Raw genomic sequence first — 244,580 nt, 5'->3', positions numbered from 1 at the left:
GGAGAATCTACCTAAACAGCCACCAGCTTCTAACTGTCTGCACCCAGGCAAAATATGAATTACTTGGCAGTATCAGCCTAGCCCAGCAGTCTTGCTTGTCAGAGATAAGAAAAATGCAGTTTTCCCCCTGTTTATCTATGAATGAACTCATTCTTAAATTTGAAACTTATTCTCTCTCCCTCCCTCCCTCCCTCCCTGTTCTGCAAAACTTCAGTAACAGAATCCTCATTTATCTTAGAAGCTTTACAGCTGTAATGTTTCCAAAAAGAGTTCCTTGCCTTGGCATTTGCTCTTGTATCAGTGTTTCTAGCACTTATCCTTTAAAAATCAGCCAGAAGGAGCCAAGTTATTTACAAGACTAGGGGGGAAAACCCAGAACAATTTTGCGTTAGTTAACTAATGCTAGGTTTTTCAGAAATGTGGAAATTTCACTAATTTGGAATAAAATGATCCTGGAGGAACTCAGGAGAAAATGGAATTGAATAGGCTAGCTCTCCTGATTCATAAATGTATATAAAATTCCTTTTTATATTGCCTCTAGGGAGGAAATAATTTATGGATACAATTTCTCATTGATAGACCTGTCCAATATTTTATCTAAACTTTCCAGTCAATTTCATAAACTAAATAAAATATAATGTTCCATATTCCAGTGTATATATTGAATATTCTTTTTTTCCCAAGGCTATTCTGCATATGATGAAGAGAACCGTGACCCATAAAAATATTTCTATTGGTATTAAGGTGCCACAGAATTGTTCACTGTTCCTGCATAGATCTTTCCAAATTTTATCCCACTCAGCGTCAGTACCTTAAGTATGAAGAATCAGCTGCCCTCGATATTGGCTGTCTGCATTTGAATAATCACCCCAAGGACCTCCATTCTGGCTGTCTCTGCTTTAAAATGTCATCTGCCATCTGCGGTGGCAGCTCAGTTGCAAACAAGGCTATCCTCATCTGCGTTTTCAATGCTGGCAAACACAGTTGTGGTTTTACAACATCTAGAAATTGAGGTACTTTTTTGGGGGGGGAAGAGGGGCATAGTTTTAACGATGCATGGGTTGTGCCCTCTGCGCTGTTTCCCAACATGGATGAGTGCCAAAAGTTAAGAATTCAAAATAACTATCCACATGCAAGTAGCACTTGAGACTTCTAGAGCCATGACAATTGCTTTATTTACGAGCCTATAAAGAAGCACATTTTTCAGCAAGCAACCAGTCCCAGGAAAATATTTTCCATCCCTTGCTGCACTTGCATCCTTCAACTTTATTTAAATTGCATTTAAAAATCCTCTTTCCTGACCTCATTTGGAGGTCTGCTGCTCTCCCATTGGAAGGCCACAGTCCTTTGAGATAGAGCCAGTCAGGACTCCTGGCTTGTCTTTGGTACAGCATGTGTTGCATTGCAACCAACCTCTTCTTCAGCTTCATGCTCAGCTTCAGTGAGCTGCAACTGGTGGTTAATTATAAAAGTTTAATGCTTTTTAAAAAAAATTCAGCTGATCTATTACCGTGTTTTATTGTATTATTGCAATACTTCTTGTGAAAATGAAACTTGGATTGCTTTACGTTCATTTTTTGTATTCATTTTTGTTTTCTTTGTGAGACAGTTAAAGGTAACATTCTCTGATCCTGTCTGCTTTTCTCCCATTAATTGTCATCGTCTTCAGCTGACGTAGTTTCTACAAAAACCCAGTTCTATTCATTAAGATGCAAAAGAATTCTGTATTTAGTTTTAACCCATGAGAAGTTCAGCAAAATGGTGGTGTGTAAGGTTTCCTGCCCAAGCAGGAGGCTGGACGAGAAGACCTCCAAAGTCCCTTCCAACTCTGTTTATTCTATTCTATTCTATTTTAAAATATTCCAGTGATTCACAAATCTATACAGAATTACAAATAATTGCCTTTTCAGCTCTAGTCTGGTTAGCGTATGGTTTTAACAAGTTTCAGGATAGATGTTTTTCCAGTCATGAGCTCTGAATGTAAAATTGCAAATCTTCCTCCTATCCAAATACTAAGCTAGGCCACAAGGGAAAAAATAAGCTGCTATTTATTTTATTCTTTCACCTGCTTAGCAACATTGACTAACCACCTGCATCTTGTTGGAGGCTGAAGTTTTCTCTCTGGACTTGTGAGCATTCCTGAGGGGGACAATCTTATTCAGAACAGTAATTAGCAAAGCAGGTTTTTAACTGTTGCAGAGCACACATTATAAGGATGAACTAACTACATTCCATGCCCCACATAGCTAAGAAGAGGCAGGAGGAAATAACTTCAAATAAGCCACCTCGTATAGCAGGCTTATAAGCCAGTTTGATCTGGTGGTTAAAGCACCAGGCTAAAACAGAGTTCTCCAACCTTGGCAACTTTAAGACTTGTGGACTTCAACTTCCAGAATTCCTCAGCCAGTCTAGGAGTTGAAGTCCACAAGTCTTAAAGTTGCCACGGTTGGAGACCCCTGGGCTAGAGCTTACCCCCACCATAGACATGAAAGGCAGCTGCGTGACTTTGGGACAGTCATTGTCCCTCAGCCCAACTCACCTCACAGGACTGTGGGGAAAATAGGAGGAAGGTGTGTTGGATATGTTCACTACCTTGAGTTATTTATAAAAATAATAAAGGCAAGATTAAAATAAAAAAATATTCTGTATGTATAGTTTTGTCTGATTTGTTATGTGTTGTGGCCAGTAGATCATGAAGGTACTGAAGCATTATGTCATTGGAATTTGAATTGTAGACATTTCATTTCCCAGATTCTGCTTGGGGCCCCAAATGACAGCATTCACGGCAAACCTAGGAATAAAGTCATCTTCTGAGTAATATGCCTTGAAATCACTGCAGAGCTGGTTTGCTCATCAAAATGGGAGCACTAGAGCTTGACAATTTCCCCTCAGGAAGGGGGAAGGTCTGTGGTGGTATTCTACTGGTTCAGCCCGGTTCTGCTGAGCTGGTAGTAGCGATGACCAGCAGAGACTGAACCGGTTCTCTCCACCGCTCTGTTGGGCCCGCCCGCCCGCCTGGGCTCCCATACTCACCTTTATCCTCTGAATTTGAAGCGCAGCTGCTTTGCACGGCACAGAAGAGTGTTGCGTGGCAGCTGCTGAAGCGACCGGGATCGTGCAGGCTTGCAGGAGGTGAGTTAGAATGCCTCTGCGCCTGCGCAAACGCCTCAGCGCCTGCGCAAAGTGTGCGTTTGGTGCGCACGTGGACACAAAGGGTGCACACGCGCAAAGCGCATCCACTAAGCCACACCCACTGAACCGGTGGTAAAAATATTTGAATCCCACCACTGGGGAAGGTGTATGTGAGTGTTACAGATTTGGCTGGAAAACCACACTGTAGATACCAGACTGAATGAATGGTAGACCTTGCTAGTCCTCTGGTAGCTTGCCTTAGAACAGGGCTATTCAACCTTTTTATACCTACCGCCCACTTTTGTATCTTAGTAAGATTTTCTCTAACCGCCCACCGGTTCCACAGTAATGGAGATTTGTAAAGCAGGGGACAAAACCCCTACCGTCCACCATGAAAGCTGGAATGCCTACTAGTGGGCGGTAGGCACCAGGTTGACTACCACTGCCTTAGAATAAAGAGGACGAGAAAAATAGTAATAACAACTGAACTCCAATGTTCAGGAAGCTAGGCTTACATTGTAGTGGAATGTAGACTCACAAGTTAGCCTTCCATTGCATTTACTTTCCTGCAGGAAAAAGGAGAAGGTATGAACCTGGGCTGTACATGCTTGCCAGTTGTTATTTGGGGGAAGGGGGGTTGAGTGCAATATTGATTTATTGAAAATATTTCTGAAGAGTGATAGGAAAAGTCCTTTCTTATCTCCCAATTTTCCCTCTGAGGAAGGTTGCTAGAAGCATCTTTTAATTGGCTTCTCCATTACTGTCTATGCAGGAATGGAGAGGCTTGTTGAACTGAAGCAGGTAGTAAGTTAAGTTTGAAATGAAGCAGATAGTAGTCAAGTGGGAAACAGGAATTGAGAACACTGTCATATAGAAGTTGTCAAGTGCCATCTTGTGGCCAGAGAAAAATCCTGCAAACCCCACTTAATTTGATTTTAATATCAAACTATAGACACTGACCCAAAATGGCTGCTGTGGCTGTCACATTTGTACCCTCCATGCACTAAATAAAATATATATCAATGCAATGAACCTCTGTTGGTTTAATACCCAAACTTTTGTATTACTGATTTTCAGCAAAGCCATCAAACTGAAAGTATTCCTTTAGTTTCAGCACTACCTATACAATATTCAGGAAAATCTTTGTTAATTCTAATTATATAGGAGCAGGTAAGAATTACTTTTGTTGTGCTTTCAGCAAAACATACATTGAAATACAGACGTTTAAAGTGTGACAATTTCCCCATATCTCAGTTTCTAAGGCAACCTTTTTGTTCAAAAAGTCTTCCTGAACCCATATGCATGTTTAACCAACGAAGAGCTACATCTGAACTAAAATTATCAATGTATTCAAATTCAGGCTAAAAAAGATCTGAAGCCATGTAAGAGGAATTTTTGCCAGTGTATTTAGATTAAGCCCTGGGGAGAAGGGTCATTAAAATTAATAAATATTTAATATTTAATCCAAATAAAACAGCCATTCTTTCAGAACTGAATTTTCAAGATGATTTGTGGTGTAGATAACTTGGCACGGCTCATCCCACCTTCCCCAACATTTGCTGAGAAAATGCTGGTGATTCTTTGCCTTTAAATTCCAAAGCCAGCATTTTTTTCAACCTTCTTGTGTTGCTTTCAAAAGCAAAGGAGGCACTCATTTAAATAAAGGTAGGGCCAAGTGCAGTCAACTATTTTAACAGTCTTTGAAGGGAAGAATGAGGTAGAACCTGATTCTGCATTACCAGATACAATTTGAAAACTGAACTGAATGTAAGGAATACATGTCCACCTAGGTTGGCCTACATTTCCCATAATCCTTAGCCACCATGATAATTTGCCAGGTTAGCTGGCAATAATGGGCTTGGAAGTGCTATAGGTACTGATAACTATAATCAATTTGCTAGTTTGACCTGCAAAGGCACACATTCAGACTTAGTGTGATAACAACTGGTGTAAGAATTCTAGCATAAGTGCACAACAGGTGTGGTTAAAAGTAAGGTCATTCTCACTAGCTTTTCATTTGCTTGGACTGCTGCAGGTGGTCTAAACCCTGTCAGCCTAGTTCCCGGACACTACAAAGTGCCAATGTCATTTGCCAGAGAAGCTGCACTGAAAGTGGAAGCATCTAGTTAACATGTAGCTAAAATGCCATATAGAGAAAGAGGGGGGTTACTAATCCCCCCCCCTCATTGGGGCAATTGGGCCCCAATGAGAATTGATTGTGGAGTAAAAGAAAGGTCAAGGATGAAAAGATTATCATTTGCTTTGCCTCATTGATTTTTGGAAAAGACTAGAGATCCAATAAAGGGGAATATATGTAGCTCAGGGATAAAATGTAGCATCCTTAGGGTCTGAGCCTGGTTGTTTTCTTGTAGACATTTCATTATCCAAACTAGGGACACATGGACGATCTTACCTAGTTGGCGTGATCAAAGGTCTCCAAGAAAACAACAAACTCAGAGAGCACCAAGGACCCCTTAAGACTAATAATTGATTCCTTACATTGTTTTAAGTCCTGATGATCAGTTCATCTGCATCATTCCTTATAAATCCACTTCTTTCCAAATTGGTTTTTCAATTTATGTGTCTCCAGTGTGTTCTCTCTGGACTACTCTCAGAGCCAGCATCTGGGAGGAGAGCAATGTGCGGGGCAGAAAGATGGAAACCACACCAGGCCTTTGTAAGCACACACATTGACATTGCATTGTTTTGCGTGTACCTATAAAAGGGGAGAGCTCACAGCACAACAGTGCCACACTACTTAGCCATCTTGACAAAAGCAGCAATCCTGTAAATATCCAGAACCACAGCATCTTTGATCATATTCTGTCCCAAACAATAAAGTTAGATGTTCTTTAAAAAAAACACCAGGTATTTAGAAAGTGTAACTTAGAAAATTCAGCAATAATTTCTATGATATACTTTGGCCTCTCTTCATGACAAGCTTACAAGTTTAAGTATGTTTTATAGATGTAAAGAAAGTGTTAATCAGTAAAAGCCCATTAAATCTGTTGTTGATAATTAAGGAAACATTTTCCTGCCAAACTGAGAACACAAGTGCAAGAAAATAGCTGACCTTGATGCCTGCTTTATCTTGCCTCCTTCTCCAGAATACAAAGGATGTGTTTGCTTAGTGGGAGGCATGGCTAGCTTCAATCTGTTATCACCATTTTTAAACAATAAACATAAGGCCCCACATAACTCACATCCTTCTGCCTGTGATTCTGCTAATCATCAGAATATATAAGTATTAGCAGAAGCTTTATGAATTGTCTAACAATGCTTTGTCAGAAATAGCCATTTTATATACACTATCTATTTTTCATAGGGCTCAAGGTTTAGAATCCTATGTAATAAAACGTAAGTGTTGTAAGGAGACAATTGGTACCCCGAAAGATCTCAGAGTAAAAACCTGTTTTTAAGGTCCTTCTTAAAAATCAGGTTGTCAGGACAGCCACCAAGAAGCCCTCATGGGATGGGAATCCCCAAGACCTATATGGGTATGAGCTTGTGGGACATATATGTGGGGGGGGGGCAGAATTGTCATGCCACTAAATGCTGGGATCAAGGCATGTTGAGACTTCCAACCCAGGCAAAGGGCCTCCCTTTGGGGTCTAGGACAAATTGCCACAGCCAACTCACTGCAGCCAACTCACCATGGCCAATTAGCCACAGCAACATGCTGAGCTTAACTCATCATGGTCAACTTGCTGCAGGACAAGAATTACATAATATTTAAGAATTGGTGGAATAGAATCATTAAAGAAATGATGCAAAAGGAAGGACAAAATGAAATGTGAATGACAAAAATTAAAATATTTTAAAAAATTATTTTAAATTGGATTGTTGAATTGTCCCACAGCAAGTTGTCCTGGTGTGAGATGGCCATGGTGAGTTATTCTCTTCCCCTCCCTTCCTTAGCCCTACTCCTCTGTGCTCTGCAGGGAAAAAGTCTCAGGCCCTGGGAATTATTGCTCTTTCTACCTGTTGGATTAGATTAATTTAGGGGCACCACTTAACACAGTATGTTAAATAAAATTACCAAGTCATTAATTGAATTCAGATTCCCAAAATACTTTGACCCACAATGTACAAATGGAGCCCTTTTTCATACTTTCAACACCTGCCCTATTTTTCACAGTAACATTTTTCAGTTGTCTCAGGAAAAGTGCTACAATTCACTCAGGAAACAATGGTCATCCTGGACAAGTTCTGCAAAATTGAAAATACATCATCATCATTCACTCCTAATGCTATAAGGTTGACCATCTCTCCATATCAAAACAAAATAATGCAGCTACCGGAAAATAAGTTTTATTTCAGGAAAAGTGATGCTGTATTAATACAAGGACCAACAAAATAATACTGTTTTTTTTTTCCTAAATGCAATTTACAGGGTTTTCTCTTTTCATAAAAGAAAATACACAGAAAATAGAGTATGAACCAAAACAATGAGCATAACTTCTGGCAATTTTTGATCAGTAAGTTTAAAAAAAAACAGAGGAAAAGCAGGCATGGAATGTGCTTTGTGTTGGTTCACATGTGAGGCTTTTTTATATGACCTGTAACAAGTACAATTTATTATTTATAGCACCATTATTAAATGACAAAAATAAAAAACACACTAAACTAAATGCCAACACAGTGTACAAAGGTAACTTATAAAATAGGCTATGATAAAACGAGACATATTGTGTATAACTACAGCATTAATCAACATTCTTATTTTCCAATATGTGTTTTTTCCATGCAGCATGAATAGTGTACACATATGACAATTCTGCAATAGCTCAGCCGTCTTTATTTCAGGATGAATTCAAGCCAGCACCACTTAGAATGAAACATCAAGTGTTTCTTTCTAAGAATACATGATTTGTAATCAGCTGCCTACAGTAATGCAAATACGTCAAGCACCTTTTGTTGTAGTTAATGAGGTGATATAGTGAGGTTACCTGAAGGAAATACAGTACGGATTGGCTTGCAATACCAAGGATATCACAAGCATTCCAGGTATTTTGTTACAGTGGTTGTGCATCATTTCCATGAATAGTCTTCTCTGATAGAAAAATCTAGTTTTTATGATGTGTATGTTAAGTATCAGCACCAAGTTTAAAGTTGAAATTCTGATCATGGTTATTTAAGATAATGTACTATTTTAATATCTTGCCTAGGGAAAAGAAAGCCCTTGGGTAGTGTAGCACAGTGCTCATTTGATCACATGATTTGTTTCCTAATGCTTTATGGATAATAGGCACAAGACAGAGGAAACTTTTTCAATCTATTCGTTTCTGTTCTTTTTTCTAAAATACCTAATAAATGTAATAACTCAAATTCATAAAATTGCGAAGGAAAACAAGTGTTTTCTTTTTCCCTTTTAACACAGATTGTTAATTTCTCCATATATTATTGCATTAAAAATAAATAAAATCTCTATTTTTAATTTAGGAACTACAGCAAAATCATCAATATGCTAGAGTGCTTATAGGAAAAGTAACTCACATTTTGTGCCATTTAGTGCCATATATGATTTTTTTAAGCACCACATTTTCTTTTTTAAAAATATATATATATTTAAAATTGAGATTATATAGACAATATAGTAATCATGATTGTTGGCATTGTAATCAAGGCTTTTGGTAATAGAAAGGTTGAGGTCTGGTTCTTCAGTCTTATTCAGGACAGAAGGATGCAGAGGTCACTATTTGCAATTTTGGGTCTTCTGAAAAAGTAAGTTACCCGACCCCCTTAAAGCTTTCAAAAAACCAAAGTATATGATACGATACGTGAACAGAAGGGAATCCTTCATGAGGGAAGGAAGGTTTTAATAGAGTTCAATCCAGAGTCTCATTTTAAGAGTTTCTCCAAGTTCTCCTAGGAGGTAGTTGTCCTCATTGCTTTCTTCCAATTTCTTTAGCTCTTCCTTTTTGTACAGAGGAATGCTAACTATTTCCAGTGTGTAAATACCAGCTGTGGCTTTTTTCTTAGCAACCTGAAGATAACTGAGCCCATCTTTCTGGTGTATCCGGAAGGTGCTGTTGTGGTTACCAAAGGAGATAATGTAGCGGTTGTGATTTGTGAGGGTCTGTATTGCAGGCATGAGATCTAATATATGTTCTTTATTGCCAAGGCCAGTTACGCTGAATCTCATCTTTAATGGAAGATCAATGTCCAAACTTTCCAAACTGATCTGTTAAACCAGAAATGAAAGGTAAGGGTAGGCAAACCTCAATTTTTCTGTTTAGACACTTTTTTTTAACCATAGATTATTAATTATTCTAATTTTCCATCATTGCTGCTATCTGGCTCTAGAATGGTATCAAGATCTCCGGTCTAGAAACTGCATTTCAGAGCATGTGTGGAAAGCTAGTGGACATCTACCATTCTTCCAGAATATTTCATCCAACATAGATTTTACAGAAATCAGTGTAAATACCATCTTTTGTGCTCTGCTAATTTACTGGGTAATTTATTCAATAGGAAAATATAGAATTTGCATAGGACCTGATCAGAAATATTGATCAACACAGAAGCTGAAGAAGCTTCTTGGATGAGAAGCGAAACATTTTCAAGGAAAAAACAAGAAAGTCCAGTTGCCTTTTGAAAAAGCACCTTTGGGACAATCATGACCTGGATGACTGAGAATTTTCACAGACATTGGTCAACATACTTTTATCATATCACCAAAGCAACCTTCATCACACACAGACCTTCAGATGTGTGAGATTTCATTTCCTGTTTTGTCAGCTAGTAGGAACAAAGCATACATGAGATGAAGTCCAGTTTATCTAGACTGGGGGTGTGAAATTGGCGTCCCATGGGCCGGATGTGTCACATGCAGGCCACGCCCAACCCAGCTCTGGAGGGAAAAAAATCACAATACATCTGTCAAGTCTGAATTTAGTTTGGTGGTGAAATCGTATGAATTCAGTTTGACACACTTGAGAAATGGAGGGGGGGGAGAAGCTCCAGCCAAAACAACATAGCTGGGTGATGAGTCAGCTGCATTCCAACTGCTGCTCGGCCAGAAGAAGGAGTGAAGTTGCCAGGAAACTATTGCATCTCCTGGTTGGACAATGTGACATATTGTTTTGGAAAAATGAGAAAATTCTAGCTATAGACATGGAAGCCCAGGAAACTTTCAGAACTGGCTTCCACCAGTTCGTGCCAAGATGTGTAATTAAATAAAATAGTTCTTTGAAGAGTTGCAATGCCTCTGAGTTCATTTTATGATGACTGCATTACTTAGAACCTGACAACATCATGTGATGGCAACGTGACGCTGCAAGTTTGTCACCCGTGATCTAGAGGGAGGTCAGCATGGAGTAATTCCCTCCCCTGATGAGAAAATCTCATTTCACTGTTCTTTTATTTTAATAAAACAATTGTGGGGAAAGCGTGTGTAATATCCACAAATATCTGATAAAGTGAGAGTGGGATTCAATAGACAAGAACAAAATCATACATTGGATCCATTACTTTCCATTTGCTAATTTCCTGAGACTGACTAACATGCTGTAAGTCAAAAATGAGACTAAGCTCATACATTTTTTTTTTTTTGGCTCACATGCTGTAATTCTAAAATGAATCTAAGTGGCTTATATCAAGTTTAATAAAGTAATCATATGAAGATTAATTTGAAAGAGTTTTTCCAGCATTCCTCAATATTCTGTAGTAAGAGTTTTTTTCTCTGACGATTGATTACTCAATAAATTGCAACTGATTACTCAATCTAATTTCAATTATTTCAATCCAATTATTTTGTTCTGTTTGTATATACAAAATCTCTTTGAAATTGGAAGGGCAGAACTATTCTACATTAGTGCTACGCAAACTCATATAAGAAACTGCTATTGACAGAAACAGTGGGCAAAAGAATATCGCTCTTGATGTTAATAATGTAAGATTATTAGTAGTTTCTTTTTAAAGACCCATAAGATTCTGACAAATTCAGTGGATGATATTGCTTAGATCTGGTTTGTTGTTTAGAACAGCAGGTGCAAATCAGTTGCACAGTTTTTGCTTACCTCTGCAGGCTCAGATTGATTGAGGCTTCTTTTCTTCCTGCTGTCTTTTTGGGAATATCCATTAATTTTACACTCATAACATGCTTCTGGGGACAAAGCATTCTCTTCACCTTGATCCACTGGAAGATACTGGCCTTTACTAAATCCCATACTGGAGACACAGTGCCTGATAAATAATGTCATAATATTAGCACCTGGAGAAAGAAGACTTTTTGTTGCCAGGTTGCTAGTTCATAAGAGAAATGAGTGATTTGTTATGCAGATAAAAACACACGTGTTATCATTTTGTACAAACAAAATGCATACTTTAATTGTGCATTTCCTTCTCGATGTTTTCAATCTTTTACTTTTCACCTTCGTTAGTAAGTTAGCTTCAGGAAGGGATTTTTATTCCTTTCTAAATTTTTATGTATATTACATACATATTAAAACAAAACACAACAAAAGCAGCGGCACAAATACAAATAGAACAAAAGTTTGTAAGGCAAAGGAATAAATTTCCTATTTTTGCAGTGACAGAAAAGTGATCAGATGACTGTGGACATGGTATAAGGAAAGCAACTTCTAGGATCGGATCAGAATGATTCAATTCATGGAACAATGATGGAGAGGAGACATAGGATACCTCAGAAAATAGTTTAGGCAGCAAAAAACTCTTCTGATGAAATCTACTCCTCCAGCTATTTTGTCAGTGGTGGTTTTATACTGGATCTGGTTCATACATTCCATTTTCATCCAATCTGAATTACACATTGTAAACTCTGTATAGTTGTAATGTAAACACTATGGCTACCATCATATTCAGTTTCATAAATATTTCATGTTTAAGCAAGAAGTATATGATTTGTCTTACAAAAACATAACTGGAGCAAATGTGTCTAACTGGCTGGTAGTATTGCTTAAAAAAGTGGTGATAATCAGCACTGAATTGTGATTGACTTGGACAGATGTTACACATATATTCCTTTTTTGTGGAGGTACAAATATAGTTTCTCTCTATTGTTTTTAACATTCAATCTTTCATGAAAGCATAACATGAAATCAGAGATCACAGATCAGAGATTTCCCTAGTAGAAAATATGAACTATTTATTAATGAATTGAGATTTGACTCTTCCAAGATAGTAGAAATTGCTTCGTACAAAAATATATTAGTTGCTCACAGTTTTGTAAAAGATGCAGGAAGAGTTTGCCATCATCAACTACTCACCCTTGCCCTGCTCTGTAATACCCCGGAGGGCAGCCACAGAGGTATCCGCCTTCAGTATTGGAACAGCCATAATTGCAGGGATTTTTGGTAGAAGAACATTCATTGACATCGTGGCATGCGCTACTGAGCTGATCGTAAGAGAATCCAGAGGGACATGCGCATTTGTAGCTTCCAAGAGTGTTGTAGCATGAAGCTGAACCACAAATGCTAGGATTTGAGCATTCATTTTCATCTGTTGGGCAATTAAAAACATACTTTTTTAAGTATACAGATTTTATAAAGGGAGAGCTTGTGTTACAATAGTGACTAATTTCTAAGGCTAATAAATGTAATTCCTAGTTTTCTTTTTTAAGATTGGCATACAGGGGTTGGCATAACAACTAGCAACACGAAGGATTAAATGATATAAAATAAACTATTTTGGTGTTTCTGTATAGCATTTTTATTCTCTACCGTATATCATTAATTCTAGCACTTTTTATGCAAAGTGAGTTTCTTACCTACACACTGATTCCACTGATAATGCTGGATATATCCATGTGGGCAGCTGCATCTGTAGCCACCAAGAATATTTTGGCAACCATGTTGGCATCTGTGATTTCCTTCACACTCATCCATATCTATAAGTAAAGATATTAAAACAAAGAAAAAGATAAAAGAATACAGTAGTAAATAATTTGCTAAATTTTGTGTATATATGTTTAGAAAAACAATTCCATATTACTCAATGACATTTTCTTGTGAGTTTATATGCGAAATATTTTTTATTAAAGTTTTTATTAGTAGCAAAGTAGATTCAAGCTGTAAAAATCCTCTGCAACCACTATAAGGCAGGGGAAAAAGCGCTTCAGTTTTCTCTTGCTTCCCACTTAAGGATAATTATGAATCAAAGGCCAGGAGGGCAGCCCTACCCTTAGCCATGGAGTATTTAGGAGAAGCAGCTGCTTTATTGAGGGTGGAGACGGGAATAACAATTGTACGTGGTTAGCTAGAAAGTTCAGTTTACTTGTTGGCTATGGAAAAGAGGACAAGACTCAGGTAAAATGAAAGGATAGAAGAGTTATGACATACGTTGTACATTTCAGCCACTTTTTAATTTTTTTTCTCTTTTATTCATTTTTTGTTGAATTAGTAGGACATCTCATTCCAGAGGACTCTAGAAAGCTTGATGAAATTAAATTAGCAGTAAAATACAAAACAACTAAAGCAATCCATTAAGAAGCAAAAACACTCTATGTTCCTCACAGTGCTCAGACCAACAGCAATATGGATGGGGGCTCAGTTACAATGGGAACTGAAGGACCATGTTAGGGTAGACTGTCATCAATTTATGTAGTAGAGAAAATCTATCCATGTGGAAACTAGAAATTGAAGACAAGTTGATGGCACATAATCAAAAATTCAATAATGATCTCCAATCTATATTTCAGTAGCTAAATGACAAAATTCCAATTACACTAAGAGTTAATAATCACATGATAAACCTAACAGAGACAAATATCATTATTAAGTAATGACTGGCAATTTCCAGAAATACCTCTTCAGTATGTAACTTATGACACTCTCACAGTTTTCACAACTGATTGATTACCTTCACAGTTCAATCCAGTGGAATCTAAAGAGAAACCTCTTTGGCATTCACAGGCAAAACTTCCAGGAGTATTCTGACAGATTCCTTTTGATCCACAAAGTGAAGGCTGTGATCCACATTCATTATTATCTACAAAATGACATTTCATTTTTTATAAATCAGATACCAAAAGAAAAATAAAGAATGCTATGTTTGAATTTTTTGCACAACTGTATTCATTTTTTATATTCTTGGTATCATAAAGACATGCTCTCAATTTTAAATATTATCAAGGCTTTTAACATTCATTATACCTATTGTACCTATTGCATACTATCGATGCAAACAATACAATTATGGTTTCATTTTGAGAATGTTTCACAATTTCCCTCCACATGAAAGAAGTTACAAATAGCAAGGGATATATGATAAAGATCAATAAATGGGAAGATATATGTCAAGTGGAATTGATCCAGTTCTCATCTTAAATCTTTCTCTTATTAAATCATATTAATCTGATTATTAATCTTATTACTAGGCCTGTTTGTTGCTAAAGAGATGAGAAATGTAACATGTTTTTCATCAAACAAAAAACAACAATGTTAACTTCTTACCTATACAGGCCGTATGATGTTGCGTGAAACCTGGTGGACATTTACATGTGAATCCTCCCAAGGTATTGACACAAAGGAATTGACAGTTATGTTGTTTAGTTTGACATTCATCAAGATCTGAAAAAATACGGTGTTTATTTCTTTAAAAAATGAAGGCAACATAATGATTTAATCTAATATTTAATAACACTGTTGGAGCAATCAAAGTTGCTTTTAAATGCAGTGAATTAGCTAAAAGGCTCTCTTTGATTCAACACAAAAAATTCCATAATGTAAATGCCACCCCTTACAAACATGCATGCAGAATCACAATGGATATACCAAAAGGCTGGAGCTTGTCCTACAATGGTAGGGCACTCATTGATTGCATCATCTGAGTAGCCACTCCCACTCTACCATAGACATGTTCCTCATCCATTTTGTGTAGAAAAATCCAATTTCTCTGGCTTTCTCATAAATTGTCCTTTTTTGGAATTCTCAAGATCCGAATTTTGTTACTACCCCATATTGTGTGTTGCCCTGTATTGTTTTCAGAGAAGTGGATGCTGGCAATTGGCCTGCTGTCATTTGGGCAGATAGTGAGTTTGGTGAGAGTTTCCTTTGTAATGGGGTCAGGGGTGACGGGGATGGCATCCCTGCAAAAGCATAAAAAATGCAGGGCTCCCTGAGCAATACTTCCTTAGGATTTGTGTATAGAGAAGCATCTTTAAAACCCACAAAAATTCTAAGAATGGAATAATGGCACAGACTTTACACATCTGCCCATAGAGCTGGATTACATATAAAGAATCCAATATAGGTGTAACTGAACTCCATGATTTTATCATTATTTTCTTTAAAGACATTTCACTTCTCATCCAAGAAGCTTCTTCAACTCTCTGAAGAAGATGAAGAGCTGAAGAAGCTTCTTGGATGAGAAGAAAAACATCTTCAAAGAAAAACCAGAAAGTCCAGTTGCCTCTTGAAAAAGCACCTTTGGGATTGAATCCAATGGGCCACATTCAATATTATTGTTTTGATAGTTGATATAAAACATGACTGTATCACATAAGAATAAATTAATTGGTTAGAAAATCCACTAAGTTATTCAATCTTTTACCTCTACAGGATTTTCCATCATCTTGGAGGATATAGCCACGTGGACATGAACATTGGTAGCTTCCTTCAGTATTCTTGCAGATAAAATTGCATGGTTTGGGAGACTGGGAGCATTCATCAAGATCTAATTACAAGAATAATTCATATTCAGGTTTAAATTATTCCATTGCATTGGATTCAAAATAAAACTAGGGGGCAATCCCTAATAGACTAAAAATTATTAAAAACATGGCTAAAGACAAGATTCATCAGAGTGCAAAAAGGTCAATCAACTTGATAGTAAGAATTTTGAAGTTCTTACTTAGTAATGAAAAGAAATCTTTCAGCTCAATTCAGAGTTCTGCATTTGCAGTTAGATTTGAAAAAGATTGAGAAAAAATATTTCATGAAAGTTTAAACTCACAATATAAAGTTTACAATTCATATAGGAAGTTATGTAAGTTTAAGTCCCAAATTTTCACATTATAAACCACATCTTCCAATCTTTCATAAAAAAAGTATTTCCAAAGGCATTGGAAGAAAATACTACCTTGCTTAAAGTAATTTATGGCATTAATTCTACTTGCCAATTCCAAGCTTTGGGTCTCTACAGAACAAGAACACTATGTTAAAAGGCGTTAAGTTACTGTTTCTATTGACATGGGACAGTCTTGAATCAGAAATATAATTGAAGGGAAATTTCTATATCTGATGAAAAAATAAATACAAAGTTTGAGGCTTTATAGCACGATATTTTAAGTAATAAAATGGAAACTGTAACAAGTTATAATATAGATATAATAATATAATATAATACAATATGGATGTAACAATAAAAGCTATAACTTACCCACACAAGAAGTACCACTTATGTCAGTAGTATAGCCAACTTTGCAAAAACATCTGAAGGAACCCATGGTGTTTATGCATTGGCCATTTCTACATAAATTTGGCATGACCTTACACTCATCAATATCTATGGAATAAAAAATACGATGTGTTTTTTATTTTGGCATGTAATAGCTTGCAGTTAAACATATGATGCCATTAAACAAATATAAATTAATTAAATAGCCATAATCCTATGAGTTTTTTGTAGGTGTCAAAGTGTAATACCTTTCTGTCTATGGGCAAAATGATTCATCAGCAGAGAAGCCAGCACTGTTTTAGCCAGACTGAAAATGAGGCAATACTAAGTTAAAAAGCTTCTGAGAAATTCAGGATTTTTTTTTTATAAATAAATACTCTCAGTATAACCGTCCTTTCTTCCCCCAAAACTTCAGCAGAACTTTGCTACTTCTGTCTCACTCATAGCCTAGATTATCCTAAATTGTTTAAGAATTTCACTTTATAGTATTTCAATATGATACCTATTAGTTTGATTCACAAGAATTAGTATCAATTGTTTAAATGCTACTAGAATATTAAAACATGGAAGAGATATGCAAAAGAAATGCCAATTTTGGATGGTTCACTTCTATAGAGAAACAGCATGTTTTAAGCAGAAGTGATTGAAGGGGAGGAAAGTAGGGAAAAGCCAAGACCAGTAGCAGCAGTCTACTGGGTATTCTATAAACAGAGTTTATGTTGTATGTTCTTTTGAGATTGGGAAGGTTAGACAGTTTATTAACAATAGATTTTCTATGTTTATCAATAAATAATCTCTATAATCTAAATCAATAGAAACAATTCATTTTAATTACTAATTAAATAGGAAAATTTCACTGCAAGTGAAATTGTTTGCGAAGGAATACAGCTAAAGTACACCACAATATTCTTCCATTTTCAAAATATGGAGTATCCTTAGAGATACTAAGTCAATATTATACCTCTTCAACTTCCTACCACCCTATAGTTAGAAAAAGGAAACTTGTCTGAAGGTTCCATGAAGAATACCTCTCCCATCAGTGGTGTATCCTGGACCATGTGGACACAGCTTCTTATATTGAGTTGTTACTAGAAGTGGGCAAATCTCACATTGATTGCCCCACCCTCTTCCACCGTCACAACAGCATTCTGATTTGGTGACAAGATTACGGCTACTGGAAGCCATTTGACACATTGTCTGCAAGACTTCAGCAAAGCAGAAACCTTGTCGGTTGTCTGGAAAAATATTTTCACAAAAACAGCATCTAAATATATATTTTATGAAATAAAATGAAGATTTTTAGCTATGATAACAGCTTAGCAGTTTACATATAATAACTTTTAACTCAAAACGTTTGATTGTTTATCTCAAAACATTTGATAATTTATATCTCTTACATCAACGTAATTTTTAAAAAATGATTGTAGCATGCTATTAATAATAAAGTTAGTAAAGATTGATTTTTGTGGGGAAAAAACCCCCATTTTATATTGCAAACAGGTATCTTTATTCTTGTTAGAAGCACCTATAAACTATAGACAAACAGACATAGAAATTAAGGAATATAAATTTACTTGCCAATGCATTCAATTCCAGATGGGCTTGACTGGAAACCTTCATTACACTCACATATGTAACTTCCAATAATGTTTATACAACGACCATTTTCACAGATACCAGGCTTACTGTGGCATTCATTTTCATCTTGATTACAAGAAAATAAACAAAAAATGAAATAGCATAAGAGCAAAAAGAGTAATAGTAATTCCCACAATTCAAAACAATTCAAAATGAAAGCTACACTTCTGATTATAGCCAATTAAAATACATTTCTAAGCCTGAGAAAGACAGTTATATTGAGTGCAAAAATATGATATGATTTTAATTCTTATAAGTTTATATTTCTAACATTTCAATGGAAGGGGGTTTTTTGGAAGGAGAGAGAGATAAGAATTACTGCATGACAGGGATCTGCACCTGCTTTGATACAAATATATGTAAAATTGTTGAAAAAAATGTAAAATTGCTGAAAAAATGGTAAATAGTCAGAGATTAGAGTGAAAGTATGCACTTATTTGAATAACTACTTGAAGCTTTAGCTGGATTAAATAGATATAAATTTTGTTTTAGCATGTAAATAATATAAGATGATATAATTTCTAATAAAAATATTTTTAAATTGACCATTCTTCATGGTATTTATAGCTATGTAGTAAAAGCAGTGCATTTTACATATTACAAAATTTTCATGTTTATTTTTTCAGGTATCTTAAACTACAAGGTACAAATCTACTAAGAGCTGATAAAATATGCCAGCTTTTGTTTGTTTTCCAGCAACAGCACCGTGATAATGTTATTACAATTCATTCTCACATGACAATTTATAATGATTCAATACATTCTAACCATAATATATGTAAGCCTTTTATTATGAGTTTCCTTGGTGAAATATAGATTATTTATTTTTACAATTCTAAATTGGCTTGGTAATATTCTCCTCCCTAGTAGTCATGGGAATTAAAACCCAGAGGTTGTCAGGCATAATTATACATAGTCTTGGCATGAAACTATATCAGTATGTTCAATTATACCATGTTAAATCCTTAAGGTCTGGCCTTAGTTTCTAAAATGTGGAACTTGTAGAAGTCTTGTTACCAGCTACTGCCTATGAAAAAGACTTTTTTGCATTTGTATTATAAACCCTTATTTGGATTATTTAGCTGCTTCTCTAATAATCTGATGATAATTGTACACAATTATAATGCCTAACAATAAAATATACAATATTAAAAACTATCACTGTCTAAGAATGAAATATTAAATCAAATTGTTTGCTTTTAATTTAATTACAGAGAACAAAGTACCTAGTTCTGGTACCTACCAATGCAACCTTCTCCATCTGGTCTTCGAGTCATTCCAGGGGGACATATGCACATGAAGGTTCCAATCAGATTTTTGCATATCATGCCTCTTGATTCACAGTCATGTAGACCCTCTGCACATTCATCAAGATCTTTTCAGAAAAATAATATAAATGTTAGAAAACAGACCTATGTTTTCTTAATACCAGAGCTAATTGGAAATTGAATGGCATCCACATTCTTGTAGCCTTATCAACAACCAAACTGAAATATAATGTAGCAATTCAATAATTTATGAGCAACAATATTTTTAATTAATACCAATTCTATGTTTTATTATTTTATACATTCTGCGTACGTTCTTTAATACTCAGTTCCACCTTTCATACAAGATGACAAAATTATAGCAATAGTGTTTGCTTCTAAAGTAAATTGTCATGCTGAGACTTCCGGTTTGTCGGCTTCGGCAGCGGCAGGGATTCGCGATACTGCGCGATCCCTGCGGCGCTAGCCGTCTTGGTGCCTCCAATCCGGACGGGTTTGGAGGCTAAGGCTGCCCCGTAGAGGCAGCCGAAGACAGGGGGGATCCAGAGAGGGGTTTGGGGTGTTGCAGACCCCCTCCCCAGCCGGCAAAACTCCCTTTTCTCAAGACGGTGGAGCGGCGGTCTGTAATGGCCGCCACAAAGAAGCCGGCAGCTGGGTAAGACTGTGCAGGAGGAAGAGGAGAAAGTTTGTGAAGAGAAAGTTTTTTCTTGGCTGACCCAGGACTTTAAGACACACCTAACATCCTGAAAACTATGACTTTTTGAATGATATTTTGTTTCCAGAGGAGAATTTCAAGCGGCAAATTCGAGGTGCTGAAAAGGAAAGTTTACTCTCCTTCCCTATGGAATCAACAAATGGATATTGAGAAACCTGTCTTTTTATAGAAGGTAAAAATTTGGCTTCTTGTGATAAGTGGGAAGGGAGAGGACAAAAAAAATATTAAGATCTTGTTGGAGGAGATGCCTTGAAGATTTTGAGACTAGAAATCAATTGCAAGATTGGGCTTTTCTTTTCTTTTTATTGATATTACCCCAGGAAGAGAAAGTGAGAACTTTGTGTTTTGCTTGGACTGATTGATGACTCTGGGACTTTGGGACTATTCTAACTTTTGAAACATCTTGGTTGTTTTAAGAAGAAGAAAAAAAGAAAAGATTTACAATGGCTTTACCTGTTGATGAACTTAGAAAGGAATATGGAAAAATAAAGAAAGGCAAGGACGCTATGAAAGAAGCCTTTCATTTTTTAGAAATGGCGCTTGCTATTTATCAGCGAACACAACAACAGATGGAGAAAGCAGAAGAAGAAGAAGAAGAAGAAGAAGAAGAAGAAAAGAAGAAGAAGAAGAAGAAGAAGAAGAAGAAGAAGAAGAAGAAGAAGAAGAAGAAGAAGAAGAAGAAGAAGAAGAAGAAGAAGAAGATGCCATCTTTAATGAATCCAAAAATTTAATTAAGAAAGAAAGGAGAAAGAGAGGAAGGAAAATGAAGGACTTAAGACTTAAAAAAACACCCAAGAAAGAGAAAAATAAGATGCAAAATCAACACAATGTTAGAAAGCAAAAGAAAAAAGGAATACAACAGAGAGGGAAGCTAACAAGGCAGAGGTTAGGAGGGGGGGGGTAAAAAGGTCAGGTGGGATAAGAAAGGAAGGGAAAGGGGGGGAAAAAGCCACAAAGGTTTGAAACAAGATGGGAAAAAAGGAATTTTTTTTAGGGACAAAGGGTAATGTATAATTTCTTTAAAAAAGAAGATTCTGCAAGGTACATAAGATAGTATTGTAGTATTTGTATTAGAAATAGAAAATTAGAATGTTATAAGAATTAATAAAAGATTAAAATATTGAAATGTTTAGTAATGATAGACTTTAAAATTTAATAAAATATTAAAGGGAATATTTAGAATATTGAGTTTAATTAAAGAGTTTAATTGACTATGGTGTTGATGTTATTATAAACTTATTACTGTAGCATTTGTTTTTGAAATAGATAATTGGAATGTTACAAGATTCAATATTTAGATTTATTATCTAATTATGTATTTAATCATTTTGGATTTATTATTTTTTCTTCTTTTTAAAAGTTAGTAGGTAGAATGTACTAAGCAGAATCAGATTGGGTACTAGGCGTTATTTTAAATGTTAATTTAGGGGGACGATAGAAAGGCATCATACTCTGATTAGTGATTCCAGGAGAAATTCTTTTTTTTTTTTTACTATAGGGAATGAGATAAATGGATAATTTGGAAAGAATGGACAAAAGATACAAGCACAATGATTTAAATTAAAATGAATTAAATAAAATAGAATTAAGAAGAGTGAAAGCAGGGAGAAGCTATATAGAAGATATAGAATGGTAAATAAGATAGGTAATGGTATATAAGATGAGCATGAATTTAATTGAAGTCCATATAGAGAGAGGTAATCTGGGGCCAAGTTACTTTCTTGAAAGAAGTTTTATGTTTTTGTGTTTTGTGTGTTTATGTCTGTGTGAGAATTAATAAAACCTTGGAGGAATGTTGGATGAGAGTAATGGTAACCAAGTCAGAGAGAAATGAAGATGATAACTATAAATTGGATAAATATAGGAAAAAATAATAATAATAATGAAATTGAATAAGAGTAAAGAGAAATAATGAGAAATTTGCTAAGAGATATTTATATGTTCATATGGAAATGGTGTAAAATAGAATTATGTTGTATAAAATAATGTTTTATTCGACTTGTAAAATTTATAATGGAAAGAGGTTTTATGTATTCAATGGTTAATGATGGTTTGTTTGTCTTTAAAATTAATAAAATTTGTTTCAAAAAAAAATAAAGTAAATTGTCATGCTTCAAATTCAGAAACTTTACAGAATACATTGTTCTATAAAATTCTATTGGCAAAAGTACTGTTAAGGTGTCAATATGCTAAAGAGATTCTTACCTTTGCACATTTTCTGGTCTTCTCTTAATTCATATCCCACTGGACAGGTGCATTCATAGAACCCATAAGTATTTATACAGCGAAAAGCACAAAGCAAAGGATTTTGTGCACATTCATTTATATCTAAGCAAGACAAAACAGAATAATACACTTGCATTTAATAATATACTTATAATGTATAATTAATCATTTTCATACATTTCCTAATGCTGTTTGTGGTGCAGTTATGTATGGAAAGATATTGGGATAAGATTTAATGAAGTACTTTCTCAACAAACAAAATGTAGCATATTAGTCATACATGGATTTTTTATTTCTAGAATAATTAATAAATATATAAAGTAACTAGCATTATTATCTAACAATATTATTTAAAACATTAAAACAATAAAACATATTTAGAACAAAGAAATAGAGAAGAGCATATTACCGAGATTGGTAAAATGAGCACCCAGATTGTTGGGGGCAATATACTGACTTTGTAAATCACTTATAGAGGGCTGTAGAGCAGTATATAATTCTAAGTGCTATTCTAGTAATAATAGACAGATCTCACTAGTTCACCAGTCTCCTGAAGTCCCTAGGCCTTATGGCTGATGAAGATTAATACATTTTACTTTCTCAAGCCCATTCTACATGCAGAAATGCAGAGGCATGTGATTCATTGCTGCTATTTGTGTTCCTGCTAAATTGTGGAGGTTCTGGCCATCAGAAGCTGAATTGATTAATTCCAGGCAGTTATAACAATACAGTTAATTAGAAACCTGCTACAGTCCTATCTTCTTCTTTTTCTCTTTTAAATATAAGTACCCGGAGCAGGCTAGCTGTTGAAATACATTCTTCAGGTGTATAAAAATCATACTCTAACTTACCCTCACAATTCATCATTGGCCCAGGTTCAAATCCATCCAAGCAATTGCATTCAAAACTACCGATCACATTGGAACATGTGCCATTTCCACAAGGATTACCAATGGAACATTCATCAGTATCTAAAATATAATAGGCCGAACAAGTATTTTAAAACTGAAATTTAAGCCAAATTTATAAACTTTAGGGGTGACAAAACATGCAATATATAACCAACGTGCAGTATAGAATTAGCACACACCTACACATTGCACTCCAGTGTAGTCAAGGTTATACCCCAAGGGACATTCACAACGGAATGATCCATCAGTGTTTATGCAGTGTCCGTTGGAACAAATACCAGGATTCTCCAGACATTCATTGACATCTAAAGGAAAAAGTTATGTTCAAATATTTATTCTCTATCAAAATTTCAGTGTACCATTACTGAATAATAGAATTTCATGTTTTTTGTTAAAATTAGTCAGTAAAAAAGAAAAAAGCTTTAATATACCACACATTTTTAAATATATTATCTGCTCATCATTTTCATTACATTTTTATTCATAAAGTAATTTCCAGAGCATAAAAAATATCCTTTCAGGGATTTGCCAGATTTATTCTCATTAGACATTGTTGGAAATATTTTAAATTTGATTGGATGTTAACACAGGATGTACATGTGATTAGCTAACTTTTGGTGCAGTATTTTTATAGATTTATATTTTAAAATGTGAAATGTTAACTGTTTAGCATTTTGGTATCAAATGTTAACTAGACCAATGATATATACCGTGTTTCTCCAACAATACGGCCTCCCCCAATAGGAAGTCCCAGCATGCTTTATAGGCATAAAATTAAATTAAGCCCCTCCCCCCAAATTAAGGCCTATATTAAAAATGCAAACTGGGGGGGGAATGGCGGGGGGGGGGCTGGCCATTAGGAAGTATTTTTGTTGCATACTCGGATATGGTGCTGCCTGCGTTGACCTCGGTGTTGGTGGGGCACTTCGTATCGGGAGACCTTCTGCCGTTGCTTTCCCTTCTCCCCGTGCTGCCGCGGTGTTTAAAGCAATGCCGTGGCGTTTGGCGCAGCCATGCATGGCCAGCCAGGGCTCCTCCCTGCAACCGGAGCCCAGCGGAGACACTCAGCTTCAGGCGCTCCTGTCGCTGCCTTCCCTTTGCCTTCGAAGGCAAAGCCAATTCTTTTAAAAACGACGCCCTACTACCGGTACGACAAAGACTCCCCGAGACAGCAGCCCAACCCCACGTGGGGAGGCAAATCTCCCGGGGCCGCAGCGCAGGATCAGCCCACCCTGGGAGAAGCGCCCAGCTGCCATCCCTGGCTGGCACCGGGCAGAGGGCGAAGAGCTTCGCCTGGGGTGCCCAGCACAGCTGACAGGCGGGCCCTCCTGCCCAGTGGCGGAGCTCTCGCCAAGGCAGCGAGCGCCTCCCTGCCGGACCCTCCGCCAGAGCCATGCAGGCTGGGCAGAGCCGGGAAAGCGAGCTGCGGGTGCGCACCCGCCTGCGAAGCAAAAGAGCCGGGCCGACCCAAGCTTGGCTTCCTTCCGAAGTCCCTCAAAGCCCAAACCCGAAGGGGCCACTGGGAGAGACTGCCCGAGGCAATGATAGCGCCCACCCGTCTGCGGACAGGGAGGCGAGGCGTCAGCAGCGCTGCTTCCCTGGCCGGCAGTCCGGCGGAGAAAGCCTGAAGCCACCCGTCCTTTCCACCCCTCGCCCAGCCCATCCCCACGCATCTCCAAATGCACTGGCAGCTCCAAACGCTGCAGCAGCATGGGCATTGGGCAGAGGAGCTCACTCGGCGGGGCTCAGCTTGGAGGAGGACGTGGCGTAGGCAATCGCCTTGCCTCCCTGTCCACGGATGGGTGGGCGCTATAACTGCCTCGGGTGTCTCTCCCGGTGGCCCCTTCGGGTTCAGGCTGGAGGGACTTCGGAAGGAAGCCAAGCTTGGGTCGGTCCGGCTCTTTTGCTTAGCAGGTGGGCACGCACCCGCAGCTCGCTTTCCCAGCTCTGCCCAGCCTGCATGGCTCTGGCAGGATGAGCGGAGGGTCCGGCAGGGAGGCGCTCGCTGCCTTGGCAAGAGCTCCGCCACCGGGCAGGAGGGCCCACCTGTCAGCTGCTCTGGGCACCCCAGGCAAAGCTCTTTGCACTCTGCCCGGCGCCAGGCAGGGATGGTGGCTGGTGTTTCTCCCAGGGTGGGCCGATCCTGCACTGCGGCCCCGGGAGATTCGCCTCCCCACGTGGGGTTGGGCTGCCGTCTCGGGCAGGGGAGTCTTTGTCATACCGGTAGTAGGGCATCGTTTTTAAAAGAATTGGCTTTGCCTTTGAAGGCGAAGGGAAGGCGGCAACAGGAGCGCCTGAAGCCGAGTATTTCCCCTGGGCTCCGGTTGCAGGAAGGAGCCCTGGCTGGCTGCGCATGGCTGCGCCAAATGCCGCGGCGTTGTTCTAAACGCCGCGGCAGCATGGGGAGAAGAGAAAGCAACGGTGGCGGAAGGTTTCCCGATACAAAGTGCCCCACCAACGCCGAGGTCAACATCCAAGTCGTCGCCACCCACCCGCCCGAGGATGCAAGTGGGGGGGAATTAAGTCACCCCCCAAAAGACAGCCTAGCCGTTTTTTGGGGGGTCAAAAAAAAATAAGGCCTGGCGTTATTTTGTGAGAAACACAGTATATATATATTTAAGTATTTATTAAATTTGTTTTATACATTTTATTAGACTTTGATTTTATATTAAGCAACTTTAATTTTTAATACAATAAATGGGATATAACAATTTATTTATGAATGATATAATCCAGCATTAGCTATAGTAATACTAAACAACATTGTACTACCTTATAATAATTCTGCACTTAAGAGGCAGAGAAGCTTTCTTGAAATAAAATTTATGTTCACTTCCCTCAGTTAAGTATACACATAATATTTTAAAAGAGTTCCATCCAATACCCAATTTTGTTTATTATACAAGAGGTGAATAGTGATATTTAGTGGAGTGGTAATGAAAGAAATTAGTACCTTCTCGTGTATCATCTATTCCAGGTATTGTTCCATGGCCAAATGGGCACAGATCCTGAAAAGCAACTGTTAAAGAAAATTTTTGAAACACCACTACTAAGGAGAGAATATACAAAGCAATATTTTAAACTCTTTACTGTGAGTTAAATTTTTCAACAAATTTTCCAATTGCTTTTATATAAGGAATTCAACTAAACAGAGAGTACGTTCAAAATGTAATCAGTAATTATAGCTGTAATACTACTCAGGATCTAGTATAAGATGTTAATAAAAACAGATGAAGACAGTTTTTTTATGATAGGTTCCAACTCATGTTTTTCTACTTCCAATTTCATATGATGACTTGATGAGTGAGATCCAGTATTTTAATTTAGGATGTGGTTTTATAAATGGAGTCACTATATATTGGCTTCACGTTTCATTTTTTGCTTTTCTTGAAAAGCTTTGCAATGTTTTTACTACCTTCTTCTTCTTTAGGACACAGTTCACATGGATCACCCCAACCTTCTCCTGGCATCTTGCTGCAACAACATTTTGCCTTGGTGGTATTAAATGCTTTTGGCACAGAGCACTTCCCATTCTCAAAGTTAGTGAAACAGAAGCTCTGTCGAGTATCTGAGAGAAAGCAAAAGTCATACCACTGTAATTAATCCCATATTAAGAAAGAATTAATCCAGGCTTCTTACTTGGAAATATTCCAATTTAAGACTCTTTTCATCAATAGGAAATAGTAATTCGCCATACATTGCCATGTTTTTGATCAAGCCCTAGCATAGATAATAATAATAGATAATAATAGATAATAATTTGCACTAATCACAATTAACTTTAGTCCTAATTACAGTTAATTAGTACATACTTAATTAGTAACAATTACTTTTTTTATCCAACCCTATATTATGAAACCTGCTGAGATTTATTTTAAATGCTTATTTGCTTAATTTTTAAAAGGGCACGACAGTTGAATTTGTTACGCTTCCTCTTCATAACTATATATTTGGTTATTTTAATGATCCTTTTAACTACTCTTATCAAAATTTTAAAATAGTAAGGGGAGATAGAAATGGTCTTATTCAATAAGAATCAAGATTCCATATTGTTGTTAATTTAATCACTCATATTATTTGAGTTTATTTATTATTACCTGTTATAAACAATATACTTACCAAAACATCTCCTGCCATTGTCAGATATTACAAAACCTGGAGGGCAGATGCACTGAAATCCTCCTGGAGTATTAGTGCAGGATCCAAACAGGCAGATGTTAGGATCCTCATTACATTCATCAATATCTGAAAATATAATTAAAACATTAAATATTTTCTTATTGAAACCCTTTGTGCCAGAGAGTGGCTGGAAAATGTTGTAATTGTCAAGGTACCATATGTTAAATGAAATTTTAATATCACATGTATCTTAGATTAAAAACATTTTGTTTTTATTTGTTTGCTTCAAATACTGTTTTGAAAGATAATTAACAAAGGCACTTTTTGCTGGATATAAAAATAGCAACCATCTCACACGTATAGGTTTATAAAATTCGTAGTTACAACCTCCTGAGTTGCAAAAAGTCACCATCAAAAAACAAGTCACTTGTAAATAATGCGAGTACAGACCAAACAGAAAATTTGTGATGATCCAAGGTTTGCTGACTACAATTTCCATAAGATTTATTCAGCATGGGAGTAACATCTGAAAGATCATGTTACTTAAACATGAAGATCAGTATGTTCCTGGTATCACAGAACAAACACATACACACATACACACACGTCTGTGTGTATAGTACAATACTTAAATTTTATTTCCATAAACAGCTTTGTTACCATGCAAACCGTCTCCAGAGAGAAAAGGCGGCCTTACCAATGCAGCTTTCACTTTTTACTTCATATCCTGGTGGGCAGATACATCTGAATGATCCTTCCAAATTCTGACATGTCCCAGGAAAGCAAGAGCCAGGTAGCACTACACACTCATTAATATCTCAATAGAATGGAGGGGAAAAAGTGGCAATTTAAGGATTCTGAGTTGAATTTATTTCTTAAATTTATATTCTGTCTGTCATCCTAGAAAGCAAGATTCATTATTTGTCCATAACAGAAGCATAAATAGATATAGCTGAACTGTCCCATAATCACTTAATGGGTCTCATAGATATGGATAAATGTTAATTTCTAGTCATAGTTCAGTATTTTTACTGCTGCACCATAAAATATATAGGCACAATAGCCAATTGTACACAAATTCATCGAACTTCTCCCAATTTCTATCACTAATTCACTGAATTCTTTTATAGTAGGTTCATCTTAGAAAGAGTCATAGCTGAAAGAACTGTTAAATCTGCAGGTGAAAAAAGTATATCTAATGTTAAAAGCAGCCCCTTAAGATAGTGCATAATCAAATCTCTTGCATGGAAATTTAATGGCATATATATCCTACAGAAATTAAGCTACTTCAAATCTGCATCCCAAATAGCTAAATGTTGAGCAGCCAATAAATTTAAATCAACACATAAATAAAATACACAGTTCTTGTGTGGTGCCTAAAAATCAGAAGGAATATTATAATATATATATAAAAGTATATTCCACAATGTCCAGTGCAGCTGATTAAATGTGCATTACACATTGTAGTAGCATAGGGCACTCCATAACTGCTTTTATACATACCAATACAGTTTTTGCCATCTGGAGTAAGTTCATAACCTTCATTACATAAACATTTGAAAGAACCAATTTCATTAAAGCATCTTCCATTTCTGCACACCTGCCCAAAGAAGGAACTGCACTCATCAATATCTATAAATAACCAAGAAAAAGTTAGAGATTTCTCACGATCTCAAGGTCCTTGTATATAAAAAACTAATCTCTCGAGCACTTTAACATATATGGATTATTTAAGAACAAATATTACTAGACAGAACTTTATTTTTTAATATTTCATACATCAAAGAAATCTATTCAAAAAGATCAGAAATATTTGTATATAAATTTTATCATCTTTAGTGCATATACAAAAGCCAATATGGCTGCCACACTTTATGGGAGAATGACAAAGGGAGTGACTAAGTCTTTGACTGAAGCAAAGGAATTTTTCAAGTCTTTGTACATAGCCCTAATAACCAGCATCAGGTACGTTATCCAATTCAAGAAAACTCTGGGTACAGGAAGAGTTAAATTGAATTGAAACAGTCTATTCATATTCACCTATTGGATAATGGAAAATGAGAAGAGTGTTTCAGTTTAGCAGAAGAAAGAAAATCTTCCAATTTGCGGGGAGGCATTGGTTGAGCAAATGGATAGCACTATTATACTCTGGTTGATATTTTAACTGCCGGCTGGGAATAAGCTGGAGGGATATGGCAGCAAATCAGAGGATAAGCACAATCACCTTGTCTAGCTACCTGGCACACCTACAAACCAAGACATCTCAGTTTGGCAGTGATATTAAATAGATGCAACAGAGACAGGGCCTCACTGGCAATGGGGAGTACAAATATAGTTTATGTTGATATATGAAAAAGAGGTTAACACTGTAACTCAATAGTGGAGATAGTACTCTGTGGAATTCTACAATAGAGATGCCAGAAGTACAACCATGTAATTCTACTCTCTGAAACCATCCATGGTAAAACATCACAATCTCCACCACAGAAATGATTCCAAAGATTTTGTGCTTAGTGCTAAAAGTTCAAGCAGGATCAGCATTGCACTCCTTCTATTTCTCTCCAACAAAAGGAAATCTATCAGGCAATTAGGGCCAATTTTATTCTCAAATCTGTCTAAATCCAGACTACAACTGCTTAGCAACCACATTCTTGGATAATTTGCCCCCCTCCCATTAAGTAGACTTATTTGTATTTGATTACAAGTAAAACTCCAAATCCAGAAAAAAACATTTTGGAAAGAAATAGAATATTTGTTATTTCAAGTGTGAGCCAACTAAAGATCTTCTGTGTTTGACTTACATCAGTTTGACTCATAAGAAATGTTGGTAGAATGTCCTCATATTTTCTACCATTCTTATCAAGAGCTTTGTTTGACTACAAACTGATAGAATTGAAATATAACAATAGGCCATGTAAAACAACAACAAAGAAATAACTGAGAAATGATAACAAAAACTGATGCAAATTCTGATTAGTTAAAAGTATAATTATAATTACACTGCTCAATGAAATTTATGAAATTAAAAGATTATCATATTTTTAATGATTGCATGACTGAAATAAATATTATATCATTTCCATGTTTCTCTTTGAATGTAATATATCATCACTTTTTCTAAATGATGATATGTACTATTTATTCATTCTCTTACCCATACAGTCATTATTATGTGTTAGCTCAAATCCTGGATAGCAGAGGCAGTTATATGATCCAACTGTATTTTTACAAGTTCCATTCCCACAAGGATGTCTTTCACATTCATCTACATCTATAGATGGAAAACATTAATACCAAAAAATTATTCGCGGTACAATCAATTTTCTATTTCTTTATGTGTTTTACTAAGTTTATATGGCTCTCAGAAAACTACTCTGGGCAGCTTACAGATCTCATTACAGTTTTGGGTTAAAAACTAATAAATGAACAACAAAACTATAGCAACAATCATGATTATCATAATTTGTCATATAACTATGCTCATTAATAGAACAAGTATCTTATACCTCAGGAGCAATTAAAAAACCATATATCCCCAAAAGTCTTGTAGAACATCCACGCTTTAAATACTATTCTGAAATAGTAGCTATCAAAGAAGTCATCCTTATTTCCATGGGTATGCTATTCATGCAATCATAAAGCTGATAGTCACATTCTCTAAGAGTTGGGCCCCACAGCAAGACTTTTTTGCTTAGTCTTACTGGGCAAGCAGATATTGGTCCTACAGATATCCAAGTCCTCAGCCATCAAGGCTTTAAATTTGAACTGGATTACCCTAGTATTATGAACTGTAGGGCTATAGATTTTTACAGATTTACAGAATACAGATTAACAGAGTTGAAAAGGATCTTGTAGGTCATCTAGTCCAACCTCCACCCAAGCAGGAGGCCTGCACCATTTCTGACAAATAGCAGTCCAATCTCTTCTTGAAAGCCTGCAGTGATGAAACTCCCACAGCTTCTGAATTTCTCCTTATTTCTAGGTTGAATCTATCCTTGATCAGCCTTGCTACGATGCTTTGTACTTCACTGAGGTTTTAGCTTGATTCAAATCTTCTGTATAAATAGGCTGTATTAACTGCATATTTTTATTTGCCTTATGCCTTTATTAATATGTGTGTTATGTAGAGTCTCTTGTCTGAACTTTCTGTGATGTCATGTCTTTCAGAGTAGTTTATGGGTACTTATGGGGAGCAATGATCTCAGCTGCCATTTTTGGATTTCAACTGCTATTGCTGGCTAATTTGCAACATTGCTGACAGATAGTGTCATTTATTATGTGGTCTATCAATGGGATATCAGGATCCTATAGGACAGTACATTTGGAAGGTTTCCAATTTCTGGATTTCTGGCTGTAGAATCATCTACCAGTATGCTTCTTAGGGTAGTATCAGTGACTCAACAAATGCTGAAGCCTTCTAAGACTGAGTGATTTGGATCCCCTGGATCTGGTACGTACAGTATTTCCAACTTTGGTTCTGAATGGAGTGGTGGTGTCCTATTCAGACTTGTGTGCAATCTGGGACTTCTCAGAGAGCATGTGGCAATTATGGCTAGGGGGTCCTTTCCACAAGTATATCTTATGTGCCAGTTACATCTGTTCCTAGCCTGGGAGCCCATACTTAGTTGTTTTTTTATTGGATTACTGTAACATGCTCTATGTGCAGCTGCCCTTGAAGACTATCTGAAAGTTTTAGTTGGTTCAGAGTGCAGTGGCACATGGTGGCATAGCTCATTATATCCATGTAACACTGCTGCTCTATAAGCTGTGCTATAACTTTTAAAGTCCTACGTGGCAAAGGACTGAGTTACTTGCAATACTGTTTTCTCCCAAGAACCCGACCTATACTCTTTCATGAGAAGGGTAGGGTCCAGTTTCCCTTTTTTAAGCTTTGCTATGTTACGGGATATAATAAACTTATCTTATTGGTGGGTGACTCTGTGTTTTGGGATTATCTTACTCCCCTTTCAGTAACAGGCTCTGATCACCTTTAGGAAAGCTGTTAAAACATGACTTTTCCCCAAAATGTTGGATGAAATTGAGTGGACTTCCTTGTGATTCTTTTTATTAGTGTGCCTGGTCACTGTTTGCCATTTTATATTTATTCCCTAATTATTACCCTATTTATTTATATTCCTTAACTAGTGGAGTCGTATGAGCCAACCATGATACACCAATGACTACTCAACTTGTTGCATTCTGAATGAGAATACCTTCTGAATGGTCTTCAAGGATAGCCTCATGCACTAGTCTTGATGTAAAAATAGTCTTTTGCAAAATTTCTTGCCGCAAGAATGGTTGCAGTTGGTATACAATCAGGGGTGGGATTTTACCGGTTCTGACCGGTTCTATAGGACCCCTTGTTAACTTTCTAAGCAGTTCGGAGAACCTGTAATTAGAAGAAATCTCCTTTTGTTTTTTTCCACCCTTATTACATACTTGGCAGTATGCCTAGACTTACTGTCTCTGAAAGAGGGTTGTTTTTTCTTGATACTTTCTTAAAGGGGAAGGGTTGTTTTAAGCTTTTTACACTGGTATTGGGAGGAAATACTCCCCTGGAAATACTTCTTGGCTAGCTAGAAAGATTGACATTCAAATGTGAGTTTACATACCCTTTCTGAGTTTTGGTCTAAAACTGGTTTTTGGTGAAGTTTAATTCTGTGCTTGGTGAGTTTAATCCTGTGTTTATTGATGGGATAATTTTCCCTATTCATCTTTGTTCGGAAAGAAAAAGATTAATCTCTATTCCTGAAAAGAAACTGGTGTGAAAAATCTGACTAGTTCCTGTGTTTATTGTTCTGGTAATTGGTTTAACAAGCAACAGCTACTGTTGTGATTTAATTCTTTGTATTGTGTTTGAATTTTTTCCTGCCTCATGGTTTCTTTTTCTATCTGGGGAGGGGGTCTTCCTTCACTGCTTTAGTGGTATCTGGCACTGTCCTTTTGGGGTATACTTCCAAGAGGCAGGATGCAAGCTTGGCACTGATTTTTTTACTGCCTTTCTGGGGGGCATGTCACCTTTCCTTAAATCTGGATAATTTCCTTAGGATATCTTGTGAGATGACTGAGTCCAGCTGGTATCTTTAAGTAGTGCAAATGGATCTAAGGATTGCTTTTCCTGGGTGTGCTCTTTCTGGAGAGCTTAAATGACCTCTCTGCTAAACTTTATGCACTTTATGTGCAAGAGTTGGCTGCTGATAGTTATCATTGTATTTTAACTATTTTAATTCCTCAAGGTGCTCTGGCACCCTTCCTGATTTGTCTCCAGCTTGCAGGTATTTTTAATCTAATGATTGGAATTTGGAGCAGCTTTTTGCAAGCAAAGAAGCTTTTTGTATTTTTGTACAGGTAATCCTTGACTTACAACAGTTCATTTAGTGACCATTCAAAGTTACAATGGCACTGAAAAAAGTGACTTATGACCACTTTTCACACTTATGACCGCTGCAGCATCCCCACCGTCATGAGGCCAGGTGAGTAGAAGCACCCCTTGACTTGAGTGATGTTGAGTTGGCCACACCCACCCAGTTACATGATCACCAAGCCACACCCACAGAACTGGTTGTTAAAAAATTTGAATCCTACCCCTGTGTACAATATGAGGCTGTGCGATGGTCAAGGTCTCCATCCACTCTTTTAGCAGGAATCATGAGACCAAGAATAACTGCCTAGTTGCTTCATATGAGGGAATACAAAATCACCCAGGACTAAAGAAGAAATGCTATTAGAAACTACAGTATTAATTTTTGCATCCATAGCCATTATAGCTTGTAGGAATTGAGGATAAGCCCATTCTTTCTCTCTTAAATCCTCCAAAGACTATGACAATTTCAGCTGGATTCATAGTTACATCAGAAAGTGAAACTGAGTATTATCAATTTACTGATCTTCTCATGCCGATCAATGTTCAGTACCAATAGTGTTATTTGATTTTATTCATATAATACAGTCTTAACCAATATTTGTCTATCTGAGAATCCTGACAGTTGTAATCTTCACACCTCTGATAAGTAACAAAGCTTGGCATATTTCATTATTACATTAATTATTACATTTTATCTGTGCATATAAAACTTATACTTCTCTATTATACTCTACTGTTGCCATCCTATCTTCAGCATCACAATACTCTAGATTTATTTAAGAATTTTATATATTTATTCACATACCCATGCACATTGTTTGATCACGGGATGCCTTAAAACCATTTTGACAGATACAGTAGTAACTCCCCTCTTTATCCACACATGTGCCATGACTACATACATTAGGTATTTCCTGGCATTCATTGCGATCTAAAACAAAACATAAAACACATGATGCATATATTTATCTATGGTGTTATGATTTATCTATGATTCATAATTCCACTTTTAGAATCTGTTAATGACTATTAGAGTCAAAGCCTACTCCCTTGTCAAAATTGTTCTATGAAAAAGCTCTATTCTCGGAATCAACAATCTTTGAACAAGCTTTATTTTCTGTGCATGTTAAAATCAACGTATTAGCTATATTGAAGGAAATTACATCACCAATTTCCCTACTACATTTTTCTGTTTATGAATTTAAAAAAGGGTGAATTAAATGCAAATTCAGTATAGAAAACTGGAAAATATGTAAAATGAAAATTAAGCAACATGCTGACCATAACTGACTCCTTACCAATGCAAGCACCATTGGGTGAAAGTTTGAAACCTGTAGCACACTCACAGCGGTAACTACCGGGGCTATTGATGCAATCTGCATTTCTTTGACAGAGATTATCACCATTGCTACATTCATCAATATCTGTAACATCAATAATCCATTATTAAGAATCAAGATATGTGTTTTATCGCAATGAAACTTTCAGATATTTTCTATATTGAACAAGGAACAGTGAATATGAATCAGGTAAAGCATGTTTATATTCCATTAATTTTAATCAAACAATTGTAAACATGTATTGTACATTCCAGCTAAAATCTAAAACCTAAATACATTTCAGATCAATCTATCTGCTTAGTATTTTACAGTACCTGTATGCTATTAAGACATAAATATTTTAATTTGCTTGTTAATAAATAAAAACAAATAGTAATAGATTATCAGTATTAAAATTATTGAATAAATATATCATTTTGCTTATAATATAGCAAACAATAGGAAAATTAACATAACATTTCATAAGTAACATTGATGCTTATAAAGCACGTCATTATCCTCTTTTCCCCCCAAGTAGGATATCAAATTAACAAGATAAACATCACCTTGTGAAATAAGACAAAATACAGACTGTCATTATACATTAGGAAAAGAATAGTAACTCATAAAGTTTAAAACTTAACAATCTGAAGACTAATATTCCTGCACAAACCAAGCCAAATATTCAATGAAACGAAATCAAACAAAATCTATTTTTAAAAGACAAGCTTCCTTTTATCTTTTCAACAAACATTAACATTCTTATATATTTTAACAATTGGACTGTTTTAAGGAAACATTCACAAAGTTCCAAACTATGAAGGCATATGCACTATCATTCCACAAGTATTTCATCTTGTGCATTTTTTCTGGCCCACTCAAACACAGTAGAATGATTGTGAGATAATGGTAATTTGACAATGCAAGTGTATAAAATCTGCATACACTTGTCAATGCATACACCTAATCACTTGCACCAGCTTGAAGCACATACAATTGCTGTAATGGTCAGGCTATATAAGAAAGTACATCACCTTCGCAGACCAAGAGCAGATCATTGTAGCTAAATCCTGTGGGGCATTCACAACGAAAACTTCCAATCTGGTTGATGCAAACACCATTTGCACAAATACCTGGAATCTCTTTACATTCATCAATATCTGAAAAATGAACATTCATTAATGTATTGGTGTATTTTATTGCAAATGAGTGACTCATTTTAATGAGGGATGCTAAGCTGACAGATACATGCATATCTATATATGTAAATATCAGAATGAGTTTCAGGTTATCTTCAAAATATAATTTGGGGAGAGATTCTTGAGAAAACATTGCAATTTCCAAAACAGCAAGCAACAAAAGTCAGAATTTTATTATTGACTTGATTTTTAAAAGATAATTAAAAATAGAAGAGGTTTGCTTATCAGTCTCTTACGTTATTAATTGTAGTTTAAAAAACACACAGCTTTCAGACTTACCAACTGCTTTTCCAGTATGAATGTCAAAGGTAAAACCAGGGATATTTCCACATAACGTTCTGAATTCAACTTAAGTAACAAAAAGGGGAAAAGCTTATATTTATTGCAAGTCTTTTAAAATTACGTCATAGTTTTATTTTACAATCCTTGTATTTAATTAATAACTATCAACTGGTATCAAAATTCTCTTGAGCCAAGCCTATATATTCCAGAGACCTGTAGAAACTCTTATCAAATAAAAGCTCATCTTTAATTCTCAAGTTCTTCTCTAGACTGAAAGTTTTTTCCTGTTCTTTTCTTGCTATTGTATGGCATTTATCTGTTTTGAACTAACTTGAAAAAAAATGTCTGAGTTATTTGGTATGAGGAGAAACTGAGATTACTTCCAGAATAATCCAAAGAGAAAAATCACCCTTATTTTTGAGATTTGTGATGTTCCATATATATGAATAAAGCCTACAAAGACATAACCCTTCTGATTGTATATGTATATTGTATTTATTAAATTATAACTAATTTTAAAGAATTATGTTTGCACAATATATTATCTCATAAAACCACTGCAGAGGATTTCCATATTATTCTTAAATCTGTCAAATTCACATCTGTATAATATTTTATTCCTTATCTTTGTTCAAGCCACTTATAATTCTTTTTGTTTATTATTAAAATGATGTATTTTATTTGTTACAAACACTAACAAAGACAGTATTCCCCAAGTTAACTAAAATAACATATTTAATATGCTAGAAAAGAACATGCATACTGTAGAAAATAAATAAAATTCACTGCAAGACTTGGACAAATATACCATTATTTTAAAAAGTAGTACAATTATATTTCACTATTTTTTTTTAAAAAATAGTTGTTTCATATCACTAATCTAGTACTTTCCTGCCTTGGGTTAGTAAAAGAAACACCAGAATCACTAGGAAAGGAAATATAAAAATCAGTAATTCTGAAGAAAATACTGCATTATAAACTTCTGTCTTCGATATAGGAATATTTCCTTCAGCCAAAACAATTCAGTTATTAACTACTGATTAGGCACTGCAAGATAGGATTGTAGAAGGAGATGGTAATTGTGAATTCCTACCTTTTGAATTATTCAGTTTTCCTATCAAAATGCAGCAATGGGGAGGTAAACGTTAATCCTGTTCTCTGGAATATCCTACTTTCCCACAGTAAGATCTGTCTCTATCCTCCTATCCTTCTTCAAGAAATCTGTCTCTACCAATTGGCCTGAGGATCTAATGGGGCTGTACCACACTGGAGGTGGCTACTAATTTCCCCACCTTACCCATCCACCCACCTGTTAATCTCATAGTACTGTATTTTTATTGTTTATTCTATTGTTTCATTATTTTGCTACTATTTGGTTTACACTGCTTTTCATTTCTGTTTTTACTGTTGTAAACTGCCTAGAATAGCCTCACGGCGAGATAAACAAGCAAATAAATTTAACAAACAAATAATTAAATAAATAACTGAAGGAGGGCAGCCTTCTTTCACTGCTATCTAAGTATTAGAACTTTTATTTTTAACAAGTTTAATTGCACATGGAACAAAACACAATACTGGGGAGAGAGAAAAAAGTTTTAAAATTTACTTTCCTCCTTGTTGCGAAATTGAAAGTGAGGCTAACATGCTAAAGCTACCATGATACCAATCTGACATTCAAATGTATCATTTAAATATAAATTGCTCAAGAAAATTTAAATAAATTGTTACCTGTCCCTGGAGCTGGGCATGGCTCACACAGCTTGTTCCAGGCTTTCCCAACATTATAAGTGCAACAACACATTCTCTTGGTAATATTAAAGGGAAGTTCATTATCACAAGATGTCCCATTGTAGCTTCTATAACAAAAGCTCTTTCTCATATCTAAATATATAAAAATTACATACTTTTAAAAATATCTTGGCGAGTACAATAAATGTTTGGTTCAGTATTTATCATGCTAAGATATTTTGACCTAAGAAAGCTCAGTTTTATATGAAACAGAGCAGAAAATATGTCAGCCATATTTATATCCCATTATTTATTAAAGTGGATGAGGAAAAGAACAGGATAAGTAGGAAACTGGTTAATTTTTGTTTTTAGTTTCTCGAAGAAAAACACGATTAAGAAAGCTGAGATTCATGTAACTTTTCTTTTTATATTGGATCCATCTGACCTGATCAAGCTCCAAAATTTTGCATAATTACAAAATCAAAGAAAGTAGGAATAAATAATTACAAATGCATCATTAATATTGGACAGCTTATATTATTGACTCTACTTTAAACATATTTTTCCAATACTCATTGTTTCAAAAGTAATTTGGACAGAAGGAAGTATAGAATGTTTTTAGTTTGGTTTAATTTATAAGTAGAATATCTAAAGCTGATGTGTAGTTTGGGCCTGTATGTGCACGTATACGTTGGCACACCAATTAATAATAAATATGAATAATACTATAAAATATATAAAACCTTTACTATATATATATATATACCTTTACTACACAAGGAAACCATGGTTCTAATCTTGCCTGTGACCATGAACTAGTTAGCTCTGTCAGCCTGAGGAAACAGGCTAACCACTTCTGAAATCTTGCCTTAAATAAGATTTTCCATGCGATGCTTCTATATAAATGTTTTGCTTTGATGCAAACCATACTTATAGTCTTCATATACTACATACATTCACCTTCTTGAGTTGTTTATAAAAAATAATAATGGTGGGGGACTTCCGGTTTGCAAGGCTTCGGCGGCGGCAGGGATTCGCGATACTGCACGATCCCTGCTGCGCTCGCTGCCAAGGTTCCCCCGATCCGTTTGGATTTGGGGGATATAGCTGCCCCGTAGAGGCAGCTGAAGACAGGGGGGATCCGGATAGGGGTTTGGGGGTGTCGCAGACCCCCTCCTCAGCCGGAAAAACTCCCTTTTCCCAAGGCGGAGGAGTGGCGGTCAGCAATGGCCGCCATGAAGAAACCTGCAGCCGGACAAGATTGTGCAGGAGGAAGAAAGTTGGAAGAGCTGTGAAAGTGGTTTTTGACCGGGACAAAGCAAGTGAAAGTACCCTGGAATTTTGAAAGTTGCTAAAAATACATTGTTTCCAGAGAGTTACAAGTGGCGAATGGAACTCTAAAAGGGAAAGTGTTTTTTTTCTTTTCACTCTCCTTCCTAATGTGACAGCGGATGGAACCATAAGAGAAATCGGAAAACCTGCATTGGAGGAAATTAAATGCTGAAGGGATAAGGATTTTTGAACATTTTTTTTTTTTAAAAAGAATCTTTTTTGCTGTGAGTGGGAAGGGAGAGGAAAAAAAAAATTGGAGCAGAGCTTGAAAATAAGGAGAAGACTGCCTAGAACTCTAAAGAGTTATTAAACATTAATAAGACTTCTAAAAGATATATTTTAAATGGAACTTTGTGACTAAACTTTAACCCCAGAAAGAGAAAGTGAAGAAGGAGAAAGTATTTAAAAGAAACAGCTTGTTTGGATTGTTTGGTGATTTTGGAACTTCTGAGAATTATCTCTGATTAAAAGCACTTGGGTGGTTGTTTGGAAAAACTTTTTCTCTCTACAATGGCATCACTTGTGGTTGGATTGAAACTTGTATACCAAAAATATGAAAAAGAAAAGCAAGAAGGGAAGGATTCTCTTGGCACTGTTTTTCAATTTTTAGAAATGGCGGTTTGTACTTATGTAAAGCTGAATGCGCAACAGGATGGCTGGGACAAAGGAGAAGCCATTTTTGATGAACAAGTGACTTTGGTTGGGGAAGGAAAGGAGAAAGAGAAAAAGTAAAAGAAGACTTTAAGACTTGGAAAAATAACCAAAAAAGAGAAGAATAAGGTGAAAAGGGGATACTATGCTAGAAAACAACAGAAAGGAGAAAAGCAGAATAAAAGGGAGGTGGAGAGACAAGGGGGTAAAGAGGACAAGGAGAAGAATAAGCAAGGGAGAAAGGAAGGGACGAGAAGCCTCAATGGTGGGGAGCAAGATGCAAAGAAACAAAAGTCTTTTAGAGATAATGGGTAAAATTTATTGAAAAAGGGATTCTGGAAAGGTACACAAGATTGTATTTTTACATTTGTACTTAGAAATAATCATAGAAAATTGGAAACAATATGCAATTTAAAATGTGATAAAATATTTAGTATAATTTAGTGAAATTTTTGTTAGGAAAAGGGGAACACTTTAATGAAACAATGATTTAAGATATGTGATGTGTGTGTGGGGGGGAATAATATGGAAAGTATAAGTGTTCCCATAAAGGCATGATATTTAACTGAAATGGGTAAAATGTTTAAGATATAAATGATTGTTAATATTAATGATTAGACTATGTTACCCTAGTGAATTTTTTTGTGAAATGAGAGATTTGGAGTAGGAGAAGGGGGAACATTCTAATGAAATAATGATTTAAAATATGTGATGTTGGCGGGGGGGGATAACTATGGAAAGTAGGTGCTCCCATAAAAGTATGCGATTTAATTGAAAAGTAATGTGCTAAGTGTTTAAGATATAAATGAATATTAATATTAATGAATAGATTTGTATTGGTATTGATAATATTGTATAATTTTAGAATGTACCAAACAGAATCCCAATGTAAGCTATGTATTCTATATTAAGTATTATAAATGTAGGGGAAAGAGATAAAGACGTCATACTCCAATTAGTGTACAGGAGAAGTTTTTTTCAAAGAAGAAAGATAAATGGATAGCTGGAAATAGAACAGACAAAGAATAATAAATATTATGATTTGAATTGAGATGAGATAAATAAAATAAAATTAAGAAAATTTAAAAGAGAGGAGAAGCTATATAGAAAATTGAAAATGCTAATAAGATATGGAATGGTATATAAAATGAATATGAATTTGAATTTGTGTCTATACGAAGAGTTTTAACCCGGGACTAAGCAACTTTCAGAAAAGAGTGTTTTTTTTTAATGTTTCTATGTTTTGTGTTTTTGTGTGTTTATGATTGATTGAGCTAATAAAATCTTGGAGGAATGTTAGAAAAGGACAATGGAGAATAAAAGATAGAAGAGAATAAAGCAAGCCAGAAAGGGAAAATAAGTATAGTGAATAAAAACATATAAAATAGATAAATATAGAAAAGAAATATAAGTGAATAAAAGTATAGGGAGAAATAATGAGGAATTTGAAAGGATATTTATGTTTATAAGGAGATGTGTTAATGATGTATAAAATGTTTTATTTGTTTAAATTTACAAATAACTTTCAGAAAAGAGGTTTTATGTTCTTATGTTTTATGTTTTGTATGTCTTTAAAAATTAATAAAATCTGTTCAAAAATAATAATAATAATAATGGTGGGACATAAATAAGATAAAATTAAAAAATAATGCATAGAAATAATTATCAGTGTAAACTGGCCCTACGTTTTAAGAGTTTAAGAAAGTAAATATAGTACATAAATGTGAAAACATACCCATACAGTTGTGTCCTCCATTCACCTGCATATATTCCGGGGGGCAAATACAGGTATAATTTCCTAAGGTGTTATAGCATGTCCCAGGACCACATACACCAGGATGTGCAACACACTCATCAATATCTGGGGGGGGGGGGGAGAAATCAACCACCAAAATTAATTTTTAATTTTAATAAGTAAAAATGATAATAACAAACCAGCAATTTAAACATAGAATAGATTGAAGAAATGAAAACTTTCATACTCTATTACAAAGTTCTGAAGGTACAAATAATGGATCTCTTAATCCTGTATTTGAAATTTTACTCATCTTTCTAAATGATCCACAAAGTACATCAATAGTACAATGTTTTTCCTATACTACATTCTCACTGAAAATCACTATGTGAACCTGACAGATATGTGGTTGGAAAAACATTGACTCAGAATATAAGTTATCCTTTCCCTCACAGGTAGTCCTAATTTACGACCATAATTGAGCCTAGAATCTTTAAGCAGCTCATCATATGACTTGACATGTTAAGTGAATGCTACATTTGTTAAGTGATTCTATTGTCTGCAATGGCATTTTTTGCTGAAAACTAGCTAACCAATAAATATCAATTTCAATTAAAAATGTTATAAATCATGGTCATGTGGCCATAGGACACTGCAAATGGCTGTAAATGAGACTAGTTACCAAGTGCCCTAAATGTAACCATGTGTCCACAGGGGGACAGGTGTTGAAACTGTGAATCTGGGTGAAAAGTAACTCTGGGGAGGTCTGTCTCTTTCTTTGTGTAATACAGTGATCTAAATACATTTTTGAACTTATTGCTTGAACCTATTCTTGAAGGAATTTTGTGGGAAAGGACAGAATTTGTGTCCCATTGGATTATTTGGGTTAATCAGGATTCAAAGAAGTCAGAATTCAATTTCTATTATTTATAAGAAATTCTGTAATGGAATCTACAGTTCCAGTAATGGAACCCACAAGCTTTAATTTATGACTCCACATTAAATACATATAGAATATTCTCAAGAGGTTGTGGGACAAAATATTGCTTTAGAATATTGTTTTTCCATTCCTGCTGTAAGGAAAATTAAGACTTTTCACCTTCACAGATACGTGTTTCTTCACTGAGATAGTACCCATGAGGACATTCACATTGGAAGCTGCCAAAAGTATTGATGCAGTTTCCACCTTGGCATAGACCAGGCAGTTCTTGGCATTCATCAATGTCTGCAAAGAAAAAGGTCATGTTTTTTGGCTGATAAAAATTACATGAAAGACTACTTTTAAATCATTAACTTATGCTTTTAGTTTTGATTATAAATCTGCTTACTTTGTTATTACAGAAATCTGGGAGGGAGGGGGGAAGCTGCAAATAAACGATTACCCATGCAAAGTTAAGAGAGTATTTAACTCTCATAAATTTTAGATGGAAAAATATTAAGTACAACATTAAAATACTGAGCACATTTGATTCTCCTACCAAAATCATTACAATTAAATCATACTTTCTATTAATTTCTGGCTTTATTGATTTGATTTAACCAATCTTAGATTTTTTGCAGTATATTTTAATACATATTCAGTAACTTTTCATTTTCAGTCTTTTTTTTGTTTTTCAGCAGGAACTAACAATCAAGTACAGAGTTGCCAATTCATATTTCTAATTATTCTTTTTCTGAAGTGATGATGGAAATTCTTTAGAGATATCAAAAGTAATAAAATTTGGGCAACTAATATTACCATCTTTATTCCTTTTTAAGAGTAAGACCTGCCAAATCAAATTCTGAGGACCTCGGCATTCCAAAAGGAAATTGTGAATTGGTGGAAAACTTATATAAATGGAGATGATTGAATTATCATCATGAACTAATTTTTATCAATTTTCCCATCTATATTTTAAAATGTTATTGTAAATTTATTCTAAATTTGAAAGTACTTTCTCTCTAACTTCAATTTGTAAATCCCTCTTTTAGAGATATTTTACTACATCTAACTACTGTCAGCAAAACCCATGTACTGAAAGAAATAAAAATACCTTCTAAGATAATTGTTATGGGATTTGGTCTGAAGCCTTCGCCTCCGGGACACAAGGTATTATATTCACCTAGGGATTAAACAAACAACCAAGAATAAAACCAAGTCATGAGCATTAGTTTCACATGTGATAGAAGCATAGCAAGGAGCTTTGACAAGTTGATGTATCACCTAAGAGAAATGTTTGTTTCCTCATAAGCACTGGTTTATAGAAAGCCTTATGGCTTATGTTATATAGCCACATTATCTGCTATATTAGTTATCTGTCCTCCCATCTAACAGAGGCATTTCCTTACTGCTATTTACAGGTGGGCATGTCTCACAGGGATTCCCCCAGGCTTTTCCCAAAGAACAGCAACAAGAAGAACGACTGACTCCAACACCAATTTCAGTACTGCAGGAGAGACTTCCATCACCTCTTGGTCCATATTTCAAATAACAGTTGCCAACTCTATTATCTGGATAGAATAAAAGAAAATAAAGAGGTGTTGATCAGCGTGTCATTTAAAACAACAATGTACAGAGCAGTGAACAAATTAAAACGAACAACATATAACTATGGTAACCAGTTCTAATTTTATCTCTATTACTTAGGAAATCATTTCAGGTAAAACCCAATTGAATTAAATTAAAATTTCATAATAAGACTGTTAACACCACAAATATTCTTTACTGAGTTAAAGGCAGAATGAATGGATAGATGAATTTTCCATTTATTTTATACTGTAAATATACTACAGTATATAATTTACACACACACACACACACACACACACACACACACACACGTATGTATGTATATGTATATTTATTTACTGTGTATGTGTACACACATACACACACAGTAAATATATAGTTACAGTATTTATATACTGTAAATACTGGCTATCTTCATGAAATGATATTAAAACTGTGATATATTTTACTCCTGCAGCCCCTCGTGTGCTCCATTCATATTAAGATGCAATAAATTCATTTAATTATTTCCATAAAATTATGAAACAAAGTTCAAGTTTTATAAATTAGCCTATGTTTATCAGCAAAATGTTGGAAAATGACTATGGGTAATTCTTAGTTCGGTTTGCACCCAGCACACTCCCAATAAGTCCTTCAATCAAAATTACATTTTCAGTATTCATGTATTTATCAAAAAGAAATTTCCATAGCCATTGGAAGTAGTACTATGGGTAATTAGCCCAAAGAAAACAGTCTTTGGTTTTTCTAGCTATAGCTCTAACAGCACCAAAATAGAGAGGGAAAGTAGACCAGTTATGACTGCACCATGAACGAAATAATTTGGAAGTAGGAAGATGAATTCAATATTCCACAAATGTTTTAGAAAGGTATTCCACAAATGTTTTAGAGAATAATCTAAGAAGACTTATATAAACAAGTGAAGTACAGCTATGAAGCACTGATTATGACTATCAGGTTGTTGTTTTTTCACCTAACCTAGATACTAAACCTCAAAATATGTTATCTTTCAAGTAAAGTCACCAGGCATATCACAAAACACACCATGTAATAAAACTGTGTTTATAATACAAATATATATAACATACCCAAATGTATAGTATTTTAAGTGCGGAATAATAATTTTTTTTTCCAAAGTTCAATTACAGTGCAGTCATAAACTATAATTATGGTTATTTCTAATTGCTTTATAACCTATTTTCCAACTTGTCAATTTGTTCCTCAAGAACCACTTTGAACACAATGCTTCACTTTTAGAAATTAACCTTTTTGCCAGCCAATCCCACTGGATTAGCACATTTAATGAATTTGAATCATCTGCAACATGAAACATTTGTTATCATTTTGTACTTGTCTCCTATAATAGACATCTATATGGTAGTCTTCCCTCTCCACTTATATAAAATAATTATATCTGTAATTCTACATACCAACACATCCAACTCCTGTTGGATTCAGCTGGAAATCTGGAGGACAGTTACATTCATACCTTCCAGGAGTATTTACACAAAAGCCATTGACACAATTTATAGGATCAGCACACTCATCAATATCTAAAGTAAATAAAACATGCATCTGAAATTAATCTTAAGCCTTTATATTCATTTCATTAGGTTTTTTTAATAATAAAAAAATAAACATACTTTCTTCTTAACTGCTTACTTAACACAACCTATTAATCTCAGCCAGTTTCTGAAATACTGAACCAATCAACACTTCATTATATTCTGATTCCATGGCTATATTCTAGCAATGATTTTTTTTTACAACCCTATAATCCCTTTTATCAGGGTGGACTAAGGGTGACTGAATGGAGCTGAACGTTTACTGGTTGGATGCCCTTCCTGATGCCTATGTGGAGTTAGCAGCAGATATTTTCTCTTTGCATCCTGATAAAGAAACATCTGTTGCTGCCTAGCACTGAATTCTCAACCTTCTGAGTAGGAGGCGAATGTCTTCACTCTAGACCAAGGCACCACTCATATTCTAACAATGATTAGTATAATGAAAAAAGAAGTCAGAATTCTTTCTTTTAACCAAAATCTAATTATGTAAAATATAACTGAATTTCATAGCTATTCTAGCATATATATATATATATATATATATATATATATATATATATATATATATATATAATTATGGCATTCAGCTGTTGGGTATTTCCACGTCATTGTAGTTGTGCTTTAAGTTGTAGCAACATTTTGGCAGAATCTCATCTGCCATCATCAGGCTTCTGGTTGCCTGATGATGAACCAGAAGCCTGATGGCAGATGAGATTCTGCCAAACGTTGCTACAACTTTAAAAGCACAACTACAATGACGTGGGAAAATACAACAAAGCTGAATGCCATACATGTAGTACCCGTGAAAACTTAAGAAAACAAATATATATATATATATATATATATATATATATATATATATATATATATATATATATATATATATGTTGTGATTCCGGCATCTGCTACAGGTTTTTGAATGACAGCTCCAGCGAGGTGGACTTATATGAATCAGCAAGTTCTAACGATGAGGAGGAGATGAATGCATTTGATTTAAGATCGGCTTGAACCTTCAAACTCTTCCACCCTTCAATTATATTCAGCCGGAACGGGTGATAATGAGGAACCAATGATATCTTCAGGTGAAGAAGATGATAATTTGGATGATTGCTGGGTAGATGTCAGGACAAGACGTCTCCTGACAAGGAGGAACCAACGAGGATACAGTAGGAGAGCAGACCAGCAATTAGACTAATTAGTTACTCTATAAAGGAGAGATATGACTTTGCACTTTGTCCGGAACAAAGTGTCTATTTGCAAGGAGAACTGAAGAGCACAGTTTGGAGGATTTTGATCTGAAATATCTTGTTGGGATTTGGATTTAATTCGTTGGAACTTCTACTTATTGGAATTATTTTGTGAAGGATTTTGATCTGAAGAATCTTGTTGAGTCTTGGATTTAGTTCGTTGGAACTTTTACTTATTGGAGCTATCTGTGAAAATTCCTGTTTGCTGCCTTTCTTTACAAGGACTGTTGCTTTCAGCCTTATCTGTTTACTTTAAAAGGTGGGACATAACATTTTCCTGTTTGCTGCCTTTCTTTACAAGGACTGCTGCTTTCAGCCTTAACTGTTTATTTTAGAAGGTGGGACATAACATATATATATTACATATAACTTTTTTATGCTGGTTTTTTTCTTTTGAAGATTGTTTATAATTACAGCTTTCACCTAATCTGTTCATAAGAAGAATATCTAATTTTGTATTTTTGGAAATATTTGCTGACAGTCCATATGAAAAAAATATTATTAATGAAAGTAGTCCATTGATAATAGCTTTCTTTTTGTGTCAGTAATGTTCCTGTTTTGACCTCTTTACATAAGGGGATTGATTATACACATACTTCCATATATACACCTACCCCACCCAGAGACATATTTTTTTACCTGTACAATTTCCTCCAGTTCTGTCCAGTTCATAGCCATCATCACAAATACAGTGAAACATGCCAGGTAAGTTATTGCAAGTACCAAACACACATATATTCTGAAAGGCACATTCATCAATATCTGAAACAAAGGATAATACCCAAAATGATTAGTCACTATGTATAAATACAATACATACACTCAATAATTTATTTCCTAATAATTCATCAAATGCAAACCTGATGGTGGTTTACTGAGAGGAAGTTGGCTCTTTTAATTTTATTATACAGTAAGGAGAGAATGTCACGAATGAAGGCAAATATATGTATCCCAGGATAATGTTGCAGAATCTAATCTGGGTCAGTCAGCAGGACCAGAGATTTTGTCTTCCAAGTTTTCGGACTTATGCTAGAGCCTATCCTTAGAAAACTCCACACACTGCCAGAGAGAAGTTCCTTAAAGATGGCTCCGGCCCTAGTCCGAAAGCTTGAAAGACAAAACCTCTGCTCCCAGTGACCAAGGCAGATTGGATCTACAGAAAAGAATGTATGTATCTTAGAATACAATATTTGTATATGATGGGAACATTTAAAGGAGATTATTTGAAAATATTTGCATATCACATTGTATCCATGTTGCATATTGTTTTCCATTCAAAACATCTAAAATAAAAAAATGAAATAATTTAAACAGTATACTAAAATAACTGATAAAATCATAATTAAGAACAGTGTTAAAATAAAGACTGCAATAAACACAATAATACAACTGGAGCTACAATAATAAGTTTAAAATATCACAGTAGAGATAAACATGGTGGATATGATATATCTGAACCATGAGAGACCACAGCCATGTCACTAAATTAAATCATTCATTTTACTTTGAAATCTACTGAAAAATATATTACCACAAATATAAAATTCTTATGTTTACTTCTCTAAAATCCCTATTAATATATTTCCCTACACATACGTTATAACCAGAACATTTTTTTCTACATGTTGTTTGTTAATTGCCAAAAATAGTCAATCCACTGTTCAATGCAACAATTTGTGCAAAGCCATAAAAACTTCTAGTGCAAATCTTCATCTAAACAAAGTCATTTTGCCTGAGAAGAATAGCTAGCTTTATATGGTGTATCCTGTGGTGTGTATTCTGCACCATACAAAAACTGCTAGTATTTGGAATTTACCTCCTCATATTTGATCCCAATTCTCCACACACAAAAGGGGGGGGGAGTCCCTGTGGATTTTACTCCACTAGTTGTTGCTGACTATAGGGGCAGTGGTCATCTCCGTTTCAAGGGCCATTGAGCCAGCGCTGTCCAAAGACATTTCTGCGGTCATGCAGCCAACATGATGTCACAAAGCACTCTTACCTTCCCATCGAAGTGGTATCTATTTAGCTACCCGTATTTGAATGCTTTCAAATTGCTAGGTTGGCAGGAGCTAGGGTGAGAACAAGCGCTCATCCCATCATGCGACACTCGAGTCTTGAATCTGGACTATCGGCTTTCCGACCAACAAGCCCAAACTGCTCAGTCACAATCTAGATACTCAAAATGAGATTAGAATTACCTTGACAAGTTCGGCTATTGGAAGTTGAAGTGAAGCCCATCTCACACTCACAACGGTATCCACCAGGAATATTAAGACATTGTCCATTGTCACAAAGATTAATATTTTCTGCACATTCATCAATATCTATTGAATTGGAAATGTTACAGCATTAAGCATTTATAGATTAGAAATTCATTTTGTTTACTATTTCTTAAATTTATTAGTAGAAAAAATGTATTTTCCAAGGAATATATACACCATTTTCAAAACAATCTGTATTTCAAAATGATATATGAGAAGATTTAGGATTTTGATGAAACTCCATATTCAGGTTCACATAAAAGTAAATGCTGAACCAATCCATTGTCCCATGAAGTTCTGAATTCCACTTCTAAATTACATATAATTCTTTCATAAAATATGTTTAAACTTTCTCTCACCTGAACAAATAAATCCATCTCCAGTAAATCCTTCTGCACAGGTGCAATGATATGACCCAGGAGCATTCACACACTGAGCATTTATGCTACATTGGTGTGTTCCATTAGAGCACTCATCAAGATCTATTAAAGCAAATAAGAAGGAGAAAAATCATAAACATATTAATAGTAACCATTATTTGGCTTTACAGAAGCAAATAGCTAGCAGAAGTTGGCTTAAAGACTATTAGTACTGGCTTCAATCATTATGATATAATTCTCTTGAAAAAGCAAAAAGTTTAACTTGATATTTATTACTGAAACTTCAGAAAATTGATGAATTGGTTAAATGCTATCTCAGTTCTTCTAAAAAGGCCATAAAACCATTTGGTGAACTATGAGAGTAGTTATGATCCCACAAGGTGGTACCCTCTCAGGAAACTCTAGAGATCACACAAGTTTCACTGCGTTCATCTGATAATGGTTATATTTGAATAGTTAATAACAATGAAATATACAGATGTATATTTTAAAATACTGGTGACGACAGGAAGATTTGGAATCAAAAGACCATCTGAAATTGGAGAGAAGATACTATATAATTCATTCATATCTTGGGGGTGGGGTGCTAATGGGGTTAGTTTACTGAAATTCTCAGAGCTACATTTTAATTTTTGCATACACAGCCTAAGCAATATTGGGAATTGGGAATTAATTTACAACTGACAGTGAAGGTAATTCTTCTTGCAGCAGTTGTCTGAAATTATTTTTTCAAGTAGGAAATCCTGACAAATATACAATTTTAAATGATAAGTTTATAAAGTTTTCTCTCAAAATAACCAATATATCCATATGCAAAATGGAAGAATTTGATTTAGCCTATATGGAGAAGAGAGATTCTATCTGAAATTTGTTGAAATTCTTTTAGATCCATTTCCCCATAATATATATACAACTGGTTTTTTTTACTGTGGTGTCAGTTAGCTAGTTATCTTATTGATCAACCTATAGAATCAATTTTAAAATGAACACATAACTTACATTTGCCTTTTTATGAGGCAAACAACCATATCAATTTATCTTTACTCACCTATACATTTAATTCCATTTCCAATCCATCCTTCCTTACAGCTACATGTGAAGCTTCCCGGAGCATTGAAACACAGACCATGCATGTCACAGTTGTGGGCACCAATCTCACATTCATCCACATCTAAACAAACAAACAAACATTAAACATTAAAACATTGACACTTTTAACTAACTTGTTAAGTGTTAGCTAGGTTGGTAATAATGATAATGGCTTTAATGTACCACATATTTTAAATACCATGATTATTTCTCTTTTTATAACATCTGCAACTGATACAATAACTGTAAACAATTCCTATAAATCAAAACATGGATTTAATATAAATTTAAATATAAATTAAGTTCATAAACCTAAGAAAGGAATACAGTGACATAGGCAATTGTAAGCAATTGATTATAGAAAAGTATCAAAATATATAAAAGAACCAATAAAACATGAAAAGAAAACCTGCCACACCTCTCAGTGTCACATTTTCTTGGAGTTCCTGATATGACAGAAGAGGTACAATTTAATTCCAATAAAAATATTAATAAATCAAATACAAAAAAACCATCCAAAACAAACTAAAAATCACGTGTCTTGAATTACATGCAAGAAAGGATGAATTAAAGGTAAAGAAAGAAACTGCTGTGCAAATTTCATAGAAAGCATTTTACATTCATCTGACTTCTACTGCTGTCATCATATCTATGGAAATTAGGTGAGAAACAAGCATGTGGAAATCATAAATTCCTTATAATATTGTTCTGATGAGCATGCATTTGCTTTTAAAGAAAACAATGTACAAGAATTTCAAGTGCTGGGATTTCAAATTCAGCTACAGGTAGTCATCAGTTGATGGCTTATTAGCAACCCTTCAAAGTTATAATCTGGGTAGTTGGCAGTTGGCTCATACTTACAAAAGTTACAGCACACACACACACACACACACCCTGGGCATGTGACTGAATTTGTGATTTGCCATGCTAGCTTCATTCAAGCAAAGTGAATGGGGAAACTGGCAGGGAAAGTTACAAGTCACCCCAGCAAGTTACTTGCACCCCCCCCCCACCCACCCAGTATTACTCACTGCCCTGGCCCAGTCGCATGGCACTGTATGAGCCACTTGTACACCCTCCCCCATCTAGGATCAGTCATGCTCACACTATGCTTCACCAGCATAACCTCTTCCACCTGAAAACATCCACTTATCTGCAGAATTCCCCCTTTTTAGTAGCATGAGAAGGAAGCCCAAATCATTAACTATGAAAAATGTTCCACGGAGGCAAATCTAAGTTTGTTTGTGTTTGTTTTTTAAAAATAGTATTGTAGTATCATACCTGTGCATCCAGTGGTTCCCTTCTTGACAGAATAACCCAGCTGGCAATGACAAATGAAGGATCCTTTGGTGTTCTCACATTCTCCAAACATGCAAATGTTCGAATTTAGATCGCATTCATTCACATCTGTATAAAAAAGTAAAATGTCTTCTACATTTTGGCTAACATTTAAAAGAGTTTGATTAGCAAAATCAAAGAATTGTTATAGATTAATAAATTACTTAAATATATTATTTAATACCATGCAGAATTATAGAATTGGAAGACGACATTTAAACCAACAAGTGCATTCTGCTGCTTACTACAGAGATTCAAATTATAAAGTATAGCAATAGCAATAGTACTTAGACTTATATACTGCTTCAGACTCAAATACGGCCACCTAATGAGAAGGAAGGACTCACTGGAGAACAGCCTAGTCCTGGGAACGATTGTGGGCAAAAGAAAAAGGGGATGGCAGACAATGAGGTGGCTGGATGGAGTTACTGAAGCAGTTGGCGTGAGCTTAAATCCACTCCGGGGGATGGTAGAAAATAGGAAGGCCTGGAGGAATGTTGTCCATGGGGTCGTGATGGGTCAGACACGACTTCACAACTAACAACAACAACACTGCTTCACAGTGTTTTACAGCCCTCTCTAAGCAGTTTTACAGAGTCAGCATATTACCCCTAACAATCTGGGTCTTCATTTTATCTCCAACATGACTGTCCAGCCTCTGCTTGAATACATTGGAGAAGGGAACATGATCCTATTCTTTTTGGCCATCTTAATGTTGGATGATTTTCTAAATATTTATCCACATATACTACCTTAAGACCCAGGACCTTTATTTTTTTTTTCTCTTTGGAATGATGATTGAAACAACCCTTTAGTTACCTGAAAAGTACTATCATACATCAAGGCTAAGCTTGACCAGGTACATTATTACCACAATGTTACTAAACATATGCTAGCTTTTTTGAATCTTTTTTAAATTTGGCATCTGAACAGCTCTCTGTCAAAATGGAGTATGAGCAATACTGTATCATAACTATTTCTTCATGAGAACTGGAAACTTTATTTGTATTGTTGCAATCTAAGATTGCATTGCCCTTTTACACCACAATTTACAATAGCCCCAAATTCAGCTTCTGATCAATTTCAATTCCCAAACATATTTCAATAATGTTATTATCATGCCTGGTATGGAATAAAATGGGTGCTTTTATTTCATGAAGGTTAGAGCAAAACACCCCTTGAAGCATCTTTTCAGCATATTTTTTATATATGTCTCCTAAGTATTAGTCATCTCACTAAGTGTTGTGTGAATTTCAAATCTGATGAGCAATTCCTCTGCTTTTTCATTCAAATTATAAATAAAAAGGTTAAATATACTAGGTTGAGTACTACATTTTATGCTATTCCATTTGATATCTTTATTCAATTTGATGAGCAACCATTCAAGAAAATTCTGACCAGCAATGAATCAATTTAACATATATGCCATCTTCCCATCCAAAATTAGTTTGTTAGAATATCATAGGTTCAAATAAAGTCAAGATATATTATATTCCCAGCATTTTCACAAGCTGAAATTAAATCTCTATCTTAACTAAAACTACATTTAAGCACAGGAAAAAAAATCTAATTCATTTCCCCTATTTGTATGTTACCATTTTATAACATTATCTTATAAAAGGGAACCTCTGAAATCTATAACTATCTCACATACCAATGCATATTTTCATATCAACAGAAGCCATGAATCCATCATAACAAAGACAACGATATTCTCCTGGAATGTTAATGCACTGTCCACCATCACAGATATCTGGGTTACTGTCACATTCATCAATATCTGAAAAAAAAAACCACTCAATATCATCACATTTGATCTTTCATTTTCCAGTAATAAAACTGGAAAAAATGTTCCAATGCATCATTATATAATCTGCTATGAAATATTTGTTGGGGCACACATTTTTTTCAGCATAACTGTAGGATGCCAACATTTTGTAGTCTTTAACTGTATTAAAATGCCCAAAATCCTCTTGCTTCCAGGCATATTTTATTTTCCCAACTTGCTGCCTTGCCTACATTTCTGCATAGTGACTTTGCCATAGGATTTACTTATTCCTTTGAACTACTGTAAAACATTTACCATCATTTCTATTTTATTCTAATATCGAGGGATCTGAAAACCTTTGCCCAGGTCTGGCTAGGCTAATCTGGAGTGATTCTTACACTATAAAAATACTTCCCTTATTCCTTTTATGAAGCAATCACTAATCCAGCAGCACCATGCCAAAATCTTGCCACTCTACATATGTATTTTTATGTTATATGAATGTTCCAAAGGGGCAGAACTTGCACATCGACTGTGTGACATTGTTTTTGTCATTTTTATAAAAGCAGCTGAAGTTGTGGCTGCCTATGCATTTAACCCATGGGCTATTTTCATTCCTGACTTGCTTTCCCCTGATATTTCAGTACATTTTTCTGATGCCTAAAAAAAATTTCCTTATGAGTTTCTTGTTGAAAATGAATAGTTCTAATGCTCAGACTAAAATCTGTGAGGAAACTATTAGCTTAGATATTAAACAATTTTTCCTTTTCAGAAGTTTAAAATATTTCCTAATTTACAGGTTTTAAGAGAAAGATAGGAGAGAGATCTATTCATGTTTTTTTTTTAAATAAAGCACCATTTGATGCTATACATGTGAGTTTGGCAAAGATTGCAAAGATTTGCAGAGATTGTCCTTCCTTTCTGCATTTTTATTTTTTAACCTGATATTTGGTGTATACTGCTACTTTGTTGTACTTTACTGGAACCATACATTTTTGTTAGAATAATAATTCGTACTAATTTTATTGTTGAAGCTAAATGTTTTCTCATTGTTCTCCTTGTGGATGCAGTATAAGAAATAAAGTCAAACCTCTTTATCTTACCTGCACAACTCCTCATATCTGGCATCAGAGCATATCCATCATTGCAACTACATTCATAGCTGCCTTCTGAATTACTGCAGTGAGTGTCACAGCCTCCATTCATAATCATGCACTCATCAATATCTAGGAGAGTATATTTGGGACAGATGAGACATGTATCTTATAAAGCATCACTTTTTTGTTTCTCATAGCTGCATTTTTATTTCCCAGTTTTCACATTTCTTTGCTATCTCTATCAATAGAAGGACTTAAGTCAATATTTTGTGATGTAACCTATCAAACTAAACTAAAATTTCCAAAAGCTAAACTAACAAAAGTAACAGAGTGTAATTTTTGTGCTGAGGTGTACTCAGGGTGGCACAGCTTTATAGAACTTGAAGCTACATCTTATCTATATATATAAAAGTGAAATACCACTCATGCATCATTACAAAATCTCCAGAACCGTAAAACCTACAAACTTGAAATTTGGCACGTATGTTCCTCTTGGCTTCTAGGTGCTCACTAAGACAGGATTTTTCGAAATGAATATCAGAGCATTAGTATTTTGTATATTATTATTAACACGCTCTGATGCTAAGGAGTTCTACTCCTCACCTGAAAAAAAATCTGCTTGGTTCCACAGCACTAAGCAGCTTTAGTACAGAACAATTGACCTAAGCCACATTCAGGTTCCTTGCTGTCTCCTTCTTGCTCACACAGCAAATACTCTTTCAGTTTCCAAACAGCCCTCAACTCTCTCACACACTGACAGGATGCTAGCCTGAAGAATACCAATGGATGCTGGTAGGCAGAGGCAGATTTCCCCCCCCCCTTATTTTCCTCCCCAAAAACTAAGCCCGACAACATAGTTTCGTAGCGAAGCACAGGTATCGAGCTAGTTTTTTATGAAGTTGAAAGTCTGAAAAGAACACATTTAAAAAATATTATAAAACTGACAGGTGTTAACATTTCTAGTACTCACCGATGCAGCCTTGCTTATCTGGAGTTGCCTGGTACCCAGGATTACAGGAACACTGATACATTCCAATCACATTCACACATTTTCCATTTCTACATAAGTTATCGCTAAGAGAACATTCATTGATATCTGAAAAAGAAAATTTGCTTGTTTCAGCTCTTGTCTTTTTTTCAGGTTTTTAACAGGCAAAAATCTAGCAATATTATGAAAGGGGGTTCTGCTATGAAGTTAAGAAAATCAGAAAATAATATACATACAGATACTTCAAGAATGTAAAAGCAAATAATAATAGCTTAAGTGTTCACAAAAACAACAGAAGCAACAAGTACCTTTTTTCCAAATTAAAAATGTGTTCAAGATAATGAAGGAAAAATAAATCTTTACCTTACTGTATCTTACGTACCTCAATGTGAACTATCTTAAAGGTCAACCAATTATAGTTTTCAAAGTGGAGAAATCAGAAATCTTTTTATTTTGTCTACCACTCAGAATTTATTTTTGTACATGAGCAGCTATATAGATTTGTTTATTTGCAGTCTTGTCATCTTTATCAATGTTTATGAGATCATACACAGTGATAATGTGAAGTGTCCTTGGCTCCAATTAGAAAATGTTTACCCATATTGTAAGCTTTTCAAGCGAATGTCTACAAAACAATGCCTAGTTTCCTTTTCCAATCCCTTTCAATTTGAATATCTATAACCCTTCTTAATATGTCATTATTTTTAAAAAATAAAATTGAGACTAATCCTCATATAAATTATGGGTAAAAGCAGTACATAATGGAAATAAAAGAATGTATGAGAGTGTATGGAATGCTTATCTCAAAGGTGTTTTTTCAAAGGGCAACTGGACGGGTTTTTTCCTCGAGGAAGAAGAAAACAACATTTCACTTCTCACCCAAAAAACTTCACCAGTTGTAACTGGATGGTGGGTTTAATAACTATTACAAAATAATGTTTATAAAGATAGCCTATGAATTGGTGGTGCATTTGGTGGAAGCAAAGAATGGCATCAAGGATAGGAAATTGTTGAAAATTACAGTGAATGGTGTTAGCGTAAGCTAGATTTAGTTAGTTTATTTTCTTTCATATCTTGCCTTTATTTTCTTTGTTTGTTATTTGTTTTCTCTATTCTGAAATTTGCGTAAGACTCCTTTCTCCAAAAGGAAACAGTATGTAGGGTATATAGGTAATCCAAATGTTCCAGGTAAAACAATTTTTAATGCATTAGTGGATGAATTTATATTATGCTATTGCAACACCATAGATGATTTATTCACAGAACAATTTATTCATTAATGCATGAAACTTACCCACACATTCTTCACGTGATGAAGACAATTCATGGCCAAGAGGACAGTCACACTGAAAGCTTCCTTCAGTATTCAAGCATTTCCCACCTCTACAAAGAAGGGGGTTACGTTCACATTCATCTATGTCTGAAAAGATTTTAAAGGACATGTTAAATGGACATGGAAGCAACAAGAAACAATTACATTCTAAGACCCTGTTTACAAAAACAATGGCAACTTATCTCTTCTACATTTTGTAATAATAATAGAATACTTTATTTGGCCAAGTGTGATTAGACACACAAGGAATTTGTCTACAGTGCAGAAGCTCTCAGTGTATATGGCAAAGCAACAAAATAATGATATTACAGGAATAAGGGTAATTTGGTGCTTACAAAATCCTACTTACACTTTTAAAACCCAATATATTGAGATTTCCTTTTACTGCTATTTCTGAAGTTCTTATATATATTCTAATATGTGCAAAAGGATCATGTCCCACCATATTTTTTAGAGATTTGTTCTAGACTATAAGCAGCAAAATAAGTGCTAAGACCCATGTACTTTTCATAAGTAGTATGTGATCTTTTGTTATTGCTGAAAAACCTTGTTCTGTAGTTTAGACCAGTGGTCCCCAACCTTTTTGTACCAGGGACCGGTTTCAAGCAGAAAATTTTTCAAGGACCGGGGGCGGGGGGAGAAGAAAGGAGGCTTCGCTCTCGCTGCTCCACCATCAAGGAAGAAACTGCTTCAAAGAAGCGGGGGCTTTCCTGTCGCCGCAGCTATTCCGAGCGCCTCGTTTCACCCCACTCCCACCCCCGCGCCTTCAATCCACAGTGTCCCGTTCTGCCTGCCTGCCTGCCTGCCTTAGTTTCTGGTTGTTTGGGAGCAGCTTCGGCTGAGAATAATAACTATTCGCCTCTTTTACTCAGCCGAAGCTGTTCCGATTCAACCATTAACGAAGGCAGGCAGGCAGGCAGAACGGAGCACTGCGGGCGGGCGGGCGGACAGGGTGGGGTGGGGGAGAAACGGGCGCTTCAGGGAAGCTGCGGCGACAGGAAAAGGCCCCCGCTTCTTTGAAGCAGTTTCTTCCTGTGCTGGTGGAGGAGCGAGAGAGCGACTGAGAGAGCTGACCCAGAGAGAAGGACAGGCTTCGGTTGCTTCCTCCCTCCCCTTCTTTCATTTGTGTCCTTGATCCCGATCCCAGCAGCATTCACCGAAGGTGAAGAAAGCCGCCATTTTTTTTAAAAAATTCTTTGCGGCCCGGTAGAGAGTGCTCCACGGCCCGGTACCGGTCCGGTGGTTGAGGACCCCTGGTTTAGACTACTATTTAGTTCAATGTATTGCTAGTTGTCCTGAAAGAGAAAGAGTTTTATTTTTAGATTCAGTGCTAGTGGCTTCCATTAGTCCCATAGCACTTATTTGTACTATTATGGGATATCATGACTCTGAATAGTATACCAAATCATCAAATAAAAATGCAAAATAAAAATAGCACACATCACTAAAGCAAACTAAAATAATTAAATGGCAATCAGGATTAAAATGCATGTAAAATATAGTATAGTGTATTATAGTATAGTAGAATAATGTAATGTAACATAATGTAACATAACATAATGAGTTCCCCAAACTTTCTGACTGTGTGGACCATCAAGTGGTGGGGGGGAGGAGACGGAATGAGTCTATGCGAGCAGCAGGCACATGTGCAACTCCACTGCTTGCATTAATGGAGCATGAGTGCATGTGCTCGCACTCTGCTCATGCAAGTGGGAATGCGCACATGTGCACTCATCCACCACTTCCGCTGTCTGGTTCCGAACGGCTGAAGTTTTGGTAGTACACTGCGGCCCAGGGGTTGGGGACCCCTGTAATATAATATAGTGTAGTGTAGTGTAGTGTAGTATGGTATAGTATAGCATAGTACATAAATATGTAGATAAAGAATTGTTGTACCCCAACTGTAAAAATTCCCAGTCCAACGCACGTGGAGAATTTAAAGCTGCAAAAAAAAAAAAAAAAAAACCTACAAAAGCTCCACCACTCACCCATACAGTTTTTCATCATCATAAATCCACTTTCATAGCCCTCAAAGCATTGACACTCAAAACTTCCTGGAGTGTTGACACAAGTGCCACTTCCACAAAGATCAGGTGAGATACGGCATTCATCAATATCTAGTTCCAGAATAAAAAAAAGGAAACAATGTTATCGTTAACACAAGTATCGAATAAATTAGTTCTCCAAAGAACAGAGACAAGAATACGGTTCAAATGCAGAGGCACCAGGAACCTTACAATTATTGATTGGAAGAATAATGACTGAAAAAGAAGGTGATATTTATATAATGAAAGAATGCACTGCTATAACTAGCAATTTCTACAATCACTGACAATAAATCAATATTTATTCCTTCTCATTCTTCTCAAATTTCTCCCTTTCTACTGAAAGTATTTATAAGCAAATGACCTCATAAGGAGGATAGAAGTTAACCTTACTAGATTCCTAGGTTACTGTCTGCACTATGGAAAATAATACAAGTGTCTCAAGAAGATATACCATGGAAAATGCAGTATGGTAGTCTTGATCTATGTTATGCCATCCACCTTCATACTTAAAGACTACATCATGAATCTGGAAACAGATAACATGAACTGGTATTCACTCTGGGGGCCATGTTAATCAGCATTTGAATTTCAATAACCACAACCAGAATTAGATTTGATTTTATGTTGATATTCATAATTTTTTATACTTTCTATCATATCTGTAATAGGCATTTTAATCTTATAACTTGCTCTGTGTGGATGGATGTACAAATAGACAGACAGACAGACAGATGGACAAATAGATAGATACTGCCAGGAGGAAACCAAAGGCTTTATTGATTGATTGATATTGAAATACACTTCTTTCACATTGCTCTGAGATCTTCAGAACAGCTGGCTGGCAAATATGTCAACCAATAAGTCTTCTCTTCCTGCATTTTCTTTTCTGCTTCAAACTGAAAAAAATGGCAGAAAGCTCGCCCACCCTTATTAATGAATGTATAAGAGGACAGGAACATAAGTTACTTCTCAAATTGGCTGGACTGGAAAAGAAGTGAGATAAACCAATCAAAATTCTAAGACTGAAGGAAGATTTCAAGTATATTCTTCCCAATCTAGCAGCAGAACGGAAGAAAACGTTAACTTATGCGTGTTTCTGACACAAAAAAGAGCAGAAGGCCTTCCTGGAACAGCACGCCAAGCCTCTTCCTGACTTACTCAGTTGACATTCTAATCTCTCACTACACATTACGAGAGAAAAGAAAGAAAGGTAAATGTGATAGCATGAGTATAAACTCACGTGGGACTCTATTTTTTTATTTAATGACTGGGAAATTGGCCTTGCTCCCCTAATGAGAGAATTGACCTTTCTCCTAGTGATGAAGTGACTCTATATTAGAGGAAAAGGAAATTCTCCTTACACATGATAAGTGTAAGAATTCAGGGTAACATTTTCTTTCCAAGCTTTAAGTTAAGTTTGGCAAGAACATTTTTATGAATACAATCTTTATAAAAACAAGGAAAACAATCATTATATAAACAAGGAAATAACTGCAGCAGTATTAATACCAAGAAAACCTTGATTTACATGTCTTGCCACACACATTTTACATTACTCTGGTGATTTAATTTCTACCGTTCCAGAACAAACTTCTTTTCACTTTAAATGTGCAGCCACCCACAATGTAACCAACTATCCTTCACAGATGTATAAAGTCACTAACTAAATCTCAGATTTTTTTTAGATGCTAAAGAATTGTTTTTCCTTTCAGAACAATGTTGGACAGTGATTTATTTAGAAAGGTTGAAGCCATATTTAAACAAACTTAGCCAGTTGATGATAATTTAAATAACTTGTCTTTTCTCTTGACTCTGAAAGTTTTCCTATTTTTGTTTACATTAGTATTATTGTTATTTTAAATGCAGTACAATTGCATTTTAAGAAATCTTCGCAAGCACTCTACTGTCAGCAAGATTCTTACTTATGCTTTTCTCCTTAGAGTAAAAAAGATGAGATTTCTACAGGTAGTCCTCAACATACGACCACAACTGAGCTGAAAATTTCTGTTGCTAACTGAAAATTTGTTAAGCAAGTTTTGCCCCATTTTACAATTTTTCTTGCCACATTTGTTAAGTGAATCACTGCAGTTATTAATTTAATAACACGGCTGTTAAGTGAATCTCGTTTCCCCATTGACTTTGCTTGTTAGAAGATCACAAAAGGGGATGACTCCAGGACACTGCAACCGTCATAAATATGAGTCAGTTGTCAAGCATCCAAATTTTATTTACGTGACTGTGGGGATGCTGAAATGGTGATAAGAGTGAAAAATGGTCATAAGTCACTTTTTTCAGTGCCGTTGTAACTTGACTACCTGTATTTTTAAAAAGACACACTGAGTATATTAGTAACAAAATGTTGGACCTAGCACTCTAAGCAATGGACTTAGCATTTTTAAACTGTGGCATTGTGTGTTAAATTAGATCGAGATAAATATTTTCTAAAGGCGTGCTTCATATTAGCATGATCTATCAGAAACAAAAGAACTGGAGAAAAATTTGTTGCTTCTGTGTTGTTGTTTTGTTTTGTTGTCATTGTTATTATTATTGTTATTATTATTATTAATTTATTCAAGATCAAAGAATTAACAATGCCTGCAGAGAGAAAATGGAGCAAGAAGACCCCAGAGCTAGCAACTACTGGAATGTAAAAGTTGCTTTACCTTTAAGGCTGAAAATTTGAAAGAAATGCTTTTCTGCTTTTCATTAAAACAGCCCAACTTTCCCACTTTTACAGCAATATACTGTCACGTGAGTCTGAAAAGTTAGCCTGCGTTAATGAATAGCAAATAGGTTGCTTACATGAGAGGTCCAAAATACTTCTGAATCATTTTCAAAGCATGCATAACCTTACTTACAAACATCTAATTCCCCCATTGTAGATCTTGAACACCTGTGGACAGGCTATTGCACTGATATTTTTCAAAATATTTTTAAAATGAAAAGTGTACAAAAATGGTTAGTTTTGGTAGAAAAATGGAAGGTGGAACAAAACTACTCAAATCTTTACAATCTGGTTATTTAGCCATTCAAAATGACATACAATCTAAATTTAGATTGTAGGAATGTTGAGAAAAGCAATGCTTTAGTTTTCTAATGAACATTAGAGGTTGATATCAATACTTTTCAAACTACTTATTGAAAGATCGATACACATGATCGGTAGTGAGAATTTAATGACAGAAGTCTCTCAACTGATAAAGCAGTGAAGATAAAGCAATCCTTTATATGTACAATTTACCTGTACAATTTCTCTCTTCCATATCAAGTGCAAATCCATTATTGCATCTACATTTGAAGCTTCCAATCGTATTTCTACATTTGCCATTTGTGCACATGCCAGAGAACATTTTACATTCATTTATATCTGCAACAAGAAAATAAATGCATACTTTATGGATTCAAGAGGTTAGTTATCAGATAGAAAAATGTACTCACATACAGCCTTAAAAACATCATAAAGCACAGGAATACATCTGGACAATGATTATAAATAAGTGATAAATGGTTTTAATTTTCCATTCATTTGAATGCCTTATACTTATTTTGTAGATCTTTTCATCACAAAATAATTCTCCAAAGAAAATTCAGACCACTATGAATTAGTTATGAAACCATATTTTCTCAAAGTGCATAGTAAACTCTTTCATTTTTGCTTTAATGTGATGAACAAGAAAGATATCACTATCTGAAATTAGGAATTGTGCTTCTTTGTGGTTGGCAGTTAATAACATGTCACTTAGATTAAATACGAAAAGATATAGATTTATTTTGATGTAGGCAATAAAATCATTAAATTACCAAGCAAGTTTGTGAAGTCATAATTAAAATAGTAATAACATCCTATATACAAAAGGGATGTTTTTGTACAAACCATTTCTCATAATATTGCCTAGAAAACTGCACATGCTTGTCCACATAGTTAGTAGGAGTTAAGACTTAATAAAATGCAAAAACAAAACAAAAACGAACAAAATCCTAAGGAATAGCAGCTTGGTTTAATGATTAAAGCACTGGACTTGAGTGAAGAGACTTTAATTCTAGGCTGCTTTAGGTACAGAAGCCAAATCAGTGATTTTTGGCCTCTCAGCTGTCTGAAGAAAGCATTGGTAAACAATATCTGAAAATGCTGCCTTGAAATGCTGCCTTGAAAGGGATCGATTGCATGGCCAATCTTGCATTTCTGAGAGGGCTCCTTGATTATTCAGACAGTAGTCTGGGGATTATAAATGTGTATTACCAAATAATTTCATTATTTCAAAATTAGGCTCAACAATTCAGTTGACTCAATAAAGAAATATAATTGTATTTATGGTTATATCTGATTCAAAAACTAGAGACAAAAATACTTAACTGAACAAAATCTCTTTGGCTGCAATTCATTACATAAAGACTTGGATAAGTGCTACTCAATGCCATGTATAGGACTGCATAACACTTGCATATTTCAAACTTTTGAAAGAACCTTTTGTCATCCTGGATAAAGTAGTAAAGATGTACTTTCCACATTCTCCTTTAAATTACTATACAATGGTAAAACTAGACCCTACAAGGCAGATGCATTTAGTAGTTTCCTAACATCTGTAACAAAAAACATCTGTTAGGAATGCTGTGCAGAAGAGCTGCTTAAATGTTTACCCCCACCACCCGGGCCGCCCCCCGCCCCGCCCCCCCCCGCCCCCCCCGCGCCCGCCCCCCCCCCTTCAACCACCCCCTGCCATTTTTCTGGTTGTTTGCCAGTCAGAATAACATTCGCCTTTTTTCTCAGCTATTCAACATCCCCCCCCCCCTCATTTGAAAAAGAACAAAAGCAAGTATGATCCCCCTTTGAAATATGATTTTGAGTGGAAAATATCTCTAGGGGAAAGAACTTTCATTCCTTACCAAATTCAAAGTCCTTTGTAGCTAATTCAAAAGAAGAGAGGGGAAAAAAAGAAAACGCTTATTTGTTTTTGCTTCAATAATTGCATCATATATAGTATATATTTCATATGTTTTGGAGAAGATCTTCCAAGCATAGCAGAGGAGGGAAGAGACTTATGTTGATTGTTTCAACAATTGTGTATTTAATATAAGGATTTCATTTTTTTTAATCAAAAGGTATCTATTAAAATTGTACAGGTAGACATTGACTTATGACCACAATTGAACATAAAATTTCTGTTGTTAAGTGAGACATTTGTTAACTAAGTTTTGCCCCATTTCATGGCATCTCTTGCCATAATTGTTAAATGAATCATTGCAGTTGTTAAGTTAATATCACAATTGTTAAGTGAATCTGGCTTCTCTATTGACTTTGCTTGTCAGAAGGTCGCAGGGGATCACATGATCCCAGGACATTGCAACCGTCATAAAGGTAGGTCAGCTGCCAAGCATCTGAATTTTGATCATTTGACCATGGCGATGCTGCAATGGTCATAAGTGTTAAAAATGGTCATAAGTCACTTTTTTCAGTGCCCTTATAACTTTGAACAGTCACTGAACGAATTGTTGCAAGTCAAAGACTACCTGTAGTTGCTGGATTATGAGTCCTTGTAAAGGGAACACTTACACAACACAATGTAACTCCAAGTCAATCACACTTCTGTGAAATCAAACTGTCCACTTAGGTAGCAACACTGATTGACAATCAATTTCACATGCTGTTGTGCAAATGGAATAGACAACAGGTGGAAAGCATAGGCAGTTAGCAAGACATCCCCAATAAAGGAGTGGTTCTGCAGGTGGTGACCACAGACCACTTCTCAGTTCCTATGCTTTCTGGCTGATGGTTTGGTCACTTTTGAATGCTGACGGGGCTTCCACTCTAGTGGTAGCGTGAGACGGAGTCTACAACCCACACAAGTGGCTCAGGTAGTGCAGCTCATCCTGGATGGCAGATCAATGAGAGCTGTGGCAAGGTTTGATGTGTCTGTCAGCATAGTGTCCAGAGCATGGAGACGCTAACAGGAGACAGGCCAGTACATCAGGAGACGTGGAGGAGGCCGTAGGAGGGCAACAACCCAGCATCAGGACCGCTACCTACACCTTTGTGCAAGGAGGGACAGGAGCACTGCCAGAGCCCTGCAAAATGATCTCCAGTGGGCCACAAATGTGCATGTGGCTGCTCAAACAGTCAGAAACAGACTCCATGAGGGTGGTATGAGGGCCCAACATCCAAAGGTGGGGGTTGTGCTTACAGCCCAACACTGTGCAGGTCATTTGGCATTTGCCAGAGAACACCAAGATTGGCAAATTCGCCACTGGCACCCTGTGCTCTTCACAGATGAAAGCAGGTTCACACTGAGTACATGTGACAGACGTGACAGGGTCTGGAGACGCCATGGAGAACGTTCTGCTGCCTGCAACATCCTCCAGCATGACTGGTTTGGCAGTGGGTCAGTAATAGTGTGGGGTGGCATTTCTTTAGGGGGCTGCACAGCCCTCCATGTGCTCGCCAGAGGAAGCCTGACTGCCATTAGGTACCAAGATGAGATCCTCAGACCCCTTGTGGGACCATATGCTGGTGCTGTTGGCCCTGGGTTCCTCCTAATGCACGACAATGCTAGATCTCATGTGGCTGGAGTGTGTCAGCAGTTCCTGCAAGATGAAGGCATTGATGCTATGGACTGGCCCGCCCGTTCCCCAGACCTGAATCCAACTGAGCACATCTGGGACATCATGTCTCGCTCCATCCACCAAAGTCTGACTCACAGATGAACACTATACAGAAGCCTGATGATGGCAGATGAGATTCTGCTGAAACGTTGCTACAACTTTAAAAGAACAACTACAATGACGTGGGAAAATACCCGAACAAAGCTGAATGCCATACATACATACATACATACATACATACATACATACATACATACATACATACATATAAATATATATTAATGAAGCACATAAGGTTTGTCTGAAATATTATTCTTTACCTTTGTAAAATGGCCTTCCAGTTAAAATATCCCCACGGTTGGAGAAGCCTGGACCTCTGGGGCATAAGTCTTCATATTCTTTTGTGCCTGGCTTGGGGCATTCCTCGCAGTCGGAACCCCAAGCAGCACCTATAGCACAGCAACACGTGTCCATACGGAATTTTCCAGGTACAGGTTGAACACAGTCATCTTCATCCCATCTCAGGTAACACTGCTCCATTCGGATATCTACATGTGTCATTAAAATTAATAGGAAAGATAAATACGAAAGATTCCCATTTGTACTTGTCAAATATAATAAATATTAATCATAATTAATTCAAATTAAATATGAATTCAAAAGAATGCTATTTCTTCCGCAACTATGCTTGAAAGTCTTTCTTATGGATTAAAAATAATAACAAATTACAGACGATTATTACTTCTTAAAGAAAAAAGTCTTCTCAATATCACAGAAGTTACTACAAAGTAGCATATATACAAGAGGGCAGAAGGATGAAAACAGCATGGTAGATTTATGTTGTAAATTTTTGTATATGCACTAAACCGTGGTGGCAAACCTATGGCATGCATGCCAGAGGTGGCAAGCAGAGCCATCATCTTAGCTCGGCTATGCTGCACATGTGTGCGTGTGTATGCGCCTCCTGCCGGCTAACTGATCTTCAGGTCTCTGCTGTGCATGCGTGGGGAGGTGCATGCACGGGGAGCTCATGCGCGTGGGTGCATGTGTGGAGGGGCACGTGCATGGGTCGCATGCATATGCAGTGGCATGGTGCATGCGCGTGTGTTGCATATTTGGGATGCGTGGGTATGCGCTTGCTTTGGCCACTTGGTACCGAAAAGATTAGCTATCACTGCACTATAATCTTGCATGCATGTACAAAAGGACTAGAACATGCAATTGTAACACCACTATGCTGCTTTGTTCAGCCTGACAAAATTCCTGCAGAGGTTTATCTTTTTAGAAGTAATTTTAAATGTATTACCTATTCTGAATACATGTTTACACTATAATAGAGTTAGGAAAGTTATATATGTTATTTTATGGTGAGAGAAGCATAGCCCTGTTTTTAATTTTACTGCAATTTAGTTGTTTTGTAAAATTAATTCAATATGTTTACAGATGCATTGCAAAATGCTGGCATCTAACAAGTACAAATATAATGTGAAATTCCAAGAAGTGGGTGGAAAGTACATCTGAAAATGAACCAATAAAAACAAAACAGAGGCTATTGCATTACATATATTTTCCTGAGCATTTCGGACATTCTGTGATATCTAGAAGAGGTCTTAGGTGGAAACAACTTCCATGTATTAAGCAGACTTCCTTTCCAATAAATATGATCAATATATCCCAAAGATGCTTTTTTCAAGAGGCAACTGGACTTTCTGGGTTTTCTTTGAAGATGTTTCACTTCTCATCCAAGAAGCTTCTTCAGCTGAATTGGATGGTGGGGAATGGAAGGATTTATACTTCTTGCAGACAGCTGATCATTTGCATTCTTTTAACGGGTCATTAAAGTCACCCAGAGATTTATTTGTGTCATCAGGGTCACCTGAATGCTGCAAATGGGTGCGGGGCTTCTTGGAACTGTTGAAAGGACTGTGTTGTAGACTGGAGATAGATGATGTTGTATCCCTCCCCCTCTGTTGGGAGAGGGCTGTTCAATGTTGACATAGATGGCCTCTTTAACCCGTCTTTCAAACTAATGGTCCTCTCTGTCCAAAATGTGGACCTTGCTGTCTTCAAGAGTGGCTTGTAAAATCCTTCCATCCCCGCACCATCCAGCCAGAGAGCTGAGGAAGCTTCTTCTGAATGAGAAGCAAAATGTCTTCAAAGAAAAACCAGAAAGTCCAGTTGCCTCTTGAAAGAAGCACCTTTGGGACAATCATGACCTGGATGACTGAGAATCACTGTAGACATTTATGATCAACATATTTGCACGTATGTATGTATATAGGTACATGTGTGTGTGTGTGTGCATATAATTCTAGTATGTAATTCTTGTCTTTAGCCTCTCTGAATCTGAAGTTAAACCTGAACACGTGCACAATAAATGCAAAAAACACCTGTCCTATCTCATTTTTCTTTGGTTAACGAAGATGTCTAAGATTCTGAGACTTGCAGATCTACAGCATTTGGATGATAACAGACTAGAAAAGATTAATGTGCATGAATGATAAAAGTTGAGGAATTCTTTCAGGGTAACTTGTAGTGCCTTATGTAGATCGATAGAAACTTAAGGGAAATACTCACCCAAACACACCCTGCCAGTTCCATCCAATGTCAGACCACTGGGACATTCACAATGAAAAGAGCCTCTGCTGTTGATGCAACGCCCATTGGGACACACCCCCGGAAAAACTTCACACTCATTTACATCTGATATATACATAAAAGGGAGTTTACAATCTACTCTTATAGACATACTGTGTATCAGAACTATAAGACAGTATATTTCTTAAAAATAAGTTACATTTTCTTTATCCAGCTAAATTTCTTGAAGTAAGAAAATGCAAGTACAAATAAGGATACAATGCTATATACACCTATTTTTGAGGAAGCTCTACTAAGCAGTGAAACTTTATTTTGAATATTTAGCTGTAAAATTGGACAGTCATAATTGAACTGATTTATTTAAAAAAAATGAAATGTGATTGTGAAAGTATCTGTGATAAAGACCACAGATACTTTGTTGGATTCATAGTTTTTTGTTTTCTATAGACTGCAGCTAAAATCAGGATTCAAAATGGATTTTGCATATAACTTTTGAACTGCAAAGAATTCGGTTACATACACTTAGGAAATGTTTCTTAATCCAAAGAATAGGTAGCTAAAGTAGTTTTTAAAATGTCAGTCATTTAGAAGATTTGGTCCCCTACCGGAAAAAACAGGACTGGACAGTTGATCGAAAGGTAAAGGCCATGGATAGGGGTCCTTTGACCAGCTTTGGTTGGTGGCTCACTTGTGACTCTTTTTATAGCCAATAAATTTTTGCAACAGTGACTTTTCACCTTACGCCTTAATATTAGAATGTTACGACATTCTGCCTTTAAAAATCATTCAGAAAGCACAAACAATACAGAAGGCAGTTCCTCACTTGCAGACAGGTGACAGCTGCTTTAGCTGATTAACCCCAGTTCTGTGGGTACAGCAGAATTCTGAAGACAATTCAAAATGGTGGGGGAGCACTATAAAGTCTTAATTCCTGGTTATTATTGGAACCATCTCCTCTGAATAGAACATTCTCTGCCATTCTTTAAGGGATGCTTCAGGATCTGACCTTATAAGAAATATGGAGAGTAGGTCCAGAGCCATGCCTTGTTGCTCCTCTATCACTATGGAACAGCTCACCCAGAAAGACAATTGACATCAATCCCACTGGACTTTCAGAAAGTGGTTCTATTTAACTGAATGTTTGCAGTTGCCTTAGACTAGTTTTGGAGAATATTTTCAAATTTATATTTATTGAACTAGTTGGTTTAATCATTTAATTTAGTTGCGTTATTGTATGCTTTAATGTTTTTAGTACTCAAAGACTTGGGATAGAATAATATACAATTTCTTCAATAAACAAACACGTAACTGAATAAATACATTTGCTGTAATATTATCATTGCTTTAAGTCCTTCTACCTCTTCCAAAAGAAAGCTTTCTATCACGAAAACAATTAAGAGGAAAATCGCTTAATTACTTGCAAAAGTAAGTGGGAGGAAAACAATACTATGGACTTCCATATTGCTAACAAGAGAACATTATGGGCGTGCTTGAATAAGCCATCATGATTTCCAAAGCAGCAGGACATAGCCAACCATGGCTGAACTCAGAAATTAAGCAGGATTCGAAATGGTCCATAATTAAGTGGGATACAACCAAGAAATACGATAGTTTTAGACTAGATTGGAAAGTTGGAAAATATTCCCAGAAGAACTATTTCTATTTTGTTGCCAGAAAATAACTGGAACCTGAAGGAGTTGAAATTAACTCAAAGGAAAATTTAGAATAGTATTATTCTAACATAAAAGATAGCGTTCATTGGAGAATAAATTGACTTCAACAGCAATTTGGATCATATGATACTTTCATTTTATTTTGTTAGTTAAAATAACTCAAATAGTAACAAGCTTACCTTCACAAGAAACACCTTTGACTCTTGCAAATCCTCTAGGGCATGCAGTATCTGTAAGAGAAAAGAAGAAACATTTGAAGAAATACACACACACACACACACACACACACACGGGATAAATCAGTTTTAAAAAGGGAAACATTTATTACCAACTATATTAAGGAAAAAATATACTTACAGAATGATTGTTGGAGTAATAGAAAATAAGACCAATATTGCAAATCCCACTATCCTAATAACAAAATATTTCATGCTTTATGAACTAACAATATATTAATAAATCCATGTCAGATTTACATGTATTTACTCATTATCCCATTTCTCCCATTTCAAAAGAAAAACTGGAAGTACATTCAGTATTTTCCCCTAATATGTACATCTTATATAACTTTACTAAAGACAGACTTTTATAAGTATGGGTGTTCGTACATGCATCCAGGTTAGGTAGGACTTCAAATTCAAAGAGAAAAAATATTTATTACATTTATAAACACATAACATAAATATAGAAAAATATCCTGTATATGCAGCATCTGTCAATAACCCTTAATGCAGCTGTAACCTTTATCAGGATCATGCAGCTGCACCTGCTGTACAATCCTAGGAAGATGTTTTTGATTTATGGAATTGCTGACAAATGCCATTTTCCCTTTGAATGCAAAATTCTGTATACATACATACAAATACACACACACACACACACAAACACACACACACACACACAAGCTCTGGCAATGGTCACTCATGATCTTATCACCTCAGCCACATCATACACTATGTCAGCCTGAAGCTATTCTGAAAATGCTAAATATATAACTGCGACTGTGTGGAAGTCAACTGGGACTCTTTAATATACTATAAACATTTGTAAAGGAGATGTTTTCTTGGCTACAAATTGGTTCGACATACAAGTGTCTTAAGACCTGTGAGACCATGTACTCAGATAGAATCTGCCCACCCAAGGTATGTTTGAAGAAAGTTTGCTGACAGTCACCATATCCAATCAGATTCAGTGGAAAGAACTTGGAAGACAAAACTTTTCAGGAACACCCATATACCAGAAATAAGACCTGTAGCTTCATTCCTGGTTCTTAAGAAGCTGCTAAAAACTCAGTTTAAAAAAAAAACACATTTGAGACATTCTGATATTGCTGTACTACAGATAGTCCTTGACATATCTGTAGTACAGCAATATCAAAATGTCTCAAATGTATGACAGGTCACTTAGTGACCATTCAAAGTTATGACAGACCCCTCCAAAAACTACTTACAGGCTAATTTCAAAATTACAATTCCCCCACAGTCCTGTCACAGTCATTTGGTTCCTTGGCATCTGAATCATCTTTATAGCCATTTACAGTGTCCTGTGATCACATGATTGCAGTTTTTAAATTTATTTTTGCAGATTTCAGGTATTTACTTCTGGTTTCCAGCCATTGGGTAAAATGTATTTGCTTTATTCAATTAATGATCGCTACAAAAAAAATATATATCGTGTCCTGCCTAACAGTCACAATCCTGTGATTCTGGCCTGGATACAGTCCTAAGTCCAAGGACTTGCTATAAGCTGCCAAAAGTCAGAATGATTAAAGCAGCATAAATTGCACTTGAAACAAAAAAAATATCAACACATAAAAACTATAAGTAGTCCTCAACAATGTCTTAATAACTGAAAATTACCATGGATACTCCCAGGTTACTTAAGACCCAGTTTTAAATTTTGATGGTTACCCCTACCTTGGTCACATAATCACTTTATGGCCATTTGCAGTGTGTAAAGGTTATGTGAACATGTTTGCAGATTTATAGCTTTTTTTCTATAGTTTCTAGCGTTTAGTTTTGGTTACCAGTAAAAAAAATACGTCCATTGGGAAAAAGTGATTTGCTTAAGAACCATACCATTCACTTAATAACTACTACAAAAGATGTAAAAAAAATCTGGTGCAGTCACATAATGTCATCACTTACAACCATAATGACATTGGACAAACATTAAAACTAGTATACATTAAAGTAATAAAACAAAACAATAAGAATAATAAATAATTTTAACACAAAGTAAACTCTGGTGTGGTATACATGTTCTACTGAAGCTGAAGTCTAATTACACACACACACACACACACAAATATATATGTATAGAATTTAGAAAACATTATGAAGTAGAAACCATACCAAATTCACAACGCTCGCAAGGACTACCCCAAGCAGCTCCCAGAGTAGCACAGCATTCTGATTTCAGAGTAGCTCCATTAAGGTTCACTTCACAGCGATTATCTTGTATGTTCAACCAGCATGTTCCTTTCAGACTATCTACAGTAAATTAAAACACAATAAGGCTTTCCTAATTCTTCTGTGGTAAAGCATATTCATGATAAATAAATACAAAATAACTACTGCTCTTGTAGAAATTTACTGCTAGAGCCTTTCAAACTGGCTTGTCAAATTTTGCTACTATAGCATTGCTGTAAATGAGGCGATAATTTAAATACAAAAAATATTTGGCATTAATACATCTAGCAATTTTGTCTTTACGATACTCTTTTCTTTTTCAGCATAATTACAAAAGCATCCCCATCTCTCTCAATTAGGACACCGAATATAGATGGGAGAGTATAAAAAATGCATTTATACCTTTGACACCAGGGCAAGGTCTTGAACTTTTACTTTTTTATTTTCAATAATATTAAATTAACGCTTGTTCATTATGTAGCATATTAACGCCTTAATATAATTATGAGAGATCAAATACAGAATACAGAAAATTGGAAAGGACTTTGGAGGTCTTCTAGTCCAACCTCCTATCCAAGCAGAAGACCTATACCATTCTGGACAATCTCTTCTTAAAACCTCCAAAGCTGGAGCATTTACAACTTCTGGAGACTAGCCGTTCCACAGATCAACTGTTCTCACTGATATAAAATATCACCTTTATTGGATCAAATGGAACAAAGCAAGATTGGATAGATTGGATCAAATGGAACAAAGCAAGGGGGTTTTACTCTCTCACTAAAGGCCTCGGGCTTTATAATTCTTCTAAAGCAGGGGTCCCCAACCACCGGGCCGCGGACCGGTACCGGTCCGTGGAACATTTCCTACCAGGCCGCCAGTTTGCTGGGTGCCGCCATCTTGTTTGACGAGAAAGTGCTTCCGGGTGAGCTTTTCCGGTTGGAAAGCGGCGTTTGGGTCCTGAAGGAATCCTCGCGCCTTAGTTTCCATTGAAGGCGGGGGCTTCAAACGAAACTAAGGCATGAGGATTCTTTCAGCACCCAAGGCAAGGCGAGCCGAGCGACCGTCCCGAAGCCGTCCCGAAGCGAAGCCCATCGACAAAGGTACAAAGGAGGAGTTGAAGGTGGCGGGGAGAAGCGGGGGACGGCTGGCTGGCCGGTCGCTCGGCTCGCCTTGCCTTGTCATGTGTGCTGATGCCGGTACCGGGCCGCGGATCATTTTGTGATGCTGGTACCGGGCCGTGGCACAAAAAAGGTTGGGGGCCACTGTTCTAAAGAACAGCAGAGTGGAGATTTAGATGGCCTAACATTCTTCTGTAGTTTAGAAGAGCCACGAAAACCAGGATCTTTACTCAGACTTTTGGCATGGACAGGACAACCCCTTGCTTCATTCTATCCAGCCTGCTCTTCATGCCATTTTTGAATATTATTTATTCCCTTTAATTTGTTCTTCTTATAATTTTTTGCTTTCAATTACCGTGAGCCACCCAAATGCACAGTTCATGAGGAGACCTTATCAGTGTACCTTAATTAGAAAAATCCTAATTAAAAATTTATTCTTCTATTAACAGCAAACAACAGAAAATTTTAATCAGGATGTTTCTAAATGTAATAAATGTATCAGCTGTGAATTACAGCATATTTTCTGTGGGGTATATTTAAGATTCACTAAATAAAAGACAAATACTTTTTGTAACATTATATTCTGAATTTTTTTTCTGAAGCTTGATAGCATTTTCCTGATGAAAAATGAATTTTAATCAGAATGTTTCCAGATAAGATATTGTATGGTGCTATTGTTCAGCTATATTATTTCTTGGATATTACCATATACTCTTCTTTTCTCTTTTAAAGACTATTGTGTAAATACAAATTAAAGAATTCATAATATTTTTTTAAAAAAAACCATTAGACTCACCAATACAAATGAAACCTGTAGAATCTAGTTTGCTGCCAGATAAACATTCACAAATGAAAGACCCAAGATTGTTCCTGCAAGCTCCATTGACACAAGGACTGCTTTCACATTCGTTTATATCTATAATCCAGAAGGAAACATGTTAGACTTACTTTCTGGAAAATATTATAATGTATGAATCTTGCCATGAACAACATTATGCCAGAATGTCTGGAAAATGTATTCACTGATCTGAGAAAAGAGTTAAATGTCTTCAATGCAGAGAATGTATGGCTGGCAGATAACAGTGCCTGCATAATTTTGTAAGTGATAATTAATTGGTTACCTCAAATAACCTAGAAATATATTTTAGAATTTCAATTGAAGCAGTTTTCCAGAATAACTGTCTTTTGAGAGATCAAGAATACTTTTTAATGGAAGCAGCATGTTCTGTACAACAATATGTCCAAAAATTGTTTTTTCATTTATGGCTCATAAAGCTTTAAGATATTTTTAAAAACTATAGGAACTAAATGTAATTGTGTTATGACTCCACTGACTCAGCCAGTTTGGAAAATAATACTATATAAGAGAGTGAAGGGTATGTGTGATTGCAATAATCTTTATTTTCTTTTTCACATTCTTCTCCATTTTTTCCACAATTGTTTTTAAGTAATTCCATGTGAAGACATATCATCTGACAGCTGATATTAATTGCAGTAAGAGGTAAAGAAGGGGAGTTCTTAGTGATTTTATGGACATTGTGTAAATGGTATATAAGACCTTGAGAAATAAGGGGAGGAGATACAGCCTAGAGAACAATCAGATAAGAGAGGATATAGGCCACAGCTGCATAAAGGGTGGAGAAAGAGGCTCAGAAGACACCCTCCCTATCTTCACAGGCTTCAAAAGAAACAATGGAGATTTATACATTCATACTTGTAAGATTCTGTTAATTAGCATTACACTACAGTAGTTTATCTGGTGTGTTTTATATCTGGTATACCTAGGAAGGTTAACACACTATTATATGATTTTATTGGCAAGAATACCTGTACCCCCTTTCCTGTATGTTGTTCTGACTTCTAGGCTGAACATGTCTATAATAGTCCACATGATTAAATGGCACAATGGACAACCTTCAGACATTCAAATTGGGAACAACCTGTAATGGTACGTGAGAATGTATTTGATGAATGAGAGAAAGAGATGTCGTCTAAGGAACAAGACAAGACCTTGTCAGACAAGTCAAGGAAGAATCCCCAATAGCTTAATGGTCAAAGACAGAAACCTGGAAAGGACCTCCTATTGCTTTTAACTGCCTGATCAATTAGGGCAAATCCTGTCTCATTTTATCTTGAGCTTGTGTGAAATTCTAGACTATGGGGGAGGAGATTTCTGAGTTTAAAATTATTGAAACAACCGTTTTGAGTTCAGAATATTTTGATAAACCCTAAATGACAATGAAAATTGAAACAACAAATTTATTATTTAATGTACCAGATATTAACATATCTACCTATCTACTCAGCACCAAAATTCTATTAGCAATTCAATCTGGAAAAGAAATTAACTTGGACAAGGTGTTAAAAAGTCTGTTTTAGTTAATCTAAATCAGAGGTGTCAAACTCACTTTGTCATGTCAGCATCACGTGACATATTGGGACTTTTCCCCCATTCACTAAACCGGGCATGGGTATGGCCAGAGTGTGAACCATGTGGCCCATGAGCCGGGAGTTTGACAGCCCTGATCTAAATGAATCTGAGTTCCTATAAAGACTGTAAATCAATTAAAATGCTGGCAAATTTCTCAAGAGGGTAGGTGAAAATGGGGAATCTGAATTTATGTCCTGCAGTCATATCTAATGATTAGAAAGTGTGCCTTGTGACTTTAGCCAAGTCGCCTTTTTGGGGGGTGCCAAATGAAAGAGGTTTTTTTCAGTGTTTTCCTTCTCCTACTCTCTTCTGCTAACTTTACACATGTTTAGTTGTTTAGAAACTCTCATAAATTTAAGAGATTGCCAGGGGTGTGGAGAAAATTTGCCCTTTTAAAATATGTACACTGTTTATGAACTGTAAATGTCTGTGTTCTTGTAACTTTATATTTCTAGAAATGTTATTAATTATAATAAACCTACCAAGCCCAAGTGGGTGGTGGTGTTAGAACCAACAAGAGCTAGGAACATTCCATGTTTAGCATTTTCCCATCCAAGGGTGATTAGACAAACTTTTACATGGTTTGATCTGTTGTGCCAGTTATGCCCTAGATCAGGGGTGTCAAACTCGATTTCATTGAGAGCTGCATCAGGGGCCGAGGTGGGTGTGGCCAGGGTGGGCATGCCAGCTTGATGTCACTCGTGTTGGGGACGCCTGTGGTGGCTCAAGTGCTCTGCCAGCGAAAATGGGCTCCTGAGCTCCGTTTTTGACCACGATGGCCTCCTGGAGCCTCTGGGAGCTCAGTGTTCGCTGGCAAAGGGCTGCAAGGAGGCCATTGTGCCTGAAAACAGAGCCTGGGAGGGCCGTGTGTGGCCCACCAAAGCTCCATCATTGATGGCAGAGGCACTGTAGGCCAGTCCTTCACTGTTTCCAGGGTGGTCCCACGGGCCAGATCTAAGCACCCTATAGCTAAATCCAACCCACAGGCCTTGAGTTTGACACCCCTGCCTTAGATTGTGGGGGAGAGTGGCTTCCAGACACTCATGCCCTGGTCATCTTACAGCTCAATTACTGCAATGCATTCTAATGAGACTGCCCTTGAAGACCACTTGTAAGCTTTAACTGGTCCAGAATGCAGTGGCACGGACAGATATGGACATGTCTCTGTATGTCCATGTAACACCATTGTTTTGCAAGTTGCACTAGTTGAAACCTTGCTTCTAGGTCCCGTTAGATGCTGGTTGCTATTTTCAAAGGCCTACATAGAATAGGGCCTGATTACTTGAGGGACCTCTGTCTCACATAATATCTGTCTGCTTGATTCGAGGTAGTAGGGTTGTTGGGTTGGTGATGTCTGATATTTAGAGGTATCATTGCATGATGTAAGCTGTTCCTAGTAGAGCTACTATTATCATTATTATTATTTACTAAGGGCAATTGTATGTAAACCTTTTAAAGACAAGTCCTATTCTTATATGGTTTGGACTATAGTGTTACATTTTATAACACTCTGTTTTCTTTGTTTTAATGCATCCTTGAGTATTTTATATATTTGCTACAACAGTCTAAATAAGAACAAAATAACCTTATTTAAAATAAAAAATTATGACAACTTTCATTTCTGTTTTTCATAGATTTAAGACCAGATTATTTAATATTTCAATACACTTATAGGAGTTGGCAGTCATCTGGATTTAACTTTGCTTAGGACAGGTTTTGGGGGATTTTTTTTATCTAATGTTAAAGAAAAAAAGATTATAAAATTATAAACAATTTTCCACTGTAATTTCCACATTAAAAATTTAGTTTAGCTGAATTTGCTCCTTTTATAAAAGTAACTTGTTATTTGTTTCTTCTTGAAAGTCAAAGCCAACATTTTAAATGTTCCTTGTGATTACATTACAATGATTTATGTATTGTTGTTTGTGTTCTGGATTCATGTATAACAGCAGGAACATGTTTATAGCTACAGCTATTCTTTGAAGCTAAATATCAAGATAAACAGATACAGTTAGCATCTCTTTGTTGTACTATTTCAGCCTTCATTTTTTAATAAATTCTCCACAGTACTAAAATATTAAAACACATACGCAACCATTTGAACTCCCGACAAAGGATAACTTCAAATATCCTGCAAATTGATTTCCCTTAGCTCTTCCTCCCTATTGTCTTCTACATGCACCAAGTCTACCCTGGATGTTTTCCCCAACTCTTCTGAACCAGATTTGGGGGTCTATAAAAAGAAATTTATCCATCTGGTGGACAGCTTTTAAAACATGACACGCACTACAATGCTAAACATGTTTATTTAATGCAAGTCTCGCAGGGTTCAACAAAATCTACTTCCAATTGAACAGAATTGTGTTACATAAAATAACCCTTGTTGCAATGTTATTTGTTGTATCAATATATTTTTACACATATATATTCATGTATCCGGGCTATACAACAGAAATGTGATTTTTAAAAAATACTAACAAGATTTTCAATAAGATTTCAAATTATGTTGACTATGATGGAAATTGGTTGTTTAGAGTGAACCAAAATGTAGATATGTAGAAAGAGTATATGTTAACCATAAGGTAGGTAAAAATCAGGAGCAAAGTTTCCACTGAACTTTTGGGAAAGCTCTGAGAAGTGCTGCTTTATTGGGACATTTATAAAATTAAAGTGTCCCTGGAAGTGAATTAATTTCTATTGGCTACAGTATGTTCCTGATAAACAGCCAAACTGTTCTTTTTAACAAAAAAGTGGATTCCAACTGGGCATTTTAAATTTGTTGTAACATGTTATATAAGATTATGATTCCACTGGCTATCAGGAAGTTATTTCAGAACTTGAAATTATATTCTTTACAAATATTGATAATCTTATAGGAGCACATGAGTTCCTGCTTGGCTGTACAAAGTACAACTCAACTTTTACCTGTGTAACAAAATTGCTATGCCACCACTTCACTGAGTTCACCACTTCAGATTTTGCTGATTTTCTGCACATTCATCAGCATGCACAGAACACATTTCTTCTGAAACTGGACAATGGATAATTTGCCTCATCATTATCAACCAAGGGTGCCTTACTTTTTCCATAGATCTCATAGTAGATCAGTTAATCAACTGGAATTAAGCAGCACCTTTCAAAATTGTTGTAACAGTTCAGCAGATATTAATGTTATATAATAATTTAGAAAGTTATCTAGATGAGGCTAACTTTGTAGTACATGATAATATTTTCAAAAGATTTTAGCCCAAAATTCAAACCCAGTAATATAATTCTCATTTAATAGCCTAACACACTTCCAGAATATTTAGGCAAATATGGCATTTGCCACCTTCATACACAGCATATAGAGGAATAGTTAAATATCTGCAAAATAACTGCCCATAACAACTAAAAAATTTATGTAACTTTACAAACTAGCTATCAATTTAGCTCCAGTTAAGTCCTGCTTGTCCAGAAAAGTTTATTAGTATTTAGTGAATCAGACTCTAAGATTTGTCTACTTTAATGTCTCAAAAATTAAAAAAATTAGCTTATAATGAAAAATTGTAAGAATTAACAGTTTTGGCACTTTACATTTTTTTAAATGAAGAAGTCTTTAATTAAATACTTTACTAATATTATCAATTTAAATTAAGGAGAGAATTGATTAAACAACAGAATGCCTATTTTTAGTTAAAAATTATTACCTTCACATGTGTCAGTTTCACTACTGAATACATATCCTTTTGGACACACACAGCTGTAACTTCCAGGTGTATTTCGACAAAGGCCATTGTCACATAATAATCGATTCACAAAACATTCATCAATGTCTAGAAAAGAAATAAATAATTCAAATTAGTTTATGTGCTAGAGAATGTGTTCTTCTATGAGCAAGCAATACCTACATCTCATTTTCACATTACTAAGTTTTTCTGTAATACTTGTCTCACTCTAGAATATAACTGTGAAAAGAAAAGTGTACCTTTTAATCTAATTAGTAATGATGTGCAAAGTTAGGGCTAATTTTTCGTATTATATAGTACATATTAACCAAACTAGTTTGTACTGCAGTAGATATTATATAAATACAGAAACTAAACATTTTTTCATGAATAGGGTAAGCTTTCCATTAAATATAGTTGACACTGTTTAATATGCAAATTATTATGATTTATTATAATAATGCAAATTAAAGGTGAATTCTGTTTGCAGAACTAGAAATTCACTGATACAATTTCTTATGCAGCTTCCTGTTCTATATCCTGTGCTGGTGATTTTGGGTAATATATACATAGCTCAATCTTAAAAAAGGTCAGGGCAGAAGAAGTTGAGGATTTCAAAGATAATTCCTCTCTTGAGGAGTCCCTGAGAGCCCCATGAATAAAATGAAGTTTCAAGAACATTGCAGGTGGGCTTTTTAAAAAAAGTCAGAGATGGGTAGTTTAAAAATAATAAAAATAAATAAATAGAAAAATAATATTTAAAAATAACCTGGAACTTTACCATAGTTTAACTTTTCTTCCAATCTGCTATAACATAGCATTACAACCCAATATACTGTATATAGGACAGCCTGAAGACCCTTTTCTATAAAAGATTCTTAGAAAAAATTGAAAGATCTAGCCAGCAACCAGTAAGAGGAATAAACTTATGAAAATTATAAATTTTCCATTTCCTCTGATCCATTGTTAAATCACATTTCCTGCTGCATCTCCTGCTTTTCATAAAGGTTATAAATAAAAGATCTTCAAACTAAATAAATCTTTTATTTCCTATCTATCTATCTATCTTCCCTATCTAAACATAGGATTACTCGTCTGTATTTGCTCCATTTTTTAACATGATAATGTGATTTATAAATAAGTAAATAAGTTCTTCAGTCTATACAGAAATGAATATCTGGAGTCAATTAATTATTTCCCAATAACATGATCATCAACCATTATAGTAAAGTGACACTTCTACATAGCTATGTATCTAAAAAAAACAAGACAAATATAATTGCTATAAACATAAACAAAATGTTTCGATAACAGAACATTATATAAGGCATGATGGACAAAGAAACATCAATAATCAATGTTATACTGATGACAATGTGATACTGATACAACAATGTGCCATCGAGTGACAAGGTAGATACCGAAGTGAATGATAGCCTCTGTGTTTTAGGATCAACTATCCACAATGAAGTAACAAATAGTCAAGAAATACTCTGCAGACTAAAACTTAGTAGAGGAGACACGAAGGCCTTGGAAAATAAATTGATAAATGCTGTGCTGCCTCTACCTTTACAGAATTCAGAATAATGCAAGCAATGGTATCTCCTATAACACTTTGTATAGATGAAAGTTGGATTGTAAAGAAACAGGATAGGAAGAGTTCTAAAGCTTTTCAGTTTGGGTGTTGGGAGAAGACTCCTGAGAATAAAAGGCAAGAAAACGATCATCCCAAAAAATCAACTGAGAATTCTTACTCAAGGCACAAACGATCAGTTTCAAACTACCGTATTACATTTCAGACGCTATCCTTCTAAAAACATGAGGGAGAAATATGACCTCAGTTACTGTGGCAATGGATTAGAATTAAAAGATTTAAAGGACCAGGCTAGGGACAGATTGTCATGAAGATAATAACAGATTGTGATGGAGAAAAACTATCTATATAAGGGCGTAAGAGGTGATATCAATTTGATGGCACGTAATCAAAACTAACAATTATTTTCTGGAATTGAGTGTCTGTGTAAGCCCCTTTTTCGGTCATTAAACATTTACCTGTTCTCTGTTTAAAAAAAGCAATTATTTTCTTAATGCTGTATTTTTATTTTTTATCTATGCTAATAATGGATTGATAAGATGGTTCACTATGATTTTAGATCTCATATTTTATGTATAGGAAATGTATTTATAATACAAAAATCTAATAAATAGCTAAAGTAGCAACATATTTCGTAATTGTCACAAAAATGGCAATGTTTAATGGAATAACTAAAATAAATTACACAAGAAAATGATTTTCCTATAATACTGGAAGGTAAATATTATATGGTTAAATATATATGATATGCAGTTTAAAATTGGTCATAACGGTTATAAGATACATAGTCAATAACTTATTGATATAAGTGAGGATATAGTAGAGGTCACTATTCTTTCTGTGTATCAAAATATTAAGGTATTACAACAGTTTCAGAATGAATATTGTTCATATAACATACCAACACAATTTTGTCCTGAAACATCTGATTCATATCCACTGTTGCAGTTACAACGATAGCTGCCACGTAAGTTTTCACAAACCCCATTAGAGCAAATATCAGGATCTAAAGCACATTCATTTATATCTGCAATAACAATATAATCTGTCAGCGTATATTCTGCAGTACCTTTTATTAAATATTAAGGATATATTATTCATGAAGGTCAGCACAAGTTTATATTCAATATGAACATTAATTGATATTAAAATAAAATATCTTGGTTAGAAATCTAGAGACATATACATTGTTATTTAAAAATGGCATCATCAAAATATCCAACAAAATACAATGTATTTTCTGTATTAAAACAGAATGAACCCAATACTATGTGGTTCTAAAGAAAAGTCTGTATCATTATAACAGTTTGCAAGCATAACAATACAGGTAGTTCTTGACTTATCACTAGTCAACCTTAGTGACCATTCAAAGTTACTATGGATCCCCAAAAGGGTACTTATCATCTGGATTCAAAGTTCTGACAGCCACTCCCACCTATGGTCATGTGATCACATTTTGGGCACTAAGCCACTGGATCACATTTACAGCTGAGTGTAGCATTTTACAACATATTTTCCTGGAAACCAGCATTTACTTTCAGCTTCCAGAAAAAATGTCATTGCACATAATGGGTTTGTGTAATGACCACAGCATTCATTTTACAATTACCACAAAAAAGTTAAAAAAAAAAAAAAAACAGATGCACTCATGTCCACTTAATGGCCAGCACAATTCATGACTGTAATTTGGAGCTCAATTACAGTTATAAGTCAAAGACTACATTTACTTAACATTATTTTCTGTATGTGCATATTTTACCTCTTCCATCCACAGTAATTCCTACTCCTCCACTACAAAGGCCATGGAACTCAGCTTCTCATGAGAAAATAAAAATAGTGAAATACAATATAATTAGAGCAACTATACTAAGTTTTAATATTTTAAAATATTTTATTGAATGAAGATAAATTCTTTGAAAATTCTGCTCTTGTTCATACACACTTCAACATAATTAATTTCATTCACTTATAAATAATATAACTTCAGAAAGACTTCCTAAAACAACGTAATTTGGTTTAATGTTACTATAATTTTCTAAGTAAGATAAATGTCAAATTTATACACATTACTTAGATGGAAACAAACCTTCTTTTTCAATTAGTAGGTTATATCTTAATTTACAATGCAGAATACTATCTTGCTTATCCTCACAGTATTATTGTATGCTATATACTACATCACCTTCACAGATTCTAAAATTCCTAAACAAGTACACTACATTGCAATAGAGCAGTATCTCAACTAACAAATTACCATTGACAAAGTTGGTAAAATATGTTTTTTTTGGAATAAAAACAAGTTGCAAAGTATTGGTTTTATATTCGATATCCTCTATTTTTATATTTATTTGCATGTTACAGAATATGAGCATATAAGCTTTTTGGAACAGAATCCAGCTCAACATTTAGATCTAATTCAATTCAACTGCATTTAATGTTTGGATTAATTTACCGTGTTGCCGGCGTATAAGGCGACTTTTTGCCCTGAAAAGATGCCTCCAATTGGGGGTCGTCTTATATGCCGGGTGTCTATATGCCGGCAAATAGTAATTGGGAAGCACTGCGGCTGCCCGCGGCTGAGGCACTTTGCGCACCGTGAAGCGAATCCCGTGAAGCCGAAAGGAGCAGCTAGCCTTCTCCCAGCTCCCAAGGAAATGAGGCTCGCACCGCCCGAGCTCCGCTGAGGTATCCGGCTGGGGCTGTCAGGAGTTGTTACCGCTGGCGCGGCTCCGCACGGCTCCAGTCCGCGTTGCCTCGGGAAGGGAAAGGCAAAACCAGGAGCCGCTGCTGCCATTGCAAAGCGCCCGCGGCTCTTCCTTTTGCCTTTCCCTTCCCGAGGCAACGGGACTGGAGCCGCGGAGCCGTGCCAGCGGTAACAACTCCTGACAGCCCCAGCCGATACCTCAGCGGAACCCAGCGGTGCGAGCCTTTTCCTTGGGAGCTGGGAGAAGGCTGGCTGCTCCTTCGCTTCACGGATTCAACTCCACAGTACAGAACAAAAGTGCCTCAAAAAAAAAAAAGTGCAAAAGTGGAAGGCGTGCGGAAGAGGGGCGAGTATATAACAAACTATATTTTGAGTGGAAATGTTGGGGGTCGTCTTATACGCCAGGTCGTCTTATACGCCGGCATATACGGTATTATGAATGTCCTGTGCACGTGCACTTTGCTTTCCACATTCTTATTTTGTGCTATCCTGTATATTTTTTTAATTTAGTAAAATTGAATTCAATCCATTCTCAATTTTTCATGCAAAGCATTTTTTTTGCATATAAGCAGTGTGTAATGTTTTCAGCAATTTAAACCTTAAAGGGGAAACAGGGATCTATATTACTACCTATGGTTTAAAGACAAATAATGTTTCATAAGAAAACACGTAAGTATTAAAACTCTCACTGAAAAACAAAGAGATATATTTTGATCTGAAATGGATTTGAAGCACAATTGAAAACAAATGTTCTAGACATATAATACAGTATTTTGGGAAACAGAAAGAAGAAGGCTTTCCCTCTCTCTGTTTGCAATGCTACCAAAAATGGTAGTAAGTTATTCATAATTTTAAAAACCTGCTTTTTAAAAAAATGAACAAGATTTATAATCTATCATTTGTTTACAATTTAGTATTCATGCCAGTTATGAAGTCCAAAATGATATCCCGTTACCTGAATTCTTGGCGGGACATGGGTGGCATGGTTCACCAAAGCCATAGTCTAAATTGGCACAGCAACATTCAGATTTTGTCACTGCTCCAGGAAAAGGGCGTACACATACTCCCTTTTTGATTCCACCATAGCATGTGCTTCGCATATGAGTATCTAAAAAAAGATGGGAAAAACAATACATAAATTAATACTCCATAATGATATAAATAAGCATTCTCATTTTAAAAATGAATCCAATTTTTACACCTAAAATTTATGGATTCATATGAAACCCAAGAATTTCTGTAAAATTCTATACCAGTCAAATATTAACATCTAGCTGTGTTTTAATGTAATTATTGTTTTTAAGTGGGTATTCTATCTATGTTACAAGTTATTTCTTAAGTAGCATACTAAAGTTTATCAATTAATTTCCTGAAGAAAAACATGCTATTTCAGATATGAATGAATCCATGTTCTATTATCTGTAACATTACTTTGTTTTAATCTAAGAAATATTTGTTGCAACAGGTGGTAATATTGAACTGAGCTTGACTAACTAAAAAAAAGTTAAACAAGGCTGGACTCAATTTGCACTTAGATGGTAAACTACAAGTAAATCTCAAGGCTAGACTTGAGATTTTAGGTTAGACCTAAAATGTTTTCTTGGAAAGTGGAAAAAAATACTTACCAACACAAACTCGACCATCAACTCCAACAGCTAGTCCAGGTGGACAATCACAACGAAATGATCCTTCTGTATTAATGCAGTGGCCATTCATGCAAATACCTGGAGTTTTACATTCATCAATATCTATTAGAAAAAGTAAATTGTACATATAATTTAGTACTCCCTGTGTGAACGCCAATAGATCGCATTGCTTAAAAAATCAAGACTCCTGTTAAGTAGATTGTTTGATAAACAATTAATATAGCTTTATCAGTCAATGAATATTTCCCATCATTTAAAAAAATGTTTGCATTCACAATCATATAACCGAGTGGTCCACAACCTTTCTGGCTTCACAAACTGGCAGTGTCAGGAGATTATGGTTTTGCATGTACAACCTAGATCCATTTAAAAATAAAATATTTTCGGCAGCCAAGAGCAAGTCCATATTATCATAAAGGAATGAGAAGTGAATGGAGCCATTTTTCTCTCTTTGTTTTATTTTATGTTTAACCTTAACAACACCATAATGAATGTATTTTATTCATTACCCAAAATAAAAAATAGTGCCATTGATTTTCTACTAAATTTTATCAGTGAGATACAAGTGGTGGAATCCCACAAAGTCCACAAAAAGATTGTCTCTTTGAAATATTCTTTCTTATGTTATAAATGAGTATTATGTGTAACTAATTCTCCATGATTGTTCAAAAACTATTATTGAAAACAAATTGGCTTAACATTATGTGTAGCTCCAGTGATGTATCTGGTTTTAATTCTGCAATTATATTAAAGATTTTAACAACAAAATAATATATCATCCATAGGCATGATATAAATAATAATAAAGATTTCCATAACACTTTCAAATGCAAAAAACACCACAATTAAGAGTCAGGTGGCATAGAAACTTAAATTTAGTATTGTTGTTATATAAGTATAGAACTTTTTATACAAATATTGATCTCATCAAGATAGGTAAAATACATATATACCAGTACAGTAACGTCCATTAGGAGCCAGGACAAACCCAGGTTTACAGATGCACTTGAAACTGCCATCCTCATTGATACACATTCCATTCAAACACATGTTGGTAGTTGTACATTCATCATGATCTGAAAAATAAAGCATTAGAGATTACAATTGAAATAATATATGAAATTCTAAATCCCCAAAGATGTTTTTCTTCTATTCAGAAATATGATTCTTATCTAATGGAAACTTCTGATGCAGAGCAAAAAGGTATACCTTTTTTAAAAAAACTAATTTTCCTCCTTGTGCCAATCCCATTACCCCCACCTCAAAACTTGACAGAATCCAATATAATTTCTTAATCCATAGAGTGCAGGACAATTTGCAAGCTTTTCTCGGGAAATTTGATTTTCCATTAATAGTAAATGTGAGCAATTGTAACTAAAACAAAACCACGCCTAAAAAGTAAAATAAAATAAGAAATGCATACCAACACAGTTTTTCCCATCAGTTGTCAGTTCAAAGCCAGCATTGCAAATGCACTGGAAACTACCATCAGTATTCACACAACGACCATTCTTACAAAGGACACCATTCTGAATACACTCATCAATGTCTGAGAAAAACAAATAAAAGTAAACATTTCAATAACCAGTTATTATTTTATTTGCAAGAGTTTTAAGACTACTTTCTTCATCTATAAATCATGGGAACCTAATTATTTTGTGACTCGAGCCAGATGTGGACAGAGGTGAGAGGTGGAGCAGCAAGGAACAAAATTGATTTAGCTAAGCATAAAATGGATATTTAATATAAAAAAAACATGCTTTAAACCCCTTAAATTTTTTAAATAAATATATTCCGTATGTCCTCCACTTTGTCACTATTTTTAAAACTACAAATTTTAAATCCACTGACCAAAAGTTACTGGCAGATTAAGAAACAGCACAAATATCTTTTTCTAATACAAATAAAATTAACTACAAAACTAAGTTTTGACCCCGGCCAAGGATTAAGACAATCAAGACTCTGTTCTCCACATATAATTTGCCTTTTTTGCCTTAAAAATAATGCTTGGTTCATCGTACACCATTAAATTAGGACTCTTTAATTCATACTGATATTGAGGTCCTAACTTGGATTGCTACATTTCCCCCCAAATCGTTCCCCCTCCCAGTGGAAATAGTAAGTTAGGGGGTATTTTGAACAATTGTTCTTGTCCTGAACAGGAACTTCGGCTGAACCTTGGTGAGTATGAATTTCCCCTCTGGCTATGCAATTTCTGGAATAAACAGATAACCAGATTTAGAACAATTTTTGTTCTAGTAATCATATGCTGGTATTGTATACACACCTATGAAAAATTATATTAATTGCAAATTTCCAGAATTAATCATGACTGACCAAAAAAGAATCTGGATATGCAAACTTACAATGTATTCATTATTTTTCATTATCTAAATGAAGCACTCAAGCAGCCAAGAGGGTTACAGCTTTTCATGTTCAAAGCCTCAGAATATCCTGGATATATCTGAGACCATACTGAAATCTGAGCTCTATTAGTCACCAGAATGCTCTTTATCACCTGAGTTCAATAGAGTTCAATATATTCTAGGAATCAATAGGCCTGTGGACTATAATTTTAATGCTATCATTAGGATCAAAATGGGTCTAGAAGCTTCTTCAGATTTTTTTAGTGCTTTTCTGGCAAACATTAAATTAAAAACTGTATTTGGAAAAAAGGACCATTGAAATCTTGTTAACAGAACCAGTAACTGTTTTATTACAACTGTATGCATGGAATGTTGCTTTATTTTTTTCATGATTCATTCTCAAATGAGATACATATGTGTAAGATCACCTGAGTTAAAGATGATACAATTTGTCAAATTTTGCTTCACTATACCATAAATTTAATTAAATACCTGCAAACATTAACTCATTGTCATGGTTTATTGAACAGACAAAATAATCTTGTTTTCAGAGTTGAATAAGTATCAGACTCAAATCAAATATAAGCATAGATTGAATTGAGATTGCAAATAACATTTCCATACCAATGCAAGCCTGCTTAGTAGGTGTTCTTTGGAAACCTATATGACATTTACAATAATAAGAGCCAGGTGTGTTCACACAGTCTCCATTAGAGCATGGATTTGATATACACTCATCAACATCTGTTGGAATCAGAAAAGAATGCTATCAAATTTCATAATTTATACATACTAGTTTTTTTGAATAAAATACAGCATTTCATAAACAAATACAATTAGCTTACATAAATCACAAGCTAATTCAACTCACCATTTTTAAAATATAAGAAATCACAATTCTCTAACTAAAAGAAACCTAATAGAAAGTATAAATTTGCTTTTTACAAAATAGAAAATAATATTTAATTCCATGCAAATAAAATCTTCAAAAAGGAAATATAGACCTTTTTATACAACTAATTATTAACATTATTACATTCTCATTTTTTTGTTTTGACTCTAATAATCTTATTATACAGATTTAAATATACTGAGTTTTTAAAATATGATTAACAACACAAAATACAGTATCACAGAAGTACAATAACATTAAAGTATTCCCTAGTCATAGGTCCTTATTCTATAAGGAATCTATTGCTGAAGTAATTGTGAGCTGCACTGTGCTTGCAGACACTTCCTTACATTACTGTCATGTTTACTGTTCTACTTGACTTTTAAAAATTAAGCTGCTTCATTTTTTTTTAAAGTAAATGAAGTAACTAGCATTCTGCAGAGCAAACTGCAATTATTAGAGAATCCAGCACTTTTTTCCCCCAACAGTATTTTTGCCAAGAAGCACTATGGAACAAAAAATAATGGCTCCTTAGATATTCTTTGAAAGTAAAGATTACATGTGACTAGCCCAATGCTTTGTTTGGCAATGTGCCCATTTCTAAATTTCTAAAGTATGCTTAGAAAAAAATAGTATGTGTGCTAAGTCCAAAAAGGGGCATACTATATGTATAGTACTTTATCCCTGAATTTGACAGAAAGAATATTTTCTTTCTATTCAAATCAATGAATACAGAATAAGATCAAACCTTGTGTCGTTTAAGTAAAAAAACAAACCTACCCAGACAAAATTGTATAAAATCACATTATGTTTTGACATCTTTTTAATTTCCCAACCATACTACTCAAACTACCCTATGATTGTTCAGTGTTTTCTAAACACTTTCCTCCCAAGTACTCTCTTTAATATTTTAACTTAAATGGGAATTTATTACAAAATATGTTTTTTGTTTTGTCCACAAAAGCCAGTTATTTCAGAATAATTTCTATGGAGCTTTATAAATGAATTCATAAATATGTAGTTGAAAATTTGGAGCTGATAACTGAAGTATGTATTAGAAGTTGATTCTGAGCATATTCTAATAGTTCACTATATACTTCCTATATGAATTTGTTCAAGCATTTGACTACCTAGATATTGCAAAGGCTTTCCTGACATTTTTCTCTCAAAGGTCTTGAGAAGCAAAGGGCTAGAGAAGATCTTTATATTCTAATTATTTTTACCTAGCAATTATGTTATTAATTTATATACATTTTGTAAAAAAACATCTCCAACAGAAAACATTTCCTTTGATAGATATGTCTTTTAAAGGCTTTATGTTGGTTAAATCATTTTATTGTTATCAGTTCATCTAAAACATATCAATCTACATTTCAGATAGATCAGAGCTTGCAAAAATGCACTATAATCAGAGACATGGCATTTCTAAAAATCTGATTTTTAAAGAAGGATATACTAAGATATATAATAAGAAAAAAGGTGAAATTGGAAATTGTACTCACCAGTACAGTCTCCATTGGCATCCTGCTTATATCCCATATTGCATTCACACCGGTAACTGGAAATTGTTGGAATGCAACGCCCATTTAAGCATAAATTTGGATGGTGTCTACAGATATCTATTGTCTGATTGAGTATTGCTATAAAAAGACGTGAGATAAGAAGTTTGGATTATTATCTCTAAAGTTCTTTTTTTAAAAAAATACTTTTTAAAATATTAAATAAAAATATATATTGTATTATTAGGTGACTTAAGGTTCTCTGAAGTCAACTCTTTTGACTTCAGTGGAATCTATCTTAGAATGGAATGGAGGAAAATGCTGGAAACATTTCAAATTTAACATGACCAGAAAACAAGGATTTCAAACAGCTCAGCCAAGGTAAGGGCTTATTACTTATTTCAGAAGTTCTTTTTGATGGAGATAGGATTTCCTTGTGAAAGAAAGTGGTATTCTCACAATAGAGAATTCCATTTTAAAGGAGGCTTCATGTTAAGGAGGTTCCTTTTTCCTTAAAAATTGAGATTCCCAAAGGATTGCAAGAACAACACATACTTGCAGAATTAACAGGAGGCTATCACAAAGCTGCCTCTGTAGGAAAGCTGAGTTTCACATCTGCTGGGCGCCTTCTCAGAAGTTGCAAAAAAAGAAAGATCAGTTGAGTGCTGCTGGGTCCTGGAACTAGCTGAAGAACAGGCCAAGTCCTGCAAAGCCCTAGGTGGCTGAGTGGTTGATTAGGAAACAAGCCCTAGGCCTACAAGCTTCAACACCCTAACATACATTGGTACCCTCTGCAACTTGAGGCTTTCTGAGTAGCTAGCTTGGGAGCAGGGAAAAGGTCTGCAGAAATCCAATTGGCCAGAATGGGTGAGGGAGATAGATGGAGACAGCTCTGCAACATACCTGCAGGCAGTCAAAAGGGCGAATGACAACAGGGGCACTGCGGTGGGCATAAGTTTGAAACCAGATTGTAAGTAGGTTGGGGGTAGCTATCCCAACTTTGGTCACTAAGTGATTGGTTGCACATATGTAATTTTCTTATTGGTTTTTGCTTGGTTACTTAATTTAAGTAACCCCCTTAATTTTAGCAGAATTGCAGATTTCTCTCACATAACATTGAGATTCATCATTTTTCATTCCTTACATATACTTGGTTGTACCGCAGTAAAGAAATCTAGAGTTTGGGAAATCGAAATCAGGTTCCAGTGGCATCCACCAGTGGGGACTGATGAAAGCAGCATCACAACATTGCAGTGCAAGAGTTTTCCCAGATGCCCAAAAGAGGTACATCTTTCATTGCGATACTTCTTTCATTAATCTAAAGCATCATCATTAATCTAGAGCAGCTAGAGAGTGTGGATGTCACTGCCAGGTTGTATTCTTTATCAGGAAGAAAATGGAAAGAGAGCCCATAATGCATGAGAACATGGAAAGGCCAAATGTAGATCAATTAATGTTTTTATCAAACATTACTTAGAATATATAATAAATTTGAAATTTTATGTGATTGAATTAGTCATTGGTTGTGGGTATAGGCTAAAAATGTAAGAAGATTTTTTTTAAAAAAAATGAGGACTCATAATTCTGCACATATTGAATGTCTCATAAATTAATTGGAGTATGCTGGGAATATAAAGAAACTTGAGAAGCAGTGGAAGAACTAAAAAAATCAAGTTTATATTGTTAGCAATATTTCATTGATAAAACAGACATTTAAAAACCCTATTAGTTTTAACTATGAAGTAGAAAAGGAGGTTTACAAATGTTTACTGCAAGAGCCTTCAGTTTTATAATTATGCAATCAAGCAACTTACTCAGTCCCGTAATAATGGGGCCATTTCCTGTGGGACCTTGGCCACCGGTCCCTATTCCAGTTCCATGTACACCTGGGGAAAACCCATTTCCACCAGGAATAGGGATGAATCCTGTTCCTCCTGGGCCAAAGCCATTTCCTCCTGTGCCACCAGGCCTGGAACCACCTATAACAGAAATGCCATCTATGCAAAGCCCACGATATTCATCTACAAAAAAAATAAAAATAACATTTATAATCATATTTTTCCAAAAGATGCACATATGAGCACGTATCTTTCAAAAGATATAAACAGACATCAATTCACTGATTTGAAAAATGGCATTTCAAGGTAAATTTTATTATTCATCATATACAAAAACAAGTAACTATTGAGTAGATCTAGTATAAAATTACAATACATTTTATTAATTCACAATTTAGTTCTCTAATTCATTATATGATAAATATTGGTGATAACTGTGAACATTTAGATAAAATTTAAGTCATCTCCAATATAATCACGCTCTTAATAAAACATTTCTCAGGAAATGATGTAGGCTTTTAATAAGGAAAATATCATTAAAAGTAAATGGAATAATCAAAATAAACAATCAAAGCAAGTACAAATCTGCATAATAGATGTAGATAATAGAGGCAACATTAAAATGAAGAATAACTCTGAATTATTTTCCACTTCAATATTCTCTATCAGCCACGACAAATGTTGTTGTCCTACTCAGCCAAATCAATAAGTTACTAACTGAAGATGTGGTATTTCAATTATTTTAAAGGAAAAAAGGACTTCTATATAGAACGGGGTGGCAAACTCATGTCATCACAGCGTCATCACATGATATATCAGGACTTTTCCCCCCTTTGTTAAACCAGGCGCGGGTGTGGCCAATGCGTGATGCATCTGGCCCGTGGGCCGGGATTTTGACAGCCCTGATATAGAACAACTCTAACATATAAAGTGCAATATAGGAAATTATCGTTTTTCTATGCAGACAAGCAGCTCATATAAATAAATTTTCTTGCTGCTTTTTTATTTCAGAAATATTCTGTTGGTTGAAGCTTTCTGTATGTAACCTCACCCTTCGAAGATCCAACAGAATGAAGATATAAAACATAGTTATCAGTTAAATTTAACAATGTAATTAAATGAAAGTTGCTTCATTAAATCCAAATAAATAATAATTCCTTCAAATAAATTTTGTTTTGAAGAATTATTTCAAATAACAAGAGGAAAAAAACTGGCTCAATCAATAACAAATCAGAAGCAGTGAGGCTTAATTTGATAAATACTTTAAAGTAAGCCTTTGCATTGTTTCAGGATTGATATTAAAATGAGTTTTTCTAGTAATTTTAACATGCTAAGATATTTACCAGAGCCTCTAACAGGACACATTTCTGGAATGGAACCAAGAGCCCAACACTGCCCAGATTCACAGCAGCACTGCATCTTGGTAAACCTGCCTGGAAGTTCTTGTGCACAGCGACCATTCAGCAGACTGGAGAAACAAGTACCTGCTCTTTGATCTGGATATTAATTTCAAAAAATTATTAATGGAGCACTTAGTAAAAACATTTTCTTAACTATTATAAATATAATCAGTGAAACATGCAACACTACCATCTGCAATTTGTGACTGCCATTGTGATGAATTATAGCTAAGAACATTTGGGAAGGCACAGACAAAAAAAGGCAAAAGTATGCAAATAAATTTATATCTATACCACAAATCAGTCACATGAGTCCGTACTAGGCACTACTTCAGACTTTTCCTTTTTCACTGCAACTCACAATGGGAAGAAGAAATGATTTATTTATTTAGTTATAGCACTTATATAGCCACCCATTTCTAATGAAGTGACCCTAAGTGATATAAAAAAGTCATCTATAAATACAAATCCTCCCCTTTTTTTCTCAAAAACCCCAACACAGTACTTTAAAAACTAACTGGAACCATAAAATGTATTTATTTATTTTTAAAATTTATACAGCTATCCATCTCCCAAAACAAGCAACTTTGGGCAGTGTACAATAAAGTTAAAAAAAAACCAATTGTTCACAAATAATAATAATTATTATTAAAAACATTAAAAACTAATGATGACTAATTGAAATGATGACTAGACTAAAATATGCTACAACTATTGGGATGTCAACCATCTGGATTCAAAGACATGGGGAAATTACTGTAAGCTGTCAAAAGAACCCAGTGTTAGCTGGGGAATTCTGGAAGTTGAAGTCAGGGAAGTTAAAGTTGTCAAGGTGAGAAATAATAAAATAGCAATTTACAAATTAGCCACATTTTATAAATTACTGATTTGTGGAAAGTGTCATAGGTTTAAATTGGCAAGTCTTGTAGGGAAAATGAGTCTGGTCAACATGTGTATGCCTGGAATAAAAAAAGTCATCACTTTTTACCCCATCGCCTTTAATTAATTGATTCTTCACCCAATACACAAATACAATACACCCAATCCTCTTCTGCCTTATTTAGATCCTAATTTAATTTGAATTTTCTAAATGAAAATCAATGATGGATGAGGCAGGTGCTATAGACTTATTTTCAACCAAGAAAACTATTTAAAGAATAACATATTCAGATCAATCTTTAAAGAGACATATGAATTTATCTCCATAATGATTTTAACATTAATTACATTTAATTATCTTTTTGTAATTTGCACGGTAATCTACTTTTATTTTGTACATCTTTTATTGACTTAGATTATCAGGTTTATCAAATGGATGTTTTCAGGAATCTTGTGGCTAGAAATTAACTTGGGGTTGTAAATTTGCTACTTTGCATTTGTATCTAGGAGATCACTTGGATGAATTAGCAGGCATCTATAACAGAAGGTCTGTGGCACCCTTCCATAAGGTTTCTGTACATAGAAATTTCCTTGGGATAAATCATTTAACTGTTCTAGGCTCCCATGATGAATATGCGGCCAGAAAGTATATCTTTATTGTTCAGCAGAAATGACAACCATATACAGTAAGATAGATTTCACAGTTTCCGAGAAATAGTACAATAGAATAGTGCCCAGAATTTACTCTCAGAGATTTACTCTCTTGAAGAACTATGCCCCCCCTTTCAGAAGAAAAGCTTTGGATTTCTTCTCTTAGTCTCCACGCTGTCTATTTATGATGGATACTTGTTTACATTCATGGAATTTTCCTTTTAGTGCGGAAAATATCAGCAAGTGATACTGAAGTTTTTGAGCTATTAAGCTATTGAGCTTGATACCTAGCATATCCGCTGCTGAGTTGGTTTTCTGATACAGGATAAAGAGTACAAAATTATATCTTACAAAAAAGTGTAGAAACAAGGTAAAAGTGCGTAAGACCATAACGTTTTCTCTTCCCAAAATAATTGGGAACATAATACTGCATACCATCTGATATAATGTTCTCTGAACAAGATGTTCAGAATCAAGTAATTTCAACTGCAGAATAGGGCAAAGATTAGAAAGTTACTTCAGAGACTAGTTACAAATAAAATGAACATAAAGAAAAATCCACAGAAAAGGGTATGGTAACTTACCAATGCAACGAGAGCCATCTGTGGATGTCACAAAGCCACGTGGACAAAGACAAATATAACTTCCAACAGTATTGGAACATTCACCAGCATCACAGATTCCTGGGATGAGGCTGCATTCATTAATATCTACAGATTTAAACAAAAGAATGATTCTCCACAAAATAGAATTATTCTAAAGATATTTTAACATTATTAAATATGATATCCGTGATTACACTGTCTTGGACTCTATATGCAAGCTGGAATTCTGATTATTTGATATGTATATCTACAAATATTAAACTCTCCTGCACTTTTATATCTGATTTCCAGAACTAATATTACCAGGCATATTTAAAAAGATAGCAAGTAATGGGCCATACTCAACAGAGTATAGGAAATCCTATGCAATTTGTGATCAGCAACTGTTACAAAATGTCCTTATACTATAGAAAATGTATATAGAAAAAAGCTAAACTGCGTGCGGGGGGAGATAAGACATCTCTTTAACATAAAATGTATATTAAATCTCATCAACAAAAATGCATCTTCTATGCAAAAATCCTTCACTGATACAAAATATCTATTTGTAACAGAAGATAGGCATGGGGGGGGAGTCTGTCTTTTGTTACAACTACAACTAAAAACACAGTGTTTTGTTTCTTTTAAAAAAAATATTAAAAAAGAAAACATTTAAAAACAGTGAACATGGTGTAATCATCCTGACATATCTATCTGTCATACATAACTATTTCAGGTGACAAATACATATTTACATAGTATATACATGTATATATTCCAACAATTCTCTATATTCCTAATCTATTATCTTAACATCTTTATCTCATTTTAGTTTTGATTTTAAGTCTTCCTTTTTCCCAACCAATGGTAAAATTTATCCCATACTTTATAATATTCAGTCTTGTCTTTATTTTTTAATTCCAATGTTAGTTTATCCATTTCTGCACATGTCCATATCTTTTTAATTATCTCCACTTCGTCTGGAATTTCCTTAAGTTTCCAGTTTTGAGCACAACTAATCTTGCAGCTGTAATCACGTGTGTTATTAGATACATCATTATTGTACCTCTCTATGTTAATTCCCAATAAAAAGAGTTCTGGTTTATATTCAAGCTTGATTTCACCTATTTCCTCTAACCAACTCTGAATTTTGTGCCAAAAATCCTGGGCTTTCCTACAAGTCAACCATATATGATGATATGATCCATTTTCCTGGGAGCATTTCCAACAAATAGGAGATAAATTTGGATACATTTTAGCTAATTTTATTGGAGGGATGTGCTACCTATAAAACATTTTGTATAAATTTTCTTTATACGATCTGGCCAATGTTATTTTTTTATTTCTTTCCCATAGAACTTGCCATTTGTCCAAATTAATATGTCCAATATCCTTCGCCCATGCCAACATCGTTTCTTTTACTTGTTCCTCCTCTAATTTATATTCCAATAGAACTCTATAAATTTTCCTTATCAATTTATCATCTGCTCTCAGTAGTATTTCATCTAATTTCGTTTTTTGTCTGCTAATTCCCTGAACTTTCATGTCTTTTCTATATCGTGATTGGACTTGTAGGTAAGCCCACCATTCCCAATCCACTCCTTGCTCTTTCAATTCTTGCCTTGATTTGAATTCTCCTGTCTCATTTAGAATATCTTCATATGTAATAATTTTTCCTCGGTGAAGCAAATTTGGATGCATTAAGGCTTCCAGTATGGATATCCATATTGGTGCTTCTATATATATTTGTTATTTTATTTATTCCATATCAATAGTAATGCCTGCCTGATCTTATGTCTTTGAACACAGTGTTTTGTTTCATTAGCCAGGTGTAAAAACAACGTGGCTGCAATTTTCAAAAGACAAGGAGGCGTAATTCAGGCAAGAGGGTCAAAACACTATAGCTTTCTTCAAAATAATGCCTTAAATTTATTTATATTTTTGGTCCTCTATATTTTAAAATATTTTTAGACTACAGAAATCCCACATATACATATCAAAAAGACTTATAGAAAAAATTTGAAGCATCTTATAGTTCCGTTTTCGGCCTCCACGCACCCTGTTGTTGGCCTGTTCCGATCCCACGCTGCCTGAAACTAGCCAAAAATGATGGGGCAGCGAGGTCTCAAGCCAGGCACGTGAAGGTTGAAAAGCGGAATGTGGAGGCTGAAAATGGAGCAACAATAGGCGATAGCGATCCCTGGAACTGAAACAGCTGATCATTGGCGGGAGGCTGATCCAACGACAATCCAGCTGCTTGTGCCTTATTATGCTGTGCTGAAGCTGACAAGGTTGTTGCTGTTTGCTGCAAGGAAGCAAAATGCTGGGAGTCAGAGACAGATTTTTTTCTTGTTTTCCTCCCCAAAAGCTAGGTGTCTTATAATTTGAAGCATCTTATAGTTCCAAAGCAAATTCATAATTTAAACAAATGTAGTGTATACATGCATGGTTGAACCACTGACCTAGATGATGGAAGGAAACATTAAGCAGTTGTAGGATTTGGAAACAAAGCTGGGGAAAAAATATTTAAGTTTCTGTAGTACAAACTGCTTATATTTCCTTCTTCAAGAAGTACGTACAATTACTATTGAATAAATGAAGTGATTCCATTAGAGTAAAAGTATAGAGTCTTGTCCTCTATCTCAACTTTACTCTTAAGATAATATTTCTATTATTTTGTTCCTTTAAAAATGAGAAAAATCATATATAGTTAGCCAGTAACTTAACATGTAAAGTAGAGTTCAGGAGGGATATTTATTTATTTAACAGTATTTTTGAACAATCACATAGTACTAAATGCACTTAAGAACTTTAAACTTTAATTAGGAAATAGAAATTGTAATCTGTAATAAAAATACAATAAATAAAATAACAAACATCTACATATCAAAATTAGTAAGGAAAATTTCTTAAAAATAGTGTTCATACATTTAACATTGTTTAATAAAAAAATTAAACTCATTATAAAATGAATTATGAATTATGCAGAAAAGAATCTTGTCCCATATTCCCATAAATCTAGTCTTCTTGATGGCAGAATGCATAGAATGAGCAATACAGATCTTATTCAAGGCAGATTCATACGGAAGTTTGTTTCTACAGTTAATAATGCATAAAAATAAAAGTTGAATTATAAATATGTAGAAGTCATGTTTAAAAAAACTTCTGACAAACATGTCTTAGTAGATGCAGCTTTTAAAATTTTACACTTCTCTCTTTCAAAGGTTGCAATATTCACTTAAAATGTGTGATGTAGAAGTAATGAATCCATTAGCTACACTAGAATGGCCCCTAGTATGATTTTTTTTTATCATCTATACAATACCTCCAAAGTAAATGTATATGGAACTATTTATTAAAGATTAACAAGGAAAACATAGTGGTGTCATTGTTCTAAGTCCTAACAAGACCGGGGATGTAAGAACTGATGTTTAAAGATCAGGCATCAAAAACAGGAGTAGACACATCTATAAAACTGATTGCCATTTCCCAGCTATGGAATAAGTTAATAAAAAGCCAGTCTGCCAGGAAAAAATAGTTTTCCTCTTTGTAAAGGGGGAAATAAAGGAATATAAGTAAGAATGATCTATTTGCTCAAATACTTTCACTGAATAAATATCTAACTATAAGTAATAAGTATCTAGTAAATAGTTCCAGAAATATACCAGAACAATTTTGTAGACACATACAAATGAATAAATGTTCTTTTTTATTATTAGTAGAATTGGTATTATTAATAAAGCACTTTAAACTATATGTTATCGTGTTTGGAAGCTTTTAAAAAGTCTATTCTTATAGTTCTATGCATTAATAAAACCAGAAAAAGAGCCACCCAACATTCTGAACTTGGTTGTCCCTAGAACTGTGTACTAACAATTCATAAGGAAAGTCCAAAAGTTTGGAAACCATTACTGGTAAAGGTCTATGGAAATTCTCAGTCACTCAGGTCTTGGTTGTCACCAGGATTACTGGTGAAGATTAGACTGAACTACAAAACAAGGATTACCCTTCCATCATTATAATCAATATTTTTAGATTAACTGAAATTAATGGATACTTTGTGGTAGAGTGCTGTTCCTCGTTGTTCAACAATTATTGAACTCCTTAATCTGGGAAGAGGAGTATTTCTCTTTAATAATTTTGGGCATTAACAATAAGAAATGAAATGCTGTGTTCCAGAATAATATCTCCCACACTTTTCATCTCAAATCAAATCACAATAACTCAAAAAGTCTCAGTGAATGAATAGGTGGCTATAGGGGAGAGGAGGGAACAAGTTCCCAGGACAAACAGCTCCACGTGCCTTCTCCGACCTGTGTCACACCCCACACACATTCCCTGACCCATGTAGTAGTTTTGCATCACCCCACATACCCTCCCTGACTAGCACTACCTCACAAACACTTGCCCCAAGCCAAGAGACAAATGAGGTGGCAAGCAGCTCCAGAACGTCATGGTTCTTGTGGGAACTTCATGGGAAGTTTGAGCAAACACCATCAAGCATCCATTATCCAGCTGTTTTATCTCCCAAACTCAGCCTGCACTAGCAAGCAAATCAAGTACCAGCAAACATTCATTCACCCAGCTGTATTCTCTCCCAACTCCCCACACCAACCTTTTTCACCCAGGGCTTTCCTGCCTTTTCTGTGTCCTATTCAGACCTAGTTTCTCCAGCAAATGCTTAAAGCTGCATCGTCTTCAAACTCCCCACCCCATTTCCAAAGTGGCTAAAATTACTGTGCAGTCTTTGAAAACTTTCCAAAGACAGTGCAGCTTATGAACATTCCAGTTTGACATGGTCAAGACAGTCAAAGGACTTTATATAAATAATAACAGTTTTATAGAACTGAAAGAAAATTATATAGATTTAAGTTGAAACTATGAAGCAAATTCTGAATGCTTTTTGCATATGATGATTTTATAGCTATTTTTAAAGCTAACAAAACTTTTCATTATTATTAGAAGTAGGATATACTAAAATCAATTGAAGTTGTATCTGAATAATACTGGAAAGATAAATTCACCCTCAGATCACATAATAGATTGAAGATTTGACCTCACTTGAAATTTATAAATAAAATGCTTATAGAGGTAATGTATGAACAGTTATATAGTCACTGCTTAACTGAAATGTTGTGTAAAACTCTGTTTAAATATATAACACATGTCAAGTCTTTCATCTGTATTTATGTACGTGTATGTGTGTATGTATGTGTGTATGTTCAAATACATATGCACATACACATACACACATAAACATATATGTGTGTATTCTATTTAATTAAAGACAATAACAAATTGTCTTTAATTAAAAGTACATGGAATGTAAGATAAGAGACTATTAACAAACCTTTAAGGCTCTATAGTTTTCCTTCAATACTACTACATAAGTAGTAACTAAATAAAAAGCTTTCAGTAATAAAAATGAAAATATACAATTGCATACAATTACAGAAATACGATAGACTTTGTCCTTGTAGGAACTAACTTATAGTAAAAGTGTTTTTTAAAGGAATTTTAGTTAGCAAACTTTAATAATAATACTTATTCAGATTATTGATAGAAAAAAATTTTTAAGCATGCTAAAACTTAACTGCAGGCCTCCCACTTAAGAAATATGGATCATTAATGTCAAAGTCATATGTTAAATCTGGCATGTTGCCTAGGAATGGCCTATAAGACTTTTGCCCCTTTGCAATATTTGAACTGGCTTTATGCTCGTATCAGGAAAGGAAGGGAGTAGACAGGATATTTGCCAGTGAGATCATTTATGTTAAGGAAAAAATAAATATTCATCTATTGACTGAATATTTATCTCACTCTTCTCTCCCTCTCTGAAAATAGGAAATCCATGTAAAACTATATTTTTTAACCTTAGTCTCAATTATGTCAATGTTATATTTTCAAATTTGTATTTTTAAGCAAATTGCATTTTTGTTTGAAGAGTGTAATATGCATTATTAAAAAGACTTTAAAAGTTGTTTATTGTTTTTATTTACTATTAGGAATCCCACAATTGCTATTTGGGGTCATTCCAAATAACATGAAAATTGCAGGATTTCCAGTGTCTGTGCTTTCAAAGGGAAGTATATACCAACTACTGTATATTTTAAGTCATTATACTTACCTTCACACTTTTGAGTTGCTTCATTCTGTTTATGACCAGCAGGGCATTTGCATTCATATGATCCGACTGTATTGATGCAAGTTCCCCCCTGACAGATTCCAGGAATAGCCTGACATTCATCTATATCTGTAAATTAAGTAAGATAAACTCTAAAAAATTATCTTCCATTGTTCTTCAAAATAAGTCTTATTTGACTGCAAGACTTTCCAGATAGAGGATTTTTCTGTTGGTAACAATTAGAATACAAAACTCATACATAAATTTATTCAAAGTTCAATGGAAAATTTCTCCCTTTTTATGATCCTGTAATCTCTAAATTGGGGTATAGAGTTCAGGCAACTGGATGGAGCTAAACATTTACTGGCCAGATGACCTTCCTGACACCATGCAGTTTGCAGCAGATATTTTTTCTTTGTGCCCTAGGAGAGAAACATCTGCTGCTACCTAGGGTTGATCTCTCAATCTTCCAAGTAGGAGGCAAGCATCTTCATCACTAGGCCACCATGCCACCCAAGTTCTAAGATTACTCTAAATCTTAGAAAAAATGCTCTTGCGAGGTTTTTTTTTTGTTTTACAACATGCTATTTGTTTTAAATTTCTGTGCACGTGTATCCTAAAATGTACATTTAAATGGTTCCAATTCACTTTCCCTCAGTTACTGTACTTTAATATTAAAGTAAACAAACTTATATAAAATAATAATATAGAAATATTTTCAGAGATCCAACAATCTAAAAGAATGTACACTGTGAATAAAAAAAGTTGAATATCAAGCTTTAGTTTTTAGAATAATTACAGGAAATGTTCATGTTTTACTGAATTTATTTAAAATACTTTAGCCTTCATTATGTATCATTTAGATTAAAACTGAGATAAAGCCATGTTCATATCCTGTTTTCTCAAGGCTTACCATTTTAATACATTTCCATTTTGGTGCACAATCTAGGCTGTTTAATATGCTTCAGAGTAGATTAATAAAATTAATATACTTTCTAAGAAGAGAATTTTACACATGGAAGTGGTCTACAACAGAATTATCTGAAAAAGCTCACTAGCTCTTCAATTAGTGAGTTAGTAGTTACAACAGTAATGACTTGATAAACATTGTCTTTACCACAGAATATCTGGAAATATTGCTACCAAGGTTTTTAGAATTGTAATTGGTAATGTAATAATTAACAATCATCGAGCACCTATGAACAAACCCCATTTTACTCTATTGTGCCTGAAAAATGAATAGTTTCATTTCTTGTGCATCTTGTCAAAGTTGATATAATGGTGCAGTGTGCTAGGATCAATGACATTTGGACCATTATTTACTTGAATTCCTTTCAGTTGTTCTAACTAGAAACAAGATTAAATCACGAGCAAATTTCTATGATTTCAAACATGCAAACATGCTTGTTTATCAATCAAAAACTAACAATTTACGTGTATCAATAAACCATTTCAATATTACCAATAACCTTTCCATTTCTTAAATTATGTTCTCTTTTGGGCTCGTGCTTCAATGGACACTTAATACGTTTAGTTACTGAGTATAAGTACATTCTTTATCTGCTTCTGTTATTGTTCAATTTAGCCAAGTGTGTCAGGAAAGCACTAGCTAGTACTAACAATTTACAGATGTTTTTGAGCAGCAAATTAATGTGCAAACAGCAATATATGAATTCTCTAGTGACAATTACTTTACAAAGAAGTCTCTGTCTGACTCCCTCACAAGAAGCCGTTTCACCATTTAATGAAATGAAATAATTAAGTAATTAAAATGAATTCTTGTACGTATAGCCTTGAAACAGAGATGAGCATCGCCCCCTATAGTTAGCAACGATTAACTGAGTAAAATCTGCAAGGACCCCTTATATTCACAGGAAACAAAAATATGCTGTGAGATAAACATATTTTTGCATTGAAGAAATGTTAATGATTCTCAGTCTATGACCAAATTATAAAAATAAAAAATGTTTTCTAAATAAGGAAAGGCAAGTGAGCTGCATTATGTTAAGACTGATCTACTGAAAAGAAATCAAGATTTTTAAAAAAAAATAGTTTTCCTATATTATGACCTGAAGTTAGAAAATACCTTACTAGACATGGAGATAAACTAGGGCTGAAGTATATCTGCATATATCAGATAGACTTATAGAATGATATATTCACAATAGCTGTGACAGAAAAGCATTACTAGAAAATATAAATGGATAAATATAAATGGAATTCCCCTTGTATAGTTATCTATTTCTATAGTTCCTTTTATTAAATCTATTCTGATGTTTTCTCCACTAGCTGAACTCCTTGGCAACACCACTGTAACAATTTATATCTAATATAAGACAGATATCAAATTATTGTCCTATGACAATTAGCCTACCTTTGAAGGTTAACGATTGTTCAGTGCCAAATACAAATAAATTGTGGATTTTTTTGGTTTCTTTAATTCAATTTTATTTTTATTCTTACTTTATTCTTCCTCACTATCTACAGGCTTAGGTTATCTGGGACTGGATCTCAGATTAATTATAATCTGAGTACCAATCTGGTCAACTGCAAAGTATGGCATTCTGTTTCATCAGCTCATGTAATTTCTAAACTAAGTTTTTCCTAAAGTACTCTGGTAGAGAGTATCATGTTTTCCACAACCAGATTATATTAGAGAAACTTTAGGAGTCTGACAAATATAAGATTAGAATATTCAGAGGTGGTATTCACCCAGTTCGAACCAGTTCTGGAGTATCGGTAGAGGAAGTTTTGAGTAGTTCCGAGACAGGCAAATACCACCTCTGGCTGGCCCCGCCCACCCACTGCTTGCCCTATCTGCCAGCTAGCCTCACCCTCCTACTCACCCCGCCCCGCCCAATCACTCCTCGTCTCGCCATTCTGGCATAGCACACTGTGTGCCTCCTAGCTTGCATTGACCACACAGTCTCTGCGGCTTGCCTGCCTTCCCACACAGTGCCTGCGGCCCTGATCTGCCAGCCTGGGTAAGTAAGCCTGCGAGTCTCAGCCTAGTTAGCTGCCCCCCACACCGTCCCTGCCTGCCTTCCCTACTCCCTTCCATGTGGCCGGTAGACCTGCCATGCTTACAGAATTGGTAGTAAGAAAATTTGGATCCCACCACTGAGAATATTGATAAATAGTATACTTCTTAGTTAAATGCAAAATAATTTGTGTAACTGAAAAGAAATGGCATTATTCAGTATTTCAGCAACATGGGCTATTACAGTTTTTAAGAAATGAAATTTAAGAATGTACATCAGGATATATACAAAAGAAAAAAAGAAAAGAAAGCCAAGTCAATAACAGAGAATACAATCCCTGAAAACTATTAGAAAAAGGAAACAATTCACATTTTAATTAAAGATTCAAATTGCATGGAATTATTCTAAATGTGATACCCTGTTATGAAGGAAAATAAAGCTTCCAGCTGTAACTGAAAGATCTAATCAAACTATCCAAAGAAACTCAGAAAAATCTTCTAGCTGGAAATACAGTACAGTCAATATAAAAATATAGGTACTGAAGATTTTATGGTTCTGTTTGTAAGGACAGTTCCCTATAAACAAGCTAGCATAGCGGTCCCCAAATTTTCTGGCTCCATGGACTGGCAGCAGAGGTGGGCAAAGATTTTGTATGTGCAACCTAACCCCACACATACACAAATGAAGCTTTGCACTCTTACCTACCACTTGCATGGCCCATTCCCAATATAAACATTTAATTAAACATAATGTATTAAATAATATATTAAATATATTTAAAAATATATTAAAACATGAAAGGTTTCTCTCAAATATATATTTACTGCAAACAAAATTGCAAAACTAAAGACACTTAGTTTCTTATGTGTATATTTTCCAAAACACTTTTACTTGTTTATGTATGTTTAAGTTTGTTGGGTTTCACTGCCTGAAGCATTTGAGACGTATAACTACATTACACAAATAAGGGGTTATTTTGTTGCTCTCTTCTTCTGTACCTCCACTGACTACTTGGAACTGCTGAAATCAGTAAAGATTCTTAAGAGAACATGAACTAATGCATAGTAATGTTCTATTTCAAACTTATTAAAAATAACACTTTTCTAAGTTCAAAATAGTTGCTCCAGTTTCCAAATTTTAGAAATTCAAAATAGAGTTGAAGCATATCCAAAATGATTGAGATAATCTATTTCAAATGCAAAAAGTTGTTTCAAACTCAAAAACATAGGTAAAACCTGAAATGGATAATTTGCATTTGAAACATTTTGAACATCCCTAATAATTAATACCCAAGAAAACTGTACAACTTTTTAATGTAGAAATTAAACCTGTCTCTTGATTGACAAATGCACAATACAGTTCTTTTGGGTTCATGTTTTCTTTGTAGTATGTCATTCTTTCCCAAAGACATTAATTTCATTGTAACATAATGCAATCTAGTAAGTACTTGATACTTGCACAAATATTTGCTATTTTGAACATACAGTAAACAGTATACAAAAAGGAATAAATATCATCTGTCTTGAATAATTTATTCTAAGATATTTCATAGCAGGGAAACTTTAAAGGTTAGTAAATTACTTTGCCCACCTTGACATGCTCCAGTGCGGATGTTTGGAATGAAACCACGACGACATGGTTGAGGTTGAGCAGGGCACATTTCACAAGGATGGCCCCATGCACGTCCAATAGTTGCACAACAAAGTGTCTTCGTGCAAACAATACCAGCCAGCTGACCTTGACACATCTGGTTGTTGACTTGAATAAAACAAGGGCCTGTTCTATAATCTGGAAATTAAAGGACACAGTTTAATGCACAGGCAGTGTTCCTCCATCCCATCTGTTTAAACACACAGGAATTTTTCAATCTAGTTCTGTTATCCGATGCAATAATCTGTTCCCCATTTATGCTCTTGTCCCAATAAACCACTGATCTCTAAGGTTCAAGGGCATGATTTTTAAAATATTTTTTATAACCACCAAAAATATTAAAACTGAAACTCTAGTCTTAGAGTACCTTGTCTATATTTTAAAATAATGGAAGGATTTAATTAAAATCTCTGCTATACAATATCCTATTGTGAGAGACATACAACTGACAGTATGCCAAATTTCAGATATGTTGCTTTTTTTACTATTTCAATTTACAGAAAACACATGCAAATGTAAACAGATTAAAGATAGTCCAGGTAAAGAAGATATTTGAGAAAATGATCATGTGCAAAAAGTTATCACCTGAGGGGGAAAAATACAGTATAGCCATAATGTTATTCAACTATTTGCAAGACCAGAAATTTAACAAATAAAGGAATATATCTTTACTTGCATAATTAAAGGAGAAAATTTGTTTTACAATTGTAATCAGATTATTTTAACATTCTATCCTGTTCTTGATTTTAAAAGAGTTAATTCAGTTAATAATTTAACTGAAATACATTCTCCTCCATCATTAGATGGAGTCTATATATATTCAAATCAACATGGGTATATTTCCCAGGATGATATCTCCCATGATTAGGTTTACAATAAACTGAAGATCACATTATCAGATTGAGTTATTCAGTCTCAATTTCCTTTTTATGTGGTTATTCATTTTATAGAATTATACCATTTGAATAATCTTCATTTATTTTTGAATGACTAGCTAAGCGTCAAGACTTGTAAAGTTCCATAGAGAGTTCTGGTAAACTGAGGGTATGAATGTGATTTCCTAACATTATTCTCTTTAGCTTTTCATTTGAAAAACACTTTTAATATTATATTGAAATATACATTAAAAAAACCTAATAGATATTAAAGTTTTGTAAATGTAAAATTATGGAAAAAGGCATACATTTTTACAAACGGCCAGTCTTGAATGCACCATAAAATAATACCAAGATTGAACACGTAACCTAAAGCCTTCTCCGGGCAATATGGATTAGAACTTTATGGACTGAATGAGGCAAGTCAATCACATGAAACACCCATAGGCTTTCTTTTCTTCTTCAGGTATTCAGTCCTAATACATGATTAAGGACAGCAATACAAATTATAGCTGGGAACTAGTTAAGACTCTATTTCAAGTATATTAACAATTACTAACTTTTTAACTAGGTATTGCTTTATTTAATGCAGCAGCTCCTGGTAGCACTCTTCGGTTTGTCACAAAACTTAGTCTGCTGGTTATCCCTGGAATCTTTGAATTTAAGGAATATACAGTATATTTTGTCCATATGTAAAATTGATTAGGGGGTTTCCAGTTTGCTAGCCTTCGGCGGCGGCAGGGATTTGCGACCGCGCGATCCCTGCTGCGTTCGCCGCCAAGGTTCCCCCGATCCATTTGGATCTGGGGGATATAGCTGCCCCGTAGAGGCAGCTGAAGATAGGGGGGATCCGGCAAGGGGTTTGGGGGTGTCGCAAACCCCCTCCCCAGCCGGCTAAACTCCCTTTTCCCGAGGCGGAGGAACGGCGGTCAGTAATGGCCGCCACGAAGAAAGCTGCAGCCGGGTAAGCAAGTGCAGGAGGGAGAAAGCTGGAGAAAGTGAAAGGTGCTTTTAACCGGGACAAGACGGGAGAAAGTGATTTGGAACCTTGAAAGCTGTTAAGGATATATTGTTCCTTGTGAGAGTCACAAGCTGCGAATACCCTAAAGGGGAAAGTTTTTTTTTCTTTGTTCTACTCTCCTTCCTAAAGTGACAGCGGGGGAAAAAAAATCTTTTTGGCTGTGACTGGGAAGGGAGAGTGGAAAAAAAAATCAGAGCAAAATTTGAAAATAAGGAGAAGATTGCCTAGAATTGCAAAGAGTTTAAAAACTTCCCAAAAATATATTTGAAAAGGATTTGTGATTACTTTAACCTCAGAAAGAAAAAGTGAAGAAGAAGAAGGTATTTAAAAGAAACAGTCTGTTTGGATTGTTTGGTGATTTTGGAACCTTTGGAAATTATTTCTGATTAAATCATGTAAAATTGATTAGGGGAAAGGAAGGGTTCTGACTGGAATTGTTTGTGTCCATCTGTCAAAATAAACAAACTATAAAGGACAAAAAGCTAGAAGAGCTGAAAAAAGGCTCCTCACAATACTGATAAATTCCAAGAGTCAATATATGCCAAATAAATAAATTAAATAAAAGCACCATTGGCCAAATGTGACACTATTTCCCTGGAGGGATGGAAATCTAGGATTTGAAAGTTGTGGCCTGTCATGAAAAGGCTTTACAATACTATTTGTGACAAGGATCTCAGAACTGTAAATTACAAATATATTATGAATCAGCAAGATGTGTGTGTGTGTGCGCGCGTGCGCGCATTTGTGTGTATATTTCAAAATAAAAGGACATTTCACTCTACTCAACTTGTGCAGTAAGCACTGTCTTTAGTTTTATCATAACGCGTCAGATGTCATCGGATGTCTTTACAGAAGGTAAATAAGGGTGATTGTAGTATTATAAATAATAATTCTGAATATAGATATAGAACTTGAGGAACAAAATTGTTTCAAGTTGCAAGCATTACTTTCTAGAAATTCTAACTTTTATCATTGTCATATAAGGTTAGTTATCTTACTCATTAAACCATGTTCATATACAATTCTTAATTATTTATTATGAAATACAGTTTCCTTCATTTTTTTAAACTATATCTCATTTTGATAAAATATATGTTATGAACAGAAAAGTCAATAAAGGGTACTGAATATCTATACCATTTTAAATTCAGAAATTCCAATTATTTACTTAAAAATTATACACACATATAGTCGATACATGCTCACACTCATTAGGATTTCAAGCATTGGAAAAACAAAATGTTAAAAGAAATATTTCACAACCTTTAATGATTGCTATTGGTGTTTATCGTGGCTTCTTTATAGTAAGATACATAACTGGGTTGAATTATATTGAGTCACAAGCAGCCAATATAAGTAAATGAAAGAAAAGGCTTACTGAAAATAAGCCAAGAAACAACTAAAGAAAAAGCTTTTGAGGGTGACATCCCACTTGTGGAATGTCTTCCCTAAAGAAATGTATCTGGCATCTCTATTACAATCTTTCTGGCACCCATTTAAAACCTTCACTTTCCCAAGCAAATTAAAATGAAAAAAATTCCATTACCTTTTGTATTTTCTCATGATTTAAATGAAATTTATATCTTACAGTAAATTTATATTTATAAGACACCTTTTGTTTAAAAAGAATGTTTCCATTTTGTTCTAGGTTTTATTCTGAAGAAACAGAATGTATGTCTTTTACACCAAGAATAGAGCTAACCACAGCCAACAGTTCAATAACGAATATAAATATTTATATAGGAAAATGTACCTAGGAAAGTCCCCCAAAACTACTTTCTTGTAAATCAATTAAATATATTGTAATTTCAATGATTAGATACTTTTCACCCTTCTGCCTTCATCTGGAAACCAAGATAGCTGAATAAGCAGTCATGCATTATCTGTTGTGGTTCGCCGGCACCTGGTGCAGACGGCAGCGAAGTCAGACAGTGAGGAAGAAAGGGGAACAGTCAGGGAATCTGGAGAGGACTTGGACGAGGTTCCTGCGTCCGATGCAGGGATGGGGCCAGAAGCATCTGGGAGCCTTCAGAGTCTGGCAGCATCAAAGCAGAAGACCCAGGGGAGCCTGTTCCCAGTGCGCGTGTGCGCAGAGCTGCTAGAAGGCGCGAGCAGCTGAAACAGAAAGGGTGACTCGGGAATAAGGCTGGGAGGTGATGGCCCCTCCCGTAAGGGATAAAAGTCAAACCTCAATGATGAAAGCTTTGCAGGAAGTAAAGTAGTTCGATAGATTCCGAGTCTTCCTTGAACCTCTGTGTACTCTGGTTGGTTTTTTCTGGTACTTCGGATGGGTTTCTGTTATAATTAATTTGGATACTTATGTTTTTGGCAGGATTCCACAGCACTGAAAGGTGTGTGCTTATCTTAGGGAACAGTTTACAAATAAGTTCTGGCTGGGAATGAAAGTAATTCCCAGTGTTGCAATAAAATAGGTTTTGCTTTTGAAACAAGTTTGTGTTTAATTATGTTTGACGAAGCCTGGGTCAGAACATTATTATTCTAAGACGCTATTATGAAGGAAAACTACATACTGGTATATTATATATCAGTGATGGCGAGCCTTTTTGTTGTGGTGTGCGGAAAGCGTGCATGCACGCACTAGCGCGTGCCAACACCCACAATGCAATGCGCCCCACCCAGTGCATGTGCATACAATACCCCCACCCCGCCCCCTTACCTGCACTGTGCATGCACTTGCCTCCCAGCTGATTTTTGGGCCGTTTCAGGCTGTTTTTGTCCTCCCAGATGCTCAAGGGAAGCCTCTGCAGCCTCGGGAGGCTGAAAAACGGGCTTTCTGGAAATACCGGAAGTGCCTGTTTTCAGCCTCCGGAGGGCCTCTGGAACCTGGGACAGGCCATTTTCGCCCTCCAGAAGGAAGTCTCTGGTACCTCAGGAGGCTGAAAACGGGCCCATTTTGGCACTACTGGTATTTCCGGAAGGCCCATTTTTTGTCCTCCCGAGGGTGCAGAGGCTTCCCTCGAGCCTCTGGGAGGCCAAAAATGGCCTCAAACGATCCGAAAATCATCTGGGAGGCAAGCGCATGCACAGTGCAGGTAAGTTTGGCTGTGTTCTGAGTGAAACCTTGTTCCAAGGAAACAAACACGAAACAGAGGTAACAGAAAAACCTTTTAATGATTCTTTACAAATTCCGTTCCTTCACATTTAAAAGGCTGTTTCAAACTAATTGTCTCTGATAAGAATGAACCTTGCCAAGGTGGTGCAAGGCTGCCAAGAACACTAGATAAAGTAACTAAGAAATATTTCAAACACAAAGAGTCTCCAAACACCAACCAAGATATTCCGAATGTCCACAAGGCTTGAGTGCAAAATCTTTTTTGCTTCCTGCAAAGAACTCCAGTTTCAAGCAGTCCTGCGTGCACGCCTACTGGGCACAGGTCTCCTGGGGACCTCTTCATCACTGCTGCCAGCCTCCACAATCTCCAAAGGCAGCATTCCACTCCCTGATGGTCTTGGCCCCATCCCTGCCTCACACGCAGGCCCCTCATCTGAGTCCTCGTTCTCCAAGACCTCAGCCAACCTGCTGCCAGCAAACCATAACAGGCTGGCATGCCCACACAAATGGCTCTGCATGCCACCTGTTGCACACATGCCATAGGTTCACCATCACAGTTATATATTAAGTAAAATATTTCATTCCAATTATCTTATAAAATACTTAAGTTTGATACTTAAATATAACATATAAATGTTGCTATGATAAATTATTTAAATGTACAATTCTGAATAGAGATATTAAGAAGCAGAGCATCTTGTATAATATACAAAATTATACTGTACACATTGTAATGTACATTACTGAATAATAATATAGTTAAGTTACCAGCATAGTTTTACTGCCTGTTTAGCACCTAGTTTCACTGTTTTATGCAATCTAACTCAGTGGCCTCCAGCCTTTTGGACACCAGGGACCAATTCCATGGAGGGCAGTTTTTGCACAGACCAAGGTGTGTGGTTTTGTGAAGTGCCTGGATCCTGCCCATGAGTGAATGGGGGCTTCACTCTCTTGTGCAGCCTGGTTCCTGGGCCAGCGTGGACTGGTGCGTCCACGGCCCCAGGGTAGGGGACCCCTGATATAAAACATACATCTTTCTTTAGGAAAATGCACAAATTATTGTTGAAGTTTATTACCAGATATACCATTCTTCTTTGCAACTTAGTAAGCCTGTAAGCCTAAATCAAAGGTATGCTGGTTGTAAGGAATTAAAGTGAAGAAAAAAAATCTCTTCTGCCATCATGTAAAACAATTTTCCTTTGTTTAACCCCAAAGATATATCAATGTAGGATTCTGCTAGCATAAATATGAGCCTCCCAATCTTCTGTCGACTCTACAGTAACATGATTGGAACGAATATAGCTGGGGTTTTCTTCGGTTTGGTCTAGCATGGTGTAGCATTTTTAACACTGAATATGGAAACGAGGACCAACCATTGCCATGACTGACTTTAAGAAACCTCTCAAACTTCTAGAATACCATGCAGCCTCCTTTTTTTCTACTTGAACTATGCCCCCCCCCCCAAATAACTTTGCTTAGAGTACAATAAAGCTTCATTTAGCCTCCTGTTGGCTTAACCAGCCCCAGGACAGGCTAGAACAAGGCAATGAAAGGAAGGAAAAGCTTATTAATGACTGTATAATTTCTCAAAAATATGTTCAGAAGTATGTCATAATTGTTTGTTACAACACTGAACCAAAAGGAATTGTTGGAATGCATATACGGGTAAATAAACTGGGGAAAGATAATCAAGAAAGATGCTACCAGGTCTAATGTTTGGCCTTTTACAGTCAAGGTTTCTATTAATTACAGGTAGTCCTAGACTTACAAGTTTGTTTAGTGACTGTTCAAAGTTACAACAGCACTGAAAAAGTGACTTATTACAATTTTTCACCCTTACAAAAATTGCAGGATCCATACAGTCGTGTGATAAAAATTCAGTTGTCAATTGACTCATATTTATGATGGCTGCAGTGTCCCAGGTTCATGTGATCACCTTTTGTGACCTTCTGACAAGTAAAGTCAATGGGGAAGCCAGATTCACTTATCAACCATGTTACTAACTTAACAGTTGTAGTGATTTACTTAATATCTATGGCAAGAAAGTAGTAAAATGAGACAAAATTCACTTAACAAATGTCTCACTTAGCAACATAAATTTTGGGTTCAATTGTGGTTGTAAGTTGAGAACTACCTATGTTTAGATGAGAAAAAAATAGTTACAAAATTTGAAGACAACACAATATTGGGTGGGATAACAAAGATGGTAGAAGTAGAATTCATAACAAATTTTGAATAGACATAGACTGAAAATAGTACAACGAGATTTGGCAGCCAACTCTACAAAATTATCCATGTAAGTAACCGAAATCAAATAATAAGTCTAGAACAGGTAACAGTTAGCTTTACAAAATTTTTAAAGATCTCTGAACAATAATTAATTATAAAATAGTATAAATCAACAGTGCAAAAAAAGACAAATGCTGTTTTTGTTATATTCAAAGAATTCTAATTTTGCATCTACTTTATTCTGCATTGATAATACTCCACATTAAAAAATCAGTTTGAACACCATATTATTAAGGAAGATTCATACAAACTCAAACTATTTCAGAGAATGGGAATAGAAACCATCAGGAGACCAAATATTAAATTCTATTAGGATGGACTAGGAATATTTATGGTGCATGATACACTATTCAAGGAATGTCACTAAAAGTTAAGACCTCTTCTTTATTATCCTGGAGTATAGTATGTGAAATAACAGACTTAACTTAGAAAAGCAGATTTCATTTGAACAGGATGAAAGATTTTCTAGTAGGAAGAGAAATTCAGCACTGGAATCAATTATACAAAAATTGAGTTGTGCTCCACCGAAAGATATATTCAAGCATAAGTGGTCATTAGTCAAGTATTCTTTAGTTTGGACTGCTGCAGGGGACACAATACACTGAACCATAAACTAACCAAGCATGAAGACTTCTAATTCAGTTATATCTTTACTAATATAAGCAGTCCTCAAGGCCACAATTTCTGTAGCTAAGCAAAATATTTGTTAAGTGAATTTTGCTCCATTTAACAACCTTTCTTGCTACACTTGTTAAGTGAATCACTGCAGTTGCTAAGTCAGTAATACATTTATTAAGTGAATTGGCTTCCCTATTGACTTTGCTTATCAGAAGTTTGCAAAAAGTGATCACATGACGGACACTGCAACCATCATAAATACATACCATAAATACATTACTAAATGCCCAAATTTTGATCACATGACAAGGATCCTGCAATGGTCATTAGTGTGAAAAATGGTCATAATTCACTTTTTTCAGTGTCATTTTAACTTCAGTCACTAAATGAACCATTATAAGTCGAAGATTACCTGTACTGATTCATTCTCAATGCTCAGATTATTGTACAACTCTCTATTTTATATTGAGATGCAGAAATGCAGGGATCTGCTATCTGCCTGTTCTTGTAAAAAAAATCTTAAATTCCCAACTGGAATAATATCAACATCGTACTATGAACTGCTATTCTAACTGCTTGCAAATAGAAGTGATATTCCACATACTTCTTATTTAGCACTACAGCACTTAATGGAAAACATTCAGATTTGGGATACACTTCATTTTGTTTTGTAGTTCTTACCTCTTTCACATTGAGGGCCTGTGAATCCATATACACATGCACAACGATTGGGCCCGATGCAGCGACCTCCATTCTGGCATCCGTGTTCACAGACAGCTGTGTTTTGAATAAAAATATTATATGTATATAATAAAGTGAAAATAGTCATTTGAGGACTATTAAAAAACTGGATATTCATAATAATCAGTGTTCCTAAAGGAGAAGCCTTAAAAGAAAATGCATTAGGAAAATGTGCCTATATTAATTAATTATTACAATTTTAAGCCTGGGACATGGCTTAACTTGGGACAAGTCTTTAATTCTTGAACATTATCAGATTGAGAGCCATCTAGGTCTCTGCCCTGTTGTCATTCCAGAGGAAAGGTACTGCAACAGAAAAGGCATAGTTCATGGATCCCACTAGATGACACAGCTTCATTGATGAGTCCAAAATATGCTACGATACCTGGTACTTGCCCTCAACTCAAACAAGTGTCATTTGCAGTAGGTGCTGACAAGACATAATTGAAAATGTAAATGGATTTTGGAGGAACACCTAAATTAAGGTTCTTCCTCATGATCATGTTAAAATGACTGGTAGATGTTGTCCCTACACTTTTAATGAGAGACAAATTAAAGAAAAAGCAATTGGTGGATTGCCCCAGCTTTCTCTTCACTCATACTAAGCATAACTTCCTGCTCTCATGAACCTGAAGGATGGGTGGGTGGAAGTCAGTTGCTTTATTGACAAGTTTAGTTATATAAATTGTGTCTAAAGCTTTCGGAGAAAAAAGGTCATACAAATATCAAAATACAGTTTCACTGAAAATCATATTCAAATATATCACTTTTTAAATATAACATATAGAAATTACATGTGCCAAGTACGATCTGAAAGAATTTTCTGTAATAATGGATTTCGAACATCTGTCTGAAGTAAGAATTTCTACCATACAACGATTAAAGCACCATTTGTTATGCTTTCTATATTCCCTAAGATTTCTGACCTGGCCTCTAAGAAAACAAGCATTTATATTCAGCAGAACCCATTCCCTTCTCTTGCAGATCTAGACATCTCAGGGGACATGACATTTGTTTGCAGTGCCACAGAGTCTGGGAAAAGAAGGGAAAAAAGCATACATCCAGATAGTTAGAAGAGACAAGTAATACTCAAAGTGAGGAAACTAAGGAAAATATTGTGTTGAAAAGATCAAAATGTGAAAAAAGCAACATAATTCATCTACAGAGTTGAAAAAATAATGGCAATAGCTTAAAGGCTTTTCTATCATATGCTTTGAGACTACAAAACTTTGAGATTATGTATCTCATCTATAAAAAAAAGTGCTTGTAAAAAGAGAATGAAAAATTATACTGTCCCTATTATACTTGGATGGCATATTTTATTTTGTATGTTTTTGTATCAGGGTGATTGCATTATTATAATGCTTCTTTTGTTTAACTGGTTATCTACTAATAAAATATATTTTATTGCTTACTGTATTATTATTGTGTTAGTATTTTTATATTTACTCTTCTATAACACACTAATCAGCCTGAAAAACTCTTGTCATGAATGGATAAAAATATAATAAATACATTTCTTCTCTTACTGGCATAATGTAAGTCATTAGTAATAAAATCTTCCAAAGCGGGGGTGAGTAAAACTAATGAATATACAGAAGTCTAAAAACATAGACTTATAAACAGTTCTAAGTATATGCAGAAACCAGTGTTAAAATGGTCAACACATTTTCGTTCACAGACATACTGTGGTCTGGGTAATTGTGTGAATTGAACAGGCATCAGCTTTTTTTCCAAGTGTGTATATGTTAGCTCATTTAAACTTGAATAACAGAACTTGACAAATTTGTATTACTTCTATAGTAGACATATGTTGCATTCTAAGAGATTTTGAAAAAAGGCAATACTTGCCTCTAAATTCAAAATTAATCCTTCATTGCAGTATGCACAATTGCTCTACAAGTCTACAAAGTCTACAAAGTATGAAAAAATGATGCATACATAATAGTTGTATTTCACTGTTACAAAACAGATACATTTAGAACAAGTTTATAATTTCCTTAAGAAAAAGCTAAAGGTTATTTGAGTATTTTAGGCAATTTTCCCAAATAAAGTCTCAAACAGCATATGATCAGCTACTGAAAGCATTCATTCTCTTGTTCCCAAAAAACAGATGAGGAGAAAGAGAAGAAAAAAAAAACATTTAAGCATGGAAAAAAGAGTCCAGAAACAATGTAGCAGAACTATTATATTTCAAGTAAAAACACAAATGTACCCAAAATTTTCCTTACTTTATTAGATTTCATTAAATGAATTATTGCTCTTCAGCAATTACTAATTACTATACAATTAATTTTATATGTAGTAGAACAGTGAACTATTACAGCACAATTTATGTAACAAATGAATATATTGACATAATCTAAAGATTATCTCTCCAAATACTTGTGAACTAAAATTTGATGACTCCAAATGGGACTTGCCACAAAAAGTTAGTGTAATTTTATCCTGATCTCATTTTAATCACCCATGCCCTTCTCCGGGAAAATTTTACAGATAAACAATGTTGATTCTTCACTGAATTCTCTTCCCTTAAACAATCTCCTTGGATTCCACAAAGCCCCTAAGAGCTGGCTCTGCTCCCAGGCCTAGGTTAATGTGTTCCTTAATGCATATATGAGGCCTTTGTTGCATTGTATGGTTTATTATTCTGGTTGATTTAGGCTGTGTTTTTATGCATGTTTTTAATATTGTGTTTTTTAGAATTCTGTAAACTGTCATGCCTAATGGTGTAGAAGGTCACAATCAATTTGGTAAATTAAATTAATGATAATTCACAAACTTGTTAAGACCATATTTGTGCAATTTTGGTACATTTTTCATTTAAAAAATGGTGCTCCAACTCAAAAGATCAAAAATAGATATAATAGTAGGAAACTGAATGTAATGAAATGATGCACGGTTTAATCAGAACCAAGGAACCGAGAAACAAAGCATGAAACAGCTAAAATAAAAGAAGTGGGAATACAAATATTATGCCTAGGAAAAGAAAGAAGTCTGAAAAAAGAACAGATATAAATACATGATACAGGATCTTCTGAGACAAGCAATAGATAATTGTATTTTGCTTACATCTTATATTTCTACTCTTATAAATAAGGAATAAATAACAATGAGCCATTAATTGGTATTTTTTTCAGAAACAAAATCAACCCTTTGATTTTAAAAAAAACCCAGCTCCATCCCCTAGTCTTCCTCTTATGCTCCATCATTTCTACAATGCTTTTCAATGTTTGTACAGAGATTATTTGCCACTATTATCAGAACCTGCAAATTATTGCTTCATAACTTTAACTTGCTCTTAAAATGTGGGTTGGGAATCTGGTCTAAGGGCATTTAATGACTGATCAAGAACCTAAAAGTAAACATTGAATTTATAATATAAAGAGGGAGTATAGGACTTTGAAGTCATGTTCTATTTATTGAAGTAATATCCAACCATGGCTTGGCATTATCTTAGAATATATCTTATAGGTCCTGCTTACCAACAATGTTATGGGAAAGAAGATTCTAAATGTTCTAGAATAGATACCTTAAGTTGCTTTGCTCTACACAATCAACTAAGCAAATACTTTAAAAAATATTGTACATTCTACGAAATTAATTGCTAACAGATTAATTGCTAACAGCTCCTATACAAGTTTTTGGAAACTTTTAAATTTTATATCCTTTCTGAGAAAAAAATGCCTTTTGTTATTTCATTAGTTATCAATTACTAGCTGTTTCAGAGACTGAGCTATAAATTCAGTAAATGAAGAAACACTCCAATTTCCTTGTGCTTCCTTAAGTCAGTTTCTCATTTGCAGCAGGCTGTAATTTATGAAATGTAAAGTTTTCAGACTTCCATTCTTCAAGCATTAGACTCATCAGCAGTGCATGTAGATATTGTAGTCATTCCCATTTCACTATACAGGTAGGTAGACATTAAATGAAGATTACATGTACACTACAAGTGCCATAAGTTTAACATTTGGGGCATTTTAATGCAAGTCACATGCCAAATTTTCCCCAAAGGAAAAGCCTGTTATGTAGACTTTACAGTGCCATACTAACAAAACAAAACCATCAGGGCTTATTTCTTAAATCACTTTTCTGAAAAATACCAGAATATGAACTTGACTATAAGTATGGCTGTAGTATTTGAAATGAATAGCAGAAATTCAGATGAAATATATACATAAAACACAAAATATTTAACAATGTCATTGTTTTTCCATATAAACTAAAAAGTTTGCTTAATTAAGGACTCCTTGAAATGTAAAACTTCATTCAAAATGTTCCTGCTTACTGTCAGTACTTTACTTCACAATTCTAATGGTGCTTAAACAAACTAATACTATTACTGCTTCTTATAAAAACATCTCTGTATTTTTATAATAATTACATCTCTCTGTGAGAAATATGTCTTCCCTGTAACTACCCTATCTACATAATATATGTTTTGTTCATGACTATCCATTGAACCTAATAGGTGAAAAATGCACTGAATTCACAATTCCCATATCCAGATGCAATAGCAACCATTCAAAAATATCAGAAGACTATGTAACACCTATACTTTATGCTACATTCATGACAGGAATCGTTCAAATAAATCACAACTGCCAAATGTCTACTTACGTTGCCCACAGTAACTGCCAATATATCCTTTTTGACACTGGCATTGGTCATCTAGACAGGTACCACCATTCAGACATCTGATGTTACACTGTTGTACTACAGAAAAATGCAGACAATTAGTTATGCATTAAATTGTCATTTTATATTAGGTAGCAAAAAAAGACACAAATATTGAGAAATAATGCAAAAATGTAGACATAATAAATCATTAAAATACATAATGTAAAATATATAACATATGTTAGCATTTTGTGACCTAATATTTCAATTTAAACTGATTTAAGGTTCTAGTATAAGTGGCTCATTGTCATTAAAGCACCAGGCTAGAAATCAGGACACAGTTTCAGTCTTGTTTTAGCCATGAAAACCTACTGACTTTGGGCCAGTCACCTCATAGGGTTGATGTTGTGGGAGAAATAGGAGGAAGAAGGAGTATTATCTATGTTCTCTGCCTTGAGTTATTTATAAAAACAATAGAGGCAGGATGTAAATAAATAAATGCTTCTTTATAAAATGCTACTATACATATAATTTTGAGGACTATTTATTCAGATTTTTTGTGCAGTTTTCCATTAATGTCTCTTCCTTGGTACACATACATTTGTCCTTAACACATGCTTCATCTATTTCTTTGCTTCTCAAATGCCATTTTAATATTTCATTTCTTTGCCAAAATAATACTAGAGTATCTGAATTCTGCATTAATAAACTTAATCTAACTATAATCTTTCTTCTGTATTTAGAATGTGGTTTCCTCCACGAATTCCTTTTACTACTTTATCTTGATCTATAATCATCTCTAATTGGTATTAATGCTTTGAAGCTTTTTTATTTTATTACATTCATTTTATTTTAAAACTTATCATTCTGATTTCAATTAATTTCCACTTTGTTTTATTAACTTCACTCCAACATACACCCAACATATTATTGCTATTTTAAGCATGCAAGTTACGTATTTTAGTTGTTTACCACATAACACAGTTGATATCTTCTTTTTCAATCAAAAAAACAATGTGGCTCATAAAAATTATAAACCACTATAAAAATGCAGTAAAACAATGGGATATTTTAAATGATCACAAGCAAAAATGAATGGGGTCAAAACAACAGGAAGGAAAACTATGTGGATGCTTTACTTCACTTTGCTTTAAGAAGGGAGAAGGGGATATAGTCCATGAGATAACTTCAAAGGGGTGCTTCATACAAGCTATCAAAACAAAATATGTGTTTGAAACTTTGCACAGCCCTACTATTTAGATAGTTAAACATAGGAAAAAGTCAACATCTTGCTTGCCATGGTTCTTAGGAAGAAACTAGGTAATCAGTGAAATTAGAATTAGAATCAGACCATGTTCATCCATATTTACATACTGTAAAACAGACTGTTCACTTCTGACTTAGTGAATCCACAGTTGTTTCTCAATCATGGTTTAGTGATTACTGTGTAGCACAAACATAGCTATTTAAAATGTTCAATAAATTAACAGTGTATCCTGACTCAGCATGATCTGTGAACAAATCCAAATAATGTGTTACGCTTTTTGTGCTTTTAGGTATGGGTAACCAATGTGCAAGTTTAGCCCTTCTTCCAATAGGGTTGCCAACAGAAGAGATACAACTGAAGGGTAGGAAAACTGTGGACACATACCAGAAGTTTCAAAAGACGGTAACTGGATTGACTATCTATTTTTAAAGAGAACAGATGAAATCCTTCTAACCTTAAACAGCAAATACCTTTATTACGTATAATAAAATGAAAAGGATGCTATTTAAGCCTTACTAGATTTTGGTCCACAGCTTGGCAATATTTGTCCATTGGAGCAAGTACACATATTAGGACGAGAACAAAATCCATCACCACAACTATTTCTACAAATTGCTGTGGAAAAAGTAATATATTACAAGACTTGCAATCATACATTATTAAACAAATAGTAAAACATATGTTTAAAAGTTTCAAAACTATAGAATATAGGCATTTTCCTATATATTTATATTAGGAATTTTTATTATTTTTATTGCTCCAACAAACAGAATGAAAACAATAATCTTCATTCAATATCTTTACAATGTTCAATGTGGGACAAAGCACACAAAATTCTACTCCATGCAAATTATATATGGCTAATACAAAGTCACTATAGAAATCAAAATCATCCAGATCATCTATATAGATAAAAATAGGTATCAAGTTTTTACTGTCAAAGTAATTTGGGAGTGAGAAATATGGGGATCAGTAGGACAAGAATGTCTACAAATAAGCCTACCCTAAGCTGCTACTGTAATCAATGCTAGGCAATGGAAGTTTTCCACCTTCAGGATAAAAAGATTTCTATCAGAAGTGGGATATGAAAGGGGAAGTCAACTGCAATTAGTTCCCATTTATCTGAATTCTAATTCTATTTCTCCACACAAGCTCATGATTGCTAATTGGATAGATTTATTGATAGATTCTTGCAGATTTATTGATAGATAGTTTAGCATCACATCTGTATTAGCCTTGCAGGACTAAACTACTGCTTTCCAGCTGATGATATCCTTAAAAAAAAACAATCTTCAGTAATGTTATTTTCCTAACCAAAGCATGTATTTTGGAGATATGCTAGGTTTAGACATTGTTTCAATGCACTAATTGCAAATGCATTTCTAGTTTCATTTCAGAGAACAATATCTTTTTCTTGGTTAACAGGTTACAGTTACAAAAATACTAAAATGAGATTTTAATTCTGCTTTAACTGTACCTTTGCAAACTATGAATTACCAGAGCTAAGGTGATACATCAGTGAATACTATAGATACATCCTTTCTTTCACAGTTGATTTCTTTACTTTTTCAAAAGAAGTTTATTAGTTCAAAGAGGTTTATTTCAAGATACCCCATGCCAGAAATATTTTAATTAAATGCTAGACAATGAGAGTCACATTAAGCAGAGTAATGACATCAAACAAGTTGACAAGCCTGGTATTTTGGTGGAAAGAAATTATGGACATTTGTGGAAAGGCTGTGCTTCAAATCTATCTTGAGAGCCAGGCTGATGTAGTAGTTAAAATGCCAGGTTAGAAACCAGCAGACCATGAGTTCTAGTTCCTGCTTATAGGCAAAGTCAGTTGGGTGACCTTAGGCCAGTCACTCTCTCTCAGCCTTAGGAAGAAGGCAATGGCAAACCACATTTAAAAAAAGTTTAATCCAGATAGTTGCCAAACTACTGATTTGAATGCACATAGGAAAAAAAATCATAAAATTAACTTTTGTTGTTGTGATGGTTCTATGCTAAAAAACATACACCCAATTTCTGATGAGGCAGAGCTTCCAAAAAGAAAAAAAATTTAGAATACATATTGCAATCCCTTGTGTAAAAAAATACATTAGCTTCAATTGAGAAATTATAATTTAATATTAAAAACATAAGGAAAACATAACAAGAAATATATTGTGTAAACATATCCAATATGTATATAATTAACTGATGACCTTTATAAACACTATTTTATCTATATTCCATTATCTATAGATGAATTGTTCATCATGGATCACAAAATATGCTGTGCTTCCTTGTTGTTTGCAAACTGTTATCAAATGGTATTTTGATATGTGCGGTTATATAACTGCTTTGAAATCTTGAGATAAATCTCAATTTATCATCTCTAATATTTGGAATATTATTTAATATCATTACAAGTATTTATTTATGAGCACAATTAGAACCAAAATTTTAGTCACTAAATGGTGTAGTCATTAAACAAGTATCATGTGATCAGGCTCAACTTTATGACTACTTTTACCACAGTTGCTAAATGAATAACATACTTGTGAAGTGATTCATATGGTCTGGCTTCGCCAATTGACTTTGATTGTCATAAGCTGACAGAGAAAGTCACAAATCGAGAACACATTACCACAAGATGCTGCAACAGTCATAAATGTGAGTTGGCTGCCAAGTGCTCTAATCGTGATAACGTAATTGCAAGAGAGATACAACAGAAAACTTTTTTAAAAGTCATTTTTCTAGTCCATCTTTGAACCTTTGTTAAATGAACAATCTTCTGTAAGCGTAACCTATAATCTTAAAAAACTGATTCATATTTAATATTAAGATCAGAAGAGTACTATGTTAAACAAAAACAGTGAAACATAAGAGGTAGGCCAGAATGATATCAATTTCTTTCTGTAATAGTTGCCTAACTGCATGGAATATCAAAATGTGAGATATAATAAATTAGCATGATTATGCCTACAAAAGGTATAATCCCAGAGTTTCTCAAGAGTTGTTGGAAATATATACACTGAGAATCATTATTGCATCTTGGTGAAAGAAATGACTGGCTGGGAAGATCAAAGTTATAATCCACCCTCCTTGATTTATTTGAGGCCATGTTTTATCCCTCTGTCCAACTAATCTCACAAGATTGATCTTTCAAAGATAAAAATAGAGGACTAAATGCAATGAGCTTCTGGAAAAAAAGGTGAACTCTATATATTGTATTTATTTATCTATCACATTAAAAGTGCCCATCTCCCTCACAGAGGGACTCTGGGCAGTGTCAGAGGGATTCTGAGCAAAAATGAATGAATGATTTGAATCTGTTTCTGTACCTGGAATATAATGTTCACAGGATAACCATCAGGTTCAATCTCCCTCATTTTTCTATTTTTCTATTTTTAACCAGGGGGCTCCAATGCATCCTTTATCTCAACTCTGGGTAACATAAGTATTGTTAGAAAACAGCTCTGGATAATTGGTGTTCAACACTTCTGAACATCTATGGACGTTCTCAGTCATCCAGGTCATGGTTGTCCCAAAGGTGCTTTTTAAAGAGGCAACTGGACTTTCTTTGTTTTTTCCTTGAAGACGTTTCAATTATCATCTAAGGAGGTTCTTGGATGAGAATTGAAATGTCTTCAAGGAAAAAACAAAGGAAGTCCAGTTGCCTCTTGGAGAAGCTCCTTTGGAACATTTTCTTTAAAGCATACCCTGAAGGGGAGAGAGAAGCTAAAATGGGTTGGTAGGATGCAAACTGATGAACATAACTTAAGATGGAGAGTACTTTTAGTAGATTAGAGGCTGTTATGTGGCATTGCACTGGACTGTATGTTTTTTCTTTCGTGGTGATGGATCTCTTTTATTGATTGACATTGTAAGATTCTTTGAGACTTATGCATCATGTGTGATTGTCAGCTATTTGATTTAGGGTAATATTAGGATTGTGCTAGTATATGAGCTTAGTATTTGCTTCATGAATTGTTATTATATTGTGAGAAATAACTGGTAGGCCTCTCTGATAACCACAACAACAATGAACCATAAAAGCAGGTTAATTATATAATATGTTAATTGGGTAGCACACCAATAGCCTTTGGGATTTTTATTTCTCAATCAGAAACTAGCACCATATAAAGAAGACTAATCCCCTCAAATTCTACATTTCTGAAAATTCACCTTTGTGTACCTATCTACACATGGAGGTGAAAAGTTTTACTGGAACCAAGGGAATCTTTGATTTTAATCATCATATAATTGAGAAGAGTAAAGGTCAAGTCTGTGGGAAAAACTTTCCCCACCCATGCAGTGGCCTTGATCTAAGTCAATCCATTGTGTTTAATTTTTTTTTAAAAGGAGAGCAACAATATTCTCATAATTTAATATACTCCATTGTTTACCCCTCAGGCATAAGTTCTATTGTATTTAATAAGAATTACTATAAATAAACATACATAGGATTTAACTGCTGTTAATATTCAATTTACCACAAAATAGATATAATTTATATATCATCTATAGATAGTAGATAAATAGAAAAAACAGAAGAGATCAAAAATATTCTGTCCAGTTTTTGTCTAATACTTACCATTTTTCAAATGTTCTAGAACTGAAAGCTGATCTCAGCCACAGATTATAGAGGTCTAGCTTGGTGAATCCCAGGCATAGTACAACTAAATTCCATTTTGCCAAGACAAAAGTCACATTTCGCAGGACAAAAATAACATTGGCCAAACAAGACTGTTAATCTATTAAAATACACTTATCACATCTAATCTAAATCTATTATAACTTAAGTACAACAAAAATATAAATATCCTAAACAATTCATATCATTTATGTACTATATTATTTATGAATTTAAAAAATGAATTTTTATCAAATTATTTTTGAACTTTAGTATATATTGTCAGTTCTTTTGTTTTAAAAATGGTCAAGCAATTGCTATTTCTTAAATTCAAAGTTGAAGCCTAAATTTAGCAATTCATCTACTGTAGTGTAAATTCATATTTTTGTTTAAATGTAAGTATCTACTAAAAATGAATATTCCAGAAGACTTACGAACAATACACTGATTCCCCCCAGGGAGTGTTTTCCATCCAGGGCAACAGTAGGAATGGAATCTGGAGCCACACACATTTGGTCTGTTGCATGCAAACAAATACATACACAAAAACACAGGTCATTTGGAACAGCCATTCAAATATTTGCTCCACAGAATAAAAAAATTATTGGCTATAGCAATGACAGACAAATTCAGATAGGTTTTATATTTCTAAAAAAAGATTCCTAGAAATCCTTTTAAAAATTAATAACCTGCTTCTTAGCAAAAAAGGGGGAGATGAACAATAAGTTTTCCATTTTAAACCATTCTGTGAATAGTGAACAATGATCAAATTCATGCTTACTTTATTTTTATTAAGAGTGAAACATCAAAGACGTCTGACACAACATTTCTATCTTAAGAGGAAGAATTACAGTGTCTATCAAACTGGTATGCAAGTAAGCCATTACAAAGACTTTAAATGGAAAGGATTTGTCACATAGTTTACATATTGGCACTTTTCAGTTTCTCTCCTTAAATTTGAAAAAGCATGTATCTTTATCAGGTTTTAACTGAAATGATTCTTCAACTTTACTATACCAAAACCCTTTAAAACTTGATAATGTCTGCTACATTTGGTACTCTTGTTGGTATAATATTACCAACTGGCTCTTAGAAAAGTAACTGATGATGTTACCTATTTTGGGTAATGAAACATCTGCAAGAAAACAACTAAGCTCAGAAAGAATCAAGGATCCCTCAGTTGTTTTTTGTTTTAGACCCTTAAGACACATGAAAACTTTCCAAGAAGGACCAAAATTAAAATTAAAAAGGAATAACAATTATAAATATGGGAAAGGACATGTTGCAGTGTCCAAAAGGAAAACTGAGATACCTTCCAAGTATTTAGACTAAAAGTTTTAACGGGAACATGTTAAGATATGATGCATTTTACTGAGAAAACAAGTTAAAGAAGTGGTTGTTGTAACACAATTAAAATGAACACAAACAAAGGAAATTATATGTGGAACTTCCAATTTAAACTTGTGAGCAAGCTTTCTACTTAAGTACTTTTAAAATAAGGAATTGTGCTTATCGTATGCAATTCTATGGAACAGTGAAATAAGAAAGAGAAAAATATTTTTAATACTGTAAGATTCTGTCATGAAATCACACAAATACTGAGTGAAGTATTGCCAATGTTATGGTAATACTTCAAACCATTAACTATTTAAAATCAAAGTACAATCCAATTTTGGACATACAGATTTGTTAGAGAAGCAAGGTGGAAGTGTGTTTTAAACAATGTGGTTTTGCCCTAGAATTGATGCCACCTACGGAATTGCTTGGACACAGGTTGCTGAGGTAGTTTAGGTACATAGACATTCCTGTATCATGTAGGCCTAGCCATGATCTTGAGAAGGTTAATAATGAAATCAAAGAAAGACAATGGGTTTATAAGTAAAAACATAATTTGGCAGAAATGTGACATCAAGACAGGCTTATGGACTGTAAGTCTGTAACTACTAGTAGATTTCCAGACTACTTTAGTCTTTAAGGACACAGAATAAAATAGTATGCTGTGCCTTTAAAGACTACAATCTTGAAATGGCATTTTAGCCAATGAGGATATACCTGAAACACAGACTTGGTCAATGGCCAACAGGCTTACATGGCTAAAGAATGAAGATGGTCATTGTATTTCAAGCAGGTGAATTACCTGCCTAAAGCTATGGAAAATTAAAGAAAAGTTTTAGAAAAGTGGAAATAGATGAAGGCCATAATGATTATGGACAAAGTGTCTGTCTATATTACAACCTATGTCACAATGAGTTTAAGGAGGAACAAAATTAATTCCTGTACTATTGGTATTGGGGAATAATGCTTAAAGGTGGAAGATGGCTAGTTACAGAAGCAGAAAAACAACATCATTTCATCAGTGAGTTACCTTCAGATATTAAGGCCTGTATAGTTCATATCTAAACTTGAAAGATGTGATCAACTACATAATTACTGTTGTATAATTATATACACGTGGCCTATTTTTCCCCAAACAGCAGCTGAGGAAGAAAACCTGTGGCTGAATTGTACCACTTCAGACAACCCTTTCAGAGATGGAGGGTCACATTAAGTGGAAGGGGGAGAACAGAGCCAAGAAATTCCTGCACATAGCAGCAGAGCCAAGAAGGGTAGGTAGACTACAGTCCTAGTCCCCTCCTTTTCTTTGATCAGGGATTGAATCGATTTAATCCCTGGGAAGGCACATTTCAGCATGCCACCCCCTACCTGCCGTCTGTAGTGATCCCATCCAAGCGCAGGTTTATGCTACCTTCCACTGCTGTCTGCAGGAAACAGGCCTACCTGTGGCGGACGTGGGTGCGAGCAAAAGTTGCTTTCCTACCCCCTGAGCATGTCCTGCTGGCCTCTCCTGCGGACGCGGTTGGCGGCGGCTGGCGCTGTGCCTCCTTCCAGACTCCCCAAGATAGAGTAGCGGCTAGTATCCGCACCCTCCGCCGGACGACCCTGCCGCTGCTGCCCAGCGGATCCATGCGCCCAGAGCGCCACACACCCCAGCCAAAGGAAATACGGCTGCAGGCAAAGCGCCCGCCGTCTCCCCATCGCGGACGGCAGGAATTCCTGAGGTGTCGGCACCGAGTCCGACTTGTTCCTAGGGGAGCGCCCGCTGCTGCTCCTCGCTCGCCCGCTGCCCTCCTCTCGGCAAGGCGAGCGTCGCTCCTGCTGCTGGCCCTCCGCCCCCTCAGCGAGACGCCTTGCGGGTCGCGGCGGTCAAGGGGACTGCTGCTCGCCTTCCACGATGCATCTTCCTCACACACCCCCTTCCCCCCGAGCCACTGGAAAGCGCGCAAATTTCACCACCCACCCACCCCCCAAAAAAGTTGGTCAGAGCAACAAGTGAGGCTTCCAGTTTCTTTCGAGGGGACGGGGGGGGGGAGGAAAAGGGAGGAGGGCGGGAAACGTTTTCTGAACCAGTCTTTTTAACTGAAAAGAATCCTCAGTGAGCAAAACTACTCTTTGCAAAGAAAAAAATTAAAGAGAATTGTCCACTTCAAAAATAAAACATTAAAGTTACTAATAACCACAGCGGACACGAGCCAATTTCACCCGGACGAACCCAGGGACAAAAAAACAAACAAACAAAAAAAAGCAGGAACTTCTTGCTACGCCGCTGCCGCCCGAGGAGCGAGGAAAGGCGGCGATCCGGTGTACGGAAAGAAGAATGAGGGGAGGAGGAAAGCGCGGCTCGGCGAGGGAGGAAAGAAAGGGCAAGGGGGAGGCGATTGCCTGCCTGTCAGTGGGGAGCAGCGGCGGCGCGCCAAACACGTGGGAAAGGAGCCCACTGGAGGCGGGAAGAAGGCTGCGCCAAGGGGGCGCCGAGAGTCGAGTGGGGGCGGAGGATGGAAAAGGAAAGCCCGCGCGGCGCTGGTAATCGGCTGAAGGAGTGGGGGGAAAGTTTTGGAAACCGGGATGCGAGAGAAGGAGCTGAGGCCGGGAAATTGGAAGGGGGCGCTGGAGAAGACTGATGGAGGAAAAGGAGGTGGGCGCCAATCAGTCAGTTCCTCCGTCACAGCAGTACCGCGCCGTGGTACCTTGGCATCCTCTTTTTGTACCCAACAAAAAGGAGTTAAAAGGAGTCTTTCTCCCGCTGCCACCGCTTCCTCTCTCAATTCTTTTAGAGAGCAACTGCCATAAAAACAAAAAAGATGGATCGGATTGATTGCCAGTAAAACTTTTGTGTTGCCCTTCACTTCCTGAGTTCGAAAGAAATATGTTTAGGCTACACAATTGGCGTGTGGTAGTTTGTCAGCATCTGTGTGTCTCTCTCTGACACGCACAAGGGGGATTTTCGTAACAATTCTTCAGTAACCTGACAGGTTCAAGATATGGTCCCTTGCCACTGATGTCAATGAGAGCATTGGGTCAGCTTTGATTAGTGAAGCTGGCAGCTGCAGACACAGAAACAAGGGAGGATTTTTTGTTGTTGTTGCAATGTTTCAGAAATATCCATGTCCAGAACTCTGTTGTTGGCAAAATGATCTTGGAAACAGAATAATTCCTTGAAAAAGAAGGATATGAAAATATTTGGCCACTGCCTTTAGTCCAACTTCAAGAAAGCATTATAGGAGGACAGTATTATTCCCCCAAAAATGGATGTTTTGCTCAGAGATAGTTTCCAGAATGCTTTTGAGGAATCTTTTCTTAGCAGTCCTGCTCAAGCCCTGGCCAATCTCTGGAATATGAGATATCTGGGTCAGTTTAAGCTATTACTCCTAAGCATCCCCTTCTTTTTAGCAGAACAAAATTGTTTTAATGGGAAGCAGAGAACAATGAAGCAGAAAATAAAGGGCTGAACAAAAATTAGGAACTTTCAGGATGGGTCAAATCAGAATGAGATCTTTGGTAAGACTTCTCTGAAGTCTCGTGCCAATGGATGCAATGACGAGACAATGATTTCTCTCTTTGCACCATTGCCAGCAACATTTTTCCACTCTGAATAGAATTTATTTCTCGTGTCATATACAATTTGGTGCTTCCATCCTCTTGAATTCTAGATAATTTAGAAATATTAAAACTGATAACAATAGAATATTTTAAAAATCTAGTAATAAAGTGATAAAATAATACAAATACAAAGGTCTTTATAGCCTTCTGGGGAAAAAAACCAAGCTTTTGTTTTTTCTGAAAGGAGAAATAAATAAATGCAGGCTATTTTCATCTTGTTTTCTTGAGAAGGTGGACAAAGCATGTGGAGAGGAGCGACATCTGCTTGCTTAACTTTTCTCATTCAGATGATTAAATTCATTAGGATGGGACTGGCCTCATATTATAACTTCTAATTTGTTAGAATTAAAGAGTGGGACTGGTGCAGTGTGGTGAGCCTCAGCAATCAGCTATCTGAGATTTATTTAAGAAGCCTTACGCACTGGCCATGTCCATGCCTGGTTTAGCAAAGGTGGAATAGTCACAATATGTCATGTGATCATGCCGTGACAACGTGAGTTTGACACCCCTCAGTTAGATTATTAGGAATCCAATCCTAGCAGATTATTCTGTTTTAGGATACATTGGGAGTTTCAGAAAATCAGACAGAAGCACTTTCCTCAAGAAACAAAGACATGTAAACACGCATAACTGAGCCAACCTGCATCTGGCCTATTTAAAAGCAAGACCTTCCAAAGCTGGCCTTCAGCTCACCTTCCAGAAGCTCCTCAAGGCAGCTAAATGTGCATTGCAGTAACCCACTCAGGAGGTGACCAAATCATGAGTCAGCTTGAGCAGAGGTTCCAGTCTAGGAAAAAGTGCACGAAGTTGGACAAAAACCTTTCTGGTCATGGCTACCACTGCAATTCCAGGATGACACCCAAATTGAACAGTGTTTTAAGTATGGGATGGTGCAACCCTATCTAAAATAAGAAGGAAAATCCTTGGATCTAGAGGGGCCTTAAACCTCAAACCCCTCTGTTTAGCTAGGGAAGCTGTTCTTCGGTCAGACTGCCACAATCTACTGATGCCAAAAACAATTTCCACAGTATCACCTGGTTGGCCAGGGGTGTAAATATAAACATGGATACAATTATCACACTAATGCCTCATCTTGTACCATTGGATGACACAAGATAAGTTATTGTGAGAACTAGTGTTGAGTCCTTAGCAGGGGTGGGATTCAAAAATTCCAGCAACTGGTTCTCTGCCCTGTTGCTGGGTGGGCATGGCCATAGTGGGTATAGCCTACCGGAACTTCAGGGAGAGCCGTTTTCATCTTCCCCAGAGTCCGGAGGCTTCCCTCGGGCCTCTGGGAGGGCGAAAACATCCTCCCCCGGGCTCTGGAGGTCCATCAGAAGCCAGAAATAGGTTCATTTCTGGACTTCCAGGAGGCCCGTTTTTCACCCTCCCAGAGCCTCGGCGTGGGCCCTGCCTTTACCTGCATCCAAAACGGGCTGTGTGGAGACTCCTGGGAGGGGAGGGGCAGGGTGGGTGGGACCACCCAGTCGGTTCTACTACCAGTTCAGCAAATCAGATGTAAATTTAACATCCAGTTCGCCCAAGCTGGCCTGAACCAGCTGTATCCCACCCCTAATCCTGAGCTATCTTGCAAATGTAGATATCTTCCCCCTTAATACTATAACTGGTTCCAGAGGAACTTTCCCTACCTTCAAGCTGATCTATAAGGATGTCATTAAAAATGCTAAGAGATCAACCATCCTTTTTTTTTCTGTTGCCAGGGCTCATCCTCAAATCCAATCAGTGCCATTCCCATCTCATACCCAGGTCCCAGATGCAAATTTAAGGGGCCAGATAATCAACCTCCAGAATTCTCTGAAGGTGTAGCATCATTATTTTCTCAACAGCCTTCTCTAGAAAGAGAAAGATGATGAGGGACAGTGATGACTTTTTGATGAGAAGGTAAACCACTATCTCCAACCTTAGAACTACCTTGTCTGTCAAGGATGAATTCACCATGTCCTGCCCCAACTTCATCTCCAAGTAAGTCTGAACTAATCAGGAAGGACATAGATCCCATATATGGGAAGCCAAGCTTTTTATTCCAAAACCCATATACAGGGGTATCAAACTCGCATTATCACGGAGTTGTCACATGACATATCGGGACTTTTTCCCCCTTTGCTAAACCGGGCAGGGGCGGGGCCAGCACATGACGCATCCGGCCTGTGGGCCACAAGTTTGACACCCCTGTTTTAGGGGTTTGTTTATCACATTTTGGAATTGCCCATTTCTCTCACCGATGGAATCCTAATAAGGAATTACTGCATCTTAAAATATATTCTTATTGGGAAGATTCCATAAGTTGGTTGATTTATAAAAATGCTGCAAACATAGATATTACTTTTGAAGAAATCCAAATTTTAGATATCCTAAAATTTCTTTTAATAGTATGGCATAACAACCTTAGCTGATCTTTAGAATGGAAACAAGAAAGATATATCTGGTTACATGTTCAAAGTTTACATATATACATAACAAGAAAGTTATAGCTGGTTACCATGCCATGATTAAAGTTCCCATATATATGTTATACATTTTGAGTATGAATATGTTTGAATTGTCTCTGTTTTCTTTCCTGCCATTCTTTGTTTTTAAAGTCACCAATACCATTTATGGGAGAAGGGGCCAAAATCAGGGAAGAAAAGAGTAAAATGTTATATTACACAACAGTGAGTACAGCCATTGGAGGAAGGCTTCTCCATTTAATCTACAGCTGTCTTAAATGAAAAAAGTGTCTATGTGCCAAGCAAAGCACACTGAATCTATTACCCGATGGATATGTTAAAAGCAATGTCATGAGACAGATGAAATGAAACCAAAACAGAATGACAAATTCATGTAAGCAAGGAACAAGAGAGCAACGCAAAAGTTCTAACAGAGCACTTGGAAATATGAAAAAATAATCAGAAATAAGAAAAAATATCAATAAGGAAGAATTTGGGGGTGCCCGGAACATTCTGGAAAAATGCCAGCAAAAGTAGACAGGAAGTGATCAAGAGGTAGATAATGTCTCAAATACCCATCCTGTGGAAGGCATACTATGTCATACAAAAAAAGCAAAGTAAACACCATGCGTAGTTTGATTTGGGAAGGATTAAAACCATGCACAGCCAATTGTCATTACTGCATGGACTACCACCAATCATCAAAACTCAATAAAAAGGTTTTTAGAAGAGGAGGAGGAGGAAGAAGAAAAATATATTCCTTGAAGTAAATATAACTTCCCAAATAATTTAAATTAAGGAAAATGTTTCATAAAATTCTATAATAAAAATATAAAATAATGTTAAAGGTCCAATTAAAACTGAAGTCAGTAGAATTAAACTCAACAGCTACATATTTTTATCATTATTGTCTACACAGAAACACCAGCTATAGAGCTGAAGAATCTTTTTGGATGAAAAGCAAAACTTCAAAGAAAAGTCAGAAAGTCCAGTCACCTCTTGGAAAAAAAAAACCCCTTTGGGACAACCATGATCTGGATGACTGAGAATCTCCATAGACATTTACCAACTATATACAGTAGTTTTAACTTTTAGAAGCAATTGGCTATGTTTAGAATAATATGTTGAAATAGAAAGCTAGTAAAAATTGCTAATAGAAAAGAACTGTGATCTGTTTAGGTGTTTTTAAATGTCTGTGTAAAAAAAATTATTTACATCATGTAAGTACATAATTTTAGCTGCCCTATGAGCATTCTAGTGTGATTGACCTGTTTGTCTTTGTAGATTAAACTTTTATGGGTGCTGCTTAAAAGAGAATATAGCACTTTACTGTTACAAAATAGAAAATTAAAAACCCAAAATATTGTGTATTCTAAGGCCTGTCACATTAAAAAAACAAGCCCTTACTTCCAAAAGAAGCTACAAATACTTGCACTTTGACACTAACACCACTACAGATTCTACACAAGAAATCACAGTATAATGAATTAAGATTTTTTAATGGCAGATAAAATTTTAAATTGCCAGTTCTTCACTTTACACTAAATCTATGTAAGCTTTAGAAATAAAGGAAAACAACAAAGGATCAATGGGTCAGTTATTTCTTCCCCACCACTACCATAAATAATGCAAGTGTCATTTTGGGAGGTATTAGCAGGAACATTGAATTCTCCTCAAAAGCAGTGATGTCCCAGTCTGCTTTGTCTTAGCCAAGAAAAGTTTGAAATCCTGGGTCCCGTTCCAGAATCTAAAAATGGTATTGAGAAGTGAAGAGACAATAAGAAAGACAAAAGGGTTTGAATATTATAATTTTGTAAGCCACCCAGAGCCACCATACTATTGTTTCTGTTATGACAAGGGAGGCCAATTTCTAGTTCACGCATATCCACAGAAGCTAATTGGATGATTTTGGGTCAATTTATCCCTTTCATTTCAGCCTATTTTGCAGGGCTTGGAAAAAGTTAAGATGAAGTACAATGTGCATTGCTCTGAGCTCTTGAATGAAAGGTACAGGTGAAATTCAAAAAATTAGAATAGCATGCAAAAGTTCATTTATTTCAGTAATGCAACTTAAAAGGTGAAACTAATATATGAGATAGACTTATTACATGCAAAGCAAGATAGTTCAAGCCATGATGTGTCATAATTGTGATGATTATGGTTTACAGATCATGAAAACCCCAAATTCACAATCTCCGAAAATTAGAATATTACATGCAATCAATAAAACAAGGATTGAACATAGAACAATATCGGACCTCTGAAAAGTATAAGCATGCATATGTACTCAGTACTTGGTTTGGGCCCCTTTTGCAGCAAATACTGCCTCAATGCGGCGTGGCATGGAAGCTATCAGCCTGTGGCACTGCTGAGGTGTTATGGAAGACCAGGATGCTTCAGCTCTTCTGAATTGTTCAGTCCCATGTCTCTCATCTTTCTCTTGGCAATGCCCCATAGATTCTCTATGGGGTTCAGGTCAGGCAAGTTTGCTGGCCAATCAAGCACAGTAATCCCACGGTCATTGAACCAGTTTTTGGTGCTTTTGGCAGTGTGGGCAAGTGCCAAGTCCTGCTAGAAAATGAAGTCAGCATCCCCATAAAGCTCATCTGCGGAAGGAAGCATGAAGTGCTCCAAAATTTCCTGGTAGACGGCTGCGTTGACCCTGGACTTAATGAAGCACAGTGGACCAACACCAGCAGATGACATGGCTCCCCAAATCAACACAGACTGTGGAAACTTCACACTGGTCTTCAAGCATCTTGCAGTATGCGCCTCTCCATTCTTCCTCCAAACTCTGGGTCCTTAGTTTCCAAATGAGATGCAAAAGTTGCTCTCATCAGAAAAGAGGACTTTGGACCACTGAGCAACAGACCAGTTCTTTTTTTCTTTAACCCAGGTAAGACGCTTCTGATGTTGTTTGTTGTTCAGGAGCGGCTTGATAAGAGGAATATGACATTTGAAGCCCATGTCCAGGATCTGTCTATGTGTGGTGGCTCTTGGTGCATTGACTCCAGCCTCAGTCCACTCCTTGTGAAAATCCCCAACACTTTTGAATGGCCTTTTCCTGACAATCCTCTCCAGGCTGCGGTCATCCCTGCTGCTTGTGCACCTTTTTCTTCCACACTTTTCCCTTCCACATAACTTTCTATTAATGTGCTTTGATACAGCACTTTGGGAACATCCAACTTCTTTTACAATTACCTTTTGAGGCTTTCCCTCCTTATGGAGGGTGTCAATGATGGTTTTGTGCACAACTGTCAGGTCAGCAGTCTTTCCCATGATTGTGATTCCTACTGAACCAGACTGAGAGACCATTTAAAGGCTCAGGAACCCTTTGCAGGTGTTATGGCTTAATTAGCTGATTATAGTGGGACACTTTGAGCCTAGAATATTGAACCTTTTCACAATATTCTAATTTTCTGAGATTGTGGATTTGGGGTTTTCATGAGCTGTAAGCCATAATCATCTCAATTATGACACATCATGGCTTGAACTATCTTGCTTTGCATGTAATGAGTCTATCTCATATATTAGTTTCACCTTTTAAGTTGCATTATTGAAATAAATGAACTTTTGCACGATATTCTAATTTTTCGAGTTTCACCTGTAGGATGGTAATCTAATAAATAAACAACTCTGTCCCTTTGAATTATTTACATTCAAACTCAAACAAATGGTGGATTCAGAATGTCTGCCCAGCACGCTCTAGAATACTGTGAAGGCAGGGCTGGCTTCACAACAAACCCATTTCATCAATCATTTTGTTTCAGGAGAGCTAACTAGTGCCCCCCAGCAAGATCACTCCAAAATAAATGAACAATATTTTGTCTCAAGATGAATTAGGAAAACTGTTAAAAATGGATCAGCAACCAATTGTCTTATTGCTTGAAACTCTCTTTTTGATGCTGAGCTTACAATGAAGGAGATCTTTCTAGCAGAGATTTATCACAGCAGAACATTTTTAAATAGTAATATTTTTATTATATTATTGCTAAACTTATTTAATACATTATATTGTTTTGATACAGTTGTACTCGTGCAATGTTGATTAAAGGTTATTAACATTCTAATGTTTAGGTAACTTAGACCATTGAGGATTAAAAAAAAAAAGAAATATCTACACAATGCATAAAAAGGGATAGAGCTTTGGTTCTATGAATTGGTTGTGACGTTGACTTTTTTTTTACCTCCCCTGCAAATATCTCAGATTTCAAGTGAAAATTAATTTCAGGTTCATTACCATTAAATTAAGACTGAAGCAGCAGCAGCAACATATATTCTTGAAAAATGATCATGAAAGAAGTAGGATGGCTGAAAAAAAAGAAAATATGTTTAGAATCAGATGATGTAAGTATTTGTTTAGATTCATTGCAGAAAGATTAATATATTACAATACTATTTTGTACAAAAAAAAGAACTATATGTCCTTAAAATGTAAGCTATTAGCCCACATTTAACAGGCATAAAGAGCATTATATATTCCTTCATCTTTTTTCTCATTATTTATAAATCATTATAATGGTTATATATTAGCTATTTGATTAAGTGCCCATTATTAATTTTTCCAAATAAAAGAAAATTTGGCAGAACTAAACTTTTAGTTCATGTCCCAGTTTTCCATAACAATATGTTTGATTTTGTAGCATATTGAGTTTTGTTTCCATACTTTTTATATTAAAATTCTTTAAATTCTACATCTGTGTTTGAAGCCGATCATAATTCAAGCAAAAAGAAATATTCTGAATTCCTTTACATACACAGTAAACTGCTGTTACAAATGGGGTCTATGCAGATGAGTCATCTTTCAATATATTTTAAAAAGCAAATAACAGTATTTCCAAATCTAAATACACTGGGCCAGATAACCACTTTTTAATGCAGAATTCTATTGTCTGAATATGCAGAATTCTGTTGTCTTCATTTCTTTTTAACACTTGTTTACAGAGCCAATTTGATATCGTAGTTAAAGCGTGAGGCTAGAAACAGGAAGATCATGAGTTCTAGTGTCTCTTTAGGCACAAAGTCATCTGGGTAACCATGGGCTACTCACTATCTCTCAGCCCTAGGAAAGAGACAAGGGCAAGCCTTCAAAATCTTGCCAAAAAAAACGTAAAGGGATCTGTCCAGGCAGTCTCCAAGAATTAGACATGATTGAACAGAAAAAAAAATCCCACTAGCACCAAAATATAATAAAGATAATATAGAAAATTTACTGCAATCATCCTATAAACTAAAATTCCTACTCTTTGTATATTACCTATGTAAAAAAAGGATTTTAGGAATAGGTAAGACTGAAAAATTAACAAAAATATTTTAGTGTGTTTTTATTCAATAGTAATTTCATCTTAGTACTAGTATTATTTTGAGGAAGAATGGGTGCTCACACGCTACTCAATCAGTTTCGTAGAAGACAATTTTTCGATGGACCTGGAAGGAGGGATAATTTTGGTTTTGCTCGCTCACTCACATCCAATTGTGTGGCCTGGTTCTTAGCAGGCTGCACAGGAGTTGGGGACCCCTGGTATAATATAATAATTAGCAAGGTGCTGTATATTCCTAGACTTATATATTGTGATCCAGCACTTTGGGTTCATGATTGGATGAAGAAGTCTCTGCTGGATTAGGATTCCATCAATAGTCAGCATGTTATGCTTACTTTCAAAGAGACCACCAAGAATAAACTGAAAATGGAATTGGATATGAAGAACCTTTGAATGAAACTAGCATTCATGTATATCAAAGGTAAGATAGTGTTGAAGGAGTACATCCAGTTCCATATGCTATCGGCAAAACTGAACTGAATTGCATAAAAAAAACTGAAAGAATTTTAAAAGTTGCACGAAGCCAGTGGGATAGACTTGCTTGTGGTGCAACTATTGGGATCTATAGTGATTTTAGATTTAACATTGCTTCACTAATATAAGTTGAAGAATACCTCTTGCCCAGATCTGGAGATATTTTTTGCTAACCAATCCAATTGAGGTGAGACAGTCCCTTAGATAACATGGACCCATGACATGGAGTGCTTTAAAGGTAAATATCTTGAATTGGACCCAGAAGCAACTGGCAACCAATGCAGCTTGCAAAACAGGTTGTGATATGAGCTACCCTAGGGGCCCCAAGAACTGTCTGTGAAGCTGCATTTTGTGCCAGCTTTGGAATACTCTTCAAGACCCCATGTAGAGCATGTCGCAATAGTCCAGCTGTGTGATGACTAGGGCTTAAATGACTGAGGGCTCAATCAGTGCCATTAGCCAAAAGAATAATATCTATTTTCCCCCAGCTCTATACTTATGATTTATTTGGAGAACTGATTCATTGGTTGTAAATCAAAATATTTACTATTAATTTATTGTTATCAAGCAACAAAAATGTATAAGAAATTTGCCCAAAACTCTATCCAACACATTCACTACCACATTTTCTTGGTGAAATAACAGCATTCCTCTTTACAGCTTGGAGTAGATGTGGAGAATGATCAATCAAGTGTAAAGTACTTTACTAAAATTGACAATAAATTAAACAGACAAGAAAGCTGAAGGATTCTTCCAGCAAGTGCTTTTATCCAGATGCTAGTTTTGATTATGACATTCTGTTGCTTAGTTCTTTTGTTTCATTTCCAACTATTACATTTTTCTGTGTATATTTTCATTTCTTCTGTTGCTTCCAAAATCTTCTATAAATGGTCTATTTTCCATCAATATAGTATACATTTTAGCCTTTAATGCTCTTTTTCTCATACAACCCCCGATTTAAAAATCTAGGTGGATTTCATAGCTTGATTGGGTTTGAATCACTTAATCCCATTCCTCCATTCTCATATTGAATATGGGCATCTGCGTGTTTGTGATGGTGGGATCAGTGGCATCAGAATGACAGCTGCAACCAGACAATTGAAATCCCAGTTCTTTTTTAAAAATGTGTCATTTGCATTGCATGCCTATAAAAAAAGGCAGAAAACTTCAATTGCCCGATTGCACCAAATATTTTGACACTGTTGATCCCTCACCCATGATGCTACTAGTCTTTAATTATTTTAAGATTGGCAATGTGAAAAGCTTATATTGGTATTTTATGATATTTCCCAAGGAAATATTCACAAACTTTAGAGAACTGATAATATAATGACCAGATAAAGATCATTTGCTAAAAAGAGTGGTTTGCTTCTGGCCCAGAATAGATATGATATGGATGTCAACAGAATTGTTAGCCAATATGCAAGAAATAAATATTGAAACAAGTATTTGGGCAGATCATAATCCAATGACAATTAAATGGAAAGGACAAAGAAGAAGGTCTAGATGGACGTTAAATAATACTATATTAAAAGAAAAAGACTTCATACAGAGGATGGAAAAAGAACTGGCTTTTTTCTTTAAAGAAAATAAAAAAGAAGACACATCAAGGCAGAATGTATGGGATACAATGAAGGCATATGCCAGAGGCTTGATACTAGACTATACAAGGAAAAGAAATATCACGAAAAGTCTAGCCTCTAAGACATTAGAGGATGAGTATAAAGAACTTGAAAAAGAGTTACAGAAAATGTCACAGAAAAAGGACATTAAGTTAAAAATGGATATAATTAAACATAAAATGGGATTAATGGAAAAAGAAGAATTAGCACAGAAAATCAGAGGTGCAAAACAGAACTATTTTGAAGATGCAAATAAACCAGGTAGATGGTTAGCATATAAACTTGAGAAAGGAGAAAGAATCAAGGAAAATATTGCAATTAATAGATGATCAAGGCCAAGTTTGCTATGGAAGTAAGGAAAGGAAGGAAATTATACGAGACTATTACGGGAAACTATATACACAAGAGAATATTGATGATGAAACAGTTAAACAGTATTTACAGAATGCTAACCTACCCCAGATACCTAAAGAGATTGAAATAATGTTAGAAAGCAATATAACGATGATGGAGTTAACTGAAGCACTTAAGAAGCAAAACAATGGAAAGGCACCAGGCCCAGATGGACTTCCGGTGGAATTTTATAAAACGCTACAAGAATAGTTGAATCTTCCATTGCTAGAAGTTATGAATGAAGTTATGTCAAAGAAGAAGATACCTAAATCATGGTCAAAAGCTTATATTACACTTATCCCAAAAGAGGAGGTCGACCCATTACAAATCAAGAATTACAGACCTATTTCCCTACTAAATGCAGATTATAAAATTTTTGCTTCAATATTGGCAGAAAGACTTAAAAAATACCTAAATAATTTTATTCACTCTGACCAAAATTGATTTCTGCCAAAGAGACAAATTAAAGACAATATGAGAGTAATCTTGGACACTTTGGAATACTACGAGGCACACCCTGAAAAACAAATGGCTTTGATATATTTAGATGCACAGAAGGCATTTGATAATGTGAATTGGCGATTCATGTTATTACAGCTGGAACAGATGGGTTTTGGTAAAAAATTCATCAAAGCAATAGAAGCTATATATCAAAAGCAAACAGCAAAGGTAATGATAAAGGGAGAATTAACGGAGTCTATTGATATAAGAAAAGGAACAAGACAAGGGTGTCCACTGTCACCTTTGTTGTTTGTGTTAACCTTGGAAGCGCTAAACAGAAATATTAGAGAAGAAAAGGACATAAAAGGAATGAAAATTAAAAAAGAAGAATTTAAATTGCAAGCTTTTGCAGATGATCTGATTTTCATCTTAGAAGACCCACTAGAAACAGCATCAAAATTGATAGAAAAGATAGAGGTATATGGGAAGGTGGCTGGTTTGAAAATAAAGACAAAACAAAGATTTTGACAAAGAATATGCTATCAAGACAAAAGGAAGAACTGGCGTATGTATTAAAAATCCAGGTCACAAATAAGATCAAGTACTTGGGGATACATTTGACAGCAAGATGTAGTACACTAAGAGAATAACTATATTAAACTTAAGCAGCAGATAGCGCTAGATTTGGCGAAATGGCAAAATTTACAACTGTCATTAATAGGGAGAATATCAACAATCAAGATGAATATATTACCCAGAATTTTATATTTGTTCCAAACAATTCCAATTAGGCTTGGAAAAGATTATTTTGAAGATTTAAATAAAATTGTGTTGAAATATATATGGCAAGGTAAGAAAGCAAGAATAAAATTAAAACTTTTGCAAGATGCTAGAATAAGAGGAGGATTTGGTTTGCCTAATTGGGAGTTGTACTACCAAGCTACAAATTTGATGTGGGTTAAGGAATGGATAACATTAAGAAATGCTAGATTGTTGGCATTAGAAGGACATGATCTGTTGTTGGGTGGCATGCTTTTTTATGGTATAAAGGAACTAAAACACAGGGGTATTTTAGAAGACATTATATACGGGAGTCTGTGGTTAAACTGGGAGAAGACTAAAAGGCAATGTTATTTGAAAATTCCAGTCTGGTTACCGACTATTGAAGCTTTTTCCTATCCTATAATATACAAAAAGGAACAAACAGTTAGATATGGTGAAATATTGAATGAAAAGGGTGAACTTAAATCTATGCAAAAATTAGAAGAACAAGGTATAAAGATGAATTGGTTTTCATATGCGCAAATACATTCAAGGGATGATAAAGATTCTAAAACAGAAGGTTTCTGTGATAAATTGACTGATTTAGATAAGATTTTGACAGGTACTGATGAAAAGGTGATTAAAAAATTGTATGGATATCTATTAGAAATTAAACTAGAAGAACAAGTTAAAGAAACAATGATTGCTTGGGGGAAGAATTTTGGATATGGGATTGATCTAGAGAAATGGCAAAAATTGTGGTCTCAAAATTATAAAATGACATTGTCAACAGCATACCAAGAAAATTTGTATAAGATGTTTTACAGGTGGCATCTTCCCCCAACAAGAATAGCAAGAATGTTCAAGAACAAATCTGAAAAATGTTGGAAATGTCATCAAGTACCTGGCTCATATTACCATATGTGGTGGACTTGTGCGGATGCCAAAAAATATTGGACTAAAATCCACACATGATTGGAAATAATGACAAAAAAGCATATAGACTTGAAACCAGAGATATTTTTATTGGGAATTTTACCTGAAATATATAGCAAGGAATTGAAATACCTGATTGTAAATGTATTAACAGCGGCTAGGATTGTATTTGCCAAAAATGAGAAAGTACCATCACAGGAGGAAATTATTAAGAAAATATTGGAATGTGCTGAAATGAGTAGATTGACATTTGAAATCAGAGAACAAGATGATAAACAATTTTATAAAATTTGGGGTCTATTCTATCAATGGTTAGACAATAAAACATGGTAATGAAATATGTAGATTTTTAGAACATAATGAATATATAAAAATGTATTTTTTTTATTATATCTACAAATGATTGTAGGATAGATCTGAGTTGATAATATGAACTGTCACAAAACAAATTAAATAAAATATGGATTATCTTGTAAAACATGAATGAATGATAGTATAGTCAAATGATTGATTAATAATGATATTAATGTATTTAGGAATATTTGATTGACAATATGAGAATATATACAATGTAATTGTAATTGAAGACTACGAAGTGGAAGCACAAAACAATTTGTAAACCAACCGACACACTGTATGTACATATATGGAAGATAGCTTGATATTTTTATGTTTTGTTTGTCTATGTTTGTCTAAAAAATTATAAAACTTTTTTTTTTAAAAGAGTGGTTTGCTTCAGCACATAAAATCAACAACGACAATTTGTGCTTGGAAGAAGATCAGGCACAAGGCATTTATCACTGTGACTTCATCTTCTATATGCACTTCTCCTCATCTTGAGCCCAGTGGTTTTAAAGCCACTCATATAAAATCACTTGGCAAATACCAAGAGTTTAATATAGATATTTATGTGAACAGAGATAACGGTTATCTAGATCTAAAGAGATCGACTCCATTGCAATTTCTCTTAACTATTTGTGAAGGCATTCTCTCAAGTTCAGAATGAATTATAGTAATATTAAAATTTAATGTGGGAAAAAGGCAAAACTCTCAACTACAGCATTTCTATTTATTTAATATAAGTTAGCTTTTCAGCCTAAGATCAGAAAGGGTAAAATTATTTTTCAGTAAAACTAATCTATACATGGATACATGGCTATCTTGAGAAACAAAGTTTCAAATTCCTATATAGTCTTTCATAACTTTAAATGTTTGATGCTAGTAACATTACTCTGAGTGAAAGCTATAAAATTTTAATTAGGAAAAATACAAATATGCTATACTAAAAATAGGCTAAAAATAAGTTTCAAAGAATTGGAAGAAAAAGAAATAGAGGGAGGGAGGGAGGGAGGGAGAGGGGAGGCGGAGAGAGAACTCCAAAGTCATGCAGCCAGTATTCATGCCTAAGAAAGGACTAGTAAGATACTGCCAAGCACAAAGGCTATCATGAGAAAAGTCTACTCAAGTGGCTACTCAAAATGCCACATTTTTGTCTATTTATATGAGAGCTTCTGCAATTGATTTTAGGGCTATAAAAGAGGAATCATATTTTCAGATAACATACTCCAATAAGGAGTTTTATAAGAAAGAAAATGCAAATAAATTAGAAGACAATGGAGATGGCATACAGCACAATATCCAGTTCCAGTCGGATTCTAGGTCTCATATTTTGCATTAATAAAAATTTTGCAACCTCATTGCAACACACTTCAGTAATTAAAACAAGAATTTGTTATGACATGGATGACTGAAGCATGGCTATGTCTATCCAAGAAGGATTGCATCTGATACAACTTGGTGCAAGTTTGTAAACAACTATTCATGCCACAAAGAACACTTTTGTTCCAATGACAAAAAAGAAAAAAAAAATCTAAAGACTCTCCCAAGCGTATGGAATTCATTAGTCTCTGCACTATATCATCTTAACCATTCCTCATTCCAATAGTGAAAAATAAATGTTACAAGCATAACATTAAGAAAAATAAAGAGGCAAATTTTAGTACAAATTAATTAATTAGATGTATGTTCTTATATCTACACAGGGGACTCCTGAATCAAAAAACAGACGAAACAAGCAAACAGTGTTTGGCACCCCAAAACTAAAATTGAGACATAAAATTATGCAGAGTGGTTTGAGATAAGTAATTCTTGAACACCAAATGTGTGGATTAAATTTTATTAATTTATATGCACTAATAAAATCTTAGAAGAAAAGTAAATTATATTTGTAATAAAAAATCATAACTGCTATAACATTTAGATTGAAAAGAGATGAGATGTAGAGTTACTCCTTACTCATTTTTTCCTTTATCAGCCTTGTCTATTTCAAGACTTGAACATAAACATGAGAGCAGAAGTATTTATGATTTCATACATTTTTTTCAACATAACAGTTGAAAAAACATAACAGTTTTACTATGACAGATTGAATTGTTGTTTACACATGTTGTTTACACATTAAAAAATAAGTTTTCTACCAATATTAACAACACAATTTTACAGCTGACAAATGTTTTTCAAACAAAATATTGTACATCTATAAAACTGATCTGTATTTTTAATGACTTTTGGATAATATTTAGTAACTTTTTATCTTTTTGATATAAAAAGCCAAAATATTTAAAAAAAATCAAATTCTTTTTAATTCCACTGATATGTCTCAACATACATTTCTCACACCTGTGCTCACTAGTTTACAGTACATGAATCAACTATATCTTTGCTTTCCTATATGAAATTAATATGGCATAGAACAAATAGTAATTATGGCCATTCTTGAAGTTATGACTATTGCAATGCCTGTCTGGTCATGTGAACAAAATCTCACTTGGCAGTCCAGCCATACTTATGATCATAACATGAGCTTCAACCGCCTCACTCATCTTGCTCCCATCCCCATCCATTTGGCTGCCGTGCACTCTGCCATCACCTACATCTATTGCCTCTTGTTAACCCCAGCTGATTCTCATCAATTCTTCCTCCTACTGTACCTGGCCAAGGAAACTTCTTGCTCTTCCTGGGGTGGCCTCCTGAAGGACCAACAGCTGCCTTGCTCAGCACACCTCATCACTAACATAAAGAACATAGTGATAGCCAGCTGGAGCCATGACAGAGGTGAGGGGTAGGTTGCAGAGAAGTGAAGGGCAGCCAAACGTTAGAGGAGAGATAGAGATGGATAGAGAAAGTTGAAATGGAAGTGACAGTGTCAAGGCAGGAGAAGCATGAGTTCTTGACTAATGATAGCAACTAACAATTCACCTAACTGCGCTAGCAGATGGGACTAGCAGAACTGCCATCGCTAACACATATTTTTGGTTCTGGTTTGTTCAAGGAGAAATAATCCAGAGGTCCCATTTGCACATAAACATAACATAGCAAACCACATACTTGAGTAGGGGATTGTAATAGAAGAACTCCAAGGTCCCTTCCAATTCTGTTGTTCTGTCCTGTTGTTCTATTCTGCTAGAGTAGGATTTACTGATCCTGCTTGCAAAAGTAATGCTGCTGATTCACAATTAAATTCCACTTAATATTTTGTCTGACCAAAACTACAAAAAGAGAAGAAATGTTCTGTGAAAATCTGTCATACTCTGTAATGACAACAGGTGGATTTGGGGGCAATTTCTGGGTGATTACAGTTGTTTTCTGACTTTTACTTGTTTAACTGAAGCAAGCACTATATATCTTACTTGTATCTAAATTAGGCTGTCAAAATGAAGGAATATTTCTGCGTAAAAATGAGAGTAAAAATATGTTTGATAAAGCAAACAGAATCATAATATGTTCAGTATACTTTTGTTCTTCAACTCTGTAACAGCCTACAGGACGTTGGGCTTCTTGTTAAAAAAAAGATAGACTTGAGACCTAACCATCTGTGATCTACATTACACCTAGGCTTGCAATATGGTGTGGATTAGATGACAGGATAAAAGTGCAGTTGTACAAATGTAACTTATCCTCTGTCCGCATTTCTAGTTTAAAAAGGACCCCAGAATATAAAAGATAAGGTCAATACATAAAAAAACATGTTTTTTTTTTTTAAATAAAGCCCTACTCACCCCTATGAGTGGTATGTGTCTTCTTTAATCTCAGGTCCTCTACTAGAGGCCTGGAAGTTTGAGGGTTCCGCGCAGTATCTAAACAGTATCTAAGCACTGTACACTTCTGGACAGAAAACTTTGATATTGTTCCTGGAATCTGTGGGAGCCACTCTCCCAGCTTAGAAGTCACAGATCCATGTGCTCCTACCACCACTGGGATCACTTTAGAACTAAAAGGTTAGCTTAAAGTCTGATCCCAAACACAATTGAACAATTCAGTTGCACAAATTGATTGCCATGAAAATCAGAAGAACCATTTTTTTAAAAAAAAACACTTTCCAATTGGTACCTCTTTCAATAAACCAGAAGTCATCAACATGCTTGGAAGTTCTATTATATGCCTGTTAGAAGAATCTTGGGATGTATGAGAAAAAAACCTCCTCTCGAACTCTGTAATTTCTTTCTATGATAAATTATTGGAAGAAACAATGTTCTGTTATTGGCAAATAAAATGAAGAATAGGAAGAAGCTTTGTGTGCATAGGGCAGTTCACATATAATCAGGATCCATGTAATGTCTTTGTAACTCACAGTGCACTTAGGATTTTTGATATTAAAGATTTGCAACAGCCATGATGCACAGAGGCTTTGTCATGCAGATGGATGTAGTAGAATTGGGTTCATTTTAATAGAAGTTGATGAAATTTCTGATAGGGATTTTACTCATCATTTCCACTCCAGTTTTGAATATATACAGATGATAAATGCTATGTCTCTATTTCTTAACTGAAGGCATACAAAATGCTAATCGGTAGGCTTACAAATTTCTCTTTTCTTCTTTTACTGCTGAAATTATAGTCTTCAGTTGCCACTATGGTCTGGTTTCCCCTTTCAGAGTGAAAGAAGCTTCTTTCAATTGAAACTGACCTGAAACTAATCTTTTAAAAGAGAACCTCAAAAAATAAATATTTGAATACAACCTAATACTTTTTACCATTAAGACCTCATTCAATATTTTCCTAGCATTTTCCCACAAGTGCAGAACCTGGTTCCTCCCCCCCGCCCCCCCAAGATCAACCAAGTATTGATCCATTGATTGCAAAGGAATTGACCAACTGGCTTGTTGCCTGAGCCTGATGCAGTGTGTGGAGACAGACTGACTGACCCAAAGTCACCCAGCTGGCTTTCTATCCTTAGACTACACTGTCTCCAGAATAAGACTAGAACTCACTGTCTCCTGGTTGTTATACTGGTGCCTTAATTACTAGACCAAAGTGGTTTTCTTTAGACATACAATACTGGTTGGTTATTTGTAGTCTCTCTCTCTTGAAAACATGAAATAAAAATCACAAACTAACATTTCACGTAACTCACAAAATAATTAAGTTACCACAGACTAATGTAACTACCATCAGAAAACATACTTTCTGTGTTAAAGCAAAGGGTACACAAGACCCACATGTCAGGGGCATTTAAGCAAAAGTTCACATTGCAACTACGATTAAATAATATTTTTGCATCATATCAAACAAAGGGTGCCAGTTATGATGTAAATCTGAAGATAAGGTTCAGGTTTTCCTTTTAACAATATTTTAATTGTTCTCTAAAAACAAGTTTTAGTTATAATTTTAGTAACCTTTAATAAGTTATTAAGTTTATTAAGCAGCCAACAGTATATAGAAGTGCTCTAAGCAAGTGTTTTATTGACAAGCAATTTCTTAAATTTATACTCAGTCTGCCTCCTTTCCTCATACCAACACAGGCATAAGTAAAGTCTGGTTTTTATCTCCATAGATTGACAGTTTTCTGAGTATTACATCCAAGTAAATAAAGCAGTGACCTTGAGAAGCCATTCAGTCTGGCAAACAGGTTCTATCTTCTTAGTTGCCAGATTGATCACAATCTGATTATTTTAATTCATGGTCCTGAAAATAGTGAATTTGCTTTCCTTTCCTTTGTATTGCTTTGCTTTGTTTTGCTTTGCTTTACTTTGCTTTGCTTTCTACTGTAGAAAGATCATGCCCCAGCATGATCTTGGCATCCAAGCTACAGTTGAACGAAGTAGACATTCCTAAGGTGTCCTGCCAAAAATAATGGAAAGCTTGATACAATGGAATAGCACCTGAAATGCTTAGGAAGCCATAATGTTTAATGTTGCACAGCTCTCCTACTGGTGCCAACTACTGAATACAGCTGCTGAAATGGTCTATAGTGAAGAATTTTTTTTTTTTGGCTTATTTTTAAAAATGTGCAGCACGCAATAGACATTTAAAACTCACTTGTGTATAATACAAGCAACAATGATTTCCAGTGTGATGGTTTGGGGTCAAAAATCAATTGCAAAATAGCACAATGCCATTCATAAATTACTGGGGTGGAAAAATAACAAAATAATGTTTAATTATTTTAATATGTTAATTTAATATTGCCAAGTGCCGCTTAATAGGAACTTCATAAGCATTACAGTAAGCCATTGCAATACTGTTTTAGGTCAGCAGATGGTCCAGTCAAACTTTTTTTTTTCAAAAAGAAGCTAGCAACTCATTGTTTAGCATTAGAGAAAGAAAGTGATAAAACACACATTTTAATTAAACATCAGTATTGTTTCACAGATTCTTCAGTTATGCGTTTCAGCTCAGCGTTCCTCATATAACTAATCTCTATCTTCACTTATCTTAATTATCCAGTCTTACTCTCCTACATCTGTCATTTTCTTCTTCCAGTTCCTGTCTCCGTCCTTCTTGATTGTAGTTCAATTATTCATTGTTCCTAACAACTTCAGCAATTCCTCTACCAATTAAATGTTTCTAAATTTTTGTATAAATAAAATATTTCTTAAGCAGATATTCAAATATTTTACATATCTACCAGTTTTATCTATAAAGAGATTCCTATTTTTCAATAAGGGTAGAAAAAAAAATGACCCAGTTAATTACATCCAGTTTCTTAAGCGCTATCAGTGAGGGGAGAAAAACTATGCCAGGGCTTTGTACTGGAAGTTGTTAGACTGACTGAACACAGATCAAAGCAGGAAGGCTTGTTGCTACTATATACAGTATAATGATCCAGAGTCTGAAACTATCTGCTGGTGGAAAATATCCTGCAATATTTAAATGTATGTTTGAGGCTTTGATTTAATTTCTAGTATAAATCTATAGCAGAAGCTAATGGCATCATCAGCAGTGCTCTGTTATTTATTAAGTGTACAGCAGAACTAGCTGGAGATTAAAATGCATCTCAGTAGGGCACTTGTCTAAAGTGATATACACTAGAAAGGCAAAAAACAAAGATGCACTCTTGCATACTACTCTATCATATATGCTTTATAGAAAATGTAAGATTTACTGCAGCAAAAAATTCCATTTTTGTTTGTTATTGTTGCTTTTGAATCTTCATAAGTCCTGACAACTACCTGGAAAAGTACCTGCAGTTTTCTTCACAAGTTTTTCAGAATTGGCCTGCCATTGCCTTCTTCCTAGAGCTATGACTGGCCCAAGGTCATTCAGCTGGCTTTGTGCCAACACAGGACTAGAATGTATTGTCTCCTGGCTCAAAATACTTGGAGAATTCTGAAATTAAGATACAGAATTAAAGTGACAGGATATATACCACTCATTGTGATCACAATAAACTTTCGCCTAGGGACTGTTACTAAATCTGCAGAAATATTTGTGTCTGTGTGTGTGTGTATGTGTCCAGCAGCTGCTCCCTAAAAGGCATACAAATTAATTTATTGTTTTTATAATAAATGAAGTTGTACAAAAAGCTAGCCCTCCACTATATATCAAGTTGTTATAAGAGCAGCTTTATATTTAACATAGCAAATGATTTCACAATATATATACCGTGTTTCTCACAAAATAAGGCCAGGCCTTATTTTTTTTTTTTGACCCCTGAAAAAATGGCTAGGCTGTCTTTTCAGGGGTGACTTAATTCCCCCCCCCTTGCATCCTGGAGTGGGCAGGCGGCGACAGCTTGGATGTTGATCTCGGCGTTGGTGGGGCACTTTGTATCGGGAGACCTTCCGCCACCATTGCTTTCCCTTCTCCCGTGCTGCTGCGGTGTTTAGAGCAACGCTGCGGCATTTGGCACAGCCACGCACGGCCAGCCAGGGCTCCTCCCTGCAACCGCAGCCCAGTGGAGACACTCGGCTTCAGGTGCTCCTATTGCCGCCTTCCCTTCGCCTTCAAAGGCAAAGCCAATTCTTTTAAAAATGACGCCCTACTACTGGTACGACAAAGACTCCCCTGCCCGAGAGGGCAGCCCAACTCCATGTGGGGAGGCGAATCTCCCGGGGCTGCAGCGCAGGATCAGCCCACCCCGGGAGAAGCACCCAGCCGCCATCCCTGCCTGGCGCCGGGCAGAGCGTGAAGAGCTTCGCCTGGGGCGCTCAGTGCAGCTGACAGGCGGACCCTCCTGCCCGGTGGCGGAGCTCTCGCCAAGGCAGCGAGTGCCTCCCCACCAGGCCCTCCACTCATCCTGCCAGGGCCGCGCCAGAGCTGTGCGGGCTGGCAGAGCCGGGAAAGCAAGCTGCGGGTGCGCACCCGCCTGCCAAGCAAAAGAGCCAGGCCGACCCAAGCTTGGCTTCCTTCCCAAGTCCCTCCAGCCTGAACCCAAAGGGACCACCGGGAGAGGCTGCCCGAGGCAGTGATAGCGCCCACCCGTCCGCGGACAGGGAGGCGAGGCAACGGCAGCACTGCTTCCCTGGCCGGCAGGCCCGGCGGAAAAAGCCCGAAGCCGCCCATCCTTTCCACCCCTCACCCAGCCCGTCCCCGTCCCCACGCATCTCCAAATGCGCCGGAAGCTCCAAACACTGTAGCAGCATGGGCATCAGGCAGAGGCCCTGACTCGGCGGGGCTCAGCTCGGAGGAGGACGTGGCGCAGGCCGTCGCCTTGCCTCCCTGTCTACAGATAGGTGGGCACTATCACTGCCTCGGGCGGCCTCTTATTTATTTATGAATGGCATAAATTGCATATTATAAAGTAATTCACATAAGTAACATCACCATGGTACCAATTGCTAGGATGATATAATGGACCTCTGCCACCAATTAATCAGTGAAACAAAGTTTCCTCACATTGTTAAAAATATTGCCATTAACCTTTCTGATAAAGAACATTAGCACTAATGATTTCCCAAAGATTGGGAAGGAGTCATGAATATGAAATGCAAAATTAAAAAGCAATTTCTACACATTTTTATAGTTTATTCATAGCCTTTAAAAGAGAAATTGAATTAGGCATAGCAGTAAGATTTTGTTGGCACTTCTTTAGAAATGTTTATCATGCATGGCTTTATTATTCACAACTTAGTTGGATATAATTGATTGATGTACTATTAATGCTGTGAGCACAGGTGTGAGTAATTATGGTGAGACATATCACTGGAGTTAAAAATAATTTGATATTCTTTTAATATTCTGGCATTTTATATTAACAGAATAAAAAAATTGGTAAATATTATCCAAAAGTCATTAAAATACAGGTCAGTTTTCTAGATGTACAAGATTTTTTTTATTTTTCTGTGAAAAATTAGCTTGTAAATAATTTTTCATAGAAACTTCTCTCAACATAGCAAAATAGCAATTGCTACCAAAATAATAAAGTTTGTTCTTCACACACTGTTTGTATGTTTTCTTATACAATGCACTGTTTGCACAGCTCTGATGCAAGTTATATAGACACTTTTTTTTTGTATGATCTGTGTCAGTACTTTATATTACTGTTCTGATCTAACAGGATCAAATAACAAACTACAGTATAGGATAAATGATCTACATTATGAAAGGCAATGCATTCCATAGGGTGAAATTCTAGTAGTAAAACTCTTGACTTTTATAAAAGCATTCATTTCATCTGGCATTTTGAAAAAGTCAGAAGATGATGCCAAGTCTGCAATTATAGTATCTTGGCAACTTAGAAATGTAAGGAAATGGGTTAGCTTGTTCAAATAAAATTATACTTTCTAAATCAGATATTGACAATATTGTATAATTCCATTAAGCTAATATGCCAAAATTTACATTTAAATTGTTGTTCAAAATACAGCAAATTATAAATGTAATAAGAAAGGAAAATATGTTTGCCATCTTGAATTAATTGTAAAAATAATAAAGGTAGTAAACAAACAAACATGGTCATAAAATAACTTGCATTAATGCTACCCTTCTGTACTGTTTTGGTTATGCTGTATGATTGTACTATGCTATGTTTTTCACATTTCATAATAATTTTTTAAAAAAAGCTTTCAAAGAGAAAATAAAAAGTTGTTAAAGGACAATTTTACCTATCAATCTGTAAACAGAGATTCCAAAATATGAATAAAAAAAATAAAAGAAATGAATCTCAGAGATAATCAAGTCTAAATTATCTACTCAACTTCAGCTGATTGGTCCCTCTGAATTTGGAATAAAGCCAAATCTTCCAGTTAGTCTAGTTTGTAGATTGAATTGAAAATTTAACAGATTTGCTCATATTTCATCCACAACAATGGATGAAAATTCTTTTGTTAGTCACACCAGTTGGAAATACAGTTTGCTTAATTGCTTATGTTTTTTATTACCATATATTCTGTTGCAAAATATCTAATGTGTGCTAGGAGCTACGTGACACAATGAATTCATGTGTTTCCCATTGTTGTGAAAACAGAGAACATAAAATGAAATTTTGGTCTGTTAAAAGAAATTAAATTTTGCCAAAAGAATAAAACAAAAAATCTTTTTTAGTACTAAGCAAACTTACATCTTTGCTCCCAAGCATTTGTGTCAATACTTTTGTGAATTAAGCAATAAGCATACGTATATTATGAGCAACAACAACATCATCAACAACGAAGAATGTAACCCAGTGCTCAGTTTTCCTCACTTCAGTGCAAGGGACTTCACATGCATGGACCTCAAATTGTCTCATTGACATGATTGTGTTTTTATGCAAATAATGTTGGTTATACAAATTGAATGATTTGTATTATTTGTTTTGTAGCAATGATGTACTTTGTATAATTTCCATCATTGCAATAATGCAGTATTTCATTTTATAGATTTTTGGGGAAATACAGTCAACCCTTTCCCCTCAGATTGTTAAAATAAGGCTTAACTGTAATACATTGGAAGTATGTGGCTCTTCACTTCTCTTTATACTTAGACCACAGACTGTCCCATGCAGTTTCATCTTGTACATTCTTGTCCTAACCAAGTAGCTGAATTACAAGAATAGTAGCAGCAGGTCAACTTTGAACTTTCCTCAAGCCTTTCCAGAATGGGACCAAGGATTTAGAAGACTTAGACTTAGAATAACTTTATTGTCACTTTGAATATACACTAATCAGCATTCATTAAAATGAAATTTTGTTACATATAGCTCTCAAAGGGTCTCCATCTCCAATATACACTACATGGTTTCCTAACCTTGCCTATCCATTCCATCAGCTGCTATCCAAATTTACTCTCAGTTACACTACTTACACTATATCTTATTTCATTCATTGCAAGACTAGCTTGCTAGTTGCATTGAAATACCAGAAAAATGAGTTCTGAAGTACTAGCTCTATCTTTATTATAAGGTTATAGTAACAGAATCTTGAAAAACTGAAAGACACCTTCCTGGCCCTCATGTTTACACTCTTGAAAACTAGGGAGGGTCCTTGTGAGACACTTTTGCCACTCCTCCTTCTGATTCAAATTTCATTTATAAGACTGTTGTCTATGTCGTGGCTCTTTCTCTTTTTCCCCAAGATTATTCATACTTACCTCTACACAGGTTTTAATCTGGGGTAAAACTAAAGCGGAACAATACAACTCAATGTCTATAGAGATTCTTAGTCATCCAGGTCATGGTTGTCCAAAGATGATTTTTCAAGAGGCAATTAGAGTTTCTGATTTTTCTTTGAAAACATTTCACTTCTAATCCAAGAAGCTTCTTCAGCTCTGAGGTGAAGTTTCTTAGAAAAACCGGAAACTCCAGTCATCTCTTGAAAAAGCACCTTTGGGACAATGCAACACAATATTTAAACCATCACAATCAAATATTCTAAATTATTGCTTCATTGGAAACTAGGAAATGAAAGTACGGGTAATCCTTGCTTAGTGACCACAAATGGGATCAGCAAATCCATTGATAAAGGAGGTGCTTGCTAAATGAAACATCATATGACAATGATGCCTCATTAAGTAGGATATCATGTGATTGCAATTTATAATTTTACTGTGGACTTCTTCATTGATTCTGCTTCTGTGGAAGATGGCTATGAAGAATGCAAATGAAATCCCATGACCACAGGAATACTGGGACAGTCGTAAAACCTGCAAAGTGCCTGAATATCAACCACATGATAAATGGGGACGTAGTGATAATTGTAATGAGAAGTGATTGTAAAGTTACTTTTTCAGCACTGTCATAACTTCAGTCATTAAACAGCAATTTTTAAGTGAGGTCTACCTGAAATTGATTATTTTTCTAGCTAATATTACCTAATAATCTTCTAGGCCAATTCTATTTCTATAAACCTGCTTGGATTTTTTAGTAAAATAGTTGCATTTTAGAAGAATCTTAAAAAATACATAGGAAAACAATGGCCCAGGGAAAATTTATTTAACTGTAAACAAATTGTCTATTTTAATAAAGGATGTGTTGACATGGTATTCTAGATATTTCTAAGAACTGCAGTCCTAAAACATGTATTAAGTTGGAAAAATCTGCCTTAGATCAAGAGCAGAGTTTTTTATTTTACTCTATATTGGAATTTTGGTGAAAGAAGTGTTTTGTTTTGCTAAGTGGCACAAATAGTCTTTTCACCCAATATCTTGGAAATAAAAGCATACTTAGTGATTTTTCCAGTTCATTAAAAGGGAGAAAGCAAATAGTGGACAGATATGCAATGCAAATAGCTTATACAAATATTAAAAAATAGGATAGAAAATAATGGAAAGTTATATTTGATGCTGAGAAGACTTCATGGAGTAATGCTTGAATTCTAAAATGAAGGGGCTGGGGTTCAAGAATGGTCTTGCCAAGAAGCTGCACTCTTTGATGGCTGTAAATCCAGATGTCTGGGAGATGTTGTGGTTATTTAGTGGCAAAGAATGCCATTGTTCATATGCACATATGTATTCTATTTCTACTTTGCATGCCCATGGTATTTAAAACAGGTTCTGGAGTTAAGCCTTTGGTCTTTCTGGCTCAAATTAACCTCTGGGAGGGAGCAGAGAATAACCAGAATTCTTATTGCACTTGTCATCTTCAAAGCATTTTAAACAGAACCCCAAACACATTCACTTTCAGGCAAGTTGCTCTTGTTCTTCTTAGCTCTTGTCCTGCTTAGTTGCAAGATTACTTGTTTTGCACATGCTCATTCTAGTTCTTCAGCAAACCTCATCAGTACTTGATGTGATAAGGAGATTTCTTTTTCAGTCAGCTTGTCCCACAGCTTGATAAAGACTGAAGGGGAATGATTCAACCAAGGTTATCCTGCTAGTTTCCATGTCTAAGCTAGAATCTGGCTCTCGAGGTTACTAGTCCAGCAACTTAACCACTACATTGCTCTGTCTCCCTTAATTATTTCAAGGAAAACCCATTTTAACTTCAGTCCAATTAAATGTGTTTAGGAGCAGAGGGAATATTGCTGATATTATTCAATATATGGGAAATAAATGCAATTTATGGCTAAAATATCTGAATATTTTATCTGAATATAATGCTATCGTATGACTAGACTCTAATGATCAATGGGAGAATGTGTAGAGCAAAGGATTGAAATTTACATTTAATTATAACTTGAAACAGAATTTTTATAAAATATGTCATTGGTATTTAACATATGATAAGCTGTCAAAGATGTAGAAGGGTGTGTCAATTATATACTGGAAATGTAATCAAGCTAAAGATGCCTTTTAATCATCTTTGGTGCACATGTAAAAAAAACTAAGAAATTTTGAGATTAGATATGTACTTTAATTCAGATACTTGTTGGAGCAAATGTACATTTGAAACTAGGACACAAAGCTTGAAAAAAATGGAACTTTGTTTTTATATATGATAACAGCAGCAAGACTTTTGTATACACATAGATGGAAGGATTTACAGATTCCCACAATAGAAGAATAGATGATGAAGCTAATTGAGTTGATGAAGATGATGAAATGGACTATTTTAATTAAAGAAAAAGAATTTACAAGTTGTGTTTCTACCTGGAAACCACTTTTAGATTTTTTTTTTCAAACCAAAAGACATGAAACTTTAATTTTGGCATTTGATGATTAGAAATGGTTATGATTATAGAAATATTGTGTATTATTGTTAATATGAATCTAAAGGGTTACTACATTTTATATTTGTATCTGTACCAAAGAAAGTCTTTCTTTTCCTTTTTCTACCATTTCCTTTTTTGTTCGTAACTTGTTTCTTTTCTGAGGTTTTTATTTTCTATTTATTTTTGTTTTCTTATATTTTATTTTTTGATGAAATTTAAAAGTTTTCAAAAACTTTTAAAATTTTCAAAACAAGAGAGAGAATTCTTTATTTAATTGTGTTTTGGTACATCAAAAATTTATAAAATAAAAGTGGAGGATGATGATTTATCATCTGAATCAAAGGAGTTCTGGAGAATGATGTACCTTATTTATACTTAAGCTTGAAACTACTGAATCTTTAGGTTCTTTTTCACTGTATTCATTTGATGCTATAATTTCAAAAGTCCCAATCCCATTGCATAGGATCCGATACCTTGTCCTTAATGCCACTTATCAATTCCTATCTATAAGATCTTTCAGCTTGTTGTTCGGTTGCATATCAGATATGAATGTCCCTACAACATCTGAGAAATTATTTCTCGTTAAATAATATTTTCTCTATCAAGTATTTCATATGGAATTGTTATTTTAATGCAGCAAAATCCACACTTTTTATTAAAAATTTAGTGCTATGTACTACTGGTCCTTTGGTACCAGGGACAATAAATTCTTTGTATAGGCTTTTTGAAGGAAGAGTATTGTGTTCTAGATTAGAAAGTATGCCCTACATTATTTTAAAAATCTCTGCATAAATCTTGCTCTATTACCACCCATATAATATAGCAAAGATCTATTTATTTTTGTTTTCAAGTCCAGCTACTTAGATTCAGATTAAATTTCACTCAGGTTGCTTAGATTTATGGCTTACCTAAATTTATTTACATTGCTTGGTTGCCCCATTGCCAGAATGGAACCTTTTTTTTCAGAATAGAAACAAACAGCCCAATTCCCACCCATCAGAAATTTTTCTTGTAGGGGCATTTTCCTCCTTGAAAATAATCTTATCTTCCTATTTCTGCTTGAATATAAGTAGCCTTTTTTAGCAACCACAATTTGGCATCAAAAGGTTGCATTCTTAGAAGTTAAGCCTCCTGCTAGAAGAATAGATTAGCAACCAAATGATAGATTTTTTTTTTTGAAAAAATATAATAATTTTAATTAGACAAATTAATTCATGTGAGTATTTCTAGGACACAAACTGGTATCAACTTGATAAAGAAGTTTTTAGGCCATTTAAAAAACCCAAATAGCTTTATCTGTTTGTCTGTCAATCTAGCTAGATAGCTATAGAGATGATTTATTGAAAACAAGTATATAGACAAGAACCAAATATTTATAAGTAATTAGTGATCATTGATCAACGGCAGTAGCCCGGTTCACATAACATACATGACCAAGCTACTAAGGGTAGGAATTTGTTGTTTAAACTGACGAACTCCATAATGTGACAACTGAGGAGCAGTTTTAACATTAGCATAGCATTTGTGAAACAACCTTCTCCTCAGTCAGTTACAATATTATGCAGCCCTTGTTGCTGTAGGAAAAGAGGAGGAGGAAACTGTGTTGAGTTGTTTGCAAAAATAATAAAGGTGGGATACCAAAAAATAATGAAATAAAAAATTAATTGGAAGCTGAAATAATGGCTGAGTTAAATAAGGCCAACATATACAAAAATGAAATAAAATGAAACACTGTAGCATCATAAGGTGAGGATCACATGCTTCTCCTGCCTTACTGCGCTCATCTCTGCTTCAACATTGCCGACCCATCTATCTTTCCTCATCTCTGCTCTTTGGGATGTCCTGAATTCCGGTGCTGCAGCCTACTCCAAATGTCACCCACTCACCTTTGCTATCTTCTTTGTCCCATTGCTTGATAAGACCTGCCTAGCTGAGGCAGCTGTTGGCCTTGGTGAGGCCATGCGGGACCTCTGTGATACCATGCCAGGTCTCCCCAAGGCCTCCTTGTGGCAGTGGCTCACTGAGGCAGGTGCTGGCCCTTTGTAAAGTCTTTGCAAGGCAGATCCTGCAAGGCATCTGCTGGGTCTTTGTGAAGCCGTGCAAGGCCTCTGTGATGCCATGGCAGGCTTCCTAAGGCCTTGTGAGGCCTCCATGATAGCATGCATGTTCTCCCTATCCTTATATCTCACTGAGGCAGCTGCTGGCTCTTTGTGAGGCCTTGTGACTCAGAATCTTGGCTGAGGCAGCTGCTGTTCCTTTTCAAGGCCTTCACAATACTGCACAAGGCCTCCACACAGCCTCTGCAAGGGCTTGTGAAGGCCATGGAAAAGGGACAGGATGAGGGGGAATTTGAAGTGCATGCTACAGTTGTAAATGTGGGTGGCCTGCCAAGTGCCCAAATTTTGATTATGCGTTGGCAGGGGCACTGCAACAGTTGTGATTCTGAGAACCAGTTTTAACTACTGTTCGTTCACTGCCATTATAACTTTGAATGGTTGCTGAACAAATGGTTGGAAAGCAAGGACTTCCTGTAATTTGTTTATGGGATTGATTTGTGTGGGAGAGCGGGGACTGTTTTCTATTAGGGAACCTATATAAAGTTATTTCCTAACAATTGGCCATCTGCTTTTGTCATATACTTATTTATATTTCTTCTTTTTAATTAAAGCTTTTATGTTTTTCTGCAATGCTGTGCTCAAGGTTTTAAAACTGATTGTCAGGAAGGTCACTTCTAATCAAGCTGTAGATGATCTCTTGAGGTTGGAAAATAAGTAATCTACCTATACCAGGATTAGGTGTTATTTAAATATTACTAATAAAATGTTTTACTAAAATCATGAATAAACTAGCTATAGTCAACCCTTGAGGTTGATTTTCAAGTCTCAGTGGAGAAGTACCATTAGCTGGTATGCTAGAAGATGCCAATACAACCTTGGCAACAATCCCTACTACAACCCTAACTCAAACCAATGAACTGGTATATGTTATAACCACTGTTTATTTATTTATTTATTTATTTATTTATTTATTTATTTATTTATTTATTTGATTTGCCAATTGTTTACAAGATAATAAGTATAAATGTATACATAGTTGTGAATACATGAAATGGTTACATATAAGAAAAATAAAAGAATAAGAGAAACAATAGGACAGGGACGGTAGGCACGTTGGTGCGCTTATGCACGCCCCTACAGACCTCTTAGGAAAGGGGTGAGGTCAATAGTAGACAGTCTAAGGTTAAAGTTTTTGGGGTTTGGGAAGAAACTACAGAGTCGGGTAGAGTATTCCAGACATTGACCACTCTATTGCTGAAGTCGTATTTCCTGCAATCAAGTTTGGTGCGGTTTACTTTGAGTTTGTATCTATTGTGTGCTATATATATAACAATATGGTTGAAGCTGAAGTATTCATTGACAGGTAGGACATTGCAATGTATGATTTTGTATACCATGCTTAAGTCAGACCGAAGACGGCGTAATTCAAGGTTTTCTAGTTCTAGAATTTCAAGTCTGGTGGCATAAGGTATTCTACAGCGAGTAGAGGAGTGGAGAACTCTTCTTGTGAAATATTTCTGGACTTTCTCAATTGTGCTAATATCAGATACGTGAGTGTGGGTTCCAGACTGATGAACTGTATTCGAGTATTGGTCTAGCAAATGTTTTGTATGCTCTGGTTAGTAGTGTGATATTACCAGAGAAAAAGCTACGTAGGATTAGGTTAACAACTCTTAATGCCTTTTTGGCTATGTAGTTGCAGTGTGCTCTAGCACTTAGATCATTAGAGGTGAGTATTCCAAGGTCTGGAGGTGTTTGGCTACATGATCAAGAAGAACAGAAGTACGTAGCAACACACGCACACACAGAGGTTAAGATCAAGGCAACTTGGAAAGAGATTAGATATTTGGTGGAATTATAGAAGTGAAGATTAAGAATAAGACTTGATTATTGAAAAAAATATAAGAGCCTGACCATCTGAAGACCTAAAGTCTGCTAAATAAAGGCTCATGGTACTGGTTACCAAAGTTAAAAAGATACACTACAGGCCAAGAAAATATATGTCCTATTTTCCAATGAACCCTCCAAGGTGTACTACTAACTGCAGTGGAAAGCAGAAAAAACACTAGAGCCACCAACAGCATAAACTGAATAGTACTGGAAGAAAGGATGAGAGAAAGAGAAGACACATAATGTCAATGCAAAAATGGTTTCAGGACCTGAGAACAGACCAGAGGTGGTATTCAGCAGGTTATGACCAGTTCTGGAGAACCGGTAGTGGAAATTTTGAGAAGTTTGGAGAACCGCCAAATACCAACTCTGACTGGCCCCGCCCCATTTATTCTCTGCCTCCTGAGTCCCAGCTGATCGGATGGGTCTTCTTTTGTTGCCCTGCACAAGAGAACGGAGGTGGAAAGCAGGCTAATGGGGTGGGGAGGGAATGGGATTTTGCAGTAACCTTCTCCTGCCACGCGCACCAAGCCATGCCAAGCCACACCCACCTACCCATGCCCACAGAATGGTAGTAAAAAATTTTGAATCCCACCACTGGAACAGACACAGTAATCTCCCAGAATAGGAACCAGTTACCACCACAGTAGCAGACATCCAACAGTGGATCATGAATGTGAAGATCTGGAGAGCAACTGGTACCCAAAGATAAGCTGCTGAGACAATGCCTAAGGCAACAGCAGACATGAGACAAAGATCAAGCAGAGCAAGTACCATGGCAAGACAAAATCCTGCATGGGATGTATCATCAACAAATAGTTGAGGGGGAAGATATTGGAAAATCCTATCAGTGGCTGGAAAATACTGAACTAAAAGACAACACTGAGCCACTGATCATAGTAGCACAAGAACATGTACTAAGCATCAGAGCCACAGAAGCAGGGATAAATCACATTAGTTAGGACCTGAAGTGCAGACTATGCAGTTAGGCCTCAGAGACAATCCAACACATATGGCAGGGTATAAGATAAAGCAGGAACAGCATACTTTGAATGGCATAACCAAGTAGCCAGAACTGTGTACAGGACCATCTGTGCAGTGTATGGGCTACATCCTGACAAGTCCAGATGGAAGATACCATAGAAGGTCATGGAGGATAACAAGGCTAAGATTTTATGGGAATCCCAATATAGATGATCAGGCAATACTGACCAATCAACCAGATGCTGTGGTAATAGACAGTAGAAAACAGTGGTGATAGATATAGCAATGCCATGTGACAGCAACATCAGCCAAAGGAGTATGAGAAGCTGGAGAAGTACCAGGATCTAAAGGAGGAACCAGAAAGTTGTGGAAAGGAAAGGCTAAAGTAGTTCCTGGGTGGTAGGAGCACTTGGGGCTGTAACTCCTAAGCTGGGGAGTGACTTCAGCAGATCTCAGGAACAACACCAGAGCTCTCTGTCCAGAAGAGTAAAATGCTGAGAACAGCTAAGATACTACACAAAACTATCAAACTCTCAGCTCTCTTGTAAAGGACCTTAGTCTGAAGAATATATATACCACCCCTAGGGGTAAGAAAGGATTCACATGAATATTTTGATTCCTTCAAATGTTAATAGTTGCCAAAGAAAAGAAACTGCAGTGACATTTGTACTATCCCCAAATTGAACATAAAGTTCCCTTACTATAAATTTCTGTAAGAACAACAACAAGGATTTGACCAAAAAATGGTGGGAAAAAGCTCTACAATATATTGGCAAGTTGCCATCTAAAAATGTTTATGGCTGGATATATTGGATCAGTCTTTGCTTTGCTCCATACAATAAGCCAGGGCTGGCATAGACTCAGTTAAAAATGTAAAGAAGCCCAGCCAGTTCCTAGAGTAGCTTGATTCACATTTCCACTGACACATAATTGGACTAGATTAGTTTAATCCAAAACATACTAAATAAATAGCTTTGGGTAGAAATATCACTTTGTTCTGGATAGATAAACAAGAACTCCATTTCATTTCTATCTTCACATCTGTTAAGGTCTCTTCATCTAATACAGTATTTAGAAGAAAATAGAAAGTGCTAAAATGCTGCTATCATATGAGACTTTTTCACCTGATAGCACACGACTCTTACTGTACATACAATGATTATTGAGAATAGCCAAACAAACTAACACTGTTGTCTATAAAAATATTATGTATTATGTATATACTGTATTATAGAGCCTCTGTGGCGCAGTGGTTAAAGTGCAGTACTGCAAGCTACTTCTGCAGCCAGCTGCCTACAATTTGGCAGTTCAAATCCCACCAGGCTGAAGGTTGACTCAGCCTTCCATCCTTCCGAGGTGGGTAAAATGAGGACCCAAGTTGTTGCGGGCAATATGCTGACTCTGTAAACCGCTTAGAGAGGGCTATAAAGCACTATAAAATGGTATATAAGTCTAAGTGCTATTGCTATTACGTGTTTATGTGTTGTTTACATAAGGCAGCATTCTAGAATAGTCAGGAGTCCAATTTTGGTCTATGAATGGTAAGCTTACTTCAAATCATGGCTGGGGAACAGCGAAATAAACAATTCTGATTTAATTTTTCATGTTAATCAACTAAAGTTACATATGATTACTTCCAAGATATTCAATAACTTTTCCTTATATCACAGAAAAATTGGAACTCAGATGCAACATTTAGTGGAATCCTGGGGATGAAGCCAAGGTTTTGGAAGACTGCAGAAGGTCTTCTGACTTAAGGTTGTTTAACCTGCTATTACTTATGACCGTCCATAAAAGTGACCCCCTTTACTCCACAGCCAAGAAAGCTTGGACATTTTGTTTTGTTTTTTTAAGGGTAGAATAAACTAGTCAAGCCTTTCAGTGTAATAGGAAGCTTTTGCTTTCTTAGTAGAGTGGGAAAGGTTGTATGAATCTGTGTAGACCATACAAAAGATTGTTGAAATTATCTAGGATAATCATATGGTGATAAACTCCATCTGGATCAAGAGAGACTGTATGAAGGCTGAACAGTTGTAACCTAGACAAATAAGACGAAGTTAATCGAGAGCCAAGAATCACTGTTGATAAGTGATTCTGAACCCAATGTGGTTTTTTTTTTCTTTCTAAGAGGCAACTGGACTTTTTGGTTTTTCTTTGAAGACATTTCGCTTCTCATCCAAGAAGCTTCTTCAGCTCTGACTGAATTGTGGGGAATGGAAGGATTTATATTGCTTGCAGACAGCTGGACTTTTTCATTCTTTTAGCAGGTTATTAAGGTCACCTGAGGTTTATAAAGGTCACCTGAGTGGTGCAAGTTGGTGTGCAGCCTTCTTGGAACAGTTGAAATGACTGTGTTGTAGATTGGAGATAGATGATGTCATATCCCTCCCCCCTGTTGAGAGAGGGCTGTTCAGTTTTGACATAGATGGCCTCTTTAACCCCTCTTTCAAACCAGCAATCTTCTCTGTCAAAAATGTGGACTTTGTTGTCTTCAAAAGAGTGGCCTGTGTCTTTTAAAAGGACTGTTGAATTTAGTCCTGATGTGTTTGTTCTCCTGTGTTGTGCCATGCGTTTATGAAGTGGTTGTTTCGTTTCCCCAATGTACAGATCTGCACATGGCTATAATGTAACTGATGCCCTAAACTCAGCTGAACAATGGTGCCTCTCGGCCATTTTGTAACTCACAAGCAGGGGTGGGATATGACAGGGTTAACTACCGGTTCAGGATTTACGAGGTTCGGTGATTTATTATGTGCTTCCCTGCATGCTGCGAGTGCATGCCTGTAAATCGTCATCAGCACACTGCGTGCAGAGAAGCAGCCTTTGAAACAGCCCTCTTTTCCTGCTTTTTAAACTGCAGCTGTGCCTCGTTCGGCAGCTGAAGTTGAAAAATCAGGAAATAAAGATCAGGTAACAGCCCAGGTGGGCGGGTGGGCAAAAACATCAGCAGACATAGAACCGGTTCTATGTCTGCTGCTCTTCAGAGCTACCAGTTCTATAGAGGTGGACAGAACCAGTAGAAACCCACCCCTGCTCACAAGCCATCAAGACTCAGCAAATGCTGAAAATTAAAGCTGGGTGTAGCAGTGAAAGGGTTATTGCATGACAGCTGGGCGGGGGTGGGGGAACTCTGTGGTGCCGTTTTCCATAGTTCCTTAAGCACGTACTTATTTCCCTTAATGGTTAATCCAGGGCTGCTCCTGCTCCTCCTATGCTGAAAGAGACTAATCTACTTAAATCAGCGGTAAAGATTTTCTTTTTTGTCCAGAATTTCCTGCAACTACGGTATCATATGATTAGTCCAACTTGCCTGATGATTCCAGAAAACCCCTGAGGAAAAATAAGAGGCTAGAATGTTTAAATGCAACAGGGTTTGTCTAGTTTGCTCTGTTATTACAAATCTTCATTGCCAGTTGAAGATATATTTGTGTGCTCACACTGTTGTTTGAATCTGCACTGCTTAAACGTTTTTACTGTTCTTTAAAAATGTATTGACATTTATTGTTTTATTTTGCATCTTTTGCTTTGGGATCTTTCTGAAAATGAAAAGTGAAATGAATATTACAGATAAATGATGAAACATAAGTTGGCATGGCCATTTTAAGTTTGGTGTTTCAAGAGGAGAAAGTTTCACTATTTCTAAGAGTAAATAGATAATGTAGTACTTATTCCTCTAAATAAAAAGAACTTTCTTTCTCTCTCTGCAAACTTTCTTTTATTATATTAAAGACCAAATCATTTTTGTTACAATCAACTCTGGAACTAAAAACGTTGCAAATATAAATAATTTACATTTTACAAACATTTGATTGGAAGTAAGGTTCCAAAATAATCTTATTTCCTGTTGTGTCTGTACTGTACCATGACTGAGATGCTAGATCTGATTTCGTGGCAGGTTACCAACATCAACTCAACACATATATTTTTCCAGCCGAATAGATGGTTAACTCACCTAGCATTGAGTACATTGAGTTCTTGACCTTGTAAAAATGCGTCAGACTAGTTAATTTAACATATGGAAGTAATATGGCTACATTATTGAAACCTCTTTTTCAATCCTCTATGTCTGGATAAATTATTAATTGCCTGACCTGACAGCTAATGCATTTAGCAAAGACTAAAAAAAGTAAGAGATTGAGTTGAAATTTTGTTTTTCTCCCAATGACAACATACACATATGTGTATGTGTGTGTTTAAAAATATAACTAAACATCAGTACTGCATTCTGTCTGTCTATCCTTAAATCTGCCTCAAATTATCTTTGGCATTACATTACATACAGTTCTTTTTCAGACAGTCACACTCAACAAATGCCTGTTTTAACTTCTTTGGCATTTCTTCAAAAAAAATACATGCTTCACTTCTTTGAGCAGAAGTAGATTACAGAATTAGATTACAGACATTTCCAAAGGGCAGAGCAATGTTGAGATGAGATATGAACTGCTGCATTTAAGCTTGTGGTAGTGTAACAGGAAACAGTCTTCCCCAGGAACATCAAAAGGAAGACAGATTCCACAGAAGAGACGGCAACAAAATGTACTTTCATAGGTTCTGCAGCAACACTGTTGCCATTCACTAATGACATCTCTACCAATAACATTCCCACATAAGCCATATACGATAGCATCCTTCAACAGGTCCCATGATGAAGTCCATTCAGTATGCACAGCACATTTTTCAATACAACTAATACCATAGATCACTTGTTAGAAAGGCAGAAATTACCACCCGTGGCCACAAATATCAGGACCATTTGGTTATGTAAAATAATATTCTAGCATAGGGGTTCTTAACATTTTTGTTCCATGAGTCTCCAAGATCCTCCAAGATTTTTGTTCCATGAGTCTCCAAGATCTTTGTTCCAAGATCTTGTGAAACCTACAGAGCTCTTCTCAGAAAACATATATTTAAAGGCATAAAGAAATACAAAGATATAGATTGTATTACAAAGGACACCAATCATGCTAAAATATAATACAGTACGGGTTGTAGTCCACTTACGACCTTAATTGAGCTTGAAATGCTCAATTGAGGTTATGGTCATTAAGAGGCCACCACATGACCACATCCAATTTTTGCAGTGGTTGAGAAGCAAATGCTGCTGCTCTTAATGGAATACATTGCCCACAAAGGGCATTTTTTTCCAGAAAAAAAGAAATAAACACTGGTTTCCAACAAAAAATGTTAACAATCATTGTCACATGACTGTAGGATACTGCAAATTGCCCTAAATCCAGGCTGGATGCCAAGGACCCAAAATGTGATCATGTGATTATGCTGGGTGGACCCAGCCATTGGAACTTCAGATCTGGGTCATAAGTAGCCCTGGGGAGGTCCATTGCAACTTCAAATGCCCAGTTTACAACTAAGTGACCAGTTGTAATTTGAGGACTACCTGAAATATATGTGAAAAATAGCATAAACGGAATTTATAAACCATCAAAAATCTAGGTTAAGAACTTCTGTTATAGAAATTGAATGTTCCAGCTATTCTTTCCCCAGTCAATACACTCACCTATGTATATCACCAACATGCAAAACAACACAGAATGTCTAAGTATCTTGCAATGGCTGCTTTTATGCCCATAAAAAACACTAGTGGGAAGCAATCCACACGAAAGCTAGTGAAAAGGAGAGTCCACCAGTAATTCCAAGCAAATATTAGGTGGACCCCAATGCAGCATGAAAAATGGTGAAAGTACCCATGGAGTGGGAGCAATTTTAAATTAAATTTAAATTAACTCCTATTCCAGCTTCCTAATTAGCAGATTGGGGCGAAACAAGTTATATTTAAAAAGACTTGTAAACTGATAGTCATAAAGATGAATATGGTCATTTACAATTTTACACTAGACAATTTAGGCCCCATTGTGTTATCATTTCAGAGATGTTTCCTTACCTAAATAGAGAAACAAAATCTTCCTTCCTTCCTTCCTTCCTTCCTCCCTTCCTCCCTCCCTCCCTCAAATTCCTGCTGGCTTCCCCATTTACTTTGCTTGTGGGAAGTTTGCTAGGAGAAAGTCAGTGTGGAAGCCATTAGGAAGTTGCAAATCCAAGGCCAGCAGGCAGATAAATGGCTGCTGCCCGGTGAACAAGGGATTAAGGGAGTGTGGGTCAGAAATAGTATGTAGAAGTCCTGTGTGGGTCAGGAATGGTACGTAGGAATATACAGGAGATGCCACATGAGTTGAAAAGGGTATATGAGCGTGCACCAAAGATGCTGCATGAAGGCTTATGGGTAGGTAAGGAAGAGTGCCCAGGGATGCGAGAGACATGCTGTGTGGATTTGGGGGAGGGCACAAGGGGATAGCATGGATTAAGAGTGTGGGGTGGTCATGGGGTTGTGTAAGAGATAGTGCACAAGTCATGTCGGGCACACAATGAGGTGGAATGTGTCAAGAGTGCATGGGGATTGCAGGTGTGTGTGTGAAAGAGGTGTTGCACCAGTTGGAGATGGTGGGTTGGAGTCATGTGGGTTGAGAAGGGTGCCTGAAGGTATGCAAGAGGTGCCATGCAAGTCAGGGAAGATGCATGCAGGGTGGTGTAAGTCAGGAAGAATGTGTGTGGGGTGCCCAAGTGATGCCACATGGGGAAGGTGGCATGGTTTGAGAAAGATACCAGTATGTTTCTTCCTGCCTGTTCTTCCCTTCCTTCTTTTCCTCCCTTCCCTTCCAGCAGACAGAAAAGTGGCTGCTGCTGAGTGTGGGAGGATGTGAGGGATTGCAAGACTGGCTGGGAAACTGTCACAACACATTGAAAATGAAGATCATATGACCGCAGCAGCAGCCCAGTAGTATAGCAGAAGCCAGTGGCACTGAAGCAGCCACTGAAACAATGATTGAAACAAACACAGAAACAACCACTGAAGCAATCTCAATTTTATTCAAATATCTGATGTAAACTCCATGTAGGTGTTAGGAAGGGATCTGGCCACTAAATGTTCAGCTCCATCCAGTTGCTCCAACTCTACCCCAAATAGGGACTACAGGTAATACAGGGTCTGGTATTTTATTCCTGATACCTACTAACTATGAAATTCTTATTACTTCTGGAAAACTCTATAAACCATGTATTAGACTCAGCTGGTAAGGAATATGCCCATTTCAAAACTAAATAACACTTCATGGCAATTGTTTATGGAAAAAAAGCCAAAGGGACTGGGAAATAAAATGGAACAGAAAAGGAAAGTAACACAACTTTATTTGAACCAAATGAAATAACATTTTTCACATTCAATACAAAATAAGACATTTCAGTCTCTGAACTGGAATTAGACTTAGTTAATAAACACACAATATTTCAATTATTCTAATCACACTTAATACTTTTTCAATCTGGGATAGAAATCACTATAATTTTTGATGCAAAATAGTGAGAACAATTAAACCAATGGAACAGCTTGCCTTCATAAGTTGTGGTTGCTCCATCACTGTAGGCTTTTTAGAAGAGACTGGACAGTCACTTTTGTGTAAAATGGTATAAGGCAGAGATGGCGAACCTTTTTGGCACTGAATGCCCGGCACGGAAAGCGCATGCATGCATGTGCATGTATGCATGTGCACATGCCGGAGTGCTGGAAACCCAAAGACCAGCTGGCCTGTTTTTTGGCTGTTTTGGGGGCCATCTTCGGGCACTGCAGTGCCCGTGAAGACCAGCTGGCTGGCGCGCATGTGCGCACCTGAAACCAGAAGAGCAGCTGGCAATGGCTCCTGTGCCCACAGAGAGGGCTCTGCATGCCACCTCTGGCATGCAAGCCCTAGGTTTGCCATCACGGGTATAGAGTCTCCTGCTTTAGCAGGGGGTTGGACTAGAAGACCTTCAAAGTCCTTTCCAACTCTGTTATTCTGTTCTGTTCTATATTTTGTCCTAATCCTGTTATACTGTGGGTGAGTAACATAAAACATTCAGCCCAACCTCTCCCACAACAAATAACACGCTTGCATAAAGCATCTAAGAACAGCAGTGGACCAAAAGCATGTTCAAGCAAAACGGTTTTATCTTCTTTACAGAAAGTAGGCAGGATTGAGACTATCATGAACTCCAAAGAGATAGTATTCCAAGGGGGTGGGAGAGTTGTCAAGCAAGAAAGTTTGGTTTACATCACATAAGCCTCAGAAAGGGAGGGAACCATCAACTACTAGAGTCTCTCTGCATGTGCAGATTGGATTAGCAGATTGGCAAGACATTGCCTGAATTGATCCCAATATCAGTCACCTGCATAATAAGAAAAAGACACAAAATTATTTATCTTAATCTATGGTTACTGGTTAAATTTACTGAAGAGTTCTAGTACTCCAATCTGGAAAATATTACAATTCATTTCATATCTTTTCTAGCATTGTTGGATAAATACATCTATTGTCCCCTGGGACAGATTCTCATTCATTTATTCATTACCAAGCATGTGCAATCCATTAGGTACCATAGTTGTTATTTAAGGAAAAGCTACATTAGAGGTTATGTGCTTTGTAAGAGCTGATAAACTAATCAGATACAAAACTCAAGCCCAAGTAATTTTTACATGGACCTTTAAATGTGTTCTGAATGCATTTACTTCATTGTAGTACCTTACAGAACACTTAGATAACAGCAAGGTATTCTGGTTATCATATGCAAATATATCCTGAAACATAATTAAGGATGAAGATCTTACTTCTTATGACACAGGCACACAATCACATATACACGCACAGACAAAGTTGTGTATATACGTAAATAATATATAGGAGCTCTAGGACAACAAAATTGAATGTTTGAAGAAATGCTACCCAATATAATGTTAAAAGGATATTCTCTTTAGCTAACCCCTTTTTAATACATTAGAAATATTTTCTTACCTTCAGTGCACTGCTTATTTGTTTTTGTATTTTCTATAATAGCTCCTTATCATGTAGTTACATAATATAATTTTTTAAAAAAATCAGCTTTGCTTTAAAAAGCCCATTAGCTTTACTAGTCAAAAAGAAATGCTTTTGAATAGAACCACATTGACTGTAAATTAAAGAAATAAAAGGTGAAGGATCCAAATGTATTGTTTTTTTTTAAAAAGCATAAGAGATTTAATCATGGTTTTTTTTTTTGCAATTTTTGTTGGCAAAATGAGTGGCACTCCATAAAATGTGCACATACTTAAATATGTTAACGTTGGGGGATTTAATAGATCATGAATATTAAAAATATATATACATATATATTCTATTTATGGATATATACATGTACAATAAAGGCAAGGGAGAGAGAGAGGGAGAGTGAAAGAGGGAGAGAGAGAAAGGGAGGGAGGGAGAGAGAGCGAGAGAACAGGAGAGAGCGGGGAGAAATACATATAAAATATCAAGACGGTGATTGGCCAGTTGGTGAACTTTTAATATAAGTACAATTTTCAAAAAAAAATTCCATTTTTATTTATACTGGAATTTTCTAAAGTCTACAGAGTAATCATGCTTGTCATTGAAGACCTTAACCCAACAAAGATGCAAGTAATGTGCAGTATTACTTGGGAAAAGTCATTTATGTTTATATAACATACTCTGGATTTTGACTACATTAAACTGATACATCTATACTTGATACTAAAAGAATGAGAAATATGCTATTATGAAGAACAGATGGAAGAAATCTTTATATTGAATAATAATCATCTTCAGAGGCAACAACTGCCTGGCTCAAACATAATGCTAAACTATAATATAGTCTTTATAATGAACCTAACCTCTTGCCAAGTTCACATGTGTCTTCCATCCCTCTGTCAACCTGGCTATGAGCTCAGAAGCTTTGATTTCTGTATTAGATGTCCACAGTTTGTACACTGAAACCCAAGCAAATTACGGATAATTTTAATAATAATTAGTGGCAACAGGTCCATTTCAGATGGTCGGTGATAAAGCTAACTTGTTTTCACCAACCCTAGTTAACATCAGCTCCATTTCAGATTTGAATGATATGAAAATCCTGAAATAGAACAATTTTTTTCCAATTTTGTGCTGTGAAAGGACAGGAACAAATAGGGTAGGTGAGAGTCATATTTAAAACTGTAAATCAAGGTAAAGCAATCCATTGCCTGCAGACGTGAAGCTTCTTTCAAATTTACAGTTCTTAAGAGTATCCCCCATCATACCAGTAAAATGAGGTGGCTAAATTTTCTGTTTTTCTAAATATTTGTGGTTTTATTATATGTTTTTCAAAAGGTACAAAGCATTGGATACAGTATAGCTTCTATAAAGCAGGAGAATAATTCATGCATTAAGATTCTCCTGTTTGACATGCTTATTTTTTTCACTTTTCAAAGCCCAATCACTGTTTCTTCAAAAACGTAAAGAATCATAGACGCAGGGGTGGGATTCTACCAGTTTGCACCTATTCTCTAGAACCGGTTGTTAACATTCTAAGCAGTTTGGAGAACCGGTTGTTAGAAGAAATTACTGGCCTAATCCTGTAAGGAAGACAGGAAGGAAACATTCTGGTGTTGCTTACAAAAACTGCCTCTCTGTTAACCCTTATTACATTCTTGGCAGGACTAGACTTCCTGTCTCTGGAGTTTTTTTCCCCCTCCTTTGCTGGTACTTTGCTTGTGTGGAGTGACCATTCAAAGTTACTGTGGCACTGAAAAAAGTGACTTATGACCATTTTTCACACTTTCGACTGTTGCAGCATCCCCACAGTCATGAGAGGCCAGGCGAGGAGATGCGTGCCTCGATGTGAGTGAAATTGAGTTGGCCACATCCAGCCAATAACATGACCACCAAGCCATGTCCACCCAGTCACATGACCACCAAGCCACGCCCACCACCTAAGTCATGCCCATAGAACTGTTTGTTAAAAAATTTGAATCCCACCCCTGCATAGACCCCCAAAAAGACATTTAAAAAGAAAAGCTTCTCAGGGGTAGAGAGTTACCTCTTTCTGTTTTAAATGATAGCTTAACATTACAACCAATAAATGCAATGCTTATATAAATGTAGGAGAAATGTGAAAGATTTCAGAAGTATCAAATCAGAACTGAAATATCTTTAAGACAGATTTCACTGACATTAAATAAAGCAATAAATTAAAAAATGAACCATAAAAGTTGATATCTATTCAAAGGCTGATTCTAAAAAATAAGAAATATAGTGGTTAAATCTAAAGAACCACGGGAGGAAAACTCAGCTAAGCTACCTGCTAAGCTAAACCAAAACATCTATTAAGTGTAATATAAAACATCAATGTAAATAAAGGAAACAGCATACTGGCCTGATGAAAAGCACATTGAAAACTTCTGTATTACCAATGTTTAATGTAACATTAATTTCAAACTTACCATGAATATGTAATCTGATCAATAGCTAAATCAGACAAGAACCTACAATTTAATGTCATATGTTCCAAAATATTAACGGATGAAGTAAATTATCTTCAATAAGTTCAAATCTTGCAAATGCAGGTGTTTTTTTTTCAACTCCTAAGTATTTATCTTATAAGTAGGAACATCCCTAGGAGAGACTTAAAGTGTAACAAAGGACTTTGATCATGAGGTAACCATCTTGACTTTTTTTTTAACCCCACTGTGGATGCTGTTGTACTTAAGCATGTTCTTTTATATGGAATGCATTTATTCATATGAGGCTCAATTAAGGAAAAAAAAAGCCTAAATAGGAATCATTAACATATCAGTTCTGTATGACTTGCATTGTTTCAGGTCAGTCAGCATATTGGAAGTAAAGTGAAGAAAATCAACATAAATAAATGCGAAGCAGGATTAAAATATAGGTAGTTCTCGACTTACAACATTTTGTTTAGCGACCGTTCAAAGTTACAGTGGCACTGAAAAAAATGACATGATCATTTTTCACACTTACGACCACTGCAGCATCCCAAGGGTCATGTGATCAAAATTCAGATGCTTGGCAATTGGTTCATATTTATGATGGTTGCAATGTCCTGAGGTCATGTGATCAACTTTTGCAACCTCCTGGCAAGCAGAGTCAAGGGGAAGCCAGATTCCCTTAACAACCATGTTACTAACTTAACAACTGCAGTGATTCACTTAACAACTGTAGTAAGAAAGGTTGTAAAATGGGGCAAAACTCACTTAACAAATGTTTCATTTAGCAACATAAATTTTGGGCTCATAAGTTGTGGGCATAAGTCAAAGACTATCTGTATTGGATTCAACACTCAAATAAACCTCTGGTTCTGGGACACATGTAAATCACTGTCTGTATTGGGGTGAACACTAGAAATTATGGTGGCATCAATAATAAAACCCACATACAAAGTTCAGGTTCTGTTTTGGTGTAGAAGTTTTTCTCATGTGGTAATTGTTGGTGAATTTTAAAAACCCAAGTCCTCAGATAGAATGGAATTGCAATGTGATCGTTGCTCTGTAGTGGGGTAGGACAAAGGAATGCAGAAAGCCCAATCTTAATGAAGTGGTAAGATTACAACATAAGCAGACCCCTGAGAGGCAGGAATTTTCATCTGGAATTCAGGCAGAAAAGTGTCTTGGGCAGGCACTGATAATGGCCATCATGATTAGCTGTGGTGGTGCTAATTATGCGTTTTGTGAAAAAATATTTTTCCCTTGTTCTAGACCAGTGGTTCCCAAACTTTTTCAGTCCACCGCCCCCTTGGTGCTACAAACATCCTCAATGCCCCCCACCCAGGGGCGGGATTCAAATTTCTGTGGGCATGGCCTAATTTGAGGGTGTGGTTTGCTGGTAAAGTGATTGGGTGGGCATGGCTTTCTGGTCACATGACTGGGTGGGCGTGTCTTACTGGTCACGTGACTGGTGGCGTGGCTTGCTGGTCACATGACTGGATGAGCGTGGTTTGGTGACTGGCAAACCAAATACAAGTGGTCCTCACTTAATGGCCGGTTGCTTAGCAAGTGTTCTAATTTATGACTGGCCTCCCCAGAACTACTTGACCTGTTTTTGGAGTTTTGACAGCCATGCACACACATATACACATACTCCCTTCCAACCCTGCTGGAGCAGGTCATTGGACTAGAATCGGCAAAGCATCGCTGATTAGATTCTAGTAATAAATAAAATCTAATCAGAGATGCTTTGCCGATTCTTGTTGATTTGTTTTATTTGTATTTCTTTATTTTATGTTGCTGAATTGCACTGACATGTGTGTCCCTTCTTGTGCACAACCCAGAAGCTTTTGTGATTCTTTGCAGCAAAAATTACCGACCTCTGGCTTTGCTCTACTTTTCAAACGTGCCGGCACTGCCGCGTTCTAGGTGCTGGCCCTGTAGGTCCACCCCATTCAGCCTGCTGCACTGGAGGGACCTGCCCAAGCAAGTCCGAGCGGAGCGGTGCACCAAATCAATGGGATGAGCGTGGGACAGGGAAAGAGAGAGAGAAAAAGAGAGAAGGAAGAAAAGAAAGATAAAAGGAAAAGAAAGAAAAAGGGACAAAGAAAGGGAGGGCATGGAAGGATGGAGGGGGGAGGGGGAGAGAGAGAGAGAGAGAGAGACCTGATGCATCAGATTGAAATGAGGCCTAGTTTAGAGGCCCTTTTCCACATTGAAACATCTTTGCCAGCATCTTTGCCAGCACATTGAAACATCTTTGGCTTCTATTAATTAAAGGTTTTGTGGATGAAACATGGCCAAGACTATCAGGAAACTGTCACATTTTGTAGAGGCTTTAAACAGGATCCATTGGACCAGATCTCCACCCTAAAAAATTACTTTTCCCCAATGTATTACAGTGCCAATTCTGAAGAAGGCAAAACCAAAATGTATTGGTAAATTACAAGAAGAACACACACACACACACACACACACACACACACACACACACTCCCTTCTAACCCTGCTGGAGCAGGTGATTGGACTAGAATAGATATCTCATTATCTTTCTTCTCCCTCCCTCCTTCTTTATTTCTTTTTCTTTCTATCCCTTCCATCCCCCCCCTCTTTCTTTGTCCCTTTTTCTTTCTTTCCCTTTTCTCTTTCTCTTCTTCCTTCTCTCTTTCTCTCTCTTTCTCTTTCCTCTCTCTTTCCCTCTCTCAGGCTCACCTCATTGACTTCGTGCACCGCTCCATTCGGACTTGCTTGGGCAGGTGCCTCCGGTGCAAGGGGCTCAATGGGGTGGAACGCCGTGGCGGCAGGATGTTTGAAAAGGAGAGCAAAGCCACTCTGGCTTTGGTCTCCTATTCCCAACGCTGAGTTTGGGGCGATGCCCCGCCACCCCGAACATGGTGGTGGGATGTTTGAAAAGGAGAGCCACTTTGGCTTTGCTCTCCTTTCCCAAGGCTGCGTTCGGGGTGGAGCTCCTTGCACCAGAGTGTGCAAGTCAATGGGATGATCCTCGGATGTGGCAGGGGGATTTTTTCTCACCCCTGAATTGTGCTCTGCCGCTCACCTCCAGCGCCCCCCTGCCACCTCTTAGCGCCCCCCAGCCAGCCCCCTTGCCTCTCAGCGCCCCCACTAAGGCATTCCACCTCCCCGGGGAGCGGTACCACCCACTTTGGGAACCACTGTTCTAGACTGTACCTAATCTCAACTGATCTTATTAGAAGTCTTCCATGTACTAATATTATGAGATTTAAAAAACACCTATTTTCCCTCTACCGCATATAGCTTTGTAAGCCTCAGACATGGCTACTATCCATACAGCTGGTTCTTGGTTAAAACAGCAATAAGAGCTGGAATTCCCATTGTGAAACACATTTAAAGTATGATATCACGTGACTGCCTCATTTAGCAATGGCAATCCCAACAGTCTCCATTGTTGAATTTCTCTTCCTTCCTTCCTTCCTTCCTTCCTTCCTTCCTTCCTTCCTTCCTTCCTTCCTTCCTTCCTTCCTTCCTTCCTTCCTTCCTTCCTTCTGTTGGGCTTCAACGATCCTACCGGTTTATCCCCTGGAGTGAAGCCCGACACGTTATCTTGGTTGGGGAAGGAACGTCCGATCCTGCTGTTTCCAACATATTGACTTGGTCGGGGAAGGTTTTCCACTCCTGCAGATCCCATCCTGGCTCAACTCATCTATCCTGTATCGCCACGGACATGTGACAAGGATGGGAGTGAGAGGAGGTTTATCGCTCTGACTCATCTCATTTCCCGAAATGAAACACAGAGGCTCATTGGGGTGGAATTGGGGGAATTAAGTCGCAGCTCGAGATTTAAACCACATACTGCTTGGTTAATTAGTTGCATTTAGAATTGCGGGGTGGAGGCACGTAGGACTAATGGGGAGGGTGGATGTTAGTTAGCTGCACGGGGTGGGGCTTCATGATAAATTGTGCTGAGATGCGAATGATCTCAGCGCTGAGTTTATCCGGTAAAACCGTTGTTGCCGTGTTTGAAGGACAACGAGTGACAATAAACATACCTATTCACAAAAAGCCTGTGAGTAATTTAGTTTATTGCTAGAATTCCTACAAAATCAAACGGCTAACACCTTCCTTCCTTCCTTCCTTCCTCCCCCCCTCTCTCTTTCTTTCTTTTCATAATAAACTTTAAAACTGACCATCACACTCACATAATGATTCAGGACAATGTACAATTAAATCATAAAAACATATAAATATTATATTAGGAGACAATCAAAACAAAATAGAATAATTAAAATTATTAAAGTTAAAAAGATGGGAGGCCTTCAATGTTCTCATAAACCCCAAAGCTGCATGCTGCTCTGTCAGCCTGAAGCAAATGAGCAGAGATAAGTCTTCAAATTTCCAAAAGGCCGAGCAGAGAAAGCTCTTGTCATTGAAACTGCTGGTCAAAATTCTTTAAATTCTTTAACTGATGGGGTCCTCTATGTATTTTCCCTGCTTCACCGGTTTGGATGGGCTGATGTAATGGGGTGAAAACAGTTCTTCAGGTAACCTGGCCCCATACCATATGAGGCTTTAAAGGTTATAACCAACACCTTGAATTGGACTTGGAAGCGAACCAGCACTCAGTGCAGTTCACACAGCAGAAGTATTATATTCACTATTCTTGGGGAACTCAAGAATGCTCATGTAGCCACATTATGTATCAGTAGAGTAAATTGCAATAGTCCAGATAGGAGTTGACCAAGGCATGAGTGACTAAGTGAAGAATCTCCATATCCAGGAAAGGTCATAGCCGGCAAACAACATAAAGTTGAGCAAAGCCCTCTTAGATACAAACTGCAACTCGTTCTTCTAGCAGGAGTCCTCAGTTCAGGAACACTACCATATTCGGTCTGTCTGGAGTACTATAACACTATCCAGGACCCAAGATGATAAATTCTCAGGTGCAGAAGGACAGCTATTGTATCTTACTAAGGTTCGCCTGATTGAATTGATCTCCCATACAGATCCCCACAGCCTTCAAGCGCCATGAGAGAACATCCCCAGCATCACTTATTTAATCCAGGACAGAGGTATATAACTGGTTATCATCAGCATACCAGTGATGTTATCTCATGCTGATGGATGATCTCAGCCATGTAGATTTAAAAACAAGCAGAGAGAGCACCAAGCCCTGTGGCACCACACAAAGCAGGGGCCAAGAAATGGACCTCTTACTCCTTATCAATGCCAATTGGGACCAGCCTCTGAGGAAGGAGGTGAGGTGAATAATACTGTACAATCTATTACCAGCTCTGTAAATTGGATCAAAAGGATACCATGGTTGATGATACTGAAAGCTGGAGAGAGAGGTCAAGAAGAGCAAGGATGGATGCAGACTTCCATCCTGCTTTTGCCAGAGCTCATCTAAAAGTGCAATCAGTGCTGTTTCTGGGACACAAACCAGACTGAAAAGAGTCCAGATAATCCATTTTATCCAGAATCCTCTGTAATTGCAATGCCACCATCTTCTTAACCATCTCTCCTAAAATGGAAAGATGAGAGACTGGACAAAAATTGTTCAGAATGGTGGGGTTCCATGATGAGAAGGGGGACACACCAGATAAAATTGTTTATTGTATAGAATGTACTATTCTCTTTTATTGTTTCCAGGAAAAATAAACGTTTTAAAATAAAATGGAAAGAGAGACTGGATGTTCACAGCCATTAGACTCCATAAAATGTAGAGTTTCTGTTAAAATCTGAATATAAACTAGGCTAAACATTATTTTACTTAACTCTGTTTCTCTAATCACATCCGTCCCCTAAGCAAAGTTCATAGTCTGGGAAGATGATAAAAATATACTTTGGATAGGATATTAATTCTTAAATCTTATCTAGGTCAGTGTGTCCTTGAATATAACAAGACACACCATCATGTGAGCCAAAAAGTAATTTAATATTCAGTAACACTAAATCAACTTATCTTAAAGAAGTTTGCTTTAAGTACATTTACTGTAATTTAGATTTTAAAAAGACTGATGCTGTTATAATATTATCTGGAAAGTACATGAACATTAGTACTTATCTGTGTTAAAACTGCCAGCCTGACATATCAGAAATTTATGATATAAATCATAAACCTACTTTAATTCAGTTTCAGAAGACAGCCTATGGGCTAATATTCAAAAATAATTATTTTTCTTAAAGGATCTTGTTCAGGCCTTCAAAAGAAGCAACATTTTGTAGTGATATCTATATGATGAAAATGGAAAGCTGTGTCAGAATAACAGAACTGGCAAGGACCTTGGAGGTCTTCTAGTAGAAACCCTTCTCAAGCAAGAAACCCTGTATCAGTTCAGACAAATGAAAACTGTGTTTGTCCCTTTTAGAAGAAAGAGTAGTTTGCAAATATAATAAATACTTAAGGAAAGGGGAATGAAAATAGCATAAAGTTATCTCATCAGATTCCGTCCAGCAATTTCCTTAGCCATATAGAATTTTTTTTTAAAAAAATCTGACTTCATGTATAATCTTAATTTGAGTACTTTCTTACTTGATATCCATTTATATTTTCTTATATACCTGTGACCCTATTGATGATTTAAGAAGTGCTAATACCTGGCCTTGCAAAATCCAGAAAGAAAAATAGAAATAGTCCCAGAATGAAAGCATTATTCTTCCACAGCTTGGAGGTACCAAAGAAAAAGTAACTTGAAGATCTGCAGAGAATGGTACAAATCAAGCTTTCTTTAAAAAAAAAAAAAAAAAGTAAAAATCCAGGGCTCTCCTGCCTGGGCTTTTTATTGTTGCAGCTGCAAAGCATTCTTAAACTCTCTGACTGCCAAATGGGGGACAGTGAACAGTGCCAAAAGAATGTGCATGTTTCAATTGCACAGCCTTGACACAGCTTATAAGACGGGCAACCCAAGGTTTGGCACTGAGCAAAAAGAGAGAGTCTACAACAATGTTTATTTGTTGAAGTAACCTATCCCAACATAGCCACTTTCTCCACAGTCACCCCAGGAGGAAACCGAGCGTCTGACTCTGTACGACTATAAAGACAAAAGCACATTCAAAATGAAATGGAAACAATTTACTATACATTTCTGATAGCTTTGCCTAACCATTTTACTTCCTTCCTCAATATAAAAGCAGTGTTTCCATTCTTGCATACCTTCTATATCACATTATAAGGATAATTAGGCCAAATGGTGAAAAATATTTAGTTCCAACCCACAGCTGTCTTCGCTCTGCCCCGAATAGACAAAAGCAGCTGCAGCCTTCTGCATCACTGTCTGCAAGCCTTCATTCCTTTGACTGCAAGCATTATTATCTTCCCCCCATAAAGAGAGTTTCCTGTTCCTTGAAAGTAACCCCCTTCTACTTGTTGAATATTTGTGCAAACCGCAGATAAGGCACTTTTTGGCACCTGGCATAACCAAACAATGGAGAACAGCCTTAGATTTCTAGAGAGTGATTACCCTAAGGAAACAACTCTGCAGTAGCTACGTATTAAATCAAATTTTTACTCTGCTTATACACCAGCTTAAAGGATGGGATGCAGTCATTGTGGGGGGCAAACCCATAAAAATATAATAGAAATAAATCATGAAAAGCTGCATATAAAAATGTATGTATATATGTAAAAAGTATAAAAGTTAATATAAAGCATGAGAATGTAATTCTACTGGTTCGGACCGGTTCTATTGTTATGATTCTGCTCAGTTTGGGGAATTGGCAAATCGTGCCCCTGGCTGGCCCTGCCCCTCTCTGCCCACCTCTTCCCCTCCCAGGTCACCCCCGCTCAGTCACTCCTTAAAGTATTTCCTTCCCCCCTCCCAACGATCAGCTGTTCTGATGATCAGCTGTGCCAGGATCCCCCTCGTTGCCTTACTGCTTCACCCAGGAGGCTTCCCTGGGGCCCAGGAAGGCAAAAAATGGAGCACGGGGGGGAGGACCCCCTGCCCTCTCCCCACACTCCAGTTTTTGCCTTCCTGGGCCCCAGGGAAGCCTTCTAGGAGCAAAAATGCCCCCCAGGAGGCTTCCCTGTAGCCCTGGAGGCCCAAAAATGGAATGCAGGGTCCCCCGTGCTCCATTTTTTGACTAAACCACTGCTCTCCAGTGTCAGAAAGGTTCCTAAAACTCATTCGGGATATGAATTTCCTGAAAGAGGCAGCCCAAGTTTGATGTACATAGCTTGTACTCAGATTCTTCATGCTCTGAGGCACTAATTAAGTTTTCTGCAGACGTTTTACCCTGAGGCTTCTTCAGTGCAAGGAGTATAAAGAGGAGGCAAGGCTGCCTTGTGGTATTTGTACTTTGCATTCTGGGGTATTAGTTGGTGATTGGAGGTTTATAAAAACATGGAAAAATATTCCTAATTTCTTATACAGTTGGCCGCATTCTTGGAGAGAGACTGTTTAGAATGCATTATGTCACTATTGGCAATAGTATATTTTACCTTGTCTAATATCAAAAAAGCTAAATTGAGTTGGCTCAGTTGTGATGAATCATCAGGAAAATCCTACATGAGGAAGAGGAGAAGGAGAATCACTTCCATATTGTTGCCAAATCCTTGCAATTACAGGAATTGAGCCAACCAACTATTTATTTATTTATTTGATTGGTTGATTGATTGATTTTTATCCTGCCTTTTTTTTTTTACTTTTATAAGTAACTCAAGGCAGCAAACATACACAATAGTCCTCCCTAAAATGGCACATCTAATAGAATGCTTGTAAAATAGAATTCTTCATTTTCTGAAATGATTATAAAAATTATAAAAACATTTATAATAAGGATTCCTGCTGCTCTCCCTGTTTTAATCTTTTTTAATAACTTCTGATATTTCTGTACTAGATACAGGAGTAGTATATAGTTTATAATTTGTTTATAGTTTGTTTCTGGGATTGTGAAAGTTTTGATAAATTTTATTTTTTAAAGTTATTTCTCAATATTTCCTGAGGGAATTTGCATTTGAAACAAATTGGAATAATAATCAAATAATAATAATCAAAGTTTTCTGTAGACTTGCATTGACCACTAATACCTTATCTCCTTTTTGAATTTTCAATATTATTTCTTTTTCTTTAGTCTTTCTCAGTTTATATTCAAAACATTTTCCAGGTTTATTTACAAATTCAATTTTTTTATTTCACACATTACAATTTTGTCTGTATTTCTCTTACAGTTAGCATAGATAGTAGTTTAGCATAGATAATTGTAGAAGTTTAGTGTGATATAAAATAGTTGCACTCACTGGTGTCTTTTATAAATCTTTCTTTTTAATTTCATCCAAAATGATGTATAATTTTTCTTGAGATTTCTTTTTTAATTTTGATCATATTGGATAAAAAGCATTTCATAAAATCCAAAACAATTTTTAAATCCATCTATTTATCTCAAATGTCATTAAAAAATACAGTTGTTATCTTCCTGTAGTCATCCACCATCAAGTCTTTCTGTAATAACATATCGTTTACTCTCCATCTAAAAATTATAGATTTTCTCTTAAATATTAAAGTGTTGTGATCAGAAAATGTCTTAAGTAAAACCTCCACTTTAGAAATGTTATTTGCAAGATTCTTAGAAATTTATATCACATCAAGGATGTATTATTTCTGAAAAAAATAAGCATATCCCTAGAAGTATCATACCGCACGATTCCAAGTTATAATCAATTCCATACCAATTGCTATCAAGGGAACAGTACCTTATAATTAAAACCTCAAAACACAGAAAAACATTCAGAAACTTAATCTGATATGTTAATTTTAAATGCATGCATTTTAAATAAATGAGTTGCATTGCACTGGCAAAAAAAATAATCTTTTTTTGTGTGTTCAAAAAGATTGATGCTTTATTTTCAGTGTAGTACTTAAATAAACAAAACAAAAACAAAAAACAAAAACTTGTAGATGATATTCTTAAAGATGTTCCCCAGCTGGCCACTAAAAATAATTAGCAGTAATTGTTGCCAATAACAACAACATAATTGTATTGGGACAGAAATACACCCAAACATACATCCCAAGTATGAGTTAAATTTGTTAGCAGTTTAAGTCATGTTGTTGGCCTAACATTTATCTAAATAATATGTAAAAGAGAGAAAGATAGTTTGTGCTAATACCTTGAACTTTTTTTGAAGATTGAAATGCCACTAATTCCCATGAAAGAGAAATGTGTGCTTTTTAAATACATATTGATCTTTTAGCACAAAATGTATATATCTGATTACCATTGCAAAGTATTGGATGGAATTCTCATCTGTTATATTTTGCAGGTTTTTTCATAAATGGATGAAACCTAGAACTACATACTAAACAAGGTTGTAATTGGTTCAGATAATTCAGTATGTTGTGGGAACTTAGCCATTGACTTAACATTCTATGTCTGGGCCATCACATTAGACAGTACTATGGTTCAATGTTTGGGCCCTCCATGTTGTCCTCAATTAAGCTGTTTTAACAAATCTAATGAGCCAGCTTCCAGTTCTAAGCCTGAGATTCCAAGATCATAATAGAATCATAAACAGAAATAAATCTAAAACCCGTAGTAGAATTTTATACAAATTTCCCTTGTTGAGGTTAGAAATAGATAATCATTTTAATTAGAAAAATCTATTTTAAATAGTTATAATTTGCCCCTCATCAAATGACATCAGGGAGACCAGTGGTGGTATTCAGCCGGTTCGCACTAATTCAGGCGAACCAGTAGCAAGATTTGGCATGGGTCGCCGAACTGGTAGTCACTTCTTGCTGGCCACGCCCCCAATCCGGTTGCCCAGTCACCGCTCGCTCACTTGCCCCGCCTGCCCAATGCCTGATGTTTGCTCACCCCGTCCACCTGATGCTCGCCCGTCCAGTCACTCCTTAAGGCATTTCTTTTTTTTTTTTAACCTCCTGACAATCGATTCCCCTCACTTCTTACTGCTTTGCCTAGGAGGCTTCCCTGTGGCCCAGGAAGGCAAAAAACGGAGGGAGGGGGTGCAGCCCCCCCTCCATTTTTTGCCTTCCTGGGCTCCAGGGGAGCCTTCTGGGAGCAAAAATGCCCCCCCCAGAGGCTCTCCTGAGGCCAGGAAGGCCCCAAAATGGAGCATGGAGGGGTGCTGTGTGCCCCTCCTATGCTCCATTTTTTTCTTCCTGAGCCCCAGGGGAGCCTTCTGGGAGCAAAAACGCCCCTCTGGAGGCTCCCCTGAGGCCAGGAAGGCCCAAAAAATGGGGTCGCACACCCACCCAATCACATGGCCAAACCCACCTAGCTGCGCCCACAGAACCAGTAGTAAAAAAATTTTTAATCCCACCACTAAGGGAGACAATCAGTGTATAATATTAAGTGAAACTGTAACAGATGATAAAATAAAATCCGTAATTAAAAATAGGTCTACTTGAAAGGTAATTAAAAATAGGTCTACTTGAGCAACTAATAATGTGTACCCATATGAGAATAGTAAATAACAACGCTTAGCATGCCTTTCCACTTAGAACTGTGTTGGCTAATGTTATAGTCCGCATCATTTCAAATTATTTTTCAGAGTGGGGCCAAATCTTGCTATTTTGGACTTTACATTTACGGTCATTTTTTTTTTCATGGATGGTGAGACACAGGAATGATCCGTTATCCCATGCTTGTAATTTTAGATGTGAAGTATTTAAACAGCATTTCTACTTTGTAAAAGATTTGTGTTGTTGATACAGTAATAGAAATAGACTATTTATATCATTCTTTTGAATTTTAATACGCTTCAGCAGAAAAACTATGGCTTTGAAGAACAGTTTGTTACAAGGATTTTTTACCAATTATTTTTGGGAGCATAATGGAACTAAATTCTTGTTGGTGTTCGTCTTTGTCAATACTGTAATGAAAGAGGGGGATACCAACTTTGAAAGTCGCATGATTGTGACATCACAAGTCTACTGCCAGAACAAAAGTTCATTTTAGTCCACCAGTCTTCTTACAAGTTTGTAAATGAAGACAAATGTTTTCTAGGACATTCAGCTCAAATTAACAATGTGGTTATTCCAGGAAACTAAATTTACTGCAAATCATTTCATATATTCAATGACATACTTTTACGTAGATTTAAGAAAAAATTAAGGGATATTTTGGCATAAAATTATACATGAATGTATTGGATGAAAACGGTAATATATTTCAACATACTTTACAGTTAAAGTTATTTTAGTTTAGCAAAAGCAATAGAACTTAGACTTATATATCACTTCAAAGTACTTTACAGCTATCTCTAAGCGGCTTACAGAGTTAGCATATTGCCCTCAACAATCTGGGTCCTCATTTTATTGACCTCAGAAGGATGGACGGCTGAGTCAACCTTGAGCCAGTCAGAATCGAACTCCTGGTGTGAGCATTGAGATAGCCTGCAGTACTGCATTCTAACCACTGCACCACCACAGCTCTTAGTTTAGATCTTGTTTCATTTGATTTTGCTTATTCATGTGGGAGAGACCTTCCCTTTCAACACTGATTTGCTTATGGGAATCTGTCAGGGAAGGTCACAAATTACAATGACATGAAGTGAGACACTGAACTGTTGTAAGTGTGAGCCAGTTGCCAAGTTCCCAGCTCTCAATCACATGAGTGCAGGGATGCTGGAATGGCCAAAATTTTGAGGACTGAACATAATCAACACTTGTTCAGCACTGTTGTAACTTTGAACAGTTACTGAATGACTGGTCATTAATTGAGGACTACTACTAGTGCTATTCAAATGATTTGACCAATACTATTAAGTATCAATTGAAGAAATTTCAAATATGGATTACATTATTGGATTATGAATTATTGTTAGAACTTGGGCAAACATGCATTCTGAAATTTTCTGAAAATTGCAAGGGGGATCTTACTGCCCTATTTATTAGTTATTACAAAAAGGACATTACATGGATCTTATACTGGCAGAAGGTTTTGGGATGATATGACAGGCATCGGACATAATCCGACATGTTTGCATCTCTCCATTCTGGCACTTTGCATTCTTTGTTGAAGTCTCCCAGTTATAACTTTTGCCAAGGAAAAGAACAAACTCAGAACACACGTCTAAATTGCAGCAAAGGGAAAGTGTAGACAAATTGCAGACAAATTATGTGAGAAGCCTGCTGACAGATGCAATTCTTTACACAACACATGGTTAATGACAACGGCCATCAGATTAGAGAGGTCTAAAGAGATCTAAAATTAGTTAATTTGCTGGTGTTTTATTATGACTTTGATAGGACATGGGAACTAAAATGAGAAGCTCTTTCTATTTATAAGTTACACTGGAGGCAATCTTGCTGGAGCAAACAGTGAAGGTTGCAGTGAAACAGTGATCTATTAGACTACTATGTAACTATTTGCAAGGGTGGGGAGCTTTTGCATATAAATGATGGTTTCTATATCAGCAGGAAACCTCCCCATTAGACAATCCACGAATCCACAATGTTTCCTGCTTCAAACAATCTTGTTACAGATACTGGCTTTTCAGTTATCCTGTTGGCATGGGTTGAAGAAGAAAGGGGCTGCTCACTACTGTTTGAAATTATATTGGTTAACATATCAAGTCATCTTGTGGGGACACTATGTGACTTAATATTGATTGCTGGAGGATATTAGTTAAAGAAAAATACTGCCTTTGTACCTGTCAGTTGACCAGGCGGACCAGTTAGGAACACACAGCCAGATAAGCTAATTCTATTTTATTTTAATGCTACAAAATAGAATCTCACTGATAACAGTTTCTTAATCTGGGATGAGACTAGTATGAGAAACACAATTTCATATTTTTGGTCTTTTCTAACAAAGGTTTTCTTATTTTAAGCTAATCCAAAGTGACTGATAGTTTAATTTTTCAAACCACAAAGAGGGCGGCCAACTTGTTCTCCAAAGCACCAGAAGTCAGAACTATAAACAATGGATGGAAACTAATCAAGGAGGCAGCCGACATACAACTAAGGAGAAATTTCCTGACATTTAGAACAATTGATCAGTGGAATGACTTGCTTCCAAAAGCTGTAAATGTTCCAACACTGGAAGTTTTTAACGAGATTCAACAACCATTTGTCTGAAATGGTATAGCTAAACTTTTTGGGCTCCTGTGCCAAAACTTGTGCACATGCTTGCATGCTTGCACTCATGTACCAGCACCCAGAAGGCAATGCGCACCCCCCCCACGCCCGCTATACATGCACATATAATCCCCATCCCCCACCCCTGCCACCCCCTTACCTGTACTGCACGCCTCACAGCTGATTTTCAGCCAGTTTGAGGTCTTTTTCGGCCTCCCAGAGGCTTGAGGAAGGCTTTTGCAGGCTTTGCAGGCCGAAAACTAGCCCCGTTTTGTCACTTCCTGTTTTTTCCCCCCAAAATACCAGAAAGTCTATTTTTCGGCCGAAAATCAGCTGTGAGGCGCGCACATGCCCAGTGAGGTAAGTTTGCCTGCAGCTCGCATGCCGGCACAAATGGCTCTGCGTGCCACCTGTGGCACACATGCCATAGGTTCACCATCACAGGTATAGGGTTTCCTGAGCAGAGGGTTGGACTAGAAAACCTTCAAAGTCCATTCCAACTCTGTTATTCTGCAAACTCCTTACTAGATCGATCTCACTAGGAGGAAGGAAAAGGTGTAAAAAATATATCATTATTCAATATTTTGATCCACCTGGAGTTCATTTGATGTCAGGCAGTACCTAATGAAATAAATATTACACTACATGCATATTGAAGCAGAGGTAGGCAACATATCTCCTTCTAAAGTTATGGTTAAAGTTCCCATAATTCCTTGGTATTAGTCATGCTAAGTGAGGTTGATGAAGAGCACAAGGCTGGCTATACTGAGTTAAAGTATTAAAATGATAGGAAAAACCTCTGTCAAAGACAATGGAGAGACAATATGAACTAGATCCATATGAACTTGCCTTTGCAGATTCTTGTGATTCAAATGCAACTCAGACAATATAATAAAACAATTCCACTGAAGTTCTGTCTTGTGAGGAATGATTACTAATAAAAACTGAAACTGATATTGCTACAAACATAATTATGCTTCTATAGAAATACACACATACAGACATTCTAGCTGAGAACTACTTTGAAAAATTTACATTATTTATTATAATAGTAAACTTCTATGGTGATTTGTTTTGTTTTTTTACTTTTCAACACAAATGGTTGGATTCACAATAGGCACTAGCTTAATCTAAAAACGGAAAATAATCGATCTTCTGATCAAGATCTGATTATTATGTTTGAGTTTTATGAGTGGCAAGGCCTCTGCCAATTACACTTCCAAACTAATGTTTATTTGGATTCACTAACAATAACTGTCCTTTCTGATTAAATGAAATTAATTAATTAATTAATTCTGCTGCTGAAGGAAGTTACAAGAAAATAGAAATGCAAAGGTATCTTTCTACATTATTTCCAGAACTGTACTTTCCTTATATTTCTTTTTGCTAGTTGCAGTATCTACTATGTATTCCTATTTTCATTTTGTTCCTTGATATGTTCTGGCACAGTCATCAGTGCATGTGTGGCCATTTTTAGATGTGCTTGGCATGCATTAAATTATGGTTGCCAATACAGAAAATATAATTTTAACCTAGTTTTGATATTTAGCTTTCTTTCCATGATACGCTTCTGGCTTTTTCCACCACTGGCTACTCCAGCTGCCTTGGCAATTTTGCCAGGAGGCCCTAGTGTGAAGATTAGTATAGTTTAACTGTCCCAAACCTCAGGATGTCATGGTCCCCCCATTTTCCTTAAGCTAAATAGCTATTTTTCATATCTTTTTGTCAGTTTTCTATGAGCAAATCCCTAGAAGCACTATTGCTTCAGGTTATCTGCAAGGAGTTTTTGTGGTTAAAGGAGGAGGTGTGCACTGTGCATTCAGTGTTGTTTCAAAATCACAATAGAAACCAATTCTATTGTAGTTTTTACTGGCCTCACTTACTGAGTACAAGCCACAAAATATTTGGCCAACTTCTCTTACCAGGAACCAAATGGATAATCACATTATTCCAAAGAAAAGTAAAAATTCAGACAAGTTTCCTGATATGTTTCCAAAATATTCTCCATCTTAGCACAAAGGAAAATAGCATATCTGGGTTTGAAAAGCCAGGTTCCATATCCATATATATCCAATGATTTAAAAACCTGCTGTTTTGAAATCATTGATATATAAACCTGCCTTTTCCTCTTCTAAACGTTGTTCCTAGCTACCATTATCTGCTTCGAACACTAGTGACACATGACAGCCTATGCCCTGTATACTTGACTGTATCTTTTCAAGCCACAGTTCATTGCTTCAATAGTCCACAATGAAAAAGAAAGTTAAAACTGGAAGGCCATGATATTGAAGCAGGCTGGCATGCCTTCTTATGGTATGAAAAAGCTACAACACCAAAATATTTCCAGAGACATTACTTAAGCCAGGCACTTTTAACAGTTTGGAACAAAATCAAATATCAAAATTACATGAAAACACCTATTTGGCTTTCCACACTAGAAGCATTTATACACCCAAATTTGATAAATATGGAGAAAATCTTAACATATAGAGACATACTGAATGAACAGGGAGAACTGAAAACTAGATTAGAATTGGTAGCACAAGAGATGAATGTAGAATGGTGATTTTACTTACAAATACAAACAAGATACACACAGGACAGGAAAACATGGGGCATTAATAAAGAGTTAACAATTGTGGATAAGATTCTGTTAGGGACCGATGATAAATTAATAAAAGTACTGGATAGATGTTTATTTGAATACAAATTGTGTCAGACGAACATAATACAGAAGCCTGATGATGGCAGATGAGATTCTGCCGAAACGTTGCTACAACTTTAAAAGCACAACTATAATGACGTGAGAAAATACCCGAACAAAGCTGAATACCATACATATAAAAAACTTAAGAAAACAAACATATGCTGCTCCCGTGCCTTTCTTCCTTTCCCCCCAGGCAGAAGGAGGATGAGGGCAATGGAGGCCCGAGCATGCTGCGCCTGTGCCTTTCTTCCTTTCCTCCTGGGGAGAAGGAGGAAGAGGGTAACGGAGGCTTGAGCATGCTATGCCCGTGCCTTTCTTCCTTTCCCTCAGGGAGTAGGAGGTTGCGGGTGGCAGCGGTCCCAGGGGACAAAAGGAAATAAGTGAACATCCATAGCAGTAGTATTCCAGGAGGGCGGGGCGGGCAGAAGTACCAGAGCTGCTGCACAGGGGCACTTCCACCATCCCTCTCAGTCCCAAGACAGTAGAGATGCTCCTCAAGGGCCAGCAGGCCACCCACCTGCTGGCCAGGCCAGGCTGGAAGCGGCGCATCCCCTGGGAGAAGGAGAAAAACAAGTGACGCTGCTGCTCTGGCCTCCATTGCCCACGTCCTCCTTCTCCTGGGGGGGGAAACGAAGAAAGGCACGGCCACAGCAAATTGCGCACATGTGCACCCTGGGACATCTGCCCTCCTGGTCCCACCAGATGAGCCCAGGGATGGGGGGGAACAGCTACCTAGGCCGCGCCAGCAACGAAGTGAGCGAAGTGAGCCCGGGAACAGTGGGGTGCCCTTGGCAAGCTCAGGGGATGGTGGGGGAGGGGAAGGCAAGCTCCAGGGATGTTGGTGGGGGGACTAACGTGACTCGCAGGCTTATCTTTCAGCAGGAAGGTCAGAGCTTCCCAGTTGGGCCATAGGGCCAGGCACCATGTGGGAAAGCAGGTTAAGCCACGAGGACCCAGTATGGAGTGAGGAGTGACTGGGCGGGGCTAGCATCAGGTGGGGCAAGTGAGTAAGCTGTGACCAGGAACTGGTTCAGGGGTGTGGCCAGCCAGAAGTCGCTACCTGTTCGGTGACCCACACCAAATTATCGCTACCAGTTCTCCCAATTAGGTGCGAACTGGCTGAATACCACCTCTGATGTATTGACGGCAGCTAGAATAATATATGTGCAATACTGGAAGAAGGAAAGCATACCGCCAGAAACAGAGATAATAAGGAAAGTTAAGGCCTATGCACAATAGGACAGGTTAACCCTAGAATTAAAAAACAATGGGGAATCTGAGTATTATGAAACGTGGAATAAATTCTATCAGTGGTTGCATAGAAGAAGGCAAGGTCGGAACATAAGTAGCAGTGATGATTAGAATAATTAGTAAACAATGTATCAAATAAGAGGATTGTAAATGGTGAAGTAAAATCTATAGATGTATAACAATTGTAATGCCAGAACGGATGAACCGTGTTGTATTTTTATAATTAAAATTTAAAAAATGAATAGAAAAAGAGAATTATTCCAAAGTGAGGCCTCATTATATAATGATATTCAGAAGTGGCTGTATTACCTAAATTAAATTACATAGATTTTACATATTTTGGTCATAATCACCTTAGTTATCTAGATTAAGTAACAAATTTAATATGGTAAACTGGCTTCTTCTACTTCTTTATGCAGGATAGTGGGTGGATATTGATAAGCTACTGTTTTGCTTTAAGAACTCAGTATGTTAGGCTTCTGGGTGAAGTTCTATGGTGAACTAGATGTATCAAAAGGAGTGAAGGTGGCTCTTTGGAAGTGCATGTTGCCCATCAGTGATTTCTGGCCAGCAAAGTCTTTTCAAATAAAGGAGAGATCAATAAAATGTCCACTTGTAGCCTGGACAGCTGCGTCTTATGAGGAAATCATAGGATGGAAATCCTGCAGTTGTCTAATGAGTAGAGCAGCTGGGGGATAAGAGAGATACAGTGTGTGTGTATACCTATAATGCCTTTATACTAAGTCTGGCCAAACACTCATTTTTTAAAATTGCCTTTGGATACTATAAATTTACAGTTGGAAAGAGGTATTTTTTTAAAAAAAGCAGAGTAAAGGAAACAAGCACTTCATGAGCCAGCCTTCCTTCTGAATTACAGAAAATAAAGAGGAAAATAACATTGTTAAAAGATTTCATAATGACAGCAAAGAGCTTAACAAGATTTTGACCAATAAAGTTACAACAGATAAAATGAATTATATACATTAAAATATTAATGTTTTGGCAAAAGTGCTTTTGGAGTTGTTTGTAATTAATTAAATAAAGAGACCAGACCTACATGGGAATGTCTGACATCAAAGGGAAAAGACAATTGATGGATTTTTACAAATTAAGTACATAAGTATAACATGAGATGGATTGTGCCATTAAAACTATGGAAAGAAAGATTGGATTAAAGCCTTAAGAAGAGTTAGGGAAAAGTGTAAGAGGAGAAAGAGAAAATTGCTTTATACTTTTATATTTGTAACTGAGTTACTTTCACTCTGGGATGATAAAGAAATGAATGGTAACCACCAGCAAAGTTTGGTAAAGGAAGAAGAGAATCATTGGAGCAACTGACAGAAAGGGGGTGACTTCAGAAATATTACGAAAAATGTTTGAAGAGATGGAAAAGCAATTATCTGAATCTGTCAAATCTGTTAAAAGTGATTTTAAATGAGAATGGAAGAATGGGATGTAAAGAGGAGATGAAAGAAAAAGTTACAAAAAATTTAAAGAATTATAGGACAACTGACATGAGAAGTAAAACAATGACAAAATTGAAATCTTAGAAAGTAAAACAGAAATAATAGAGATGGAAAAGGACTTAGACAAAATGGCATTACTGGAATTGAGTGAAAAATAATTTTTCCCGAGACTTAAGAGTACCTCCAAGGATCCTGGTGAAGGCACAAGAGAAAAGGTTGTTCAGCCTTTAAGAAATATTTTGGAATTGGATAAAGGTGATATGGAGACAGAGATTGACAAAGAGTACAGAATTTGCAAAATTGATTTGCAATATTAAGAAATGTAGCAAAAGATATTCTTAACTCCTTGTTAAAGAATTCTTATTCTTATTTGTCAGACTCTGACAAATTAGCCACCATTAGCCACAAAGCCATAAGCAATATCTATTATACAAGAGACAATCAATAAGCCAAAAAGGGAACAAAAAGACCAAAACACCTCCCCACTAGCAATTTGCACCCAAATGAGCATAGAGTAACTCCAAGATCAGACCAACAATCAAGTAAACAATATCCCAATAAAGGAACTGCCAAACAACCTAACAGTAAATGGCCCAACCAAAGAATCTCTAATACCAGCCCCATGAACACTGACAGGGCAACCACTAAAACAGGAATCCCCAATCCCCAGGCAGCAGCCCAGTACTGGGCTGTGGCCCAGTGGGAACCAGGCCATGTAAATAGCAGGCAAGTGGGCGGGCACATATGCTCATGTGAAAAGCTCCATTTGCACAAGCGGCAAATGCTCATGCTCATGCACGAACCTGCTGCTTGCATGGAACCATCCTGTCTCCCTCCCCCCCCCGCCACCACTGTTGCCACCGCCGGTCTGTAAAGCCAGAAAGATTGGGCACCACTGCACTAGAATATACTATAAACTGAGAGCAAACCCCACTCCTTACTAGCACTGGTGATGTTACCTACTTTGGCTAATGAAACATCTGCAAGAAAACAACCAAGTTCAGAGATCATGAATTTTTTTGTTCATATATTTTTCATATATTTTTGTTTTTATTCTTTAAGCCACTCAGAGTTTTGATATATTTGGGTGGCCTATAAATTTAATTTAAAAAATGTAGATTGGGGTTTTTTTTTTTAGCTTTGTTTCAATTTCAACAAGAAATTGAATTGATCACTTTCAGCAATTATAATGATATTATTAGCATAAATGAGATTGTGAATTTATAAAATTCAAACGTCTATTTCTTCTAGTCTAAAATTTCTAATGAAATGCTTTGCATATCAAATAAATAAAATAATCATATTGAACCATTGAACACTCCTTCCCAATCTAGAACCATTTACTTGCTCCATATGTCATTATCTTCACCCAGACTTTGGTGAGGCCTGAAGCCCGGCGAGCAAAACCTACTTTGAATCATGTGAATTGGTTTATGTTCTCTTCTCATTCTTCTCATTCTCTATTCTTGTTGTCTATTTCTTTCTAGTTTTTAATGTTCTTACTCATGAACTTCCTAGAGTTTTGGGGAATTGGACAGCATATAATTTACAACTAATTTATTAGTTGTAATACTAATAAATAATAAAGCAATTCTGGCTCTTGTTTCTGATTATCATACAAATACTTCCAAGAGATAGATTGGGAGAAGATACCCAAGTTTTCTCACAATTTGTTTGGCCTATGCAATAAAACTTCTTATATATATCATTATCTGCAATATTAAATGTATTTTTGCAACTGTTTTGTATTTTCTATTATCTATTGGATGTTAGCAGTGTGATGCTTCCTCCTCTGGACCTACCTTGGCAGTCAGTTCTGAGCTTTTAAATACAGCAGGCTAGATTCTTCAGTAGCTGATTTCCATTATTATGATTCATTGTGTCTGCAATAAAAGCCACTTATTATCTGAGCTTTGTCCTTGACTCTTCCATTGTTAGCTCTTGAGTGTTTATTGGATTTGTAATGGTGTGCTATGGATGAACCTCTGACAACAGGAACTCCTCGACTTCAAAATTTCCACCTGGGGATTATCTCTCAGGCTTAGAATTATCAGCTGACTTGAGACTTGATCATTATGACTGCAGAAAGAAAAGGGACTCTTGATTATTTATTGTTGCATAACTTTCAACTTTAAATATATTTTGAATACTTATTTCTGTTAAAGACAAAATAAAATGTATAGCAATCTTTTTGTTTTTATTACTTCCCCAATGTTCGCACTGAGGAATAGTACCTGGGCCTATGGTAAACTGCTACCGTATAAATGGATTTGACAGACATGCTAGCAAATTTACAATATTTCCTAAATTTAGCATTTTACAATTTGGAAAAAATATGTTATATTTCTTACATATGACATCAAAGGAATTTTCTTACCCAATTGGAATATAGCCAGCAGCTTCTTCCTGTGTTCTGCTTCCTATCACCATAGTTCTCTAGTATTATTCAGTTCTGACAGAGCTATGAGAAGGTAAATCTTTAATTTTTGCTCTGGTGAGGTGAAAAGCAACAGATCTTAGGATACACAATACAGTTATATAAACTTTAAGCAGATGTTTCCCAGTTTTAAGGCCAGGAAGAAAATGTCCAAGTTTATGTTGACTCAAAAGGGTGAGAGGAAAAAACCTAGAATTGCAAGCCTGGGGCAAGTCCTATACATATGGCTTGATTTCGGTGTTCTTCAGTAGCTGATCTTCTGCATACATATGGTATGATGGGTATTATGGTCAGAGAGGAAAAGGCAATTCACGCTAAGATATCATAGAATGTTGGTTGTTGCTGAGTCAGAAGAGGATGACACGATGCAATCTTGGCATTTGATTGTACATCCCACTTCTACTACTGGAGGCATGACTTTATTTCTGCTAGTAATTTCTCATGAAGAAAAGCCAAATTTCTCATGGTTCAAGGGAAAGATCAGGCAATCAAAACAGAAGAAATGGGGGAAATACAGCAAGCGTGGGAGCACTCAGAGTTCAGTAGGGAGCTGAAGTCTGCAGACAGTGACAGTCTTCACACATGCTTAGCATATGCCAAGCTTGACTTATTATCTGAGCTGATGTTTGTGGTACAGTGCTCTGTGGGAACAAGGGGACCCAAGGCAGATTCTACTGGCCTGCTAACATCATGGGAGGGACATTTCTGTTCTTATTTTATCCATTCAGACTGAAGCAACTGACATTAATATGAAACACTGTGCCAGATGATTATATTTTTCTTTTTCTCCCAGGTGGAATAACATCAAGAACTGGGTGAATAGGAGGAGTTACTCTCTTTTAAAAATTATTTTGAGCCACTATGGTGCAGTGGTTAGAGTGCAGTACTGCAAGCTACTTCTGTTAACTGCCGGCTGCCTGCAATTTGGCAGTTCAAATCTCATCAGGCTCAAGGTTGACTCAGCTTTCCATCCTTCCGAGGTGGGTAAAATGAGGATCCAGATTGTTGGGGGCAATATGCTGACTCTGTAAACCGCTTAGAGAGGGCTGTAAAGCAATATGGAGCAGTATATAAGTCTTATTGCTATTACTATTTTGTCATTGTCGTCAGAAAGCAATATCCCTTTAAATGAAGAAAACTTTACAAAGAAATTAGCAGTGTAGCATAGGATCTTGTTCCAACTAGTCAACATTCACCAATTTCCTTGGTAAAATATTTGCTAGAATCTGTAAATAAAGAACAGAAAGTATATGCTTTGGACGAGCGTGATAAAGCATCTGGGATTTTGTTTACACTGGAATATATAACAAACAGTACATTCTGTTAGGAAAGAAAATGGGTAGAATCAAAGGAATGAAATAAAATGAGGAAGAATTCTCCCATGAATGATGAGATGTCTCTTGGTTAGTGACACCAAATCTGTGATGCAAAAAACTAGACAATCATTGGTAGCAGCAAGGAATTAGACTTATCTGCATTTAATGGTCATGTGGATTTTTGAAATCTGAATCGGATAGCCATGCTCTTTGTTGCAGAAGTAAATATAGCTTGTATAAATTATTTCTTGTTATTGTTGGACAAAATCAGGCAGATATTTGGGTTGGATTTGGCACTTTTATCTGACTATTAAAACTTTCCCAAGGTTCTAGGATAGGCAGATCTTTGCAGAGGCGGCATTTACTTTCTGTTGCTATCTTCTCAATTCTGGCTTTTTAATGCATTTGTTCTTAAAACTTGCTCTTGTGCAGCCAGAATTATCAACTCTGTCTTCACCTTTCCTGTCTAAGCCATTTCCAGGTTCTTGTTGTTATCTGTTTTGCCTACTAGGATTTTTATGTACTAGCCATGTAATATTTTGCTTTACCACATCTCTTTTCTATTATTCATTTGGTCTTTGTTGTAGGGCAGTTTAGTCTTTCCAATACTCAATACGCCATCATGATATACTAGCTTCAGTGAATCTTCTTCACTAACCTTCAGATACTTTCAATGCCCTCTTTTCTTCTTCAGCTGTTTGGTGTTTTTGCAACATTCCACATCCATCTAAGTTCCTTGGTAAGTAGAGTCTGTTAATGTCACTGCATGAAAAAAGGGCATGATTCAATTGCCATTATTTTCAGTTCTGCTTGAGTCCAGTTCACCATTTAAGTTGTATTTCTAATGGCTAGAATTGCCCAGATGTTAATTATCTTGGTAATATTTCTTCCACTGAGTTTAGACTTTAAGATCTTCATTCTCATGACGTATTAACTTATAAATATCTTGTTAAATTGTTTGGCAATGAGTGGGTATAAACTAGTCAGATCTTTCAACCAAAAACTATGCAGTTCTTCTTCACCTCGTGCTGACCAATTCTTGATCTTCCTTGTCCTTTCTTCCACCATTTCTGATACTATTACAATTTCTCTCATTTCAGTTTTTTTATTCTTATCAATTTTTTTCATCCATTCTGCATTTCTTTGCATCCAGGGTATTCAGTTGCAGATATGCTGTTCATTAGTTGTTAGTTTCTTGTAGTGAGCTGGTGCTTATATTTGATACTATAGTATTGGAATCTTTTAATACTTGTTCTAGCTGTTTCTTTGGAACAAATGTCAATGCATGGAATATTGTCTATTTTGTACTGTTCTAGATGATCAGTTATTCTTTGTTTCAATTATCTTTAGGGCTTTGTTGTTTCTGAGGAGAAGGCACAGAAGAGGGTGCCTTCTTTGGGAATGAAAATGGTTTAATAGCTTTGATGTTTTTCTCTACTTCTGACTCACTGGTTTGTCTCTATAGTCTGTTCTACTTCTGGAAAGATTTTGATTTATTTGCCCCGGGTAGACCTTTTTAGTTCTGTCAATTCTACTTCTGTAAATATTTTATTTGGTATTATGAATCAATGTTGATCTGCTAGCCTCTGTTATTAATCCATGTATACATATGTACTCTTAAAATAAAATTGAGAAATGCTACAGTGATGATCTCCTGCACTGGTATGTGTCCTATCTTCATGTTGTGTTTTCTACTATTGTACAGTTGGGTGAAAAGACTTCTCTCAATGATCTCTCTTTGTTACAATAGGTAGAGATCACTAGATTTGTTGCACCTTTGCAGTAACTACTTGTATTGTATAGATTTGTGATATTTGTTTTTATTCACAAATAGATAGAGGGACCTTGGGAGGAGGTTTTCACAGCAGTTAGTTAGAGGATTCTGCCTGGGGAGTTGTAATATCAAATAATTGTCATGGCTAAGCATAGGTGGGTGGGTGACATATTGGGATCCCCCCCCCCAAAATTATGAATTACATTTCATAATACAGTAGAAAAAAGATGGGGTATGATGTATATATAATGAATATTCAAAGACTATTCAAGAAGTAAATGGCAAACTCTTTTTAGCATTAATTGTTGCAAATCATGGTAGTGGTGATGGTTTTTGTCTTGTGCTTGATGTGTCATAAACCTCAGTCATATTTTTCATCTTTATTTCCTCTTTCTATTATAGAAATGGTCACCCAACCACATCAGTCATATATCTTAGTATATATTATTAGTAAATATTTTCATTACAGATTCCAGAAGTAGTACCAAAAATCTGCTTTATGTACATCCAACCAGGGATGTTTCTTCTCTTCATACAAAAGAATGCATAGGATTTAAGGGAGAGAAGGTGGATGGTTCAAGCCTTGATTTATTTGCTTTTATTAAAAAAAACCTCATTCAGAAGACAACCCAGACAGAAAGGCTCACTTTTTGACAGAGAGTCCAAACATTTGTCCAAATGGGCAAAATGGACAATCCTCAGGACTTATAATCAGGGAGATTTCTAAAAGCCTTAAATCCCAATGTAATTCTTTTATAAAAGAGAAATATCTGTTTTCAATTAAAACAAACAAAATGAAGTAATTGCATAGTTATAGAGACTTAAAAACATAATTACAGCATGATCCAAAAGGAATCCAAATAAAAATGTTTCCATATTGTAATCCAGACATCAAAATAATGTAGGTATCACATACTCTTTGAAAATGTAAGACAATATACACAGAATTCTGAAACTTTAAACTTGTTAAAGAAATAAATGAATATATCGGCATTGAATAATTCCTGCTATGCTCTCTTTTCAAGCTACCTTGCAGCCTCATTTTATAACATTGCATTATCTTATTTCTGTTCCAATATAATGTTTTCTATTTAGTGTCTTCTTGTTTGCCTTAACAAGACATTATCTGCTAGTCAGATGACAATTCCTCCTTATTTCATCCAAGTAAAACCATTCTGCATTGATCCACCTAATATCCAGATTAATTGGAGATTAAATTACATGAATACACAGTTTCATAGGATTACAGTTTTTTTGTTATCCCTTAAAATATTCTATTTATTTCTCATATTTATATCATATCACAGTGTACTGAAACTCTTGGATTGCTCAGATAAAGACTATTTGACACATTTTTAAGTTGAATTGAAAACAATTATTGCAATAGCATTTAAAATTTACAATATTAATAATTACTTATTCATTGGAAAAAGTCAATCCAGAGTTCTCATTTGAGGCACAAATTACCAGGCTCAAATTACCATATTTGGACACATTATTGTGAAGACCTTGGTCTCTTCAGTAACCTATAATGCTGGGGAAACTGGAAAGACAGAAAGAAGATGACCAACAGACAACTGGGATAAAGTCAACTATAGAGCTTATGATTGCACTACTGAAAGATTTGAAGGACCAAGTTGGAGACAGATTGTCCTGCAGAACATTTATCAATTTGGTTGCTAAAAATCAAAATTTGATGGCATTTACAGAAAAAAAAAGTATTTTTAGATTTTGATTTTCAAAAAAGCTTTCTGAATCAAGCAGAGGAGGAGCAGCAGCAGCATTTGGGGGGAAATGCTTTTTGGACTATTATATGGAAGCCTTGTGTTGATGCATCTTCCTGTTCTTGTTATAAAAAGGACTAGATCTCACATGGCAGAATCTGGGATAAACCCTAATCTACTGGTGTTAGTGTCATTTAACCTAAAAAGCTTTTGCAAAACCATAAATCAGAGATGATAAACCGGGGACCTTCCAGATGCCTTTAGATTTGGCATCTGCCAGACAACCAGCCAGTATTGCCCACTGATCAGAAATGAAAGAAATTCCAGCGAAACACCTGAAGACCTATTCTTATTGAGATGACAAAACCAAAAAGTAGGACAGTCTTGGGAAGAAGTGAGGTGATCTATGTCAAAACTAGCCTAATGCAGGGATGGGATTCAAATTTTTTAACAACCTGTTCCATGGGCGTGGCTAGGTGGTCATGTGACTAGGTGGGTCAAAAGAGAGAAACTCACTTTAATAATGCTGTTAGAGCAGGGGGTTGGGCTAGATGACGTCTGAGGTGCCTTCCAGCCCTGGATTGCTGTGCTGTTTCAAAGCATCCTCTGAAACTACATCTAGTGCCAGGGTTTGTGGTCCTTCCTTCCTCTGACTTTTCTCTCTCTCCCTCCCTCCCTCCCTCCCTCCCTCCCTCTATACATCCTTCCATCCATTCATCCCTCTCTCCCAATCTCATTCACTTTCCCTTCCCTCTTTCTCCCTTCCTTCCCTTCCTTCCTTCCCTTTCTTTCTTTCTTTCTTTCTTTCTTTCTTTCTTTCTTTCTTTCTTTCTTTCTTTCTTTCTTTCTTTCTTTCTTTCTTTCTTTCTTTCTTTCTTTCTCTTTCTTTCTCTTTCTTTCTTTCTGCCTTCCTTCTCCTTCTTTCCTCCCTTCCCTCCTCCTTTCTTTCTTTCTTTCTTTCTTTCTTTCTTTCTTTCTTTCTTTCTTTCTTTCTTTCTTTCTTTCTTTCTTTCTTTCTTTCTTTCTTTCTTTCTTTCTTTCTTTCTTTCTCTCTTTCTTTCTCCTTTCCCTCCCTTCCTTTCTTTCTCCCATCCCTTCCTCTTTTTTTCTCCTTTCCCTCCCTTTCCCTCCTTTCTCCCATCCCTTCCTCTTTTTTCTTTCTTTCTCTTTTTCTTTATTTCTTTGCACCCCCGTGCCCCGTTTTGGGCCTAGTAAGACTCCCTGCAACCTCCCGCATGCCATTTTTTGCTCCCAGGAGGCTCAAGGGAGCCTTCCAAGGTCCAAAATGCACCCCTGTGCCCCCATTTTGGGCCTAGCAATCCTCCCTGGAGCCTAAGCAGAGCCAAAATGGAGCGTGGGGGAGGAGCACACCGCACCTCTCTGCATTCCATTTTGGACCCAGCAATCCTCCCTGGAGCCCCAGGAGAGCCAAAATGGGGCATGGGGGGGGGGCATGTTGCAAACCTCCCTGCACTTACCTGGGAGCCAGGACCAGGCACATGGGGACTCCTAGGAGGGGCGGGGTCGGTTGGGGCAGGACCAGCTGGTCTTCGGAACTACCAGTTCACTGAACTGGATGTAAAAATTAACATCCAGTTTACCTGAACCGACCTGAACCAGTGGAATCCAACCCCTGGCCTAATGTCTATGACTGGAAATGTTCCCAACATATTTGGTGGTTTATATTTGTGATCATGACCCTATTAACCTCCCTTCCTAGGATACAGCAAGCTTCTTTAAGGAACCCTCCATTTGTAAGGTCCACAGAACATTCAATCACAACAGATTTTGAAGCAATTGTTTTTCTCTCTTTTTAGTTAATTATCTTTGTTAGGGATAACATTGTTTACCCTAACTGGTTTGGGTAAAAATAATAAATAAGTTATCATGGTTTGTTGGTTAAAGTGTGTGTAACTTTAACTACAAGAATGTAATTAAGGGTGTGGTTGTAAAAGCACCATAAAAGAAGCAAGTCAATTGCAGCTCTCTCTCTCTGGCTTAATGATCCCTAATTACTGGATGGATTGATGACTGCGTTTTTCCTTACTGGAACAGAGGAGAGAAAGGAGTGTTGATTTCTCAACGGAGAGAAGAGATAATACGGACTGATTTATTGTAAGTGAACTGACATTGGCTATTCAACACAGACTTTGCAAATTGAGTATCCTCGACTGGACTGACTGAAATGATACATGACTAATGGACCGTTTATTTTGACTATGCTATAATTCCTAATGGAATAAACTATATTTTTGATAGCACAAGCGTATCTGTTTTTTTACTGCGTGTTAACTAAAATACAAACTTATCTCACACATTTACCTGTCTGCCTATCTGACTACACTACACATTCTGTTTAGTTTGTTTTCCTTAACACTTGTTGGGGAATTCAGGCTTAACAATCTTTAATAAGAAAAAAAAGTTAGGTACATTGGCAGAAGCATAGGCTACTGTATAACATCTAGAATGGTGTAATGAAAGCATCAATTCTCAGCAGTAATCTTGGATTAGTTCAGTGACTTCTTTTAAGCAACAACTACCTGTGCCAGATGCAAAAAATATTAATAGGATACATGCAACTTGTAAAACAAGCATAAAGTAGGAAAACTCCAAAAGGCCATGTATTTTTGGCCTTGTTAATTTACAAAAGAGACAATAGAAGTAAAAAGATGTTGTGCTAAGTGATATATTAATTCATGCTTGCCAGTGAAATTATCTGTTACTGTTTCAATAAGGATGTGATAAAATATATGAAGCTTCTTGAAAATTGAGATTATATTTAAAAATGTGAGCACTAGGGAAAATCAGAATGAAAGTCAGATAGTCACTGTCTTCCAGGTTTTTATTATTTAAATTCTCACATAATTCACAGGAAGGATATTTGCTATGATAACTTGTATTTCTTTACATTTGTTGTTTTGAATTCCAAAAATATCAGCCATAATTCGTAACAAAACAGGTTGAATCCATCCATCCATCCATCTTTCCTTTTTTATTTCCGTCATTCCATCCAAATGCTTGATTTTAACACAAGGGTGCCCTCTACTGGCTTGAATGGTAACAAATACAATGTACCTACGTAATGTCAAAGATTCATGGAGTCATGTTTGAATTTTGCATTCAATACTTTTCATCTCTTGCACAAAGACTGTATGTGGCATTGATTCAGTCCATGTATCAGGGTCTATTGTGTACTTGTTCTATACTGTATTGCCTGATGTATTATCAAAGGTGAAATTTTCAACTTTCAATTAAAGTTCACTAGATTTTGGTTCAATAACATTTTAAAAATGGTCGTGCGTCTGCCTGCCTTCATAAAACCTAGATCCATATTTTCTGAAAATAAAAATACAACAGATCAGAGGTTTTGGGCAAAACAAAAGAACAAAACAAGAACATTTTCAGTAGCGTATGTAATAGCCGTTTCTACTTTGATTTCCTGCTTTAAATAGCAAATACTGGCATTGAAAGCAAAAGCTGAGCTGGAATCCAGCTCAGATATGAAGTGAGGGAAGGTTATTATCCCCTGGCAGATGTTCAGCAACCAGTGAAATGCCTGGGTGGTCTTTCTCAGCAAGGCTCTTATCTCACCAGTTTGCCAATGCAAGTAGACTAATTGGCAAATATTTTGGCAGACTCAGCATAGCAGTTGGGGAAATGAAAAAGGGAAATTGCCTTTAACATATGGTAGATTTATGTAGCTATTTATGTAAGACAATTACATTAGTATAATCTCTAATGCAGATATCATTGCTGTTGGAAAAATACAGGGTTTGCTAGTCCTCTCTTTAATATAATGGGACATCTAATTTCAGCAAATACTTTTCAATGATTTCCTCACATAATATCTTCATAGTTTGATACACACACAGTGAGTATTCTTAAACAATACAAGCCACAATTTAGCTTCAACATTCAATAATTTATACATCTGCCTAAGCTAAGGTATATTGCTTTCAAAGCATTCAAAGTTAATTTCAGACTTCTTAGACAAAGAGATTAAATTCTTATGAGCATAATACATAGTGTGAAAATGAAACAAGTTAGACAGGGATAAAACATAAAATTATGAATTAGCAGCCTTGAATATCTATGAAAAGAAAGTTGCCATGGTTTGAAGCAAATTAGATATACAGGTAATCCTCAACTTATGACCACAATTGAGCCCAAAATTTATGTTGGTAAGTGAAAAATTTGTTAAGTGAGTTTTGCCCAGATTTTACGACATTTCTTATCACATTTGTTAAGTGAATCACTGGAGTTCTTAAATTAGTAACATGGTTGTTAAGTGAATCTGGTTTCTCCATGGACTCTTCTTGTCAGAAGGTAGCAGAAGGGGATCACATGATCACGGAGTACTGCAACCATAATAAATACATGCCAAGGGTTCAAATTTTGATCAGGTGACCACAGAGAGGCTCCCACAGTGATAAGTTTTGAAAAACGACCATAAGTTACTTTTTCAGTGTAACTTCAAATGGTCACTAAATGAATGATTGTAAGTTGAGGAGTACCTCTATTATGTTTAGAATATCTATAACAGTAACACACTCCAGGAGTGAAAAACAACATTCCTGAGCTAACATGACTGGGGGAGGAATTCTGGGAGTTGAAGTCCACAAGACTTAAAGCTGTCAAGTTTGAAGACCCCTGGTCTATGGTAACAACAAACAAAAGGAACACTTGTTTTCATGAGTTATATCTATTGAAGTGGGCTTACAAAAAGTTACATCTTTTTAGGAAAATGTGTTAGCTGGAAAAGGTGAACTCAGAATCCTGATTTCTTGTAACTACCACAGTGTGGCACTGTTTTAAAACTGTGTAAAATACTATACAAAGTTATACTTTCGGCACCTCAGTCAAGATATCATAATGGTGGCAAATGCAGTAAAATGATCATAAAAATGACCACAGAAGGATTACAGCATCTACCCTAACATGGCATTCCATGGTGTCTTATACTTTTAGCTTAGAAAGTTAAAAATGACTTACAATATTAACCTAGTTAATTGTTCAGAATGAACAACATTTTGATTGAATGAATTGGTTTGTCACTAATGATACTAATGATAGTTTAGGTCAATTTTTAGTCTGAAAAGTCCAGGGAAAAAAAATCTTATATTCTAGTTTTTATTTTGCAACTTAAAGAATGTCAGAGAAGGAGTAGCAGAACCTGGGAATGGGGTTGAAAGAGGGATCAGCCTAGAATTTCTACATAGCCATAAATGGACTAAGTCCAATCCCGCTTGAATTCTGTGGACCCTCATCTAATTCCAAGCAGGTGCTAGCCATTAGTTGAGAAGACTGCTGTGCACAGCCTGTTTAGCAATAAAACAGCTTAATTGGATGTTCATGTATGGATCTCATCTTTCACATCTGAATTCTTCTTTCTTCTTCTGACAAGTTGAAACCCTAACTGTAATTTAGGTTAGTGCTGACACCTGCTATTGATAAAAGACCACATGTTTTAATTTGAGAAAATATTTGTTTAATAAAAGGGGAAAAAAGAACACTAAACAAGAGAGTGAACAATACCAATAAAGGAGAATATTTGTAGCTCATGATTAAAATGAGGGGTCCTTGATGCTCCCTGAGCTTGTTTGTTTCCTTGCACATGTTTCATTACCCAAGCTAAGTAACATCATCAGTGCTAGACAAGGACTTCTCAGAGTGAAAAAATAATAGATATATTTTAGAATTCCATCACTGAACAACATGGTGTGAACATGGGAATTGTAAAAATACATGTCAAGTTCTGTTGATATAAGCTGAGTTTTGGAAAACATCTCACCATCTCAAAATATAGACTAGACAGGACTATATTAGGCTAATTAGACTAGAGTCTCTTGCCCAACTCCTGCCAGATTCTGGCCTGCCTAAACGATTTCTGGCCAATAGTTCACTTTGAGGAATTACTCAAGAATTAGGCATTATGGATGAAGTACCTGTGGAAGAAACTCCCATGTTACAGAAAGCCAACTCAGGTGTTCAGTAGCTGCAGGACTCAGGAATGCATGCAGAATGTGACCTTAGAACTGTCAGCTGTTATGGGAACAGAACATAAATGTGGCAGGTGGGGGATGGAACATGGCCATAATTGAATGCCTAAATAAATTGCCTTTTTTCTGTTCAGTAATATAGATAACTCTGGGGACGCTTTTGCAAAAGGTGGCAGCCATTTTAAAAAAGAACACAGGTTTTTTTTTTCTTTCTTCAACCAAATTGGAGGGAAGGATGATGTGCTGTTTATCAGAAAGGAGAAGGAAAATCAGTTCGATATTTTGGAATCAAATTAATCAAAGTGTGGTTGAATGTTAATTAATGGAATCATGTTGAATGTTATTTGTTTTAAGATTACTCTTATAGAGAAGACGTTATCAAATAGGTTTGTGTTCCTGATAATTTTTTTAAAAATTAAGAATAATCATATAACAATATTTTCAGATTAATGGAAGAGTTAAATTTGATGACTGACATGAGATGGAAAATCTAAACCAGAGTTCCCCAACATTTCTGATTACAGACCAGTGGGGAGAGAGAGGGGATGGTTCTATGTGAGTTGCTGGCCAGTGCACACACACACAACTCCATTTGCACTCACACAAATGAGTGTAAGTGAGGGTGTATATGGGTTCTTGTGTAAGTGAGGGTGTGTATGGCTGTGTGCGCTCACCATCTCACCAGCCTTTTCCACAGCCCGGTTGCAATCTCCTTATGGCCCACTAGTGGGCTGCAGCCTACAGGTTGGGGATCCTGGTCTAACCAAAGGCGGGAAAACTCAAATGTACTCATGCTCATCTTTATCATTTTCCTACTGTTGTTCCCATAGGTGCATAGATCCCATAGACCCACTGTTCCCATAGACCCACTGTTCCCATAGATCCACTGTTCCATAGATCCACAGGTTCCCATAGATCCACTGTTCAGATTGATGAACACAATCTGCCAAAAACAAAACAAAAACCAACCCAAATATAAAAATCAAATGCGCTGCTATTAACAATATCCTATATACATTCAAAGCGAGAATGAAATAACAGTTCTGAGATATGAATAATATTTTGAACCCTAAAAATACTTACACAGTGTTTGACTGTATTATAAATGTAGTTGTAAGTGCTTCCAGTAAAGTCTTTGCCTGTTTTTAAAATCTTGGCTATTGTGCTCAGGAACTTTTCCTTAACAGCTACACATCCAGTATCTCTTGGCATAAAAACCACCACAGATCACCATAATTCATCAAGAACATAAATACAGTTATTATACTAAATCCAAATGAAATTATTTGGCAAGAAAACCTCTTCAACATAATGAATAGCTAATCCCTCATAAATCACACATTGTTTATACAGTATTACCATCATTTTCCACTGTGATGAAATCAGAATTAGAAATAGAAGATAAAATTCTCATCTTCCCCAAAGTGACAATATGTGAAACTAAAAAAATAAATTTATATTTTCTTAAATAAGTAGCTTAGAGATGATCAAAAGTCTTAATCTCTAAGTTCTGAAGTCCCCATTTATAAAACAAGTAAGAAAGCAAGCAAGCAAGCAAGACTTTATTATGGTTTAAAGCAGGGGTCCCCAACCGCCGGTCCGCGGACTGGTACCGGTCCGCGGAACAAGTCTTACCGGGCCGCTGGTTGCTGGCGCCGCCATCTTTTTGGTAAAAAGTGCTTCCGGTGAGCTTTTCCGGTAGAAAGCTCACCGGAAGCACTTTTTCATCAAAAAGATGGCATGCGCTAGCTGCTCGGTGAGCTTTTCCGGGTAGAAAGCCATTTCTACCTGAAAAAGCTCACCGAGCGCTGGCGCCATCTTTTTGACGAAAAAGTGCTTCCGGTGAGGTCACCGGAAGCACTTTTTCATCAAAAAAAGATGGCGGCGCCCAGTTGATGCCGGTACCGGGCCGCGGCGCCCAGCTGATGCCGGTACCGGGCCACGGCATCAAAAAGGTTGGGGATCACTGGTTTAAAGGACTGAAGCAATTGTACATATTGTCCAGGGATAGAGAATTGTGTTGTAGTGAGTTTTAGAGATCCTAAAAATTCTGAGTGATAATTAAATCTGATAGATATTTAAATAGCTCACTCAAAATGTTCAACATCCGCCAAGATAATTACGATATAAGCAGTCAATTAATTTTGGCCTCCTCTTCTACATGTTACAGTTCTTGTTACAATAAAATTTTTCCTTCTAAAGCATATTTTGAGATCTCAAAACATCACCTGATGTTGTTAATTATGTAATAAAGGATTAGCAAAGGATGTTTTGTTTAAGTAAAAGACAAAACAGTTCATAAGTGGCCAGATGGGAAAATGATTGTTGGTGACGGTTAAGTGGTATTGATTTGGAAGTCAACTGCTGTTCTGTTCTCAAGCGATTATCTATTTTTATACTTCTAAGCAAAAAAGGGCTTAGTTACCATTTTGCAGTTTAGTTCTTAAGGAGATTTCTTGTATTTTTACAGGGGAATGGAAATTTTCGGTATAACCATTTGCACATTTTTATACAATGAAAATTACAATTCTGTGCCCGGGCAACAATCAGTCTAAGTGAGCCTTTGGACTAGTCAGTTTTTTTGTTATGAAGGTTTAGCAAAAAATAATAATAATAATCACCCTCTTTTTGATTCTTCTGTCATTATTCTACTCCAACAAACATCAGAATTAGGCAAAAGGAGGTTTGCCACATGGCCTGCCGGAACAGAGGCTATGAGTTCACAGAATCAATCCATATCTGTCTCAGCATCTAGGTACACTCATGGTCAACTGGCATAGAATATGTAGCTAACTCCTATTGGGGAGATAAAAAAAACAAAACAAAATATAGAGCAGCTTCTCATCTTTCAACCCACCCTAAAAGTGCATTAGAAATGATGCATATTTTTTTTGCTTGCAGACAGTGTAGCTCTTTCCCAGAAGTTTAAAAAGACAAACATATGATAGTTTAGAAGGATACACATGCTTATGCAATGCTACATTGCTCTAATTATCAACTCTTCATATCCCCTTTGTTATATGTGAATGCGCTGTCTTGTCTAAACTTGTCTCCCCATCCACTCTGCATTCCCACACAATGAAGCTTTCTCTTGGCACAGGCCAAGCATTCTACCTCCAACACTTCCACGCCTGCCCAGACATTTTGTTGGACCCATACAACAGCACAGGCTCTAACTCTACACAGATTCCACTGCTATCTATAAGAAGGAAGTGTGTTACTTTTACCTCCTGGTGGACAGGAAACTGAAAAGTATAAGAACTGGCAAAGAACTGAAATGACATCACTCTCTTCTCTCTCATTCAGCTACAACCACCTACTGTGCATCCATGTTTAAGGGTTATGAACTCTAGCAGCTGGTTATAACTTAATATTTTTATAAGGTCCCATCTCCTCATTCTGTTAGTATGATTTCATTGTTAGTCTCTTTCACGTGGTTGTTTGCAAAAGGAAGAGGAGGGAAAGAATGGAACAAATTTTTTCCCACTTTGATCCCTTGGTGCAAGGACTCTTGTAAACCCCTTGATCAGGGAAGTGTATGGTGTTCTTTCTTACATTTTGTGTATTGTATTAAAAATCAGTAATTGTACCAAAAAAGAGAAAACAGATGTACATGCCAAGGAATTAGGTGATTTAGGGGTTATTTGGGTAAAAATCCAAATAACCCCTAAATAGAACTTCTTATATCTAATTTCTTCTAACTGGTTGACACATTTTGCAACCCCAGTTTGGTAGCTTTGTCTGGTAAAATTGCTAGATAGTAGCAGTAGCTTGTGGCACATCTATAGTAGCAACATGTTTTGTGCAGTGAAGCAATATATGCACTAGAGCACGAGTGTCAAACTCAATCACGTGACATGACGTATTGTGACGTATCATGACAATTTTTGCCTTTGTAGTGCCAGGTGGGTGTGACCTATGCATGATCCATCCAGCCTGTGGGCCACCAGCTTGTCAGACCTGCATGCCTAAATAGTTAGAAGGTACTGGCTTGTTCCATACTAGATCGTATATGGACCCATTCAGTACTGTTCATTTTTAAAATGTGATAGTATGCCTGTTGTATTATACCATTACTTCCTAACAGTATTATTGTTTATTTCATTAATCCCTAGCTGATACAATTGAATACTATTGCTTCAGTTTCATTGTATAACATTGATGATGATAGAATTAGCGGTGATATGAAATGAACTGTTTTTCTGAAATCAAGATACTGTTGGTAAATGTAAGGTCTATTCAATGGAATCTGATACCGATGATATGGTAGTGGCTGAGGAGGGGAACCTGGCATATATTATTGAAACAGAGTTGGGCAGGGATGAGAATATGCCTTTTTAAATACATTTGCTTCCCTATATTTTAATGTTTCAGCAGTCAAGGCCTCAATGCTGGGGATGTGTTGATTGTACAAAGCATCAAGGTTATGACCTGTTGATCTGCTCATAGTACCTGACTAAGTGCTTTTGAAAGAATCTCGCTGCAATCTGAGACTGTTGGTGGTGTATCGTTCAGCATGCTTCCTTGCATCAACTTTCCAGAGCTCCTCAATTTCATTGCTGTGTTGCTAGTACAGTATCTAGGCTGATATTGTTGGAAGAATTCAAGGTTCCATGCCTTGAAGATGAATTTGGATGCTGCTTTGGATTTTATAGTCTCTGTTGCAATCATGGATTTGTCCTAGATTATCTCAGTCCCAATTTACACCCGGAGTTGCATATTAGACCTGATATTTACCTTGAAACAGAGGGTGTCTATTTGAATATGGAAAACATTACTATGTCCTACAAGCAACTTGGCCTGTGGCTTGAAGGGATTTCTAGATGGAAATCAGCAACTTGAATTGCAACTAGAAGCCCACTATGAACTTTAATTTGTAAAGCAGTAGTTTACCTTTTTGTATATACATCATGACATCATATACATGTATGTAAAAAGTGGAGCTTGAAATATGACAAATTCTCTCATCATTTTGATGAAAATATCAGACCCTGTGGATATCTCTCATAGAATACATTATAATAATGCAGATAAAATATACTTAAATAGTCAAATTCCATGGTAAAATATTCTGAATAAACATAAATGAATAAACAAAACAATAATAATAGGATTGATACATGATTTTCAGTTATCCAATTACCTTTTTTTGGTGGAAGATTTAGACCAGTTAGACATTGGTGTGTAACTTATTTCTAACGTGACTTTAAATTTGTCACACAGACATTCTGAATAACTGTAGGGTCTACTTTTGATTTGTTTACCAGAAAGAAGAGATATTAAATAGTTCAGCTTCCTCCATATTAAGGACTGATTTTAGCTGTGGGCAACTGCTGATGTGAGAAGAACAAAGTCCTGTAATACTTGAAAGTGTAAGAACCATAATGTGGTTTGCTAGCTGCAGTCTATGAATAGATTTTAATCTGTTAAATCTTATGACATAATAAAAATAGTACCCTTTGAAAGCTGGGTGTCTCTTTCTTATTTTTAGTATGATGACATCCTTATCACATGTTATTACGATAATATGCTTTCTTTTAGGCCGCCCTCTAGAATTATTAAGTACAGTTCTATAACTGGATACATTTGCCTGCCTTGAAAAGGCATGGTAAGAGAAAATCTGTATTGCTCAACTGAGAGTCAAACACTCTTTCATTTTTTAAAAAAAATATGTAAAATAATATAGAAAAGTGGGAAGGGAGTGAGAAAGTATAAAAGAATTCTAGATTGTGGGTCTGACAGACTGATGGTAGATTCAGTCTAGAACGGAGAGAAGATTCTGAGAACCTTCCTAATTGGGACATCAACCAAATTAATGAATGACCTGACTGCCCCTATTCTGAAATACCTCTTCTTTCTGTTGCTCTTTATTAATTTTATCATTTGTATTGTGATTATCAAGATGTCCCTAACTGCCATGTATCATTTGGATCGTCTTCCAGAGATTTACTATACAATATTACACCATGTCCACAATATGCGATGACCCATGACAAGGCAGAAGGTCACACAGCCAGCTGAGAGTTCAAACTCCCCTTTAATGCTCCAAAATTTTCCCCAAAATGCTCCCACGTTCTTGGCAAGTCCCAGAGCAAAGCATGTACACACACACACACACACACACACACACACACACACACACACGCCAGCCTCTGGCTGCTCCTAGTCCAGCAAAGCCAAGGAACAGGAAAATGAGTCCACGAACCAAGGAACAAACAATGAGTCCACAAAGTAAGGAAGAAGCAAGCAGTCCTGCAAACTCCAAATGCCTGTACCAGCACACTAAACTCTACAAATTCAGCGTTTGTTCCCGACAAATGCCCGTCCCCTAAATCTCGGTCCCCAGGTGTGCCTTGTGAAGAGGGGTGGGGCACTCTTCTCCTGAGTTGTCAGGTTGGCTTGTGCTGTTCTCTCCACTCTCCGTGCTCAGGGATCAGGAGAGGGTGATCCTTGCTCATCACCTGAGCTCCATCATTCCTCATGTCCACTGCTTGCCCTCTCTTGGTCATTCTGCTCCTGTTCCTTCCTCCTAATAAGCCATCCCAATCCTGAGGGTCCTGGGCTGTCTCAGCCTGCTCCTCCCCACATTCGTCCAAAGCCAACTAAGTCACCCCCTCAGTCTCCATTGGTTCCAGCTCTGGCTTGTCCTCCTCTGCAGATTCAGGCTCCAACAGGGGCATGACACAATATAAACTCATGAATGACATCATGAAATTATAACTTCCACATTTCTGAAATCATGCCATAACCCACTCTAAGGCTTTTCTATCATGCTTTAATAATTTTCATGGCCTGGTTGCTAACGTAGGAAATAGATTACTATTTGTTTTATGGGCAAAAGAGAGACTGGCAGTTCATTCTTATTTTAATTTGGTGATATGCAATACATAATAGAGATTAATTTTTTAAATTCAGGATAGGCTTTAAATCCAATAGACTTCATCTGGAAGATGCAGGTTTAATAGGATGGTAGCAGTTGAGGATCCCAGTGTGGGTGTCTCTCAACAACTCTGCTACTATGCTTACTAATGCTAGTCATGGTTTCTTTTCTGTGGGAGGGCTGGGCTCTTGCACATGTAAATATATGCGTTATATCCGTATTATCAGCATTTGCTTTCAATAACATGGCCATCCATTCACCAGATGGAGTAGATATCCATGAATTTCAATATCTCTGCCAACTAAAGTTAAGATATGGGCTCGGTTCACTTCACACATTGCATGAGTGTGGAATATTAAACCCAGACATTAGATACAGTAGAATTTATGGCTTATGGTGCCATAAGCTTAGTCAAATCTAAACCACAACTGAGAAAATTATGCCTCAGTGTGATACATAGAAGAAGTCTTTTTTTTTTTTTTTTTGGTGCATAACCATTTGTACCATAATGAATGTCTTACTCTTCAAAAAGGTTATTGTATTTATGTCAAGAAATGAACATGGTCATCCTACTCTAACCTAATATTTTCAATGTTTTCTCCTTCATATGAGTTATTTCTCCTGCCAAACCATGCACAACAAATTTGGTAATTTCTGAGAAAGGGGGAGGGAGTCACATTGGAAAGAACATATGTTTTTATTTATTTTACTGTTATTGTTTAAATAAAGCCATACTTTGCCATTCTAGACAGTGGTCACAGCCAGCAATACAATTCAAAATGTTTCTGCTTTTTGTGAAACAAATCCCAGAAGATCCAGACACTATGTCTACACATATACACACATTCCTATACTTCATCTCAATTATGCACCTTATCATAATTTTTTTCTTCACTGTAATGAACTAGTTTGGGGCCTACCAGAGTCCTGGATCTGGGTAATATGTACCCTTCTCCCCATGTTTTTGCCTGACCCTAGAAATCATACATTCCTGCAGTTCTGCACTATATACACCTCTTTTCCTCAATGGCTTTGAACCTGGTTCAAAGTATTTGTGCCTTAGGATATGTTTGAACTGTTTAAAATCACTTTGTTCTGATTTTCAATAGCATCTGTGAACTTACATAATGAAGACTGGAAAGAGTGCTACAGAAACAATTTGAATTTATCTGAGTTCTAGTGGAACTCAGAAATATTTATTTTCTTTTGTTAATGAAAGGGAGAAAAGAAAGCAGAGTTTACCTAGATGTTAAGTTGACTATTAGAGAGTTTAATTTCCTGAAACCCACAAATGAACCAGTCAGCCTGAGTTGGGCTATTTTCTTTGATCATACTGCTAAACAAAAAAGTGCAATAAAAATCATTAAAAAAATTAGATAAGGGTCGGTAGGATTTACATAAAGTACTCAGTAAACTTAGTCAAGTAGTAAATGTACTGTTTTAGAAGCTGTGATATTTGGTAATGAAAACAAGGCATTTGATTCCTTCAAAAGGCCGAGGTTTTTGCTAGAATCATGGATTTAAGTTGTAGAAAGGGAGATTCTCTTTGTTAGAACAAGCTGGCTGGGTGGCTTTGGGCCAATCACTTTCTCAGTCCATCTCACCTCACAAGGTTGTTGTGGGGAATACAGAAAGCAGGAGTTATAGATATGCTACCTTGAGTTATACAAAACAAAGGTGTGGTACAAATCAAACAAACAAGCAAACACCCTTTTTCAATGAAAGCAGCAGAAAACTCAATTACTCAGACTAATGGTAGGATCCCCTTTATGCATGTATTTAAAGAAAACATCTTCCAGGAATTATTTAAGTTGGATTTCAATATTTATCAGGAATTGGATTGGAAGGTCCAAAGTGGGCACTTTTGATTTTACGATTCTATTTTTTTAAAAAAAATTGCACAATGCTTACATTTTTACTGCTTGATTATAACAAATCTGAGTCACATAGTAAGACCATTGGTATGTGTTTTAATACAGTGCAACATTTTATAGCACACTGGAATGTTTATGTAGAAATGCAACACATATCTCCAGTTCCTTAAACCAAACATATCTTTTTCTGTGATTGCATGCAGCTGTGACAGAAACTTTGGTTACTTTAAGGCAGTGTTTTGAAACTTGGCAACTTTAAGATGCATGGACTTCAATTCCCAGAACGCTGGCTGGGGAATTCTGGGAGTTAGATCTATGCATCTTGAAGTTGCCAAGTTTGAAACGTATTAAGGAATTTCATCTGGGAACTAGGTCATGCTCCCTATTACTGCTAAACAACGTTATGCCTTTTGAATTTGAGCTATGGTAAAACCCTATTTATGAAAAGTTATCTATTTTGAACAAAACACCCACAGCCTCAGAAATATATTTTTGCCACTCTTACTAAAGAAATTAATTCTAGTAGCAGCTGTTGGAAATTTATGATTTTTTCCCCTGTTTTGATTCTTTTTTATGCTCCTTCAAAAAACCCTGTTGTTCTCCATCCAGGCAGATTGATTGATTCTGGTACAGTTTGTTTTCCAAATTGGAAATGAACTGCACACATCTTAAAATTGTCAAGTTTGAAAGTTTGAACTTGGTTAAGCAAAGTAAAGTCTTCCTATTTTGTACATATGTATTGTGGTATCTTTTTTCAAAAAAGATTTCTTTCTTCTTTGGAATGGAGATATTTCCTTGACTTCTACATTTGAAACGTGGAACAGATTCCATGTGTACATTCATTTACAGCAGGGGTGTTGGCTAGGGAATTCTGGGAGTTGAAGTCCATATGTCTTAAATTTGCCAAGTTTGAACACCCCTCATATAAAGGAAAGTGGGAAAGAAATATGAAAGGGTTAAAAAAAAAATCCAGATTGTGGGTCTGCGATGGCTGGCTGAGAAATTCTGAGAGTTGAAGTCTACAAGTCTTAAATTTGCCAAGTTTGGAGAGCCCTGATTTACAGAGTGAATGAATTCATTACTCCATCTGGTGATGCGGGACAGACCCTTGATAGCAGTCATTGTAGCAGTCAGTGAAACCCATCATACATTCAGAAGTGACAGGTTCATTTTAAGTGTCTGTTATTTTAAAGTGTCTTGTAGAAAGAGGATAAAAGAATCAGAATTTGCCTCATAGTTGGGAATGGATTAAAAACAGATGTCTGGAAAGAATTTTTATACCAATTTGGTGACATCAAGATATGTGAATTATACACAGCAACTGAAAGAAACATTACTGTCATCAATCGCACAGGGAAAATTGGATGTGTGGGGATTAATTTCTTCTAAGATGATTGTTTATATATGTATATTCTGTGAAAGATTGCCTGATTACATTATTTTTACAGTACCCAACATCCACAGTTTGCTTGAAAAATCTGAAAAATGAAGATTAAATAAAATATAAGAATATTAAATCTCAGCCTCATAAAGCATTAATATGTTCTTAAATTTCAGACTGATTAAGGCACAAGCTAGAAACCTGTGAGTTGTTATGGAGAAAATAGGAGGAAACTGTGAATTGTTATGGGGAAAATAGGAGGAGGAAGGAGTGTTAGTGTGTTTGCTGTCTTGATCTTCTTTATAAAAATAATAAGTGTAGGTTAAAAAAAGGTAAAAATTCAAAAGCTAACTTGATTATTATGCTGCAATTTAATCAACAAGTTCATAGTTAAAGCTGTAATTCTCTTTTCAATGTTCCAGAATAATTCAATTAAAATGAGTGAAATTTAGTTCTGAATGTAAGATTGCAGAAAAAAATATTAACCCCTTTTGTAAAGTACCTGAATATAAAATAATGAGGAAAACAAAAAGGAATATAAATAGTCCTTGATTTACAACCATTCATTCAGCAACTGTTTGAAGTTACAATGGTGCTGAATGAGTGATGGTTACAACTGGTGGTCCCTGGAGGTCTGGCCATCCTAGCATTCCATAGTCATATGATTGTGATCTGTGCACTTTGCAAAAGGTTCACATGTATAACCTGTTGCAAAGTCCTGTGATCAGGTGATTGCAACCTTTCCTGCCAGCTTTCCTAGAAAATCAATGGGGAAGACAGCAGGGAACATTGCAAGTTGTTAGGAGAAATATTCCTCACTTCTACCTGCACCCTCTCTTCCACCACCACTCTGCACTCATATTGTTACTTATGTGCCCTCCCAAGCCCTCTCTTGCATCCCTGTGCATCTTCTCTGAACCTCCCCTGCATCCCTGTGCATTCCTTTCTTATCTCCCAGCAGAGCCACTTAACTGCCTGAATACTTGGGACTTGCAACTTCCTGCAGGCTTCCCCACTGACTTTGATTGTGGGAAGCTGGCAGGAAATTTCCTTGCCAAATATCCATGGGACTTGGTGAAGAACAGCAACTATGACCGCAGGGATTGTTGTTGTTTAGTGATGTGATCATGATCACATTGTTTAATAACAAAAATTCTAATCTCAATGGCCATACATGTATATTTGCAGACATATTTATATTGATAAATTGAAGCTATTATTATATGAGTCAATTCTCAAACCACTGAATAGTTGGATTAAAACAGATGAAAAAAAATTAAAAATGTGAATTTGGTATGCCATACTATCTCACATAAAATCAAGTTCTAAACTAGTAATCATGGATTATACTTGATTATATTTTGGGAGATGATAAAAGTAAAGTATTAGCAACTCTGTAATCATTCACCAAACAGAATGTGTGACTATGATACCCAACATTAGTCATATATAGAAAATCAGTGCTATTAAATAATGTGAATGATACCAAAAATTCCAGTAACACAAAACTTAAAATCAAGAATTCAAAGACATCTGTAACTAATATGTAAACTAAGCAGTGTTTCTTTCCTTCATAGAGAAAAGTTGTATTTGATCTTCTTGGTATATGATGATAATTTAGGTTTTAGGGATCTGAAGTGTAGTATTAATAATGTATTTTTGAGAGTAACTGGAATAATTTTTGCCCAGGAAACTATAAAGGAAATCAGAATCCACATAAATAAACTTGGATAGTCATGGATCCTTCTACTGGATTAAAGAACTTTCCATTAATTTTGGGTTCAATTAGCGATATTAGTGAAAATTGTGTGGGTGCCATTTTAATTCCAAGTGCATCAGTCTTTGCATTTTGTTTTTGTATTAATTTATATGTTTCAATTTTTAAAAGATTCAAAAATTAATAGAGAAAATTGAATGCAAATATAAATAATCTGCAGAAAAAATAATAGGACACAGCAGATCTTCAAAGAGTATTTCATATTATTGATCTGAGTGGCTCTTCTAAGTGTTTCCCTAAAGAAGCATCCTATTTAGTGGGTTGGTAACAATAATTTTTCTACATCCAAAATATATGGGGAGAAGACACTAGCTAGATGAATGGCTGAGATAGATTACCAATCCATGTCCCTTTGTCAAGGTAGAGCAAGGAGACATACTAGTTAGCTCATATTGTCATACATCCTAGAAAATAAAAGATAGAAGGGAGATTGCTTGCAAAAAGTACAGATAGTCCTTCACTTATAACATTTGTTTAATGACCATTTGAAGTTACAACGGCACTGAAAAAAGTGCCATATCCGTTTTTTACACAACCACTGCAGCATCTCCATGGTCACGTGATCAAAATTCAGCTGCTTGTCAACCAAAATATATTGATGACAATTGCAGTATTCTGGGATTTTACGACCTTCTGACAAGCAAAGTCAATGGGGAAGACAGATTCACTTAACCATTGTGTTACTAACTTAACAACTGCAATGATTCACTTAGTAATTCTGGCAAGAAAGGTTTGTAAAAGTTACTTAACAATTGTCTTGTTTAGCAATGACAATTTGTGGCTAAATTGTGGTTATAAGTTGAGAACTATTTGTATATGTGTACAGTGGAGTATATGTAACAAACTATACAATCAAGTGCATGTGAAAATGACTATAAATTACATAAAGTTTTTTAAAATAATGAAATACTATATCAGATTCAAAATGTAAAAAATCTGGGTTTCATTTCTCTTTTACATTGATTGCAGTGTTCATTGTTTTGAAGAAAAATCCAAAGTTCTAAATTTTCAGATTTTTTTTTTACAATAAATCATTTTAGACACTTGTTTTGCACAATAGGTTATTTATTGCTTTGCCTCTTTCCCTAAGAGAAATGAAAAGAAGTTACTGATATTATTAGTACTTTGCTTAACATGGTGTCAGGCTTGGGCTCCAACAGTACTAGAATCTTTTGAAAGTAATTACCTTTTTAGCTTTCTGTTTCCAGTTACAGGGTGCTGTATTGTATTGCAAGTAACAAACTGTGAAGTCTAAAAGGGAAAAGTTATTATAGAGTTTGACAGACATGATCTAATACTTTAACGAATGTCACTGTTATGTAAATCAAAATTAAATTTGAGATGGCTGGTGTGTTCTGAACAAACAGTCAGGACTACTAGTAGATTTATATATTTTGATTCCGGAAGTTTTCTTTGTGAACATATATGAACCTAAACAGTCCAAGCCTTAAGATTTCAAAGTTTAAATCTCCACTTTGTTTCTCATTTGTCAGCAAATCAATAGATGATGTTATAATTTCTAGTACATTAAGCAGAACGTGTATGTACATTTAAACCCGGTCACATTTTAATGAGTTTGCTCACTAACTCAAGGGCAAGGAAAAGATAAATCAAAATGAGTGTATTAGATCCCCTCATGCACTTTTGCTACCTAAGATAAAAGACAAGCTGAAAAATATTCCATCCCACCAGACTTTGACATTGGTGATTAAACAACAACCTTCACTTTACCTGAGTGCTGCAGTGCATCTTAATAGGTATAGAGCAGGTTCTATGGGATCTATAAGCCTGTCATCAGAGAACAGTGAATCAGTGGTGGGATTCAATTTCTTTTTACTACAGGTTCTGTGGCTTGGTGGGCGTGGCAGGGGAAGGATACTGTAAAATCTCCAGTCAGAGGGGGTATTTGCCAGTTCTCAGAACTACTCAAAATTTCCGCTACCGTTCTCCAGAACTGGGCAGAACCTGCTGAATACCACCTCTGCAGTGAATCCTATCATTCATTGTCAGCCATTTGAGGCAACTACTTCACTGCCTGACCACAGAATATTTCACTTTCCAGAAAAGCAAACAAAAAAAGAAAGTAACCGGGCTAGGGTATATCAGCTTGGTAATGCTATTGGGAAATGGAGGGGAAAAGAGAAGCAATAGTAATCTGAAGCAAGTCATGGAAAAATGAGGTGTAATGGGAAAGGAAACACTATTGGGGAAGACTGCCATTGGGGCATGAAAAGTTAGGGAAGACATACCTGGAAACCATGTAGGGAGACCTCATGGTAGCTGATCACAGAATCATACTGTTAAGTTTGGAGAATAATGGAGACCAGACATCTGACCAGTGACTTCAACTCTTTAATAACAGTAGATAGAACAGAACAGAGCAGGCTATGGGCAGCAGTAACCCTTTTATAGGGTTGGCTGCTACCCTATTAACCAATAATAAGTGCAACAAGTTCAACTAATAACCAATAAGAAGTGTCCGAATATTGGCCAATCAGGGGTTTGTTATGGACCAATCCTTGTTCGTTGTTTAAGGGCCAATCAAGTGTACAGGCTTTCAAAACCTGCTTTGCATTGGGCTTAGTTACTTATATTGATTCACAACACCCCTCCCCTTGTGTTCCGTTTGAGGGGAGCTGTAACAAAATCTTCAAGATAGACAGGCCGTTTGGTCTGTCTGGATGATTTCCGTGGCTCCACGGGTTTGGCCTAAAGTCCGGTTCCGTGGAGCGTTTGTATGATCTCTATTAAGTTCCGTTTCGCTGCACGGTGATTCCGTGCTGCTTTCGTGTGGTTGTCTCCGCCAATCAGTGTTTCTTCGGGGTTTCGCAGTTCGGTTTCCCCGTGTTCAAGTCCCATGGAAAAGTCAACTCCTCCCCGCTTCAATTCCCGGTACTTGGCTGGGCCGTAGGGTTTCCGTTGGCCTGCTATCTGTCATATCGAAATCAATTTCCTTGATATTTCCTCCCCTCAGTTGGTGAACCCGGGAGCCATGGGCGCTGGGTGGTAATCTCAAACGGAGTTGGTCTATGTGGCGTTCCACACCCTCCCATCGTCTGTTAGCAGGCGGTAAGATCTAGGCCCTGTGAGGTGGGTGACGGTTGCGGGTATCCATAAGGGTCGCCGGAGAAGTTTTTGGCAAAGATTAAATCGCCTACCTTAAATTCCCGGCATTTGCTGCTGGAGCCGAAGGCTTTTTCGGGTGCGTGCGGGGTGGAGCCGGTCGAGGTGCGATCGTAGTTTCCGCCCCATGAGAAGTTCGGCGGGCGTTTTGTTGGTAACGCTGTGGGCGTGATGTGCTGCAACAATAAAATTCGATTGATTTTCTCATCGATGTCTCCGTATTCCATTTTGTGGAGGGTCTTTTTACAAACTGTACCATGCGCTCTGCACGTCCGTTCGCCGCAGGGTGCGCGGGCAAGGTTAGCGCATGGCGAATGCCCGGTCAGCAAGATATTGTTCAAATGGTAATGCTGTGAACTGTGGGCCGTTATATGAGACCAGAACGTCCGGAAAACCATGTGTGGCAAATAGCCTTTTTAATTTGTTGATAACTGAGTCCGTTGTAGTTGTGTTCATTCGATGGATCTCGAGCCAATTTGAATAGGCGTCGACTGTAATAAGGAAAGTGTGCCCTTTTGTAGGTCCCGCCAAAGTCAATATGAATACGGGACCATGGTCCCCTATTCTTTTGTCGATTCCCGGCCACCAGGCGTAGCTCCGTGCGAATGCTTTCATTCGCACGATGCCCGGATGTCCGTCGTGCAATACCGCTAAAACAGTTCGTTGTAGTTTGCCCGGGATTATGACTCTATCGCCCCACAAGATGCAGCCCTTTGGGGAAAACAGTTCAGTTTGGCGGGCTTTGAAAGGCGCCCATTCAGGTGATAGTTGTTCTGTTGGCCAACCACGTTCAACCCAGCGTAAGATGTGTTGCAGGGCCGGATCTCATTTTGTTTCGAGGGCATGTCTCTCGCCGTCAATGGCGGCGCGTGTAGAGTCTCAATTTGTAAGCGTTGTGATGGTTGGGGCTGGATCTTCAACCGATTCTGGGAGCGGCGTTCTGCTCAATGCATCAGCGTGGAGAATTGATTTCCCGGGCGGTGTTGCAAGGTGTAGTTGTACGCGCCAAGAATTCAGACCAGCGGGTCATTCTGGGGGACAATATATACGGGGTTGGTTTATTACCCGCAATAATCCCCAGTAGTGGTTTATGATCAGTAATTATTGTAAACGCACGCCCATACACATATTCATGAAATCGCTTAACTGCAGCCACAATAGCTAAAGCTTCTTTATCCAGCTGACTATAATTTCTTTCAGCTTTAGCTAAAGTTCGTGAAAAACGCGACGGGAGCTTCTGCTCCGTTCGGTAATACGTGGGCCAGGATTGCTCCAACCCCAAAAGGTGAGGCGTCACAAGTAATAGTTAACGGCAGAGTCTCGTTGTACTGCATAAGTACAGAATCAGAAGTTAGCAATTTCTTTACTTGTTGGAAAGCGTATTGTTCACGTTGTCCCCAAACCCACGTTGCTTTTTTGTCTAAGTGTCTATGTAATGGTTCAGCTACTGTTGCTTTATTGGGTAAAAAGACGTTATAAAAATTGATAAGTCCAAGGAACGCCTGTAGATCTGCCTTGTTCCTTGGAGTGGGGGCCTTCTTAATTGCCTTTAATTTGTCCTCAGTGGGATGGATTCCTTGACTGTCCAGGAGGTATCCCAAAAACTCCACCCTTTCGGTACATAACTGTATTTTCGGTACATAACATTTATTTATTTTAACTTTGAGATCTCCTGCGTCTTGGAACCTTTGTAAGACCACTCGGAGTCGTTTTTCTAGAATGTCTCTGTTAGGGCGCGCGATGAGTACACATCGTCAAAATACGGTACGACCCCTCTTATTCCTTGTAACAGCCTTTCCATTAAGCTCTGAAAGATTCCTGGAGCGATGCTCACCCGAACTGGAGCCGGTTGCATTTAAATGCGCCCTATGCGTGACGCGATAGTTTGCGCCTCCGCGGTGGCCGGATCTACAGGCATTGTTGATACGCCTGCGCTAGGTCTAATTTAGCGAAAACTTTCCGCCGCCCAGGGAATGAAGCAGGTGTTGCACTACCGGCACTGGATACGCACTTTGCTGAAGTGCGTGGTTTAGGTGGCCCAGTAGTCTCCGCAAATTCTTAGTGACCCATCAGGCTTGATAGGCGTCACTATTGGGGTTTCACACTGGGCGTGGTCGGTGGGTTCCAGCACGCCCTGTTCTATTAGCTTATCGAGTTGTTCGTCGATTTTAGGTTTCAGGGCGAACGGCACCCGACGCGGCTTAAGGCGGATGGGTGCTACCTCAGGGTTCAAGTTAAATGAGATCAGGGTCCCCTTGTACTTGCCTAGTCCGTTCGCAAAACGTCTTGGAATTCTTGCACGAGGGCTTCCTCCCAATCGTTGCTCTCGGCACGGTGGACTCCAGCTACAGTGATTCCAAGCAGTCTGAACCATTGCAGGGCTAAAAGACTAGGCGGTCACAGTCCACGACAGTCAGTGGCAGTGCGACGGTGCGGTTCTTGAAAGAGACCTGAATCGGCGGGACCCGACAACGGAATTCGGTTACCCTGGTAATCTTTGAGTATAACCCTTTGAGGGTTGAGGTCTTGGCGGCGAATCGTCAGAATGAGCTGTTGGAGCGTCTTCCAGGACACCATCGAGAAGGATGATCCTGAGTCCACCTCCATTTCACAAGGTTTGTTTTCGATAGCGACTTTCACTCTGATTTTCCCGGCATCAAGGGATGTAGCGTGGCCTATGGTAATTGTCTGGTGGGTCTCTTCCGCCTGGTTTCTTCCCGCCTGGTAGAAGTGGTGGACGGTTTGTTTCTGTAGGAGTGGCTTCCCCATTGGTGATTCAGTTTGTTTCGGGTGTGCCGAAGAATTCTGAAGACTGGCATTCGCCTGTCGGGGTTTGGAGTTGGAATTTTGTTTGCTTCTGCAAACCTTTGCAATGTGACCTCTTTTACCGCAAACGCGGCAGAGTGCGTCGAGGAATTTGCAGCTGGATCGTGGGTGATTCGCTCCACATCCTGCACAAGGTCGAGATGAGCGTTGTGTGAACTGGTCTCGCCCGTTCGGAGTCGGTTGACCTCTTCCTCATCGCTTTCCGACGGGATTCTAGGTCTTCGTGGTGAGTCGATACCGGTGTCTCTCTGAGCGAGGCGAGGTATCGTTGGCGAGTTGACGTAGCGGTGCGCTGGTACGGCGCATTCGGGCTGCCGACTTTTTGGTTGCCTCCGCTGCAGTGGCTTCTTTAAGGGCATCGGTGAGGCTGATGTCCCCTTAGCCATGATTTTGCTCTGGATCGTGCCGCCTTCTAGGCCCAGAACTAGGCGGTCTCGGAGGGCTTCTTCTAAGTTAGAGAATCCGCAGAGGCCTCCAAGGTTGCGGAGGTCTGCGACGTAGTTGGCAAGGCTTTCGCCTTCCGCTGGTCCCTCTGGTAATATTCGTGTCTTCTGACTAAGGTTGGCACGGTGGGCGCAGAGTGGGCCCGTAGCAAAGGCTCGAGGACATCCCAGTCCATCGCTTTTACTTCGCTGGCTTGGCAAGTGATTTTGCCATTTTAAACACGGTAGGCCCGCAGTGGGTTAGAAATATAGCTCTTTTTTGCTGGTTGTTGCATCTTTCAAATTGTTGGTCTCCAGAAACATCTGGAACCTATCCATGTACGACTCCCAGTCTTCGGTTTCTGGGTCGAATGGAGCGGGTGGTACGGCACCGCTGGCCATGTTGCCGTTGATAGTGCATGTTCGACCACGTGCTCTGTTGGTTGCTCTGTAGATCAGTCAGCTCTTCGGTCTCCGTATCCCACCCTCGTCGCCAGTGTTAAGTTTGGAGAATAATGGAGACCAGACATCTGACCAGTGACTTCAACTCTTTAATAACAGTAGATAGAACAGAACAGAGCAAGGCTATGGGCAGCAGTAACCTTTTATAGGGTTGGCTGCTACCTATTAACCAATAATAAGTGCAACAAGTTCAACTAATAACCAATAAGAAGTGTCCGAATATTGGCCAATCAGGGGTTTGTTATGGACCAATCCTTGTTCGTTGTTTAAGGGCCAATCAAGTGTGCAGGCTTTCAAAACCTGCTTTGCATTGGGCTTAGTTACTTTTATTGATTCACAACACATACAGCTGGAAGAAAAAATTAAAGTTTTTAGTTAAAGGCCCAATCCAGAGCAAAATCATATGTTCATAGGTAAAATACTATCCAAATTTTGTTTGTAAAACTTAAGTGATGGAGGATCAAGCGTTCCATTTCTTAATATTTTCACATCTTAATAGTTCTCAGGAACTTGTTCCTTATTTGAGGTTTGGATTATACCTTCCACTTGTTGATCCTTGCTCAAGCAGAAAATAAAACCATGCCTTCTTCTCTGTGGCAGCCCTTCAAGTCTTTGAAGATTGTTGTCATATCTCCATTTAGCCTTATCTTCTTTAGTAGGCTAAAGAACTCAGTTCATTTTCTTATTTGTTTGTCTGTCAAATTTATATGGCTGCCCAATTCACTCAAAATGACTTGGGGCAGTACACAATAAAACCTACTATTAAAATCTATTACAAAACAATTAAAGCAATAAACATAGACCAAGCAAAATAACAAGAGGGAAAACATTAAATATGATACAACCAATGCATAGACTCTCTGTTACTAAACAATCCCCAGGCTTGTTGGGGGAAAAAAGTCAACATGTTTTAAGGACTTTCTAGAAGGCCATGAAGCTAATCTTATCTCAGGCGGGATGATGTTCCAGAGGGCAGGTGTCATGGCAGAAAAAGGCTAGTCTCCTAGGTCCTGTCAGGTGACCCTCTTTTACAGACAGGACCTACAGCATTCTTCTGCTGGTAGATCTGATGAGATAGATGTAATTGGGAACAGGTGATCAGATAACTTGGCCCCATACTATATAAGGCTTTAACTTCATAGCATTTAGCTTCCAACATCCAACTCTTCATTGCTCTTCTCTGAACACTTTCTAATTTTTCAGGGTTTGGGGTTTTTTTGGAAGTGAGATAATCAGAACTAGAAACAATATTCCAGGTTAGTCTGACTAATGTAGTTTAGAGTAGAACTATCACTTCCTTTTATCTCAGTAACATGTCTGTTGATGCAGTCCAAGAATGCATTACTTCTTTTGGTAGCTGCAGCATACTGCCAGCTCATGTTTAATTTATAGTCTACCATGACACTTAGATCCTTCTCAGAAATACTACTCCAAGTATGGCATCATGCATATTCTACTTGTGCATATGTTTTTTCCTAACTAAGTACAGAATCTTACATTTCTCTCTAGTAAACTGATTTTTGCTGGCTATGGCCCAGTGTTCAATTTTATCAATGTCCTTTTGAACCTTGAGTCTATCTCTGAATATTAGCAGTCCCCTGTACAACAGTCGACCGTCTCCATAGCATTGTTCATCAAAATAGAATGAGATTGGTTTGTTGATAGCAATTAGAGATGGAAAAAAATAATCAGAGAGACCAGAGTGTTTGGTGATAAATAGAAATAGTCATTCCTAGAAAGAGCATTGCAATATAACATATTCCGGTGTTTCGATCACTTTTTCACTGCATAGGTACAATGTCTGCTTAAAATGGTTGTTTCAATATCTCCCTTCAACAATTGCTGATGGGCTTCCGGTTTTGAGCCTCCCCAAAGACACGATCGTGTGTAGCTTTGGTCCATGCTTCAGTGTTGGAGAGCCCCGATCGTCCAGCTTTGGGGCATAAGCTGCCTCGTAGGGGTGGCAGAGGAAGGGGAGACCATCAGCCAGGTAGAGGGGAGTTGCAAATCCCTTCCCCAGCTTGGCAACTTCTCCCTCTCGAAGACTCCTTAAGTGGTGGTCTAAAATGGCCACCCTGAAGGGGAGGATTAAATTGGTATAAGATTGTGCAGGAGAGAGAGAAAGAAGCAAACAGCAAGAGGAATGGGACAATATAATTAAATGGAAAGTACCCTCTAGGCATTTTAAAGAATCTTTAAGAAAGGATTTAAAGTGGTGAACTGAAAGAGTGAAAAATAGCAACGGAGCTTCGGACCGAGAGAGGTAGAAGCTGGAGGAGGAATTATTTAATCAACTTGGATAAGTATATTTTGATTTTATATGGGCACTAATAAAGCTGAACTATAGATCGTTAAAGAGAAAATTTATATCAATTGGATTTGACCTTTTTGGTTGGTTGTGGTTTAAAAACCTCTGAATAATTGGGAAGGAAAAGAAAAGAGGAGGTGTGGATTTGTTAGAACAAAGAGTGTCATCTGAGTTAGAGTTAAAGTTAAAAAAACTCTGTTTCTTAAAAATACAAGGAAAATTGATACAATAAAACATGGACTTTGAAAAATTGAAATATTGAAGCAAAGAAAGATACATGAAGATTCTGTCCTTGGACTAATTGTTGATTCTGATATGGACTTGGCATTGGATTATCTGAGGATTAAAATTTGAGAGGAAGAAAATAAAAGCAGACTGTTGGAAATTAATTTTAAAGATACTATTTGGACTAATTTGAAAACTGTAAAATGGTGATATCTCTTCAGGCATTAAAAATGGAACTTAGAAACATGAAAGAAACTTTAAAAGACACAGGTGAAACTTTGGGCTTTGTTTTCAAATTTTTTGAAGAGACGATTGCCGAGTACGAACAACAAAGACAAAGGACAGAAGACGAGGAAGAGCAAATCTTAGAAGGGGCCATTTTTAATTATCATCGAGAACAAAAGAAATTGGAAAGAAAGAGAAAAAGAGTTGGAAATAAAGACCGGAGGTTTGGGATATTGAATAAAGAGGGAAACGTCTGGAAAATTAATAAAGGAGAAAGGAATCAGCACAAATTCGAAGGGCGGAAGGGAGTTATAAATAGAGAGGGGTTAAAAACTGGTGTGAAATAAAAAAGGGGGAAATGTTAGGGGAAAGAAGAGAAAAGAAACAGGATTTGGGAACAAAGAAATATGGGAATTTTAAAAAATGGGGGGAAGCTGCTTAACTAGACACAGAGATAATGGTTGAATGATATTTTTCAAGAGGGGATTCTGCAAGGTGCTGGGGAATAATATAAATAAATTTGTAGTTGTGAAGTAGGAATATATAGATGGAAAATGGAATTGTTATTTTTTGGTAATGCTCTTTTCCTTTATGTATAAGAGATAAATGCAATAAATATATGGAATATATTTATTAAATATATTGGCATATTTTTAGGATTGGAATGCTGATTTTTTTCTTCTTGTTTAAATATGAATGGAATAATTAATAGAATATGTGCATTAAATATATTGAAATAAATGAAATGATATAGGAGGAGAGCTGAAATGGTTAACATCAAGGTTTAGGATTAAATGAGTAGATTATATGTCCTTTTGTTTTTTCTGAAATTGTAGATAAACTTTATGGAACTTAAAGGGGAAACCATGCAGAATCTGATTTACATATGTGATGTAGTTTTAAATGGGATTATTAATTTTAGTGTAATAAGTAATGAAATGTTAACACTTAATGGGATTTAAAAGGGGAGATAATTAATGAATATGTAACTTAGAGGTGACACACTTAAACTGATATTTTAGAGAGAAAACTAATTTATAGAAGAAGTGTTATTAACTAAAATTTAAGAGGACTGTACAAATATGACAGTTAAAAATACTAAAGTATAATAATTATGAAGTTAATATATGTGAATTAAATAATGAAAAAAAACACTTGGAATAATATAATAAAATAGAAAATGCATAAAGGTATTGTTAAGATAAGAAACTGAATACAAAAATTGTATATGTAATTATGGTCATATTTGTATGTAAGGTGAAACCTGTAATCATGTTAAAATGTGGTAAACGAATAAAACTTGTTTTTTTTTAAAAAAAAAAAAACAATTGCTGATGGAAGGGCATTGAATCCAGACAAGGACAAAGCCCTTCTAAATTTAGGAGTTGTCATGCAACTGAAGTATCAGGCTATATGTAGTAAATGTTTAGAGTAGCTCAAAAGGATGTTTCTGAACAAGACTGACAATCTGATTGCAGCTGTGGTACACGGTTTAGTGTGCTAATGGTCGCCAACTGGAGGGCCGCGGCCCACTGGTGGGCTGTGAGAAAATTTTGGTGGGCTTTAGAGAAATCTCACCCCAGAGCACCCTTCAAAAGCAATTAATCCAGGCTGCACAGAAACACAAGGCTGCGCCGCCCACATGGCCCGCAGGAATCCTCCCCGTCCACTCACTCCTTATCTTGCAAACTTGCCTGCTAAATTTCTATTTTTCCTTTTTCTGACCATCATCTGTTATGCTGTGCCGGGAGATTTAGATTAGCTAGGAAACAGGAAATGGTTGGATTTCTTGCTTTCTAGCTAGTCTTTAGATCTTCGGCTCTGCTTTTAAGTACAGCAAACCTCCCTTAGGATTGAAGGTTTGCTTGCAAGCAAATTCAGTGCAGACTCACGGCAAGCAAATTTGAGAGACTGAGCTAGCCGATGGCAGATAGATAGATAGATCACTGAATGATTCTGTGAGCAACTCAATCTGCCTGCTTTGCCTGATTTTGAGTAAAAGTTGCTCTTTTTTAATAAAAATTCAATATTTATAATGTTTACATACAAGCCATGCCCAGCCAGACACATGACTACCAAGTCACACTCATAAATTATGCCACACCCACAGAACCAGTTAGTGGTCCCTGGGATCTAAAATTATGAGTTTGGTGGTCCCTGAGGTCCAAAAGGTTGGCGACCCTGTGCTAGTGTATATACGTAGCCTATTAAGATGATGGCCGCCATAGGATTTTAATTTTTCATGTATTTTGCAGTCATGTAGGGTAGGAAAGGATAGCAGACAAGAGAGGAAGGTCAGAAGATGGATAAAAGCTATATTTTAACAGCCAGATAGAAAGATATGAGTGGCTGGAATTTCAACTAAATCAGAATGCTGTTCCAGCAATGTAATAGATTTCTGTTGCTATATGCTGGGTAATTTGCAATGGATAGCATATTTCCTAGGGCAAATCAATATGCTAATTTTAACCTTTAAAATCCTATAAAGTCAACTATTGTGCCCTTCTTAGACATGCACTTTTTCCTCAGTGGTATCATTTATTACCATGTGAAGGAAGACTTCCTCTGTGGCAACATAAATGACATAAATAAATGACATAAATGTGGCAACATAAATGACCTCTGAGATCATATTAAGAGCAACTGCGTTGTCTTCACTGATGATGTAAAGCTATTTAACACCACAGACAATACTGCTACCCTTCAAAAAGACCTCGACTATGCATCAGAATGGTCAAACAAATGGCAATTTCAAATCTCAACAAATAAATGCTCATATTGGCAAAAAAATATATCAGAAAATAAAATACAGGCTGAATAGTCAAGACCTTGCTGATGATCCAAACTCTGTCAAAGACCTTGGAGTACTCATCTCTAATGATCTAAGTGCTAGAGCCCACTGTAACTACATAGCCAAAAAGGTGTTAAGAGTTGTTAACCTAATCCTATGTAGCTTTTTCTCTGGTAATATCACACTACTAACTAGGGCATACAAAACATTTGCCAGACCAATACTCGAATACAGTTCATCAGTCTGGAACCCACATTACATATCTGATATTAACACAGTTAAGAAAGTCCAGAAATATTTCACAAGAAGAGTTCTACACTCCATATATATATTGCAGAATACCTTATGCCACCAGACTCGAAATTCTAGACCTAGAAAACCTAGAACTATGCCGTCTTTGGTCCGATCTAAGTATAGTATATAAAATCATACATTGCAATGTCCTACCGGTCAACGAATACTTCAGCTTCAACGATAACAATACAAGAGCAAACAATAGATACAAACTCAAGGTTAACCACACTAAACTTGATTGCAGGAAATACAACTTCAGCAACAGAGTGGTCAATGTCTGGAATACTCTACCTGACTCTGTGGTTTCTTCCCCAAATCCCAAAAACTTTAACCTTAGACTTTCTACTATTGACCTCACCCCTTTCCTAAGGTCTGTAGGGTGCGTGCATAAGCGTACCAACGTGCCTACTGTCCCTGTCCTATTGTTTCTTTTATTTTTCTTATATGTACTCATTTCTTGTATTCATAACTATGTTTGGCCTTATACCTATTATCTTGTAAGTGATTTGACAAGTCAAATAAATAAAATAAAATACTCTAGTTTACTTTTTTCCTATGATATCTACTCTCTCTGTGTGTGTTCCATCAAGTACCCTATGTTGTTGAATTACATTGCTTCAGTCAATATTGTTCAAAGGGATGAATGTAATTTGCTATTTAAGAGCTGTGTTTTTTATTTAATATGCATTTACTTAATTTATTTTCTATTCTTTGTGAGGGTCCATTTTTGTTTCTTATTTTATCTGTCTGAGTAATGTTTCTTTTTGTTTCTACATTAACAGCAATAATTTAAAAAGTTTTTTAAAAGAGAGATATATATTACCAGAGATTTCATACTATTATTCAGGGGCACTTAAAATTAAGAAAACGATCAATTGTGAAAATTTTAATATCTGGAAAGCCTGATAAAATGTTTCTGATTCCACCATACTATAGCTATTGAAAAAAAATTCCAAGCAGACAAAATTAAGGAAGAATGTTTATAGCATAGTCTGCCTGCAAACATCTGGACAATCATCAGATGGTAGCAAAGAGGTATTGAAAACATTAACTCTTTTCTGTTTTCTAATTGTTATCCAGATTTTATTTTACAGTCTGGATCTGGGAGCCTTATTGGAAAGCAGTCAGTTTGAAAACTTTCTTACTTTGTAAAGAGTTCTGAATGACAAATGTGTCTATGAGTTTAAACTATTCAAAGAATAGTCATTGCTAAAATGTTATGAATAAAACACTTGTTTAAGCAATGCTAATTAAAAGAAAATGTCTGGCTGGAAGAATAGAAAGAAGCACATGGATCTGAAGGAAAATTATATTCACACTGTAGCAGATCTTACTAGCTGCCTCTACTACACACATTCTAATGCACTGCAATCATATGCTTATTATATGGTCCTTATTTCTTATAAGTGGTTCATATTGCATTGGCTATAAAGTATTTTCCAAATATACTTTAATATCATTTGTTATATATTTTAAGTTTACAAGGGGTTACTTTCAATGGGAAGAATGAGTTTAACCAAATATCTTTTGTTTATTGAGTATTACTAAGTCCTGCCAGCAGATGTCATCATATAAATACAATAAAGCTATTTTCCTTCTATTTTAAACCCTCCCCCCCCCCCTTAGTTATAATTTTAAGAGGAATCAACCCAAAATTAAAGAATGGGTGGCATAATAGAAGAAGAGTAATGATTTCATCACTGTTTTATTTTGTATTTTGTTTGAGAATTTATTCATCAATATAATTTTAATTTTGCATTTTGCTCCATCATTATACATTTATATAAATTCATCCAACAACACACTTGTTAAGCAGCATAAACAATTTTTTTTGTGGAGGAAGGGCCACATAAATAACCTAACAATAACTGCAGTCCATAAAGGGATAGCTGCCATGTTGATTATGTTTGGTAACTAATAGAGCAGTGGCAGCAATGGAGCTGGCAATGTCCTTGAGGCCTGGAGGCATTTGGCAGTGGGTTTTTTGGGGCAGAAGAGATAGGAAAAACTAGGCTGTCATGATGGCACATTCTTCCCGGTTGCAGTGATTGTGATTTTTTAAAATGCCATAAAATAAAATTTAATCCCAGTTTTATATGCTTTTTAGTATTTTTGTCCACATTCTTGCCAACTTCAAATACTGAATCTGCACTGTTTATCTTTAGCAGGGTACCATAGAATGTTAATACAATGGCAGAAATACCATAAAACAGATCCTTATATGGTTCCAAGATAAACAAATTCTCTAACTGGTTTTAAATCCAGATTATTATATGACATATTTAATCAGGTTTTTTAAGGCAACAATATGGAAGTGATATGCACTTGAAGGATATTTTCTGAATTTTCAATCTAGTCTGCATCTCAACCTGCTGTGGTAGTACCCAAGTTATGTTCAAGCTCAGTTGTGCTTAGCTTTCAAGCGCTGACAAAATTGGCCAGGTACTGCAACAAGATTCACGCATTAACCTGTGTTTATTAATGTTCAAACCTTTTCTCATTTTCTGGCTCTCCTCCCTGTTGCTTTATTGTCAGTGTCATCACAATAACACCATGGTTTGCAGGCATGAGCAATTGTAGCAAATGTCAATGTTATCCAGGTCAGGCATCAATGGCTGGCATGATTAATGACTTTTGTAGACAACAAGCTGACAACGCAATCTACTATTGATCTAGAAAGCTTGGTTGCTCTTCACTGCTCAGTAGCAAAGTACCCGTTAGCAGCAGAAGAATCAGTCTAAGACATTTCTTTCTTGTGATAGCTTCCTCCAAAGATTACTACAAAACGGTTTCAAGACATATTTAAAAATGGGGGTGGGGACAGGATAAAATGAGGAGCTGTATCTAATTGCACAAAACAGCCATTAATTGATGTTCTATTTAGTTTTCTAGGTTGGGTTACTGGATTTTAGAACTCATTTTTATATCAGCATATAGGGGTATAGCCACAAATATATGCTTTAAACTTTTAAGATTGTTACATAAGAATGAGACCCGAATCACAGGCTTCCTCTGAGTTACAAGTACAGTTATATAATGTGTAATTCTATGTTACAAGATTTATCTACTATATATATGATTTTGAGAAGAAAATGGCAACACAAATGATTAATACTTTCCCCATTTATCTAAACTTCCTCTCTGTAGATGATAAAAGGACAGAAAATGATCTGTTAAAACAAAACCAGAAGGCTGAGGGATGATTGCTCCTTCATACAATTACAAGACAACAAATGTAATTATTACTATCTATTTTTATACAATGTTATTAAGATATGTAATTTCTCAAGCTGGGCTGGCTGTACCAAAAGATGAAACCTTAGTTGTCAGACTCAAGTATCAGAGATGGAGTTTACAGGCAAGGGATCTCTATTAGTACCCATAATATAAAAAACTGTATGTGCTAGTGGTGGATGTGAGTTTTCTTGCTGGAGAAGCATGGAGACACTGGACTGTTTAGCTGGAGGAAGGATAGCACATCATAGCCACGCAAGAAAGGAAGCTTGTGAGAATGAAATACAGTAGAAGGAGCAGCGAGAGACAGGAGACACAATCTTTTCATACCTCTCTAGTAACCCCTTATATTTTAGATTAATTCACACCAACTTCCCAGGAGTTTGCGTACATATCTGTTTTCTAATGCTGCTTCCTTGACCCACTGGGAAAACAATCGGTCAGCTGCTCAGTGACAGAGGAAGAGATAGAAAAAAACCAGTTAAGCCTTTAAGATGCTATTTTTTGTTCCCTCTGGTCCTATTACCAGCCCGCTTGTTATCCTCTTCGATGGGATGTAGGCATCAAATAGCAGTCATGAGTGAAAGAAACATTCCTCTGGGGCAGCATTGAAAAAAAGAGCCAATTAAGCTGTTCTCTCTTAGACAGGCAAAAGCTGTTCAGAGATACACAGGCAGAAATGCGCACAGTGGGCCTTCTAGCCTCGATGTGAACTTCATCATCTATATTTGTAACTCAATAATATAATAATAATAAAGAAGAAGAAATACCCATACATACTGTGTTTCTAAACAAAATGTAAGTCTGAAAACATTACAGTATAAGAGAAGTATAAGGTTAGTAATAAAGCTTTTTTCATTCACTTAATCCTAGATGACAATACTTGACATAGCTTGTATCACTGAGACCTTTTTGGGCATGGAAGGAGAAGGTCCCCATTTCTGAAGTGTACCTTCTAGGATTTTGAGCGTGGCACCAACTACAACTCCAGGGTAGGGATGGTGGTCCTGCTGTTGTAATTGTCAATCTCTGGTGGCCAGGAGGATCTCAATCTCAGACAACACTGGATGTGAAAGCCTTTTTGTGAAGTTGGGCCATAGGGATCAGTGAGGATTGTTGGTCACTAACCTACCTTCCTGCAATGTAGTGGCATCCCTGGGCTGGCAGTGCAGTTCCCCAGGTTTATGGTTCTGGGAAACTTCAGTCTTTTCTAAGCTTGGGGTTAGAGGTAGTGCAGGAGTTCCAGGCAGCCATTGACTTGGCCAACCTCATTCATGGCCCTACTCACACAGGGAGTCACACATTAGATCTGATGTTTGCCTACAGGCAGTTGTGTAGTTGTTTGTCTTTGGGGGCATTAACATCAGTCCCTGCATGGACAGACCACTTTCTTTTGGCCCTAGAATTCTATATAGCTGTCTCCCACCAAAGAAAGATAGGCTCTATTTGTTTGGCCACCCCAGGCAGCTGGTTTCATAGAGAGCTTGGGGTTTTTCTTGAAACTCATGCTTTGGAAAAGGCTCTTGTCACACCTTGGAATGACCAAATGGTGAGGGCCAAGAACTGAATTGCACCTGTGCAAACCTGTGTACGTAGATCTCATATAGCTCCATGCAGCTCAGAGAGATGAAGCAACACAGAAGACATCTAGAGCACCACTGCAGGAGACAAAGAGTGAGGTCAAGTGTGGACAGGTAAGAGCCTATATTAGGATATACTTTGTAATGATAAGGATGGTAAAATGTAATAATTTTTTAGCCCTTATTGCATCTTCAAGTTGCCAGCTGGTTGTTCCAGGGTAAGGAGGAACTGGGAGTGTTCTTGCTCAGTTGCTTTAAGGAATATTCTCAGCATTTGACAGATAAAGTTGCTCAACTTCACTCAGAGTTGGCTCTGGCTGAGCAGATCTTTGGAGGTAACAGAGACATACCTGAACCTTGTTATATGGGAAGAATTTGATTTACTTACTCTTGAAAAAGTAGGCAGAGTCTTTGGGGCCATGAAAATGGCAACTTGCACCCAGGTCTCTCCTGGTTGGTGAAGAGATAGTATGTAGTTGGATCCAAGTGGTGATTAATGTCTCTTGTAGGAAGGGATAATATTGCCTGCTCTGAAGGATATTGTAATGCTTCTCCTTCTTAGAAATGCATCCTTTAACCCAACAATATTAGGCAAATTTTGTCCAGTCTGTAATCTTTTCTTTTTAAAGCAGGTTGTTGAGAGAGTGGTTGACATGCAAGTACAAAGGGCCCTGGATGAAGTGGTTCATCTGGATGCTTTTCAGTATGACAAAGCATGGAAACAACATTGGTTGCACTTGTTGATGACCTTTGGATGGCCCCACTAGACCTCACAGTAACTTTTTATACTATCAACCACGGTATCCTTCTGAACTGGCTTCAAGGATTGTGAATGGGATACTGCACTACAGTGGTTCTCTTTTTTACTCCATGGCCAGTTCCAGTCAGTGATGGTGGCAGAGGGAAATGAAATTATTGGTGGGAGGTCATCAGTACGCTGATGATACTCAAATATACTGTATGCTTCCACCAGATAGGATATGACTGAGCATCTGAAGGCTATAAGGGTATGAATGGGGAAGAATTAGCTTCAACTCAACTCTGACAAGATGGACTGGCTCTGAGTCCAGGTATTTCATTTTTGCCTCTGGATGGGGTGACACTCCTCTGGATTGAGTTGGCACAATCTGTTTCAGGAGCAGGTAGCATTCATGGCTGTGACGGCCTTTGCACAGATTCATCCGCTGCACCAATTGAAGCCTGTCCTGGACCAAGAGACCTTACTCATGGTCACTCATGCCTTGAATTACTGTAATGTGTTACATGTGGGGCTGCCCTTAAAGACCACCTGGAAGCTGTATTTGGTTCAGAAAGCGGCACCACATATAGCAATGGATATATCTATATAACGCCTTATTTGTGTGAGTTGCACTAGGTCCCAGTTTCTTTCTGGATGCAACTCAAGATGCTGGTTATCCCTTTTAAAGCCCTGTATGGCACAGGAATAGCTTATCTACAGTGCCACCTTTTCCTAAATACCTGTACCTGTTCTATCAGTTCAGATGGGATGGAGATAATCCTAGATCCTTAAATATTACAATCTTATGGGATTTAGGAAGCATGTACTAAACAATGTAAACTTTCTTAAAATTGTGGAGCTGATGGTTAAGTTCAGTGCTGTTCCTCAGAAACCCCAGGGAAATGGTGTATCTCCCAAATTTAGATGGACCTGACTTTGCTGTATTTTTTGTAAGATTTTTTGTAAGCTTTTTTTTCCAGAGCACTGGACTAAGCTGCTGGATGAACTCATCTTGATGTGATGATTATATAGTTTGCTTTGTTTTCTGAGAGCACTGTATGCAATGTGGTGGTTTTGCTGTTTTGTGTATATTTGATTTAATGTAATATTGTTTTTAATTTTACTGACGTAAACCACCCGGAGTCCTTTGTTGACCAGTTGTCCATATAAATCTCTAGAATGTATTAACGAATGAAGTTGATATTCAAAAAAATCTTCATATTTCATTACTTCAGAAAAACAAATTAAAATGAGATCATGCCGATACTGACCACAAAAATCATGCAAAAGTTATTGGCAGTTGGGAAAGTCAACAAGCCCTGTTACTCTGAACTGCACAGCTGATAATGACCTTATTGGTCTGTAAATGTTGTTACAGTGCTGATTGTCAGATAGCTTATTATAGAATATATTGATATTGACTTCACAACAACAAATGTATGCCTTAACACGCTGCAACGAACAGGGAATTGTAACAGCTAACAAGTCATGGGGAGGTATAACAATGGTGCCAAAAGAAATGAAAGAAGAGAGAGGTGCAGTCAGATCTGAGATTTCAGCTCTCAAGCTTGTTTGATTCCATGCAATCTTTATACTTCATTAGTCGCTAGAAAGACTGCTGGATTTTTAAGATAATTCAAAGCACTACCTTACTACAGGCAGATTTTTGAAGCAACATGTGGAGACATTCTATCTGATTCTCAAACCAGTGAATGCCTAAGAAAACCACATGGCAGGGGGATAAAGCCTGAATAAGGAAGGCAGATAATAATTCACAGTTGCCACTGTGCATGATAATACGTTGACAGGAATTGCTCGTGGGGAAGAGACTAGCAAGGGAAGGGATTTGAAAATCTAAAGAATAGAACAAAAACAAGGTAAATTGAGACCTTTCATAATTTTGGCACACATGAAGGCCTACAGAAAAAGCATTTCAGGTCTCCTGCTCAGGCACCACAACATTGTAGGCTGGTTCTGTTCTCTACAATTGTAGATAAATCCCTTGCCGCAAAGAGCTTAAAGTATGTGATTTAAATTTAATTTAAATGTCTAGGACCCTTGAATCTTGTTAAACTATTGGGTGGTAGCTCAGCAAATTGATTGTGATAGTATCAATTTTCCTCCATTTGTATCCATATATTTATTGTTAAAATATTGAAATATCAAGAAAACAGAAAAAAGCAATTATTGGCAATAGCAATAGCATCTAGACTTATAGCGTTTTATAGTTTTATAAATCTAAGTGATTTATAGATTATTAGCAGAAAAATCTGGATCTTAGTTTTTCTGACCTCAGAAGGATGGAAGCCTGGGGGACTTCCGGTTTGAGCTTCTTCGGCGACAGACCGAAACCTCGTCTCTGCGAGGCTTCTATCCATGCTCGCCCCTGGAGTGCCCCGAGCCAGCTAGTTTTGGGGCTAAGCCACCACGTAGACGTGGTGAAGAAGGGGGAGACTGCCTGCAGGGTTGAGGAGAGCCACATCTCTCCTCCCCAGCTGGCCATTACTCCCTTTCCCAAAGGTGGTTGTAGCGGTGGTCAGAAATGGCCACCACAAAGAAGAACTCGACCAGAAAAGAATGTGCAGGAGGAAGATAAGATGAGAAACTTTTGGTTGACTGGGTCAAACAGCAAAAGCAACAAATAAGGTACCCTGGAATTGAAACTATTAAAAAAAAACCCAATAACATTGTTCCCTAAGAAGATTTTTAAGCTGCAAAGGAGAGAGAAAAGGGAAAAGATTTGGGTTTTTTCCCTCCTTTTCCTATACTGAGAGCTAAGAGACTTAAGCAAGAAATTGGAAAAAAATTCACTTTGACATTAATAGGCATTTAATGCTGAAAATAAAAAGTCAAAGGGATAATAAAGATTTCTGGATAATCAAAAGCTTTTGAAAACAGGAAAAAGAACTTACAGCAAAATCTCAACAAGACTTCCAAAAGATACATTTTAACTGAAATATCGCAACAAAAACCCCAGGAAGAGAAAGTGGAAAAAGAAATAAGAAGAAATAACTTGGGACTATTTGGATTACTTGATGATTTCTGGATTTTTGGTTATTGTATTTGAATGACTAAAATCAATCGGGTGGTTGTTTAAAACTGTTTAAAATGGGTCCACTTTTAGAAGAACTGAAAATGGAACTTAAAAAGAAGATGCACAAGAAGGGAGAGGTTCTTTTGGCTTCGTATTTCAGTTTTTAGAAATGGAGATTTGGAATTATGAGAAACAACAAGAAATGCCTGCAGAACAAGAAGATTGCGACAAAGAAGAAGCCATCTTTAATGAACAAGTAATCTTAGATGGGGGAAAAAAGGAAAGGGGGAAAGAGAATGGAAAGTTTAAGATTGGGAAAAACAACTACAAAAAAAAAGAGTGAAAAATAAGTATAAAATCAGAAAGCAACAGAAGAGGGAAATGCAGAAGAGAGAATTAGAAGCAGAGAGACAAGGGGATAAAAAGGGAAGGGAGAAGATGAGAGGGAAGAAAGAAAGGAAAAGAAATTATAAAGGACAGAAACAAAATATAGAGTAACAGGGCTTATTTAGAGATAATGGGTGAAAATTTAATGGAAAAAGGGATTCTGCAAAGGTACATAAGATAGTATTGTTATGATAGAAACAGAAATAATTTTAGGAAATATGAAACAGTGTATGATTAAAATGTTTGATAAAATAGCTATTGTAATTCAGTGGAATGCTTGTCAATAAACAAATGTAACAAAATGAATATTTAATGATTTACAAAACATACATGAAGAGAAATAAGGAAAAATTAATTATGGAGATTATATGTATCTTTAAGGAAGTATGATATTTAATTGAAAAGAAGTGTTAAAGATGTTAAGATTTTAATGATTATTAATGATAGAACTGAATTAGAATGGAATTAGGGTTTCTAATTACATATATTTATAATCTTTTTAAAAAAAAGAATATAGTGTGTATTATAAGAATGTACCAAGCAGAATTCGATTGGAAGTTAGGTATTATGTATTATATTCAAGGTCATAACCTTAAGGTATATATTGAAGTTTAAATAAGAGTTGAATGGATATAATTAAAAGATATAAAGGTGTCATACTCCAATTAGTAACTACAGGAGAAAATGTGTTTAATGAGAAAAGATAATATGAAATTGAAACAGAACATACAAAAGTATAAATATAATGATTTGAATTGAGATGAGATAATCAAAATAAAATTAAGAAAATTAAAGGAGGGGAAAAACTATATAGAAAATGTAGAATAGTATAAGATATGGAACAGAACACAAAAAGGAGCATGAAATTGAGTTTTGTGTCTGTATAAAGAAATTCAACCCAGGACCATGCTATTTTCAAAAAAGATGTTTTACTTTTATTTTGTATGTGTGAAAACCCAAATAAAACTTTATTAAAAAAAAAAAGAAGGATGGAAGATTGATTCAACCTTGAGCTGGTCAAAATCGAACTCCTGGTAGTGAGCAGTGAATTAGTCTGCAATAATGTATTCTAACCATATAAAAACATATAAAAATGTTATATTCATACTTTAAAAAGATAGTTTAAAAAAACCTAAATTACTTTTGACTGATATATCCCTTTCGTTTAATTTCTATCAGTCACTAGCTACTTTAGATATATGAATTTTGCAGCAAACATTAGCAACTTGCTGAGCCTTCTCTACTTCACTATGCATCTAGAAATGCCCATTTTTCTAAGGTATTATTAAAGTAATGCTGCATATCAACATGCCCTTATCTTTTCCTCAAAGACTACTTTCACAGTTCCCTATCTTTTACTTTCTTCATTTCATTTTTTTTTTGCACACTCCAAAAATAATTAAAAAAAAAACAATTCCAAAAATAAAATAATACAAAGGAAGCTAAAATGGATAAAGAAGGCTATTTAGTGGTGGATTCAAATAATTTAACAACCGGTTCTCTGCCCTAATGATTTCTTCCAACAATCAGTTCATCAAACTGCTCAGAAAGTTAACAACCGGTTCTCTCGAAGTAGTGCGAACTGGCTGATTCCCACCACTGCTATTTACTTAGAAAATGACTAAAGAGTATGGCTAAAGACAGATTTAGATTTAGCATCCCATGCTCCTTCCTGAAATAAAAGATTAAAGATGTAATTGAGTATTTTAGCTTCAAGGGGTTATTAGAAAGCAGTGAAATACACTCAAATGGCGTATTAAGGATTAATAAATACATGGATTTAATATTTAAGATCCAAAAAGCTCTACTCTTTTCAAGGAAATGTTTTCTTTTACTGATCCAAAACAAAACAATGTACTGACCTCATTTAAAATATTAGAATGATTAAACATATAAGTGTTATAGTGGATATAGCAGAATTCCAATAATTTTGTCTAAATTAATGGAGGAAGAGAGCCATATTACTTTACAGCAGCAAAAAAATTAGGAGGTACCTGATAGAATATTTTCTCACTAACAATTTTTATTAAAATACATAAGCTTTCATGATCTTCAACTCAGTTCATCAGATACCTTATCTCCCTGAAAATAAGATATACTTTATATATTTTTGCTCCAAAAGATGCATTAGGGCTTATTTTCAGGGAAACACAGTATCAGGGTGATCAGCCTGGTCAGCCTCCCCAGCCCCCTACATGTGCACAAAAGGCAGTAAGCACAAGGGAGCCAATGGTATCCAGCAGCAGCTGCAGCCCACCAGTCCCTTGGCACATGATCCAGGCCACTGGATGCACCATGTGGTCGCTTGCCTCATTGCAGGCCATAGGCAAGCCAAGGCAGATGGTGGGATAGAGTAGGTGGGCAAGCAAAGACAAATAGTGGGATGGAATGGGTAGGCAGCCATACACCCATTCCATCCCACAATCTGTCTTGGCTTGCCCATGGCCTCGATGGGCCAGGTGGCCACACAGCGCGTCCAGTGGGCAGAATTTTGTGCCTCCCCCCATGCCTCTGCCTTTGCCTGCTGCTTGGAGAGGTGACCCAGTGGTTGCAGCACTCAGACTCACCTGCCTGTGCAGGTTGCACAGCTCCAGAGCATGCCGGCCAAGGGACCAGTGGGCTTCAGCTGATGCCCAACAGTTGGCCCCTGCTTGCTTGCCACTTTCTGTGCTGGCCAGGGGCTGGGGCATATTTTTGGGATAGGGCTTATATTAAGAGCATCCTAAAAATCATGCTAGGGCTTATTTTATGATTGTGTCTTACTTTTGGGGAAACATGGCACATACATTTCCTAGATTATGGAAGGAAAGATGGATGATGTCAATCATCTTAAACTTTATTAACATGTGATAATATTATCTGTCCAGGTTTGTTTGTCCATTGCTTTAAGTCTCCAAGTAATGAGTATGACATATTGCAGATTAGGGAAAACTTATTCAAAACTTATCCAGATTTGAAAGGGAAAAGGGAACTAACAATACACACTTATTGCATCTATTCAGGGGTGAGATGCTACTGGTTCTGCCTGGTGCTAAAGAACTGGTAGCTCTGAAGAGCAGCAGACACTGAACCGGTTCTGTGTCTGCTGCTGTTTGACCCACCCACCCGCCTGGGCTCTTAGCTGTCCTTTATTTCCTGCTTTTTCGACCTCAGCTGCTTTGTGAGGCACAGCTGCAGTTGAAAAAGCAGGAAAAAAGAGGCTTTTCAAACACTGTGCACCCATGCGCAGCGCTTTTCAGCTGTCTGGGCAGCACAGCTTAAGGTTTTTTTACACGTGCGTGACAGCAAAATGTAATCACCGAACCGGTAGTAACACCGGTTGAATCCCACGCCTGCATCTATTAGCACTTCCACTGCATAGCCCTGTGGTAAAGGTACAGCTCTTCAATCTAAGAATAAAATTTGTTCAATAATGTATTAAACCTCATATTCTGACATAAAAAGCACTTTACAGTGTATTTCAGGGATCAGTAGTGCTTTTAGCTTTGCTTAGCATCTCTATTAACAAGATGCAATTATGCAACACACTAATGAAAAACAGGGATTACACTAAATTGAAAGAAGAAGTTTATCCCTTGTAAAATAATGTAAACAGATTAGAGAGATTAAAAAATAAGAGTTAGAATAGCAAAATAAAATTTGCAATAGTAATAGTCCTTGAGTTGTGATCATTTGTTCAGCAACTTTTTGAAGTTATGATGGTGCTGAATGAAGGGACTTGCAACTGGTACTCAAAGTTCCAGCTGTTGCAGCACCCCCAAGTTTGTGAACAATGTTTGGGAGCCTGGCAACCAGCTTGCACTTACAACCAGTTATCTACATTCAATTATCTCCATTTGTGACCTTTTCTGCCAGCTTCCTGTAAGCACAGTCAAGGAAGAAATGGAAGTTCACAAGTCACTTAGGTGCCCCCTTTCTTTCTTTGCTCACACACAACATTCTCTCTCCCACCGCCCATTTGAGCAATCCCTGCACCCGCTTTCTCTGACCTTCCTGTGCTCATACTCATGAATGCACCCACCCTACACTCTGTCTCCATGGTCTCCCTGCAATATAATTTACCCCTCTTTCCTTGGATTGCATGCACCTCACACCATCATTCCCTGGCCTGAACTCACACCACAAGCAGCACCCCATATTATGGGTGGTCTATCCTGGGCCTCCCACACTCCCCTGCGGCATCTCCACACTAGTTACCTGGAACTCCCTCTGCTTCTCATTTAATGACCCACATATGTTGGGTTATGACGACAGCCAAGACTGCCTGAATTGCAAAGAGAAACACCAATCACTGGAAAAAGGCACAAAAAGTGAATAAATGCATATGCACATGATTTGAGTGTTTAATGTAGTAGCAGGACAAACATGCAGTAATTCTAGAAGTCATACCAGTATCACCTAAATTAAG

General features: G+C 36.5%; 1 protein-coding gene across 1 annotated transcript; it reads right to left on the bottom strand.

Moving 5' to 3' along the window:
- Positions 1-7,427: 7,427 nt before the first annotated feature.
- FBN2 (fibrillin 2) lies at positions 7,428-129,224 on the bottom strand. Its single transcript, XM_087957992.1, has 65 exons — positions 128,888-129,224; positions 126,504-126,586; positions 121,965-122,063; positions 120,182-120,277; positions 115,502-115,597; positions 106,885-107,082; positions 102,317-102,442; positions 96,190-96,315; positions 94,019-94,171; positions 92,652-92,858; positions 90,841-90,978; positions 89,071-89,190; positions 87,504-87,629; positions 87,034-87,156; positions 86,060-86,182; positions 85,390-85,542; positions 83,490-83,543; positions 82,632-82,757; positions 80,119-80,244; positions 74,795-74,914; positions 72,824-72,961; positions 70,649-70,699; positions 68,776-68,901; positions 66,519-66,746; positions 62,843-62,968; positions 59,542-59,670; positions 57,515-57,640; positions 56,203-56,328; positions 55,239-55,361; positions 54,022-54,147; positions 52,311-52,436; positions 50,989-51,111; positions 49,920-50,042; positions 49,498-49,623; positions 47,936-48,058; positions 45,915-46,037; positions 44,307-44,468; positions 44,012-44,080; positions 43,078-43,203; positions 41,979-42,104; positions 38,261-38,413; positions 36,530-36,598; positions 36,086-36,211; positions 35,031-35,156; positions 34,538-34,663; positions 30,523-30,639; positions 28,872-29,000; positions 28,066-28,185; positions 27,369-27,494; positions 26,665-26,817; positions 26,203-26,268; positions 23,429-23,554; positions 23,190-23,309; positions 22,318-22,440; positions 19,373-19,504; positions 18,070-18,195; positions 17,520-17,726; positions 16,474-16,599; positions 15,646-15,768; positions 14,547-14,663; positions 13,954-14,082; positions 12,863-12,982; positions 12,363-12,594; positions 11,154-11,319; positions 7,428-9,316 (listed from the first exon to the last, which is right to left on the bottom strand). Exons 1-65 carry the CDS (start codon positions 129,103-129,105, stop codon positions 8,951-8,953), a joined length of 8,661 nt encoding a protein of 2,886 aa, XP_087814118.1. The 5' UTR covers positions 129,106-129,224; the 3' UTR covers positions 7,428-8,950.
- Positions 129,225-244,580: the final 115,356 nt, after the last annotated feature.

This window comes from Notechis scutatus, chromosome 2, assembly GCF_049901735.1.
Source record: "Notechis scutatus isolate UNSWTSFEM ecotype Mainland chromosome 2, rNotScu1.2, whole genome shotgun sequence".
NCBI lineage: Eukaryota > Metazoa > Chordata > Lepidosauria > Squamata > Elapidae > Notechis > Notechis scutatus.
Note: the sequence above shows the minus strand (reverse complement) of the source record. Positions and strands in the feature narration are given on the sequence as shown.

What these genes read in the sequence shown, in the direction of transcription:
- FBN2 (XM_087957992.1), bottom strand. Translation starts at nt 129,105, where the DNA reads ATGGGGAGACGGCGGGCGCTTTGCCTGCAGCCGTATTTCCTTTGGCTG. An exon ending in CCGCACTGGAGCATGTCAAG is followed by an intron (nt 102,443 to 106,884) that starts GTGGGCAAAGTA and finishes CTTAATTTACAG; the next exon opens with ATATAGATGAATGTCAGGCT. An exon ending in TACTAAGCAGGCTTGCATTG is followed by an intron (nt 87,630 to 89,070) that starts GTATGGAAATGT and finishes TGTTTTTCTCAG; the next exon opens with ACATTGATGAGTGTATTCAG.